The sequence below is a fragment of the Phoxinus phoxinus genome, assembly GCF_949152265.1.
Source record: "Phoxinus phoxinus genome assembly, chromosome: 8".
NCBI classification, from domain to species: domain Eukaryota; kingdom Metazoa; phylum Chordata; class Actinopteri; order Cypriniformes; family Leuciscidae; genus Phoxinus; species Phoxinus phoxinus.
In genome coordinates this window covers 11,552,821-11,841,178 of record NC_136883.1, presented here as the reverse complement: position 1 = coordinate 11,841,178, position 288,358 = coordinate 11,552,821, and the positions used below count along the sequence as shown (strand labels likewise).

General features: G+C 38.8%; 1 protein-coding gene across 2 annotated transcripts; it reads right to left on the bottom strand.

The window, feature by feature from the left end:
* Positions 1-69,974: 69,974 nt before the first annotated feature.
* On the bottom strand, positions 69,975-225,854 carry mafa (MAF bZIP transcription factor a). 2 transcript variants are annotated; one of them, XM_079620092.1, is made up of 3 exons: positions 224,261-225,854; positions 218,097-218,159; positions 69,975-70,374 (listed from the first exon to the last, which is right to left on the bottom strand). In XM_079620092.1, the coding sequence occupies exons 1-2, from the start codon at positions 225,232-225,234 to the stop codon at positions 218,132-218,134; spliced, it is 1,002 nt and encodes a 333-aa protein (XP_079476218.1). In that variant the 5' UTR covers positions 225,235-225,854; the 3' UTR covers positions 69,975-70,374; positions 218,097-218,131. The 2 variants fall into 2 exon arrangements, with proteins under 2 accessions (XP_079476218.1, XP_079476219.1); XM_079620093.1 differs by lacking the exon at positions 69,975-70,374 and adding an exon at positions 196,927-197,319.
* Between the last annotated feature and the right edge of the window lie 62,504 nt (positions 225,855-288,358).

Here is a 288,358-nt window from a genome sequence, read left to right as displayed (position 1 = left end):
GCCGCAGGGCAGAACAGTCGGTATAGGGTCTAACATACATGTTGTCAATTTAGATGATTTAACGAGTTTAGAAAATTATTCCTCTCCTATAGCAATGAATTAATGAATTTTCCATCAGGGAGATTACAATGTACTGCCTGATGCAATACTGTAGTAGATGGCTCAGATCGCGTGTTTGCCAAGGCAGCACGTAGATTATCTGTCTGCTTATCTCCAATAAGAATCTATTGGCTCAGATCTCGCGTTTGCCGAGGCAACGTGTAGATGATGGGTCCGCAATATATATATATATATATTAGGGGTGGCACGGTACATGAAAAAACACCTGAACCGTTCGGTTCGCTTGTCTCGGTTTGGTTCGCTTGTCTCGGTCACGGTTCATACGGTTCGACGCATGCACAATGTAGCCTCGTGCTCAGACAGTTTTGCATGAACATCCAAAGACAGTCAAAGTGTGCTGCAGATAATAAAGGCTGCCCGGAGTTGGCTGATGCGCCCGCGTCGTTCAAATCCGATGTGTGGGAACATTTTTGATTTCCTATTACTTACGATGGCAACGGAAATAAAACAGTGGATAGAACTGCGACTGTGTGCAAGCATTGCACAAAATGCATCCAATATGCTAATGGAAACACTTCTAATATGACAGTTCATTTGAGAAGACATCACGCCAATGTGTCGGTAAGCATAAACAGGAGAGAGCCGGTTAGGAAACGGTCGTCAGCTGATGAATGTACTCGAGCCGCGGTATAATATTCCCTCCCGCCGCCACTTCGGCACCACTATAATTCCAAAACTGTATGACGAGACACGAGGAGAAATTGAAAAAGAATTGTCCGACACAGCCCACGTAGCTCTCACTACAGATGGTTAAGCTGGTTAAAATTATGCTTGACTTTATGATTATGGCCTTTGCTAGTTATTGCCTCATTATATTATGCTATTGCATTATATTATATATTTATGTTTAAAGTATTTTCACTTGTTTAAAAGACAGAGCTTTAAGAGTTCCTCTCTTTTTAAGAGCTACACTGAAGTTGGCAGTTTGATAATTGATAAAGGCAAGTTAATCTTTGTGTGCAAAAAAGGCACAAGTTCCTGTAGAGATAACAATACACATTCTCATTTTGTTGTGCCAAATAAACAAAAATAATGTAATCATCAATGTCTTCTCTTTTGCTGTATCAAAATATCACCTAGCTTTTACTCAGAGATGGTCCCAATAATGTGCTTAAACTAAAGTCAAGTCAAATTCATAGTGCATGATTACATAATGATAATACATATAAAAAATATATATACTGTATTCTAAATTGTGGATAATTAAGCTAATAAGCTATATATCATATGCTGAAGGAAATTTCTGGAGTGTTAAAGATTAAAAGAAAAAATAACAACAAGCACCGTACAGAACCGAAAACCGTGACCCTAAAACCGTGATACGAACCGAACTGTGGGTTTTGTGAACCGTGCCACCCCTCTATATATATATATGGGCAGGGAACTGAGCAGACAGGAATTTCCCTTTCTCTCTTTCTCTTATGATTGTGTGCAAACTAATTATGTGTTTGCAGACTATTATTTATGGTTATTTTTGTGTTTGAGATAATATGAATTTAATTTTGAGAAATTATTACAAAAAATATTTGTCTGGCTTTGAAAGTAGTATGTATGAAAATAATATATTCAACCTTTCATTCAGACCAAGTTCTCTATCTGATTGATTTCTGACTGCATTTAATTATAATGAAATGAAATGTTAAATACTCATCTGAGTTGAGGTCTTTATTAATAGTCGCCCTCTCCGAAGAGGGTCTCAGAGCAATCAGTTCGGCTGTTCCCTGCCGGTGCGCCGCTTCATGGCACCGAACTGGTTGCTTGAGTAATCCCAGAGACCAGTCTTGAGAGCCTGGTTCTCTTAGTAGATTTTTTGGCAGCGTGGGAACTTCTGCCAAACATATCTCAACAGAAGCAGAGCGTCTGCTCCTGAGCCCCCACTAAAGGACTGGGGGTTGGCGCTCTCAACGGCAGCCTTCAAGGGGTAAGATGGATATGAGGACCATTATATTTTTAAGCATGCTGCCTGGAAAAGGTCCTGACGCCCGAGTGGTCAGGCCGATGAGGGCAGTCTCCTCCAAAGTAAGGCGGTTAACACCTCATTATACGGTGCCCGCTGCCCTGTTATGATAACCCCACCACTTTGTGTGTTTCCACCCGGAAACGTAGTGGTCCTGGGATGCCCGCCACCTCCAAGGAGGGTCCCAGAGCAGTCAGTTCAGTCGTTCCCTGCCGGTTCGCCATACAGGGCACCGAATTGGTCGCTTGAGTAACACCTAGACCAGTCTTGATAGACTGGTTCTCTTAGTAGATTTTTTGGCAGCGTAGGAACTTCTGCCAAACATATCTCAACAGTAGCAGAGCGTTTGCTCCCGAGCCCTCCTAATGGACTGCGGTTCGGGCTGGCACTCTCAACCGCAGCCTTTAAGGGGTAAGATGGATCTGAGGACCGTCATTATTTCCCAGAAGGCTGTGGGGAAAAGGTCCTGACGCCCAAGGGGTCAGGCCAACGAGGGCACTCTCCCCCGAAGTAAAGAGCTTAACACCTCATTATACGGTACCCTCAGGGGACCGTTATGCTAACCCTGCTACCTCGTGTGTTTCGAGGGGCAACGGTCTCCGGCGGTCTCCGGCGAGCACATATCTCAGGGTCCGATTGAAGAGCAACAGTTTCTTCAATCGCATGCAATTATCACATTTCACACTGGCATTTCACATTCTTGGATGTTTCATTTTGTATTTTTGTTTGGAAAGTAATCCGGAGATTTTAATGAATAAACCACAGTTTTTTGTTGTTACAACTGCATCTCCATACATGCTTTATGGAAATGTGTATTGGGAAAGACTCCTCCGCTAACCTCAAGGGGATAAATAAAGTTTTTAACCCTTGTGCATCGTTCAAATTCACATCCTTTCGTTATGTTCTGCCAGATTTATGTACCCTTAAAACGACATGACACCTGTTCAATTACACCTCTTTTAGCATGTCTGGAGGATATTAAAGCATGGATGGCCTTAAACTTTTTACATTTTAATGAAAAGAAAACAGAGGTGATAATGTTTGGACCTGGTGGCTCATATGAGACCCCCCCTGTTGAGCTGGGTCCTCTAGCCTCGTATCTTAAACCTACAGTTTTAAATCTTGGTTTTAGACTGGACAGTGATTTTAAACTGGACAGCCAAATCAATGCCACAGTCAAATCAAGTTTTTATCATCTAAGGAAGCTGGCAAAGGTGAAACCTTTCCTTTCCAGGCAGCAGTTAGAAACCGTAATCCATGCCTTTATTTCTTTACGGCTGGATTACTGTAACTCCCTTTATTTTGGACTCAGTCAATCCCTACTCGCACGTCTGCAGCTAGTTCAGAACGCTGCTGCACGGGTTTTGACCGGAACCCGGAAGAGAGAACACATCACTCCCGTCCTGGCTTCACTCCACTGGCTGCCTGTGCATTTTAGAGTCCATTTTAACCCTTTCACACGTAAGTTTAAAATATTCTAACTGACCCCACAGCGTGAGTTTTTTAAGGCGACCGTTATTTAGAACCTGTCACTTTATCGTTTCCATGGTGACGCGTCATTGCTTGTCACGTGACACAGCGCAAACACAACACAGCACTGAATGAATGATGATCTGCTTTTATGTAATTTTCTCTTTTTGAATCAAAATATTCCAAAATATGTTAGATATAGCATGAAACACAGATATTCCGATTGTCAAATATGTGCATGTGGATGTGTTTGGTTGTTTAAACACTTTTATAACGATCGCGTTAGTTGAGCTGTATGCGCGATGGGCGGCGCCATGTTAGTTTGTGCTGGATTTACAACACGTCAATTCCTCCACTTCTCACGAAATACATGAAAGTAAGTGGCAGGTTAACTGGGAGAAGAATAGGGTAAAATGTAAACCTACTTACACATTGTGTATCTGGTATGAATAAAACATGTCGTCTTATTATAATGGAAAGGATTATTATTGGCGCTTCCATAGACATCTATGTGTATTTTACAAACTCAAATTCATTGGTTTGCTAGTACTTATGTGATTTTAAATGCCTGAAACCTAAAATAAACATTATGTGGTTGAAAACACTGAATAGTTGTGATATATGACAAGCGCGAGCACGTCCATCTCTGGCTCAGCGCCAGCCAACGCGCGAAAGCACATTTGAATTTAGCAGTTGATCACGTGATGCGCTGACCGTTCTAATCACACCGGTGTGATCGTACGCTCCAGGGACCAGCCAAGACTGATCACACGGGTGTGATCGTACGTGTGAAAGGGTTAAAATCCTATTGTTTACTTTTAAAGTTTTAAATGGTCTTGCCCCGTCTTATTTAACTCAACTACTCAACCGCTACACTCCCTCCCGGTCACTCCGGTCGGCTGACCAGTTGCTCCTTGTCGTCCCCGGATCCAAGCGGAAGCTCAGAGGGGACAGGGCCTTCTCTGTTTGTGCTCCTAAATTATGGAATGCCTTACCTTTAACCATTCGTCAGGCGTCCTCAATACCGATTATTAAAACTCTTCTTAAAACTTACTTCTACACTTTGGCCTTCAACCCAAACTGAGACTTGATCCTATTTGCTAGTATTTGCTCTTAATTGTTTTATTTTTGATATAGTTTTATTGGGTTAGATTTTCACCCCTAGTTTATTATTTTATGATATTGTGACTGTTATTTTTGTCTTGGTTGATGTTTTGTTGCCTTTATGTACAGCACTTTGTTCAGCTGCTGCTGATGTGAAAGCGCTTTATAAATAAAGTGATGATGATGATGATGTTCGTGGCTGAAAACAGCCACTACTTTAAACTGCTGTAAAAATTGATCAGATAAAATTTTGGAGTCACGCCTCTGGCAGGCTGAAGAAAGGGAGTTGTCTCCGCGTTGGTGGAAAACCACACTTCGCCGTTTCTCCCAATCCACCCAGACCCAGGATCCTCCGAATCCTCCTTGCCTTCAGTGGAAGCTAGAGAGGATGATGAGGGTGCCACATCCAAATCATGGTCTGACTCTCCTGAGTCTGTGGTGTCAGAGGGAGAAGACAATACATCCTGCAGATCGCTGGAGGGGTCAGGCTGCAGAATCATCTCTAAAACTTCACTACAAGTCAAGCCCTTTCTCATGTTACTTGCTGCTCTTCTCACCATCAAATGACCAGCAGGCTTGCATGCAAGTGTTTAAATCCACTTGCTTAGTTTTTGTTTAGTCTGCATTTCTCACCATCAAAAGGCAGCAGATGCATAAATACACTTACTTTGTTTTTGTTTACTCCATGTAGTTCTGAGAGCTGAGGTGCATATTTTGATTTTCTCATACGCATCAAGGTGAGTTCTCTCTCTCTCTCTCTCACACACACACACACACACACACACTTTATTATGCTATTATACTCCATATAACTCCATGTAAAAGCCAGAAACTAAGCTTTTTTTTTTGCACAGGCCTATCTAAAGCGTTAATGGTGCCACCTGGTTATCAACAGTAAAAATTAAAAATTTTACCTCTTCCCAACAGGGAAAACCACTAACAATCAAAAATGCATGATTATATGGTATCATGGCTTTGCAATCAAAAAGAGTCGTTATAATGGAAGTCAATGGGGCAAAAACAGCCACGAACAGATGTGGGAGAAAAAGTTAAAATCTGATGCTGCACAAAAACTAACAATGCATCAAAACCAATGTTGTTTCTAATCTTTGACATGTCCAAGACTGTGATAAAAGGTAAAAAAAAATCCAGTCCACAATCACATTTTATATTGAAAATAAGTCATTTTGTGTGTTTTTTCCCCCAAATCAGTGACATCATTTATGAATTTGTCAATTAAAGAGTTAAAATACAGATTTTTTTTAAACATTTAGTAGTTTTGAACAGGACTGAGGTTGATTAATAGATTTAATGAAAAAAAAAAAAAAAAAAAAAAATGTTTATCTGATACATTTTTACAGCAGTTTAAAGTAGTGGCTGTTTTCAGCCACGAACATAACGAAAGGGTAGTGAATTTTCCCAGAGTGTACTGTTGAGTTTTTGAAAAATTTCAAAGCATTTTCCCAAAATGTGTGTCAAAATAAGATTTGTCACCAAAAACCATTCCATTTGCTGAAACACAGAGAAAGTTATGGCCAAAATAAGACTAAAAAATACCCCATAGTGGCTGAAAACAGCCCCAACAGCACATAAGGGTTAAAGAAGATTAGCCTTCACATCATATGAGAACAGATACACACATACACAAAATTAGCAAATATATGGGGATAGTAAGACAGGCAATAAAAGAGAGCGAAGCAAATAGAAAGAGAGTGGGCGGCACTGCACTAATGACTTCACAGCCCATTAGCCACTTAGTCTGATATGCTACACCTCATTACTCTCCCAGCGCAGCCATGCATTAACACACAAATCCATCCGTTTGCTTAGACTTGTCCTCTAGTCCAAAACTGAACTCATTCTCATCCAGTGTATGTTTTCCAAACAGTAATAACAACATTGTCATCTCCTGCCCAATATCTCTATGCCATAGAAAGCTGTTTTGATTTGATAATAGTTAACAGTACTGGGAATATCATGCTTGGTTTATTGCAAAATGAAACAACTCAATCCTATTAAAGGCTGAATGCAGATTTCCACATGACAAAGAGTTTTGGAAGAGAGACAGATGCCATTTTATAGGAAAATTTCAATTTGGCTACTGAAGCAATAAATCAATCAGTTACACTATCAATTAAACTATGGATGGAAGGGACGGGAGGGAGTGGGGAGCGCAACAGGAAAACCTTTAGGTTGGAATGAAAAATGTTATGGCCCTGTGTTTGTCAGGTGTCAGTATTCTGAAAAAAAAGTTCTGGCCAAAAGCCACTGGATTGTCCATGATCTTGTCCAAACACTGGCTGCTGGCTGCCGGCTATAGTCACAGTCCCTCACACACGCCATTTACACAAACTGGGGCCATTAAGCACAGAAATAGGTGCAATGAGCCAATTGTTCCTGCCAACACTGATGTAAATTGGGATTTAATTTAAATTCAAATAATTATAGAGATAGAGCATAATTATCATGTATGGTAATTTTGTGCATAATCCAGTTTACTGATATAATAAACAACACTGAACTTATCTTATTTCATACATTAAAGTCAACATGAAATCAAAATTGACAATTCTTAATTCATTTATATATATATATATATATATATATATATATATATATATATATATATATATATACATACATATATATATATATATATTTATATATATATATATATATATATATTTATATATATATGGGACTTAATTAAGTTTTTGTGGAGTTCTTTATTTTTATTTTATTTTGTAGTATTTAAAATTAATGGTTTTAAATTAGTATTAGTAAAAATAATAATAAAAAAGATATATTATTTGGCGCACCTATTGAGTGGCGCCCCTTAGAGTTCTCAACGGGTCGGGTCGGCCCGACAAACCCGATGGGACCCGCGGGGTCGGGCCGGGTTCGGGTCGAAAATATAAGCAAATGACTCGGGTCGGGTCGGACCTCGGGCTTAATCTTTTCCGCTCAGTGAAAAAAAAAAAAACATTTATTAATCATCGCTGCTGTTCACCGTAAAAAGTCTGGCTGCTGCGTGTGCGTGTAGCGTGGCGTGCATCATGGAGAGGGGTGCGGGCAGACCTGACGCCTGCGTGCGCGCTGCGCGCTGCGTCTCCTTTAGCCGGGAGAAGAAGATGGAGTTGGTGAAAAGTAAACTTGCCGCAGGTGAATTCACCATCGATCCTACAGGAGTGGGAAATCAGAGGTCTGGAAAGTGTTAGGACTGGTGCTGGATTCTGATGGTAATTCTACAGGTTATGTACAGCCCGCCCGCTGCCTGGGTAGGCCTACATGTTTGAGTTCTTTTTATTTATTATTGTGTGAAGATTTTTATTTAGACTAAGGCATATTTATATAGCCTATTTATATATTTAAAGTTTATTGTTTCAGTTGTTTGTATTGTTAAAAGGCGTGGACATTAAAGGTTGATTTGAATTCCCGTCTGCTGGTCAATACGTGTATGAGAAAAAAAAATACACGGCCGTCGGGCCGCGGGCCGGGTTCGGGCAGATAATTCATGTTGATGTGTCGGGTTAGTTCGGGTCCGGGCTTTAAAAGCCACGGGCCGGGTCGGGTCGGGTTGTAATTTTCAGGCCCGTTGAGAACTCTAGCGCCCCTAGCATTTGCCTATTCCATGGGCCGGCCCTAATATAGTGTCAGATTTGGTGTGAGCAGAAGCAAATTTCAGATCATAGCCTATATGATATACGATGATAGCCTATAGAATATTTTGATCAATTTCGTAGTGGAGTCATACTCCGTGTTAAAAATAAGTATTATCTATGTAAACACTGCTGGGTCATCTGACCAATCAACGCTGATTAGCGTCGCGCAAAGGAGGGGTTTGGAAAAATGAGTCGTTGAACGAATCATTTGGGAGTCGGTGAGCAAATCAGGTAAAAATAAATGCATATTATACGACAACAAAAGTGTTTTTTGTCATTGCATGCATGTAAAACTGTTGTTGGGGACTCCCAAAACAACATTAGGAATATTTTAAATGTCATAATAGGTGCCCTTTAATAAATGCAACATGTACCCAAAGTAATCGTGTTACATAATCATGATTTCAATACTGACCAAAATAATCGGGATTTTTTCGATAATCGAGCAGCCCTAGCATATGCTATATAATGTCAGCTCTGAGGAATTCAGAAAAATAGCTACAAAAAGCGAGCTCCACAAGCTCAACAAATGTTAATTTACTTGGTTCTGACAGTGACTGCCTTTTTATGAATTTAAACTATTTTTGAAAATCATCGTTAAATGTAGCAGAACCTGATTTCACCAAGTACAACATGTTCCTGGATCAACATCTTTCTGGATCAACACCTGGAACAACATTCCAATCAACCAATCAGATATGAGGGAAAGTTTACAGTTTATGTCAAGTTTAGGCTTAAAACCAGGGTTAGGTGCTTCTAGATAAGTGTTATTTACTTATTATTTACCTTGGATTTTAGGGATAACTTATGGCTAGGGTTAGGTTTAGGGGTAGGGATATGATTAAATTATCCAGGACCCGGGAACAAGTCTAACATGGCAAAATCAGGACGTGCTTATTTGTGCAAGGTTTTTTTGTTTTTTGTGTGTGACATATTCTCGTCTGACTTGATCTCCTCTGCACTCTCCATTGTTAAAACACTGATGCTGGATCCCGCCTTCACTAGATAGAGAATTGTGATTGGATAGTCATTTTGTCCTTCAAAATATACTATGACGTGATTGTCTAACCTTTGATTAGGCAATTCTCGCATGACATAAGACTACTACTTGCTCAATCACTCAACAATAAAGACATTTTAGGGAAAATGAAATACGGGACAAGGCATGATTCTTTTTCATAATAAGTCAGGACACTAAAAGTAGAGCTGAAATACTGGACGGTCACCCTTTAAAGAAGATTTGGGGGGCCCATGTTACACTGTGTCATTTCTAAGAGGATAAAAAGAACAAAACAACCTTTTACTGAAACATTAAACAAGATTGCCTTTTGGGCCATTTATTCGGGTAACTGGATCATGATCATTCAATCTGTAATGTGAAATTACGTTTTTCTAAGTAAATAGTTGTGCCAGAATTTTGTAATTGTAGAAGTTACACTTTGCAGTGATAAGTTTATTGTTCTTTTAGGACTATGTAAGAAAATCAAGTTGAAACTCTGAAAACTCCTATTTTTAATTGATGAAAACAACAATGTATAACTTATGAGGCAGTCGGGAAAATTACATTTGTTTTGTTTGCCTCTTTTTCTCTGAAATAAGTTCTGAAAAAAAAAAAAAAATCTAAGGGCAGACATATATACTTTACACAAGTAACACAAGCACTTGGCCAGTTCTCTGACAACAAGCAGTCTTGATGGACATGCTTGATGTGCTCGTGTGTTGGTCTGGTGGTAAAAAACCTCAGTACTCACGGGGGCGATAGAGTTACATTCCGATGTCTCTGCCTTTCAACCTGATGTAGTATTATGCAGGCAAGTTGATATAAACATACTGACTTTAATTTTGCTCAGAAAGATTTGTACCTTACCTTATCAGTTCCATAGTCCACCAGTGGTGAACAGAGAAGTGACAAGGAGAAAGAGAGCAGTTCTTACAAGAGCAGAAATGTGTTCAGGTTAACAGATGCCTAATGCGTATTGCAAGTCATAAAGTAGTTTGCACAACGATTAATATGTTGGTGAATCACGTCAGATGTTTTGCTGTTCGTATATGTTGGAATGTACTCAAGTGCTGCATTGCATCAAAACCAAACCATTAAAATCAATGAAACTGGCGACACTGTGTATGTACAGTAGACATATGCCCTATTACTGATGTACTCCTGACAACAAGACAAATGGATGATGGACATTTTTGTAATGTTTACTTCCAGTTTAGACAGTGTGTTAGTAGATCTGCACAGCCTTCCGAAGGACCCAAGTGTTAGGAATGACGTTGTTTTTAATGATGTCTGGGATTGTGTGTTTGTTTAGAACATCTGAGTAAACAATTGCACAATGCTTTGTCTATAAATTATGGAATTAAATCTATGGATAATGTTTTCAAAACAGTTCCTCACATGCAATAGTTGGGGGCCTTGATATTTTTTCCTATGCAAACAAAATAACTGTGGTCATTTACTTAAGTCCCAGAAGAGACGTTACACTAAAAACAAGTGCTTGTGACAGATTTGGAATGAATGATTGAATGTTCCTTCTGTCCAAAAAAACTTAAACTAAATTACCCATTTAAAGGCTGTTGCAATGGGACCAGGGTCAGATGTGCCAGTTCGCTTGGACCTCACACTATCAAAGGCACTTCAAAGCCTTCCAAAGAAAGCTGGGCCCTCAGTGCATACTATAGATTGCAAGGTGAGCGCTGAGACCCTCAGCAGACAGCACAAGATAGGACCCCACAAGCAATTTTTAATGGAATGCATTGATGGCCTCTAAAGATGCATACCCATAGTTGCAGAACTATGATCAAGCCCTGAATGGGAAACATCATGAAGATTGTACCTTTCCTCACTTCTATCCTGTATTGATGAAAAAGGGAGATCAGACCTCTGGGAGAGAGCTGAAAGTCAATCACACACAGGGAATATGTGTATTGTAAAGTGGAATCTAATGAACAGAGGTTCATAAATCATGTCGGAAAGTGAGTGTATGAGATGATGACCTTGTCATCTTTAATGCCACAGAGTATTCTGCCCTGTAGATGGAAGAGAGAGAGAGAGAGAGAGAGATTAGTTCAAAAATTAATTAATTTTAAAGGTGAAGTGTGTAATCTTTGAATACATTCTTCTTCTATTCAGTTTAATGAGTCATATAATCAAAGCATTTTTTGGTTGATATGCCTAAATACTACAAATATTGTGGCTCATTGGCACTTTTTTTATGAGGGTAGGTATGAGGTATGAGTTTGGGAATGCTGTTGGGAAGCAATGTTGTGTATTTTTACAGTGCACAGATTTTTTTGTATCTACATTGACTAGCTGTTAGATTTCATATTAATAATTGCACCGTTTAGTAGCTACTGATGTAAAACACTTAAGTTAAGATCAACATTTTGTCTTCACATATTAGGACTTTTACTTTAACCCTCTGGGGACCAAGGTGTTTTTGGGGCCCTTGGGATGTTTTGAAATGCCCTGACATTTGTGCTTTTTCCAGTTATTTATAAACATGTTAATGGCAAAGGTGTAAATTCACTCTATATAGCACAAACAGGGCTACCAGAATGTGTGAGCAACATGTATGTACATGTTTGGATTTTTAAGATAATAATGTTTATGCGTGGTTATTGAAAAAAATAAAAAATAGCTGAAAAAGACCACAAAACGCGTACTAGGTATGTTTTCCCAAGACTTTTGACTAATGGATGTCGTCGCTTCGAGTTCTGGCTTCAAAATGATGTGAAAAACATCCTGCCTAATCGTTCACATAAAACAATACATTGATTTAAACTTTGTAAGACAGTTTTTTTGTCAGAAGAGGTTTATGCGTGGGAGTGGTAATGGCCCAGCAATATTAATAAGATTCAGACCTGGGGTGTGACAGACACTCCCATCAAGCCTAAACAAAAAGATTCAAAGGTTTTGTTTTTCAATCTGTTTTATTGTAATTCCTCTATGTGGAGGAACTAAATGTTCAACTGAAGATACAAGTGAACATTACATGCCTGGCATTTCCAAAGTGGTGTGTCCTGCCTTTTACCAAGCTGTCCTTTGCAAAGCACAAAGATCTTGCGACCAACTGTGCAAAAAGGAATATTTCGCAAAACTGCAATGGAAACAGTTTTTGCGCATTTACAGTCACCTGACTTAGAAGACGCGGTGTGTTTGGGGTCCGTGTACGCAAATAATAATTATCATCATTATTATAACATTTATTAGGCTACATATTTAGAGACGCTTTTATCCAAAAAAGGAACAAAGCAATTTGTCGAATGTCATTCATAATACGGGTTAGACAATAATAATACAGGGCTAAGATTATCACAAATAAACACAAGATTTTGACGCATATCCAAGAGTTTGTGTGGAGTGTGGAGCGCGCACTGCATGGCACGGAGGCGCGCGCGTGAACACTTGCATTTTCCTATCAACAGTGGAAACAACTTAAAATACTCTTATCATTTCTGGTCATACAGAAAATAATAATACATTATTCGCAACTACTTTTATTTGTGTAAACTCACAATAACAAGAAAACGTTGTGCTTTTGTAAAATAAAATAAAAGCTAATACATTCTGGTTATTTAATGCGTATGAAAGGTGCATTTCTCTCTAAAAGCGCATCTGCTTAACAGCGGAGATGGAGATATTTTTAGCTGACTTAGAAAACAATAGTTTATCAATAATATTAATGGCTCTTCTAATTCATCACTGCGGGAAAAATATCAATTCCAGGTTCTAATTTGGCCTTAGAAAACCAGTAAAATGTTTTTCCATATTAATTTGTGAAAATATCTGTAAAATATCTGTAATAATAGTGGGTAAATGTACATACTCTTTCTGATTTCTGAATGTGTTGCTAAGCGTACTCCGAGTTGCAGGCGGCGGTGATGAAGCTACGTTCCTTTTAAAAAAGTTGAAGAATATTATTGTATCATGCCATCTTCCCAACGCACAGGTGACTGAATGATAATACTTGAAGCGTTTAATGCATTTGCTTGGAGGCGTTTACCTGTTTTGCATAGATGACTTAACACATCTTGTGAATAGCGCGCTCCGTCAGTAGGCGTGAATTAATTTAAGTCAATGAGCTCGTAATGAGCTCGACTGGAATCGCTCTCTTTTCATACAGATTACAGAATCTGAGAATATTTGTTTTTTATAAATAATATATAAATATTATATATTTATATATATTTGTTTTTTTTAGCATTGCTAAAAAAAAACACGAGCAAAACGTGGGGGCGCGTTTTTTGTCCCCAGAGGGTTAAGCAGAGAAATATCTGACACTGAGCCGAAATATTTAACACACACAGTATACCCTCGTATAAAGAAGTGTTGGAACTTTGTTAAAACATTTTGTTTACACACGTTGCCACACTCGCTGTTGAATGGCAACGGTGTTTGCTAGCCTACTTGATATGCAAGATTTGCAGTTGGCATTAAAATAGGCCTACTAGACTTACCCGAAGAGGAAGGGCTGCTGTTATCATCACCACTAAATGCGTCTCTATAGCACGCAGAGTGTTTATCATGTAATTTATACGCGAAAATAGTTTTTTACGTGCATAGGATAGGCATTGGTTGGTTAGGGTAGGTTTAGTAGTGGTGTGGGATGCGTGTGTATTACACGCAATGAAGTGCGTATCAAATGCACGCAAAAACTGCGTATCATATGGACGTAAAAACTAATTTCCGCGTATAAATTGCACGATAAACACACTGCATGCTATAGAGACACGGGCAGCCTGCTAAACTTGAACTTTTGTCTAGCGTGTCAGAGGTTCTGGGTTCTAATCCGCATTCGTACAGTTTTTTTCTTTCTCATCAAAACCGATTATGCTCATCAGTTTTTATGTATTTACAGCTCATATATTTTGTGATTTCACCAGAACGAATAGAGAGTCTCTGCAACGGATTGAAGCGCGCGTCCGAGTGAAGACAGTGCGGTGTGCGCGAGCCACAAGAGAAAACACTGTATATCCGCGCCACTGATCGCAGCGGCAACGAGCACTTTGATCACTTGATTTAAAAAAAAAAATCTGCACTAGATCGTCTCTTATTTAACAAACGAACAAAATGAATGCTCTGCTGGTTAACTGGAGATGTTTTATTAATATGTATTGGAACTTTCGTGCCGCAAGATGTTTTAAAGGCGGTGGTAAGAAAAGTCAGGCACCGAAAATTGCGTTCTTATTCGGTCTCATTACTACCGTTTACGTCGGAACCGGTTCCCTATTGGCACTGCGTTTCGGTACCCAACCCTACTCAAGACCTTTCCAACGTGATGACGTAATGTGTGGCGCATCTCAGAGATAGTACAAGATGGGCATTTGTGATTAAAATGTATATAATCTTTTTTTTTTCTAGAAAATGGCAGATAGTTTCGCTAGAAATGTTCCTAATTTCTCAGCTGGGATCGTGTCGAGCCTTTGAAGCTGCATTGAGACTGTAATTTGAACCTTCAAACCATTGGTTGCCATTGAAGTCCATAATATGGAGAAAAATCCTGGAATGTTTTCCTCAAAAACCTTAATTTCTTTTCGACTGAAGAAAGAAAGACATGGACATCTTGGATGAGATGGGGGTGAGTAAATTATCAGGACATTTTTTATTTGAAAGTGAACTACTTTAAATCTTTTGAATGGCATCTAACTCTAATATTGTTATTTTTGCCTTATGTACTACCCTCCAGATACTTATCATAAGGGTACTAGAGTCTGCAAGGCCCATTGAAGGTTTTTGAGAAACCTTTTTGACACATTTCACAAGCAGCTGGACAAATGTAAATGCACCTGAATCCACATATGAAAATTGTACTCCTCCCAAAACAGCAAAAAACAAAAGTGTAAGAGAGTACAGTATATTAGCTACTGGCTCCCAGTAGCCAGATATCACCACGCTAACTATGTTGTTTAGTCCTGACCTTCATCAGAATGCAGGGATAATGTAAACATGTTCAGGGAGTTGGTCCTGTCAAATGGGCCTGATAAACCCTTGCTGTGTTCACATGTCAAACATCACACACCTGATGAGCAGTTCTCGTGAGAGAGATAACTGTCAAACAAGGGTTATGTCCTCACTTCACACACTGCATGGAAGGTAAATTTAAAATTAAGAACAGTTGAAGACTTTCGCAGTATGTCTTTTTTGGTGTTGTTAATCAGAATAAAAGCACTAATAGTTTTCTTTTGGTTGTTGTTTTCTCACATTTTCAATAATCTGATACTTTCCAATTATCTCTAATTTATGTACTTTATTGCAGTAGGAATGAAAAATATAGAATTTCTTTTAAATCCCACATTATCTTCTTCTTTATCTATTAAAACATCTAACAGTATATTCAACACTACTGACATTTCTGGAAAAATGAGTTTTCGAAATTTGTGTGATAGTTTTAATTCTGAAAATATAGGTTTTTTTTGTGTTTTTTTTTACTGACAATGCATGTTTAGTCAAACAGTCCAGGATTACGAATGTATTTACAATATCATGTTCTTCTTTCCTCCTCTGCCTGAGGGCTGAAATGCCTCTGACAGGTTTGACAGGAGGATTTGTAACCTCTCACCACCCCCCTCTTTTCATCCGCTCATTCCTGATGCAGAGAGGAAGTCCCTCTCCCTGACCCAGGACCACATCAGTCTAAATCAGGACATTGCAGGTCTGACAGCTCCTGGATCTTTTACAGAGATGAGCTGTAGCTCTCCGACCTCATGAACCCTGCTGCTAAAAGAGGCTCAGAGACTAACTACACCACAGACGGGTCAAACATCTGTCCTTGTTTGGTCCAGATGAATGTGACAGCGTCAACAGATTCAAAATACCAGAATTCACCTTTAATCAAACATCATTAATCTTTTTCAAATGTATAATATGAACATATTTAAACCCTGTATTATGTATTTCACTTTGGTCCCATCTACCTCCTCAGAGAAGATAAGTCACCTAGTTTTATTTCTGGACAGATATTTAAGTATAGAATCAGGATTTAAGTGATTATATATGTATGATGAAGAATGGCAGGGCCCTTTAGCCTTTTATTTGAACATAAAAGCTGATCTGGATGGTGCCAGCCATTAGATAAGCTAATTCGAGACAGGAGGCTGCAGAAGCATCTTCTGGGTCAGGTTCTGCTCCTAATGAGGAACTAAGACTCAGTGTGGTGACAGGAGACATCACCTGAAATCCACTGGAGCTCTGTGTGGACGCCCCTATGTTGAAGATAATGGACTCACTATACTTTAATGCAGAAATCTTTGGCTTCTCAGCAGGAAAAAATTGACATTTTCTTTGCAGACTCTTTCCTACCAAAGCAATTAGGGCTGTTGGAACGAATCCCGAAATATTTAAAAAATCAATACTATTCGAATGCTGAAGGTACTATTCGAATATTGCTTTTTTATTTTGTATTTTATTTTTTATTATATTGTAGCGTATGGGAGCCGAATGCATGATTTGTTTATCTGAACAATGTACACATTCTTGCCAGAGACTAAGAAGACCCCTGGGACTTTCAGCACAGGATATTGACCACTTGATTAAGTTAATGAATAACACCCAGAACACAGCCCTGTTCTTTAAGTTTTCAAAGATTACCCTGTTTTGCATCAAAAGTGACCCACAAAAGCGCTATTCAGGACACAAACCGACATTGTCCACTGATATGATTACTGACTCCCCAAAGGTTCGCCACGAGGTCCGATCTTTGAGTAACTCAACACACCCCCAAACTCCCATTCCAAGATCACGTGATGCCTTAAAGACATTGACTTTTTACACACACACACTTTTCATGGACTCTCATGAAACTGAAATTTCCACATATGATCCAATAGCAATGTTCTTGATATATATATTTTTATGTGTATAATTGGTCAAGATAATGTCTGAGGTATATATATATGCAACGTTATTATGTTAATCAAAAATCACTATGCTAGTGATTATGAGGAAATTAGGTAACCCTGTATTTCTTTCATCCAAAAAACGTCATTCGAGGTGTCATTGTAATGGGAAAAACATGTCGGAGTCGAATCTTGTCTGCAAAGTACAATAATATGCATTTATTCTAGGAAATACCATATTTCTAAATATGAATGTTAAATTTGATCTCTCACATGACATAGTCAAAGTAGGCGTTTCTTCACAAACAAAGAAACATCTTTCCCGCTCCAGATCATAAGATCCGATTTGCTGTTGTCCCAAAAAGAAGGCGTAAACATATGTTTTTAAAAGGTAGAGCCTCTCTCTCTTTCCAACTCTCGAATGCTCTCGAATTCTATCCAACTCCCCAGCTTGAAGAAAACCTCTTACGCGCGCTGCTCGCTCTCTGACCCCACCTCCGGTCCTCTCCCTCGGACACCACATGTTCGAGTCTTAGCTGCCGTTCTTTTGAAACTAAGTTATTTGCCTCTCCCTTTACGGGAGATGAATCTTATTTTCCGGTAACGTTACATTCAGTGAGCCTTTTAAGCTTCCCGCGACACCGGAAGACGAAGCAGAAACAGGACACCGTCCGCGCTCCCTGCCTCTCAGCATCACCCGAACAGAGAACAAACTAGCAAGTATTGACCTCTTTAAAGCTGATTCCAGGTGTCTCTTGAAATTAGGTTCCTGTCTGTAATTATTACCAGCTATTCTCTTTCTCTCTTCTTATTTTCTCTCTTTCATTTCATCCACTCTGATCACGCTATTTCTTATGTTCTTGTTTGTTTTATTGTTTGCATTTTTACGTACGTTTAGCCTATAGTTGTAGCTCATGTAATCTCTAGTTTTGACATTTATTAAAACCCATTCATACTTTGACTGTCTCTGTGTTTGAAAAAACCATTTTATGAAGTCACTGAAATGCCAAAGATCTAATTAAGCTACACGCTCGATATTATAGACTACTTTGAGTAGTTTTAATTCATAAACTCAGAAAGTCTTATGTTCATGGCCAGAAGATAAACTTTCTTGGAGTTTGTAAACACGGTAATACCCTTTGCTGATCTGTGATAAGCTATCTTACATAGGTACACTTGGTGGACAAGTGACTGATTTTAAAAACGAGACCAGATCAGTTAATAGGTAAATACCGAAAATTGATAAAGTAAATGTATGTGCGATTTATTAATTATGACCATGAGTTATGATTATTAATATTTCCAAAATTCCATATTGAGCCAATTCGCATGGACCCAGAGTCCGAGTCATTTACGTTACAATATGCTATCTTGCCTTTCTCGCCAATTTGGCTTACAGACGCATGTAAAAATGAAATGCTTTTGTTTCGTCTGATAAACAATACAGTTTTTGAATCGTAACACACTTGTGCGCGTTATCCAAGCTGTATGGTCATAACAATACTGCCAATAATGGCGGCGAGCATGTCTCCACGGAAACGGAGATCACCACTCCAAACAATTTGAGAAGCGATGTGTGGAAGGTGTTTGGATTTCAAACCATAAATGGGAAAATCACAAATAAAGAAGTGGCAATTTTCAGAATATGCTAAATCTGAATGAAATATCACTCCTCAACTTGCAACCTTACTGTGCGTTCACACCGGACGCGAATAGCGCGTCAAATTCGCGCATGCCGCGTCTAGTTATACGCTTGACCACTTTGTGTCCATTCGCGCGTCAAGAGCGTGCGCGTCTTTGCATTGACTTAACATTGAAATCACTTGCACCTGACGCGCTATTCGTGTCCGGTGTGAACGCACCATTAGGGCACATCTGACAACGCTACACCCTGACAAGCTAGGCGATCACTTATTTTGTGCCTCTCTTTTCATCACGGGGCTTACCAGCTGTCTGCCAATAGGCGATTACAGACAAACTGACACGGTTTATCTGTAAAGATATGAGACCGATCAACATCACGCAAGGGTCTGGACCCTCTAGTGGACAGGAACGTGTAACAACAACCAAATGCTATAGTGGCATTGACGATCCATAAGCCTGTGTAATGTCGCAAATATTAATAATAGGATGAATTTGAGCATTTAATATTCGAATATTATTCGGATATATACTAGAGCTGCTATGGTACCTCATGAGTACTGCCTGGAAAAAGCAACTCATTCCATCCCAGTGGCAAAGAGCTGTAGCGGTCTTCATCCCCAAGGAAGTGAACTCCAAAGACATTAGCCAGTTCAGAAACATCGCTCTGTTGAACGTAGAAGGAAAAATCTTCTTCTCTGTGCTGGCCAGAAGGATGACCAGCTACCTGCTTGAGAATGGCTACATTGACACCAACTGCCAGAAGGCGGGAGTCCCAGGCTTCCCAGGGTGTGTAGACCACTCTACAATGATCTTGGACCAGATCCAGAAGGCCAAACGGGAGAAGACAGACCTGCACATCGTCTGGCTCGACCTTGCTAACGCGTATGGATCAGTCCCACACCAGCTGATAACCTACGCCATGGAGTTCTTCCATAGAACATAGTTGCATCCTACTTCAATAACCTGCAGATGTGCTTTGCCCTCCAATATTTTACCACCGGGTGGCAACAGTTAGAAGTAGGAATCGCCATGGGTTGTGCCATCTCTCCCATCTTGTTCGTGTCAGCCTTTGAGGTAATCCTCGTCGGAGCAAGACAAATGGTTGGGGGGATCAAGCTACCATCTGGGCAGAGACAACCCCCACTGAGGACGCACATGGACGACGTCACCAGCCTCCTTCAGACAGCAGCATGCACATCAAGATTGCTGAAAAGGATGGACGAGTTGATGTCGTGGGCACGAATGAAGATCAAGCCATCAAAATCACGGAGCCTGTCTCTCAGAAGAGGAGTCAGAAACGATAGCACCATTTTCGCCGTAGGGGGAGAGAAAATCCCGCTCCTCTCTGAGCAACCCATTAAAAGCCTGGGGAGGCAGTACACAGCAGAGCTTACAGACAAACAGATGGGGAGAACCGTGATGAAACAACTCTCAGAAGGACTGGCAAAGATCGATCAAAGCCAACTCCCAGGAAAGTACAAGGTCTGGTTCTACCAGTTTACACTCTACAGGAGGGTGATATGGCCACTGAAAATGAGTGAGATCTCCTCATCCACTGCAAGCAAGATGGATGGAAAAGCCAACTCTTTCATCCGAAAGTGGTTGGGGCTGCCACGGTGCCTCTCAGAAACAGGCCTCTTCGGAAGGAACACTCTCCAGCTGCCATTTCAATCAATCAATCTGGGCTACAAGCAGGAAAAGACCAGGCTGGTTCTCGAGTTGAGAGAGTCTGCTGACCAGGCTGTAAGGAACGCACACCCTAAGGTTCGGACAGGCCGAAAGTGGAACGCCCAAACTGAGGTCGACCAAGCCGTCAGTCGTCTGCAACATCAAGAGATTGTCAGCAGAGTCCAGGCGGGAAGAGCAGGGCTAGGGTGGGGAGAAGCGCCACGGTTCTGGTCCAAGGCCAACCACAAAGAGAGGAAGGAGATGGTGATGGCGGAGGGGACAAGAACGGAAAAAGAGCGCTACAAGATCAAGGCCGTGTCGCAGGGCCAACAGGGAAGGTGGACAACCTGGGAGGGAATTGTCAACCGAAACATCACCTGGGCAGACGTGTGGAAAATCCCGCAGGCAAGGCTCAGCTTCCTCATCCGTGCAACCTACGACACGCTTCCCTGTCCCCGGAACCTTCACCAGTGGTTCGGGAGTGAGGAAGGCTGCACACTCTGCAATACCCCTAACGCAAGCCTCCAGCACATCTTGTCAGGCTGTAAGATTGCGCTTTCCCAGGGACGCTATAGATGGCGTCACGACCAGGTCCTGAGAAAGCTAGCCGAGGTGATAGAGGGTCGTCGACAGGGCAGCAAAGGGGTGCCACCAGCAGAGAACCACAACCACTTCACCTTTGTCACGGAAGAGGGGGGAAGAAGAAACCTCAGACCAAGAGAAACAGCTAGCCCGTTTTCCCCTGACCAGGAGTGGAATATGAGAGTTGATCTCGACAGGCAGCTCCACTTCCCGGTCGAGATTACTGCTACATCTCTCCGCCCCGACATAGTGGTGTGGTCTACCAAAGTAAAATCCGTGCTCCTCATTGAGCTCACAGTTATTTTTTTATTATTGGTGATAGGTGACACTCCTGTTTGGTTTATAGCCTAACATCTTTTCATTTTAAAGGTTCTCCACCTGTAAGCTGGTGTGTGGTGGGCGTTCTGGCGCAATATGGCTGCCGTCGCATCATCCAGGTGCTGCACATTGGTGGTGGTTGAGGAGATTCCCCTTCCATGTTAAGTGCATTGAGTACCCAGACAAGCGCTATATAAATGTAACAAATTATTAATTGTTATTATTATTTTAGGGGTCCGGTGTCTAGATTCAGAAATGTCTTTTGGTCTGGTTTTGTTTTTTGTGTGTTTGGATTCTGACATTAGTTCCATAGTGTGTATTTTGTCTGGAGCTCATGGCTTCAGCTTAGGTTACCTCTGTTGTTCTTGTATGTTATATTTTCTTAAAAAAAAATTCAAAATGATGTAGGATATGTTGAAATCAGACAATAAAATTAATGAGCTATACCTGTTGGAAGTCGATAGAGTCAGCAAAGTAAATTTTGAGAAAATCTAGTTAAAATTTTCTGAAGGTTCTAAACCAAAATCACCTAGCTACCATACCAATAAATCCCAGGTAATAACACCAAATGTGGCACACACCAAGTCAAAACACAGTATCTATAGGAAAAATATATATTAATTATTGTTCTATGATAGCCCAATTGTTTGATTAACATTAATGAAACAGACACGGATTGTACTGCACAGATCTAAAATAATGTTTAACAGTTAACCAAACATTCACTTAAAGGTAGCCTGGGTGCCAGCCCGAACCCCGCCCACAACATTTTTTGGTCGGGAAGTTCGGTCTGGACTCGATCCGTTGAGTAATTATGCTCGGCTCCCAGAAGGGCGAGCCAATTAAATTGCCAGGGCTGGCTTTAATCGATGATGGACAGATGATCTGCGGTTATGTAATCACCACGTCATCAAAGAGCGGTTGGGTTGAATTGGTTTTCAACAAAGATGACTGCAGCTGGAGGGTTGAGATGTTTAGATTCCGCTATCGCGTCTGTTATAAAAGAAATCGACAGCGCATTCATTTTAAAAGACGAACAGAGAACAGCAATCAAGGCATTTGTCGATCGGAAAGATGTGTTTGCCGTCCTTTCTACGGGATTAAGCAAAAGTTTAATTTATCTGGCTCCGATGGTCGCTAAGAAGATGGGACGCAATGAAAACCAATGGAAGGGATGGGCTCACGATCTCTTTTCTCTGAAGCCACAGATGAACACGCTTCTTCAGCCTGGTCTCTTTCGTCGTCTTTCCATTTTTTAAAATCAGTCAAGTCACGTTGCAACCGTGTTATAAAGTTGAGACAGGGGCGACAAATGCAAGAAGATTTATTTGCTTTATTGTCGAGATCCTAAAACGGAGAACTTGTTTGTATATACATACACCTTTTGTATTTCTCTCGAAAATTATATTCGTGGTTGTAAGTACTCCGCGAATTCTTAAATAATTTTTACAACAACGGCAAAGATCGTTTACACTCATTAATTTACTACTACTTCCAGAGTGCATGAAGTTGAGCTTTGTTGACAACTATGTCACTTACTGCGTTGCTCTGATTGGTTGTAGGTCTATCCAATTATTGTTTTATTGTTTTATTAGGATCCCCATTAGCGGCCCATTTAATGCCTGCTAATCTTCCTGGGGTCCTCTTTAAAATATTCACAACATAAAATTACACAAAGCAATAACAACACAAATTACAATCAAGAGAATTCAAACATTGCAATTACATTCAAAAAAATTACCAAGTGAAAGAAAAGAACAATTTCCAGCTTTCACGAGGTCATTTGCAGCAGTTCCTGGGTTACTGTCCTCTTAAATTTGTATTTGTTCTGAATTCTGCGTGATGAGACAGAGTTGATTCCAAATAGATATTGCTCTGTAAAGTGATGTGCGTTTCAGAAAATTTGTCCTGGGAAGCGGAAGTTTTATGTCACCACCTAGTGCCTGCCTGGTGGCATATAGGTGTCTACTTCCTACAAAAACAAGCTGCTCAGAAAGAAACTGTGGCTGTTTCAAAAATACTGCATTCCACAATATTAAAGTTAATCGTAGTTTAATTTTGTTGTCAACTGTGAGCCAAGAAAGGCATTTATGCATCAGGACCACGTTAGTCTTAAGAGAGCACTGGAGGACAGTCCTCGCTGCCCTATTTTGTGCCACTTGAAGCTTAAGAAGGTCTTTTTGTGATGCAGATGACCATATAATTGGACAGTTTTCTAAATGGCACAGAACAAGAGACTGGACAACCTGTTTAGCAATGGACATAGGAATATATGACATACATTTTCTGGACATTGCAATACCATTCCCCATTTTAACTATCATTCCATCAATATGAACTGACCAAGACAAGTAAGAATCCAAGGTGACGCCCAGTAACCTGGCTTTCATCACTTGTCTTAGCTGCAGCCCATTGACTGACAAGTTCAGAAAGGGCTGGGTAGTTAGTTTTGATCTTTTCCAGAATATCATAGATGTTGATTTGTCTACATTTAAAACTAATTTGTTATCTTTTACCCACTTGCTTATATTCTGCAAGTCATGATTTAATAGATTTGAGACATCTTGAGGAGTGTTTCCAGAACAGTACAGTGTGGAATCATCTGCATACATAACAACAGTTGAATGTTTCACAATAAAAGGTAAATCATTTGTAAAGATCAAGTATAGCAAAGGCCCAAGGCAACTACCCTGGGGCACACCACAATGTATTGTCTTAGTAGATGAATATTGACCATTAAAGAACACCCGCTGCTTCCTATTGGATAGGTAACTCCCCATCCATAACAGAGACGAAGGTGTAAAACCATAGCATTCTAATTTTTGAAGCAGTACTTTGTGATCTATCAGGTCAAATGCTGCACTGAAATCCAACATTACTGCTCCTACTAATCTGTTTGCATCGATTTCTTCTAATCAGTTATCGGTCATATGAGTTAAAGCAGTACATGTGGAGTGACCCTTTCGATATGCATGCTGGTACTTGGTGATCAGTCCATTAGAAAAAAAATATTCATAAACTTGTTCAAAAGCAATCTTTTCCATAACTTTGCTGAGTAAAGGTAATAGACTGATAGGTCGGCTATTCTGTCCTGTAAATGTGGCTCTTTTATTTTTAGGCAGTGGTATGATTTTAGCCTCCTTCCATTTCTCTGGAAATATGCCCTGCAACAAACTTAAATTGACCAAATGAGCAATAGGAAAGGACAGAGCTTCAGCTGCCACCCTGATAAGCCTGGAGTCCAAGTGTCCAATTGAGTGCAGAGGTTTGTTTTTTTCCTGGTTCGGTTAAGACACGTCTCATAATCAAAGCCCTATGGAGCAGTATCATACTCACATTCTGCCTAGAATATGAGTATGACGAAATCAGGCTAACTTAAAGGAGTAGTTCACTTTCAAATAAACATTTTCTGATAATTTACTCACCTTTTCTTTTTCTCTCTTTTTTTTCTTCATAATTTAAATTATAACATTTTTAACAAACACAAGACAAACAAAACCTTTTCTTTTTCTTTCACCTTGTCTTTTTTTATTGAGTCAAAAAGAAATTAAGGTTTTTGAGGAAAACATTCCAGGATTTTTCACCATATAATGGACTTCAATGGCACCCAACAATTTGAAGGTCCAAATGTCAGACTCAATGCAGCTTCAAAGGCTTGACACGATCCCAGCCGAGAAATAAGGTTCTTATCTAGTGAATCGATCTGTCATTTTCTAAAAAAAAATTATAATATATACTTTTCAACCACAAATGCCCGTCTTGAACTATCTCTGAGATGTGCCACGCATTAACGTCATCATGTTGGAAAAGGTCACGCATAAAGACAATGTTTGCGTGCACTTGCCAAGACAGCTATTTTGAAATACTGTAATTTTGTCTGTGTATTTTGGGATCACGCGCTGTCTGAGGCGTTTTTGTGTGGATGTGAGAAAGATCATTTTGTTTACATCAGCATAAGTTTGTAGAGCAACTTAATTATTATAAAGCTGTTTCAACGTTAAAAAAAAAACATTCACTTACATGTATTTGAGAATCGGAATATCAGATAATTCGTTAGATATAGTTGACTTAAATATTTGTGAATATTTTTGAATAAAAAAAAATATTCTTTTATATTTTTTTGTATAATAGGTCGCTTATGGTCCAGTGGCCTCATTTATAAAACTTTTTGTAGATTTCATCATTAAAATGTGCATAAATGTCATACTGTCATGTTTTGAGATTGGTCATGTTTAGAGTTGATCTCCTTTTTTGTTCTGTTCATGTCTCTTTCTAGGTTGTTTCACTGCCTGTTAGTCTCCTAGGTTACAAATTGTATGATTTAGTTTTAGGTTTGTTCTGTCTATTTAAGCCCTGTGTTTCTTTCAGTTTGTTGTCAGATTTACATTGTGTTGGTTGTTCTGTTCTTGAGTGTTATGTGAAGATTTGAGTTTGTTTCTGAATAAAGACTGCTGCACTTAGATCCTTTTTTATCTTTGCTGCAACCAATGTGTGACACTTAAGTTGTTTAATTATTTATTGTTTTTTAAATGATACAAACTATCCTATACTAACTAACTAACTAACAATATTAAACCAAATTGATACAGTCAAAGTACCCTATATTAAAGCTGCAGTCCGGCACTTTTTTAGGTTTAAAAATATAAAAAAATACATTTTTGAAAAAAAACTTAACCAGCCAGTGTTCACAACGATCTGCTTGCCTTACCTCGATTCAAAACGGTAAGCTTGTAATAATGATTTTTAATTCCAGTGGTACTGGTGGATTTCCGCGGGAATTTCGAGCATGTCTTTGCGTCATTACGTCACTTCTGTACACATAGAGAAGGAGTCCCCGGCTAGCGTGTGTGGATGATGGAGGTGGAGATTTAGCTTAGCACTTGGTATGGCGGATCCCGAAAGTTTAAAGCGACAATCACCAGTGACAATCACCAGTGACAACTGGAGATGCACCAGTTTTAAAACCCAAAGACTTCGGACTTCAGAGTGGCTACAGAAAAAATATATTTTTCACGTTTTGACGTGATATAAGCAATCGTTAGATTTAATCAGCATGATATAGCAGCCTACTGCAACGCTTCCCCCCACCCCCCGAATTTGGTCAGAACAAAAGTGAATGTTACTTACTTGTTCAGATGACATTTTCTGATGAAAATTCTAATGTTGACACTTTCAAAAAGTATACTCTGAGATTGCGGATGACAGTAGTACAGTATCCACAGCGACGCGGCAGCGACAGGTTCTCCTCAATACATTGTGTTCATCCGCGCTGTTTCATGCCGATTTACTACCCACGCACAGTTAATAATTCCGCGAATAACTGCAATTGCAGATTTCGAACAGAGATGGCGACAAAGAGGAAAAACAACGGACTGCAGCTTTAACTAATTAACTAACCCAAATTTAAATGTGAGAAGGAAACTGATTTTCAAAGTTCTCCATGCTTATTCCTCCATGTGGTTATGTGGTTATTTATTTCATGACTTATCACGTCACTCTTTTTGATGACGAATGGTGTTCTGTGAGTGTGTTCTGTGATGTATTAAAGGGCACCTATTATGCAAAATTCACTTTTACATGGTGGTTGAACATAAATGTGTGTTGGCAGTGTGTGTACACAACCACCCTATAATGATAAAAATCTTAACCAGTGTTTTTTTTTTTTAAATCCCCATAAATCATAAGCACTGTCTCAGAACGAGCTGTTCTCAGAATCAATGCAATGTGACATAGAATTGCACAAGCCCCGCCCATGACTGTTGATTGACACTGCAGTTTGAGCATAGACCCGTCCTGAGTGAGCTGGACACAGTCCGCCATTGTTTTGACGCTGTAGCAGCTGTAGAATGTCTCCGAGACCGATTGAGGTGTTTTGTTTTTTGGATGTTAGAATAAACATAGAAGTCTTCATTTACTCTCGTTCTTACTTTGAGGATTGATCAGTACAACTGCTCTCATGATCCAGCTTACAGTCTCCGGAGCGACAGGACTAATGTTACTGATCACGGCAGAAATTAAAGTGAGAGCGAGCACTTTATGACAGGTCGAGCTCATCGAGTTGTTTTACAGATATACAGTTTACCAGTTTATAAAGCACCCACTGAAAAGGAATGTATATATTTGTTTACTGTTAGTTGTAACAAGTGTTTTGTGTACTTCGCTGTGTAACATTATACGGTATTTCATGATAATGAAAGTGAGAGAGAGTTTATGGATAAAACTTAATGCGCACTTCTTATAGGCCTACTGTGTTTATTCTTACAGTGATTTTCTGCAGTAAAACTAACGCTTCATCTTTTGTGTGATGTACAATAAACTTAATTGAACTAATCAGTATATTTTGGTCATCAATCAGACGGGGTCTACTAGAGCAGGCTTGTATTAATAGTGGAGCAGATGGCATATAAGTTATAAACGTAATTAAAATAAACATACCTGTTTGATCTCTATTCAGCATATATTCTCTAGCTCTGTGGGCATTATTGTCCGACTCGAACACCATTACTGTGAGTTTCTGTTTTGATATTATCATCTTTCTGTGAGATGAGATTGTCCTGGCTCTGAGTGCGAGCTGGTTAGGCTCCGCCCCCCTTTTCTCAGTTCCCTAAAAATAACAATTTAAACATGCTGTAAAAAATTATGAGGTAAAATTACACTCTGGGGACATCATAGACTTATTTTACATCTTGTGAAAAGGGGCATAATAGGTGCCCTTTAAATAATGTGCATTATGTTGTCAGCACACTAGCCTACTTCTTGAAAATAGAGGCCTTGAGGTTTGGCCCTTATGCTTAGTAATGGAAAAGACAGTCAGCGGGACAACTAATCGGAAGAGCCACTGAACATGTCCGGTGCGCTCCCTTGTCTCAGCAACACACAAACGAACTATGCAAGTATAACTCCAACGAGCTTTGAAACTAATGTAGCAGTATGAGTTTATGTATGTAGCAGTATTGGTTTATCTCGTTAGATAAACCAATCCAGCTAATACATTTAAATATTTTTGTTTTCCGTTTTATTATTGGATTTGTTTTCCTTGGCCAAGGTTTCATTGTACTTTACCCTGTTTATTTTGTGTTCTTTTCTTTGTTTACTGAGAAGTGTCTTAGAATTTACATCTTACTTCTAGTGTACTGCCTCTTGGAACCATTGCTGGTTCTGGCCGTTTGGTTATTTTGTATTTAAGATTTTCAATTTGTTTTCTTCATTTAAAGATTACATTGATTCCTTCTTTTGTTTGAGTGAATCCCCTGTTGATCGTGTGTTTGTGTCTGTTTCAGTTGCTGAGAGCCGAAGTGGGTGGTGTTGGTGTCCGGGTGGTAGTATCCCCTTCCTGCATGCTGTGTTGTCTACCCCGTTTTCTTTGGCTGTGTTCACTTGTGTTTTTCAGTGTTTGTGTGTGTTCACGTGGTGATTGTCCTCTCTAAACCATCAGGCATCGGTGAGAAGAAGAAATATAAACGCGTGAAAATGTTTATTTTAGTTACCACCACCAATACAAAAATAATCATGTAAAAACCAGTAAACCCTGAGATTATTACTTGTGACATTAGAACAAAATATATGTAGGCTAGCCTATATGGGAATACTTGTACGTATACAAATAAATTAACGATCTCTTAAATATTTTCTAATTTCACTAAACATTTCATTAACTTTCATGTACATTTGTATTAACCATGGACCTTTATGTTCATTAAAAAGGCCTTTTATGCTATTGTATGCTCATTTTTTAAATGTAAGCAACTAATTTAGCGGTGCTGGTGTGATGAGAAGTTCGTGCTCGGCCAGATTCGGCTCAAAGTCGATCATCTTCGGATGCGGAGCCGCGCACGATGTTACAAAATCTGCCGTGCACACCGGCAAGCGAAATGGGCCCTTGCGGTGCGCACACAACGCGCACGAACGCCAAACACCGCAATGACGTCATTTTTGCCGTGGGCACTTAGCGCTCGTGCGGACGCGTCGAGTATAAACAAGGCTTAAGTCGGCCTAAGTCGTTCTCATTCTCTCCTCATTCTCTCTCTCTCTCTCTCTCTCTCTCTCTCTCTCTCTCTCTCTCTCTCTCTCTCTCTCTCTCTCTCTCCCGCACTCAAATCTCCGCACGCTCGGCGCGCGTCTACGAGTCGTCCTCACACTCTCTCTGATTCTCTCTCTTTCATTTTGTACATACATGTATTAAGTGTGTAAATGTAGAATTCTGTATTCGTTAGTCTCATTTTATTAAATACTTTGTGCATTGATTGACTCTGTCTGCTCATAATTCAAAAGTCACTGAAATGTCGATCCAAGCTACAAAGCTTTACAAATTCGTTACGATTGTAATCTAACTTTTATAAGCACCGGAGGGTTATTTTTCATGGCCAGAGAAAATACTTTTCCCGTGTTTATAAGACTTGGTGATTTTTCTTGAAAATTGATAGAAGTAGACGTACATCTGTCTGCCGGACAGATTGGTCCGATAATTGGATTAATTCCAATAAAAGTTCTCTCATATGATCGATCTGTAATCTGGACTATTGATATATTAATGACGAACCATAATTCATTGTGGTGATCATTCATATATACAATTGATCTATTTTCAGCTTCGATAATTGAATGTAACATGCAAAATATATTAATCATATTTTTGATTAAAATATATATATATAATTCCCTACATGTATTATTACATATATGATAATCTGATTGTTGTTACAACTATTTAGGACGTATTGTATGCGAATTGGGACGCAGCCTGGGTCTGGGGAAGGTTTGTTCACAGCCCATTTCCAAAGGGGCGTCACCAACGAACGTGGCTCAAATGCCTCTGGGCGCAATTGGATAGACCTTTAGGTTATTGGATATACCAATCAGAGCGATCGATATTTACATTTACATTTAGTCATTTAGCAGACGCTTTTATCCAAAGCGACTTACAACTGAGGACTACAGCAAGCGAGTCATCGTGAAGAGGCAAAAATAACGCAAGAAGTGCTCAAAATACAAAGTTCTGGCATTGCTCAGAGTAGCATAAACCAAAACAAGGGAGGATTAAAGAGAAGGTTTTTTTATTATTGCGTTTAAAAATTTTAAATAATTTTTTATTTTGCGCCCGAGCTTCATTTATAGACTGAGGGAAACGCACGCTGTAAAAGTGTCTCATCCGCGACATGCACATTTACGCACCATTAAAAAAAATGATATCCACGCAAACAATGTAGAATAGCTTGAATATAGCGTGCGTCGACGTGCGATAACACGTCATCAGCGTCTTACGTCAGCAGCGTCACTGCGGAGTCCTGAACGCAGATTGACAACAGACCCGGGAGAGAATACAATGCTGAATAAAGTCTTATTTTGTGTTATTTTTGGACCAAAAAGTATTTTCGATGCTTCAAAAACTTCTAACTAACCCACTGATGTCACATGGACTACTTTGATGATGTTTATATTACCTTTATGGACATGGACAGTATACTGTATATACAGCTTCAATGGAGGGACAGAAATCTCTCGGACTAAATCTAAAATATCTTAAACTGTGTTCCGAAGATGAACGGAGGTCTTACGGGCTTAGAACGACATGAGGGTGAGTCATTAATGACATTATTTTCATTTTTGGGTTAACTAACCCTTTAAACTGCAATACTTCTCAGACGCGGCTGTTATTTAAAGTAGTCACGCGTCTAATTAAAATACAGATTTGTTTGAAGGTAAAAAATGTACAAATAACCACTGAATCGAAAATAGCCCTACTTTCTGGAAAATAATACACTGAACAACAAGAGAACTGAATATTAAGAAAAAACACTTGCGCGCTCTCGTCCTTCACGCAGACTGACGCTTTACGATATCATGTAAAGCACCCCCTCAACGTTTGTGATTGGTGCCTCGATTTGGAAAAATTGGAAATGGGCTTGAATGGGCTCTTGGACAGACGGACTTGTAGAGCAAATCTCAAATTTGCCCGAAGTTCGTCAGGGTTTTCCCAGGCTACTCCACGCCAGCATTTAAAAAATGCCCACCACCGCCAGCATTTTTTATAATTTTCACAAAATTTTCATGGCCCCCAGAATATTTTGTCGTATGTATGTCTGAGCATACATGCATAATGCATGTTTAAAAAAATTTTTATCCATGTATCCTTGCGTCTCATTGTTGTGGCCAGGAGACATGCTACCACGCTGTGTCATCTTATGGTACTTTGTCACCCATCATAAATGGGTGCTCCCTTTAAGCAAATCATGCAAACGGTCAGGTAGATAACCTGATGTGGCATTAAAGCAACTTAATCTGTCAGAGATGGGACACTGTCTTTTTACTCCACAATTAGGGCTGTAACGATTAATCGCGATTAATCAAAATCCAAAATAAAAGTTTGTGTTTACATAATAAATGTGTGTGTATTGTGTATAATTATTTTGTATATATATATACACACACATGCATGTATATATTTAATAAAAATGTGTTATTTATATATAAAATAGTTCTATTTATATATAATATAAATCATATAAAAATATATATGCAGTATATAAATGCAAATATTTCTCAAATATATACATGCATGTGTATGTATTTATATATACAAAATAATTATACACAATACACACACATATATTATGTAAACACAAACTTTTATTTTGAATTTCGATTAATCGCGATTAATCGTTACAGCCCTATCCACAATGATGAGCTGGATTTGTGAACACTCTACAATGCAAAATCGACAATAGTTTGAGGAAGAAAAGCTTTCAACAAACCTACCTATGGAGTGAGCTGCAAGATGATCTGCTACTACAGCAAATACAGTGCCCTTCACCACTAATACCATTATTTTCCAAGCATTTTAAATCGTTAAGCAGTGGCCTTAACACTTCTGGGTATACATATTGGGTGACAGGATCTGTCTTACAAAGAATGGCTAGGTAAATGAAACTTAGATTAGTTTCAAGTTTCAAGGTAGTACATACCCGTGACTTTATGCTTCTTACGGGACGTCCCCAAAGGGTTGCATACTTCAAAGTCATCTATGTAAAGAATGAGTGGGAGTGTAAGTTCATCTCCAGATAAAAAGCTGTTTTCTCTGTGGAAAGATCTTTCATGCATTGATATGCATTCAGAAGAAACACTGCATGGCCTTCTATTCTATAATATTGTATAATATAATATCCTGAATGTGTCCATTGCTCACAAGTTAAAGACCCATTAACCCCTAAAGCAGCACAGAGTGGGTTTAACATCTTTCACCAATTCTAAATTCACAGAATCTTCAAAAGTACAGCCATGCTTCCTCAAAGTGCATAGTATAATGTTTGTAATAACTGGGCCAGATGCATATGATTCAAGTTTCTATACTAGTTAAGCTATGCATGACTTGGTCCTGAATGCAGGTCTTTCCACAAAGGTGTTGAGGACCATTCTCAATTCTACAGCTCCCTCTACGAGGAAACTGCACAACTTAAAGTGGAGAGTATTCACTTTATGGGGCAGAGAACATAGTTTGGACCCAGTTAACTGCCCAGTGGCTTCAGTGCTGGAGTTCCTGCAAGACTTACAATACGGTAATATGCATTAGTTCATGCTTAACTAATGAACAGATAATCATGTGTTAATGCATGACTCATGAATAACTAAACCATTCATTAATGATTACTGCATCAGCAACTAATAAAGATTCTAAATGATTAATAGATTAAGTAATATATTAATTGTTATTAATTAAATGTGTCATAATGTATTAATTCCTTAATAACATATTTTATTAACTAATAGTGTAAATTAATGCGTTAATTACCACAATAGGTTGATTTACCTTGGATAAGACGAGCGAGAGCCTGCAGTGTATTCGTGCATAGCGCGTGGAATCAGGGAAACAAATTAGGAAATCCACTGTCTGCTCAAAAGAGTCCGTTTGCAAGCAGCAGAAGACTACCTTATGCGACGCACACACACAGTAAGCCTTTGTTCACTCAGCTGTGCATAATAACACCGAATGAATAAAAAACACAATATATTGACCCGCGTTCTGTTTTCTATCATGCGGCGTGCGCGTTTGCGATGACGTAATATGCACGCAAACGCACCATGGGTCCGATAGAATCAAGTTGAGTGTGAAACCAGACCAAAGCTGCGGGTGACCGCAGCAAACGAGCCCAGTGTAAAAGCGCCCTGAGAATGAGGCCGATTTCTCAGGTTAGAATCCTCGGCACAGGATCTAGACTTAACTTTGGAAGGGTTGTCCTTGGCAACCATTCGAGCCCTTGTACTTGGCAACGGAATAAGTGCATTGCTCTAAAGATGGCGTTTCTGTTAGATATTACTGGTGTTCTTCTGGGTCTTTATAACCCGCAAATGACTTTTGCTGATTTTTTTTTTTATGTTCTCTGTCCAAATAGCATGACAATTTGTACGGCTCTCAACCCTTTCTAGATAAAAAAAAGAAAAAGTATTGTAATGATATCTTTTTTTATGTTAGCGTAAAAAAAAAAAAGTGCACTCGTGGTCTCTGGAGACCCCGCATAGAAAATGTACAAAATTCATCATCAAAATCAGAAACAACGCAGAACACACATAAACAGAAATGAAGTGGCACACTTCTAACAGTGCTAAAAACATTCACAATGCAAACTTATCATGCTCACACACACACAAATTTGTGAGACTATAAAAACTGCTCTCTTATAATTTGTCACATAAAATACTCAAAAATGCAGAACCACCACAACAATTTATTTGGTGACACTGACACAATGTGAACTCTCTCTCTCAGTACAAAAAATAAAATTCAGTACAAAAAAAGCGTGAAACTTTTAGATATGAATCCAACTGGAAAAACTTGTGAAAAGATATCTTTCAGTTAGTCAAATAGGACATAGAATAGTAGAGCTCTATAGCCACCTAGTGGCTAAAATGATATTTTTTTTTACTTTTAAAACTACTTTTTCCAAAATATGGGCAACAATTTTACACTAAACCATGTAAAAGTATCCATGTTATCCCCATAAATGAAATTTAGAAATGTGGGTCTTTTATAAAGTGAATATTACATAAAAAGCTGTTTTTGTAAAACTTTAATTTATATAAATTTAAAATATATCATAAATCCTCCAAAAAACTGCACAAATGTGGAGTAAAAACAGAGGAGCTGTAATTTATCAATTTGCAACAATAATATTTTCATACTCCAAATGTGGTTCAGTCCTTTATTTTGAAATAGTGATGAACATGAAAATTCATGAAAAAATGGTAGAAACCTCAGTTTGTTTTCATGCCAAGAGTTCAAAAGATAGCATTTGTTCAATTATTTTAGAAAAAAAGGTCTGAAAATGTTTTAGAAATAAAGAAAAACCACATATGGAAAAGGAGGCGCCCTTATATGGGCAGTAATGTCAACTAGTGAAAAAGTGTGGTACTGCGCCCAAACTAAATCTCACTGAAAGCTCATTTTTTGAGATATCAACCTAAAATCTAAAACACAACTTGTGCAGTTTTAGAGTCACCCAGGTTTTGAAAAAATATATTTTATATAAAATATGAATAATTACTTTTTTTAATTTTATATTTTCATAAACTCAAACTTCTATAACTTTTTTTCTGTCACACTTTCTTAATTTATTTCACTTCTACAAAAATCTGCCAAATTTCTTCTTTACAACAAGACCAATCTTACATCCATATTCCAAAGCATCCTTGAATTACAAACATTTAAGTTCGGAATGTGCATTTTCATGTATATTCAAAAAAAAGGGGGTGACACTTTAAACAGAGTAAAATTACATTTGTAATAAAAAACAAAACTATTATTCGGTTACAAAATTACATGTTGTTGCCTGATCACTAGTCACCCCAAATTAAGAATATCAGAGGGTTAAGAAAGTAGGAGATCTGCAAGCCCTGTCGATGGCCTCCTCTTAAGTACCTAAGGTACCCACCAATCTGGCCCGGTCTACAGTCCTTCAGGCCTTTCATCCTCCTCCGCATGTGTTAGCGGAACAGGAAGAGCTTCATTTGCTTAGCCCCATCAGGGCTCTTGATCTCGTTGGAGGAAATTTTACCAACTGCTGGTATGCTACCAAGAGGGGTTGCCCGGCCACTAAAAAAACAATCAGCAGGTGTATTGTGGAAGCTGTTTCTATGGCTTATGAGGTGTGTGGTCTGCCTTCACTTCTTCAAGTCAGGGCACATTCCACTCAAAACATTGCTTCCTCTAAAGCCTTATTGTCAGGGGCATCCCTGCAGGAAGTTTGTGATGTGGCAGGGTGCTCCTCACTGCACACATTTATACGGTTTTATAGCCTAGATCTTCCGGTCACTCCAGGGTCTCGAGTTGTGCCGGGACAGCTTCACACCAGGACAGGCATTTGTCAGCATGGCGAAGTGGTTATTTCGTTCCCCCAAAGCGTAATCTGGGACGCAGTGGAAGTTCTCTTGAAAAGGAACATCTCAGGTTATGGATGTGACCATGGTTCCCTGAAAGGGGAACGAGATGCTGCGTTCTCTTGCCATACTCCTGCATGCCTGGGTGCCGCTTGCTCAGCCTATATAAAGCTGATGCTCTTGTGTTGCCGGCTTCCCTTTATAGCTTCTGCCTTCCGCCTGCACACATCACAAGGTGATTTAGCACCTGTTACGAAGTCACCTGTTAGGAGTCATTCAGATCCAAGTGCAGCTTGTCTTTATTAAACAGAGTCACCAGGTCATACCAGGGTCCATACACCAGCAAAACAGCAGAGAAGATCAGGCAAAATCGTGGTCAATAAACAGGCAGGATATCAGAGCAGGCACCAACCAAACAGGATACAGGAACCAGGCAGAAGATCAGGAACAGACAAGGTCCCAACAGGCAGGTAAACACATGGAAAAACGCTTGGAAATGTTTGCAGCAGCAAAACAAGACTTAGCCCCGAGTGTTGTGTGAGTGTGGCTTAAATGAGTGTTTGAACATGAGGTGCAGAGGGTTGTTCCATAAAACAAGATTAGAATACAAGCCAGGCTTATTATCGGTTGATTCTGTTTCATAAAACTAACTTAAAATAGTTCAAACTCAGTTACCCTGGCAACTTATGCTGGGAAATAGCCTGGTCCAGGGCAGGCTAACTATCAGGCTAAGCCTCAGTTGTTACACAGATCCTCTAACACTGACCAATAGTAACACAATGACGGTCAGACACTCTCTCATACCATTATTTGACTTTATTAACCACTATCAGTCCAACAATAAATATACAGTAAAGAAAATCAACTTAAGGCGAGACACGGCAGGCAAAAACATCGTTTTTTTTTTCACTGGTCAATTTTGAGATTTTGGGCTATTTGTCTTCAATAACATGTCTTCTTTCAGACTTGTGGTGAAAAAAAAGTCCAAAATACACATTTAGGTCTTTATTTTACTACACTTTGTCTATTTGCGTCAGTAGATTTCTCTGAAATTCAACAAAAGTTGGCGTTCTAAATCAACGCGCTGCTCCGCGATCTCTGTGTTCTTCCTTTAATCACGCACACGTCTGAAAAGCTCTCTCTCTTCTGTACAATGATGTCGGGTCCAAATATGGTAATTTCCTTTTAATCAGCAACCAATCGTGAAAGTAAAATGGGCATTTAACCCTAAAAGCGAAATCTCATTGGCTGATGACAATTTCTGACAACGTGATTGGTTCAGATGCATCACGTGATGCGCTCTGACATTCAGATGTGTGTTTTTGACTGTTTTTCTGCTCAGTTAAAGGCCATAAATGCTGTGTTTATAAGTTTTGATGTGATTAAGGTGGTTTGTATTGTTGTTGCTAATTATTTGATAAGATATTGTGTCAGTAAATAGTTGTTTCTACTAAAAAAGTATGATTTTTTACATTACAAATCTTTAAATGCCTTTTTCTCAAAATGGGTTTTTTGTCATCCTCCAGTAGAAACATCTCAGCCTATGTAGCACCCATGTACACCAAATTTTCCAGTTATACACTTAGCAGTATTCTGAAGATATGTTCAGAGGGATTTGTTAATAAATCATTCCTGGCCTGATTTATGGGACATTTTAATCCAAAAAATATGGCGAAAATCAATTTTTTAAGGCTATGGACAGTATATTTTGATTTCCTAGGTAATGAAAGCATATATTCTGAAATCCCTCTGAACATCTTTTTTCATCTTGTGTGTAAACAAAATGAAAAAAGAATTTTGCACCTGGCTTTATCATATGTCCAGATCTATCTACCGAAAATATATGCAAAAGTGTGCATATTTAATGAGATACCTAATTTGCATAATTAAACATACAAATTTCAAAATACATTTTTTTTATGAACTTGTGTAAGTAATCAACTGAGGAAGTTTCATGGTGATATCTATTATTTAAAAATTGTACCCTATTCACCTGTAGTGTCTCGCCTTAAATAAGGCTACAATGATAAATGAGACAATATAGACCTACAAACGTTTTAATTGTATATGAAATGTTTATGTTAACGTTGTTACACACACACACATTTTATTTTCTTACTGGCTGAATGTTTTGTGCCCAATATTTATTTAGATATAGTTTTAAAGATTTATGAATACATTTCTCTCTGGTTTTAATTGGCAACTGTAGTACATTTTTAATGTTATTAGAATAACATTAGAACATTACAATCTAAAATAAAATAGCTTATTAAAGGTGCCATGTGTAAAAATTGAGGTAAAAATATCCAAAAAATGAGCTACACGCATCAAAAGAATGAGAAGAAATAAGGGCAATGATGTCATTAAAAAAATGTCAAGTTATAGTGCTGCAGAGATATCAACCTTAATTAGCATTAGCATTACTAGCCACGGCCCGACAGGTGTCGTAATACCAGTTTCGGCCATGGGAGGCGGTATGCGGGGCACATAACCACCAGCCAACCTGCAATACACGACACGAATAACTCGCACGGCTTGTGGGCGTACTTGAACCTGATGTCTATCGTGTGTACAGCCCACTACTTCATTTCAATTCAGGGAAGAGAGCGGAAGGATGGCTGAAGCCTTTGGCAAGAGACCCCTACAACCACCGCGCTCTGAAGCACAAATCAAATCAGATAAGAAAAGGACCGCTCGTCACGGTCCGGGCTCGAAAGCGCGGGGGACGGCGAGCGAACTGCAGCGCATAGCCCTGTTTTACAACGTTCAGCACCCATTCTGACACGCCCGGGATCGCTCCCCATGCTTTCGCACGCATAGCTAGGGGCAGAATGGTCTCCGTGTTCTGACCGCCGCACTGCGCAGGTTCGAGAAACTGAAACGGAGGTATCAACCATGGTATCAACCATGGTATCAACACGGCGCGCACGCCCTCGTTGTCTGAAGAGTGCTGCTCGCTGACGACAGCAGCCGGCTGATTCACATTCAATGACTCGGTCGCTAAGGACGGAGAACAATTTGTGGCGCGAACAGGTCATTTGTAGCCTACTGTATCTTTCAACAGTGTTCGTGTTTTTTTTACTATAGTAGAGATGATCGGTTCACGTGCGCTGTCTGATGTTTACTGCATCACTCGACATGGAGAGGTTGGGTAAAGTAATAATTACAAGAGCTTCACGGTTATCAGATACAAGCATTCAACGGCCCTGTAGTATATATATATATATATATATATATATATATATATATATATATATATATAAATAGTTATTTGTGTTTGCGCACGTGATATCAGGAAGCAATGTAATAACGTTACCTGTAATACACACATGATGGCAATGCGCAAATCGTGTGTGTGTGTGTGTCACAAATCATTATTGTTTCTTCAACTTATTAAAATATCTTACTTTACTGCAACTATCTGTTTCTGCTTCTTTATCATATTTATAGTGTGTGATTTATAAAATACCATATCCTACATCACATATTTTGATATGTGAGGTAGACTGCCCCCATCTGGTATGGAATGTGGAGTATGACTTGATTTTTTTTGCCAGACAATTACACATGGCACCTTTAAAGCAGAAGTTAAAATCACAAAATTTAAAATAAATAATTTCAAAAGCACATACAACATTTTAACTGGTAAGATGAATCTGAGCTCAGTAATATTTGATTTACCGCATTATAATAAAAAATTCTAAATAAGGCACATATAATGTCCAACAATAAATATTTTAGCATATACTTTAATTATCTTTCAATTCAAACACATTTAACACACTTATACAAATGAACAGTTCCTTTAAATACATAATATTTTCCTCCAATAAATCTTATTTTTCCTTCTACTTTTTTTCTTTTGTGATAATACCCACCAACACATAACCTAAAAAACACATAATTAGAACAATAGCCAATAAGTACATAGTTAGACACTTTTAAAAGGGGAAAAATTAAGCATTCACATATTTATATCAAACTCTTATAATGACACATAATTCCTAAAGTTATTCAAGTAACATTTAAATATCAAATATTCAATAAATAAAATAACTAGAAATAAAAGGGAGGGAAGGTTATTTATAGTTAATGTAGGCTAATATGTATTCCTATTTTATGGAATATTCTTTGATTTTAGAGTTGCACATATCTTTTCAAAATGTATACTTTCTCTTAATTTCATGTTCTCTTACGTAGAGTTCTCTCGTACTGCGTCGAAAGACGCTACGGGAAAGATATTTCTTTTTCGAGATTGAAGCCTAAAAATTAATCCTTAATTTTGTAAATATTGTAAAACGCTTTTCTGTAGCATACAACCTTAGGCGGAGCAAATCGCGCGCCCATTGGCTGCTCCGCCAGAAAAGCACAGCCTATGCGAGCCCAGTGACACTGACCAATGAGGACGCTTCGCGCCCTTCTGCGTCATCTCCCGCCGAAACGGGCGTGGTCTAGGCCTATAAATACAAGCATAGCTGTCTCCCACTCTGATTTTCTAAAATTCACGAAGCTACACGCATCGTTGGATTGGATTCGAGCCGCCACAGCCGTTTGGAACAAGCATCTCAGCAGGACGCGCCTCTTACCTGAAGCCGCTGGTCATCGCCGCCTTCAGCCGCCGTTCCCTGCTGCGCTTCTCCGGCGTGGAATATCCTTTACATTATGTGTGTGTGTTCGCCGTCGCGTCACACAGTTTTTCCACCACTAAAAGAGCCGAGCGTCTTTTTCAAGATGCCTCGCACCTCCTGTGGCTCGTGTAGAGCCCCGCTCAGCGACGGGGACCACGTGCTTGTGTTTCCTGCCTGGGTGACGCAGCTTCAGCTCTCGTCGATGGCGGCTGCCATCACTGTAATTTGATGCCTACGGTGACTCTGCGGACTCGCCTGGCATTCATTTACTGAAGCTGTATCTTTCCGCCCGCTGTAGTGCCGCGCCGTGAAAAGCGCCGTGCTCAGCGGAGCCCGGAACCTCCCTCCACCACGAGGTGCTCGCCGCTGCTGCCGCCAGCTTCTCCGCCCGCTTCGCTGGACTCTCTGACCGACGGACAAGGGCCGCTGTGTGCCGCCGCGTCCGTCATGGACGAGGAAGGTGAAGCCGCGTCTGTGGAGGACGACTGCTGTTCTCTCCTCGCTTCGGCTAGCGAGGGATGGGCGAGCTCCGAGGATCTCCCCTCCCACGCCGCTCGTGAGCGTCGACGGAGAAAGACCAGCATCGATGCGCTTACCGGCTGGGTGGCTGCTTTTCTGCAGAGGAACGTACGTTACCGTCCTCACGACCCGCGCCTCTTTCTTCCTGAATTCACGAAGAAATCGCGGAGTCCCGGAAAGCCCCGTTTCAGCCAGGATGCGCACTTCTGCTTCGAGGAAAGCTACAGTGTTAAAATCCCGCCGCAGCCGGATTTCACTAAAATGTTTCGCTCGCACAGTCCCAACATACGCGACCGTGCCAGTGTGTTTTTTGCAGTCACCAAATCGGCATCAATGCCCGTTTGCCTGCACACAAACGCCGTTTTCACGACGCCCCAGGTAAATCTGAAAATGTATTTTCTGGTGTCCCGGCCACGGCCGATGGTGTGATGTGTGTATCCGTAATGCCCACGACCCAGTGCCCATTCGTACACACGAGCACAGCCCTACACAATACAGGGCTTGCACACATAAAATTGACTCATGTCGATTGTGCATCACATGTAAGTTAGTGAACGTGCCCGCTTTTCAGTGCCCACAATAACTACACACTGCATGTCCCGTGGTTTCTGTAAAAACGAAACGAATGCACGGTCAGTCGGTTCTGATAGACAGTACTCTCTGTGCTACACGGTGTCCCGGCCACCACCGATGATGTAATGTGTGTAACTTTCTATGAAACGAAACCGATGCACGGTCAGTCAGTTCTAATAGACAGTACTCCCCAGTGCTATTATGTACCCGCGTTCACGCACCCACATTTATTCTCAAACATGCCGAGCCGTACGGGGCTCGCACCGCGCGCTCTCTCTCTCAGCTGAGAGAGCTGAGCGCGCGCGGGCTGCCCGCTCGATTAAGCGCGCCCCCGCATCATACGCTGCAATGGTGCCCATGTTACGGCACACGACTGCTCTCGTGTCACCGCCATTTCGCGACCAGAGCCCGGTTTTTCAACCCGTGCAAGCACAGCCCCGTACAACACAGGGTCTGCACACATAAAATCGACTCATGTCGATTGTGCTTTACATGTAGTGAGCGTGCCCACTGTCCAGTGCCCACAACCACTACACACTGCACGTTCCACGGTTTCTGTAAAAACGAAACCAACGAACGGTCAGTCAGTTCACAAACACAGTATTCCCGGTGTTATAAATGTGCCCGCTACCCGCCCACATTTATTCACAAATATAACGTGCCCTACGTGGCTCGCCCCGCGCGCTCTCTCTCTCAAACTCAGAGAGTCGAGCGCGCGCGGGATGCACACTGTGTTAAGCATGCCCCCCGCCTCAGACGCCACGGCGTCCATGTTACAGCACACGGTTGCTCTCGTGTCGCCGCCATTTCGCGACCAGGGCCCAGATTACATTCAACCCCTAGTCACGCGTGCAGATGCATGGGAAAGACTTCCTGGGGTCTCAGAATGGGTGCTAGAGAGGCTAAAAAGAGGCTATTTGCTACAGTTTTATTGACGCCCTCCCCGTCACACGGAGAGAGTCGAAACCACGGTAAAAACAGAAGTAGCACATCTACTTCGAGCCGAAATAGCGAAGCTATTGAGCTAAGGGGCCATAGAGCCTTTATCTCAAAGCTCAGAGCAAGGGGGTTTGTACAGCAGATATTTCCTGGTACCGAAGAAAGACGGGGTCTCAGACCCATTTTAGATCTGAGGCATCTGAACAAAGCGCTAACAAAGCGAAAGTTCAGAATGCTCACGACCAGAAAAATCCTCGCGCAGATTCGCCGAGGAGACTGGTTTATGCCAATAGATCTGAAAGACGCGTATTTTCACATACAAATTGCGTCACGTCACAGGTGATTTTTGAGATTCGCCTTCGAGGGCCGGGCATATCAGTACACAGTCCTGCCATTCAGCCTGTCTCTAGCACCTCGTACATTTACAGTATGCATGGACGCGGCGCTGGCACCCCTGAGACTCCGAGCCATTCGAATTCTGAATTATTTGGACGATTGGCTGATTCTAGCTCAATCGCCTTCAGAACTCATTCGCCACAAGACCCTAATACTCGATCACCTCGAGCACTTAGGTCTGAGAGTCAATTGGGAGAAAAAGTTCACTGTTTCCTAGTCAAAGGATCTCCTTTTGGGACTGGAACTGAACTCGCTGTCTATGACAGCACGGCTGTCATCACAGCGCAGGCGAAACACCCTGCAGATGGCGAAATCCTTCCGCAGCGGTCATATAGTGCCGCTCAGGAGATTTCAAAAAATGCTAGGCCTCATGGCCTCAGCCTCGGCAGCTCTACAGTTGGGCCTGCTGCGCATGCGCCCACTGCAGTTCTGGCTGAAAGCGCGCGTACCGCGCCGAGCATGGGTTCACGGTCGCTATCGCCTCAAGGTCAATCAGGAATGCATTTCAGCCCTGACACCATGGAGAGCGTCAGACTGGTACCGATCAGGTGTAAGCCTGGGGACTTCCTCGAGCCTGAAAGTGGTGTCCACGGACGCGTCCACCTTGGGCTGGGGAGCGCTGCTCGACGGCAGACCGTTCTTTGGCCAGTGGGCAGAACGAGTCGAACTACCGCACATAAACTGCCTGGAAATGATGGCGGTGGACTTTGGGCACCATGTCCTGTTCCGTTTGGACAACATGTCGGTAGTAGCCTACATAAACCGCCAGGGTGGCGTGAGATCCCGGAACCTCTTCAGGTTGACGGAACGCGTACTGGTGTGAGCCCAGCACAACCTGCGCTCGCTGAGAGCAATGCATGTGCCGGGCCACCTGAACGTAGGCCCAGACAGACTCTCATGGAACAACGTTTCTACAGGAGAGTGGTCCCTACACACACAGTGTGTCTGCTGTGGAAAACGTTCGGTAGAGCGGAAATAGACCTGTTTGCGAACCAGGAAAACGCTCACTGCCCGGAATTCTTTTCAAAGAGCGCGAACGCGCTGGCCAGTGTCTGGCCCCGCCGTCCGCTCTATGCTTTTCCTCCTGTCTCACTCCTGCCTCAGGTGCTGGAGCGTATCAGGGAAAGCGGATGCTCAGTGCTACTTGTCGCTCCGGGATCCGGGCGAGGATGCAAAATCGAGCCCTTGGCCTGCGAGAGGAGGTCTCTCCTCACTGGAATCGGCCACGGGGCAGTACTCTTCAGTCGCATCAAAACTGGGAACCAAGGTTGATTCGTCCCCAGTTTTGATGCGACTGAAGAGTACTGCCCCGTGGCCGATTCCAGTGAGGAGAGACCTCCTCTCGCAGGCCAAGGGCTCGATTTTGCATCCTCGCCCGGATCTCTGGTCCCTACACGTGTGGGCCATAAACGGGTACACCCTAACCTCCCAAAGGGAGTGTTAGACACGATCGAGCAGGCTAGGGCCCCGTCTACTAGACGGCTCTACGCTTCCAAATGGTCGGTGTTCTCTGGTTGGTGTTCAGACCAAGGTCTGTCACCACTGCAGTGCGGGGAAACGGAGATTCTCTCCTTCCTGCAAGAGCTATTGGATAAGGGGAGAACCCCATCCACGCTCAAAGTCTATGTGGCAGCCATATCAGCGTTCGTTAATCCAACGCTTGGCCAATCACTGGGCAGAAGCGACCTGGTGGTCCGTTTCCTTAGAGGAGCCAGGAGGTTAAATCCTCCAAGGCCTCCTTCAGTCCCCGTTTGGGACCTTTCTACGGTGTTGAACGCTATGAAAGGGGCCCCTTTCGAGCCTATTCACTCAGTTGACATGAAGCACCTGTCTTTCAAGACCGTGTTTCTTTTGGCTCTCGCTTCAGTGAAGCGTGTGGGGGATTTGCAAGCGCTCTCAGTTAGAGCCTCTTGTATGGAGTTCGGGCCCAACGACTCTGTAGTCGTGTTGAAACCGAAGCATGGGTACGTACCTAAGTCCCTCAACACACCGTTCAGGGCTCAGGTCATCTCCCTGTCGGCTCTGCCGGCCTCTGAGGACGGAAATAGCTCCCTTTGCCCGGTCAGGGCATTAAGAGCTTATGTGTCCCGCTCCGCTGTTTTTCGACAGTCGAAGCAGCTCTTTGTTTCGTTCAGTGGGCGCTCTAAAGGGCGAGCTGCGACGAAACAAAGTCTATCTCGATGGGTAGTGGACGCTACCCATTGCGCTAGCCTACGCATCTAGAGGTTTGGAATGCCCTCTGGGCATTAGAGCACATTCTACGAGAGGCATGGCCTCTTCGTGGGCTTGGTATAGCGGAATCTCGTTACAGGATATCTGTATGGCGGCAGGCTGGGCCTCCCCGTCTACATTTATAAGGTTCTATAACCTAGAGGTTCCTGCGTTGCAGGCTAAACTGCTCTCGGTCTAGAAGACTATGTATAGTGTTCCTGCCCCGCGCTGCGGTCCAGGTCACTCCAATGTTTTAAGCATCACTCACTGACAATGTGTCCCATGAGCATGCTATTACCCCTCATATATATCTAATATTTCATATATATGTTATTATGCCCTTAAGGGCACTACTATAAAGGGATGATGCTAGTTTTTAGCCGCTCTCCCTATACATTCTTGGTGTAGGCGCTTGTATACCAGGGTGTGCGCGCCCTCGGGTGTCTGTGTCGGTCCAAGAGCACGCACGGCGTGTTACAGGGGTTCCCGTAGCGTCTTTCGATGCAGTAGGAGAGAACTCTACGTAAGAGAACGTACTCGGTTACTAACGTAACCTCGGTTCTCTCTAGGAGAGGGAACGAGTACTGCGTCTCAGGCCGTGCGTGCCCACGCTGCGTCGCTTCTGTGACGAAAATCAGAGTGGGAGACAGCTATGCTTGTATTTATAGGCCTAGACCACGCCCGTTTCGGCGGGAGATAACGCAGAAGGGCGCGAAGCGTCCTCATTGGTCAGCGTCACTGGCCTCGCATAGGCTGTGCTTTTCTGGCGGAGCAGCCAATGGGCGCGCGATTTGCTCCGCCTAAGGTTGTATGCTACAGAAAAGCGTTTTACAATATTTACAAAATTAAGGATTAATTTTTAGGCTTCAATCTCGAAAAAGAAATATCTTTCCCGTAGCGTCTTTCGACGCAGTACTCGTTCCCTCTCCTAGAGAGAACCGAGGTTACGTTAGTAACCGAGTACGTTATCCTCTCCATAATGTACTGTAAACTAAATCTAACCAAACTTTTTTTTTTTTCTTCAGGTTTATTTAACAGGGACAATACACGCTAATAATACATAAATAAATGTACAGTGTGGCAAAATTAGCCAAAAGGCTATTTTACATCTGCTGTCCCTGGACAGATCTTATGTCACACCTAAAAAAAATACCAAATAAAAGGATTGAAATAGTATACAGGTTAATAAGAATAAAATACAACAACAGAGGTTTCACCTATCTAAACACAAATGAGTCAGACAACCTCATCAGAGAAGCACAAACAAACAGGCAGGAAAGAAAAGACAGGGTAGCAGCAAGATTTCATGTCAAATGTAATGCAACATTCTTGCTTTCTCCAAAAAAACAATTATTTCTTTAAAACCTGTAATGCTCAGCATTCTAAATAAGTATAAGTCATCTTTATTAAGTAGTTTAGGTCCTAAACCCAAAACTATTGCGTTGTAGTGAATGTGACAGACATAATTCACCTTTGTTATTAAGTGTAGTTCTGTACACTGTGTTTATACATAACTGTTCAGGGATCGCGGTCCCTTTAAATGTTCGGAAGGCGTGATGACGTGGAACGCTGGTCAGCGCCATTGATCGGTTGTTTTGTTTACCTTCGAAAATAAACGACACACATAATTGTGTGCTTAAAGTGAGAAGTTGTCTCTTGCAAATTACTGCAATTTCCACAGCGTGTCTTTATTACGATATATTTGGTTTCTTAAAAGATACATCCCTGAATTACTTCGGTTGAATTTTTATTATTAAAGTATAAAATATATGAGTGTAATAAGCTATAAATTCACTGCAACTTATCCAACGTCCTAAAGATAAATTATTGTAGATAATACAATATTTATGAGATATTTCTGGTGTTATAAAATATCGCATAGCATATTAATTTTCCAAGCAAAATGTATAGTCCGAATTATTGTGCTCCTATTTGGCACGCATGCGCGCAGCAGCGCGAAGTTTAGCAGCAAAATGGAAATATTTGGACGGCTTCCTAAGATTTACAGATGGAGAATATTCCTGTGAAATGTAAGTTTTGCAAACACCATGTCTCAAACGCATAAAACACAAAATATATGCTGTTTGATGCTGGATCAATTTGATCTATGATCGACCTCTAGGGCTGCTTAAAAAACACGTGCACACGCAGTTATCTAGATAAACCTGGATCACATTAGTGGGATCATGTTTTTTTTTTATTTATTTTTTTTTTTTTTTATTATGCAAATACAAAGAAAACAGAGAGACCATGTAATAAACAACCTGGTTTTCCAGCCAATTCCATTCAAATATTAACCAGTCCTAAACAATAACCTCCGTATAACTATACAATAGGGGAGAAAGAGAAAAAAACAAAAACAAAATAAATTAACACAATGCACACTCCCCTTCTTTTTATACATACATCTCTCTTTTCTTTTTTCCTTTTCTTTTTTCTCAGACAAAATACAATAGACAAGACAAACCAGACAAACTATTTAGGGATTGCGTGAACTTGAATTACCTTTTATGAAACCGCTTTAGCCCCAAATTATTTGTTAGGTTTATTCAAGTCAGGTTTTGGAGTTTATTCCCCGCTTTTCTTAGCGTCTTTTATGGAACAACCCTCAGGTGTGTGTAATCAGCGCAGTGCAGGTGTATAGTGTAATCAGTCCAGGGAGATGCATGATGGGAAATGGAGTCGGTAATCACCCAGGGAGTCCGGGGCTAATCGTGACAGAGCCCACACAAGACAAGGAACACCTGTGAACATAGAAACAATGAACCAATGACAACATGACACAGACAAGGGAACACATGGCAGGATCACATGACTAACAGGGAATCACATGACAGACTTGAAACATGACATGAACAAAACCAAGACAATACACCCTTTAACTAATTATTATGGGTTCTACTTGCTTTTACTCTTTTAAAAATCATTCTTTTTGCATATTATAATGTTGTTAAACCAGTTTTTTCTTTTCACTTTTCAAATCTTCAAACCAAGTGTGCTTGTCAGGCGTTTAGCATGATGTCAGAAGACTCAGTATTTATAATATTTTCAAAGATTTAAAAATCATCTCTAAATTAAAATAAACTAAATGATCTATAAAGCAGTGTACAAAAGATCAAAATGTTATTCAGCAGGATTTTTTCCCCTCCAGAATTCCAAGTAAAAGACATGTAAACATTGTAATGCTTGAAAAGAAAGATCAATGAAGATCAATAAAATACTAACTACACACTAAATACTCACCATCGGTCAGCTTTTTTAAATGTTCAAACTGTCACAACACTTCCTTTCTAGATTTTCTCACAATGGCAATGACAGAAAGAAAAGAAAGAAAACCCTTTTTTTATTATTCATGTTCAACCATCAACTCTGAATATGCAAAAAAGCAGTGAACAAATCAATGGTGGGAAAATTATAAATGAGCAGAACTGAAATATAATTGTAGTTGTACCACACTGCTGATATGTTCTGATTAATAATTTTTAAACAATGAAGTAACAAAGTGCTTTGAACTGGTTTTACTATACCTTTGATTTTAGTCAGTCAATTTAGTTTCAGTGTATCTGAGGAGCCTTTTACCCTGTATATCGGAAAATTTGTCATATGTGTGGGTGTTGTTGTTCTGCCGCTGTCACTCTTAAAATAGAATGTGGCTTCACCAAATAAACCGTACAGCTCTTGTATAGCTCTCTGTATATTTTAAGTGAGATATGTTTGCAAAACTATTGCAAGTTTATGTTTAATTATTCAATTTGTATTGTCACTGAGATTTCTTAAACATTCCTTTGTGTTCAAGAAAAATAAGGAGCTTGCACAAGTTCACTTTTGACTGCACTTATGATGTTATCTTAATTACCACAAAAAATATTTCAATTTGTCCTGCTTTTCTTTAAAATAATTTGGGTTACAGTAGCTGCGTTTCCATTACCCTTCAAATTGCGCAAATTTAAATTGCGAATTGAAAATACGCCCGATGGAACCACGTCACAAAAACTCCCCATTTATCACAAAAAAGTTACGTACGCATGATGTGGTTTTTCAGGCAATTCGAAAAATATATATGTTGCAAAACTGCCATGGAAACAGTTTTTGCTCATTAAAAGGTCACCTGACGTAGGTGACGTAGTGTGTTTGTTGGCGTAGATCTCTGTCACTGTTTCAAGACGAAACAGAGTTCTTTACCCCTTCCTCGGCACCCTCAATTTTGGCAAGTGACTCATTCATGACATAGCCAAAATAAAAAGATTTCTGCTCAGAACTCATTCTGAATAGACACATAACCAACATATATTTAGAAAGCCAACCCTTGAGAGTTTACAGTTCAAGACTCAAAATTCATCAAACTGTTATAAATATTGAGATATATAAGGTCAAACAAAAACAACAAATATTAAGAATATATTTATTAAATGTATAAAATATTTTTTTTAAATGTAGGATATCAACTTATAACCACAACTAAAGTGTAGCTACAAGTGTGGTCATGCTTCATTTTAAATCTGAGGATGATATCACTAAAAGTATGCATTTTATGAAGCCTATTATAAGGTCATATCATGGGAGGTTTTGGAGAAGTTTTCATGGGAGGCTTTGGAGATGCTTATCAGATATTTTTATTGCCCTATAAATACCCATTTACAGTCTTTGACTAATGTCTTGTGCGGAGAAATGGCCCATTAGTGTAAATCGACCAACATTTAACACTTCTGCCAGTGAGAGACTTAATCTGCCATTATTATTTTATTCTTATTCTTTTGTTTGAGATCAGACATAATAGCCTGCATTCCTGTGTTATTTGCTTGGTCATCTAAATATCTGCCATCCCACTAATACAAGTAATCCATATATTATCTTCAGTCTACGAACAAAAAAATAACGGTTCTTGAAAATTCTTAAAAAAAAATATTGTATGGAATAACGTTAGTCAAGCTCATGTAGCAGGTGCATTTAGCTCATCATGTAGCCTCAAGCTAAATGGCACAATATAATTTATTAATATTACAGTTTTACTTAAAGCTCACTTTAAAACACCATCGAGTATTTGAATCATATTCCGGTCGCGGTTTAAAATGGCTTCAAGTCAAAAAAATATTTTAAAATATGTTTTATTTAGGCAAGGCAAGGCAAGTTTATTTATATAGCACATTTCATACACAATGGTAATTCAAAGTGCTTTACATAGAAGAAATTAAAATAATCAAAAGAAATAAGAATAATTAAAACAGTTTAGAGTAAAAAATAAAAATAAAATAAAATAAAATACAGTGCAAACAGTCGGACGAACAGCGGCACAGTGCTCATTCAGTAAATGCAATGTTAAACAGAAGTGTTTTGAGTCTGGATTTGAATGTGGCTACAGTAGGAGCACACCTGATCTCTTCTGGAAGCTGGTTCCAGCTGCGGCTGGCATAATAGCTAAAAGCGGACTCTCCTTGCTTTGAGTGAACCCTTGGTATTTCTAGTTGATGTGATCCTAATGATCTCAGTGATCTGTTGGGTTTATATTCAGTGAGCATATCTGCAATGTATTGAGGTCCTAGGCCATTAAATGATTTATATACCAGTAATAATACTTTAAAATCAATCCTAAATGTGACTGGAAGCCAGTGTAAAGACCTGAGGACTGGTGTGATATGTTCATATTTTCTGGTTCTGCTCAGGATCCTGGCGGCAGCGTTCTGTACGAGCTGCAACTGTCTTATGGTCTTTTTGGGAAGGCCAGTGAGGAGTCCATTACAGTAATCCACCCTGCTGGTGATGAAAGCATGCACAATTTTCTCTAAGTCTTGACTGGAAACAAAGCATCTAATTCTTGCAATATTTTTTAGATGATAGTATGCTGATTTAGTTATTGCTTTGACATGACTACTGAAGCTAAGGTCTGACTCTAGAGACACACCAAGATTCCTGACTTGATTTTTAGTTGTTTGACCTCTAGAGTGGAGGTATGCATTCACCTTGAGAACTTCATCTTTGTTTCCAAACGCAATGACTTCAGTTTTGTCTTTGTTTAACTGAAGAAAGTTTTGGCACATCCAGCTGTTGACTTCATCAATGCATTGGAACAGGGAGTCAATGGGGCTGTAATCGTTAGGCGATAGGGCTAAGTAGATCTGTGTGTCGTCTGCATAGCTGTGGTAAGAGATTTGGTTCTTTCTCATTATTTGGCTCATTGGAAGCATGTACAGGTTGAATAGGAGTGGCGCAAGAATTGAGCCTTGAGGAACTCCGCATGTCATGGATGTCCACTCAGACTTATGGTCTCCTATACTCACATAATAACCTCTCGCTTCTAAGTATGACCTGAACCTATTTAGCATTTTATACGAAGCTATAGGGGCTATCTTTACTAGCATGCATACTGTAACATTCTTTGTTCCTATATAATAACCAAAATCGAACAGAAAGCACACACAAACCAGATATGCTTGAATCCTAAATTTATTAGCTTTTTTTAATCACACGAAGAGATGTTTAGTTGCGTTTGCCTCGTAGCTCAGAATGAGGAAGTAAACAGACAGCGCGTCAGTGAAGAAGCACAGCCTTTTGGTCACGTTGGACACGTGAGAGATGATTGACAGATTTAGAAACGAATCATATCGCGCTGATGTCTTGGTTTACTCGAGTCAGGAAGAGTAGAGTCATCGCTAGCTCTGTTAGCTGTTTTTAGCATTTTTGATCGCTTATTTCAAGTATATTTGAATAGAAATGTGTTTCTGCATTATAAAATATTTGTAAAAAACACAATCAAGACCACGAAGTAGATATGATCGAGAAGCACCCAGAAACAGCTCATATGTGCCGCTCTCAAGTGTGAGGGTCTTTCCTTGGCATTATAGGGATAGTTCACTTCAAAATAAAAAAATTCTGTCATCATTTACTCACCCTCAAGTTGTTTCATTTATTTCTTCTGCTGAACACAAAGGAAGATATTTTGAAGAATGTCAGTAACCAAACATTTAACCCCTTAAAACCGAATGTGTCGTCGCCGACACAGATCAGCAAGCTGTATTCATTGTACCGTAACTCTTCAACCGTTTGCACTATCAAAACCATTCAAATTGCCCCTGACAGTACACAACATGCGCTTTTCGGCAATATACGGCTTATTACGGTAATTTCATTTCATTTCAACACCCATTTTAACTTTAGGTTCTAAAGGGTGAACTGGTCCCATCGGTCTTTGTCAGACACGTGGGTTTGTTGTGTGTGACGTCACCGCGCCGCCATTTTTGAGGTATCGCTACTGACTGTGAGCATTGAAGAGATTACAATAGTAGCGAAAACAAGTAAATAACTCGCAAAACTGGAGAAGCACAAGAAAACTGAGAAAAGGTCGTACCGCAATAAACTCGATAAATATAGCAGGTACCGTTATTTGGAGAAATTGTCATCCATTCAGAACATAGATCCATATATGAGCTAACTGCAGGGAGTTGGAGTGCTGATCGCAAATTGTTTTCCTCATCCTCATACTTGGACATTGTCAACTATCTTGTTTATGGTAGAAGCGCATATACCAGTGAACAATTTAAAAACTATAAATCTCTTAAAGCCCACGGACATTTCATAAACGGCTGTGTACAGGATTTATTTACATTCCCACCGAAGGACACAGTAGTAATAGCAAAGATAGGTTTGCTGTATTGATGATGATGATAATGTCATGTTAAGGATGTTTTAGTTTGAAAAAAGAATGAAAAACAATTCTCCAACATCAGAATACCCCAGCATCGATACCTTACAAATGGCGGTTACGCCCATAATGCACTTCGTGTATCGCGAGTGTGACGTCACCTGACAAAGACGATTGACTTCCATAGTAGGAAAGAAAAAATACTATGGAAGTCAATGGGAACAGTTAACTGTTTGGTTACTGACATTCTTCAAAATATCTTCCTTTGTGTTCAGCAGAAGAAACAAATGAATACAGGTTTGAAACAACTTGAGGGTGAGTAAATTATGACAGGATTTTATTTTGAAGTGAACTATCCCATTATTGCTTGGATAACATATACGACCTGTCCCTGTTGGTTAGCGCAGCACTTGGATGTTTGCGTTGTTAAGCACAGCGGGGATTGTTGTGTGTAGGGGCTGTGCTTAACAACGCAAACATCCAAGTTGTCTTTTGATTTTCGTTTAGTTTATTACATTAAAGGGCCCCTACTATGATATTTTAAAGTTTCCTAATGTTGTTTTGGAGTCTCCTACAGCAGGTTTACATGCATCAAAGGTAAAAAAAACTGTTTCATTTTCTCATAATATACATTTGCACATCACCACACTTTCAATGATTCTCAAACAACTCGCCAAATGAATCAATCTCTCTAAATCCCTCCTTTCCGCAAACTACTCTGCTCTGATTGGCCAGACAGCTCAGTCTGTTATGATAGCTTTACCGCACTCGTCGAAAACAAAAACTCCCATTGCCGTAACAAAGACAGCTCTGCATGTCCTGAGGCTTCCTACGCCGTAAACTAAACACAGTAACGAACAATGACATCGATTTTACCATATCAATCCGAACGCTAGTCCGATGATGAAACACAGAAGAACTAGTTATTCAACCCGAACCTCCATCGCAAGGACGACTCGAGCAGGACGTTTCAGTGATTCATTACTCAGTTTCAATCCATCAGTATTAACAAGTTCATGTCCATCAACCGATTATTTTACTTATACTAATTTATTTACAGAGTATGTTTCTAATATATTGTGGTGAACACGTGGAAACTGTATCCATAACAGTGCATGTATGCAATGTATACATTAGCCGAGCTCTAGTGTGAATTACTGATGTAACAAACATTGGTAAAACAAATATTGCTCCATGCTTAATCTTTCCTCAAAGTAGTGAGAATGACAGACAATCTGCATTAATAGACACAGTTTTAGGTAATAGTGGCCCACAGCTGATTAGCAGAAGTATTTCAGTTAAACAGTAATAATGTGAGTTAGCTAGTTAGCAGGAGACCTACACAATATAAAACTCAAAACTAGTATTTTGAACACCGTCTTTCAAGAGCAAGCGGTTTGCGAATCCAGCATTGAACTCCAATATTTGAGAAGCAGTTGTCAGTAAAATAAAGGTAACAGGAAAAGTTTAGAATTATACTGCTGTAGTATCATGGTAAAGATTAATTTTAACCACAGATTCTTCACATGCTCGTCCTTGGGCAGTAAAAAAAAGTATTTACCGTCACATTGTAGAGCACAGCGTCTGCTCGACATGATGCTGTCCAGTATCCACAGGAATCAGCTGCCGGTTTGAGGTTTAAGTTTCCCTGGTGTCTGTGTGCGCAATAAGTGGGCGGGCTAATGTTTCGTCTCGACATCATGATGAAACGGCTTATGACTCGTTTGAAAAACAATTCATTTCATTGACTCAGAGTCGACTCTTACTTTTGAAAGACAATACCTTTATATACGGTGCACTTTCAGATTTAAAACTTTGCAGGATGTTTTCATTCACTTAGAGCTATGTTACACACAACATGCTATTATAGAGTGAGTTAAACAAGGTAATGAGAAACAGGTGAATGCAATCAGTGATGATGAGTCCGGGCAGTGAGTTCTGGGAAATGTAGTTTGTGAGAATGACAATAGTCCAGGGTGGAGTGCCCTCTGGTGGCTCTTAAGGGCACTCAAGCTGGTAACCGTTAGACTCTGTTTTCAGTTAAGTAAAATCCTGGCAAGTAAAAGACTTTGTTCATAATAAATGTAAGCTCATTGATTTACAAAAGCTTTAAATAGAAGAGCGAGCATTATTGCAGTTCTCTGGCAATTATTTCAATCATCATCTGCAGCTGCACCAGCAGCTGAGAAACAAACAAATGTAAACAATAACAATCCTTCAGCATGCTGGCATTCAATCGTTTCATATAGTGTCAGTGTAATCTCACTTGTACAGTTTGTCAAACTCACAGAGAGATGAGGCATTGTAACAATCGTCATTTATGCATTGTGGGGCACGGTCGCTGCAGCGGGTAGCACTGTCGCCTCACTGCAGTAGAGTCCACATTTTAAATTCAAGCTGAGCCAGGAGTCCTTTGTGTCTGGAGTTTGCAAGTTTTTCCTGTGTTGCTGTGGTTGTCCTCCAGGTTCTTGGGTTTCCCCAAGAATCCAAAAACACACAGAACAGGTGAAATGGAGACAATAAATGACATGTATGTGTGAGTGAGTGAGTGTGTGTGTGTGGCCATATATTATACCCTGAACATATTTATAAATAACTTTTACATTTTGCTTTCATTTTCCATCATTATGCCTCAATAAAAGTATTCCATTCTCTATACAAATATATCCATTACTAGGATGTGAACACAGCCATTTAAATAGCATGTACAAAAAGATCACAGAGTGAGGCTGCAATCTTACAGAGATCAGAGCCGTTTCATACTCAAGTGCTTTCTGCTAAACCACCAGCAGAGACTGTGTGCTTTACACACACATACACACACTCCTGCTGTTGTCTTATCACTAAAGTGTGACAGACAGCACTTGGCAATTGACACGCACACTTGATGTTATCTGGTCAGGGAGTGTGGCTGCGCTTTGACTGATGAGAGAGTGTCACTCACACTTTGTTTATCTACGCTGGTGGGAAATGTAGCTGCTAAAGAGAGCTTTCTCTTTCATAATATACCAGACCATATACTAAATAGTGAGAAGCCAGAGTATGACTATGTGTTTGTGTTTGTGTGTTTCCAGATTGCAAGAGAGGCCATGACAGGAAGAGAGTAACCGGAGAATTTTTAATTATATGTCAAATTGGGGTTTACTGAAAAGTAATGCAGCCGGCAGTCACAATAACACATCTGATGCATGACGGAAAGTTGTTAGTAGGAGTAATAAGCAAAAAGCAGTGATTATTGCTTTTCATTCTCAAGTAAAGTTAGGACGCCCAGTTCATTCGTTGTAGTGAACTAGTGGAATCAAATGTTTTTTGAACATTCATTAAAGGAAGTTAAGAACCGTTTTAATAATCACACATAAAATTTTGCTGAGAAATTACCCCCAAAAGATTATTTAAAGTCATTATTGTGTTAAATGAGAAAAGCATAAAAAAAGCATTACAAAAAGTAGCTTTTTTAATTCAACATTGAATTTATTTATATTTATATATAATTTATATATTTACAGATCAAAACTGTTTGGCTACCAACATTCTTCAAAATATCTTATTTTATGTTCCACAAAAGAAAGACAGGTTTGAAATTGCAGAATTTTAATTTCTGGGCAAACTATCCCCAAAATATGATTAAAAAAACATTATATTAATGAAATTATACTCTAAATAAGAAACTAAAACTGCCTGTAGGTGGTGGATAATATCTAAATAAATAAGTCATTGGTTCATTCTTTCATTTGATTCGTTTAAATGGCTGATTCATTTAGGAATTAAATAAATGTCTCTCTTTATGAATGGGCCATTGAATCATCGGTTCACCTGATTGATTTATTCAAAACACGGATTTATTCAGAAACGAAACACTGCTGTGTGTTCTGCTCTGGCTTTATTGGTAACTTTTTCGTTGGCAAAATTGAGCAAAAACAGTTTTTAACTTATTTATTGAACTGTTGTATAAAATCAATTTCACATTTCCACTCATTCTATACAGGACAAAAACAGCACTCGTGTAAGTGTGCTCGTTACTCTCGATACCCTATGATAGAAATATGAGACAAAAACTAAAAGGGGCATTTTTTTTTCCTGATATCTTGAAATTTAGGGGCATTCTACAGGCTGCAGTTGATATTTGTCAACCTTCGTTGCCCCTAACTGTGCGTTCACACTGCCGCCAATAGAAATTTGCAAAATTTGATCTCGCCGCCCTGCCACCGACGGCGTGAGATTCGGGGATGCTCTGACACAGATTTTAGAATGCGTGATTTTTTTAAACTTTATTTAAAGGAGACGCAAAGCAAATAAGAACTGAACATAATTCAGTATCCTATTTTGTGCAGACTGGCCACACGTAGGGAATTAGTTACCTAATGAAATCTTTTAAATGTGAAAGTAACAAAACACCAACAATTTCAGACACCTTTTTCCATGCGTCGTTCTTTTTATTAATGTCCCTGTATGTAAACAGGGACAAGTCGTACAATAACGGGAAATCCGCAATAGAAACAATTCACTTTTCCTCCATTTTGCTTAGGAACTAATGTGGTCGGAACCAAAGTTTACAGGATTGTGTTCTCTGGTATCCTCTCAGGCAGAGGACTTCTACATTCCGATTGGTTGCTGCTGGTTGCCGCTGAACCGCGTCATAGCTTATTACCATAAAGTTGACTTGATTTCAACTCTTCTCGCCGTCCAAGATGCGCTGCCCTCGGCGGAGCTCGCCGCCGGCTCTCATTGAAAATGAATGGCTTCTGGCCACTTTGATGCTCTCGCCGCCGGCGGTGTGAACGCACAGTAAGGAGGCGTGGTGATGGCAAAATATTACATTCAATGAAAAAAGATATATCAATGCTTCCATTACCCCGAGAAACAACACAAAAATATTTAAATATAGCTTTTTACCTCAAATATATATTATTTGCATTACCTGTTTTGCGTTTGCTCACAAAAGTTTTTTGGAGGAATGCCCCAGCAAACACATTTACGTTGTGGCAACGTCTCTGGCACGTTGCATTTCTGCTATGGCAACGTTTCTGTCTACGTGCTCACAATATTGTAGCAACGTATAATTGTAAGATGCGACAGGGCTGTAGCAACGTTGTTACGCGACATTCAGCAACTGAGAGACGACGTTCTGACAATTTTTTTTATATGCTGATAGATATGCCTAGATATCCCCCATTTAGCATTTTAGATAATTATGTACTTTTTAAATATTGTTTATCCTTAGGTCCTATTAATATTAGGCTATCAGTAAATTAGCCTAATTATAATCAACACCTGCAAGTGTACACTTTGAAGAGTAAAAATGACAGAAGGTTTCGTTAATTCAACTTTATTAAAACTGCATAAGGTAATCAAATTGCACTTCCAAAAGTCATACATTTGTGAAAAAAGAAAAAAACTAAATAAACGAATATACAAATTTATTTTAAGTATAATAAATAAAACATAAAAATCAAAGGCAGATCAGAATATTTAATGAACAAAACCGGGTTCTGTATGGCAGACAGTAGTCGAAAGCCGGCCGATAAAGGACGGTAACCAGGGAAACATCCACAAATCCAGAGGAGCAAAGAAACGAATGAGATTAAATAGCGGACAAATCAAATGAAAAACTAAAACAGTGCGAGCGAGGCTACATTAGTCACATTAAATTAAAGTTGTAGGTTGTGTTTGATAGCTGCGCAATACTCACGTATCTGCTCGATGATGAATGAGAACACGATGAGCAACAGGTGGTTGGAATTTAAAAGGCTGATTTTCGCGCTTCAGGGCACTGACGAGTACATTATGTTGTCCAGTGGTTGTCCAGACACCCTAGGCACAACCTTAAGCAATAACCCTGGACGGTGGTTTAATGTCAACATTGTGCCAACGCTGTAACAACCTTCACCACACAACGTAGTTAAAGCAACCTTTTGACCATGTTGGTAAAACGTTGTTAGAAGGTCGGGTACGTTGTGCCAACGTTCTGTGTTTGCTGGGGCAATACTTGCAAGCAAACACAAAGACATTGAAATGTAATTTTGTGTTGTCTTCTCACTGTTTTTATGAACAAAGTTACTAGGCTGTTCATAAGTTAAAGTGTCCAATAGTTAAAGTGTACATAGTCTTTCTAAGTAAAAAAAAAAAAAATTGCCTAAAAAATATGTTTTTTAATCGCAGTAAAAAAAAAATAGTTTAAGTGTTAAACTAAAACATTTAAAAGTGAGTTTACAAATTGATCACACATCTTGTAAAGCAATTAATTTTAAACTCACAAATACATTCCTCTCTCTTTCTCGCTACACAACAAGAAGCTATTAATTAATAGCTCTTGAGTCTAATAATCTTCACAGAGTCATTAACAGACATGGGTGAGGGCTGTGATTAACTGCACAATGGCACTACATTCATAGCTCCTTGAGATTCACCCAGTTGTGTAAATGCCTGACTGTGTCTCTCCTTCTCCACCTTGTCATAGCTTTCCTCCACATCTTACACAAACAAGTGTGTGAACTGTGGTTTGGGAGGGAGAATTGTGGTACTCTGCATATCCATGTCCAGCAGATTTTTGCCTGTCTTCGACAATATGGGTCCTGTCAATAGTGGCCTTGCAGAAGGAGTTAGTGTGTTTAAATTTTTTGCCTCCGGTTTGCTGAGCCGTTTCTAGCTGTCGCTGCAATCAAACAACCAAAGCAGGGCTGTGTTTCCCAAAATTTTAAGCCAAGTTGATCATATAAACCATTGGTGGCAGTGTTTTATGATTTACTTAGGCTTACAATGCTTTTGGGAAACGCAGTTCAGGTCAAAAATGAAGGTTTTCATACAACATGGGGATATGCAAGATTGCGTGCGCACAACAGAAGGTATTCTCAAAGACTGATACTGAAGGAGAAGTTTGGCCCACTGCAGTGGGCCAAAGTTGAGTTGACAGTTGACAGTTGAGATGCACATATGAACTAAGCTTATAAAATGCCCACCATCAAAGTACCAGACTGTTGTCTTTAAATGTACACACCAAGAACTATAAGCATAACTATAATGATGCCTCTATTAGTGGTCACACCAGTAGACAATATTGTTCTGTTTATTCTAAGTGCGCGCTGAGTTTTGTCGCCTGCTGCTTTAAATGCTCGAGCTCTTCTGATTGATTGTTAATGTTTTTATTGGCCATCAGATGGAAAAAATAGTTCGGAAAGTGATTTCAACAATATCATGTTATCATTATACAGTAGTTGTGGTGTGGACTCTGCTATTCTTTTATTTTTAGAGTGAGGTTTTTAGAGCTATATCTTTATCATTAACGTTTATCGCCCTTTGTGTGAACGGGCCTAAAGGCTGTAGGCACCATGATTTTGCTATAGATGTTAAATGTTTCTAAATTGACATATTTATTTGCTCCCAGAATAACATTTCTGTCTTAGAAACATTGTCCCAAGACTTTTCATGCCTCTAAAATCTTATCGGAAGAGCAGGACTGACAATAATCCTGTTCCTGATTCAGGGACACTTTATCCTTGGCAAAAATAATGGTCATAAGGGTCAGTATAGTTTATGTTTAGTCAAAGACTTGTTTTGCTTTCTAAACATTGGTTAATTTAGTAACACTACTGTAAGAATCATCAATACAAAGAGAGTATCTTGTTACAATAATTATTTTATTAAACTTAAACTTTTTGTGGCACATTTGAAAAACTTTCCATTTCTATTCATCATCACAACCAACCGTCTCCCATTTTAGATAAATAAACAACAAAAATATAATAAAAAGTAGAATGATATTAATAATGATAATGATAAGAGGAAGAAGAAACAAGAGAAGTTGACAAGTTTTCATTGATGACAAATATCAGGGATGTTTATGGTTGAGGTAATGCATATTCTCAAGCCCATCTGAAGACGTCTTCATTAAGATGACACTATCAAGACATTTAAGATGGATCTGTTGGGACAAATTCTTATATTCTTATTTCTCATGAAAAACATATGGGTTTGGAGCTTATACGTATACAACAATCAGCATATGCATTGCTCACCATAATTATTACCACAATACTATTGACAGCATTGTTTAAATGTGACCTTCTCCATTATTTTGAGTCACTCAGACTTTGAAAATAGTTTTATACTCTAAATTAAAAAGGGAAGTCTTAGCATTTTAATGATATACAAGTATAATTTTTCTACAAACGATTGCCAATAAATGAGAATACTCTAAAGACTGCGAAAAGAGGAGGCATGGGTGAGGCTGGTCATGGGTTAGGCTGGTCATGGTCATTCCCATGATCAGCCGAAAAAAAAGAAAGAAAAAAAAACAGACTTGAGATTTGCTTTGCCTCAACCTCATTTTTACTCAATAGACAGAATGTTGATGAACCAGGTAATTTAAACAGATGGAAGACTCACCTAATCATTTAACAATACATTAAATATAAATACATAAATCATGATGTAAATTTTTTTTTTTCTGATTTACCATACATCCCCACCTAACACATGGTAATTTCAATGCTGTCTTAAATGGATTTCCCACCCGTACATGCCACTTTAGAGATTTGAATCAATTACGAAAAAAGTACCTGAACAGATTGCTAATGTATCAACATGCATAGTTGGGTCATATTCATACAATTATTTACAGTTACCTGCATGAAAGAGAGCTTTTCCCTTTTTCCTGCTTTGTTTTGCTTTTTGTTTGGCTTTCATTCTTTGTCACAAAGGTGGAAAGGTTGCTTGATGCAGTTCAAAGGACATACAGGACATGCATGTTAAAGAGAGTGAATGAAACCTTCAAACCAAAAGCCAAACACCTAAGAGCACTGATAGAGGACTCTGCCTCCCTCTCTGGAACACTTCAACTTGCCCGCACCCTCTCCATCCATCATGGAAGACATACTGACAAGGGTGTTCTTACTGTGATCTGTCATGACATCTGTCAGACCCTGAATTGTAAAGTATTGCTCTAACTAGTACAGTATTAGCATCTAAAGTATACTAAAAAAAGGACAATATGGCTCTCTGTGTCCAAAAGTAGGAGAAATTAAGAAGTCATAGAGATACAGTAGACCACATGTCCCAGAGAATAACAAATAGTCTAGAAGAAGATTGCATTAGAGTGCAGCACATTTGGATATGGAAGACACTGATTAACAAACCCTTGAGATACTCCTGTAACATAAGTCAATGGCAAATTCCACAAGGGGTTTAATTATTGCAAAAAGCAAAGCCAATGTTTTGCTTTTTTAATTGATAGGCTTTATGATGAACATGCAAATAATTCACCCGATCCTTTTTTCCTTTACATTTCCCTATCTTTCCTCACCAGATGTACAATAATTTATCAGTCTCCACGGGAGAATCTAAAGATGTATGTTTGTCAAGGGGCATGTTTATGTGATATCCTATAAAACTTGTGGCAGGGGTCACTCCAGTCACGCAGTGGAGGGATTTATCCATCATTCAGTCCTCCGAACCAATATGACACAATGGCTATTTCCCAGCTAACATTACCCTCAGGATATGACCTATGCCCATCTATACCTCATCTAAGCCAGGCTACAGGCCTTTGTGTAATATACACTTTTAACACTAACATTGGAATAATGGGGAATCACTAATTAACCTGGGCTGAAAGAGCGAGCCCCTGTAGAGACAGCTTTACAACAGGAGCAATATTTTTTAATTGTGCCCAAGTGGCAGTACTTGAAAAATGAAAATTATAGGTTGACCTCGATTTTTATTTGATTGAACCCCTAATTCCTGTATTTTATTTTTTGAGAAAAAAAAGAAAGTCTAGCAAATGCTTAGTAACTTGTATTTAAAATGATTCACTGACCACTCAACTAGGCACTGAAGTGTGCTTCACACCTTCACTTGTGACCTTTGTTCATGATTCAAAAAGCCCAGGTTCACATTTGGAGACAACATGCTAATTTCAAGGAGGCAAACTGATCTGGTCTGGTCTAAGTTATGTGGAAAAAGGAATAGTAAACATTTTATTTTGTGTCTTTTCCTTTGTCATGAAGAAGTGTTGTGCTGAGTAGCTTTATAGCATGAGACATCCTCTTCTTTATGCCAAAGGAAATGGCTCATCTCTCAATGAACAGGCACTGGTGCACATCAACTAAATGAAGGTGTCAGACTGCTTACTGAAACGGCACAAGCTGAAATCCACCTGTCTCCAGACAATTTATTGCTCCCATCAGTTTACTTAACAGGATCTTGATATTTCTCAGATATTTCTTTTTGGGGGTAGGACAGGAAGAAAGGATGGCCTAAATTAAAGCCTGATAAATTAGTTGTTTTATAGAAGGTGTAACTTGCTCCTACAGAAAGCTCTGCAAACTTCAGTAAAATCGAAATACTTATTCACAAACAGGACCGCAATTAGCAATTTTTGGGTCTGGTACAAATTCGTCATCATGGGTCCATGCCCTCAGACTCGGATCACAATTTCCAGTTGTCCCTCCTTAACGGAAACCATGTTCACAAAGCTATTGAAGCACAAGTCGTCCATGACACTTGAGTGATGTGTGGAGATGACTGCTTGCATGGATGAAGGTTTTGGGTATGTTGATTTAGAGAGGAGATTGAGAAGGATCTGGCGCCACGGAGGGGTTGGAATTACAGAGCGGTCTGCAAGAGTAATCCATTTGACCTCCTGAACCCACACCTAAACCATGTCTGCTTCCAGGCAGCCCCTAATCTTTACTGTTCTAACTCAAACTAAAAGATATAAAGGCTTACCCCACAAATCCACTTCTCAGACGAACATGGCATGAGCACGTACATGTCTCTGTGATTAGAGAGAATTTGAAACACATCAGATCACATTCATGCAATCTGAAACTTATCTCTAACAATAATACAGATGATATTCGTTAATCATCTTATCAGTCCCTCCAGAAAAACGCGGAGTTTTTTGTGATTGTTAGGGGGAGAAAATCCTTGATTATGCGGCACGTTTTCTTAAAAAATGCGATGGAATATGCGGGATATTTATGCAATTTTATGCGATGAAATTGCGGGAACACTGCGGTTTGATGAAAAAGAGAAAAACTATTTTTTCCCCCAACACCCTATTTACTAGGCTACTTTAATGTAAAGAGTAATTTCGTATTACTTCCTATTAAGCAAGCATACCTCACATAAAGTGCTGGGAATATTTAAGTTCTCATCTTGTTTTATTTCAGACCTTAATAAACACATGGCTCAAACTTACAAAACATTGATGAGTCGAACAAGTTCTGTAGCTTTACAAAATGAATATGCTACAACTTCTGTAAAAATGACAAAGTGGCTGTCCAGCGTCGACTTCCGCCTGTGGTCCAACACGCAGTTGCACGGAGTACAAAATAATTTGCCCCCACTGTCATGTAACACACTGGGAAACTGCTTTGCGTGGTCTTTTGCGCTTATATTTGTTGGCAAATGAGAATGATTTGTGGGCTTCATCATGGTTTCATCAGCATTGCGGGGTTTGTAGCTTTTCAATGATGTCGCGCATGTACGTCACTTCATAACGTTCCCATGGCAACAGGGCAAATGGCTGCGCTTGTGTGAAGTAAACGCAACATTTTTCAACTTTTTACTAAGATATATGTGACTTTTTGCAACGAAAATGCGAGGATTATGAAATCATGCAAGCCGCATATTTTGCGCACGGAAATCTGCAATTTATGCGGCGAAAGTGCGCGTATTTGAAAAAAATGTGCCCCCCTTTGGCTGATTATGCATTGAATCATGCGATCGCATAATCGCGTTTTTCTGGAGGCACTGTCTTATACTGTAAGGTCACACTTACAATGTCATAATAATCCAAAATACACGACAATTTTGTCCAATAATGTATGGTTACTTAAAAATTAATTAAATAAAAGTCTTAGCCCCAGCAGGAACAACAAAGCATTTCATGGGTAAACTAGCTAGCTGATTTCAAACTGGTCAAGTGATGATGGTGGAAAGACACAATAGTTATTTTCCACCTTGCATCAATTCTAGAATTTAGGAGCCTGGGGAGACTAATCCAAGCACACACTGGCTACTTTTTTTTTACTAATTTACATCCTTCATATTGAGTTGTACTGTATGTGGAGTCACAGCTTGCTGTTTCACCTGCTAAAAGTCTGCTCTGTAATACAGTAGCTAATCCCCATCTTCCTATAATACAGGGTCCCCGCGGATCCTTAAAAAGTATTAAAAAGTCTTAAATTCGATATTTAAAATTTAAGGCCTTAAAAAGTCTTAAAGTCTTATTTTTACTTCTGAAAAGTCTTATTTTTACCTATGAAAGGTCTTAAATTTTAGATGACACTTTGACGACGTATCTAAATGCTTTCCAAATGAAAACTATATAATTAGCGTAGGCTACGTATTATTTTTATTATTCTATCTTTGTGGATTTGCTTGTTCACGTGACAATTCGCGTCATTTACGGCAGCGTATTATCTTGCGTCTGTCTCCTGCACGCGAGAGGAGAGGATAAGGGAACGAGTAAATGTCAGTTCAATAGTAAGTTCATTCTTTGTGCTTAGGATTTTCTATGAACTATGATGATATTGTAATCATTGTTTTAACTACGTACGTACGTACGAGGCGAGGCACCGCGAGTTCGAGCTGACATCGCGTTTGTCTCTCATGCTTGCTTTCACTGCGTGATGTGTCAGTGCAGTTATTATGTCCCCAAATGAGTTTTTGTCTTATTATATTTATATCATGTTATGTTGTTATATTAGAATATCACGAGCAAGAGTGCCATTTTCCTGTGCACAATTGCAAATGTGCTATTTATTTTATACAACAGTTAAATTAACAATGTGTGTTACTTTTTATATTGTCAATATTGTTTGTTTCCCCCTTTATTTTGCCGACGAGAATTTCATAATGAAACTGTAGTCCAACAGACAGCGATTCTATTTTAAAAACTGAAATCCGCGTTTTGAACGAATCATTTGATTCAATGAATGAATCGGCCGTTTGAACAAATCGGTTGAATAAATCTCCAACAACTCGCTTATTAAGACAGTGACTTACTGCCACCTACTGGCGGGTTTAGTTGCATATTTAAAGTACCCTTAAATTAAAATGTTAAAATTATAAATAATTTCATATTTAAATATTGAATAGCTTTATTTATGCAATTGCAAATTAAGTGTAAATATAGTAATGCCAGTTCGGATGCCGCTTCTGTGTCACCTCTGCACTGCAAGGATGATTTTGGTACGGTCTTATTCTAATAGAATTGAATTTGAATGTTAGAATTTGACATAAAAGGTGATGCATACCTCTAAATACGTTTAGAAATAATTTCCATATTTAGGTGAAAATGCCCCTGGAAATCTATTTATGGTGGCAAATATTGCCCCTTAATAATTTTTTTTATTTCAGTCACTACTGTGAACTGACCACTGCATAGATAGAATATGTTAAATATGAATATCTTTGTGAGTCTGCTGTCAACAACAAACCTAATGGTACCAGTACAAAATCAGTAAAATATCATCTAATTATTATCAACAAAACTTTGAAAATATCGAGATATATTTTTGTTAATATTGCAAACCCCTAATGTACGGTATTAATTTTGATTTCTTCAGGTCTTAAAAAGGTCTTAAAAAGCCTTAAATTTGACTTTAAAAAATGTGCAGATACCCTGTAATAGCACAATACATGCTATCACTGCTAATGACCTGTATGGCACAGCTTGTTATATGATTAAAGCCTTAAAGGCTATTATGTAATTACACAAATATTTAACAAAGGGACACATAAGGAATGCGGAATTTGTAGTATTGTTAAATTGTTTTTCTTTTTTAAATTCAGAGGAAATCTGAGGGCTTTATGTAGACCACAGATTCCAATAAAAAAACTCAACCATTTTTGTGCCAGCCTGTTCTCACGTAAATGCGTCTCTATACCACGCAGTGTGTTTATCGTGCAATTTATACGCGGAAATTAGTTTTTACGTGCATACGCAGTTTTCGCGTGCATTTGATACGCACTTCATTGCGTGTAATACACTCGCACCCCACACCACTAATTCTACCCAAACGTATAATACAAACGCACCCCACACCACTACTAAACCTACCCTAACCAACCCATGCGTATCCTATGCACGTAAAAACTTATTTTCGCATTTAAATTACACCATAAACACACTGCATGATATAGAGACGCATTTAGTGTGATTGGGTTGTTTGTGCCCTAGGGTAGGTCAAACATGTTCTAGGATAAAAAGCAATAAAATAAAATTTTGTTGTTACAATTTATTTTAACACATTTTCTTACCATTGGCATATATTACCTTGAACCTTTTTTTCTAAATACAAAAAAAAAAAAATCTCAGCCAGTACTTCTTTCCTCCACTCGCTCTTGCCTTCCCGGCTGGAGATTAATGAGCTGCTCTGTCCTGACAGCTTGCATGTCTGTGAAGGAGAGAGGAGTGGCCCAGCACTTGATTAAATGGAGGGGCCGTGCATGTTTGTGTATGAGTGTACAAAGGGTGATCTGGGCTTGTGCATTGATAGAGAGACCATGGAGAATGGGGGAGGTAAATCTGCAATGGGACAACACACCTAGAATTCCCTCCCTACCATCAGGATATACATCATTTTAATCTGCTTCAGCTCGGGGTATATGAGTAATATTTCTTGACCTTTAATTACACTAACAGCCTATTGTTTGCACAGTGAACAATACCATTATGTAGTCTGTCTGTTTACGTAATGTTTAGCTACAGCTCGGCGCAGCACATTTTGACTGCACTCTTTGAGAAATCAATACTAAATAATAGTAATAAAAAACTATTTTTAAGTGCAGAGATTTTTCTTCCTTTAAATCTTTTGGCTGCTTGGTATTTTACCAGAAAGCCTGGTAAAATATATTATTTAATTAAAGAGCACTCCTTAAACATATTATTTATGATGCCATGGAGTGACCGGTCATTAAGCTAATATAGATAAACATAAAACATAATAAAATAAAATTCATATAAAAATAAAAAAATAAATCTGTATAAATGTTGTAAAACTGCATATTCATACTGTTGATATGTTTGATTTGATGATATTTGTTGTTGAGCAAACAAGAGAGATGTGTGATCTTTGATAAATTTTTGTCATCATAGGAATATGGATTTTGAATATTTTAAAGGTCTAAAATAGGGCAGTATTAAATTGGAATCTGTACATCTCTAAGGTACAGGTGTGGATCATAGATGTTGTTGTGATTTAGATAAAGGTCAAAGCTGTGAATTAGAACACTTCCAGTCTGTTCATTTACTGTGTGGCAACGGTTTGAGCACTCGCTCTCAAAGCGCACTAATTGTCACTAGTAAGTGACTCACTGAGATGTATAAATCCCTTATGACACCAGTAAAATAGATGGCTTTTGGCAAGCTGCCCCGCACCATTCTGTGTGCTGCTGTTTAATTGGACTGCCCCACTTCACATTTTCCTTATGTGCTGCTTGGAGCTACATAAACTGATTATTCATAAAAAACCTAAAATAATTTTTCGACTGTTAGTTGGGTTTTATCTGAAGTCTTCAATGAAGAATGCGTTAAACTTTCTTAACTTGGAAAAGAAAAACAGAGGTGGTGTATATATATATATATATATAAAGAAAAACTGGCACTGATTATAATTTTACATTTAAAAAAAAAACTTTAACTACTTCTTAATCTAAAATGTAGTTTTTGCCTTTGACCAATCTTTCAGTACTCTTTTAGCTATGCATCAACATGCAGATTACTATTGATAGTAGTTTTACATTATGTACACAACCTAAACTCTTTGTTTCCACTCTCCTATCTCTTTAGTAAGCTGTGGTTCCAGCCAAAGCATTGTCAGTTCAGTCAAAGTGTACATTTGTGTGGTGTGTGGACTCATGTTAGTGCATTGGCTGGGTTGGTCTTTGAAAGATACACAGTTCACAAAAAGGTAAAAGGTGTTGGTGATGATGAAGATCCTCAGAAAGTTGTTGTGTTTGCGTGCACTTCATGCGTCTTCAAACACAGCATGTCTGCAGAACCAGCCGAGTTTTTGGTCTATTGTGTATACTCCAATCATTCCCTTACAAAAGTGGGCTGCAGTGCTTAAACTCAGAAAGGCAAGGCTGTTCATCCATTCACCAGGTTAGGCATCAGCCACTGTCCCAGAGATGAATGAATTCAGATTATTTTTGAAGGATTTTCCTCCAAGAGGTCCAAAATCATCCACATCCTACTAATGCAGGTTAATTGGTCAGTCATAGAGTCATGGAGGGCCACACATAGTTAAAAGCTCTCTAATTTTTCACATGCAGAGAGATGAGTGACGAGAGGAAGGAAAGATAAAAAAAAACTTCAGAAGGGAAGGTGTCTGTATTGTACACCTATAATAAATTCAACTGAACCAGTCGAGATTGTATAAACTCCGTACTATATTACATAAGTAACTGAATTGTTAAAGTAAATGCTGTCTGTCTTTTCTTTTATAACTTTTTTTCTTTGCCTCTATCACACCCCAAAAATAATTTACTCACCCTCATGTCGCTTATTTTATTATTAGTAGTATTTTATGTGTTATGCTTGCCATGCAAATTTGAATGCCAATGATACTAAATCTCGCATCATAACCAAGAGTGAAAAATTGAAATATGTGGACATATAAATGAGATTTGAGAGGCAATTGTTTTAGTTAACACTTTGTTTTGTTCCTTACACAAAGATATTGAATGGCTTCAGAAGAATATGTTGTATAGACTAATATTTATTTAAGAATATACTTCAAAATATCTCAACGTGTGTTCTGCGGCAGAAAGAAAGAAAATTTAGAACAACCTGAGGGTAAGTAAATGATGACGGAATTATTTGATAATTTGTATTAATTTAGAAGATATGTGCTATAGAATTAGACACTTACCGGTATTGCCACATTTCCTGTGGTTTATACAGCTTATAATGATAGTGATAATGGGCAGTCATCTATTGGTGTGTATAGCAAATCATTACTCTCAAAAATAAAATTACTTAGCTTGAATAAGAGCAATCTTCATTCATTTGCTCCATTTTGTTGTATTTGTATAGATTTACAAGCTTTTACGGTTTAAATTAAAATAATTGGTATCTACATAACTTGATTGGGATTGATAAGGAAATTATTTGAAGTAAAAAAAATAAAAAAAATAATTATTGCCAGATGTGTAACATAGTATTTTAGTTATAATGCTTTCTTTTAACTTTTTATTTCTAAATTATTTGAAATGATTGCTTGAGACTAGCTGAAAACACAATTATTCATAAAAAAAAATAATAATAAAAAAACATTACTCATAAAAAAAAATAAAAACACATATATACCTGGTTGCGATAATTACAATGTTGGAAGAAGTCACCCACAAAGATGCAGAGTGTGCCCATGAAGTGATGTCTGCTGATGTATTAAAAATAACATGCACTGATGTTTTTCACCTGAAAAGAAAAGAGTGTTTCCAGCAGCAGGATAACATCCTTTCCACAAGGTTAGCTGTCTTCTGATTTAAGTCTTGTTATCACTTTTCCATTTTTTCTTCCGTTTGATATGTTTATTTGTAGAAAAAAGAAGCTGTAGGTGCAATCCGAGGAAAAGGGATCTATCAAAGGATTCGGTTCTTAAGAACAGTGCCAGGGGAAAAGGGGGAATTATGGATTCGATTCTCGTTGCATCGTCTTCAGAGAGTTTGAGGTCTTGTGCTTTGTGGAAGGCCTTGTGCTGGGAGTCATCACGTCAACTGCCACTGTGATATCTGCAGTGAGAGAAAGTAAGGAAAAAAGAAAGGAGGTAGAAGAAAGAAAGAGACATAGATGAGTAATTGGTTGTGTGCATGTGGGGCACAGGAGACACTCTCTGAAGCCAGTGATGTAAAGTGAGTCATGGCTGTTTGGGAGGTTGTTTGTCCAGAAGAAACCAAAAAGTAGGGTGACCACCCTGCGAGTGTGAGTCGGCCATCACCCACACCTAGATTAGGAACGACAGCGGTCGCCGCTTGGGGTAACACCATTTTCAGATTCAATTAAATCCATGCCACTGGAGAATGCTCATCACCGCTAATGTCTACTACCTGAAGTTCTTCACAAACACCCATCCAAAAAATAAATAAAAATAAACATTGAACCATTCTGAATGCTAAACCTACACATACATTTTAATAGTATGGGAATATTGTTACAAAATGTTCTACCACTTTATTTATTATTATTTATTTATTTTATTTCAAATGTACAAATTTTACAAGTTGTCATTTTAGCACAACTTTTATTTTTACAATTAAGGCCTCAGTTTTAGTCAGTTGGGGTGTTTTGTATAGTTGTCATTTTCCTTTTGTAAGTATTTTTCTAGATGTTATCCATGTTTAATGTCTCAATGACATGCAAGCAAACAACCAAGTAAAGGATTTCAAGAAGAAAAAAAAGGTATTCACTTCCTTCCTGTCACATGAGGCTGTCAACTTCCTATGCCTACTTCCAGGAAGCATGGCAAAGGCAAACCCTCCCAAAGAAAGGTCATTTTCATGTTAATAATACAATTTTTTTTGTTGACATATATATATCTATATAATCATGAAGGTCTCTAGAATCATCCAAACAAAACAAATCTTACAAGAGATCTATAGTTTTTTGTATACTTAGTCAAAAGTCCAAGCGGCAACTATAGTTGCCGGTGGGCAAATTCCTTGTAAGTACATATATCATGGGAAAATGGATTATACTGTGTTAATAGGTTAATAAATCAAGGTTATTGGTCTTGTTTAGTGCATAAACATAACTTAACCCTTTAAATGACATCTGTATGCACTGTTATTTTTGTTATTTGCCATTTTGTTATTTGTTTTTTTGTTTGTTATATAGATATATATTTTTCTTCATTCTATTTATTTGTATTTATTTATTTATTTTCATTTAACTTTTTGATACACAATGCCCTGATATGGCTGCACTTTGTTCTGAACTTTGTTCCACCACTTTAACCCTTGTGCGTGTTTCGTTTGTGGTTTACAGTCGGGCTGTTTGGAGTCTTAGAGCCCCAGGCAACAAAATGTAGGCTAATATTGTAACAAAAAAATAGTTTTTTGTTTTTGTTTTCACAATGTCATTTTACTCAGTTTATTAATGTTTTTACTTCACATTTGGACATTTTTACTCCACAAAATGTATATAAATAAATGTAAAAAAAATATTTTTAATATATAGACAAATATTTTAAGATATATAAAAAACATTTGACATTTTTTTTAAATGTCAAATTCACCTTATAAAAGACCCACATTTCTAAATTTCATTCATTAAGATAACATTGATAATTTGACATGGTTTAGTGTAATATTTTTGCCCATATTTCGGAAAATTCCGTTTTAAATGTAAAAAAATATATCACTTTAGCCAGTAGATGGCTGCAGAGCTCTAAAAGGCATACTTTTCACAAATCATATCTACATATTATTATTAATTCATAATATGTATATGAATACAACTGGAAAAAGTTGTGAAAATATGTCTTTCAGTTAGTCAAATAGCAAATAGCCATCTATTGGTTAAAGTGATAATTTGTTACTTTAAAAACTGCATTTTCCAAAAGATGTGCAAAAATATTACACTAAATCGTGTCAAAAACTAAGCCGAGGACGGCGCGCTGGTTCTCTCGCGGCGCGGGCTCCTCTTCTGACCCTGGCGTTTCCTTCCAGGCCCTGTCCACTGCTTGTTCCGGCCGAAACGAGCGTCCGGTTCGGGGCGACCGCGGGGCGCCACGGCGGGCTGTCTAGGCTGTCTTTGAGCCTGGCGAGGAGCCGAAGAAGAGCGGGACCTCGCAGGTGACTGGAGTGAGCGACGGGGCATCACGTGGCTCATCGCTTTGGCGCGCTTCTGCGTCTCGGAAAAACGCTCCGTGACTGACTCCACGGCGTCACCAAAGAGGCCGGAGGGAGTGACTGGAGCGTTCATGAGCCTCTTGCGGTCTGAGTCCTTCAGGTTAGCCATAGGTGCCTGTTGAGGACGACCATAAATCCCGCGTCCGAAATCTCGAAAGCTCGCGTCCGCGAAGCTGATCTGAGGGCGCGCACTGGCAGCTCGGCGCAGTGGGCGCACGTTTCGTCATTCAGTGCCGCTTCGGCGTGGGCGAGGCCCAGGCACGCGACACAGAACTCGTGAGGGTCGGGCGGGTCCAGGGGGCCCGCACATATCTGGCATGTAGTAGCCATTGGATGCTTCGAAGAAAAGTTGATAGTCCTCTAATGCAACTTCTACGATGACTGATTTCTAGCGTGAAGAAAGAGATTCTGACGCAATTGTCACGCCCATGCATTTTATACTGCCCGCGAACCTGTCAGTATTTGCATGCTTCGCGTCAATTGGCCAGCTGTCCCTCAGCTGGCGTTAGCTTATAAGATTTCAGCAAAAATGGAGAAGGGAGGAGTTCCCATATACGTCTCAGTTGACGTAATGTTGAAGTTACCTCCTTGAAAGGGAACTGCATTTTCCAAAAGATGTGCAAAAATCTTACACTAAACCGTGTCAAATTATCCATGTTATCCATGAATGAAAGTTAGAAATGTGGGTCAAAAAGACCCCGAACAGCGCACAAGGGTTAAGACAAATGGATTTATTGTTTGTTGTGTTTTAAGATTTAAGAATTTTACTAACACCTCTTCCATGATGCCAAATGTTCTCCTCCTATTCATATTTTACATTGAGGGGGTGCATACAATATATTTGCCCACCGGCAACTATAGTTGCCGCACATTCAAATATGATTTTCAAGAAAAAAAAAAAAAAACTGGGGAAAATAAATGCAGAATATGTTCATATAGGACACTATTAACACGACTATATGCATGAAACCATTCAGAAAAATTTGGGCACAAATGGGTTAAATAAATCATACTGATAGAAAGGGTTTAAAATAGGGCTGTCCGTTAAACGCGCTATTAACGGCGTTAACGCAAACCCATTTTAACGGCGTCAATTTTTTTATCGCGAGATTAACGCCTACCAAACTTTGTAGTTTTTTTCACATGCTTTTGCAACAACTAGTAACGTTATTAAAACTACGACACCACACCGGATTTAGCTAGACCAGAAACAAAACAATTGGTACGCCGCACACACTTGTTTGGGCTTGCGAACCGGCCAAAGAGTGGACGAGAAGCGTAGCGCCGAGCCACGTCTAGGACAACTCGTATTGCACATCGGACGTGCACTTACGGCCAGCAATTAAAATGCAGAATGTGTCACAGTGTCTGGTGGTTCCCTGGGTTAAACACTAGAGGTCCTCAGTTTTCACGGTGTCTAGGCATTCTCACTACAATTCCCATAATCCTGTCTGTCACTGATTGTTCATTGCCTTACAGCTGTTTCTCGTCACCTTGTTAGCACTTGTGTATATATACCTGTCTGTTTCAGTGTTTGTCACGGAGTCCTTGTATATTGTCCCCACACTTCCGTTGTGCTTTTGAGCTTGTTTCTAGTGTTTGTGTTTCATGTTTTTGGATTACCTTTTTGGATTTCGACCCTTGCCTGGACTGGTTGTGAGTACGGATTACCCTTTAAATAAACACTGCTATTGGATCTACCTGTTCCTGTGTGTGTTCGTGACAGAAGGACTCCGTCACTAAAGGATCCAGCAGTATGGGTTCCCGTAGCCTTCCCCCCACTACGAAAAGGGAGAAGAGACAGCAGAAGCGAGGACCGTCATCTGGTGAGTCAGAGCCTCGGATGACGCTGTTCAATTGCTTCGCGCTGTGGGCTCGGAGGACTGAGGAGACCATGGCGGTCGCCTCCACTGAGCCCTTTTCCGTTGGCACCGCAGACGCCTGGTCAGCCAACACCTTTGCCCATGGAGGTTCATTTAAGGGAACCCGCCTGGCCAAGTTTTCTGGGACCCGTGGAGGCCGCAGGGAGGGAGGTACTAGAGGCGACTTCCAGCACCACTCTCTGCCTCAGCCTCTCCTCCACCCTGGGCCGGTGATGCTCGACCCAGAGCTCCCTTCTCCGTTGTTCCTTCCAAGCCCGGAGCCTATTCCTCGCCATCAGAGGCGGCGGAGGAGGACGACCTCCAGCCTTGGCCGTGCCCCGGAGGTCGTCCCGGTGCACCCCGCTGTTGTCCTGGAGGCCGCCCCCGAGCAGCCCGCTGTTGTCCCGGAGGCCATCCCCTCCGAGCAGCCCGCTGTCATTCCGGAGGCCGTCCCCACCGTGCAGCCCGCTGTCGTCCCGGAGGTCGTACCTGTGCAGCCCGCTGTTGTCCCGGAGGCCTTTCTCATGCAACCTGCGGTCATCCCTGAGATCGTCTCGGAGCCATCCACCATCAGTCCTGCCACAGCCAAGAGGGCTGTCTTCCTTTTTTATGTGGTGGTTGTACTGCAGGCATGGAGGAGACACGTGAGCACTGCCGATCCAGAGACCGTTCCAGTACCAGAGGTCATCCCCGAACAGCCCGCTATTGTCCCGGAGGCCGTCCTCGAACAGCCCGCTGTCGTCCTGGAGGTCGCCCCGGGGCTGTCCACCGTCAGTCCTGCCACGACCAAGAGGGCTGTTTTCCTTTTTTATGCATTGGCAGTACTGCATGCATGGAGGGGACACACGTCTGCCGAGCCTGAGCTTCACGTCACTGCCGAGCCTGAGCTTCACGTCACGCCTGCCGAGCCTGAGCTTCACGTTACGCCTGCGGTTCCTGAGCCGGTGCCCGTGTCTGTTCCTGAGCCGGTGCCCGTGTCTGTTCCTGAGCCGGTGCCCGTGTCTGTTCCTGAGCCGGTGCCCGTGTCTGTTCCAGTTCCTGAGCCGGTGGTGTCTGTTCAAGTTCCATGGCCGCCCAAGGGGTCGTCTCCACCCTGGCCGCCCGAGAGGTCGTCTCCGCCCTGGCCGCCCGAGGGGTCGTCTCCGCCCTGGCCGCCCGAGGGGTCGTCTCCGCCCTGGCCGCCCGAGGGGTCGTCTCCGCCCTGGCCACCAGATGGACTGTCGTCTCCGCCCTGGCCGCCCGAGGGGTCGTCTCCGCCCTGGCCGCCCGAGGGGTCATCTCCGCCCTGGCCGCCAGATGGACTGTTGTCTCCGCCCTGGCCGCCAGATGGACTGTCGTCTCCGCCCTGGCCGCCCGATGGACTGTCGTCTTCGCCCTGGCCGCCCAATGGACTGTCTGCTTCGCCCTGGCCGCCGGTTAAGCCGTCATCCCCTGTTCCTGTTCCCCTTCATGGTCCTGACCCTCCATCCCTCCCCCTGATCCTCCACCATTCCACCTCCCGCCTGGACTCTTGTTAGGGCCCAAGCATTGAAAAGGCGAAGGCGCTATTGTTTTCCTTCGGATTATTATTATTATTATTTTTCTTACGTCTATTCGGGCACTTTTGGGTCTCTTAACGTGCTCAAAAACTCTTGAAACTTTGCACACGGGTCAGAACCCGCGGCCATTAGGGCCGGGCTGAAGTTGGGACCCGGGCGTGGCAGGGGGGCTCGACAGCGCCCCCTGGAACGGGGTCCGAAAACTTGGTCCATAAATCAAACACGCTTGCATGTAATAATATGAAAATCGATATACTTATTGATCTCATCGGTTCATATATCCTTCGTGCTTTTACTTTTTACGCCAGCCCAACAGGAAGTCGGCTATTTAGGGTAGTTTAAAAACGCATGTTCTGGCATTTGAAATACTCCTCCTAGAGAATTCATCCAAACACCACGAAACTCGGTCAGCATGAAGTCAAGACATTGAGGATGATAAATTGCCAGGGGATTTTTGATATCTCGAACGGTTTGGCCGTGGCGAGGAAACAAATTTATGGCGAATATTGGAAACAGGAAGTGTGTTATAACTTCTGCATACATTAACTGATCTTGATGAAACTTCTGCATTGTGTTCATTGTAAGAGGCCCATCACATGGATGTGACTATTGTGAGTCAAAGTTATAGCGCCACCAACTGGCAGCAGGAAGTGTGTCACTTTCAAAATGCTTTAAAATCACCCTCTTATTTTTCATCTGTATAATGTAAACACACGGCAGATGTGGACCTGTGAAAGGATTATTGATATCTTAAATACTGTTGCCATGGCAACGCATCAAACTTTAATATTTTTTTTCTGATGTTTTTGAGACTCTTAGCATGCTTGAAATTGGATGAAACTCGACAGACACATTACATTTTTAAGCTAGTAGATACGTGCAACGTTTCAGAAACGGGCGTGGTGAGGGGCTCTGTAGCGCCACCTTTAGTCAAAAATGGGGTATTAGTTTTACCTACAGTAACAAAAATCAGTATGGATATTGTTCTCCTCGAGCCGGACAACTTTCTAATTTACACTCATTAGCCCCGACCAACAGGAAGTCAGATATTTTGGTTTGAATGGGAGAAAATCTGAGAATTTTGCCAGTCTCTCTCAGTGTCTGTGTGTGTGAGAGAGGAGGGGGGCTTTATGTTAACCCTTTCTCTGCTGTGTGCGACTTCTCGGGCACTTATGGGGCCCTTGACGTGCTCAAAAACTCTTGAAACTTTGCACACAGGTCAGAACCCGCGGCCATCAGGGCCGGGCTGAAGCTGGTACCTGGGCGTGGCATGGGGGCTCGACAGCGCCCCCTGGAATGGGATTCGAACATTTGTCCATATATCAAACAGACAGCCCCCCATTTTCTGTGTGTGTTTGGAGGGGTGCAGAAAGACACTGATACAAGCTCTAAAGCAGACTTCTTCTCGACAGTCAAAGTGGAGTTACGTTATTGCCCGTCGTGCACAGGAACCCGAAAGGCAACGGGGTGGCGGCTTTTTATATATATATATATATATATATATATATATATATATATAAATATAGCTGCAAGCAGCAATTACGGGCCCAAGCCGGTGGCAGCACCAGGGTGGCGGTGCCACCGGCTTGGGCCCGTAAACGCTGCTTGCAGCTATATTTTTGTTTGTTTTTTGTGGGTTTTGGAGCGTCTGGTAGCCGCTCCGTAGAGGGGGGGTTATGTCACAGTGTCTGGTGGTTCCCTGGGTTAAACACTAGAGGTCCTCAGTTTTCACGGTGTCTAGGCATTCTCACTACAATTCCCATAATCCTGTCTGTCACTGATTGTTCAAGCTTCATGTTGGGATTGTCTAGCTCTGATGAGTGTCTCGTGCTGTATCTAAAGTGAATGTCAACTGGCCAGCCGAGAAGCGGGAAGCGCTTCGGAAAAGCAAGTTAGATGAGCGCTTCTTGCAGTCACAGCCACAACCTCCACGTTGGGGCATACCATTCTTCCTAGATCTCCAAACTGTGGTGTCGAGATCATGGAAAAATCCATTCTCCTCATGCCTATCTAGTACCACAGTCCATCATTATTCTTCGATTGTGGGGCTTAAGAAGAATGGTCAGGGTTGAAGAGACTGGCTGCTTATCTCTCCCCTGACACTGTGTTGTCCCTTAAAGCCTCGACATTGCCCACCAAGCCATTCCGTACTAGTTTTTCATTGGTGGGCAAGGCATACATGACAGCTGCTCAGACTGGAGCTTGTCTTTAAACTATGGCTATTTTAAAAGCGTACCAGGCTGACCTGTTTAGAAGACCTGGATGAGGCAGAAGAGGTTGGGAATGTTCTTTTCACCAAAAAGGCTTCAGAAAAGAGGTCCTGACGTGATGTGCAGCCCTCTGAGGGCGCCCCCTCCCGTTAGCTAGCGAATTACACCCACTCCTCCGCGGAGCCCACAGGAAATCGATTTGTTGATCCTGTCGCCCTCAGCGCTTCAGGGCAAGTCGGTTTTTCAATGAATCCAAACCTCATTGACAGCACAAAAAACCTGAGAAGACAATGAACTGCATAATTAGCTGCATAATGAGCCTTTATTATGAAATTCATTATGAAAGACAACATTTCGTTGACTAGTTTTGAATAGATTATAAAGTTTTTACTGAAAGTTTCATATTTCGTCTGTAAAATAGGTCTATCGTTTTTATGATATATTAGGGCATATAAATGTTTATTTGCAGTTAAATACGTTGCTTATACAAAGACATTTTATTTCTACATATTTCAGTAAATTTTTACTCATCTCAGTATAGCAATATAGTTTGGTAAAAGCTGTTCATTCATTCACACACAGAAACACGATTAATATTTAAGGAGCTCTTTTCCAAAACGCTATAAATCCATTTCAATAGTTTTCAGGAAAATTACATTTTTTACCTAGACCCACACATTTTGTGAATATTCAATTTATCCTGTTAAAATGGTTGTGTGGCTCAGTCTGAACATGTTGAACGATGATTATTAAATCAAACAACAATATTGTTGATGATAAATTCAAAGTTTATTTATTTATTTTTCAAAACGCTATAAATCCATTCTTTTTTTTTTAAACGCTATAAATCCATCAATTGTTTCCAAAAAAATTATGGTTTGTCTTTAATACTTTAAATTAATTTAAATTAAACAAGTGCAAATGCATGAAATAAATAAATTACTTTAAATTAAAGAAGTGCAAATGCATGAAATAAATAAAAGCCAACTATAATAAATAGTTAAATAAAATAAATAGTACAAATAAAATAAATAATTCCAATGACACATTTTATTGTCCAGCACATAACACTCATACAAATACCAGTCCTTAAATACAACAATGTTAAAAATACATTTAAATAATTTAGTAATTTAGGCTAATTGTAATTTGGTGCCGAACCTGAAAAAAGTAATGATAGCCTAGTAATGATAACAATATTCAATAAGTTATTTAGTAATACATTCAGAGTCATTTTTAGTAAAGTGTCAAACCTGTAACAAATAGGACCAATTTGTCTACTACATATGCATGAAAAAACGAATTATTAAATAATGATAACGATATTCAATAGGCAAGTCAGTCAGTAATAAATAAATAAAATAAAAATAAAAATCAGATCCGGTGACAGCCTCTCGGCCTGACAGAAACCTGTGGGAGCAGCTTTGTTGACATCCCACTGTTGGTATTAACGCGCCTCCCGCAAATCTTCTTTTGTTGTTGTTTTTTGTGATTATCTTTGTCCAGTCTGCGTTTTGTAAACTTTAAAGCACTAATTTTGAGGAATTAATGAAATAAACGTCTGTTCAGATCGCCGCCTATTTTGACTGCTTAGAACGCGCCCGAATTCTGATTGGTCGAGAGGATGTATCGCGTTTAGGCTAAAAATAGGTTCGGCGCTTATCGCGTTTTGGAAAGAAACTGCATCTTGCAGTACATTTTAAACCAGGAAATATCGCGATTTTGGCATGACACGTTGATGGAGCAGTGAATAGGTTCAGTACACAGCAAAATGACATGATAAACTTTTTTTTTTTTTTTTATGGCGTTTATCGCGTTTTGGAAAAGAGCTCTTCATTTAAACTGTCTTTTTGCGGTTTACAGACACGATTCGATATCGTGATTAGAACAAAGCATATAAGAATAAAAAACGTACTATTAATCCTCAGATGGGTCTTAGTTGTGCTGCTCTGGCTTGGATGGATGGGCTGGAAGGGGGTGTTTACCTTGAGGGAAGACATGCCTCCCCACCAGCGCGCCTCCACAGTCCTCCTCTTCCTCTGTAACTGATTGGGCCGGCTCTACTCTGTCAACCCGATCTCACCAAATGCGTCTATATAGCACGCAGTGTGTTTATCGTGTAATATATACGCGAAAATGAGTTTTTACGTGCATAGTATACGCATGGATAGCACATGGTTGGGTTTAGGGTGGGGTAGGGTGCGTGTGTATTATACGCTTGGGTAGGATTAGTGGTGTGGGGTGCGTGTGTATATCACGAAATTAAGTGCGTATCATATGCACGCGCAAAACTGCGTATCATATCCACGTAAAAACTCATTTTCGCGTATAAATTGCACGATAAACACACTGCGTGCTATAGAGACGCATTACACCTCACTTTTTTTTGCTCCTCATATTAGATGGCCAACATCCACATCCCTATTTAAGAAGAATTACGGAGTGCTGTGTGGAGGGCCTGCAGAAGCCCTGCAATATTACACCCAACTTATTTTGAATACTTCTCATATCACACACTCAATCACACAATCAATCTATAGATAGGCAAAAGGTGGTGCTGGAGGGTGGATCTGAATAAGTCCTACCCCTTGCTCCTAACCTCTTCTAATGCACTTAGACCCCATTTAGACTTTAGAAGACACATAACATAGGGATAGTATGGGGTGTAGATGAGCTGTCCCGGCGGTAGGACAACTGATGACGGGGGCAGGGGAGGGCAGAAGTAGAGGGGGGTTCTGGCACCAGGTGCCTCTGGATTAAATCTCCCCCCGCAGCCGAAGCCCCATTCCCCCTACCACCCGCGGTGAGGGCTAGAGCAGTCGGAGGAAAGATCTGATGAACCTGACCCAACTCAACATACTCCATCCCCTCTTATAACTAGGACACAATACTTCAACCTACAAAAATTCATACTACACAAATCCTGCTGATTTCAACATTCCAATATTTAAACACAAAAACACTCAATCATATACAAACTTACACAAACGGTCATGTTTATTTTTGAACACACACACACACACACACACACACACACACACACACACACACACACACACACACACACACACACACACACACACACACACACACACACACACACACACACACACAGCCCTCTTCCTTCACTCCCATAGTAATCTGTCCCAAAAAAAAATCATTAAAATAAATTTATATATATTTTTATATATAAAAATCTCTCTCTCTCTCTATATATATATATTTTTTTTTTTTTAAATATATTTTATATATATATATTTTTTATAATATCAAATAATTGTTGTATAATGTAAGTTTTATGTCTTTTACACTTTGTTGGGTTTGTTTTGTATGATGCGTGAGGTTTTGTTAATATCTGTATAACACCTATAAAAAAAAAAGAAAAAAAAAAGAATGAATAATGAGCTGCGAGAACAATAATGACTGACATCTCTCTCTTTATATAGATTACATAAACAGAGACTCTTTTTTTTATTAGATAATTTAAAAGTACACACTTAAATGATTATAAAGATATATTGCTCATGCCTGGGTGAAAATTATTCACTGAGTTTTGTTTAAAGGGTTAGTTCACCCAAAAATGAAAATAATGTCATTAATGACTCACCCTCATGTCGTTCTAAGCCTGTAAGACCTCCGTTCATCTTCGGAACACAGTTTAAGATATTTTAGATTTAGTCCGAGAGCTTTCTGTCCCTCCATTAAAAATGTGTATATACGGTATACTGTCCATGTCCAGAAAGATAATAAAAACATCATCACAGTAGTCCATGTGACATCAGTGGGTTAGTTAGAAGTTTTTGAAGCATCGAAACTACGAAAAAACACCAAAAATAACACAAAATAAGACTTTATTCAGCATTGTATTCTCTCCCGGGTCTGTTGTCAATCCTTCACAGTTATGCTGATGGCGTAAGACGCTGATGACGTGTTATCTGGTGCGCCCGAGCTTCATTTATAGACGGAAACGCACGCTGTAAAAGTGTCTCATCCGCGACATGCACATTTATGCACCATTAAAAAAATGATATCCACGCAAACAATGTAGAATAGCTTGAAAATAGCGTGCGTCTCTCTCAGACTGTAAACGAAGCTTGGGCGCACCAGATAACACGTCATCAGCGTCTTACGTCAGCAGCGTCACTGTGGAGTCCTGAACGCAGATTCACAACAGACCCGGGAGAGAATGCAATGCTGAATAAAGTCTTATTTTGTGTTATTTTTGGACCAAAAAGTATTTTTGATGCTTCAAAAACTTCTAACTAACCCACTGATGTCACATGGACTACTTTGATGATGTTTTTATTACCTTTATGGACATGGACAGTATACTGTATATACATTTTCAATGGAGGGACAGAAAGCTCTCGGACTAAATCTAAAATATCTTAAACTGTGTTCCGAAGATGAACGGAGGTCTTACGGGCTTAGAACGACATGAGGGTGAGTCATTAATGACATTATTTTCATTTTTGGGTGAACTAACCCTTTAAGGCGAGACACTACAGGTGAATAGGGTAATATTTTTAACTAGCAGATATCACTAGGGTTGCCACCTTCAGTGTCAAAATAAGGGACACACATTCATTCTAATCATAATGTAACATTATTGAAAAACAGATTTTTGTCAGTACAAAAAATCCTCAACTTTGACAAAGTCATTTTTATTGTTATAATTGTGATTTCATAATATGTAGATATGAATCCAACTAAAAACTTGTGAAAATATGTATTTGTCAAATAGAAAATGGTGTAGCTCTGCAGCTATCTACTAAAGTGATAATTTCTTTACTTTTAAAACGGCATTTTCCAAAAGATGGGCAAAAATCTTACACTAAACCATGTCACATTATCTATATCCATGAACGTTAGAAATGTGGGTCTTTTATAAAGTGAATTTTACTTTTTTTTTATTTTATTTTTATATATATATATATATATATATATATATATATATAATAAATCCTCCTAAAACTATAAATCCTAAAAAAAACTATTATGTTGTTTCAAAATTACATTTTGTTGAAACAACACAAGTGTGACTTTTTCCCCCCACACTAACATAAAAACAGATATTATTCAAATGTATTTACATTTTTTTGTAGATCTAGAAAGTGTTGTCAACTGTGCAAAGTCTCACATCATTTGGACAAAGATAAGTTTTTATTTATTTCAGCAAACGTCATTTGGGGTCAAAGACCCGAACAGCGAACGAGAGGTTAAAAACGTGCAGGTTTACAGCGCATGTTCACGAGACTCAGTCGCTATAGAAACAAAGACGCTAAAATGCAATCACGCAATGAGCTTCTCTACTACGAAATTGATTTCTTTATATTTGCTATTAGTATTATCCATACTGCAAAATCCTTATGTTTTTATTCAACTATATGTGGGCCTAATGTAAAATACGGGACAAATCGCGTCCCTTATTGATTTGATACGGGACGCATCATCTTACTTGTAAATACGGGATGATTCCGTATTTTAAGGGACGGGTGGCAACCCTAGATATCACTATGAAACTTTCCCAGTTGATTACCTACATTAAGATGAGAAAAGAAATTTATTACAAGTTTTCTGTAATTTAATATTTAAATGTGCAAATTAGGCATTATCTAATTAAATATGCGCTAATTTGCCTATATTTAAAAAAACGAAATCTCAGAATTGGATAAAGCCAGGTTCAAACTTATTTTTTCATTGTGTTCACGTATTAGATGGGAAAAAAATTACAGAGGGATTTATGGATATCTACTTTTGTTATCCTGTAAATCAGAATATACTGTCAATACAATACTTTCACACAACTCTTGAATGTAAAAGTGAATGGGGAAATTATTGAACAAGTACCTGAAGTGAAGTATCTTGGAATAATTATAGACTATCAGTTGAATTTTAAAAGTCATATTAAGAAAATTTGCAAAACCATTAAGGCCAACTTGAGCTGTTTCATGATGATAAGAAACTGCCTGACTCTTGATTGTGCTTTTATTTTTTTTAATTCTGATTCTTTCACATATATCCTATGGCTTAACCACATGCAAGCTCATCAGTCATCAGTCAAAATCATAGAGTGTCTGTACAATCGAGCCTTAAAAGTTCTGGACAAGAAGGGAAAAAGGTACCATCACTGCCAAATTCAAAGTAAATATAAGATTTTAAGTTTTGCTAATTTTATCTCCCTGCATCTGGTTAAACTGGTCTTCAAATGCTTAAATGACGCTGCTCCATTACTGCTTTGTAAAATAATAACTAGACAGCAAAGTACTAGAGTCACCACCCGATCAGCGTCAAAAGGCAATTGTAGTATTCATTTTCGAAGAACATCTTTTGCCCAGGCTGCCTTTTTAGTAAAAGGAACAAAATTATGGAATTCTCTGCCAGACCATTTGAAGTGTATCCCGATATTAGCCACCCTAAAAAAAAACACCAAATCGTGGTTAATTCAGGAACAACACTGTACTCATATTTAGTCTTTACACTTTGCCCTGTCTGTATGCTTTTTGTCCTTTTTTATTTTCTTACATCGTATCTCATTTGTTTTTAATATTGTTAAACTGTATTTTTTATCAAAAAAGCCCTACTAGGGACAAGTGTCGAGAATTAGCTTTAGCTAAAAACACTATGATACATACATCGGATGACTGTTAAGTTTATCTATGTTATTGTATCTGTCCCTATTTAAATAAACTGAAAAATAGCCTTAAAAAATGTATTTTCGCCATGTTTTTTGGAATAATATGTTATATAAATCAGGCTGAATAATATATTTACAAATCCCTCTGTAATTGTCTTCATAATATAACTAGGTACAAGACTGGAAAGTTTGGTGTACATCGGTGCTACATAGGCTGAGATGTGTCACTGGAGAATGACAAAAAACTAATTTTGAGAAAAAGGCATTTAAATATTTGTAATGTAAAAAATCACACTTTTTTAGTGGAAACAAATATTTACTGACACACTATCTTATCAAATCATTAGCAACAACAATACAAACCACCTAAATCACATCAAAACTTATAAACACAGCATTTATGGCCTTCAACTGAGCAGAAAAAACATCTGAACGAATCAGGTTGTCAGAAATTGACATCAGCCAATGAGATTTCGCTTTTAGGGTTAAATGCCCATTTTACTTTCACGATTGGTTACTGATCAAAAGGAAATTACCATATTTGGATCCGACAGCATTGTACAGAAGAGAGAGAGCTTTCCAGACGTGTGCGTTATTAAAAGGAAGCAGAGAGAGATCGCGGAGCATCGCATTGATTTAGAACGCCAACTTTTGTTGAATTTCAGAGAAATCTACAGACGCAAATAGACAAAGTGTAGTAAAATAAAGACCTAAATGGGTATTTTGGACTTTTTTTCACCACAAGTCTGAAAGAAGACATGTTATTGATGACAAAAAGCCCAAAATCTCAAAATTGACCAGTGAAAAAAAAACGATGTTTTTGCCTGCCGTGTCTCGCCTTAAGTTTAGAGACCAGAAAAAAAGTTCCCGTAGACGGAGAGGCAGAAAACACAGCTTGTTTATTTTCTTTATTTTACAAAAGCACAATGTTTTATTTGGATTGTAAGTGGACACATAAAAAAGTAGACATTTAACAGTTTATTTTTTCATATTTCTTAAGTCTGTAGGACCAAAAATGACGGAGTATTTTAAGTCTATTTTGCTGCTGTGAAGAAAAAAAAACGAGCAAATCGCGCCAGCGCGTTTTCCGACACCAGAGGGTTAAGATCTTTGGCACTTGAATCGGTCTCTGAGGAGATACAGGATCAAGATGCTAACTATTCCTTTAATCGTGTCTCAAATCAGATCCGAGGACTGGTTTGTCAAGATCCATCTGAAAGATACATATTTCCACATTTCCTTCAACAACACAGGAAGTTCCTCTAGCACACCAGTATTGAGTTCTTCCATTCGGCCTAGCATTATCCCCTCGCACATTCACAAAATATATGGATGCAGCTCTGACTCCTCAGGGCATCCATATACTCAATTACATAGATGACTGGCTAATATTAGCCCAATCTCAAGAAATGGCGGCCGACGTCGAGATGTCTTGCTCTACCACACCAAACGATTGGGGTTGACACTCAACAGCAAGAAGAGTATGCTTTCTCCAGTACAGAGAACAACTTTTCTAGGAGGTCCGCGGTCAGCCTTCACCTCTTCAAGTCAAAGCACATTCCACTAAAAGCATTGATTCCTCTAGAGCATTGTTGTCTGGGGCATCCCTGCTGAAATTTTGTCACGCAGCGGTGTGGTCCTCCCCGCACACATTTATAGGGTTTCTATACTTGGACCTTGCGGTCACTCCGAGATCTTAAGCTCTTTTGTCCTGAGTTGTGCTGGGACAGGACAGGTACCAGGACAGGTATTTGCCAGCATGGCGAAGAGGGTATTTAGTTCCCCAAAGCGCCAGCTGGGACAGCGCGAGCTCCCTCAAAGAGGAACATCTCAGGTTATGCATGTAACCATGGTTCCCGGAGTCTGAGAGGGGAACGAGATGCTTCGTTCTCTTGCCATACTTTCTGCATGCCTCGGTTTGCTTCAAAAGCTGATGCTGTTGTTTTGCCGGGCTTCCCTTTATAGCTTCCGCCTTTATAGAGGTGATGCAGCACCAATCAAGATTGGACTAGTTTCACACATGCTTCAGACGCAGTCATGCTGAAGGCGTTGCCTAAAGCGTCATCTGGGACGCAGCGTCTCATTCCCCTCTCAGGGAACCATGGTTACATCAATAACCTGCAGCATTTTCTCAATGCATTCCTCTATTGGCTGATCCAGACCCAACTGAATGGAGCTTAATTGAGAAAATTTTTATACAATTTTGTTCAGATAGTCTATCTTACCATTAGGAATTTAGAAAAATGTATCAGAGTGCTTGTTTTGAAGCATCCTGGTCATTCTGAACAGGATTACAGTCTAAACACTGTATGCTTTAAATTCAGTCATGTTGTATCCAAAAGGCAGGGGTGGGAATGATGAAGGCTACAGCTGGATGATTCATGCTTCCCCACACTTTCCTGCATGTGGGTGGGCCATTAGGCAAAAACTCTTAAGTCTGCTTGGCATGTAAGTACAGTAACTGCTACTTTAAGAAAATAAGGGGGAAAAAGTCCCATACGAATCAATCAATTTGCAGAAGGGCATGGATACATGCAACACACACACACACACACACACACACACACACATACACATACACATACACATACACATACACATACACACACACACACACACACACACACACACACACACACACACACACACACACACACACACACACACACACACACACACACACAGTTTGTTAATATCCCCTGTCTCATTTAAACAGCCCTACAGTATGATAATCACTGTCTGCCATATGCGTCTAATACATCAGCGTCCGCTGGGAACCGTGTGCTACTGCTGCCTGTCTCTCTTACTGAATGTGGGTGTGTATGCCAAGCAACACAATCAAAATGTCTATTACAGTAATGTTGGTGATGTCTGTGGTATATCTTAAGACCCAATAAAATAACAATAATGTGGAGTGCCTGCAAATCTGCAAAACAAAAATACCCTAAAATATTAGGGCTGTGAATCTTTGGGCAGACAGCCCAATCGATTCAATTCACGATTCATAGGTTTTCAGTTCGTTTCAAGAACAACAAATTCAGAACGATTCGATTCAAGATGATTCACATTAAAATTCGATGCGATTTGATTAATTTGATTCTTAATTTTTTTATATGCATTCATAGGATTATTGAAATGCTTCCCTCACTGTGTCTTAGTCAGGGTTTGAATTACACAGCGGCCTTCGGGTGGTCAGAGAGTGGAGACCAGTCCATTGTTAATGTTAGTTCATGTTAGTTTTTATTGATGCTATTATTATTAACTCTATTTTAATAGCCTATAAATTGGCAATTGTAGAAATTTACATAAGCCAATATTTAAAAGGCTATAAAAGTATTGTTATAAGTTGTCCATCCATACATCCATCTTCTTCCGCTTATCCGGGGCCGGGTCACGGGGGCAGCAGTCTAAGCAGAGATGCCCAGACTTCCCTTTCCCTAGACACTTCCTCCAGCTCTTCCGGGGGGACACTGAGGCGCTCCCAGGCCAGCCGGGAGACATAGTCCCTCCAGTGTGTCCTAGGTCTTCCCCGGGGTCTCCTCCCAGTGGGATGCGCCCAGAACACCTTCCCGGGAAGGCGTCCAGGAGGCATCTGTAACAGATGCCCGAGCCACCTCAGCGACCCCTCTCGATGTGGAGGAGCAGCGGCTCTACTCTGAGCTCCTCCCGAGTGACCGAGCTTCTCACCCTACCTCTAAGGGATCGCCCAGCCACCCTGCGGAGAAAACTCATTTCGGCCGCCTGTATCCAGGATCTTGTCCTTTCGGTCATGACCCAAAGCTCATGACCATAGGTGAGAGTAGGAACGTAGATTGACCGGTAAATCGAGAGCTTCGCCGCTTTCTTCACCACGACAGACCGGTACATTGACCGCATTACTGCAGAAGCTGCACCGATCCGTCTGTCAATATCCTGTTTGTTTCGTCTCTGCTCTTTGCAGATGATGTTGTCGTGCTGGCCCCTTCAGACCAGGACCTTCAGCATGCACTGGGACGGTTTGCAGCCGAGTGTGAAGTGGCTGGGATTAGAATCAGCGGCTCCAAATCCGAGGCCATGGTCCTCAGTTGGAAAAGGGTGGCTTGCCCACTTCAGGTTGGTGGAGAGTTTCTGCTTCAAGTGGAGGAGTTAAAGTATCTTGGGGTCTTGTTCACGAGTGTTATAAGTTGTGATTTATAAAAACAAACTTGACGGGACAATTTGTGCACCTGCACGCAAACTCTGACCCATGCATATGCACATTTGTGAGACAGAGCAGTTTGGCAGACACCAATGGTGAGCTGAGGGACTGACAGCAGAAGAATGAAAACCACTTTTAAGGGCCCTATTTTAACGATCTGAAACGCAAGTATCAAACGCGAAACGCAAGCAACTTTGTGGCGGATCTCGACACAAATCTAAAATGGGTTGGTCTGAAGTAGCTACATTACTCATAGATGTGGTTTGGCCGTAACGTCCAATTAACCAATCAGAGCGTCATCTCACATTCTTTTTAAGAGCAGGCGCGCTTGTTCCATGGCGGATTGCTATTATAACGGCGAATTTGCCAGGCGCACACAACTTACATGATGGTAAAGGTGATTTCGCAGTCTTCAGAATTTTGTTTCCTGGTTTTTGACGGACAACCCACTTTTGGCGCTTTTCCACTACACAGTACCAGCTCGCCTCGCCTCGACTCGACTCGCTTTTGTTTGGTTTTCCACTGTGTAAAAGTTGTACCGGTACCTGCTTCCAGGTTCTTTTTTTTTGTATCACCTCCGGCGAGGTTCTAAGCGAGCCGAGGGCGAGCTGAGGCGATACTAAAATATGACGTGAAACACGGCAGACTGCTGATTGGTCAGAGAGAATCGTCACTATTCACTGCGTCATCATTGCACGCGCCAGACGGAGTATCCTGAATAACCCCGGCAGTTTTAAATAGTTTTGCCAGAGATTGCGTGATATACACATTACTAATATTAAGTAAAACAGCATACACTCGATTTCCTCCATTGTCCTGTGTGTGTGGGTAGCGGGTGTGTGTCGTGTCGCTATGACGATCAGGTCCTATTGTGGAGGTACAATCTGTAATGGAAAACGGAGTGAAAAGCGAGCCGAGACGAGGCGAGTCGAGTCGAGCTGGTACTGGTAATGGAAAAGCGCCATTTGTGAGATGTCCTTATATACCTATGTGTCTTGCCACTATTGATCAAAAAGGTTTGATCCATCATTACCACAATTAGCCTGAATAATTTGGGTAAATGTGTAAGCTAGATTTATGCCTATTTTTTCACATCTTAATGGACACCACAATGATTTATCTCGTGTGGTAATATTTTTCCTTGTAGTTATGTATGGTTTGCAAAAATATGAACTGCTGCGTCTGTGTAGATGAGAGAAGCAATTTCAAAGTGTATGCGCGTTGGGCACATGCTACATTATGGCCAAGCATGTGCCCTTAAAATAGCATCTAAATAACGTGCCACTTACTTTAGACTAGGTTTTTCCTAGTCTGTGGCGGAATTGTTTGCTCAAACTGCAAAATAGCACCAGGGAATGTTTGTGCCAGAACACGCCTCCTCTTTTCGCTGAACCACCCCTGCCCGAGCGCAAATTCATTGCCTAATTTAACGACGTGCGCCTGTGGAGGGAAAAGTCTGCTGTGCGTCGGGTGCAAAATAGGAATGATACATGCGTCGGTGTACAAAGTAATTTGCGCTGGGTGCAAGATAGGGCCCTAAATCTTCATTATGAGTCCTGATCATAAATACAGCCATGAGAAGCCGGAAGCAACATAAATGGCACGCTCACAGAGTGGTTTAAACAACTAAACAAAAAAATAATTAACAACAAAAACAGTAGCATGCCTTTATGAGGGCCAAATGGACAGGAGTGGATTGTACGTTAACATTAATTAACATTGCTGCAAATGCACCAGAATTAGGCAAAAGGCTATTTTTTATCCGTTGTCCCTGGACAGATCTAAAAATTGTCTACCTAAAAAACACAAAAAGATTATAGTGAACAATACAAATATAAAAAGCAGTAAAACAGATATAACTCTTTAAATCCTGGTGATAAATACAATGTACAAGTTTACTATAATACAGACATAAAAAAAAAATAAAAACTCTGTTGGCAGTGGGAGTTCCCCTACGTTATCTAGACAGCAAACATGCCATTAAGAGAGAAGAGATTAAGAAAGGACATTTTGGTACTAAAAAAGCTACTCTCCTAATTTCTACAGATTCCAGCATCCATGAATTGAAAGAATGTCTTGTGCGTAAACATACTCTGGGTTGGCTGAACTTACTGTTTGACACATTTTTGGAACCAGCATACTTTGAGTAAGCAAGGTTTGGGTTAATCATCCAAGAGTTAAGTGTTTGTTTGACGGTAAGATAACCTTGCTTTTTGGAATACACCCCAGATGTGTCTCATTCAGTTCCTCTTTTACCCCGTGTATACTCCATGCTTAGTTTTTTTTTCTTTTTCTGTTCTCTAACACTATGTTGGTTTGTGTGTTCCTAATCCTTCAGAGCTTCTATGTATTATTTTTTTCTTTGATCTTGTAAATAAATACTTTTTCTGTAAATAGATCCTGCCTCAGTGCTTTCTTACTCCTGCTGCAACCAACGCCTGGCAGAGTGGAGTTTGTCGGTGTATAACTGGTAGCACAACACAATGGTGTAAGGGGTGGTTGTCAGGGTGTTGCTAAAGAGTTCAGAGTGGTTTCCAGCACGTTGCTACAGTATGTGGTTGCCTAATTAAAAAGAACCCACAGACAAATTCACAGAAATTATATTATAGTCTCTAAATATGACTCAGCTCAATACTCTAATGTAAGGGGCTGTTTACACGAGAACAATATGCTTAAAACTGAGAAGTTTTTTCTTTGAGTTTTCCACTTAAGCTCCTTCAGTATTATCAGCAGCTATTGCGTTTCTCAGGCAGGCAAACCTCATCATCTTACAAGGAATAGTGCAATCAGGAATTTAGCGAGAGGAATTCGTTCCCCACAAGGATTTCACCTCAGATTAATTCAAATTCGTGAACTTGAACATGACAGTCGCTGCATTGATTATAAGCTGTCTGATTTGGAAGTGACCTCAGTCTGCATTGCTGCTTTAAAAAGTTTATTTTTAAATACTTATTGTTAAAAGCTATCATTGTATTGGCAACATGCTTGTTGCGAATGCTATCCGTGTGGCTTTGACTTATCTAACTTGAATTTTCATTCAAATTCTCTTGCTAGGCTTATGCGATCATATTGGCTATGTGCGTTACTATCTGTTACTATCATTATTCACTGGAGTCCCTTCAGGGTTATCGGACACTCCTGCTCTATCTAGTTCTTGGAAACATGGCATTCTTAAAGCTATAGTGTATTGTATACTGTGCTTGCATTTGAATGCATTGTTATTTAAGGGCTTGCATTTTTATAGGCTGACATTCAACATGGTTGTATATATTTAAGCTGTGTAAAAAAAACTGTTATTGAAACACTGCTTGTTTTGAAGGCTAGGCCTATCTAGTGGCTATTGAAAACTGCTTGCATTAAAAGCTGTTAGTTGCTATTGGAAACATGGTTGTTTTACTTACAAGGTTATTTAGCCCAGTCGTTATTTGGAACATGGCTGTGTTTTAGACTAATATCTGGTGTCATTTTCACATGCTGTGCTAACCTTATCAGGTATCAGAAATATGTTGTAATTTCAGCAACACTGCTATATGTACTGTATGGTGGTGGCTAATGCAATGTTATCGAATATATGCTTGTTACTTAGGCTTCTAGTATTATAGCGCATACTGTCCTCAGCACATGCTGTAGTAATCAAGCCTTGAATGCTTATCTGGTTGCATTGGAAAATGCTCTGTCTTTATTCTATCCGATTATTGCAACAAGCTGTGTTAAAGTTACCACATGCTTGTGGCTAAAGCTATCTAGATATCGGTAACATACTTAGTACACAGTACATTCACCGCAGAGGTCTGGTATTCAACACTAACAACATCATAGCTTGATGGTCATGTGAAGGAGTGTGGAATCATGAGACTTGTCATCTTCACCTCCACAGCCGATGAATCAGTACGACGGGAGCAGAAATCATGTTCATGAATGAGGAAGCACACTTTCTACAAAGACAAAACTGAAGTCATTGCAAAAAAAGATGAAGTTCTCAAGGTGAACGCATACCTTCACTCTAGAGGTCAAACAACTAAAAATCAAGTCAGGAATCTTGGTGTGTCTCTAGAGTCAGACCTTAGCTTCAGTAGTCATGTCAAAGCAATAACTAACATACTATCATCTGAAAAATATTGCAAGAATTAGTTGCTTTGTTTCTAGACAAGACTTAGAGAAATTTGTGCATGCTTTCATCACCAGCAGGGTGGATTATTGTAATGGACTCCTCACTTGCCTTCCCAAAGAGACCATAAGACAGTTGCAGCTCATACAGAACGCTGCTGCCAGGATTCTGAGCAGAACCAGACAATATGAACATATCACACCAGTCCTCAGGTCTTTACACTGGCTCCCAGTTACATATAGGATTGATTTTAAAGTATTATTACTGGTATATAAATCATTCAATGGCCTAGGACCTCAATACATTGCAGATATGCTCACTGAATATAAACCCAACAGGTCACTCAGATCATTAGGATCACATCAGCTAGAAATACCAAGGGTTCACTCAAAGTAAGGAGAGTCTGCTTTTAGCTATTATGCCTGTCACAGCTGGAGTAGCCACAGTAGCCACATTCAAATCCAGACTCAAAACACATCTGTTTAGCTGTGCATTTACTGAATGAGCACTGTGCCACTGTTCGTCCGACTGTTTGTACTGTATTTTACTTTATTTTTTATTCTAAACTGTTTTAATTATTCTTATTTCTTTTGATTATTTTAATGTGTTATATGTAAAGCGCTTTGAATTACCATTGTGTATTAAATGTGCTATATAAATAAACTTGCCTTGCCTATCAGTTGTTGTTGCTAGTCGGAGCTATTGCTCTAGGCCGGGTGAATGCTTCCCCTGCCAAACTACACTAGTTTTAGCAATAGTTCCGCGATTATACAACATGCTTGGTGTATCAGATTTTGCTGCTGCTAGGGGTGTAAGTACTAACTACTAAAGCATCCAGATTGTGCTATCAGTTGGGTATGGGGGACATTGGCATATGGTTTTGTTTTGGGGGGTTATTGCTGCTCTCCCTGCTCTTATCCATGCTAGGCTGCATGGATGCGCAGGGAGTTCTCGCCTAGAACGTAACCATACCGCCAATCCAAACTATATGTGATGCGATCTGGGAAAACCCACCACATGGTAAAATTTGAAATATTACAGGTTTTGATACCATATTAAAGCTGTTTTCAAGCCCTTTCCAAATCTGTTTTTATTTCTTTTATCGTTTGTCTGTAACAAAAGTTATGATCATCTGAAGTCGGCTGATCGCTATGATTTTCAGAAACGGAATTTTGAGAAAAACAGATTTAATTAACTGTCCGTCCTTCTAGCGGGACGACTGGCACTCTTTTTTTTTATTGCCTTTTTTTCGTATTACATATTTTAGTAATGAACATAGATTAGGTATCATTCGAAAATGTATGAACTCAAAATTCATTCTGTGAAAACCGTTTTGAAATTAGACGATTGAGAGGCGAGCAAGATCTTCTAATAAGCAAGCAGCTACTTCAGACTCCGTTGTTCTCTTGTGCTCTGCTCCGCATCACACAATAACGTTGGATAAAAATAAATAAATAAAAACTTGCGTGCCCTTGTAGTTTACACAGGACTGGCGGGGGACCTTTCTGGTAGGCCTATGTGGTTTATTTTGATAGGTGAACTGTCTTTGTAGTGTTAAGAGAAGGAGAGCTGTGCACGATTAAGTTTTTTTTGCACCTCCGCTCCGCCGTGCGTGTGTTCTTAAAGAGAAAGACACAGTCTTTTCAGCTTGCCACTATAAATCGCCATTTTTCTGCACTAAACTAGCGAATTTTCCTAAGATATATTCAGAGATGATAGACAAGATGTTATAGAATAATAATTTATTGAAAAACCAATTTTGACAAAAAACTGACATTCGATCTATTGTTAGACCTTACTGAAAACGTGCCAGCGCGACATCCGACGGGTTTTCCCAGATTGCATCACATATGCTAATTGGCAATCGTATTTGACGATCGGGTTCCTGACAGAAATCAAGCATAGCATTAGTTCTGGCAGGTCACATTAGTCAAGCTCGCATCAGCTGACTCGCAGTTGATCCACATCTACCTATAGGAATACGATGCCTATCACTGTATACATACTGTATATAATCTCATTCAGTATTATCAGCAGCTATCGCGTTTATCAGGAGCTAATTACCCTCCTACATCCCCAGCTCCTCCTCTCCAGTCAGGATTTGGCATTCTGATTCCCCTTGAATCAAAATAAATTATCGATTTATGTTGTACTTCAAAATCTTGAATTAATGATATCTGCAATACATTCATGTTGGTTCTGTTCTGTTTACCCTAAGGCTGTGTCCACCAAAGCGTTTTTAGTCAGCTGAAAACGCTAGGAGCTCTGCTGAAGACACCTAGCTATGGGTGCTTGAGAGTGTTTCGGCAGCACAGTTTTTTTTTTTTTTCAGTTGAGACGCTTCATTTCTATGATACAGAATATCCGTTGGTCGGTGTGGTATTAGTCCCGCCCCTCCTCCACTGTGATTGGACGGTTGGGTAAAAAGTCACAGTGATGAGTGTGGCGTTTTACCCAAAGTTGAACATTCTTCAACTCTCGGCGACCTGTAAAAAACGGCGAACGTTCAGTGCCTCGTTACGCTCATGGCGTTTTAAAAATGCGGCGCTCCCATTGAAAACAATTGAAAAAACACGCCAGCCGCGTGAAAAAACGCTTTGGTGGACACACGGCCAAAGGGGGGTTATTGCTGCTCTCCCTGCTCTTATCCATGATAGGCTGCCTGGATGCGCAGGGAGTTCTCGCCCAGAACGGGACCATACCGCCAAGCCAAACTATATGCTAATTGGCAATCGTATTTGACGATAATGGTCCTGACACAACTACTAAAAACGCTGTATTCTACTGGCAGGCCATTAGATTAAGATGAAACCCTATAGATTTAATACGTATTTCGCATGTGCATGATATCATTGTTTTCAAATCTTTAAGATTTGCATTATTGTTGTTTACACTGAGACAATTTTCAAAAACTTGCACTTTTAAACCCCATTTTCAAAAGTTTGCGTTTTCAGGCACCCAAAATGCCCTGTCCGTGTAAATGAACGCATACAAATTATTCCGGTGTTGTGTAAATAGCCCCTATGTTTAGAGAGATTTTTTTGGCACATTTCACCCCTACTGTGCAAAAACAACTATTAGTGCTTTGAAAAATTATAGCACACATCTTCACAATAAGCAACATGATTTGACACCTTATGCACATGCACAAGTTCCATGTTCTTATTACTACTTGAACATACCTCGATGCTTTTTCAAGTGTCACTTAAAGTTTATTAATTAAGCAATTTCTCAAACATTCGCTACTCTTTCTCTGTTTTGGTTTGGACACCTTTTGTTTTATTTCCCCCTCTTAAGTTTCCCAACTTGCACATTTATCCCCCTTTTATGAGATTTTATGTGTGGTGTTCACTGATATTTTGTATGAACACCATTTAATCAGCACCATTTAACCACCAACAATTGACAACCTTTGCTATAGGAGTTTATGGTGGCCAAAAATCATGTTCGGCCACTCATTAGGATTTGAGAAAACGCACAGTAATGGACCATCATTTTGTTCAGTGAACGTATAAGTTTCAAATGTAATAGCACTTAAGAACCTCAGAAGCTTATGTCTGGCCTACTCTATCCCAGAACAAGTGCATTATTACATATGAGTGTCAAAGGTAACCAATAGCACTAATTACCCATGATATCCACAGAGATTTGCTGAAAACAATTAAATGTATCTCTTCAAAGTTAGAAACAAGATGAGGTTAGGGAACTTTTCTTATCCTTAATTCTTTTATGACCTTATTTATCTCAGACCAACCCCAGATCCAAAATTGAATATGAAACTTTCAGAATACTTTCCATGTCCAGAATGTATTCATCTACAGAGATATCTATGTAACACTGAGCTCAGTTAGCATTCTCTGGGACTACAAACTTGAGTTTTTCAATGTGACCCATTGACAGGATATTACCATTAAAGTGGGAATTTTGTTTTTATCACTGGCAAAGAAGAGAGCAGTGTAATGGAGGAGACGGCTCTCTGAGAAGCTTCTAACCCAGGTGCTAGGATCTGAGCTTGCCTGTCTCATCAATAATTGACAGCATCAAACCAATCAGAACAATTTGCTCCCCACAAAGCGAAGTGCTAGAGCAGGCTGGAGGTGCTTAATCATTAATGAGGCAATTAGTTGAAACTGTTACACCTGGCCCGAGTCGTTTGCGGAGTGGCCGCTTGTCTGATGCTACACCAGCGGACTCTGGGATATCAACTGACAAGAGTCCTAGAAGGGTCATCTGTTGACAAGAAGAGTGCCGCCTAATACCTCTACAAAACATGTCCCTTAACTAACTTGTATGCTTTTCACTAGATTTGGGAAGAGGGACAATCTTGCAGAGAAGAAGATGCAGCTTGTCCTGTTTAAAATTAATCCTATGGGGGGGACCATTTTTGTGGACAGACAAAGCATTGATCCGAGACTGATGTAACTGCAGTCAAACATGTTTAAATAAAAAAAAACTTAAAAATGAACAACAAAGTAATCTGAAACTGCAAGGTTTCAGAGGGGGATCCAAGTTCTATGAGGTCCTCTTAGAGGGATCCATTGACTGTCCATATTGGAAGATTTGATGGTTAATCAATTCTGCTTCCCTGTCAGCTTTTTTAGTTCTTGAGAACCTCTTGAAGAACTAGTCTTGATTCAATAAAATTGTTGTATGGCGCAGCACTGGCGCCAGAACAATTTTGTCTGATTGGCTATCTGACCTATGTAGGTGAACATAGAGTGGCACCAATCTATTCACTTTATCATGCATACAGTATGTGGATCAGAGGTGGTCTTAGAAATGTAATGCGGTCAACCAACCTGGAAATTCTTCAGCCATGCAGTACTTTAAAAATATTCTGTCATCCAATTTTAGAGGGCACTGTATTTGTGTGATTTTAATTAAATAAATATCACTACCAAACAGACAAGGGAGCTGGGGAATAGTAAATCACTTTTTTAAGTTGGTGGGGTGTGTTTTATATTACTGATAAAGTCCCCCTCCTAAAGCATGTGTCTCAAGTATATACACATAACAATCGTTAGTTAGTTAGCGTTAGTTAGTTCAGACAGGCCACATTGGCATAGGCTGCGATCAGGTGATGCGGTCAGCTGTCAAATCGCTCCAACTACCATTCTCCTTTTAGGATATACATGGCACTACTGCCCGGGAAACATGCTCAAACTGCTCGCAACCCTCCCGCCCTCCCACTTTAAGTATCAAGCATACTTCCGTGCACTTTCTGGCTATTGTATTCTTTGTTTCAGATTACCAAGGCTTCCAAGTCCTAGCCTCACGGACACCATCGCCAAGAGACACTCATCCTCATAGCCAAGCTACAGTATAGACGTCCCGGATTTCACTGCTACGCCTACATGTTAAAACTGTTGCTTAAAGACATTACTAAACTGTCTTAAATCTGTATATATAACTCAAGCTGAGGGTTCTATGGGGGGTTAATGCTAAAGCTCGATATGTCATTAATTATGTAAGCAAGAACCCCCATAAGGAACTATACAGCCAGAGATAAATTGTTCAATAAACTCAAGTAACTTGCACAAGTGGTCTAGTCTGAACTTCTAGAAAACATCACTATGAAACAAATTGTATTACTCTAGTTGAAATTATGTATTATTTAGGGCCGTCGCGATATGCCGATATATATAATAATTGTGATATTTAAAAAATTAAATATTCTTATAGTGTTCATTTTTAAGTGTAATTTACCGGTATTGGCGATAACCATAATCGTTTTAAAAAATAGTACATGTGATAATGTGACGCGTAAATAATCCAGTGCCAATATCTGGTTTACATCCCAATTTACAGTAGGTGGCGGTATTGCACATTAGCACTGGTTGCCACCTGTCACAAAACACAAGCAGACATAGCGCAGCTGCTACTGCCTTAAAAAAAGAATGTCGTAGGATATGAAAGACGAGACACTCAACCCGCACTCCAAGAAAGTTAGCTCGCCAGTGTTTGAGTCTTTTGGATTCGGCAAATATGACTCGTTAATCATTCCAGTTTTGCATGACTTGCTGATCAACAGTGAGTGCAAAAGAGGGTAATACCACCAAACCAACCTGTTCAATCACCTCTGCCTCTGTTATCTTACGGATTTTGCCACTGTAAAGAGAGTAAGTTGCAATTATTTTGTTACTTCTGAAATGTTTGCTGAAGACTTTCTGAGTTTTATTAGGGCCCAAGCCCTGAAAGGGCGCAGAGCCCTATTGTTCTTCTAAGGATTTTTTGTTATTCTTCTTCTTCTTCTTCTTCTTAAATAATAAAAAAAAATTCAAGGTTTTTGCCACTTTTGGGGGCCTTAACGTGCTCAAAAACTCTTGAAACTTTGCACACGGGTCAGAACCCGCGGCCATTAGAGCCGAACTGAAGCTGGTACCCGGGCGTGGCAGGGGGGCTCGACAGCGCCCCCTGGAACGGGGTCCGAAAACTTGGTCCATAAATCAAACACGCTTGCATGAAATAATATGAAACTCGGTACACTTATAGATCTCATCGGTTCATATATCCTTCATGCTCTGACTTTTTACCCCAGCCCAACAGGAAGTCGGCTATTTGGGGTAGAAAAACGCATTAAATGGAATTTAAAATACTCCTCCTAGACGATTCAACCAATCGCCACGAAACTCGGTGTGCATGAAGTCAAGACATTGAGGATGAAAAATAGCCAGGGGATTTTTGATATCTCGAACGGTTTGGCCGTGGCGAGGAAACAAATTTATGGCGAATATTGGAAACAGGAAGTGTGTTATAACATCATACATTAATTGATCTTGATGAAACTTCAGCAGTGTGTTCGTTGTAAGAAGCCGATCACATGGATGTGACTATTGTGAGTCAAAGTTATAGCGCCACCAACTGGCAGCAGGAAGTGTGTCACTTTCAAAATGCTTTGAATTCACCCTCTTATTTTTAAAATAAATAAATTGCCAGGGGATTTTTGATATCTCGAACGGTTTGGCCGTGGCGAGGAAACAAATTTATGATTAAAAAAGGATGCATAAAGTGTGTTATAACTTAGTTATAGTTTTACCTACAGTTACAAAACTCAGCGTGTATATTGATCTTATCAAGCCGAACAACTTTCTAATTTACAGTCATTAGCTCCGACCAACAGAAAGTCAGATATTGCGGTTTGAATGTGGATTGTGTCTCTCTCTGTCTCTCTGCCATTCTGTGTGTGTGTGTGTGTGTGTGTGTGTGTGTGTGTGTGTGTGTGTGTGTGTGTGTGTGTGCGTGTGTGTGTGTGTGTGTGTGTGTGTGTGTGTGTGTGATATTTTGGTTGGGTGACAGTTGTAGGTTACAGTTTGACAAGAGTTTATAGTTTAACAAAAGCACAATGTTGTGCTTTATTGCGAGTGTACACAAATATAGAGAAACACTTTGAATGATGTCCTATGTGAACAAAATGACGGAGTATGTTTTTATGTCTCCATTCGATCGAGCCACACACACACACACACACACACACACACACACACACACACACACACACACACACACACACACACACACACACACACACACACACACACACACACACACACACACACACACACACATAGCATTCCAATCTTGACATCGCAGCATGTTCATTATAGCCTTAATAAAATTTAATAATAAAATAGTCAACCTAACATAAAAAAATTACACTGCTCTGTTTAAATAGTCAGTTGTACAGTTCGTACCGTTCACAGTAAGCACCGCTCCACTGTGATGTTTCCATGCATATATATATATATATATATATATATATAGAATTAAAGCTGCAAGCAGCGATGGAGGGCCCAAGCCGGTAGCACCGCCACCTGGTGCCTTTAGTGCAACTAAAGGCACCAGGGTGGCGGTGCCACCGGCTTGGGCCCGCAATCGCTGCTTGCAGCTTTAATTCTATATATATTTATATTTATATCCCCCTGGGCTTTCAGTCAAAAAGTGTGCTCATTCTGATAAAAAAACATTTGGACTATCATGTTTACTTCAAATTTCCTTGTAGTTTCTTTCTTTCTATTTTTATGCTGAACTCTCACATGTAATTTATGTTTCATTCATGCTCAATGCCGGAGGGCGCCCTTGTGCAAAAAGTCCACAAGTGAGACTCATAGGATTAATAAAATGTATGATATTCCAGGAAATCCCTAATATGGAAAAAAATCTTATTTTGACTGATTAAATATGAATAGAACACACCATTGTGACAGTAATAATGCAATGCCAATCAACATTATCGCTGTAATACTACATTTTATAATACTATAAAATAAAATAATATAATTTCTGTCTCATTTTGTGATAAGAAGCCACATCAATTTTTTTTTTAAATGGTTGCCATTAGGCATAATTGTTATTTTTCTATGTAATGTTGTGATTTCTTCTTCTTCAAAAAAGTAAAGATTAATTTGATGGACACTATTTAAATATATATATTTCTATAGATATTCTATAGATATATCGTTATCATGAATTATTTTGGCCATGATAATCATGTAGTGAAAAATCTGACATTGTGACAGCCCTAGTATCACCTAGTATCATCATTTTAAGTATTGTACTTTGTGAAGGCTCCTTTTGCTCAACTGGTCAAGAATGGCGGTAGCAATGCAAGGTTCATGGATTTGATAAAATATTCATTTTGAAAGCACTAGGCGTGTTTCCATTACAGATTTGCACAAAACTTTTGCGTACGCACAAAACTGTCCCTGAAAGAGCCGTACGGCCACTTCCGATACATAAGTTGTGATTTATAAAAACAAACTTGACGGGAAAATTTGCGCACCTGCCCGCAAACTCTGACCCATGTGTAGGGTTTGGAGACGGAGCAGTTTGGCGACACCGATGGTGAGCTGGAGTTAAATGTCTTTTTGGTCACTTTTAGACAGAAAATCTAAAGAAAATTATACATATACAGAAAGATAATACAAATATAATTTCACTCACCAAGCCTATCACTTGAAGCAAATATCCACACCTTAAATGTCCGCGCCATGGAGCGCGTTGGGCCGTTTAGTGAAACTGATGCATATAGCCTATCTAACGGCAGATTAAGTAAAACTGTAAATCTTCACTCCTAATCATAAATACAGTGCATGTTCACAATAACAGTTTAAATAAAATAATAATTTAAACTATGTTTTACTTCTGATATAAACATTTAGATTAAATATGCCATTCTCATTAATGGAGTTAAACACTTAAACTACGCCTACATGAAATTTACTGAGAAGTTCAAACATTTTTTATATTCAATAAATATAAATATTTGTCGTGGATGCAATGCTTTTGAAATGTTGTCCTCTGGCATGCTGTGTTTTAATGTTTTAACTACAGAGATAATTGCTTATCATGATAATAGCAGATTGTGCAAATATAATACACAATAAGGTCTATCTGTTTCCATTAAAAATATAAATCAATTAAAATACTATTTGGCCAGTGGAAAAGATTGAGAAAAATTTTCTCTGAAATGTATTTCACACTATTTGATTTATTTATTCAAAAACAAGGCAAGGATAAATGTTTTTATTAATGTAATGTTACGGCACATCCGTATTTCATATTTTTCTAATGTCTGGTACCGTTAAACATGTTATCACGTGGATGAATAATCATATGCAAATGATATGCAGATGATGATATGAATAGTAAAACTAGACTTCATATATGGTTATTTCGGGGAGGAAACACATGTGCGCACAATCTTCCTCTGACTGGGATTTATAAAGTGAATTCTGCGCAGGTTCTGGCGTACGCACGGTTTTATAAATCTGAATATTTTTTTGCGCACGTACACTATTAGTAATGTTACTACGCACAGTTTTATAAATGAGGCCCCAGGTGTAAACGGGAGTGTGTCTCCCTTGTGTACTTGTGATTCTATCGGCCTTTCAGAACATGCATAATAGCTCCCCCTACTGTATAACAGTGAGAACATGGAAAGCCCGACAATTCCGTCAAGGGTGGGGAAGTGTTGTCTCATAAAGGATGGGAAATTTGGTTAGTGTTGGGGAAAGAGTTAAAAACAGCTAAAATAATCCTGGTAAAGAAAATAAAACAGAATGCTTAAGTAGAATTGTACTCATTTGCAGTGGTAAATTTGTTCTGCCTTGGAGCTTGTATGTTTTGCTGCCATTATCCACATTTTCCATAAACTGTGTTATTTTTACAGTCCAACGGAGGGATAAAAAGGACCACAGACCGCGCGCGTGTGCCTTAATGAAGCGCGCATGTAAACGAGACTTTTCAGCCTCTCCACGGGTTCGCTGGAGGGTGGTGGGGTATTGAAGCGCAGAAACACTGTCTTGATCCTGGGGAATTTTTTTTATTCGGGATTTTCCTTTCCTTAAAATAACGGATTACTTTTTTTTAAAAAATAACGAAGTTACTGATTACTTAACGCACAAAACTAACGCGTTAAGTTACACATTTCACGAAAAAGGTAATTAGAGTACTCTAACGCGTTACTTTATAACGCGTTACCCACAACACTGAGCATGAACAATGTATTTTTTGCAGAATTGAGCATTGTAGCCCATCACAGACATGTCTGATAAGAGTGCAAACACGATGGCCAATCAGAAGGTAGTCAAAATCCACACAATACTATTCAAAATTCCAAAACAATATTGTGCTGAAACACTTCACTGACTGAAAACCCGTTCACAACCCCAGCGACTGTCGCTGCATGTTGCCAGTAGCTGACTGTTACCTCACTTTTAATTTATGTAATAATAAAGGATAACCTGGACTACATTTCCCATGTTCCATGGCTTTAATTATTTCTGTACCTGTAGTCAATTACAAGGACTATAAAACACTGATGCACAAGCTCATCGATCGCTGAGTATTGTTTGTTTAGCTGATAGCATTTTTACGGAGCCTATCCTAGTGTTCCTAGTCTGTTTTAGTCTTACTCTTGCTTGTTTGCCCTGTGTTTTGATCCTAGCCTGGTTTCCCATGTTCTGCCTTCTCTCTGCCTGCCCTGGACCTAAGATTACTACCTCTTTCGTCTTGCCCCGTTTGGATACTGTTTGCCTCACGGCTGGACTTTAGCCTGGTTAGTTGGTTTATCTTCTTGCCTTGTGCACTGGATTACGGTCTCCGTTTGTTGACCCTTGCCTGTCCCTGAAATAGTCTTTATCCTGTCCATATTTACCTGTTTGCCTTTGTTTGGGCCCCTGCCTGTTCTAAATAATTTTTTTGTAAATAAAGAAAATATGGATCCGCACGCCTCTCGTATCAGTCCCGACGTAACAGCTATATTCCTATTGGTTGTCAATCATGAATGTTGCTGCTCTTTTGCATGAAGTTAACATTTTCTCAACTTTGTCGTGCTACTAGATATGCCTACTGTACATCCTGTCGCCAACAGTCAATGTCGCTAGTGAAGTTGCCAGTTCTCCAGTGAAAATAAATGGGATAATGTCCCTTTGGCCTTGTCCACACAAACAAATTTTAGTTTGAAAATGCATCTTTTTTTCTTCGTTTTGGCCTGTCTCTGTGTCACGTTAAGTTCAGTTAGTCACCTTCATGGACTTTTTGTTTGGTTGTCTTCAGTCACATGTTTCCTCTGTTCTATTTTCATGCCACTCATCAGTCACCATGGACACTAATCTTCCACCACAGCTGCTCATCATTTAGTTTGTTATCCCTGTGTATTTAGTTCCTCTGTTTTTAGTCTTCAGTCGACGTTCGATGTTTGTGTGTGTTAGTGTTTCCATTGGTTGCACGCTCGCACTGTTACACCATCTTTCTCTACCTGAGTTTATTTTATTATTAATTACATTTTGTATTGGAACTTGTTATCATCTTCATCTTGAACCGACCCCACAGATGCTAAAAGCAGCAAAGTTTTCTGTGATTGCCCAGGAGGGTGCTGATTTCTTTGTTTTTATCGAAAACTTCTGCATCTTGCCACCACCAGCCCCTTTGATGACGAGACCCTGAAGTCTTTGTTCTGGATCAGGGCGAACTACCACCATCTCATTGACCTCCCAGACAACTCTGGACTAAATTGGAGGGATGCCATGATCCGATGTCTGGAGAGTTTCTACCCTCGGTCCAGAACACAGCCGGACCCAGAGCCCATCTCAATGATGGGCTTCACCATCTGCAACCACGGAGGAATCGTGTGTGTGCCCCCCGCAGACGTAGAGCTACCACCCGCCTCGACCTGTCAGTCAAAGCCCAGAGATAAGAGGCCGGTGTGGACCCTCGCCCCGGAAGTGTAGCTCCCCAGTGAGTCTGACCAGGGGTGTGAGCCTGTGACATCTGTGGCCTAGGGTATTTTGGTGGAGTTTGAGACTGAGGACTGGCTGATGGACTTCTGTACGGATGTATCGTCTCACACCCTATACCACCCATGTTTCTCGACGGCATGAAGAACTTTTTTGACTCTTGATTTTTTTTTTTTTTTTCAGTTTTTGTTGAGTTTGTTCAGAATCCTCCTCACTGTTTTTAGACAGCACTATGGACTATATTCTGCCATCGATCTCCTCAAGTCTCCATCTGCCTCCGTCACTGCCATTTTAAGCCAGTCCTCCAGCCCCTGGAAGTTTGCAGCCTTTCGCCATCTCCTGTGATGCCAAGTTGTGACGTCGATCAACCTCCAACAGTGCCTGAGCAAGTGGATCCTCTGGTTCTGCCGCCGGCCTCTGATCACCTTGTTCCATCTCGGTCCGTCGACCTGTCAGCGCCACCTTGGCTCCTCCCACCTTCGGCTCCATCAGACACACTCTGCCTTTCGACTCTACCGGGTTCCCTCGTCCCACTGGCTCACCCTTGGTCAGTCGTCACACAACCTCCACCACGGACTAGCGGATCTTCCGCTACTCTCTGTTCCTTCACCCCTACAGCTGCAGCGGGCTCTTACTTCCCTTTCGGTATGCCTCGGCCCTCCATCACACCGGCATCGCCTCAGTCCTTGGGTAATCTGGCTCCACCTCAGATGCTAGTCACAGCATCATAGCCTAGGCCTCCTGTGCCAGCAACGTTGCTCTGCTCTATTGGCTCTCCGTCTGGTTGAGGTCGAGGTTGCTGCCTCCGTTGGTCATCCACCAGTTGACGTCAGCCTCTACACCACCTTGGCTCCTCCCTCTCTCGACTCCGCCGTGGGCTGTCATCACTGTGCTCTGGGTCTGTGCCATCGGACGTACACCATTATCGCAGCCAAATCTTGTCATCGTCCATCTGTCACCATCCCTTCACCATCTCCACGCTGCAAGTTCATACCTTATGGGAGCGGGCGTTCTGTCACGTTAGTGTCACCTTCATGGCATTTTTTTTAAAAACTTTACTTCTACATGTAACGGCCCCCAACACTGACTGTAGTCATCTAATTTACTGTCATGGATAAATATATTATTTAAAATATATATATATATACATATATTTATATGTAAAACAAATCTCTGCTAGCCTAATGGTCATGTTGAACAGTGTATAATATCAAGCAAAAATCACACATGTTCTAAATCACATTTTGACAATTGTAATGCTATTGTGGACAGATACAGAATGTTTAATGAACACGGTTTAGTTTATGGCTCTTTGTGGAGCATATATAGAAGATAATATTTACTCTATAGAAATTTGGCACCCCACTTTACTCAGTGCTAAAGTCAGCACCTATGTAAATTTCATGTAATCAAAATTTTAAATCAATATGTATTAAGTTCTGTAGCAAAATCAAGGAACATATGGACTGTGAAAACACCCTATGCAAGTGTAAATGTGAAAATTAAATTTGAAAAGTAGTTTTAAATTATTCTAGTATGTTCTGAAGTAAATATTATCTGACAGATTTTCAATTCCAGTGTAAATTCAATGAGAAACGTCCTTATATTATGGTATGCACAATTAGTATAGACCATTGTAAGGGCCCCTGGCACATTGGGGCTAGGTGGCCACCTAGAGTATATAGTGTATACACTGTAAAAAATTTCCTGTAGAAATTACAGGAATTTACTGGCAAAAAAGTTGCCAATAAAGTCCTGTAAAAATGTTGGTAATTGCTGTAAAATTGATTACAGTATAATACTGTAAATCAATTTACAGTTAATTGTTGTATATAAAATACAGTAATTAGTAGTTTTTTTTACAGTAACATTGAATTAAACTTGTATTTTATTTTACAGCAATATTTTGTAATTTCACTAAAGTACAGTATTTACCTGGCAATAAAGTTGCCAATAAAATCCTGTAATTATATTTTGCAGCAATTTTTTGTAATTTCACTAAAGTACAATATTTACCTGGCAAAAAAATTGGCAATAAAATCCTGTAAATACCCCCAAAATTCAAGAAGATGCTGTAATAGTTTAACATTTAAAAAGCTGAAAAGAATCATTTTAACAGTAAACTATACTCTATTATTTACCATTATATTGATGTAAATGCATTAAAATACACATAAAAAAAACAAAAACAAAAAAAACAGAAAGTCAAAGCTGTTGTAGAAAAATATTTATTAAAATAATAAGCAAATACTGCAGGACAGGTAACAACAATTTTACTTTTCAAGTACAGAAAATATTTTCAAAATCAGTCACAAAATAACTACAAATAACTTGTAAGACTTAAAAGCAAGATTCTGGGTTCAATAAAAGTTAAAGGGAAAGTTCATCCAAAAATTCAAATTCTGTCATCATTCTGTTTACTCACCCTCAATGTGTTCCAAACCTGTATTAGTTTCTTTCTTCTGTTGAACACAAAAGATGCTATTTTAAAGAATTTTGGTAACCAGACAATTGAAAGTAAATGGCTACAATCAACTGTTTGGTTACCAACGTTCTTCAAAATATCTTCTTTTGTGTTCAGCTGAAGAAAGAATCCCATACAGGTTTAGAACAACATGGGGGTGAGTAAATGATGACGGAATTTAAATTTTTTGGGTGAACTATCCCTTTAAAGGATTAGTTCACTTAAAAAAAAAACTTTTGCTGATAATTTACTCACCCCGATGTCATCCAAGATGTCCATGTCTTTCTTTCTTCAGTCGAAAAGAAATGAAGGTTTTTGATGAACACATTTCTCCATATAATGGACGTCAATGGGCCCCAAACGGGTCAAGGTCCAAATGACAGTGTCAGTGCAGCTTCAAAGGGCTTTAAACGATACCAGACTATGAATAAGGCTCTTATCTAGCGAAACGTTCGGTCATTTAAAAAATAAATAAAAAAGTTTAAGTTTTATAAGCACAAACGCTCGCCTTGCTCGGTTCTGTGATGCGCGTTCGTGACGTCATGTAATACGCAATTACGTTGAAAAGGTCACGCTTGACGTACCGAGTGTTTACAAATGTGCGGAAGGAGGACCATATACACATATTCAAATGTGTGCGTGTCAGTTTATCGTTTAAATGCCCATTTCGTGTGCGTATCCTGGGTGTTGTAATATTAAAAAGCCTAAAAGAAAATTTTCGTCAGGACAGAAATGTTTTACTTTTCATAGAAGCGTGACCTTTTCAACGTAACTGCGTATTACGTGACGTCACAAACGCGCATCACAGAACAGAGCAAGGCGAGTATTTGTGCTTATAAAACTTAGACTTTTTTATTTATTTTTGAAATGACCGAGAGTTTCGCTAGATAAGACCCGTATTCATCGTCTGGTATCGTTTAAAGCCCTTTGAAGCTGCACTGACACTGTCATTTGGACCTTGAACCGTTTGGGGCCCATTGAAGTCCATTATATGGAGAAATATTTTCATAAAAAAACTTAATTTCTTTTCGACTGAAGAAAGAAAGACATGGACATCTTGGATGACATGGGGGTGAGTAAATTATCAGCAAAAGTTTTTTTTAAAGTGAACTAATCCTTTAAGCTCAATCAACAGAATGGCATTATGGTTAACTCACATCTGTTAAAACAAACATTTCTGCTCTTTTTGTTTACAGTGCTGGTCAGAATTATTTGCCCCCTTGGTAAATATGATCAAAGATGGCTGTAAAAAATAAATCTGCATTGTTAATCCTTTTGATATTATATTTAAAAAATGTGCAAAAATGTAACCTTGCATTGAAGTAAAATAATGAAAGTGGGGGGAAATCACATTATGAAATAAATGTTTTTTCTCCAAAACACGTTGGGAACAATTATTTGCCCCTTTTATTAAATACTTTTTGCAACCTCCTTTTCCCAAGATAACAGCTCTGAGTCTTCTCCTATAATGCCTGATGAGTTTGGAGAACACCTGACAAGAGATCAGAGACCATTCCTCCACACAGAATCTCTCCAGATCCTGCAGATTCCCAGATCCATGTTGGTGCTTTTCTTCAGTTCAGTCCACTCATTTTCTATAGGGTTCCGGCCAGGGACTGGGATGGCCATTGCAGATCTTGGTTTTGTGCTCAGTGACCCATTTTTGTTTTGATTTTGATATTTGTTTTTGGATCACTGTCCTGTTGGAAAATCCAAACATGGCCCGTTATAAGATTTCTAGCATAGTCTGCTAGAACGTAAAAATATTGGAATCAAACACTTTACATCCCACTAAATGTCCTGATAACACGCAGTTGTTAACAAGTCGATATTAATTGCGTCTGACATTGTAATATGGACGTATCCAACGATGTTAATATCATATTCTAATGTTTTTCGTCAAGAAAGCTAACTGTAGGCTACGTCACGTGCGTATAGTTGTGTCTCACCAACACTTCAGTGGATTTGTCTTGTCTGCCAAACTGCAAATGCTCTAAAAAATACTATCTAGAGCAAATGCGAATAAAACTATAACAAACAAACTGCAGCATTTGTCCATAACATTTACGATGGTTTTACCTTGTAACAGTTCAGCTTCGTCTCACCACTGTAATGGCGCGCGCTGTCGCGATTCTATGCCTCGCCTGCAACAAGAAATTTTAAATTAAAGACACATTCCTTTACTAAATAAACGTATAGTTTCGGCTGGGAAAAGTATTGGAATCAAACACTTTACATCCCACTAAATGTCCTGATAACACGCAGTTGTTAACAAGTCGATAAAATTAATTGCATCTAACATGCCTATTACGAATTATATTCAAAATATGAATCGCAAACAGCATTAAGTAATACAGTAGATTGTAATATTTATGGACGTAAATTTAAGTTAACTTACCAAAAATGTAGTAATAAGTGCCTTTTCTCTTCAACTCTTCTTGCCCTGCTCCAGTCCGCCAGTTTTCAAACATTCAGCCCGTGAGCCCGCGCAATCCCATAATGCCACACCACAGTAAATTGTTGTAAAACGTATGAACTACAGTGAAAACACCTCTTACCTGTAAATCAATTTACAGTTGACAGGGAAATATACAGTTAACAACTGTAATACTCTTTTTGACCCATAATGCATTGCGAATTACAGTAATAACTTGTAAAATGATAAAACAATAAATTTCTGTAGAATTTTGCTGTAGAATCTACAGCAATTTGTTACAGTGTACAGTTGGACAGCCCAGCCCTGAAATCATACGTACATATTTAGAATCTTATTGGTGACATATTTAGAATCTTATTGGTGACATATTTAGAACCAGATTGCTCCTATTGGTGCATTTTTATGCATGTTTTTGCATTGAAATTTTAAGATTAAATTACAATACGTTTTAGGGGAAAAAAATAATTGGTCACTGTTAGAAGGGACAGTCCCTGTCTACTGGAACGAATGCACCACACCTCCAATGCAAATATAGAGTTTTAAAATAATAGTTCAAACTAAAATTAACTACAGTAAGTAAATCAAAAAGAGGGACAAATTATAACGTAAAACCACATATTTTGAATGTGTTACCAGAAGTAATTGCCTGTTGTCTGTAAATAGTTTACAAAAACCAAGTACTTGGGGTTTGCATTTTGCACCACTGAACAAACAGACAAGTGCTGAAAAGATCGTCAAGTCGGAGCTTTGCAACCAAAATGAAATCGAAAGGATGTAGCAGGACATTAAATGGAACAGAAGAATTGAGGTGTCTGGAAAATTGCGAAATGACCTTGTTAGAGTGACACTTTTGCAGCACTTTCTGTGTGAAGCTTTAGGTCTTCTCTGTTGGTAGACTGACATTTGTGCGTAAAGAGCTCCTGAAGCCCTTACAACTTCAGACTTTCTTCTAATGTCTTAGTTTCGATGAATTTCGAAAGGACATCTCCCCTTACTTGAAGATAACAAAAAAGAGAGAGAATGCAACACACACTTCACTTAAGCTTTGAAGAAAGGCATTTTGAATATGTTTGCATGTGTGAGTGTGTGCATGCATTAATGTACAGTGCCCTGACATTAATTTGAGCATATAATACTTTTTGGGACAACGGTTTGTGTTGCAGCCATATTGAAACTTGCATGGAGACAGTATGGAAAGTTTCAAGAAAAGCTGTTTGGGAAAGGAGGAACCCTGCAAATATTTTCTTCCTGCTTTTGTGGTATTTTAGAAGTGAGGCTTTCGAGACGTCTACTTCTGTTCCTGATCCACACAGCCTGTTACTGTTGCTTTTAGAGACAAGGATTGCCCAATTAGATCCTGCTATTTAAAGAATTGTCCATATTAACTGCTGGTTTGCCTTTGCAATCCATATACTTAGGAAACAAACCAAAAAAAAAAGGCTGAAAATAATATTTTGTTGAATCTTACTGTATTTTATAATTATTTATGTGTGAAAATAACTCAAGACAAAGGTTTCCTTGTCACAGTTTATGTATTTCATAATGAAACTAAGTTCACTCCATTTTCCATGTTAGATTCTAGTAAATGTGTCAGTGGACATGAGTCACGTATGATTCAGCTACGATCCGACCGTTTGTGTCTGTAAGTGAAAAGCAATTCTCATCAAGGAAACACTCAAATGTCATGTTAATATAGTTACATAACCTTGTGTAAAAATGTACGAACTACACTGAATTTTAGCCGAGTACACTGTAAAAAGTGAAAATGTGGCATTATTACTTATAGAAATTTTTTTTTTGGTTATTTGTTCTGTTAATTAAATAAAGATATTGTTTTTATTAGTGTTATTGCAGATGTTGCATGTAGTTACTGTAGTAATCACTATAAATTATGCCAAATTACATGCAAATAACTCTAAACCAAACTCTCAACCCTATAGTAAGTACATGTGTATTATTATTATTATTTTATTACTCCGTACTTAAATGTAGAATTACAGTACACTGTAACACGGACGTCTTAAAATAAAATGTATCCCACTATTTTAAAGTGCCCTTGTTACAATGTAATCATACACTGAAAATAGTACTGAGTAATATGAATTAACAATAATGTATTTACTATATGGTTAGGGTTTAGAATAAGGTTTGGTATAGGTTGACAATATGCATAATTTAATGTTTTTATTACAGTATGCATGTAGTATATGTAACAAGAACACTGAAATAAGTGTTACCAAAAAATTCATTTAAATGAAGCACATTTTATTGTGAAGTATGTGTCTTATGTTAGATGCAGCACATTTTTTAAGGTTTTTATTTTTTTCCCAGTATTATGAATGTGCTATTATATATTATTATGTATGCATTTATTGTTTATAATTATTTATAATTGATTATTATTATAAATGTAAATATTTTAAGCTACATTTATCGTCATAGTAAGATTTGCCATTATTGTAACTATGGTGTAGCTTTTTTTTAATTCAAATCTTAATTCATTTCTAAAGAAAAGAAGAGAGCATTTCAATTTGGGACCATCAATCAACTGAAACTAAATAACTAAACTAAGTTTACTACAAGGATTCAGTCAGTATTTAGTAGTATCTGACTATATAGTTAATACAAATAGCTGCAATTTAAAGAGTTTGTTTTGAGCCTTTTTTATATAACATACAAAATATGCTATTAATAATTAACTGTCACAAACTGACATTTGTAAACTTTTAACACATTTCAGTCGATTAGGATTAAATTAATTAGGAATTAGGGATCACAGAGGAGCACAAGAAAATGTGCAGAGGGATTCCTGCAGCTCAACTGGTAGAACATGGTGCTAGCAACAGCCAAGGTCATGAGTTTGATTCCCAAAGGAATATGCCAAATGAATAAAATGTAATATAAATTTAGAGAAATTTCAAGGAAGTTATTCAACATACAGTACTTGAAACATGAAGAGGGAAAAAAGTGACTCAAAGGACTTTATGAAGACAAAAAAAAGACATAGAAAGTGACAGATAAAGAGGGAAAAGACTGTGTGTGTGTGTGTGTGTGTGTGTGTGTGTGTGTGTGTGTGTGTGTGTAACCCTTGAAGGGGAGACAGCAGTGTGTGGCTGTAATGAAACATTCATGCTTCTCTGAGCTCATTGAGTACTCACTGTAATCGCTCTGGCAGGGTGAGAGGAAAGGGCAGAGTGAACGCGTGTTAGTGTTAGTTGGAGAGAGGAGACAGAGTCAGTCTCTCAGCAACAACCCCTGTCAAAGAAACACTGCTGCCCGACATGCAATCCTGACCTCAGCGGTCAAAGGGTAAAACCCAGAAAATCATTGAACTCTACTGACGGTAAAGGGTTACCGTAAAAACATCCAGTAAATGACAATCAAACAGATTCAGCTGAGCAGAATAATTTCTAAACTTGGGTAACAAATATAGATATTTTTTGCTAGTAAATCCAAATATTAAAAAAAACATGCTCATCAAAAAATAAATACATAATAAAAAAAATAATTGTCTTTTCAATGAGCAACATTCTAGTCTAAATGAATCCGAATTTGAATCATGAATCCGAATCAGAATTTTTGGTCCTAACCTGCTGACTCCGACGACTAAAGAAACAAGTACAAAAATGGGTTTCTAGTACAATATACTAAGTAGCCCCACCCACAGTTATATTTCAGTATATTTCACTGGCTGCGTCCGGAATGGCATACTGTCTTGTGTAGGTACTTATTTTGAATAAGTACTTCACAACTGCTAAAAATGTACGTTCTATAGTATGAGTGTGTGTAGTATGAGTGTAATCTGGATGTACATTCACCATGCTGTCACTATGAAGTGACCTACTGTACCAGCGTCAGTTGCGTCGCTTCACTAGCAATCACAAATCCTCTCCCGTGGCCTCATGGGATAATAAAGTGTCAATTGTATGCACACTTCAAAATTTCGCAGAAAGTAGTAGGCCATCCGGGTACTTTCTGCCTGTGTCCTGTGTAAGCTTTTGCATTATACTGTTTTTTTGCGTACTATATGGGAAAGTATGCAATTTCAGATGCGGCCATTGGTTCAAAACTTCTCGTTATGTATGTACGTTAAACATAAAATATTTTCTTACTGGCTGTATTTAATGTCATATAATGCAGCAGTTTCTCTTTTAGTGCAGACAGACAAATTACTTGATCCTGGATATGTATCATTGCACCAACATTTAAAAGTCCTCAGTCTTCTATTCAATATTTAGTTATACAATAACATTCATGAATTGCACTCATTATTTAATAAACTGAAACAAAGCATAAATCTAAAAATTTGATGAAAGTGTTTTAGAAGTTGTCAATATTGTGTGTGTGTGTGTGTGTGTGTGTGTGTGTGTGTGTGTGTGTGTGTGTGTGTGTGTGTGTGTGTGTGTGTGTGTGTGTGTGTGTGTGTGTGTGTGTGTGTGTGTGTGTGAATATATGTATGAATATATAGTATGCTAAACATGGTCAATGTTCAGATTTTTTTTTTTTTTTTTTGTAAAGTCATGCATGTGGGTAATTTATGTAATCCACAATTAAGTATTGAGCAATATGTGTCACGCTATGGTTAACCCAACATTTTCTGTCACTCTCATCCAGCCCACCTTAACAGTAAAATGTATGATAACACAGCTTAGTATTGCTCATTCCTTAGTTGCTGTATTAAAATATAAAAAAATATAAAATATAAAAAAATGTTGTGTGTTTTGCCTCAAGCGTCAAGAGAAGTTAAGTTATGTAAACCAATGTAGATGGTGCTTCGTGTGGTTAGATGGTGTTAATTCTTGAGCAGATATCAATGCACTAGGGGCTTTTTTCTGGATCTTTAGAAACTGAAAGGCTTTTTTACATGAGATGCTAATCAATGCTTAAGCATTTTTCCTCATTACATGCTCCATGATCAACAGTCTACCTGTGTAATTATATGGTAATATACCCCAGAACTAATCACACTGGTAAGAATGTTGAGTGAACGACCATTTGAATTTCTCATTTGAATTCTAGTCCAAAGCATTTGCACACACTGAAGTAGGAATAGTCTGTGCTCTCTCTTGCTGACTGCAGCCATCTGGACTCAATAAAGTTTTTCTTTCTAAATTAACAGCTGTCAGAATGACAAAAAACTGGGCTTTCTCTTTTCTCTTGAAAGTTTTACTCTCATGGTCAGTTCTTTTCACTCTTTTATGGCAGGGCTTAGACAATTTGATACAGAAGCCCTAAGAGGCCTTGCATTATTATTTATTGTCTGTCTTGCTTTCTTATGACCACAACTTAATAATACTATAAAATTATGGAAGCCATAAAAGGCCATGCATTATTAAAGTTGTATAACACTAAATTTTGTTCCCATGTATGTATATACACATATACATAAATTAGAGAAGACCTAGCAACAACTCAGGACACCTAAAAAACAACATCAACAGAAAAGTAATATATGCCTGGCAAAACTCAAAATGTTGTGGCAAGCATGACATTTTCTTTAGAAAATCGAAACATTTATTTTTTAAGTTATTGTGATGACAATAGCTGACAGAAAGCTTGGATAAAAGAAAGAGATAACGTTTTAGATAATTTTTATAAATAATTTGTCACAGCTTTTTCTTTCTCATCTGCTTCAACACTTCTACTTTTCCTTGTACATGTTCTCCCTCTCTTTCTTATTTATCTTAGTCAAACTGTCTGTGGATGGTTTTGCTATGGATGCTTAACATCAGTCAACCAGTGAACACCAGTAAAATAAGCAGAGAGAGTTGTGCTAACAGCCATCTGTTCCTCTATCAAATGCTCATCTCGAGATGTTCTCTTTCTTTCAAGATCTTGCTTTTCGATCTGTGATGCAATGATTCTTAAAGGAACAAAGTGAGAAAAGAGTTCTAAGAGTGTCTTTTCAACGACATATCATGTGGACTTAGATTAAACTCTTTTAAAGTCTCCCTGTGGTGATCATTTAAACACTTTTTAAATTTATTAGTTTAACTTTTTTTACCATTAACAATGGTGTATACAGTACATGCATCATAGGATAATTATATATTTATTATTATTATTATTAATTCCCCCCTGAACCTAATGTCACTCACGTGCGCAAGCATGTGCTTTACTGCCACTGCTCTCAGTACAGTAATCTTTATTAATTTGAAATAATTTAAAACACTAGTTTGGAACCCAACTTAGATTTAGATTTATGTTTAGATTTATAGGACTTTGATTTTCTTGCAGTTTTAGAGCAAAAGGTGTTTTTGAAAATATATTTCATATAAAAATTAAAAACAGTTTTTTTGTTGCATTTTTAATAGCAATAAACTTAAAATTCTGTAACTTATTTTAAGTTCTCTTTTTTTAAAACCTTTTTTTTAAATCTCACGTCAGCAATAATCTGCCAAGTGTCATATTTGAAAAGAGATCTAAATATAACAAATATAAATGTAAATATAATTTAGTACCAACATTTTTTGAACCAAAACATTTTGAAGAATATGGTTGACGGTATAGACATTGACTTCCATACCATGGCATCAACTGTTTGGTTACCCACATTCTTCAAAATGCTTAAATTCATGTGTGTTCAGCATAAGAAAGAAATTCAAACAAGTTTGGAACAACTTGAAGGTGAGTAAATGATGACAGAATTTTAATTTTTGGGTGAACTTTCCATTAAATTGTATAATTAGGCCTATCAAAACATCTTGAATGGAATGTAAAGAAAAACAGCACTATTGTGGACACCTGGAGAGATCTGTAGAAGGAAATGTTTAGATAAACATTTCATTTAGTTTCAGTTTAAACCAGGAGGTCTGTGTGGGCCACCCTTGTTGTTTTTCTCTGGTCAAATCTTTCTGCAGAGACCATGAAAGTTTACCCAGCATGAACAGGACATAATTTGTTCCACCCAAGTTCTAGACATGAAAATGAGCACTTAATGTCTCTGTGAATTATTTTCTCTCTCTCCCTAAATAGTTCTTAACCGTGTTAAGTGTGTGAATAATATTTAAATAGTATTACACGAAGCAAAGAAAGTACTGTTGATAACATCTGGTTATTATCAGTGTGTGTCTATGACTTTGGTCTTTTTAAACATAGTAAGAGCCTCAAAGAAGGCCTGCCTTTCACATTGTATAAAAACACACACAAACACAAAATGGAAGAAACAAGATTGCCCCACCTCTCAAAGAAAACAAATATTGAGTTCTTGAACCTGGATTTGGTATTTTAATATATAATAATAAAATAGTAATACAAAACATATGCTTGGCCTCTCAGCACAACATTCAAGTGGGGCGTTTTGATATACAGCCAAACGCTTCTCTCACAGCCTCTCTGTTTCACCGTCAAGAGGTGATATCGGAACAGACGCTGCTTTGACACAGTAAAGTGTTCAGCAAACAAACACACATCCATGCTCTGTCAGAGCAGAACGGCGTGCTAAACTGCAGCTGTGCAGCGGTGTGTGTGTGCACTTGTCATTATGGGTGTAAGTTATTGGCTTGTCAGAGTCACCTCCACTCTTTTTCTTTCTCACACCATCTATCCAAATCTGGTGATTGGCGGGTAATTATCTCACTGTCGATGCACTCCGCTATCTCACACATCTACAGCCAACGCGTGACAGAGTCAGCCAAAACCAAGCGAATACGAGGGGCGCCCAGGGGCACAGATGTATGGAAGCGCACGTGCAGCCACAGGTCATTTCGGCAACCTAATACTGCCTCAAATGAGATTTTTCCATGAACTGCACATTTGGACGCATGGTGTGAATGGTGGTCAAACTGACGTAGTGTTATAAAATAAACTGAATGTGCCTGTGGCCACGAGAGGGCTGATATTGTATTGCTGACAGCATGATTGTCTATAAGTGCTTATTTCTGTCTGCAGTCATAATTAATGTCATTTCATCATCAGTTGAGTGGTTGCTCTGCATCTGCTAATGGACCAAAATAGAGAGCAGAAGTTGAATTTCAGCATGAAGAGTGTGATCAGTGTCTATGAACAGAATGGAATGCTAGAGCATATACTGCTACTATTTAAAAGCGTGTGAAGCAGTATGCGATAAACAACACCAAGGTCTGGTTTCACAGACAGGGCTTAGATTAAGCCAGAAGTACGCCCTAGTTCAATTAGGACATTAATGAAGCTTTTAAAACGTGCTTTAGGAAGAATAAAAAAATTAAAAAAACATTGGTGTGCATCTTGAGACAAAATAATAGCACTGACATAAGATATGCCAGTGCAAGTTTCTTTTAGATAAGACAGCTCAAACATGTATTTGAGGGTCTGTTTATACAACACCGTTTTCAACTAAAAACGTAAAACTTTTTTAGCGTTTTGTCTGTTCGTTAACACGACAACAGCGTTTTTTGGGTGCCTGAAAACACAAACTTTTGAAAACGGTTTCAAAGTGCAAGTTTTTAAAAACGGTTTTCGTGTAAACGCGAACTTCTGAAGACGATAACGTCATGAACAAGCATATTTCTTGTTCAGTCTATAGTGTTTCATCCCCATCTAATGGCCTAGAGGCAGAACACAGGGTTTTTAGTCGTTTTCTTGGATCTGTGTGAATGGGGTTCGTTTTTACAATTTGACAATAAGCATATCGTTGTCGTGTAAACGTACCTTCAGTCTGAGACTAGGCTTAAGCCTTGTCTGTGAAACCGGGCATAAATGTTTCAAAACTACATTGTGCTACAGTTTACAGTCAACTACTAGTGCATTTCAACCTTGAAATAAATGTTATAAACAAAAATCAATTGTCAGCGTAACAATTTATTTTAAAATATTTAATTAATTGTAAGTGTCAAGCATACTGTGTACTTCACTACTTTTTAAAATAAAGGTATCCCAGAATGCACCTCCAGATGGCTGAGAGAATACCTAATATTATGACATAAGGATTTGTCTTCTTATTATTTATAATTCTCATGCTTCCATTTCTTTTGTAATTGTATAGTATTGTTTATTGTACTAAAGTGGAAAATGATAAAGAATGTGCAGGTGACTTTTGAGTGATATCGTATTAAATTTTTTTTATTCAGAAATTTGTTCTGCTTGTGTCTCATGGACAATTTGACGTCTCATGGACGCTCTTAAAATGTTTTGATGGTATGTATTTTATGATTTTGCTGGAGAAAAACAGATTTACTAAAACTATATTAATGCATTTTCTTCTTTGAATACTCACAACTCACAAAAGTACATATGAAACCCATAACAGCATACAATTTAAAGCAGAATGTGTGAAATATGGAGGAAAAAAAAGGGAGAGAGTAAAAGTTAACGGTTTTCTATAAACTGTTACCAAACTGTCTCCCAGCAGAGAAATGCAAACGAGCCAATCTGTTTGTCTGTTTATGTGAGTGCAGAACAGAAGCCGTCTGGCACAGAGAGAGAGGACCTGCCACCCCACTCTGTCATATGGAAGCTACTCTGCCACAAATGGATACCTAATGACTCGATTTATACCAAACGATTCACCACTCCTCCTAATGATCCTTTCCATATGCACTTCAAACACACACACACACACACACACACACACACACACACACACACACACACACACACACACACACACACACACACACACACACACACACACACACACACACACACACAATCCTTATGTCCTCAGGAATAACTGGGAGATATGTGTCTAAGTAAGCTTTTTGTCACCTGTTTACCTGCTATAAAACTTTTAGTCATCTATACTTTATAATGTCCAAACGACACGCACAATTTAAGCCTTTCCAATTCAAGTTATTTCCCTGAAATACAATATACAAATATATGTTGCTATATTTACAGGAATATGTTGTTTGCCAGTTATTGTTGGGGAACTAAAGAAACCAAGCAGTGTAATTGTTGGCTTGTCCTGAGCTTAGACTTATGGGAAATGAAAGGAGAAGTAAAGGAGAATACATAAATAGATCTGGGGAAAGAAGTTATTCTCAAGTTATGTAAATTACCAGCATTCAATTCATAAACCCACTTTCAACATTGCTCAATCTGACAGAGTATATTAATTTTCCTTCTAGTCAAAACCTGCTTCCTACTGTAAGTCTGCATTACTATTATTGTCCTGTGAAATCCTGGAAGAGTAAGAAATAATTAATGCTGATAAGTTAATGCACCTCCCAAAAATGCATCTCTTTCACAAATGTTTTGAGACTTGATAGGTTCATGGATATGTATTTGAGTAGAAGACAGAAAGGACAAAAGTTTGTATAAAACCAAGACAGGGATTTGAGATTCCAACTTATGTTATCTCATATTCACCACAGGTCAAACACTTGCTCATTCTTAACAATAGTTGTTTATGTATGTATGTATGCATTTGTTTGTTTGTTTATTTTGCTTAAAAAACACTAAAGCATATAAGCATTTTGGTGTAGATGATCATTGCTGCTTTTTCAATGCCTGACATAATGAACTTTACATTTTTATTAGGTTGTGTTATTTTAATTCCATTTTTTTAAAAAGTGTAAAACATTGAAGATCATTCTTTTTTTATTTAAGCCCTTTCAAACAAATCACCTTGGTATTTGTTCATCTAAATGGGGCTTAAAGACAGTTTTAAAGACACTGAGAATATGAGGTGCCATCCTGGGCTGCTGTCCATGTCATTTCCTTTAAGTGAATGAACTGAAGCTTCAGCATAGAACAGTTTAGCACCAGCACTGCACCTCCCTGCATTCATAATTCACTTGGCAAACGTTAAAACGTGGAGTACAGCATGCCGTGCAAAAGCACCTAACATTTTGATTTATGACGGAAGAAGAGAACTTAATAACTGGCAACATTATTCAGAGGGATTTCGACTTTGTAGATTTGTGATTATTATTTTGTTTCAGGATGCGTAATGAGTTTGAACAATGCTGTTAATGGGATTATTGGCAGACCACCAGCATTTGCTTCCTTATGTGAGGCTGATAGCATTTTTTTTTACCAACAAATCACTCCAGTGCACACAGCAATATTCAGACGTATGTTATTAAAAGTGTTTGAACAACAATATCAGATTTATGTTTTGGTTATTTGATGGATTGATTATAATGTGTTGCAGTAGCTCTGAGTGGAGTGATTTTTAATCTTTTTTGATTATCAGCAATAGAATGATTAATAGCAATTGACCAAGAATGAAAGAGGGTGACTGTAGAATGTAGCATTAAATTAGGTATGTATTAATCTATTCTGTTTTTTTTTCTCTGGAAGGCAGCACTAAGTAAGGGTGCTGTAGAACATCCAGCAAATAGTAGATTTCCATGGTACCCTACAAGATTAAAATAATCTCAGCAATATAGTAATAATTCAAACCTCCAATAAAGTAAAAATGCACATGTAGTTCACATATGGAATTCACACATACACAGGATCTACATACAGTGGGTCCAAGAAGTATGCCGAAACGTAGCCCATTAGGCATTAACATATGAAACCAAGTGGCATTTATTTTAATTTATTTTAAAGAATAAGTATGTTTTTTGAGCAAAACCGTTTCACGGTAAAAATAAATACAATTATAGAATGAACTGATAGCGTAGATGTACTACACAATTAAATTACAATGTAATTAATGTCACAAATTACTCTGGTTGGCCAACAACGTGAACTTGAAGGAAAACCACTAAAATTCATGGTTAAAAGTCCTTGCAAAAATGGCTCAGTAAAGTGAAGTTTGCTCTGAAAATTGTTTGTGCAGCATTTTTATATTTTTTATATAATGCAATGACAATTACAACAGTTTAATGAAATGCCCAAATACTCTTTGGGGGGCCACTATTTTCACATATTAAAACCTTATTAAAATCCATGCATGTTATTTTTTATCTGTTAGTTAATTCACAAATAAATGACCCATTTACATGTGTACTGTTGTTGTTCTGAGATTATTTTTGAAACAGCTGGCTTGCATGAAAACGGCTTGCATTTATTTGTGAACATTTCTGAAAGGTAAACCCTTGTGAAGAGAAATCATAATTAATGTGGAAATAATATAATATACTTAAGTGTGAAAGGAATGTAATGTTATCGGATGCTAAATTGCACTAAACTTACTTTAAATGTCTTTTTGATCCACTTCAGTGGAACTCAAATTCATCTTTCTAAGTAATTTCATAATTATTTATATTGTCTTTCCAATATGGTGATATGAATATCCTGATAATTTATGGTAAACTAAAATGAACTTTAATGTAATTTTGGTTCAAACTTCTAAGTCATGTATTGAAAAATATTTATATTTACACATTTGTGATGATAAAGTTGCAATTTAGTACATTTAAAATATATTATCCTTAAATATAATATGGACACCACAGTTAAAATTATAATCAAGTACTTTGCATGTGCTTTAGTATGATAGTCAACACATCAAAATAAGTATTTAAAGCTCGACGAAATGTATTAAAACAATGATTAAAAATGCACTAAAGTAAAACTTTTTCTACATTATAATTTTAAATTATTAAACAGTGCACTTTTAAAAAATGTACTTAAGTGTGTTAAGAAACCATCATGAAAGTGTTCTCTCTCTCAGTACACGTAAGTGGCCTTTTCTTTTATTATTATCTGTAAATATACATTTAAGACTTGAAATACAGTACAAATGCACATTCAATAAAATTAAGGGCACTTCTTTTCCCCTAGGGAATACATTTCAACACAATCAAACTCCAAGAATGCATGTATGTCTCGTTTTATGTGCTGCATATCAAATCAGAAATAAAAATTACCTCATCTTGATCATTTTAATTTGAATATACTGTTACCTACTTATAAATACACACTGAATCAGCTATACACAATATAAGAGAGAGAGACATATTTAAAAGAAAGATGTTGCTTGTATTCTTACTGCTTTTATGCACTGTTGGCAAAGCAATCACTAGGGAGATTTGCTGTGACTGGCAGGTGTGTTTTACCGGGACAAGTCTGCGGTACTCTGTGAATGCTGTACATTCCTCTATGATAGTGATTGGGAATTACGCTCGACTCACAGCCGTGACACTATTGAGATTCCAATTGAGTTTTCCTGTGACTTCACCCGCATGCGACTGACTGTTCAATAACAGATGTGGTTCTCTGAGAGCTGTTACCAGCTTGCCTGAGTGCTCATGTCAGCAAACATACACCGCTACGTGCACAGGGGTGGAGGAAGAAGAAAAAGATGAAAGTAAATGGGGGTGGGGGGTGGGGGCTGGGGGCGGGGGTGTGAAAATTATGCCAACTGGGAGCCATCGCAAGTGATATTCTACTTATGCCGTTCTCTAAAAATTGGCCCTCTTGGCCCCCAGCCTTGTGTACAGCCGCGGAGCCATATTGGTTGTTTCTGCATGGAGGGGTCCAAGCAGCTGCGTTCAGCAGAAAAATAAATAAACAAACACATAATCACATAAGGGAAAAAAACTCCTTTTCTGTTCCGAACAAATGCTGCGATAAGAAGTTTTTTTTGTTGCCATCTGCAAAAATCAGGCACAGGTTGTGCCGTACTGGCATAAATGTGTCATATAAGAGGCCGAAACTCACGTATCATGCACAGATATGAAGGATTGAAGTGCAAAAAAGATGCCCTAGGTCTTTAAGGTTTTGCGAAACACGCAACTTGTTAGGCACTCAACTGTTTGACGGATATTATGCAAATAGCGGTGAGACGTGTTGTTAAAGGGCGACACTCAAAGTGCAAACAGTTTTTGTACCATCAAAGGCCGCTTGTGTGCAAACAAGTGCCACTTAGAGTTCCTCAGAAATGCACCACCGGTGACAGAGGTGTTTGATTACACAACTGTGGCATGATAAGACATACTTGATGCTTGAGTGAGTTAAGCAGCTGTTCATTTGAAGATATTCTGTCTTTTTTTTTTTTTTTTTGAGAATATCTGAACAGTATGAAAAAATCAGAAGTCTGTGAATGCAAATCATTGCTTAATTGCAACATCTTATTTGGTTTGCAGTAGACACAGTAATACACTTTAGAAAAACTTTTTTTTAAATGCAACTTACACTTGTACAGTGGCTACAGGACATATTTGTTCACTTAAGCCATCATATATATAAATATATAACATATAAATGACGATAGAGCGTTTCTAATGATTATCTAATGATTAATAAAGTTATAAACTTGTATCTATAAAATATTTAGCTTGAAATGTATGCTTGTTCTATTTTTCAAATAAACTATTGCTATTTTGAAACGTTTAAAAAAAAAATTCACTTGTCACAATACCTCATTACGGTATGAATTTCTATAATATTCACACTTTTAAGTATGGTGTAAGTGTCCACATTTTGGGGCCACTGTGTATTCCATTCAGAATAGTAAATGCAGAAAAAATTGTATACTGAAATATTAATTGAATATTAAACATTATTTTTTACATTTTAATATTTATTTATGTAAAACAGTTAAAGCCGCCCGACTCTAGACTACAGACATCCTCTTTGTGCTTTTGCAGAGCTGCTGTATGTTCACATACAGCACATAAGCTAATTTTAGACTTCGTCCCATCATGGCAGGTTCAATTTACATGCACAAATAAGAAGAAAAAAAATAAATATCCTAAAGGTGACCTGCTGGATTTCATTTCTGAAGTTTGATCTGTCCATGTAAAAGTGTCCCAAATGGTCAGGTCCGATACCAAACACCTTTCAGGGGGCGATCAGCGGACGTGAGTGCTCGTCCTGTTTATCTCTCCCACCTCGTGTGACTTGGTCTGTGACCTCTACTTCAGGACAAAGAGAATTTACTGAGTACATAACTAAATCCCACTGTTCTAACATTCACAATGCAATGACTTGTATTAAATATAACATTACAACATGCTTTGAAATTTACAAAAAGGAATGATTTAATCTGGACTTTATGCATTTTTTATGTTGTAATTTTGTTTGACATGTTTTGGATATTTGGGATTGTGATGACCTTTTTGCTTGATCAACAATTACTGTAGATGACCTTGCGTAGAGGTACTACAGACTGTAACATATTGGCATACAAGCAAACAAACATATCGTAGTTGTTCCTGTGTGCATGTGCTAAATACAGCGCAAGATTTGATAAATTACCACAATATAACTGAGGTTATGTGCATGTCCACTGTCATTGAGGTGAACTTTAGCAAAGAGAAACAGCTGATTAACATGAACTTTACACACATACGTATATGTTTGGATTCAAATTCAAAATCTACCTATGGCTTATTGCTTCAGGAAGATCAATGCCATAAAGAAAAATGTATTTTTAAATCAATATATTCACCAATAAAATTATTTTGAAAATATGAAATACACATTACAGTAACTTTTTTACTGCACAATACATCCCTATCTGTGTATATTTATGTTTTTAAGTTAGTGTGTGTTTGTGCTCTTCTAGGACACTTTACATTCCCTTGAGCTCTTTGAATTTCAAAGTAATTCCTCAGTGAGTGTTTACTGATCCCCGCAGTACTGTGCATTCCCAGAGTCTAACCGATCAGGGCCAGGTTTAGACCGCTTTTTAGCTTCCCAAGAGCCACACACACACACACACGCACGCACGCACGCACACACACACACACACACACAGAGAGAGAAAGAGAGAGAGAGACACACGCGCACATACACACTTTGTTACTACAGTCTGACTGCGAAGAACATGGAAGCAGACAGCATGACTTTAATTCAGCTCTGGACTGGGAATATCTGTACTGCATCATTTAACAAATTAATTGTGAAAAAATTTACTAAATTAAATTTGCGTGAGTAAAAAAATAAACAAAATACATACATAAATACATACAAAAAAAGAGAGCTTCCTAAACCTGAAGCGGTTTATTAATAGAAGAAATAGTTTGAAATAAAATACAAATAACAGAGAATGTACAAGCATGACTAGCATTAAACTGACTTTCTTGTCATGTGACAGATAAACAGAGGATAGACACACACACGCACACACACACACACACACAGGTAGACAAACAAACAGACAGACAGACAGACAGACAGACAGACAGACAGACAGAATGATGACATATTTTTACTTTGGGTTGAGCTATTCATTTAATCCTAAAAAAAAGAGGCCTGAGCCAAATACACTGTGAGAGTGTGTATTGTGTTCTCTCATGTAAAGGTGAGCTCCTCTCACAGGGGATGACAGGTGTGAAATTACAATGGGAAGTGCAGTAAACCACCCTCATTTCCCTCATTCATTTACATGCCCTCGCCAGCATCAAATGCCAGACTACCAGAGCTCACATGCCAAACATGCCAGGGTTGTTATGCATGACAAAGACTGCTGACAAAGTCTGCTACAGCCTCAGAAAAACCTGGGTTCGCCAGTAAACAGTAACAAGTGACAAAGTGATGCTGTCACCAGTAGGTGGCGACAAATATAAATTAAATCAAATTTATAATTGAGTCATTGAATTGAGTTGCACCAAAAATGGAACAGATTTATATAACATATTGGCTTCAAATGGGTGAGATATCAGTAAATTGAGTCAGAGAATGAAAGTGAACAAAAGCAATTCATTCACTTAATAGGTTAGTTTAAAAACACAGATTCGATGATAAACTAAACGCTACAGCTGATGTAACACACAGGAGCCAGCTCATAGGCATCATCTGTAAGATTTCACACTGGTGTATATTTAGGCTGGTGAACTCATTCCTCAGTGTGCGGCTAGCTCCTCCAGGTCAATAGGACACACAGGAGAAGCTTATGGTTTACTGCTATACCTTGACTGATATGTCCATGAGATCAAGTGCATGTTCAAGTGTATGATGTACAGCAAACACTACAATTTCTGTCTCTTTGTACAAATACAAATTTTATTAAATGATATGAAGACTTGTTTTGTTAGTGAACCGTGGTTTTATACAAATTGGATGCAAACCATTAAGTCACTTGTGACATATGCCTGGTTGAAATTGAAAACTTGATTGAATATTTTCCTCTGAAGGATTACAATTTTAACATGAATATTTTTTTAAAGTAAAAAAAATAAAATAAGCATGTATGATGTGTCTTAGTTTAGTGTTTCTTGACATGGTCAGATTTTAAAGATGCTTTTAATAAAAGGTGAAACATGAAATGCAGGCTTCGGATTGAAATTTCAGATCACACTGCATATTTTAATTCATGACGTTTAGTCATATTGGCCACACAAGACTCATCATTGCTCTATAGTTTCAAATAGGCTGTTAATTAAAATATGGCTTACCTTGTGTTTGTCTAGTGGTCTAATGCATATTTTTTTCAATTATTGAATAGAATTCCTTATTAATTTTTAAGTGATTATTCATGGCTTGCTTAATAATGTTTTCAACTTCAGGCACATCCCTGTTCATCAGTGTTGGGGAGTCATTAACTTAAAGTAATGCAACGGACTTCTACTTCACACAGAGATTCTGGAAAATGTCAGGAAAAGTTATTCTGATAAAGGTTGTGTCATTGCATGGTTATGCTCACACTGCCAGAGCTTTCCCACATTCTGTGCTTAGATTCACAAACATCTCAGACGGTCCCATAAAGGCAAGTTTATTTATATAGCATTTTCCACAATGTTTTAAAGCTTGGTCCTTATTCCAGGATAGAATTTTAAAGCTTTACAGTTCTATTCACACAAAAGGCTATCCTGCTATTTTCTTTTTTTGTTTTTGTTTTTTATTGCTGTAACGGTCTCATTCTGTTTTGGTTTTATTTTTCATTCTGTTCCTGTTTGCTAGAGTTCCCTGTCATTATTAATTACCTTAGTTATTTTGGTTGCTTATTTGTGTTTCACACCTGTTCACTGTTTCATTGATTACTCCCTGTGTTTTAAGCCCAGAGTTGTCCTTATGGTGCGTTCTATTTTTTATTCGTTGGAGTTCTGGTGCCGTATTCACAAATAATTGTATCTTACCACTAGGAGTACTCCTAAATCGCACTAAAAGATTTTAGCTAGGAGTGTTCTCTTAAAAGTTATTCACAACGCCTTTCAAACCTACTCTTAGTAAGGAAAAATGACAACTCCTAAACTAAGAGTGAGTCTTCGTTGCTATGGATGACGTCAATTCTCATGCACGAGCTTCCTCGCAATGATCACGGTGATTGGTTGTTAGATGACAGGGCCATCATGCGGAACATAACACAGACGCACCAAATCATGGAATTACGACATCTAAATATGTCTGTGTCCTACACAAAATAATAATAATAATGTCATCGAAATGCAAATAAAATGACATGTTTGTGCAGGCCCCAGTGAAGTGTAATTCTAAAAAGGCAGAGAGAGAGAGAGAGAGAGAGAGAGAGAGAGAGAAAAGTTGTGAATTAAATTAAATCAAGGTAGCCTAATACCATAATGAAAACCGCTACTTGCCTAATAATGAAAAATGACACTTGCATTAACTTAAATTAGAGGAAAAGACTTAAAGCAAGGAAATGTTGCTCCTATTGAATTAATGTAATAGTTGAATGACGGTGGATTATGAACTCGCCAAAACAGAAAAGAAAGCCCAACTGGACGCAGGATCAGTTACTGCTGCTGGCCCAGTTGGTGCTGAAAAAAAAAAAAAAACATAATAAAAGGGAAATTCGACACTGGGATACAACATCGAGAATTGTGAAGTTTGCATCGAACACAATCTGGGTATTGATGGAGTGTGTTTTCTTTCTATTCACAAACACGTCCTCATCCTGACGTGGTGCAATTATTTTAATATGTGTCGATCCGTCTATAGCAAAGACCACTCCGGGCACACCGGCAATATCCATAAAGCTGGCTTTGTTTCTTTGGAGTTGGGTTGGCGAATGTCCGTAAAACTTATGAACTGTCGAATAATATGGGGTCTACAGAGTGCATTGATGGTTTGGTGGATGGATCTGCTTACCGATGGCTGGGATATCGCTAGATCGTCGGCATTACACAATTGCATTTTCCCCGTTGCCAGGTAGCGAAGTGTTATCAAACATTTAAATTCGGCACTGATTGGGTTGTTGCGATTAGTTGGCACTGTTATTGCATCCCTCACAAGATCCACAACAATCAGTATTCCCTCACGGTTAAGGCGGTGTCTTTGTAATAACTTCGTGTCATAGAGTGTCTCCAACACACTGTGTCGCGCGGCTATTTTAAGATCCTTTGTGAATAGGTCTTAGTGAGTTAGGAGTCCTCTCGACTTCTTTTAAGCTGTCCCAGACTTAGGTGCTACTTTTAGGGCTAAAATGCTTCGTGAATTACTCTTAGTGAAAAAAATTAGGAGTCCTAAAGTTAGGAGTGACACGCCCATTATTTTTAGGAGTTGCTCCTAAATTCGCCTGTTAGGAGCTACTTTTAGCCTTAAAATTCTTTGTGAATACGGCCCCTGAATAGGAAGACAGACGTTGCCTAGCAACACGCACCAACACGCCCCCTTTCCCCAGCTCAGGATTTCCCAGCTCAGAAGTCGGACAACCGTGAGGACACCAAGCAATAATTAGTATACGGAATCCAAGATGGCTGCGCCCTGTGTGACTTGTAAGTATGAATTGTTTTCATTTTTTTTGGACCACTTTGGTGGTTTAAATGACGTTTTTAATCACTCGTATTACTGCAATACCTTTACTGTGTCCGTATCACTGCCTGTGGGTATGGGAATCGGCCTTGTTGTGAGTGCAATATTGAATGAAGCCTTGTTTCAAACGAGTGTTACTAATGTGGCTAGCGTTGCTAACAGAAGATAAACTAGGTGAAGCACATACTTATTTTGGAGTGCCTGGTACTCGGCCAGTGCTACCATAGCAACAGCTTTCCGGGTGGCGTCCATGTTGTTTCTCCGACTCGGACGCGCAAAATATACCAGAGCGCTTGAAGTGTCATATCCGAGGGCCGAGTCGGTTCGTTGACAATAATAGAACACACCATTAATTCCTTGTCCAGTATTTATTATTATGTTAGTTGTTTAATGAACGCTCTCACTCTTCGTGGTAATTAAAGTCTTTTAAATAGTCAGTAATTCCATGTATCGCTCCTTGTTCCTTGGATTATGCACAGCAGCCCGTATTGTATCTTGTAATCCTAATTATTAATTAATTCAAAAACTCTCTTTGCATTTGCTCTGATTTCATATGAAAATTGCATAATCCAATATTATATACAATTGGAAAATTATATCTACTGAAAAGATAGAAAAACACAATACTCCTTTTATTAGACTTAACAAATTAATAAATGAAAGGCCTTTTTGCTCACAGCAGTAAATGGTATAAATTACATCAATGGTAAGGGTGATGTCACATTGACCAGATCCCTGAAGCATACAGTACACATCCTGCACATACTGGAGAAACAAAGAGTTTAGTTACCTGGGGAAACAGAGGACTAACCTGCGGCAAGCCTGGGTTCATTCCATGCTTCACTGTGACATTCTGTGACATTTAGGATATAGTTAAAGGTTTTGAGTACCAGAGCCACTGTAGCTCTGTCTTTCTCCTTAGCCGTATAAACGATGTGGTGTAAAAAAAAAACATTCTATATGAGTGTGTCAAAAACCACTAGATTTACATTTGCCAAATGCTTATTTATCCAGAGTGAGTAACATTGCATTCAAGGTTCACATTTTATTAGTTATTGCTTTCCCTCAGAATCAAACCCATGACATTTGCATTGTGTACAACCATTTTCTAGTGTTTGAGCTACAGGAACATCAGAAAACGATAAAATAAAAATTTTATATTTGCAAGCCAACTGGCTAAGTCACATACACATGTCCCAATTAAAAATGAAAGTGACTGGATGACCTGTAAGAAAATGTGGATTGAACAATTATAGGTAATTCTCATTAAGACTGTTAGAAGGCTTAAATTTGGGATGTGGATTATCCCAAAATATTAACATTACAGTTTTTCTCGATTGCTTAAACACATTTCTTGAAACTATGCCTCATATTCTCAAAACAGTAAACACAAATCCATAACGTCTCACCCAATTCCCCAAACATCCTATTTTCAGGTCAAAATGAAGCTCTACACTCAAAACCATTCACTCTTGCTGAAAAACCAAACTTTGTCCTCAGACTGGACACACAAGCCATCAAAATCAAACACACTACAACATAGTCCGACACACTGGTGCAATAAATTCAAAAGAACATTTCCATAACTGGTAAGTTATGTTGCTCGTGGTTCCCCTCCTCACAAACTTTTCACATGATGAACACAAAAGACACAACCAATGGATACATTGGCATATTTTTATTCATTCATGTACTCTTGTAAAAGTACTTTTTTTTTTTTTTTACTCCTCTAATTTTTTTTCTTTTATATTTACTTACGTAAGATATGTGTGTGACCATCATATGACAGTAATAGAGCACACACAAACCTTATTCTAATATGGAATTGTATTGGAATGGTAAAGAGTGTTGGTCGTGACAGGAGGGCCTCTACTAAAGGATAAAATATGATGAACAAGTCTAAGAATGTTCCACGTATGGTTGAAAAACCATCATTGGCCTAGAAAGATAACAGTCTGGGAGTCAAGACTATAAAGGAGGAAGGATGCTCTCTCTTCACTGTCACACACTGCAGACACTCTGTGTGACTGTACGACTGCTGGCCTTTTCTTGCTAGAAAATAAACCTCATCAAAGACAATGGGAAATGTTTGCCTCTTATTCAGTGATAGAATTTTGTTTGCCAGCACACCTCCCTGAAGCTTCTGATGATGGAGGTGACGGTGAAGTGTCTCAAATTCGGCCTTACTCGTAGCCCAGCCTCCCTCATAGTCATACCATGGGCAAGGACATGGTCAACTAGAGTGGCTTGAATTTCATCCGAGACCACTTGTCTTCATGCCCTTCCCCTTACCTTTCCTCCTATTCTTATCCCTCCCTGACTTCATTCTTCATGTCTTTCTGGACAATTGTTCCAAAACTCAATAAACTGATTCGGGCCCTTTTATCTATCTATTGAAGGATCTGATTGATGTGTGTTAAATTTTGACTCTTAGTGTTTTCACCTGGGCAATTGTGTGCTAACTGAGCTAAAGCTGTGCTGACTTGAGTGAACAATACTGAATACTAGTGCTTTCTAAATGACCACATGGTGTAGGCAATGAGAAATGAAGGGATTTGTGTTTATAGTTTAGTGAAATGGGTGTGCTTTTTGATAAATGGCATTATGGTTTTGAAATTTTAGTTCAAAAGCCTGGTTATAGTGTTTAAGCAATCGAGAAAAACTGTAATATACTTAAGAAAATATAAGTGCTTTTATGTGTTACGGTCCCTGGTCTAGGTCAGGGTGTAACATCAACAATGCTTAGACGCTAGGGACCCCTTGCTAGGTGGCCCATAACAGACAAACAGTTGTTCAGATTTACGCCAGAGGGCAGCTCTGTGGATGTAAGCTTTTCATGCCCGAACTGGGCAAAGCAGGTGACTTTTCTCCTGGATCTTGGAATGGAGGACGACAGAAGGTTTGCAGCACAATAGATCTAACCACATTAGTGGGGACCTTAGGGATTTGACCTGGATATATACTGGAGAAATACCTTCACCATGCCATGTGCAAACTCAAAGCATGAAGGGGCAAACGCTAGGGCTTGTAAATATCCTATTCTTTTAAGAGACTAGACGGCGAGGAGGAACAATGCTTTGAGAGTCAGAAACTTGACTGGCACCTCCTAAATAGGCTCAAAGGGAGCCATGGACAGGCCTTGGAGAACCACGGCCAGAACCCAAGCCGGCACCCTAGTGTGAAAGTAATTCATATAAAAAACAAATATTATCTGTTTATATAATCTGTATGAAACCAACGAGAGGTACAGTTTCTCACGTCTCACACCACATCCACGCACTGCACTGCCTTTCACACGCTAATTGTCCATGTGAGGCACACAAACCTGTAAACACCCCCATTTCAGGAATATTACTCTCAATAGGAAACTTACTCTCAATAGTGTTTCCAACAGCCCCCGTAAAATTTGACTTGATCTTCATTTCTGCAAATGAATAAATTAAGAGAGTTACTACCAACACTTTTCTGTGTATACATGCCCTATTGGTTGTCCTCACAACATGAAAAACAAAACTTTTGTTGAAATTGTGAATAGATTATATATGGAAAGTACATTTTCACTGATGCTGTCAATCACTTGAGTTCTGCACTCTTGCAAAATCTCCAATTATAATCAGTGAAGCTGCCTACACTGCACAATGAATCTCTTATTTAAATTGTGTCTTCACTTTGTTAGTTATAATGAGAAGATTTGTGAAAGTTTAGAACATAGTTAGTGAGCTCGCGCTCAACAACAAATATGGTTTGAGCAGATTTATTCTGCACAGTGATTTAAAGCCTTTGATTGGCCAGTGTGTTAATGCAGTCAACATACGTCTGTGATTGGCTACAAGTCACAATGCAGAAAAAAAAACATGTTTGTCATGACACTGGGATGTCAAAAACGGGGGTTTAATCCAGTGTGGCCCTATCTCCATCTGTCTTCCCATTCATCCCTATCACATGCACAGTGCAGGCATGAGTGCGGTCAAAGACAGAGCCACCATGGGTCTTTGTGCTGACAGGCAAATCAATAGACGCCACAAGCTCTACTCTGTCCTACCCCCAGTACCATCCCCCCCGAGAGTGAGTAATTGGATTCTGGCAATGGCAGTGTAACATCTGGATCAAAGTAATGTGTTAATATTGGCTTTTAATATTGGATGAAGCTGCTTTTTTATTTCATTATGTGTTGTCCCTTGTGCATTGTAGCATGCATTCCCATGACAATATGATGTATGCTTACAGTAGTATAAAACATTAATTGTTAAACACACAACAACTAACAATATACATTAAATTGCAAGATTAACTTTATAATTTTTCATCACATATGCCTAGACATTAAAACAAATATCACATTACACACAGTTATTTGTATAATTTATTACAGTTGATAATTTATTCATATTAAGGCCATACTAAATAATTAAGGCATCTAAAATGCACATGCTCTCTATGTGCTCGAACAAAGAACAAGCTACAGTGAAAACTGCTGGGATGCATTTGTCATGTTGCAGGTGCTAAACTCTGTTCTTGTCTGTTTTGACAAAAGCAGGCGTTTGAACTTGACAACAGCACACATATATGATGACATCGCTCAGGGGTCAGGATCTGTGGTTAGGGGATTCAATGATGCAATGTCTAGTTCTGACCTGGACTTGTCATAGCAAAGTAGGACATCTGTTCCCAAAAGAGGCTTATTCTGAAAAAGGTCAAGGAAAAGCCAAAGACCATCCTAGAACAGGCTGAAAGTTTGTCTGAGACAGGGTCAACATCCGAGCATGAAAGTCAGTGTTTGTGTGCATATGGGGTTTTCAACTTTCCTTTTGTTTCCTTTTTCCACAGATCTAAAAAAAGAGTTTAAAATACTATACATACAGACAATCACTTGAATACACATCTTCTGTATATATTTCTGAATTCAAATTCATTTAGTTTTTTTAATGCACTGTAAAAAATAAAACATAGATTTTATTTATATTTAATTAATAAAAATGAGGCAACAGATTACAAGCAATATTATTAATTAAATTTAACAAATTAGAATTGAGTAATAATTAATCAAATTAATTCCTTAAATGTTAACTATTTAACATGAGTAAAATTTACAAAATATATGTTATTGCCAACATTGAAGACACCTGATGTTAACAAGCAGAATCACTGAAGGAGAAAACCATAATTAAAGTCACCATTATTGAGATCAGTGTGTGTTTTAGTTGGGCTCTTCACCCTTAAATTTTTAACTTTAAGTTTTGTTTGGCTGCTGTACATGAGTTATAACAGCCAGATGAACAAACGGTGATCTGATGGTGTTGGTTGTGTTTTAACATAATCATTATTTCACAATCATTTGACCTGAATCACTGAACTCAAATGGAGTCCTATGTTGTGACTTAAGTTAACTTTATTAACTATAGTAGTACTGGCCTTATACACCAAAATTCTTTTAACTTTTACAATGTAATCCAAAGAATTTCTAAAAAGTTTCTCATGTACCAAAAAAAAAAAAAAAAACCCAGATATCATGAATCAGCCTGTGCATCTCAACAATGGTGCCATTTATAAAGCATGTTGCAGTGCATTATGGGTTGCACCAATCATGCACTCATTCATGGCTCCCATCATGTATTGCTGCATGAATAAATAATGAGCTTATGATCAGAGGTTGTCACCATTGCTGAGATTCATACGCTAAATCTTGATGTCTGTGTGCGCCTAAAAGAAAAACACATTTTTATATTATTATTGATTTGATCATTTTGATTTCATTGAAAAGGCTAATAATATTATGCAGCTAGAATTAATAAAATAAATGTAACTCATAAACTGGACTCTGCATGAGATCAGTGATTCTAGTCAAATGATTGTGAAATTATGAAACACAACCAACACCATCAGATCAACGTTTCTATTTGTTCATCTGGCTGTTATAACTCACGTACAGCAGCCAAACAAAACTTAAAGTTATCAATTTAAGGGTGAAGAGCCCAACTAAAACACACACTGGTCTTCATAATGGTGACTTTAATTATGGTTTTCTCCTTCAGTGATTCTGCTTGTTAACATCAGGTGTCTTCAATGTTGGCAATAACATATATTTTGTAAATTTTAATCATTTTAAATGGTTAACATTTAAGGAATTAATTTGATTAATTATTACTCAATTCTAATTTGTTAAATTTAATTAATAATATTGCTTGTAATCTGTTGCCTCATTTTTATTAATTAAATATAAATAAAATCTATGTTTTATTTTTTACAGTGTGGAATTTAAAGTAAAATATAATGTAACAGAACATAAAGGCTGAAATTATTATATATAAAAACAACTATCATAATGTAGTGTAGCATAATTAAATAATACAATATTATTATTATTATTATTATTTCAGAAAAATATGGAGTGACTCAGTTTAGCTTTAATTCCGTTTGTTGTGACCAACATGCACAAAGCCCAAAAATATATAGGAAATTATGTCATGTAGAGTAGTATGTGTGTCAAGGTTAGTATGTAAATAAAAAAAAGGCTGATAATGATTAAGAGGTATTCACTGTATTCAGCGAGTAAGGGACATATTTAATCACTCTGTACATAATGTAACATTACTTTCACACTATACATGACCTGAGGAACTGAGAGGTTGAACTGACATTCCCTTCTGTTCCAAACTTGAAGAATTGTCAAGGCACTTTCCAAATGAAAGCCATATGCAACCAATAAAGAGCTCTCACATAAGAGAATAAGTGAGCGCATAAAGGTCTGCTTGGCAATTTACTCAGCACAGTTTGATACTGATGCTATCATTTAATGGCCATGTATGGCTGTTTTGGTTATCTTTGAGCAAAACCATGCAAGTCGACTGCAAACTGTAATGGTTGGCTAAAAAGTAAGACTGTAGAACCAAACTGCATTTAGTTCTACACTTCCTTGTTCTCATTTTCTTGTTTCTCTTTTTGGCTTTCTCTCTCTCGCACACTCTCTTTCTCTCTTCATTCACATTTCATTTTGCTTTCATCTGTAATGGGCTGTAATGTGGTAGTCTTTACAGTATGTCCATTAGGGTGCTGAATAGCCGGATATTGGCAGGTATAGAGAAAGCATTTCAGAAGTGAAATACTGACCAGTAAAAATGATGGCATCCTTGACAGTAAGTGGCTGTTGTATGCTGCTGCCTAACGACATGTATAGCATAGAACAGTAATTTACTATAATTTAGCACTTTAATTTACAAGGGCTTGACGAAATAAAGGAAACACCTAGCAATATATTCATATGAAGGAGCGAGGGCCACCATTCGCCAGCACAACTGGCTGTTCATCTTGGAATATTGTCAAAAAAACTTCTGGATTGCCCCTTTGGGACAGTACATGGGATATTATACATGAGTTGTAAAACTGTTTGGATCTTTCGACTGGTGTCATTTGAGGTCATCTTATTACTGAACCAACAACTTGGAATTGTTTAGCAGTATAGTTAGGCCCATCATTGCATAAGGGAACATCAAGAGGGCACAGTGTTTGTTGGTTGGTTGTGGTCTCTTAAAATGGATGTATATTCTATGTCTGTTATTTGACCAAGGGGAGCAAACATTGAACATAATGCGTCTGCTGTTATGTAGAAGTTGGAAACAGAAATTGTAGGAAAAGAGCATTATTTAGATTTCTCCATATATATGTTTACTTAATTACGCAACAAGTTTATTACTTAATAATTTTAAGGCTACATATATATAATATACATTTCTTTACAATTGTTGCTAATTTAAATATTGACATGTTCTAGTTGAGTGGTTCGTTATCTATTTTAAAAAAAAAATGTTATTGTTATGAGTTCCATATACTTATTATTAGTAAATTATGTTTGAGGTTCAGACTTACCCAAACTGGTTTAAACTGGTTTACAGTTCTCCAAAAAACACACTATGAAAAAGATGAAGCTAAACGAGAGTTTAAAAGGGTTCTTTAAAACAAACACAGGTAATCCACTACAACAAAGACAAAGCAACAGCATTTCAACACACACATGTACAACAACCGACAACCACAGAGTGAGGAACTTAAATACTGTAACATCTTGTCTTGTGTTGGTCATGTTTCATGTCATTGGTTAATCATCTGTTCATTGTTCACAGGTGTCCCTTGTCTTGTCATTAGTTTGTGTATTTAAGCCCTCATGTTTGCCATGTGTCTTTGTCAAGTATTGTTTCATGGTAACCTCTGTTGGTAAGAGTCTTGTCCATGTTTATATCTTGTTCATGTTTTTTAGTTCATGCCACGCCATGTTTTTGTTTCATGTTTGGTTTTGTTTATAATAAACTGCACTTGGGTTCTCATCTACACTTGCCTCAGTGGATCCCTTTTACAAATACACAGTGATGAGGAGATGACGAACAGGTGTGGCAATCTGATGAGTGTCCATGACAACTGATGACTGACAGGAAACTTAAGACTAAGAGACACACATGACTGATGAAAACAAAACTGAAAGTCCATGAAAACAGACACTAAGAGCAACCAAAACAGAGTGTGTGTGACAGAACGCCCCCTCCCGGAAGGTGCGACTTGGTGAGAAGGAGGCTTAGGAGGAGGGCGTGTAGATGGTGCAGGGATGGTAACAGGAGCAGGTGCAGGAATGGTGACCGCAGGCAGTAGAGGAATGTGACAGATAGACGACGAGACCCTGGCGGCGATGATGGTAGTTGTCCGAAGGCACAGACCCAGAGCCTACAGCCCATAGGGGAGTCTAGGGAGGGAGCAGCCAAGGTGGACGAGCTGAGACGGAATGAGTTTCAGGGGCTGGAGACGGAGCCACAAGCTCCACTCGCTCAGGCGCTGATGGAGGTTGCTCGACCTGCGGCTCGCCGTTATAGCATGATATCATTGGAGATGTCGAAGGGCTGCAAACGTCCAGCACAGGCGGGGCAGGAGGATTGGCTGAGCAGGGCGATAACGGAGGTAGATGGAGACTCAAGCAGATCAAAGGTAGAGTATAGTCCATAGTGCCGTCTAAAAATAGTGATGAGGATTCCGAACAAAGAGTCAAAAGTTATTTGTCCTGTCTGGAAGCAGCAATGAAGGTTCCAAAGAAATAACCAAATTACAGTTCATGGTACCATCTAAGGACAGTGTTGAGGAGCATGGGGTGGGGTGGGGTGGGGTGGGGTGGAAGGCGAGGTGGGGTGGAAGGCGATACCTCCATACTGAAGTCCATCAGCCAGTCCTCAGTATTTACTTCTACCAGTATCCCCTCAGCCAAAGATGTCGCAGACTCACACCCCTGGTCAGACTCACTGGTGGGGCTCCTCTTCCAGGGTGAGGCTCAGTGCTCTGACGCATGTGGTGAAACAGGCTCTGGGTCTGGCTGTGTTCTGGACTGAGGGTAGAGACTCTCCAGACACCGGATGATGGCATCCCTCCAGTTTAGTCTAGAGGTGTCTGGGAGGACTATGGTGGTAGTTCACCCCGATCCAGAATAAAGACTTCAGGGTCTCGTCGTCGAAGGGGCTGGTGATGGCAAGACAGCAGTCTTGTTTTCAGTAAAAAAATTTTTTTATTAAAGACCCCCTGAGCAATCACAGAAAACTTTGCTGCATAATCCATCTGTGGGTCGGTTGTTCTGTTACCAGATGAAGAATATGAAGGAGAGATTAAAAGAGTTCTTTACTGAGAACAAACTCAGGTAATCAACTATGACAAAGGAACAGAGCGCACACATGTACAACAACAAACAAACACAGAATGAAGGTGAGGAACTTAAATACACAAGTGTTGATGAGGAGATGACGAACAGGTGTGATGATCTGATGAGTGTCCATGACAACTGATGAATGGCAGGAAACAAATGGCTTGTATGACTTGAACCGGCGCTGCACAGGCCGATCGGTGAATGACACCAAAATACCGCGAGAGCGATTAGAGAGTAGACGGCTCCGAATGCTTTTCAATCGCTCTTGCGGTACTTTGACATCATAAACCGATCGGTCTGTGCAGTGTCGGTTCAAGTCGAACAAGCCTTATGACAAAGAAACACACGTGACTGATGAAAACAAAACTGAAAGTCCATGAAAACAGAAACTAAGAGTTTCTAAGTTTGTGTGACATAAACAATGCAAATTGGAAACGGATCAAACCAGTATTATAGTTCATCCAAAAGTATGACTTTACAAAAATATTAATATTAATAACAGAACACACAATGATTCGAACTATTTATTCATTAACCATACTTAATTGTATTTAATATAAAAAATTTCACACTGTAATTACAGCTTTTCAAATATTGTTTGATGTTTCTGCTTTTGGAAATGGATCTTTACTATGCCGAATTCGCCTTTGGCGAAGCCACGCCCTAGAATGTAGATTGACCAATCACAGCGCAGCCAAGAACGAGCTCCCACAGAGAGTCCGACACTTTTTCACGGCGCTCCATTGACTTCAACGCAGGCGGCTCATATTTTTGGTCTCGGCAGGCTATTACGTTGTCGTTTTATAAAAAAATATGGTTAAACGTTGTGCCGGGGGCATTTGTAACACAGATACGCATTTCCCAGGTTGGAGAGGGGTGTCCGTTTTTCCCCCTTCCCAAAACCGAAGTTAAATATTGACAAGTGTCGTCTTTGGATTAAACTGTGTGGACGTCCTCTCAGTCAGCGAAACCCCTCAAGATCAACAAGCTCACTTTTGTGCTCTAAGATACATTTAGCTTTTAACCTTACTGTGAAGTTATAGTTAGACAGTTTTATGCTGAATTAGATTTATGATTTCGGTTCTCTGCCCTAATTGTTGATACGCTAGCACACGCTGCTAATAAATACAGCTTTATACTCGCGTAGTCCGTTTGCTTTGTAAATAATAACGATTATAGAAGTGAATAGAGACCTACCCAGCTTTGCATGACAGTGTTTCTCCTGATATTGTTAGTCACAGCCTCCGTCTCGATTAGGATATGCTGTGTTCATTTTTTGGCTGTGACCGTTATGCTTTTGCCTGTATTTGGATGCCTTGTTGTTGCTTGCGTTTCACCGTATGTCTTGAATAAAGCCTTCAAACGCACACTGCAGACACTTTTGCCTACTTTTATCGGACACTTTATTTGCTGCTTTATAAAAGTTTGATACAATTTCAGCAGGAAGAGCTGTCACAGCATAAGCCATGTTGATACCAAACCAGAGCCCAGATGAAGTTGTCGGAGGTAGCAACAGTAACTAAGGGGGGCGGGGCTTAGCCAAAGGTGAATTAGGCTCATTATTTAGCATTTTATGTTCATTTGGACAAAGTATGTGCTTTCTGCAAAAATAATTAGTTTGATGTATGTGGTGCATTGTTAAAATGCGTTTGTGGAAATTACTGTGCTGTGATGGCGGACCTTTTGTGAATAATAAAATTGTCCTGCATGCTGTACAGGTCTTGTCATCCTGTTATTTAATACACACAAACAGTATAACTTTAATTTAACACTGATAAGGTTTATAGCCATTGCAGTTTGCCAGGGACTGCCCACTTAGCCAAGACGAGGCTGACTGACATGTAAAGTGACCAATCACAGTTTTGTTTTGTTCAATGTCATGTTTAGACAGAACCAGTTTAGAGAACTAGTAGAAATCAATCAGATGTATATTCATCAGATGTTAAGCAAACAGTGTAGGCATGATGTCTAAGACTAAAGCGAAAAGTTCTTCATACAGTAGCTAAAGTAGCAGCACATGGCTAAGTAATCTGTGTAGCTTGCAGCTCCTTCTGTTGGTGAAAATAATTACTACACAATTGCTCTGGTAACCAACAGTCTATTACGGTCAGGCTTTTTCAAGTCAGGAGAAATGGAGAATGGAGAAAAAAAACTTTTGGAGAAACCAGGCTCAGTCGGGGGCCAGTTCTCCTCTGGCCAACAAACAAACTGTATGATTATGATTCAGGAGCATTACAGGTCAGACGTTAGAACATTCACAATATTTATCCAGTTCCATCTGGTTTCACAGTGTATTTGTGTGTTTTTTTTACATGCTGTAAAATGGGGACATTTCCAGCGACAGGCACAGCTCCAGGGTGGAACAGGACACCACAAATCAGGAATCTGGTAACCCCTTTATAAGAAGTAATTGTACTTCAAACACAATATGCGTTTTAGAACTCAAAACTTCCTTGCTAGTTCAAAAAAAAGCTCCTATTAAAATCAAGTTGCCAAAACATACTCGTTTTGAAACTTCCTCCTTTTTATTACGTAACAGAGTTGAATGCATAAGTGCCGGACTGCCTGCACAGACACAAATCAACTCCTACTTCTTCATCATCACCTCTTTGGCCCGCCCGGCTGGCTCATTACTGAAGTAATATGGACAGAATATAAGATAGGATCATAGGATACCTGGCAAAGGATCCTAATGTTAGTGGCTGTTTATTCGTGTAATGTTGTGTACAGAGAAAAAAGTAAAATTTTCCACAATTTTCAATGAAAATATTAATGTGCAAATTATAATTAGGAGTAAACAGAGGTTTTAAAAAATTTAAAGTTAGGCCTGAACAATACTTTTAGAGGCACTGTACTTTTACTGATCGCTTGATCTGCGTCCACTCTCATCTCTGTCTGCATCTCATAGATTCTAATTTATTATAGTGCTCCATCATGTTAACGATTCTTTCCTCCTGGGTGCGATTTTCAGCTTTGGCAAACTATCAACAGATATCTTGCCTTTCCTCACCAGACTGCCAAGCACGAGCAATAAAGGTTTCTGAGAGGAACAGCCCTGAACAATGATGTGGACACTAAATGGCTTCCTGAGCTGTTCTGAGGGTAAGACGGGGAAATACTAAAAAAGAGATAAAGAGAAACATCTGATTTATGTTTATAGTAAAACAAACTGGTGCTTTGATTTTGGCTATATTTGTGACAGTTCTAAAATAAATAATTTTGAACTTTTCTTCTAGATGCCCACACATGGTCTTTTTTTGTTATGTTTGATACATTTTATTGGTCATTTATTCAGTATTGGACCAATGTTTATTTTTATTTTTTATTCCATATCTCTTCTTTGTCAATATTTAGTACACATTTAGTACCAAACTAGCAATAACTGAACCTCTACATGATATCATTTACTACTTTATTTCAAAATGGCAAGGGATTGTTGTATCAATGTCTACTTGCCATGTTTGCATCTCTTCAAACATAACGCGCACGCACGCACGCACGCACGCACACACACACACAGTCTGTATGCAGTCCTAACCGTTAGGCCACGACTGGGGGAGTGGTTGGAGATGGTTAGACAGTCAGATGGCAATGGTTAGACTGGTAACCCAAATGTTGCAGATTTGATTCTCAGTGCTGGCAGGAAATGACTGAGGTGCCCTTGAGCAAGCCAGCTAACCCCCAATTGCTCCCTGGGTGCTATAACAAAAAATGCCGCCCACTGCTCCGGGTGTATGTGTATGTGTGTGTGTGTGTTTGTGTGTGTGTGTGTTCACCTGTCCTGTGCACTAACTTGGATGAGTTAAACGCAGAGGACAAATCTATCTCTCTCTCTCTCTCTCTCTCTCTCTCTCTCTCTAGGGCTGCCGATTGAAGTCATGAATGTAATTAATTAGTTATGGAAAAATAATGCGTTAACATTATTTAAAATGATCTAATGATTAAATCATGCGTTAAAATTATTTAACACATTCAACGCACTTGTTTCGCCCCAGACCTACGTAGATAATCTTACATTTCATATAGGTGACAAACGTGATGCACGTCAACAACTCATTGCGTGATGTTTAGAATGCCCCTAAAACACAAGATATCAAGGAAAAAATTGCCCTGTGGGAGTTTTTTCTCTCATAAATATATAATAGGATATAGTTAAGCAATATCACATTGTAAAGAGTGAAATATACAACGTTCCTTTTCAAAAGTTACTCTCAATGGTGCACAGGATTTTAAGCGACAAACACGCTAAAGAATTTGGCTTAAATAACCTCTAATGATGACGTCATCTGAATGCGCGAATGCAGAGGCTATAAATAGACGCGTGACAGGTGCGCTCATCAGATTCTTTTATCTTCAGAACTGCATTGTGAGGAGGAGCGGGAGATGGTTCCCTTTCTCTCGTTCTCTCTTCAGAACGCGTCTTCCTCCCGTCCACTGCCTCAGCTCTTCATTCAGAGTGGGCTGAGGATGAAGGTTCTCTTGTTAAAGGGTTAGTTCACCCAAAAATGAAAATAATGTCATTAATGACTCACCCTCATGTCGTTCTAAGCCCGTAAGACCTCCGTTCATCTTCGGAACACAGTTTAAGATATTTTAGATTTAGTCCGAGAGCATTCTGTCCCTCCATTGAAACTGTATATACAGTATACTGGCCATGTCCATAAAGGTAATAAAAAGATAATCAAAGTAGTCCATGTGACATCAGTGGGTTAGTTAGAAGTTTTTGAAGCATGGAAAATACTTTTTGGTCCAAAAATAACACAAAATAAGACTTTATTCAGCATTGTATTCTCTCCCGGGTCTGTTGTGAATCTGCGTTCACGACTCCGCAGTGACGCTGCTGACGGAAGACGCTGATGACGTGTTATCTGGTGCGCCCGAGCTTTGTTTACAGTCTGAGGGAGACGCACGCTATATTCAAGCTATTCTACATTGTTTGCGTGGATATCATTTTTTTAATGGTGCGTAAATGTGTATGTCGCGGATAAGACACTTTTACAGCGTGCGTTTCCCTCAGTCTATAAATGAAGCTCGGGCGCACCAGAAATACACGTCATCAGCGTCTTACGCCATCAGCGTAACTGTGAAGGATTGACAACAGACAAGGGAGAGAATACAATGCTGAATAAAGTCTTATTTTGTGTTATTTTTGGACCAAAAAGTATTTTCCATGCTTCAAAAACTTCTAACTAACCCACTGATGTCACATGGACTACTTTGATGATCTTTTTATTACCTTTATGGACATGGCCAGTATACTGTATATACAGTTTCAATGGAGGGACAGAATGCTCTCGGACTAAATCTAAAATATCTTAAACTGTGTTCCGAAGATGAACGGAGGTCTTACGGGCTTAGAACGACATGAGGGTGAGTCATTAATGACATAATTTTCATTTTTGGGTGAACTAACCCTTTAATAAAGAATCTAGTGGCTCGGATCTCGCATCTGCCAAGGAAATCCGCAGATTACGGGCCCGCTATATATATATATATATATATATATATATATATATATATATATATATATATATATATATATATACATAGTTATTTTGACTAATTCTGGCATATTTACATGGTGTATTTTTATACAACAATGTTCATGAATATGCATGGTCCCTATTAAATACACCCATAAAATAAAAATAATGCTAGGGAACTGAGCAGTTCCTATGATGCAGTTCTCTCTTGTTCCTATGATCGCGTGCAAATAAATTGTGTGTTTGCAAGCTATGATTTTATGATTCTTTGTTTGAACTGCTTTAATATGAAAATAACCATATTTAAAAATAACCAGGGGGGCACGTGGTTGAACAATAATGCCCCAGTTGGAAGAGACGCTTGTTGGCTATCTCTCCTGGGAGGTCATTGTCACCTAAAAAGTCAGCACTCCCCACCAAGCCATGCAGAACAACATTCATGCTAGTAGGGAAGGCGTTTCAGTCATCGGGTCATGCTGGTGCTGCTCTTCACATTATGGCAGGCACACCAAGCTGACCAGAAAAAAGGCCTGGGGCACATATAATATATATATATATAATAAGTAGCTCCTTCCCGACACCCACAAGACACTTCTGATCCATCCCCGTCACCTCCGGTGTATAGGGGGAAGCGGCTTCCAGAGAAATATAAAATATTCGGATGCTTCCTGCCGTGTGCCAGGACATGGGATATTTAACATTCACCCATCAAGACATTGCATCATAAGACTATGGATCACAAGACATTGCGTCACCAGACGTTGCATAGCAATTGGTGCCCCTTTCGGAAACTACTGCCAAGCAAATCTCCTTAGGTTTTGAGAATCGTAGGAAAAGGCTACAGAATAGAGTGTGCGTACCATTCTCCACGTTTCAACGGCATGGTCTCCACTACCATGAAACCGGATCAGGTGGTTGCGTCTAATTCTAGACCTTCGCGACTTGAACCATTCTTTGAGAACCTTCTTATTCAAAATATTGACAGTCAAAATTATTGTGTCTTGAAATTCTGTCAAAATACAGGAAGTTCCTGAGGTTTGCTTTCAGGGGTGAAGCTTACCAACATTCAGCCTAGCCTTTTTACCCCGCACATACGTGTATGCAGCTCTGGTTCTGTTGCAACTCCAGCGCATTTGAATTTAAAGTACATAGACGTTTTTGGCCCAGTCTCAAAAGCTTGCGATTCGACATCGGAGGTCGTCCTCGCTTATCTTGTGTATCTGGGGTTGAGACTCAACGCCAAGAAAAGCGTTCTCTCTCCAGCCCAGAGAACTGTGCATTTCACTTAAGATGTCACTTAATCCCCACAGGCAAATAAGGGTAAGGGCACACACCAAGTGCTTCATGCGCTTTCTAAAATCCATGTTCATGGTAGGGTTACACACTGCAGGCTTTGTGTTTGTTTGTCAGGCTTTGTGCAGGTTGTGGTCGCATGATGCTAACAGCAGACCCTTCCCTGACGGGCTATTCAGCCCAAGGGTTTCAGAGAGGCTGTCATCTCGATTGGCACATCAATTGCCTTGTATTGATGGCTGTATTTCTGGCCCTAAAATACTTCCTCCGGCAGTTAAGAGTCTACCATGTCCTGGTACGGGTGGACAACACTGCAGTAGTCACTTATATAAATCGCCAGGGAGGACTGCGTTCGTGCCTTTGAACAAACTAGCGCAGCAGGTTCTCCTTTGGGTTCAAGACAAGTTCCTGTCCCTCAGGGCGATTTACATTCCCGGAAGCATGAATGTGGGAGCAGATCTATTGTCCAGGCACAGAGATTGGAAGCTCCATCCTAATGTTGTCAGTCAGATCTAGGAAAGATTTTACGAAGCAGAGGTGGACCTCTTCGCATCACAAGAAACATCGCAATGTCCCCTGTACTTCTCGCTGACTCCTCCAGCCCCCCTGTGTCTGGACGCCATGGCCCTTTGCATGGCCCAGTTTACACCGATCGCTCTGCTCCTGGGAGTCCTGGAGAAGGTCCGTCAACAAGGGTCATGCCTATTGCTAACAGCGCCTCGTTGGCCGACCAGAGTCGCCGTAGGCAATACCAAACTGGAGGGATCTCCTGTCTCAGACGCAGGGAACAATATTCCATCCCCGGACTGAATTATGAAATCTTCATGTTTGGTATCTGAAGGGGGCCGTCTAAGAGATGATGCACTTTCAGTGGATGTAATAGAGACCATTCTGAGTGCTAGGGCTCCCTCCACTAGAAGAATGTACACCCTTAAGTGGCGTGTCTTTGAAAGGGGGTGTACTATACACAGGGCCGGATTAAGAGTTCAGAGGCCCCTGGGCACAATGACTTGTAGGATTGATGTTCATTATATATATTTTTAAAATTGCTTTTTATAATTTACGAAATACATATATAAATAAAAATACATATATAAATTATGTGTGTGTGTATTTTGTAAATTTTAAAAAGCAATTTTAACCAGAACAAATCTAAAATATATTCCCAAAATCATGCAGCCCTAGTTTCTCTTGATATCAGCATGTTCACTGTTTTTTTTTTTAGGGACCAGATGCCCCACTGATGAGTCCTACTGACTTCAACATGAGCATGAGCATGGTAAAGTGAAAAATCAAACACCTTGGAAATGACAGGTATGTACTATGTTTCAGGAATGGCACAAAGGTGTGTGACTGGTTAAGTCTCTGTCTTTAGTTCAGTGTGTTAAATACTGTTCTTTTTTGTCATTTGTTGTGTATCTTTGTGTATCTTTGGATTATGTTGTGTTGTAAATAGATCCAAACAATCAAAAATCCATTCTTTTTTAAATCTCCTCATTCTTTGTGCAAGGTTCCTCATAGGACCTGATAGAACCTAATAGGGCCATTATGGGAGGGTCTTTGTCTTTCTCAGGTGTGAAACACTCAATATTCATGGGTGGTTTACGCATACTCGCATAAAGCTTTCTTACACAAGACATGTCTTACAAATTTTAACTCAATATATTGTCTTATCTAAATGAGTAGTCAGGGTGATTTTCACATAGTTTTGGAGCAAATATTCTAGGCTACGTGATACAATTTTCAAAAGTCTTGTGAATAAATAATCAGTTTGGGTTTCATGACCTTATTTTGACATTTTTATTTTCACAAACCATGCATAAATGTCATTATCTCAAAACTTCAAAATGTTACATACATGCTTCTGACATATTATTGTAGCAGACTTTAGCCTTGAAAATGTCACAAATGTTAGACCATGTCAGAACACCTCCAGGACCCAGAAAACACATCAGGCCCCAGAGGGTTAAAACTACTGGATCTGCCCAGAGTCACTCTGGATGTGCCATAACCAATTGCTAACGTTTGGTCGTGACGTATGACTCAAACTAGCGCACAATCTCAACGTCATCATTCTCAGCCACTCCCTCTGTTCGCTGATTGGACTGGTAAAAAATTGACTGGAGAAAACCCAAGAATATACCACAATCCCAGACGTAGTTCTGAAAGAAAATAAAAATTTAGAGGAAGTACGTAGGAGGGCGAAGCCAGGCTAACTGAGACCACCCGTCAGAGTGAAAGTTCCCTCATGGGATTCAGCCGTTATTCAGACAAAACGACCTGATGAGTGCAGCTGTTACGCATCTATCATAGCCTCTTATTTAAAGCCAAATTATTTGGCGTGTTTGCCACACGTTCACAACCGGTCAAACGAAGACATTCTTCCCCATAGAGCTTTAAATCAAGCGCAGCATCCTGTTCCCTGAAAGTAACCCGACACGAACTCCTTGAATTAAGCACTGACTGCATTTCTTTATTTTTGAGTTCAAGTTCATACTCTATGAACCACTCCATTGTTAACATACTGAAATTAGTAAAAAAAATACTGTCAAAGTGTCTCGATCGCCCCCTTCTCTTAATGAAATGGTCACCGAGGCACCAACAAACTTTTTGGGGGATTTTCGGGAGGAGATTGGAGCTTCAACTTTAATTTCTAGATGTCCTTGACTGTTTATTTCACACAGTAAACTTTGTAGTAACCATTTCTGCGGGAATGAGGGCGGGACCTTGATATCACGGCTTTACTTCCCGCTCACTACTGCGCAGAATCAGGTCCCTGGTTATGTACTGCGCAGAAGTAGGTTCCAAATCCCAAATGTCAGTGCCATATTAGGACTTTGGGGGCTTCACTTTCACCAATGGAAGAGAGTGAAGGGGCGTTGTCCATCTTTTTTTACAGTCTATGGGAGTGACTTTGAAATGCTGCAATATTCATGAAGTACTTGGGAACTTTATGCCCTTTGATAAATTTGAAATTCAAGATGAGCTTTTTTTTATCCCTACCACTTCTATCCGTTCTATGTGCTTTTAAAATAGTAATTGGACATTCAGATGAACATTCCTTTTCCCCATATATTTACATTTGATCGCATTTGCATTTGCAAGTGTTCTGCAGTGGCCCTTTTCAAGTGTAAATGCAGTGGGCTGAACCCAAAGGGATCAAAGACAGCAGAGGGTTTCACCCACTCCCTAACACAAAGAATGAGGCTGCAGCCCTAGATTTGGCCTCCTTCATCAGCCGTGCCAGAGGCTGTGTCCCCACCGACAGACGCCAGCTAACCGCAGAGCATTATGGAAGTGGACTGCGTTTTTGTTGCGCTTAAATGGGTGTTCCACTGGCGATCAATCACGGGGTCAGATAGAAACGATAGTGCAGCATCAGAGGAGATGGAGATGGAGGGTAACGCTATACCAGACCAGGAAACAGGCGGGAAGTCTGAAGTCACCATGCCAAGCATAAACGCCTAGCTAAGGATAAGCTGGCTGGGCCGTGTTGAAGGAAACGATAAAATATTAAGGGTCATTGGATACCTTGTCTCCTCTGGCTGTAGACTGGAAAACATAGGGAGGTAACCCTGGCCACGTGCGTCTGGGACGTGTGTGTGTGTGTGTGTGTGTGTGTGTGTGTGTGTAGGGTGAAAGACAGGTCAGTATAGATGATCAGAGAGAACAAAAAAAAAATGTTGTGTAAAAATCTGGCTCTGTTCAGCTGAAATGTATTGCCAATAGTCTTCATGTTTGCTTCTCTGATCAATCCAACTTTTAAAAGTGCCTTATTTATAGTGCCTTATGTGCCTTATTTATTGGGGTGCTTTATTCAAAAGAAAAATTTGGTAAAACTTTATAATAAGTACAGTATACAGTAATAAAATACTTACAAATAATTAGCGAAATATTAGTTTGTAGTTCATGTTAATATATTGTTGTCTCTACATTGTTAATATATTAATAGACTATATGTGACCGGTCACGGAAAGTAGGGACACAAGTCGGTTCTGGAGCATTTTGAGTTATTCACAGATTCTGAAAGTGTAGTCTCCAAGCTTTCCAATGATGTGTAACACATGGTAATCTGATAATATTTGGAGATTATTTGTGGCCATTTGAAGGTAGGCACTCAAAAAAATTCAAAGTGGAGAAATCTGCCTCTAAAGATTGAGCAGTTCTCCTCTCTCTGCTGCTGGGAGTGACAATAGGGCTCATTTACATCTCATTTAGATAAGCCATACCCCCTGTAAAGCTCCCCCTGTAAAGCTGTAAAGCACATGTTGTTTTATTAACATTAAATGGATAGTTCTCCCCAAATGTTTAGTTAATTGTCATCATTTACTCTCTCAAGTTGTTTTAAACCTGAATATGTTTCTTTATTCTAAGTTATTTGGAAGAATGTGAGTAATCAAACAGTTGATGTTCCCCAGTGACTTCTATATTTATTTCCTATGGAAGTCAATGGGGACCAGCAACTGTCTGGTTACCCACATTCTTCCAAATATCTTCTTTTGTGTTCAGCACAAGAAATAAATAAATACAGGTTTGGAACAACATTAGAGTGAGTAAAGAATGACAAAATGTTTATTTTTGGGTGAACAATCCCTTTAAGGACAAGCGGCTGCATGTTTACTATTAGGGCTACTGTCTCTTTAAGACCTGAAAGCAACGCGTCTAATATGTACGCATAATATGACACGCAGATTTCTCTCAATTTAGACATAACCAACTTTCTTTATGTAAACCTTGAGTGTATTTGACAGTATTAGCTCAAAAAGACTCGAAAGATAACTTAGTCCAGTATCCAGGCGCTGTTAGACAGGCTTTTAGTGCATGCGCGCGTCGGCTGTTTGCACGCAGAAAAGCGCATTAGAACAGCGCTTCAGCAGCGAATGACATGTTTAACCGGCAAGGCTTTAAAGCACATGCAAATAATGAACTATTGAGAACTGCAGTGTCCTGTTCCTCTGCGTAAACATTTAATATGAGTATTTGTCGCGTTGTACACTGGGCTGTTGAGACGCAGACTGCTTCAAAAGCACGCAGCAGCTTGCTTGCAGCAAGGATCACAGCGCAACTTTGAACTATATCTATGCGATATGGTCTAATTCCATATCCCATTTAAAAAATATATCAATATATTTTTTATATCGATATTATATCGCCCAGTCCTACCATGCTGTTCCCTCGGAGGGCGGGGGCAATAACAAAAGAAACAAAAGCCGGCTTATCCAGTATGGAAATACACACAGACAATGACACGCCCCTACTGCGAGCTAGAATCTCACAAAACAAGCCGATTTCAACCTCAAAATGTACGATTTTAAATATACCAATATTGATATCTAAAACATGGAGAGGCTTCTTCGTGATCTCAACTAACAGATTCTGCAAAAAAAGCGAAAATCACCAGTTTTGAAAAAAACCGCTTCTTTCTCATTTTGCTCAAAAGTTGTGCTGCCGACTTGTGTCCTTACTTTCTGTGGCGGGTCACATATAGAAATAGTGAGTTCTTCATTCATTGTCACTGTAATTAACCAAATTATCATTGTTTAATTACAACCATACTTTTTCAAGACCACCATAAAATATGTGCGATGCTAAAAGTTCAACGGTTAATAATATCGTTTGCTAACACAAAGGTTGCAAGTGCAATTCATAAGAGAGTTAAAGTACCAATCTACCAATCTTGCTTTATCACTGTCCTCGGACATGGCACTAATCATTTTACTCCAGGGATGCTGCATGATTGCAATTAGCATTCTAAGTTGCTTCAGTTGAAAAGTGTCTGCTGAATGGCAAGTAGCATGTAGTTCTAACACAAAATGTATCTATCCTCAGGGTATTTGAGATTATAACTAGCCTTTGTCTTTTCATGTCATCAAATCCTTTTCCCATCCTTTCCTTGCAGGAATGTCCAGTGTTTGAGATACTATCTATGCCAAACCAGATGGTTGGCTGCTAGCTTAAGCATATAGGTCCTATTTTGTGTCATTGCTTGCTGTTCCAGATGGCTTGCCTTGTGAGACACTTTTGGCCATAGGGGATTGCATATGTGTCTTTGTTATTGGAACTTGGCTACCAAGGACTAAATGAGCTTTGCATTGCAATTTTCCAAAAAAGCAAAACAAAACTTCCAGCAACACCTATGTTTTAAGGTTCTAAAAGAATAAAGGTAAAAATGAATAATGTTACAAATAAATATTATTGCCCTTTTGGGCCAGATGAGACAATTGCTTCTCTCTGAATCTAAAGTTCAGTGATTTTGGGGGTCAAATGTTGGTAAGGAGACCTTATGTGGTCTGGCCTAAATAGAAACCGTTATGAGTCATAGCCAGCCCTGGTAGGAGACAGAAATGATGTTGTTAATTCTAAAGGGTAGGTGAATGTAGAAACCATGGCCAAGTCCCTGAAATTATACAAAATGTCATTTCAATGACAAGAACTTAATAAAACAATTCCCGAGCTCACATGCAGGTATTAGTTAAAGCTCTCAAACATGGGTACAAGACAAAATGCCACAATTGCCCTCTTCTTTGAGTTCAATGAAAAAGGCAGTTATAAATAAAACCTAGCTGAAATTCCACTTTAATTAATGTCTCAATTAGATTGGGAACATTAAAGGTAGTAATGATTTCACTCTTTGGTCTTATCATTAACAGCATGCTCAGTCTTGCCTGAGATATGTGCACGCTTCTGTGAATGTATTAGACTAGATTAATGAGGACTGTATCAAAAGGTAATTCACTCTGCCAATTTAACCACTTAAGACTTGTATTATAGGCTACATTCTTTCTTCAACATACAGCAGTATAGTATCTATAGTTATGAATCCCAAGGCTCAGTACATTACTTTTTGAAGTTTTTATTTGCATTTCTTTCTTTTTTTTTCTGTGAAGAGTTTAATATAGTACAGTTTCAGGGGACAGATGACAGAGTCTATAAAGGAATGAGAAAAATCAATACAGGCATTTCTGTGAGTTCCTCTGATAACCCAAATAGACAGTATTTGTCGAAAGTGCCACTGACAGCAGGTGAACTTTCTCAAGAGAGTGTATCACGCAAGTGTATCACATTGTATGTTGTAATCCCAGATGAAATCAAAATGATACATAGGTGGTTTTATTATTGCAATATAGTCTGTTACAGTCATAAAGGCCTTCGGGCCTAATAATCCTTTACAGAGTAATCAATATTTACTGTGGGCCTTACAGTGCTTGCCAGTGCCTGCTCATATTGAACTGCGAGATGTCTTTGAACTCTTTAGAGACAACTGACTGATCTCACTTGAGAAACAACAAACATTTCCCTGCCTTCCCAAAGTAAATTGCCCTCGTTTCATCTACCAATCTATGGTTAATACAAAAGTAGTGACTGACTTAACAAGTCACAAAGAGGTGCAGTACAGATACTTGATGAAAAGAGGCTGCCAAACAAAATGGTGAACAGATAAAGGCAACTGATATATTAATTCATAGTAAATCTCGGTTTTGTGTTTTGTGTTGACTCGTTAAAGTCGCACCTTGTAGGGCTCACCTTCTTGAAAATACTACTGCCAGCAGCGCACTGGCCACAGCGATTTATGTGGTAAGTGATCTGGCCAAAATCGATTTAAACCGTCAGCACTAACTGGACATCAACCTTGGTATCATATCATGTGCAGGTTTTGTAATTCAAGTGACCGCAGTCTCGTCTTGCTGGTCACCTCTAATCAGACCAGAAGCACATGACCCTAATGCCCTGTACAACTATTACTTATGAAAATCATTTTCTCCACCAATCAAGTAGTAGTTTTGCATGTAGCAGTAAAAATATTGTAATGTCAGCTTCATCCCACATAAGATGTTGTTTTATGTTCTGTCCCTTCATCAGAAATCATCAGATAATCAATTGTAAATGCTCCTTATGATCAACTCTGCACATAATGTTGTTAGCCATATTATTTTTTAAAAGTATTGTTACTTTTCAAAAATACTGTTGTATTTTTTACGGGATTGTGCCCTTCATTAAAAATCAAATGAACTGTGTCCTAATGTCACAGGTAACATTTTATATGCAGCATCCTGTGCTGTAGCTAATTTCTTTCCCTCCACCTCCTCTCACTTGAGTTGTTATTTGTCTGCCAATAAGAAAGGCTCCTCACCTGGTAGAACTCAAAAGCGAACAGGGGATGAATATTAATGTTAATAGCGCTGTACAAAAGAAGCCACGCTAATCAAGTCAATGAAAAGGAAAAATAAAACAAAACCTTCTATTTGGTTTATTTTGAATAAAAACGGCATTCATTTGGGATTCTCTTGACACCCACTAGATAAATTGGACATTTTTTTTACATTGTCAATTTATTAATAGTATAATTTAATTTTGACCCTCATTAGACATGAGCCAATTCGAGACGCATTCAAACACTCTTATCCACTTCCAAGCCTAGCTAATGCAAACACCATTGAATGAATGCAGTGAATAATCAGAGTTGCAACACTTTTTTAGATACATACATACATGTACTTTGGTTTGCAGCAAATTAATAATCAGCACATAAATATTGGAGACAGGCATACTAACATCTATGAATATATAAATGTAAATTTTAATTTGGCAGCATTTGAGATGTTGTGGAAAGAACTAATATTATACATTGAACAATCATGTAGCTAAACATTTATCTCCAAATGCAGGCTCCTGGTTGGGGCATGATTATTTTGGTTATAGCTGGCCATTTTATTTCTGTCTGTCTGCACATTTGCCTATTCAGGGGCAGAAATGGGTGAAACTTCTCATGCAGAACATATTCAGGAAGGGCATGTTTGTGCATCACTACATGTTTGCAAAGTACATACATAAAAGCTCTCTACCTGGGGCACGATAAAGGAGACCCTTTGAAATCCAGACAAGCAAGACCTCTGCGCTTGTAGGACCAGATGTAGAAGCGGGTGGTGGAGTGGGAACAGTTCACGGCGGGAGACGTATGTCTATTCTGTAGTCGTGCCACTTCCTGATAAGGAGACCCTGGAACTTGTTTATATGCAGCAATTTGAAAACTAATTGAAAATTCCTGCCTGGAAGCCGATGCATATCAAAACAGGATTATTTTAGAAATAATCATCTACCACCGTCGGTCAACAGCTAATCTTCACTTTGTTGGAATTCAAATTACCCAGCAATGTTTACATTGCCACAATAGTGAGGCTGTGGACCAGGGCTATAAGGGGCCTATTTTAAGAGTAAATGCAGAAATAATAGCTGCAGGTGAACTCTCCAAAAACCTCCCACAAACTTGCCGGATTGGACAAAAATCCATGTTTTGTGTGCAAAATTAGCAGCTTTTTCTGTTCTTTCTAATTGATTCTGGGCTACTTCAGTAGACAGAGGAAAGCAGAAAGTCTTACACGGTGAGTTTAGAGAAAGTGGTGCTGTTAATATTTGATGGTGCATGTGTTTTGAAGCGGGGTGCGCGTTCTCAGGGCTTTTGGCCCTGCTGTCGGGCTCACTCTGGCTCAAATTGCTGGTGTTTATCACTTATGCCTGTGCTGGCAACAAAAGACGACACTCTATCCCTGTTCAAGAGCTGTCAGTCAGCCCGGCAGGGTACTAACACTTAGCACAGGATGCCGGGATATTGTTCTAAGCAACAGAGCCACACGTGCACTAATACACAATGTCCCTTCCTCAGTTAAGGGCTTCCTCTGTGGGGATCAAAGTAAGTGTAAAATGAGTCAAGGATCACATTAAAAATGTGCAACTTAACACAGACAGGATCTACAGCTTTATTTTGAATAAAGTGTTGCTGTATAGAGTGGCATATAGACAAGCTTGCGTTTATGTTAGCAAAGCTTACACATTTTAAGCTCTCAAAATCATATTCCTATTGCTCTATTTAGGCAAATGTCATATTAATAGTTAGTTAATAGTGAGAAGTATCTGAATTGTTACCAAAAAGTATCTTGTACTGTAATTATCTATGATTATGCAGTTTAAAGTTGTTTTGTGAACATGGCTGATGTTGTTTTCCTCAAGTACTCTGGTGTTCTTTATCCAGACAAAAAAAAAAAAATATATATATATATATATGTAAGCCACATTCCAGGAGTGTTGTTATTTAATATAACACTACTGTGATGTTGCATTATTTGCATCACCCTGCTTGTCTCTGTTGTTGCTGTTCCAGACCAGAGAATGTGGATGATTTAGCTTGAAGTGAGTGCAGCACCTGGAGTGGAATTTCTCTCACCAGTTAGTGTGGTGCAGGGAACTGGGGTAGACTGATTACAGAACACTTTGAATAGGGAGGGAAATTGTTGGCGCTCCACTTCACTCACAAACTCTTTTCCAGTCTTTAAAACACATAAAGCGTAACACTTTCTTTTGAAACTATTTTCAATGATGAAGTAAAACAAACAGTCAATCATTCAACAAATAAATGTATTCAATATTAATAAATAAAAAACATTTGGTGTCTGTATAACTGTGAACATTTACAAGAGGGCAAACACAAAATATGTATGCACAGGATGATGGATCAAACCACAACAAAAGCCACATAAAACAACAACTGGAGCTGATGAGTACATTCAAAACCCTTGTTAATTAAATATTTTTTTCTAGCAGTAATTTCATTAGTTTGTTATAATTTATCAGCTATGCAGACAATATATTTTGGTTAATTGAAATACTTTCAAACTCAAGGCATCTTACAACCGAGCAACTAATTCCACTAAAAGTTTTTTTTGTCTCTCTTTTTTTTTTTTTTACAAAAGAGACTGCATTAACGTTAATCTAAATAATGATGTTTGTGCACAACACTTGCCTATTTCAATTTACAGTATGATATTTATATTTACAGTATGATCTATGAATTTGCATGAATTTGCTTCAGCTCAGCATTAATGTTTGTTGTCGTTGCAATGGGATAATAGAAAAACAGCCATGTTTACCATAACAGAAACATCAATTAAAAAAAAAAATATCCCAAAAAAACACACCTCTTTTCCTTTTATATATATATATATATATATAAAAAAATCCCTCTCTCTGACAGTGGAAAGGTTTCTATCTTTTAAAGCGTAACACTCTCCTGTGATACACCATGAAATAAATGCTGCTGCTACTAGAGCACTTCACAAACTCTCAGAAGTCTCATATGTAAGAAATATCCTGGAGGAAGAGTAAATAGAACAATTCTGCACATATCAACAGTGAAGGCATATAAAAAATGTTACCATTCCAAATAACTAACTGTGCCATTATAAGTAAACACCAGCACATTTTGTCACCAGTATTTGTCACCAGCACATGCGTGTTGTGGATGCTGATATGTTGGTGTTGATAGTAGGTTTCCTAACTAGGTTAACTTGCCAGACTTTCTGGGATGACCAGTCACCCAGCTAAATTGTACAGGTCCACCACCTAGATTAACACCAGACTATAAACTTTGGAGCCCCTAAATGGACATGGTTATGTAATTTATTTTATTTTATAAAATTACATGTCAGTGCTTTTGCGTTCTCTCAAGAAACTGTGTTCGTTCGCAAAATGTTTGCGTTCTCTCGAGGAACTTTAGCCTGGTTCTCTCGTACATTTTATTTGTACAGAGAGTCTGGCCGCTCTCCATTGACAAGTGTTAACTTCCTTGAAGGCGGGTACTCTGTTGAAGTTTAAAACTATTGGATCTGCCCAGAGCCACTCTGGATCTGTCATAACCAATCGCTAACATTTGGTCGTGACGTAACCCTACAACTCAAACTAGCGCACAACCTCAAAGTTTTCAATTTTGTGAGAGAAACCCTAAAACATAGGATTTTTTTACTCATATTTTCACCCTGACCCTTAAGGGCAGGGATGTCCAATCCTGCTTCTGTGTCCAATCCTGCTCCATAGTTCAGCTCCAACTATAATTAAACACACCTGAGCTATCTAATCAATGTCTTATAGGCATACCAGAAACTTGCAGGCAGGTATGTTAAGGCAAGTTGGAGCAAAACTCTGTAGAACAGTGGCCCTCCAGGACCGAATTTGGACACCCCTGCTTTAGGGGCTCACTACTAATCAGCCATAACAAGCTGGTTAATGCAAGATGGTTAATAAAGCCAATTTTTTTAAGACTAAAAAAAAAATGTTGGTACTGTGCTGGGTTGCCATTTAATGTTTACTGTAAAATCTGTGTCCTGAAGCAAAAGCAAGTAGAGAATCACTGGATTAAAAACCCTGACCTCTATCCCACTGTTTCTATAGAGCTAACGTGCAAACCCTCATAATTGCTCTTGATGCGTGTTGCATGTATTATTGATTCACTGTGGCTCTAACCACACGGAAGAGAACTGCTAGGAGCCAAAGCCATGATTGCATCACTTCCTCTAACTGTGGGTGGCAGAAGGTCACTGCTCTGATACCATGCTCCTGAGAGCACTTGCACATCTCAGAATGACTGACACCTGGAACAGCATGTCCCTGCACATTTAGTGCATGAAATGACAACTAAAATGACTGCGTCAGAATGAGGTCACATGAACTATAATTAGGATATCAGTAGAATTGATTCAGCAGACAAAATTACCAAAGATCAGTAGGTCATGAGCATGCATCTGTGCAAAAACAAAAAAACCAACAAACAAAAAAATTGGTTCAATTAAAATTCAATTATGGTTTCAGTAGTAATTGTTCAAAGCTGTTTGATGTTGGCAGCAATAATTCAGCTTGTCAAATTGAATGCATTTTAGTTGGAGTGTAAGTCTATGACGCATTATGTACTGTAATAGGAGTTCAGATTTTAGCATGTGTGAATAAGTCACTGGGTGGGAACTCGCAGAACGACACCATCCTACACACGTGCGGTTTAAAAGATACATCTTTACAGGAATTTTAGCCACTTGTTAAAATGTAGAAAAGACTAGTCTTCCGCTATGTTTTTTTGATGATTTCGATTTCATCTTCGTCTGGACTTTCAAACTTTTTGGTACACGTAACACACTGCTAACCCGTGTTGTTTGGTACATGGTGTGTGTTTCTAATTAGAACACTGAACATGCAACATATTGTCATAATTACATAATTTCATGTATAATCATTGCACATTTCTGAAGATCCACTTGTATTTGATCTTAATAGTATATATATATATATTGAATTTCATTGCCAACTATATTCACATTGCTGTTCAAAACCACTTACATCCCACAAGCATACTGTATGTCAAATAGAAACTGAAGCGTCAGACAGTATCAGTTTTAATCACAAAACAAAAAATGTGTATAGATACTGTCAGTGTTTGACTAGTTTCCTAGTAATCAAAGTAATTACTTAAACTAAATTAAATCACATCTGCATATAAACTGAAATAATAGGTATAAGAAAAGGACTGACACTGTGGGAATACTCTGCATTATTGCGTCGTGAAGCACATGTGAAATCAGTCCAATGGTATGATGGGATGTCAGAGGCGGGTGTCGTCATGAACCAGGAATCTATAAAGAATGCCCAAACAGTGCAACGCTAACTTCTAATAGGCTGGAGTTGCTGACAGGCATGCAGGAAGTATGGCAGGGTGACACAGCGTCTCGTTCCCTCTTCAGGGAACCAAGGTCACAGTCGTAACCAAGGGGTTCCCTTTCAAAGGAACTTGAGCTGCGTTGATTGTGGGAACGTGTATACCCAGGCTGCCATAATGACAAGTGTCTGTCTAGTGTGAAATCGTTGAGGAAAAGCACTAATGGCGCTTTTCCACTGCATGGTACGGCTCGGTTCGGCTCGGTACGGTTCGTCTCGGCGCGGAACGGTTCGGCTCGCTTCGCTTTTCCACTGCGTGGTACGACTCAACTCGGTACGGCACGGTTCGGTTCGCTTTAGCTCGGTTGCTTTTCCACTGCAGTTAGTACCGTTTCAAAGTGGGTGGGACTGATCGTTAATAGTTGTCGCCTCTTTGTCCCTACACTGTTTGTAGGTCCGGCGGCAATCAACGAGAGGAACGTCTGCACCTCGTCCACTGACCACGATTCAGCCATTTCTTTTTTGATTTTTTTTTTACTTATTTTGTCAAGTAAATACTCTAAAAACAGTTGCTACTGCGTTGGCTGTTGTCTGGCTATTTAAATCTAGCGGGTTTAATGTCTCGTGTTGCAAATACAATGACGCTGAAGTGACGATTCTGTCTTGTCTGACCAATCAGTGATCTGCAGTGTTTTCACGTCACGTTTAGTATCGGTACGGTACGCTTGGAACCTCAACAGAGGTGGTACCATTTAAAGCGAGCCGAAGCGAGCCGTACCGTACCGTACTATGCAGTGGAAATGCGCCATAAGTGAGCCGTACCGAACCGAGCCGTACCGTACCATGCAGTGGAAAAGCGCCAAAGCGTGCCGTGCCGTGCCGTACCGAACCGTACCGTACCATGCAGTGGAAAAGCGCCATAAGATGAGAGCACCTGGGCCCTTAGTGTAGAGCTCATGTCCAAGTTGTAAAACCTTGAATATGTGCGGTGAGGACCAGCTTGCCGCATCACAAACATCTTGAAGTGAAACTCCTGACAGCAGAGCCTTAGAGGCAGCCATACTCCTAGTAGAGTGGGCTTAAACTGCCATAGGGGAAGGTAGTCCAACCGTTTCATATCTCTCTTATAGCCTCAACTACCTTACTTGCTCATCCTCTGCTTAGATGCTGGGAACCCATTGCTAGGAGACACAAAACAGACAAACAGTTGTACAGACTAACTCCACAGGGTAGCTCTGTGGACGTAAGCATCTAATGCCCAAACTGCACAAAGCTTACTCTTTTCCTGGTCTGAATCCTGGAAGGGAGGAGGACAGAGGCCTGCAGCACAATAGATAGACACCTTAGGGATGTAACCTGGTTTAGGGCGAATAATATCATTTGAATGCCAGGTGCAAATTCCAAGCACGATGGGGCAACTGACAGGGCTTGCGGATCTCATATTCTTTTATGAGACATAATAGCAAGAAAGAACAATGCTTCAAGAGTCAGGAACTTGACTGGAACCTCTTCAATAGGTATTGGAGCATTATGGCAAGATTACCATGCCTGTACCCTGGTGCATACTGCAGGCCTCAGCCTCAATGTGCCACAGAAGTGCACAAACATCTTAGAGCTGTTACCAATGGGTCTCTCCCTAAAGACATTCCACCCAAAGTAATGTGGTAAGCAGCTATGGCCGCCACATAAACATTTAAGGTGGACGGGGATAACCCTGCAGTGAATCGTTCTTCCAGGAAGTCCAGCACTGTACCAACAGGGCAGTTAACTGGGTCCAGCTGATGACCATTGAACAAGGAAGTGAACATTCTCCACTTCAAGGCATACAGTTTCCTTTGGGAAGGAGCTCTGGAGTGAAGAATGGTCTCAACAACCTCAGCTGAGAGACCAAAATCTATGAGCTGGGCCCCCTCAGAGGCCAAGTCCCCAGTTTCCACTGTTCTGGGCGGGGGTGAAGTATTGAGCCCCTTGCTTGTGGCAGAAGGTCCCTCCTGATTGGAATCTCCCAAAGAGAGCCGTCGAGGAGAGACACAAGATCCAAAAACCACACTCTGCCCGGCCACCATGGGACAATTAAGGTGAGATGGGCCTTGTCCTGTATAACTCTCTCCAAAACTCCCGGGAGTAGAGCGATCGGGGGAAATGCGTACAGACATAGCCTCGGCTACATCTGAACCATAGCATCCACTCTGAGAGGAGCTGAATGCGTGAGAGAGAACCAAATTGGACATTGAGACGTCTCTGGAGACGCAAACATATCCACTTCTGCCTGGCCGAACACCCCCCATATCTGCTCCAGCATCTCTGGGTGGAGCCTTCATTTCCCAGGCCTCAGCCCCTGCCTCATCAGGATGTCTGCTCCCTGATTTTGGCATCCAGGTATGTAAGCTGCCCTGAGCGAAAGCATCTTCCCCTGGGACCATAGGAGGATTTGGTGCGCCAGTGTGCAGAGTGGACACAAGTGCAAACCCACGTGATGATTTATGTGGGCGACCACCAATTTGTTTTCTGAATGGATGAGCACATGGTGAGGTCTAAGAGGGAATTCTTTAGAGCAAGAAAGACAGCAGGCGGTTGATGTGCCATGAGAGATGACACAGCACGAGTTCCCTTGAAAGCGACGTGTTACCAAATAGTTTTTTTTCATGACCAAATATAGTTTAAATAGGCAAATTTAGTTTAAATGACATATAAATATATGAATGTTTGTGATCAATTGTGCGCAGAAATTAATCAATTTATCACTGAAGAACATATATGTGACCTGTGCTGCCAAATTGAGTAGGAATTTGAGGTTTTCACAAAAAAGCAATAAAACATCTAAAAGTATCCTTATTTTCACGTTTTCTGATTGGAGTGCATTTCCTTTGTCCATGAAAAATGCCGTTTGACAGATCCGAAGAGTGCGGAAACAAAGACGCCTCAGACATCGCGCAATCCCGCTATTCACAGATTAACAGTAGCCTATTTCAAAATAGCAAGTATTCACGCAAACATTATCTGCTATGTCTCAAGTTAACGTTTGGTTAACTGTTGGGGAAAAAACATATTATGTTTAACATAGTAGATCCATGCGGTTCAGTAGGACTCATTTTGCCAGCACAGGTCACATATATTTTAGTTGACAGAGTGAGTGCACATGCATATTTCAACCTTTTGTGAGTTTAATGTCGATACTTGTTAGGAATTTGGAATTCTGAAATGGAAATGCTTGGCTTTGCATTTACAAAATTTTTGTTCCAATCACCTGGATTTGCTAATTAGCACAGTTTTTCAGCCAGGAGATAGAACTAATTAGTGAAATCAGCTGACTGAGTTCATGGGTGGAATAAACATATGGCAGGACATTTACTTTCTGACCCCTGGACTTTTCACCTCTGCTTATTGAGAGACACCTCTCAATAAACATTACAATCACACTGTCAAAGTCCATATGAAGATATATGACAACACCAAATCTTCTTCTTGCCTTGATCACCATGCAGGCTGACTCGTTTTGTAGAAATTCAAAATATCACGCAGTCCTGCTCTGTATAGCCCCATTCACACAGCACTTTGAACCCGGCAAATTGCCGGCAAATTGCCGGAACGCCTTCTGTGTGAACGCAAACACGACCCGGGTTTAATGCCGGGATCGATGCCGGGTTGGGGACCTAGTAACATTGCCGTGTTCAGACCCGGAACGCGCGCTGTGTGAACAAAAGCCAGGACAAATGCCGTAAGGGGTGTGTCGTAGTGATGATGCACGAGCCTTCGCAATGACGTAGTTATCGTGTTACTCTGTTAGAAGAAAGTTTGTGTTCGTCATCGATACAAGAAAGAACGAAAAGATGTCTGCAAACTGGACTGAAGCAGAGACCCGAGAGCTCCTTGCAATCCGCGCCGAAGCTGAGATCGTTCGCCACCTTATACGTCACATCATAACGTCACGCGTCTATCCGGGACATACCCGGGTTGTGTGTGAACGCGCTCTCTGATTCCGGCAAATCACTGGCAGTGTGAATGAACCATTTTCAAACGAACCCGGGTCAAATCCCGGGTCACTTTATCCGTGTATTTTCCGGAATCTCTGTGTGAAAGGGGCTTATGTATGAGCAGAGGTGGGTAGTAACGTGAGTGAGTGAATGCAAATAATATGCATATAAAGTTCTGGAAACCCTGGTAATATAATTCAAAGCAAGCTAACTACCAAACCTAATTATTTTAGAAAGAGAGACATAGCAAGACTGAAACTTTGCAAAAGTATAGTGATCAAAACAGAAATCAGCCCCTGTCTGTAATGTTTTGATCACCAGTGACAGTGAGTAATATCTCCCCTGATATTTGAAAGTAAGTTACATCACAGAAATGTCACACTTTTACTGCTCATTGAATGAGAGTACAGCTGTGAAATGCAGGTCGAGCTTGTCTGAAGCTTGCAGGCCATCCTAGTTATTTCATGTGAGGGCTAAACTCTCAGTGTGTTGTTATTGTGTTCCCCCAACAGATGCACTGTTCTTCTCTCCCTCTCTCAGCGTGTTCTCATTGTGTCGAGATCTGTCGCTTCTGCTTATCCCAACCCCTTTTAACCTGCTCCAATTAATTCATTACACTCCCAGAGAAATCAAAGTATAAGGCAACATTCTAACTAATCGAGGGGGTATAAACAATCATAACTTACAGTATGTTGTATGAAAAGAAATTAAATAAAAGTATTTTAAGGATATTTATTATAAATGTTCAAGTTGGAAACCATAAGAGCCTATCTTGTAAAAGAAAATAATAAATCATTGAAATAGTCTTTCCAAGACTGCCACATTTTTTTATACACTTTTTCAATACGCTACCCTTTGCTTGATCAGATGTGGCATTTATGTCACCTTTTAGTTTTTTAGTTAAAAAAACTGTTCTGTTTCATTCATTAGAAATGATTCATAGTCCAAGCAAATCTGTATCTGGGCCACATTCCATTAATGAGTGACCTCTGAACTAAACCTTCAGGCTGGTGATACACTTGAGCCACTATACAATTTCACACCTAATACAAAGGTTAAGTTGGTTATCACTTATTGAAATTAGATTAGTACAAAATGACTTCATGTTGCTCAAGAGCTGTTCATCCGCTGAGCGTAAATACTCTCAGAGGGAGTAAACTGTTATCCTGCTTGTGCCCTCTGGAGGTGCCTGGTATCTGTCCAAACAATGATAACTCTTTTCAGGGTTTCCTCTGCAAGGCCAAATAGCTTGTCGTTCTAAACAAACACTGCAACCCATATATCTGCCAAGGATTCAGACAGAGGCGAACTTGACTGAAAGCAGGAAGAAATCTCCATCCTGTGGTGGAGATGGGCACCTTTCACTGAGGTAGAAGGAAGCAGCGGAGGAAGGTAGATGGTATCTAGAATGAGGAACCACCAGGTCAGTTTTGTACAAGAAGGCCCTGCTATACAAACATGGGATAATGACCACAACACTAGTTTGGGAAGAAGCCACATTCACTTAAGAGGCCAGCTGACTGGACAAACATTACTTGAGATGAATACAGCGTCTTGGTTTTATGTGTTTCCTGTCCTTGTGACCTGTTAAATGCCATTAGAAGGCTGCTGCATCTTTACAACCATTTTTTTAACAATCTCGGCTGTTGCAGGATGCAGGCGTGCAGCCCTAGAGAACACGTGTCAGCCCTGCGGCAGTAGAGCTTGTAAAAGTATAGAGGTGCTGAGCCTTTGATGCCCTCATTATGGAGCATGGCCCGTTGCTGGAGGAGATAACCAGGATAGGGCTTTTCCTACCCTCCAAACCTGCTCACCACCAACAGGAAGTCATTTATTCTCAATGTCCCGTTTTTAATGCAGACAGAGGATACTGCTGATGGACTGATTGTGAATCAAGGAACAATGGGTAGATGTGTGTTTGTTTATTTCATACATAGCATGAAATACTTGCAAGCTTGCATAACACATTTGTAACGTATAGGTCAGCTCCTGAAAGCACAGTACTGGATCGGGCCCTGTTCACCCGCATTTCCATCAATGAAATGGTCCTGTATCAGATAAAACTGGTATTGCAAAAGCCTCTTGCTAGTCCAAACCAGGAGCCTCTAATGTCAGACTTCTGCACATAAAAAAAACAAACATATTTTTGCTATATATAATGTTTGGAACAATGTTTGGAACAGCCCGGCCACCCTCATATCATACATACTGATACAATTTTTACAAAATACTTTTATTATTTATTTTGCCATCAATGTTCAATAAAAACATTGAACACTGGTTTTGACTGTGGGTTATAGTGAGTTGCGTCATCATTCAGCTTGCAGGTAAGTGGAAATGTGGATTGGTTCTGAAAGTGGACAAACACCAGCCCCATTTGGGTGGAAAATAAATATATTGCTACCGCATTACCAACCAGGCCCAATGGGTTCGCTTTGGTAAGGTCTTCTGTTACATATTAACCCTTTAGAACCGAATGTGTCGTCGCCGACACAGATCAGCAAGCTGTATTCATTGTACCGTAACTCTTCAACCGTTTGCACTATCAAAACAATTCAAATTGCCCGACAGTAGACAACTTGCGCTTTTCGGCAATATACGGCTTATTACGGTAATTTCATGCTTTCCGTCAGCAAACGACAGCGGGCTTTCTGGCAGAGCGGGAAGGAAGGATTTGAACCGAGAGATACGAAGCGCGGCAGGTTAGAGTGTTTTGGATTGCATAAAATAATAAAAGACACGAACAAATACATGATGAAAGAAGTGGTAGACAGAAGAAGAGGGGATTGAGATGATTTTTAATGAAACTTGGGAGGCGGATGGCCATTACTTTTTCACGTATCTTTACATGTGGTGTATGCATGTGTATGTGTGCGTGCCTAATATGAATGGATGCATTTGTATGTGTGTGCGTATGAAAAAAAAGTGTCCTAAACGTAAACTGTGCAACCTAATGTCACAAAAAGACTTGTATAGTTGTATTGTACTTCATTTTTTTTAACTTTCAAGTGTTAGTTTCTTTTGTTCGTGATTTTTCAGTTTTTTTTTTCTAAATAAAAATCGGAAAATGTATTCTCGTTTTTTTTATTTTTGTCTATTTAAATTCTATTTACAAACTCACCACACACAATAGTGGTCAATAACTGTAATTTGTTAAAAGCTAATCTTTTTCTGAAAAAGATGACACCTTGCACATGAAGATAGCAAATTGTTTTAGAATTTTACAGTCAAAAAATCAAAATATGTGAAAAACACCTATTTTAGCTTCAGGTTCTAAAGGGTTAAAAAAAAAACAAAAAAAAAAAACAGCACCACCGACACAATGTTTTTGACGTTCAAAATAAAATACTCAAAAACCTGAAGTGAATATCTTGGTAGATTAGCATCCACGATAACTGCTATACATTTTTACATTGTGGAAAAAAAAAATAAGTCTTTCTCATAGGAATTCCACTGTTTGACCCAGCCTTCATCTTCAACAGGAAAGCAAAGGCTTTGAGTGGTCTATTATTGTGGCTTTGCCCTGAGGCCTTGGGGTCTTGCTCTCTTCCCTGAAAAAAAACATAAATAAATACAATTTTCATAGGACAGCCTATTTATTGGCATTAAAAATACTGTCACTGACACCAAAAAGCTACAAAGTGGCAAAGACGTGGCATGCCGGAGAAAATGCCGATCCCTCACTTTAAGAAAAGTATACGCCAAGCAATAGGCTTGCATCAATTTTCGACTCCATCATAATTAAAAATGGGTCTGATTTATGCCATGGAGAGTCATTTTGAGACTGCCCCTCTAAATCAAGACAGTTTCTCTTCTCGAGCAATTGAGGAAAAACTTTAAAAACAGGTACAGTACTATGTCACTTGTAATTGCTATTAATTAATAAGAACATTTGGTAATGTAAAATAGGGTTCTATTTGTTAACATTAAGGAACGCAACGAACTAACAATGAATACTTTTACGACATTTAATCTCTACATTAATTTGTACATATAATAACAAATTTAAAAAAATTCAAGTTGTAGAATAAAATATCAGTTATCTGTATTAATAATGAATAAATTAATAATTAACATTTATTATTCCAGGGTCACAAAAGAAATATGTGACCCTGGACCACAAAACCAGTCACATGGGTACATTTTTTGAAATTTAGATTTATACATCAGCTGGAAGCTGAATAAAGAAGCAGTTTATTTATGTGTGGTTTGTTAGGATAGGACAATATTTGGCCGAGATACAACTATTTGAAAATCTGGAATCTGAGGGTGCAGAAAAATCTAAACATTGAGAAAATCACATTTAAAGTTGTCCATTTATGTTCGTGATTGTGCTGCATTCACTCACAAAAATAAATGTTTTATATATTTACGGTAGGAAATTTACAAAATATCTTCATGGAACATGATCTTTACTTAATATCAAAATATTTTTGGGCATTTTGACCCATACAATGTATTGTTGGCTATTGCTACAAATAGTCCTGTGTGACATGTGACTGGTTTTGTGATCCAGGGTCACATATGTGTATAAATAAGCATTAACCAAGATTAATGTTAAATTCTCTACAAAAAAAAACAGTATTATCTTATCATTTAAATTAATTGTATTATGCTTAATTGTTACAGAGAAAGATAAACAATTAGTTTTTCGGCTCGAGAAGGTGGATTGGTTTTTAGCGGTCTTAATCGTCATGGTAACTTACGCCACACCGCTAACCTGCCCCGGAGTGGGTTTTATTCTGGGTTAAAGATCGCAAACCAAAACTGGACCAATCAGTTGTGAGCAAAGTGACATCTATCTGATGCAACAAATCCATTCCCCTTGCATCTCTCGCTCAAAATGAAAGCAGTTTATTGTGGGGGAAAAAAATGTAGAGATAAAATTGCATGTCTTCTACTGCTAAATATGTATTTATATTATGTTATGTTAATTATAACTATGTATAATTCATATGATATATTCATATAATTATTATATTAATTGAAAATTAAAAATCCTAATTCAATTTAAAACTGGTAATATAACCCAGAGCTTATTATATGTTTTTGAAATTTCTGAAACCACCCACATGAAAGCATGATATGCTTATGACTTATTTTAGCTGTTTCCTGAATTAATGGGGTTTTGATAGATCAGCAGTCTTTTATTAGGAACAAAAGAATAAAGGCTGATTGTGGGACTCTGAGGGCAGGTGGACTGTTGCGTGTGTGACTGTGTTTTGTGTGTGTGTGTGTGTGTGTGTGTGTGTGTGTGTGTGGCATTCTGCACCATGCGTCTAAATAGCAAATATGCTTATAAATCACAATGATTTGTGCTGGGCAGCAGAATGGATGGTAGAGCGAAAACTGGCCAAAAGAACAAAGAGTCGTCATATTCATATTCATTTTGACATTCTGTTGTAGTCTTGTAAACTATTCACGCCACAGGAAGCATTTTTCAATTTAAAAAAGATTTCATGTTTTTGTTCGATACTTACAGATCTGTTTTCCTTTAAATTGTGTTTATCAAACTGTGTCTGTGTGGCTGACCTGAAAGCAGGATGAGGCCCTTTCTGTTGCCAAGCCCATTTCAGCTGATAATATTACGTTGCTATGTGACACTTTCAAAAAGGAATTAAACATTATTATGTGGCACTAAAAGCATGTTCAGTTTTATCTGAAACCGATTAACATGAATCTGACAACGCTTAATTACAATGTGTTTGTACGCAAGTTAGAAAAGAGATATAAATTCTTGAAGATGAAGAAACATATACAAATGCACCTACCTACATTGCTTGGCAATGTAAAAGTTAGGATAATTAACTTAGTAATGAACTAAGTACTTATTATATGTATTAATTATTAGCTATTAATAACAATGTTATTAATTATTAATACATTCAAATTTGGGTGTTGGTGTTAAATAAAGTTCACAGCGGTAACCCATTGTACTGTAATTCACTGTCTTTGGTGATATACAGTTTTTTTATGCTATAAAAAAATATAGCTGGAGTAAACTACTTATTATGAATTTCAAAGAACACCATAATGTACAAAGAAAAAAAAATAGATAATTTTGCTGTATGGGAGTTTCACAGCATCACACAGCATATTTAATGTCACTACACGCAGGTTAAACACACAGGAAGGAACCTCCTGAGGATATGATACAACTTTCATAAAATCTTAGGCTCTCTCTCTCTCTCTCTCTCTCTCTCTCTCTCTCTCTCTCTCTCTCTCTCTCTCTTTCTTTGTCTATTCCCTCAAGAGCATTAGCGTTCTCCACTTCCCCCCATCCTGAGCTTTCTGCAAACTAGCACTCTCTATTGAAGGACACAAGAAAAATATCTTTAGCCAGACAGAACCAATCCAATGATGAGAGCCGGAGCACAGAGAAACAACTACTGGTGGCAGACTATTCACAATATTTATTTTATAATCCTGAAGTGTGACACATGCACAGCCATATTTCTGGTTAAAAATAGTTAAACAGACTGCTTTTAGACCCTATTATTCTTGGCATATACAGATATATTCATTAGTGAAATTTATTTATTTTTTGGCAAGGTGAGGTTCATGCTTATAGGTCAGAAACATGGAACGGTACACTATACACAAGTGCATTATATAACATGTTTAAAGTTTTTAATTAATGTATAAATTGGTATATTATGTAAAACGTGTAATACTATAGAGAGTGGAAGTGCCGGAGGTGCATTTTTAGCATGTATTGTGTGGTTTCTTGGGCATTTCTTATGTTCTGGACCCTACATATGGTTAAGTTTCCTCCTTCAGTGTAAGTCTATGGTAAATCAATGTATCATCTTTTAGGCAAATATTGTTAGTCTAACTGTTTAGAAAAGCATATGATTAGGGGTTTCATTCATGCCCAGTTTGTACGCCCCGTTGTATGCTAAAAGTTAACAATTAGGGTTTTAACTTTTAGCAATAGTAGCAGTCATAATTGATTTAGTAAACAACACTAAATAACAGAAAAAATTCAGATCAATTCAGACAGAAGCCAATGCCGACCACAGACTAAATATTCTACGAATGTCTTAGGATGTGGTTGGCCAAGTAGGCTGTTATCGATGGTAACGGCACCATGCGTGTGTGTGTGTGTGTGTGTGTGTGTTTAATGTGTTTAAAGACAACATGAAAGAACTGAAAAGAAAAAAAAGATAATTAAATGAAGCAATCACAGCAGATGAATCATTACACAAGTGCCATGTTTGGATTATTTACCTTTATTTCACCATATGTTACATGTGAGCTCTGAGCGATATCTCTGAGCGCCTCAGCTGCTCTGTGACTTTCCGTCTTTGAGGGTGAGAACAACAAAGGAAAGAGAGAGACAGAGAGAGAGAGAGAGAGAGAGAGAGAGAGAGAGAGAGAGAGAGAGAGAGAGAGAGACAGAGAGAGAGAGGGAGAGAGAGACAGACAGAGACAGAGAGGGAGACAGAGAGACAGAAGAGTTCTCCATCTAAAGCTTCAACCACATCCTCTAACACATCTGTCAGTAGAAACTGCGCTACCGAACTAAACGCTCACACCACACACACAACCTCTCGTTCTATTTCTTCCTCACACACACACTAAAACTGTGAGTTCCGGGAAATCACATTAACATAAGTGTGACTGTTAACAAGCGGCCGCTAATCATTCACCATCTTAACATATTCACGGTAGGAAGGAGTTGACTCAAGGCATCACTGCACCTCTATCTCAAAGCAAGCTGAAATATTCCATACACAAGCATTAATACTTACAAAATAAAAGTTATTGCATAGATGGCAATAGTGAAAGTTGTTCAATCTCTACTGAGGAGGAGAAAGTTTGTCTTAATAATGTGAATTTTATTGGTTAAATATTTGAATTTTATTGGTTAAATATGATGGACAATTTATAAATCAGCAATAATTTGTACCTTTTATTTATTTGTTTACCTTTTAGTTACAAACCCCTTTGACTTATGCCTGCTACAGACAATTTCGGCAATCCTATAAGATCATTACGAATCCAATCATGTACGACATGGATCTAATAAACTTTGGTAGGACATGTTTGTAGACTGTAAGATGATAACACCTATTGAATATCAGGCTACGATGCAAGTTAGTATAGAAGAATAAAATGTTATAATGCGCTAATGGTAAACATATAGAGCAAGATGAATCACACTTTGGCAATTGTGTTTTTTATGTGAAAAAAAGAGAAGAAGAATAAGGATGCGGTTATGGATAAGGAAGAGGCCAACTTGGCCATTACACTTTTGCAAATGAAGCTTGAGGCAAGTTTTAGCGCAACTTTTAGAAACTTTTAGTTTTAGAAAACAATGCAGAAATTCTACAAAACTGTTTATGATCAATTATTGTTTTATTATTATTGTATTAATTTTCACACTTTGATCAGTCAATTTTCTTTTTTTCTTTCTCATACTGTATAAATGTTTAATAGTAGGGGATATGTGGAGGACACAGGGGCTGGATCTGGCGGGCTGACAGCAGAGGTTAGGACGGGGCCTAAGAGGAGAAGATTTGAATACGGCACATCAAAAGAGAAGAGATGTTCTCCGGATACAATTTCCAAAATCTGTGTTACTGTCCATTAGGTGAAAAGCAAAAACAGCGTGGAAATGGATTAAGCAGAGAGGTTTAATACTTGGGGTTAAGAGTTTGTTCAAATCCCTTCCCCTAACTATGAGCAATGGTATGATGGCTGTCTTTGGTGTATAATAAATTAACAGATCAAACAGACTAATGTTCCAGTTTACAGAAACAACTCAGAAACTGAAGCAACATGTGACTAATTCATTTAACATTTTGAGTGAAGCATAAAGAAAAAAACCTGTCAAGGCGTCTCTTTAGATGTCTTCAGGGGGAAAAGCTCTTTAAAAGATTTGGAATGCCTCTGTAGGGTAAAAGACAATAGGTGCCATGAATATAATGATGTTGTGAAGGCCCTTGTTTGCAAAATGTTTTATACTCGGAGCATCCCTTGATGCATATCTATTTACACACTCACAATTCAAAAAGCTAGACAAGACAACAACCTCTTTAATGTTTACTTTTTATTCCAAAGACTGAGAATAAAGGCCGTCATTATTTTAGCATTGCAGCTATGTTCCAAAACCCAGTCAGCCATAAAGCACATGTGCCTTTGTTCACATATTTGTGTAATATGTTCAATTTAGTCACTTATGAGGCACCGTTTGGTGGCTGATAATGTCTGCAGCTGGACAGAAATATAGTTTTTAGAACAGATCTATTCTTATTTGGTTGTATTTAAATGCTTTCTTAGGACAAGAGCACAAGATGCACATTAAGTTTTAGGATCTTGTCCAAGAATCTTCCTTTGTGAAACCGCAAAACTCCTCCGCTTCACCTCCTCAATCATGACATATAGATCGGCGTTGCTTCCTGTTGGACTGGTCCATTATTTCATTCAGGGGTTTCAGGTGCCCAAAGTACAATAATAAGCAGACATGTTATTTTCTTGCTGTCTTTTGCTGCTGACTGCAGACTGGTGGAAATGTAGTGATAATTGACTTCTAAATGTCATGTTTAAGAGTGGAAATCAGGATGAGTCTCTCTCTCTCTCTCTCTCTCTCTCTCTCTCTCTCTCACACACACACACAGACACACAAACTAACTAACGTCTCAAGGAGAACAACATGATAATGTGCTTTTTTAAAAACATGATTTCAAATACTGCTCATCAGAACATGGATTGATAGACATTTCTCCAGTTTTGTTGCAGTCTGAGGGGCCGTTTACACGACACCACCCTATCATACACCCAGCGCAATCCAGTGCCAAGCGCGACGCAAGTGTTTTTTGCTAGTTTCAGCCTGAAGCAGTTATCATTTTCACGTCCTGCGCCATGTTTTGTAAATAGCAAATGCATTTGCACCCATTTGTGCGCCCATGGGCGTGCTGCTTTGGAAACGAGGTGTGTTCTGGTGCATTGTTGATGCGTTGCTATTTTAAGGCAACTGAAAGAGACTGCACCTGGTCTAAAGTCAATGGCGCAATATATATATTTTTTATTTAAAGAGAGTGTTAGTAATATTCGCCTATAGGCGGGTCCACAACGAGCGTCCACTCTGCTTATTACACACACAGGGACACGCAGCAGCACACAAACATAAAAATAAAAGGATTAATCTAGTACAATGTAAAATATTAATATTAATTAATATAATATTATGTACATAAAGATAGGGTGGAATCTGGCTTGTCCCGTAGATGGTCTGCTTGCACGCTTTAACCTTGCGCACGAGCAGATCCGTTTGCGTTTTGGAGATGCATTCAGTTTTTTCGCTTGCAAATTCCGTCATGTAAATGGCAATCCGCCATGGCACGAGCGCAACTGGCTTTTAAAGGGAATGGGAGATGAGACTCTGGTTGGTTTATTTCACGTTACGCCCAAAAAAACACACCCATTACTCATTAAGAGAATAGGGACAACCCTTTTAGACCATGTGCCGAGCATGTGACCCTTTTTCTCTTCGTTAAACTAGCAAATGTGGATGAACACGCCCTAAGTGCACTTACGCCCTGCGCTTAAGACATTCCACTTTAAAATAGTGCCCTTTATGTGTTTTGGCCATTCATTTCCACAACAACACACTTTTGGGGGGCTGGAAATGCAAACTTTTTAAAACGGGTTTCAAAGTGCAAGTTTTTGAAAATAATACCATTATCATCTAAATAAACAACAACAATTTTGTGAAAACGGCGTTTTCATGTGCATGCGTATTACGTGTTCAGGTTATAGGCACATATTTTTTTTTACAAATTGGCATTGCCTGGCATGCATAATCAGCGTTTATAGTTGTTTTCACGGATCTGAAGTTGCCAATTGATTATCTTCATTTAAGTCTCATGGCCCCCAGAATATTTTGTTTTATGAATATCTGAACATGCAATATAAAGAAAGAACAGAGCCTCTGCTTTAAAAACATCAAAAACTTTTATTTTAGCTTCATGTAGTCTTTTAATCAACATTTTCACGTGGGTAAGTTTCATAATAAACGCCAACATTTTGGACAAAAAGCTGAGACAATCTCTTTCCAAAGACTACAACGTGTATACAAAATGCTTTTATCACTTTTATTCTGCTCTTTTTTGCCTGTGTTTTAAGCCAGATATTCTCTACTCTTTCAGAGCACGCTTAATAGTGACCTCTACCGTATATCGACCTGTTTTTAATGACAGATTCTGGTGATTCAGCCATTTTAGTGCTTTTAGATCTCACTGCTGCTTTTGACACAGTTGATCACACAATTCTTTTATCACGCATGGAAAATTGTGTGGGAGTCAGGGGGACCGCCCTAAAATGGTTTCAGTCTTATTTATTCGGGAGATGCTACTCTGTTAAAACGGGCGACTTTACCTCATCAACTGTGCCTCTCAACTGTGGGGTCCCTCAGGGATCAATTCTTGGTCCTATTCTTTTTACAATTTACCTCCTTCCACTATAGGACAAATTTTTCAAAAATATGGCATCTCCTATCATTTGTACGCTGATGACTGCCAAATTTATTTGCCAATCAGAAAGCATGAAGGCAGCTCCCTGACACCTTTACTTGACTGTTTAAATGATGTCAAAGCATGGTTAGCACAAAACTTTTTAAAACTAAATGAGAGTAAAACCGAGATCATGCATTTTGGCCCCATAAACCCCACGATAGATTTGGGCCACCTAAATGACTTTGTGCATCCTGTTATAACTAATCTGGGGGTTAAAATAGATAGCGATTTTAAATTTGATAAACAAATAATTGCAGTGGTGAAATCTAGCTTTTATCATCTTCGCCTTTTAGCTAAAGTAAAATCGTTTTTGCCTTTTAATATTTTTGAAAAAGCCACACATGCTTTTATTGCTTCTCGATTAGACTACTGTAATGCACTCTATACCGGTATAAATCAGAACGCACTTTCTCGCTTACAGTTAGTCCAAAATTCTGCAACACGTCTCTTAACAGGAACCAAAAAGCGCACACACATAACTCCAATTCTTGCCTCATTGCATTGGCTTCCTGTTCGTTTTAGGATTGATTTTAAGATTTTATTGTTTGTTTTTAAAGCTGTAAATGGACTGGCACCAACATATATTGCGGACCTCATTCAAATTTATACACCAGCGAGGTCATTGAGGTCGGAGGGCCAGCTCCAACTTGCGGTTCCCAAGACAAGACCCCAAACTCGGGGGGACAGGGCCTTTTCTGTGGCGGGACCAAAACTTTGGAACGCTCTGCCTCTCCATGTTAGAACTGCTTCGACAGTTGAGAGTTTTAAGTCTCGTCTAAAGACACATTTTTATTCCTTGGCTTTTAACTCCGCGTGAGTCGTGGGGTCCTCTGATTTCTTTTATTGTTTTATTGTTTCATTGTATTTTAGGATTTAGATGTTCTTAATTCGTAAATTTGTTTTTATTGTATGTAAATTGATCTGTATGTTGAACCTTCTGTGAAGCACTTTGGAAACCTTCTGTTTATGAAATGTGCTATAGAAATAAAGTGGATTGGATTGGATTGGATACCGTATAACAGTGAAAACGAAAAATTCCGTCTCATAAAAGACAGAAAACTCCATCAATGGCGGAAAAAGAGTTAAGGGCTCTTCCCCAGTCACAAGCTGTTGTGTTGACAACATAAAAATAGACTGTCTTGAACATAATAATAATAATTTCACAGCAGTCAGGCTGTGACTGGCTGTAGAAAAGTACAGAAGATGTTAGCACAAATGGGCAATCTTTGAAATCTGAATTTATTTCATTTAAACTTTTTCCAAGTTTGCAGCTGATCTTTTAAGCTCATGAGAGGGTCAAGCTGGTTTGATACTATAATATTTATCAGAGTGTACAAATTCTTAAATTAATTTAAATTCACCAAGAGCAAGGGTGTCCAATCCTGCTCCTAGAGGGCCACTCTCCTGCAGAGTTTACCTCCAACACACCGGCCTGGAAGTTTCTACTGACCCTGAAGACCTTGATTAGATGGCTCATGTCTGTTTAATTGGGGCTGGAGCTTAACTTTGCTGGAAAGTGGTCCTCCAGGAGCAGGATGGGCACCCTTGACCAAGAGCATCCAGAGACCCAAAAACAAAAAGGTTTAACAAGTCCTCTTGTTCTTTCTGCATTATATCAAAGCAGTCATCAGGACCTTTTTATGTTCATGTTTCAGTGTTTACACTTCCCATATTCTTGCTACTGGCAACCTTGTAAAATTGTTCCTTTGTGATGCTTTCCGCAGTGCTTTTTTTCTCTCTCTTTTTTTCTGTGGAGGTCAAAGTGGTGCATCGTGTTTGTGTTCATAGGGGTGTTGGATAGGGGTGTTGGATCCCTGAGGAAAGTTATTTGATAGTGACTGTATTCTTACACAGAGTCCTAATCAGGCACAGTAACGACAAGCAACACTACATTTTGTCTTCTGATTATTAGGCTTCATGTAATTTACACATAACTCACTGGACTCAAATCCAACTCGTCATACATATGAAACGTTTAAAAAACGAACGAGGCACGCTTGATTGTCATCTAATATCCCATGTTTCTTAATTTCCTCAAACAGCAAAAACAAAAACATTAAAAGGATGGAATCTATAGAAACAAAATAAAAAAATACAAGGTATGTGTTCTTAGTTTTACATTCATTCACAGCAGAGTGCGCAAATAGAGGGAACTTATCCACACAATGTTCTGTTTTGATTGTTCAGGCTGTGATTTTGTTGCATACTGCAGCATTTCTGCTTTCAGTGCGGACAGAAAATTTGCTTAATGGTGGAATATTATTGTGTCACGCCTAGTTATGACACTGTATAAGGTGTTCAAGGTGAGTAAACAATAGTGACAACCAGGTTTGACAGAGACAACATTCTGGAAGATTTAAACAAGAAAGAAGACCATGCTTATATGTATACATGTCATCTTGAAATTAGCATGTCCTCAACCATGCAAGCATCAGACACAAATGCATAACTTGTGAAATGTTTGAATTGTACCTAATTTAAGACGCACTAGAAGAGTCTCACACACACTTCCAGCAGTCCCCCGAGGGCAAAGCTGGACAACTCAGCCGAGGCTTTTTATGACAAATATTGATCCTCTTGCCAGGGTGCGCCGCAAAAACTCTGCCCAGACAGACAACAAAAATAACTGTAACTATATCACAACTTCCTGCCAGAGGGAATTAATCTCTAGATATGAGCCCGCATGGAGGCTATTTCTGTCCGCAGCGGGCTGCAGCGCTTCATGCAGGAGACCCATGCGCAGGACCCTTCCCTGGAGATGTGTGAGTGTGGGAATGTGTCAGGATGCTGCAGATTACCGTAATAAGAGTGTATAAAGGTTTAGGGGTGTAAGACCGAGCGCTGATACAAGTGTAATGGACTGCGAGCAATAGTGTATGTGTCAGAAAACAGCGTCATTGATGGATTAGGAGAAGAAAACCGGAGGGCTGGTGGTATGTTACCAGGAAAGAGAATTACAGTAGGAAACTGGGGGAAGAAAGGTCACATTGTCTGCAGAAAGATAGAAAATCCCATCCACCTCTTTTGTTGTATTTCAAATATCCCAAAAGCAGATGAACAGCTCAAAAACTCCAGGGAGTCTTTACAATATATCAGTTTAGAAAATGTTCATTTACACACACACAGTGCACACCCACATGCACAACACCACATGGATAGGGTTCAAGATTACAATCTTACGGAAAACTTAAGTGAATTTGTGCGCACTTAAAAGCTTTCACGCTGATTATTTACAAGTGTGCCCTCTACCCCACCATATGCTGCAGATTTTGTTTAATTATAATAATACTGGAGTCTTTGTCCAACAAACTCCATTTAAGTAATAACTATATTTCTATAATGTTCAGAGCATTTTTCTTAAGCCCAGACCCATTTAATTAAGTCAAATGTCAGTTAAGAGGCTGTTTGAAATATTAAGTGCATCAGGAAGGAGAGAAATGCGTTCAGTTAGACATCTGAGAGATGTGGATGGTTGTGCAGGGGGAGCACTTGCTATGGCAGAAGCTTCATTGCTGGTTTAAGAATGAGAATGTCTTTCATTTTGTGAGGAACGGTTGAGGTTTCAGTGGGGAGTTGTGTAATTCACTGTTCAATTACAGGAATCAGCAGTCAACCTGACAATCACACTACAATAAAGTGCACGGTTAAGCAAAAACACAACCATTCACTCCAAAAGCGGAAAAAAAAGCTATTCAAATGTGAGCAAAGCGAAAAGGCAAAACGCAGAATATGAAACCATTCACACCAAGCGTGAGAAAACAAGGCAGTGTGAAGTGAATCAAATTATTCACACCACGTACAAAGCTAAAATGTGTAGGTCTGAAAAGAGTATGAACACATGACCTAAAAACTATGTTTTTGGTCTGTGACACAAATCTAAGTAAAAAAAAAAAAGATTTGATCCTTTATGTAAACAGGTCCATAATAAGTTATTTGAAAGAGAGTGACAAAGATAAAAAGAGAGAAGGTAAAGGTTCAGCCTGACCTCACAAGCAAAACTGAAAGAAACGAAAAAAGACAAAGGAAGAGTGAAATCTTTGAAGTGTATGATATAACTGTTCTTGTTATTAAATGTCTGAAAAATCCCTTCTTCTCCCTCATACTTGATTTGCTTTCAACATCAGAGGAACACATTTCAATTGACACACATCAAATTCAAAGCATAAGAATGTTTAGGCCACTGTACAGAAGCAGTGGGCTCTTCACTGACCCCCATGTTTTCTGGGACTGAAGTGTTTGTGTATTCTAAGGGCATTATTAAAGCTAAGCGTGCTCTTAAAAAATGCATCCTGCTATAAAACTTACAGCAGCCCCACAAAACAAGGCCCATTTACTACTGAAGAAATGCTCAAGCATTTGTTCAAGTACACATGCATTGCTTTCTTACAAATTGAGGTTCACTTTTTATACTGTATTCTAAACATTAGGTTATATACTATTGTGCTGTACAGTGGTAGACTATGCTACTAAACAATTGCCATGTAGTTATTTCACTTTATGCATTTGGATTTTAGATTGTAACATGTTTATGGACAATGCTGTGTTAAATATTTAACTTGAAATTTGGGTGGTCACACACGCATGCATGCACGCACACACACACACACACACACACACACACACACACACACACACACACACACACACACACACACACACACACACACACACACACACACACACACACACAGTGTTCGGTAGATTGCTCACAAAATGTAGTCAATTTCTGAATACAAATTACATGACAAAAATTTAGTAACAATCTAATACATAACACATTTTTAGGTAAGTAATCTGATTTCTTTTAGATTAATTTTGTCCTTGTTTATAGTGATATAAAAATACAAAGAGAAAGAAAAGCAATTCCGTTCTTTATTATCAACAGTATGGGGTTCTTACGCTGATGAAAAGGTTATAATTAATACAATCTTAAAAATGTTAAATTAAAATACATAAATCATAAAAAAAGAAAAAGATTCAAATACCTTATTTGTTTTGAGGCTTCTTAATTTTAAGTGTAATTATAGCCACCTGACTTGTGGCAGGTCTGTGTGGGCAGTTCCACAAACCTTTGAAGACATTACGAACATATATAAGCAATAGGCTTTTATTTATTTATTTAGAAAGGGACATTTAAAAATAACAAATAGAGAATAAATTAATTATTAATAAAATACTGCTATATTTAAACATTATGCATTCATATATTATGCAAATATTATGGAATCAATAAAAACTGTATTTTAAAAGTAATGTAATCTAATTAGAAATATTACCTTGAACTGGGGACCATCTTGGTGTGAGGCCACAGTGTTATCATGCCTCTCTATTATCAAGAACATGATATTATGTTGCAGAAAATTATCTGTTAACATATTCTTTGAAGAACCAGCACTAAGACGGTTTAAAGAGATTAACTTTAAAAAGATCTTTAAAGAGATTTTTTCAAGATTAACTACCCAATTTTTTATTTTATACACACAGGTAGATCTTGCGGGTTGAATGTGATGTCTCAAAGCTGGTCAGGTTAATTGTTTACTATGAGTGTGCCTCTGTGGTAATCAGTTATTATCTCGATTTTGTGGTTTTCAGGATAGAATCTCTCTAACCATACTCAAAGACCCATGACCCCTTCTCAGAAAGAGTGTGCCAATTTTATGAATAGACAAATACTAGAGGTTATTCACTGAGGTTTCCTTTTCAAGTCTCACTGTTTCTCTCTCTTTCTTCTCTCTCTCTCTCTCTCTCTCTCTCTCTCTCTCTCTCTCTCTCTCTCTCTCTCTCTCTCTCTCTCTCTCTCTCTCTCTCTCTCTCTCTCTCTCTCTCTCTCTCTCTCTCTCTCTCTCTCTCTGACGTGTTTGTTTGTTTGTGTGGGCACCAGTCACACATGGATTTGAGTCTGATATGTTATATATATATAATATTATAGGTGCTGACACCTGCCAGTATGCAAGAACAATTCCTTATATTGTTAAATGAATATTATGGATTTGGAAAAATATTTCATGCTTAACATGCTTAAAGAAATAGAGTTACCTTCATATTTATGTCATTAAACCTAAATAAACTTTAGGTAGCATGCTAACTTCAACCCACTCATTAAATTATCTTTCAGCTGTTACTTTCTAATGACAGCAGTTGGACTGAAAGGGAAAACAGACCATAGAACTTTATGCCAATGTTTGCTATAGCACCCCTTGTGTCAATGCTGAGAATGCAAAGCCTTGGAACATAAAAATCAAGCTTGTTTAGCAAGAAAAGTTTACATTCATATATTTCAGAGTATGTATTGGGCTTTTAAAATGCAAATACAGTTGATCAATATGTTTTGTCTGCAAATAAAACATATGCTTTTGCTAGAATGCTCTATATGTTGAGTTACAGGAAGATTTTAGTATATTTAGTAAAACTTTTTTTCTTCTTCTTAATTTTATCTATGAATAATCTGTACATCTGTGTGTGAAAGACCTAAACAGACCCTGCATGATGTGCGATTAGACCAAGAATTCACAATTATAATTCACAAATCCACAAATTAACTTATGCAGATATGGAGAGACATCATAGTCTTCCTGCTTTGAGTGCGATTGGAGTTAAGGGGGTTGGGGGGAATGGAATATTAATTTTCCCTGTGAAAAGATGATCCCCACAGGGGAGTGGGAATTTCTGCACAGTCTGCAGTACAGTGGTTCATATCTGGAGGCGTTTCTCTGGGCTGGGGGGTTTCTTATTAGACTCTTGGAAACAACAAATTAGACTCTTGGAAACAACAAAAGAACTTCTAGATCGGACTTATGGTGGAGGTTGATGCTAGCAGGTTATCTGTTTAAATAAAGTCCTGTGTAAGACTCTGCAATTGTGTTTTATCATTAATCACATTATATCAAATATATATTATATCACATTATATCACATTACACAAACATTATTTTCTCTTCAAGTGTTTTCATGTGAAATCTAAATGAGACCACATACTTACCGTATTGATTCATATTTTAAATATATATTAACCCTTACAGTTATTAAGGGTGCAGTCCGGTTGATTTAGACACTTTTTGCCATAGAGATTACTGGGAAAAAGTGCCCTAATCAACCTAAATTCACTCCTATTATTTGTGGTGTTTCGTGTATTGTATAAAATGGATATCAAATCTCCCTGTTTTACCATTTAAAGAAATACAATAGAGAACAGGATGAACAAGGGTGAAAATCCACATAGCAGTACATTAACATGGTCACAAATACACCATTCTATTTTAATAATGTATTACTAAATGTTGAAAGTATACATTAACTAAGATTATAATACATGATGTAGAAGTACTGTTAATTATTATTTCATGTTAACTAAAATAGTAAACTAATGTTATCTAATGAAACCTTATTGTAAAGTGTTACCATTCATTTTACACATGCGCAAACAGTATATAAAGTGTTTAATTTTGCAGTCGTATAAAACAATTCTTAAATCATTAGTAGATCTCTAAGGGCAAGTAAAAAAGTTCAGTTTTGGACTCATCATTCGGAGCAGTCTGGAAAATGTCTTGAAGAGTGACGCACACCGGTGGGGGTTTTCACCCAATGCATCGTAGGTTATTGAGTACTCTTGGATTTCCTCTTCCACCCACTCTGATCGCTTGAGGCCCAGGTCCGACTCAGTGATGAGTGCTACACGTTCCACACATGCGTATGTAAATGTCTCCTTGAAATGGTAAAAACATCTCTTGCTTATTCATGCCCTGACCTATGAGAAGACTTCTTATACTTTGTTATATCTATTCTGGGTCAACAGCATTCATAACGGTAAAACAATGATTCATTCCAGAATAGTATTAAATGTCAAAACTACACCATCTTAAATAACTCACTAAAGAAAATCACTAAAGACTCCATTAAGTCGCTTAATGAGTGCAATTTTCTTTCATGTGTATTTCCTCCTTAAAACCGAAAGTTGGAATTTGACTTGACATATGTGTTTGACTTCCTTCTTTTAAACCGGCATCATTGGGAGTGATTTACTCATTCTAGAGAAAATTCTTTGGGGCAAAAATAAGAATTTTAAAAGATGAGTCTCCGATACTTTTTGGTCTGTATATTTTTTATATGCATGTCTGTTAAATGTTAATTTTGTCAACTTTTAACATTGCACTAGCATATAAATAGCCTAAAAGCCATACAACAATTTTACGAAGTTAAATTGACACCACAACGTTTTTAATAGCAGGGACAGGCCATAGATTTTGCCATTCTGTTTTTGCAAATGTATTTTATGGAAAGCTCACAATACTTTCAAAGTTTAGAGTTTGCAGATGACAATTTATGAGAGAAGTAAATGATCATTTGTTGTGGTTTTACGGCTGGAGTTTGTCTTAACAGGCGATTATAATCCATTCCAGAATGTGGGTCTGGACACAAAGATGTAATGCGCTTCAAATTAAAAAGACGATGGAATCAAAAGAAAATGCGAACATTCAGAAGAGCTTTGGTGGTTTCCTCTTTAACGGCACCCATGAAATCAACATGCCACAAGTGTAGAGCTGTCTAGCCTCTAACAGTGTGTGTCAAAACATTTCCTGTTAAAATATGTTTTTTTTAAATAAAATTCACAAAAATGTTGGAACAAATCTGTGCTGTAGCAATCAACTTCTGCAGTGAAGACAGAAGATGGGTTTAAGGCTGCAGCTTTAAACCAACACCAAGAGCTGCAAGTACTCAAAAGCCTTTTTGACTGCAGTTCTCTGTCCATAAACTGAGAAAAAAAATGAAAGTTTATCCTTCCAGCTGTCAAACTCAAATGGTGTTAATGCCATAATACTTGAGTTGTGTGACACACCATTTCTTTTCTAATAATAAAATTGTTAGTGCTCACTAATAGCATAGCAGGGGCCTGCCAAAAGTCTGTTTTGCCGAAGAAACTGCACAAATCTATGGTGGCTCATTGGGTTCAAATCATGAAGATTGTGCTATAGAACCTTATAACATAGTTATACCTTCAGTTGGGAAGGGCAGGAGACATTTTGAATATTGTAAAAAATGCAGATTTACTTTAATATAACTAATAGATTAATTAACGGTAATTAATTAATGTAAAATAAATCACAAATAGATTAATTTATGGACCCAAGTGCTTTTTGAATTTGTCTATTTAAGTTTAACTATTTAACTTGGCCCATGTCTGATCAATTACAGACTTTTAGTTTGACGGTTTATTTTTCTTCTCATTTTGTATTACATCAGCAACATCTGATTACTTAGTGATCTATTGATCAAAAAGTGGTGGCTTAGACTGAAAGAAACCGTATGACCAACATGTTAAAGTCATAGTTTTTTCTTTTTATGTGAAAATAAAAAAAACGTAAGAAATGTGCAGACTGATAATAATGGCAGTGATTAGGATTGCTATCCATCAAAAAATTTATATTTTAAAAAGTACAGTACAGTAATATACAATTATGCTAACGGATATACAATTAGGTAATGCTAAGTATACCAAGTATACTTAAATATTTTTTAAGATTTGATGCCACTAACCTGAAAACCTTTGGCAAATCCAGTTATTTGTTCTTCCTCTAAAGTACCTGGTACCATGTAAAAATGACTGTTTTACGCCTATGGATTGAGTAATGCCGGCCAGTCAGACTCAAAGTGACAAATGTTAGTTCTTGCCATTTTTGTGTGCAATATACTTCAGACAGTAAGTGACTGGACTGTGGGCAGGCCATGGGCGTGCACTCTGAAGCTAAGACTATATGGCAATTACAACAAGATGTAGATCCCTAGCACACATATAGCAATCTTTATCTCTGTTTAAAATGAATGAGCCACTTAGAGTGACTCAGTGAGGCGTGAGCTTTGCCTAATCTTTTCTCTTATATTTCAAGAAGAGGCAATTTTCTGCTAAATGTCATTACAATGTTTTTGCACAAGTATACCAGCAAAGTGGCTCCATTAATTGTGGTTGGTTTTGAGGAGATAATTTCCCTCTGTTAAGCAGGCTGTAAAAACACATGGCTTAGAGTGTAATTACAGACACAGATGCAGGCACATTTATCTGCTGCTCAAATGTATTATGAAGCCGGGAGTCATGTAAAAATGTATTTTCCTTTTGAAGAGCAGTTAAGCGCATGCCGCACGTCAGCTCACCCAAAAGAGATAGGGTGATGTCGTTCACACTCAAATGAACTGAGAGCATAAAGTGAGTTATTAAGCTGAATATTTTAAACAACAAATTAATAACACAGAGGATGAAAGGAGAGGATGAAGTGCAGAAAGTGACATGGTGCTCAAATTTCAAGCTAATTTCATGGATAAAAGTGCACTCACTATAACATATTGAAATATGGTTAGTTATATGTTGCTTGCTAAAACATTTATGTCGTCAGAATACAATGCTACTTTTGGAGGCCTGTCAGTGGAGAACCAGGCTTATTGCCAGCAAAACTTTAATCACTTCCACTGGTATAAAGCAAACATAATCCAGAAAGTACAACTTTTTTTTTAGACCATGGAAAGTTTTTTAAAAAATTGAGGAATTTCAGAACATTTCAGAATGCATCTATATAATTAGTTGCTATGACTTTTTTTCTCCCTCAGTTCTGGTAGAATACAGAACAAGACATGGCAGGCTGCTAGATTCCCAGCAGGAGGCCACATAGACTGCTCCCTACATTCTGCAAATTTATCAGAAAACTGCAAGAAAACATTTATAGCTGAATGTATCGGTTTTACCTGTCATGGGTAACATTACAGTGGAGAAACTAGAAATACCTCTGTAAACCAGTACTGTCATACACATGTGTGTGTGCTTACAACTGTGGGTGTGTCTGCATTAACAGTGAATTAATATAGTTTGGCAATTATTTATTTGGCATGAGGGTGTTCAGTTTAGACTGCTGAGACGACCAGTGGCCTGTTTTTCTGTGCACAGCTAAAATAGACTCTCACAGTGGACAGCCACTCAGGCTCGTCTATTTACAGAACACACACACTCACACACACTGCATATGTACACTGTTGCCAAGGCAATTTGTGGACACATATTCAGACTAAAGTACATGAAAATGCACTATTTATATAATGAAGTTGCACAAAATCCTATTCCTCCACTATTAGCAAAAGATTGCAACCAAGTTCTGCAGATACACAGTATGGTTGGTTGTGACATGATTGTTAGCTACAAAAGATAATGTAGAGAAGCAAAGAGCAGCATGGGGTAGATAAGGAAGATGCATCTCGTGACTCAATGGCAAGTTAGAGTAAAAAACAACAACAAACTATTCAGTAAAGTGATGTTAACCTACAGAATGTACCTAGCTATTGAGCGTTTGAAAGTGAACTATTTCACAATAGTCCTATCTTCAGATGTATATACTGTAACTCCATTAACAGTTTCAACAATTACATTTAATGTATTATTTTCTAGTATTAACAACTTAATTAACAAGATCTAAGAGTTCAATCACACATACAGTTCACAACAAGAGCGAAAAGCTTATTTCAAAAACATATATTTAAAAACACAATGCAGAACAACACATAAATAGTAAATACCCATCATGGTACTGCATTGCACTATAAAGTGTGAACTAGACACGAGAATTTGACAAACAGCCCAGAAGAGACAGTGTTGACCACAGATACGTAAGTCACTGACAGAAGCACTTTCAGCGCTAACCGTTAATAACACTTACGACTGCAGATTGTCACATTAATGTAGCAGCGGATACCAGCAGCAGTCACTTACAGTGCTGACAAACACTAGAGAGACTAGATGAAAAGCTACTGTACATAACACCTCCATCCACAACAGAAAAATTACGATTGTTTGGCATCAGGGACCGTCATTGGTTTTTTACTTGATTATTTATTAACCCTTTAGCTGTCACCCCCCTTTTTGAGAATGGACATTAAAATGCACTATTCAAGCTTAAATGGCTGTAATTCAAGAATGCTTTGGAGTATAGACCTAAGTTTGGTCTTGTTTTAAAGGGAAAAAATTGCAGATTATTGCTGAAGTGAAAGAACTTCAAAAAATTAAAGTATGAAAAAGTTATGGAAGTTTAAATTTACATTAAATCAAATATAATTTATTTAATATTTTTCTTTTATATAAAATATATATATTACAAAATATTTTTTACTATAAAATTACTATAAAATAAAAGCCATAAATCTAACCAAGTTGTGTTCCAAATTTGAAGTTGATATAATAAAAATTGAAGTTCCCATGAGATTTTGTTTAGGCGTAATACCAAAAATAGCCTCCGGGTGTCATTGAATTCCATTGAATTTAACTGTATGCATTCTGCCATAAAAAATGTATACATTTCTGTCCAAATATCACTTCTGTCACAAAATATGGAACCTTGAGACTCAGACCTTTCTGACAATATGTGTTTTGTCAAGATTAGAAAATATTTTGATCATAAATTATGAAACATAATAATGCCCAAAAGGGGAGGAGCCTGATAAAATAATTTAGAGTAATGTTTCTATGGTAACACAATGTCCAATTTCAAAACAGTTTTCACAGGATGAATTCTGAGATCGTAAGCTTTCAAATGATACCTAATTTATGATAACTACTAAAATATGAAATGTAATAAAAAAAGGCGATAAAAAAAGATAATATTATATTTTAGAGGATAATATATATATGATACTTTTTAGAAGGTAATATTATTTTATCATTTTTTTTATTGACAAATACTAGATTATATGTTTTATTATTAATTTTTAGCATGAAAACCAACATTTCAATTATTAAAAGTGTGTGCGTCGACTTTTTGTGACAAAGGTCAGAACTCCTGTTATATGTCGATTTTTTTGAGGTGCGCTCTTGTCATAAATTCATCTATTACTGTTCCTGCATAATTTGTAACAGAAAACAGTGCTGAAATATCTATTAAGGAGTCTTAGACCTTTCCAATGATATATAGTTTGTCATGATTAATTTAGGATTTAATTGTAATATAGTGAGGTAAACGTAGGCGTCCCGTATACGGGACAGTGACAGTTAAAGGGTTAAATACCTTGATTGCTACTTTTCACTACTTAAGCATTCTATGAACTATATGAATAATTTTTATTTGATCATTTTACAAAACTGTTTTGCGCATGTGCGCCCGCGTGCGCTATCACAACACCGCAATCAGAGGACACGCTGAAACCATCAACTCTCGATGCTGTTCTCTTCCTTCACAACTCGTACAGAGAAGGATATATTTGTGTAAATAGTTGTGTAAATAGTAGTGCAAACTGCTCAAACTTTGTTTTGAAGTTTAATGTTTGAGTTCCAGAGGAATCTGTGACAGTTTCATCTGTTCAACCACATCAAAGTTTCGTAATTTAAGTTCATATGCTTTTTTGGTCCCACTTTATATTAAGTGGCTTTAAGTACTATGTACTTACATAGAAAAATAAGTACAATGTACTTATTGTGTTAATGTTTTATTGTAAAACACTTTTGCTGCTATTGAGGTGTGATACGGGTAAGGTTAGGGACAGGTGTGGTGGTATGGTTAAGTTTAAGGGTGGTTTAAGGTGTAAGGGAAGGGTCAACAGTGTAATTACAAATGTAATTACATAAATTAATTACCGCTGTAATTACAAGCAGGTATTTTTTTAAAATATAAGTACAATGTAAAAACATATATGTACACAATAAGTCCATTGTATCAAATTATTAATTTCAATGTTAGTACATAGTAGTTAAAGCCACTTAATATAAAGTGGGACCGCTTTTTTTTCTTCTTCTTGCATGGTGAAACGGTGTTTGTAACCTTTTTTTTTATTATTATAGTTGCAAGCAATCATAAAATACAGTAGGTATATTGCAAAAAAAAAAGAAAGAAATGTACTGTGAGAAATGGACATGGGGTTCAAAACAGACTTCGGGTTCGAAACGGACATGGGGTTCGAAACGGACCTCGGGTTCGGGTTTAAAATATAACCATAATGTTCGGGTCTGGTCAGGGACGGACTGGGACTAAAAAACGGCCCTGGACTTTGACTAGGCCCGGCCCAAAGCAATCGGCGCGCGGAAACTCATCAACAACAACAATAACGCCTGGCATGAGTGTCACAAGACTTGAATTGTGGCTCATGATACTATACCATCCACATTATTATCAATACCACTGATGTTGACTAGATGTTGTGTTAAAAGCATATTATTCTAGATTAACTTTATACTACATATAAATGGAGGTCTCAACACACTGCAGTCCTGTGTAAAAAAAACTCTAGGCTGTGACTGTCTGATTTGGGGCGCTTAAAGTAATTTAAAGTTGAGCTGGAGTGGGTGTCTTTCTCTGTTCTTGGTCTAAGCTCAACCTGAATAAACAAAGATGGAATGGATAAAAAAACAATATGCTGTGTTACTGTTATAACAGCATATTATACAATCTATTCCATGAATGTATTACTTAATAATCTTAATTAATTTATGCAGTAATTAATCTTACTGCACAAATAATAATACCACATCTAAATGAAAATACACCATTACAAATGTAACTTCTGTATTCAAAATCTTCAAAGTTTGTAAGCATTAACTGTAATGTCACCAACATTTTTAAAAGTAAAAGCACATATTTCTTAATATTAGCTACTGCATGTGGCATTTTACAGCTAAAATGTTGAAGTTTAGCTGTTTTAACTACTGTAATAATTAAAAATGTAGCAACCTGAATATCACTTCCTAAAATCATCCCTAGCAAGTAACTCTCTTTCGCCTCTCATGTTCCATACTTACTTGCCCTGGATCTACCCGTGGAACAGCTCATCTTTCTGTCCCTCATCATCACTGGTGGCATGTTGCTGCATAGCTATCTGGCTCACTTCTTCACTGCTGCTAATATTTAACTGTGAGGTGCTACTGTTGGCTGTGCTGCTAAAAATTAGTTTGCGACATTTAGCGGCTTCAGTATCGAAATTCCGCAAAAAAAAAAAAGTTTTATCTCGCTTTCTCAGCCCCGCCCTTTTCTTTCCGGTTTTTACCCGCAGCCGCGTTAACAGGGGAAAAAAAACAGGTGATGACTGCGTGCGTGCGTGGTCGGTGGTGGGCCGGCCCGCCGGCCGTCCTGAAGTACCGGCCGTTCTGTGATTCTCCAGATCACACAGATGGCCAGTCCGCCCCTGGGTCTGGTTAAATGATATCGGGTACAGGCCGGGTTCGGGCTTAAGTTTAAAGCCCGTGCAGACCTCTACTATGAAGTAGTTTCAGATCTTGACTGCATTACAGTTCCATATCACTTCACAACATTGTTTTGGTTTTCAAATAGCTATCCAAATGCCACAGCCAAAGAACCAGACAACAGGATGAAAAAAAGACAACATGACAAACATGACTTTCTCAAAATGATTTAGTAATGTCAAATATGCTCTCTATTTTTCTCTTTTAGCACAACCCCACAATTTAATCAATGCAATTTTGAAGAGCTGCAGTTCATTTCACAGTTGTGAGATTGTAATGTTGATATTAAGTTTTGAGGGGTTAAACCAAGCTTAGCTATTTGTAGAGACTGCTGAGAGCAGAGACAGATGCAGGTCATATGGCATGCCCAATTTCTCTTTGTCTCTCTCACCTTTTTTCTCTGTTGGCAATTATTCCTTATATACATTTAACTCTTTCACACCAGTGGTTTTTTTTATAAATAAGTTGCCAGCCCGCATTTTGTACTAGCTTCATGCATTCTTTTTTTACCAACACTTGAACGTGGGTAAGTTTCATAAAAAAGACACAAACATATTGAACAAAAAGCTGAAAAAATAGTGTTTGTGTCAAATATATATATAGCCTATATATATACGGACAGATTTTATTTTATTTATTTTTTTGCATTTTTATTATAATACTAATTAAAATGATTACTTTCTTTATGAGTCATTTTCACAGATTTGGCTAAATTCTTGGGACAGTTTTAGTAAGAACAGCTAAAGTAACATACACAACTAAAGTAAGAACAGCTAAAGTAAGAACAGTAATGTGTTTTAGTAAAAACAGCTAAAGTAACACACACATAACTTGCACAACTCTTGCCAGAATGTGTTCACTCAGTCTGTTGATTTAGAAGATTCTAAACATTATATGTGGTCTGTGTCTGTCTGTCTCTTACTCTCTTCTCTGGTTGTTTGTTTATCCTCTTCCCCGCTGAACTGCGGCAAGCCTCTGACTGTGAGGCTGAACAAATCTTTTCTGTGCTTGTGTGTGGCGACTCTGCTGGAATTAGGAAGGATTTGTAAACATTAGCCAAAGAACAACACTAAAGTGTTTGAGAGCCTTAAGAGCACTACACTGCGGAATGAGTGTGGGTTTTCCTACTCAAGAGTGTTCGTAAATGTGGAGTGCAAGGTTGATGGGAGGTTTTCATGGAAGAGTCGATCTGAGGAGAGACACATTGTCAAAAACTAGAGAGAACATAGAAGATGAAGTGTGCTAATAATGACTCACTCTCTCACACACACACACACACACACACACACACACACACACACACACACACACACACACACACACACACACACAGTTTGTTTTGCTATACTTGTGAGGACATCCCATAGGCGTAATGATTTTTATACTGTACAAACTGTATATTCTATCCCCTTACACTGCCGCTATCCCTAAACCTACCCATCACAGCAAACATTCTGCATTTTTACATTTTTAATAAAGTACTCATGAGTACTCGTGAAATGTCCTCATAAACCACGTTTACACCGAGTACAGAGTTTGGAAGTACAGAGTAAACTCCTTATTCCTGTAGGGGAGTATAACCTTGTCAAAAAGGCCCTTTTTACATGCACACAATAGATATACTTAGGATCAAAAACTGATACTCACTATGTACCAGATGTGACTAAAAAAAATGTGTAAATCAAATATTATTGACCAGTTGATGATACCTTTTTTTGGACTGCAGTGTTTCTTTAATTGGTTCTGGCCAAATCAATTTTATTTGCAGTGGACAGTAAGAAAAGTCTCAGTACTGTACTTTAATATTGGTTTTAAGTATCTGTACTTTATAGTATTTTTATTTAGGAAATGTTTACTTTTACTTCACTATTCATTCCAAAGCATAATATCATACTTTTTTACTCCACTACATTCCATAAAAAAACATATCATTCCTCGTTATTGCTAACGTTATTTGAAGAAATCGCCAACGCCTCTGAGATACAAGTTTTGTCCGATTCATGAATGAGTTAATTCTTTCAAATGAATCTGCAGAATTGGTTCAAAAATAACACTGAACAATGCTTTTGTGAATTGGACTGGACAGTTGCAACTGTACGTGAGTCAACAACACACTGATTTAATGATTCGGTCAAAATGAGCCAAGAATTGGGATATTGCCGGAGCTTTGATGTGCACGTGGCTGATGGCACAAAAAGTTACAGTACTTACTAATTTTAGTATTGAAATGATTGTCAATGAAATCACATTTAGGTCATGACTGCCAGTTATTTGTGAACTACATCTGCTGCAAAAGGGCAAGTTTTTTAAGCCCATTGAAATGCTTAAATGTGGACATGTTTGCACATGTGTGTGTCACCATCTGTATGGGTAACTGGAGTAATATTTTTGTAGGGTATCTGTATTTTTACCCAAGTGCTTGATTTGTGTACTTCGTTCACCACTGTTCATTTGTATAGCACAATGCACAACGCACAACTATTCCTAAATTAATTTAGTTAAAGCCTCTGTGCCTTCCAGTCCACATTGAACAGTTTTAGACTGTTTTGTTTCGATTTAAATTAGTGATTAATTTTGCTGTGATATTAAGGATTATGAAATCTGTATGGTTATGCGCATGGATGGAAGATATGTTGTAAAATAGCAAAAAGCACTGACCACTTTCTGTTAATCTTATTCAACTTGTTGGTATCTTTAGCACACCACAGAGTAAAACATGGCACTTACAGTGAACACGTATTATCTTAAAACATGTATGAACTGAAAGGAAACTCAGCTGAAAGATAGCTCTGGCCCTTTTCGAAGATTGCCTCGGTGTTGTTTGTTCATTCAAGTGTATTGTTTATGTGAATCCCAAGGTAATTGTATGAATCAGAAATCTCCCCGTCTCAGCCATAAAAACAGACAGGGATGGTTGGTTCTTTTGCTCCTAAATTTAATTACTAGTTCTTTGGTTTTTGCAGTTTGCAGGTGGTCTGCGTCACACCACTAAACCACAAAGCCCAGATACAGAAGGTCCTAGAATCAAAGAAAGGCCTCAAATGTAAAACATTGTTCTAAGGCAGTATGATATCATTTTACGGCAAAAGACGAATGACAATGAATGGTGAAGTTCTTCAAGCTTTAAAAAAGAATGCAACAATTGTATAAAATGATCCCATGCAGCATGGTTTGAAGGAATAAGATAAACTTTGACAAGAAACACACTCAAATGTAATTTATTATGCAGTACTCTGCTGTATGTATGTCAGCCGCTGCTTTCCTGTGCAAGCGCATAAGAGCAGCATTTCATGCCTGTGAACACATTCTCCATTTTGAAAAATTTCAATCAATAACAACATGACAAAACCTGCTCTCTCCACCAGAACACCTGGGTAACCACCTAAAAGCTTTCTAGCGACCAGAGTACATTGAGAACCACTTAGCATCAAACTAGCAACCTCCTAGCAGTAACCACCCAAAACAGCTTGGCAGCCTCCTAGCAACCACAGAGGTATCAACAGTCAAATCAATTCGCTTTTGAGGGAACTCATGCTGCGTCAAAGACAACACTTTGTGGACTGTATATAGAAACTAGTCTATACGGGACTGTATATAGAAGACTGGCTTATCTTAGCCCAGTCCGAGGAGATGGCGTTTCGGGATCGAGATGTCGTTCTTCACCATCTAAGGCCAACCAACCTTTTGGCCTGCTGTACATGAGAACCCTACAGTGGTGGCTCAGGACCAGGGGACCAGTTTTCACAGAGGGGAAACCCATTCTGCATGATCAAAGTAACATGCAGGTGTTGGGAGCACCGTGTCAGCAGAAGATCATGACTACAGATGCATACCTCACGGGCTGGGAAGCTGTCATGGAAGGTCGCTTAACCAAAGGTCTATGGAGGGACTATCATCTTTCATGGAACATCAATTGCCTGGAGAAGATGGTTGTGTTTCTAGCTCTGAGACATTTCCTCCCAGACCTCAGAGGCCATCATGTTCTAGTTCTAACAGACAATACGCTGGTGATTTCTTACTGTATATAAATCGGCGGGGGGCCTGAGGTCTCTGTGCAGACTGGCGCATCAGGTTCTCCTGTGGTCCCAGGGCAAACTACTCTCACTTAGAGCTCATTCCAGGGGACAAAAATGTGGGGGCAGACATCCTGTCGAGGCAGGGTTGGAGGCCCGGAGAATGGAGACTCCACCCCTAGGTGGTGGAGTTAATCTGGAGGGAGTTCGGCCAAGCGGAAGTAGATCTGTTCGCCTCTCACGAGAATAAACACTGTCCGCTTTGGTTTCCCCTCACATATCCAGCTTCTCTGGGGCTGGATGCCATGGTACAGACGTGGCTGAGGCGGTGTCTGTATGAGGGGCCTACATATCATGCAGGCATTTAGGCTGTAAACAGACAGGGAGCGGTTTATTAGATTAAATTATTTATAGATGGACAAAAAACAAACAGGGACAGTTCGTTTGCAGTTTTTGTGACTGTTGTTATGTTTGTTTATGAAGGTAGTTTTTCTCACCCTCAGAGTCAGATATATCCACTTCAGTAGCACCTTCAAGCACCAACTTTTCCAGTCTTTTACTTAACTATATTCGGAAGTCTTTTACTGAGGGATTTGTTGATATATCATTCCTATCCTGAGTTATAGGTCCCTTTACTCCAAATATTTTTTAAGGCTATTGTCAGTATTCTCTAATGTACTAAAGCACAAAATAAGATATCCAGAATCCCCTCTGTAAAAGCCCTTTCAACTGAAATGTTAACAACCAAGAATTTCAAACTTGGTCCTTTCCAATTTCTAAATTTTGTTCTTGGTAATGTATGCAAAAGAGCGTCTATTTAAGTATATAAGGCATAATTTGCATATTACAACATTTACACACACTTTGTAATATATTGTTTTTCTTATGTTTATGCCAGTAATAAACTGGAGAAGTTTCACAGTGATATCTTCTAATTAAAAAATATTCCCTATTCACCTGTAGTGTCCCGCCTTAAACTCTAGATATCCCTCCACTTTATGCATTAAAGTGGAATGTATTTGCTTAATGGTGCAGAGAATGCCAGCTGGACCCAGTTAACTGCCCAGTGGCTTTAGTGCTGGAGTTCCTCCAAGGTCATTTCTCTGATGGGCTTTCCCCATCCACACTTAAGGCCTTTAAGCGATGGCCCTATGGGGAGGCACCAACTAATTGTTTGTTTCCTTTGTAGTGCTCGGAGGATGAGCCCTGTCGTCCAAGCCAGGGTTCCTGTTTGAGACCTGGCAGTGGTTCTTGAAGGGTTATTCCTGGCACTCTTCGAACCCATTAACGAGGTGTCTGATAAGTTTCTCTCCTTTAAAATGGCCTTCCTTTTAGCTATTACATCCCTCAAAAGAGTTAGGGAACTGCAGGTGCTATCTTTTGTTGCTTCTTGCCTCAAGTTCGCTCCTGGAAGTAAAGGCCATTCTCCACCTTTTGTGCCCAAGGTGCCATCTAATGTGGCATGGTCTGTTATCCTGCAGGCTTTTCATCTTCCACCACATGTGTCGGCTGATCAGGAAAAGCTACATCTACTTTGCCCTGTCCTGGCCTTAAAGGCCTATGTAGGTAGGTCCTCGGGCTGGAGAAAGTCGGACCAGCTACTTGTGTGTTTTGGGTCACTTAAGAAGGGTACCCCTGCCACTAAGCACACCATTAGCAGGTGGATTGTGGAGGCTACTTCTTCAGCGTATGAGGTGCACAGTCTGCCTTCACCACTCCTGATAAGAGCCCACTCGACTAGAGGAGTGGTGTCCTCCAAAGCCCTGGTATGGGGGGTTTCCCCTTTAAGAGGTCTGGAATGCTGCTGGTTGGGCCTCCCCACACACTTTCATTAGGTATAATAGCCTAGATCTGCCCTCCATGCCTGGTTCTCAAGTCCCTATGTACTGAGTTGTGCCAGACAAGCTTCACACCAGGACAAGCAGTAGTCAGTGTGGTGCAGTGGATATTTAATTCCCCGAAGTGGCATCTTCGACACAGCACGAGTTCCCTCGAAAGGAAATGTCTCGGGTTATGACTGTAATCCTTGTCCCCTGAGAAGGGAACGAGACACTGCGTTCCTTTCCCATACCTCCTGATTGCATGAGAACAACTTGCTTCAGCCCATCAGAAGCTAACAGTGTAATCTGCCAGCTTCCCATTGTAGCTTCCGTGCATGCCGTCACATGTGACGTCATGACACAATTGAGATTGGACTAGTTCCACACGTGCTTCAGACGCTATCACGCTGGAGGCGTTCCCCAAAGTGTAATCTTCAACACAGCGTCTCGTTACCTTCTCAGGGCACAAGGGTTACAGTCTTAACCCCAGACGTTCAGTTTGTGCACTACAAGTGACTCACATCATTCATTCATTCTTTTTCAACTTTTGATTAAGGCTATGCAGAGTCAAAAATTTCCTTTCAAAGATTCCCAAAGCCTAAGAATGTTTATCAAAATAAATATCAAGGTAAATGACTATTCTGGTTGAAAAGAAGATGTATAAACGTTTATAGCTTTAAGTAAAAGATAACTGGTCATTCTGATTAAATAATGTTTGTTTGAGAATATCAGTTTGGGGCAGAATGCATTCAGTACTCAACAAGACAAAGGGAAGTGAGCTGTTTTGCAATTCCGAGGGCGTGCAAACAGTTGCATTTTTCATACTGCATACCACATGTAAATGTCCCGATTTGCGGTCAGGTTTTTTGCATGCACTATTGTACTCCAAGTAAAGCCTGCCTCCTTAATGACCCCAGCTGAGTTTTTGACCCAAACAGAACACATGAGAGCCATTAAAAAGCAGAGACGGTATCAGAACTTACACTGGTTGCATGACTCCAAAGCCACACTCCATAGTGAGGCTAACCAACATACACAGAGAACAAGCCATTAAAAGTCTGTAGTGAAGGTCTCTGTCTTTCCCTGCAAACATAAGCCCTGTCCTGCTCACGGGGAATCATTTCTGACGGGTCTTTATAACTGAATCCCTCCAGTAAATGGCTTTTCAGAAGGGTGACAGCAAGGCCAACCTGTAATTAAACATGGAAAGAGCATTCTTTTGGTTAGTAAACCATTACTATGTAATGAAAGATTGGGAGAGAGCTAAGACATTATATATTCCCCCTCCTTATTTTACCAACACATACACACATACACATACCAATCATTTAACAGCAAAAAGCCACTGAGTCTTGTAAACACTAGTTATGTCTGGCCTAAAAACTTGAAGCAGACACGCTGACTCCAACAACCCCGCTGTTTGCTTTTCTTTAAATAAATAAATATAAATATATATATATAATGTTACAGAATATATATATATATATATATATATATATATATATATATATATATATATATATATATATATAATGTTATAGAATATAACTCACATGCATGGATATCATCTACGAGTAGCTTTCCATTAGTTGTCTTGCAACATCAAATTAAAAATTATTTCCCTGGTCATGTGGGGTAATATATATATATATATGGGATAACACCTCACACTTCAACTCAATAAGCTGCACATTTTAATGCGGGACGTTTTACGTGCAAGAGTTTGTTCAAACTGATGCAATCAAATCCTTCTTGATAAAGAAAATATGGAAATACATCATATTATGGTAGTTATGTGTGCTGCAAATTATTTTCCTGTTGTCTTAGACCTTCTATTGAGCTGATGTTGGCCACTATATACAGTAGAACCATGTAGCACCACCATAGTGTAAAATCATTTTGCACATTACAATATCTGGTCTGAGTGCAGGTTACCCTTTCCCAGCCACTACAGCTGCTGCTTTAGCAGACAGTAGAAAGGACACAAATGACTGATTAAGACCTTTGATTAGAGCAATTATAGTGGCGCTGCAGGGCTTACCCTACCACACACACACACACACACATAGGGAAAGGATATAGGACGCAGGGACACACTCATACTGCTCTGGATGATAAAACCTGTGGGTGGAAAGGATTGAGAAATTTTGCTGAGAGACTGAACAAACACTGTAATGAATCAAACCACAGGACTCCTTGGAGAGGCATTGCTCACTTACAATACAGAATTAAATTAATTTGAAGCAAACTGACTTATAAAAGAACCTTGTTAAGCAAATACAATCGCTACCTTCCCTTTTTATTGTGTCATGTATTTTGTGGCTACAGTTACTCTCAAGTATTATGTGGTCATTGCAATATGGTAGAACAGTTTTTTAAGGTTGTTTTAGCCTTAAAAAAGGGACTGATTGCTATACACATTCAATCAATATTAAGGCGTATCTAGACTAATAGAAATGTCATCAATGCTACAAAGGGTATAGGAAATATAGGCTACAATGACCAAAATTCTTAAGTATTATTCAGTGACCATAATTCTTAAATAACCTCTGCCCTCATTTACAACTCTTCACATTCTGTTAATTCTCTCAACCAACTTCATGAGGTTTAAACAGCACTTAATGAGTTAATATGCTAACCAGTTTTTAGCTGATTTTCCTTCACTATTTGACACCAGCTTATCTACAAACAAACAAACAAATAAAAACATTTAATTTAGTCACATTTTTATCACCCAACATCTGTGATTTCATGTACAGATTCACATAAATCTAATATCTGTTTCGAGATGTTGGCGTTACAGCATGTCATTGGCATGTGTTGGCATACATCACATATAATGTAAATTATATATTTTATATTTGTTCTAAAAACTTTTTTAAAATAAACTTCACCTGCGTTGATATAACTTGCTGCTTATAATAAGCCCATGCAATCTTACCTGACACTGATTTTAAATTGGCCAGTTTTACCAGTCTCTGCAATTTGACTATCCTTATAATTTTTTTTTTTTTTTTTTAGTCAGATGCCAACCATATTGCGAGATTGGCATACAGAACAGAAGCTCAGGTAGGTCAAAAAGCACACGAGGACAGTTGTTGTGATAATACAATATCAGCAATCCTAGAAATCTGCATTTGGACAGGATTAGATTTCTCAGAGGACCACTGTGTTATCCAAATACAGTAGGTAGAAAAACACAGACTTGGCAGATTCAGACAGATTTCAGTAAAACATGAATTTCTCTAACCTCCTGCGGGAAAACGAGTCCTATCTGAATAGGCCTTTTACTAATTTGCAAGCATTTAGGCATAACAATTCAGATCAGAAGTTAAAAAGATTATCTACAGGAAAATAAGAAAAATTGTCAATTGTGCTTACATTTCTGACTGATAAGTGCAGATACATTACAGATCTAATTATTTTGTACAAGTTATCTTGCGAAGTGGAACTTTGCTGCGCTGCGTCTTGGTTTTGACATTATAGGGAATATCGTCAGTATGACTGGTGCCTGAAGCACGTGTAACCCCACACCAAAATTCATTGGTGGACGGCAGTCCATGAGGTCACAAGTGGAGCAATTGTGACTATAAAAGGGCATCGGAATTACACTTTATCAGCTTTTTTGCCTTTCGGAGCAGTTTGTTTGTAGTGTGTGGTAACAAAGACGAAACTATGGATAAAACAAGCAGCAGATACTTTAGAAAGAGCGTGCCTCTGTCTCCACTTTTTATTACACCTAAGAACACCCAGAGTCTTTGCATTGATTGCTTGGGATTGGAGCACGCATGTTCAGCCCTTGAGGGGGCTGGATGGGTTCATTGTGACATGTTCACAGTGAGGAAGCTCCACTCACGCTTGGCCCTCTTCTCATGGGATGAGGTACAAGCATCTGCATCCCGTGGTTTGGATCCGAGGCAACATGGATACTCAGGTTGTGGGGCCTCGCAGGCCGAGCTGGCTGAAGAATTTTAGAAAGGGATTTCATTTTCTCAATCCTTGCTTGTTGGCTCGGGCAATCTGTTGGCTCAGGAAGCACATTCTTTGGCATTTACACTATCCAGCAGAGAGCATGTTGTTGACGCCATCTAGCTCTGAGGAGCTTGATGTAGTAGGAGAGGGCAAAGATAGTGAATTTGTTAAGCCCTCTTTTTCTGTCAGCCCCGCATACGGGGAAATGTTGGATGTAATGGGTCCCACCTGGACATAAACCTTACTTTAGCCGTGTTTCCACTGAAATTACCCGGAACAATTTGTCCCAGGAACTTTTTCCACAGGAACAAGCAATGACTGTAAGTAACTGATCCACAAGCGTCAGTGAAATGAATGCACGCTGTTTGCCCCCAAAACAACCCAAGTTAGCCCGCTTAGTGGAGAATACTTTCATTATGATTTAACAGCATGATATTTTCATTGTAATTTTACAGCATGATATTTTTTGCTCACTAAAACAAATATTGGTTACTAAATCAGTTCGTATTCTCGCAGTTATTATATTTTCATATTATTTTCCCGTGACGGTTAGAATAACCGTCAGTTTGGGGCATATGCGTTTCATATGTGCCCATAAAGGTTTTACCTATGCATTGAAATGCATATATTGGCGATGTTTTTGTAAGTTATTGTATTCTAATAGGCCTATCCAAGGATGAATACATTTGTTTTCATTTTACAAAGAAAATAATAGAAAATTGATAAATTTCGACTTTGTATCTGTGATTGCAATAGCTGTTCTGTGGTTGTCGATTAACTAATAAATTTTCACATACATTAGATTTAAAATGAAGTGTTCTGATGTTTATTATTACATATACTAACATTACAGATCCATTTATTCTTAGATTTGATATAGCTTATTGAAATTATATGCAAATAATGTATGAGTGGTCAGAATGACTGCTATGGCCATTATAGTAGTTATAGAATTCGGGTAGTTCTAGTATTAATAAAGCCTGAACCTCGTTGTGGGTCCATTGGTCATATTTTTAAAACTCCATTGTTGATTTGAATAGCAAACAAGTGTTACTGCACGCACCGCAATATATATAAAAAAAAATGAAGGTTGAAATAAGAGCCTGCGCTGAGTCAACCAATCAAAATGCGGCATGAACTCAACCAATCAGCATGTTCAGCGCCCAAGTCCCACCCCTGAAAGTTCCTGAACTTTGAAAAAGTACTACCTCACAAGCAGGGACTTTCGGAGGGTGAAATATTTACCCGGAACTTCATTTAGACCCTGGTTCTTGTAGTGGAAACACACCAAGTACCACCCCAAAGTCCCTAGTTCCTGGGGAAAGTTCCTACGGTGGAAACGCGGCTCTAGTCATATGATCTTATGATACACTCGATGAGCGATTCCTGGCAGACCATGATCGCCCCTCCCCCATGAGCCTGCAGTTTCTTCCGTATCTTCACAGTGAGTTGGAGAGGTCCTGGAAGAAGCCGGATTTAACACACATCTTTCCTTTTCCACTTTAAAATTATAAGAATGTGGAGTGATTGAGCAAGTAGCGATACGTGAAGATGCCCTCTGTATAAGAGACACTGGCTAGCTATCTCTCGCAGAGTGAGGCGCATTGATTGGCAAGGGGTATGTGTAGCAAGTTAGGGTGGTGGCCCTGCATACAATAGCTTTTCTGCAGCCATATCAGACTGTCCTGCTGAGAGATTTGAATCAGGAGCAGGGATTGTCTCCTGAAGTAGTCGCTGAACTGCACCGCACCACAGATTTGGCTCTCCGTGCCACCAAATAAACAGCTGCTGCCATCGGTTATTTGATGGCAGCGATGGTAATTATGGAGAGGTATCTGTGGTTAAATCTGCCGAGCATCAAGTAAAAGGAGAAAAAAAATCATTTTTGATGCTTAGGCTTCGCCCTCTGGACTCTCCATTGAGACGGTCATGGGAAAGTTCAGAGGCGAAGGTGTAATTGGTGGCATTTCAGGAAAGATGTGTGCTAAATCCGGCTTCTTCCACCCGTGTGCGTGGATACGGAAGAAACTGCAGGCTCATGGGGAAGGGACGATCATGGCGAATTGGAGAGCAGTCGGATGTCAGAAAAAATTTGTGGGCAGTCCACAAGCACCCTAGTACGTTGTTTACCTCCCTCCCCAAGGTAGAGTCAGGTTAATGGGCAAACTGCAATATGTCCTTTCTTTTGTTTGGATCCTTTTTTACCATATACTGGTAGGACATATATATAGGACGTATATACTGGTTCAGGACATATATGCCCTTGATTGGGAGGCAACACTTTATGTTGTAGCCTGAGCAGTAAGGAGATAGATTTTATCTTAGAAAAACAAGTAGTTTTTACTACAAGTCCACACCTTGTCTATGCTGACATTTTCGTACCTCACATGATCCATTTAGTGGGCTGTTCTGTAGAGCTTTCTCAGGCAATTTTGCTGAGGTGCAAGCGAGGCATACCAGAGCATAGTCGGGGCTATGTTGTGTGTTCCCCTCTTATTGCTCTTGGGGCTTTGGGCTGAGGCCTGTCCAGCAATAGCAGGGAGGGAGGCTGTACTAGCCTGAACTAGCCTTGTTAGAGGTAATATTTTATGGAGCATAGGAAGCATGGGGTCTTTTCCCTAGTGTTTGTGGATATTGGATTTAGGAGTAGAGCCACTATATAGATTTTTGCATGTCACTAAGGATGTGCCCTTGGGGTCGACGTGCTCTTGACTCCAGCTGAGTCATTCAGTGCTTTGGCCACTTTATCTATGCATATTCATAGCTTAGTGAGGCAGGCATTCCTTCAGCATGGTGTAGTGGTGATTGGTTTCCCATAGCGTCAACACCAAGATGCAGCGTCGAAGTTCCACTTCGAAAGGGAGGGTCTCAGGTTGCGTATGTAACGCCTTTCCCTGAAAGGGGGAACAAGACACTGCATCTTGTTGCCATACTTCTCCTTCAGACAAAATAGTTGATGATGTGTAATTCAGGTGCCCCTTTATACTCACGGGCACTCCGCTTGTGATGTCATGGACTGCTGTCTGCCAATTAATATTGCTGTGTGGGTGCACGTGCTTCAGTTACCGATCATGCTAATGATAGCACGCACCTCATAGCATCGACACCAAGAAGCAGCATCTCATACCCCTTTCAGGGAACCGGTTGTATATGCAACCAGCGACATTTTCATTTACACTAAAAATACTGCCACTGTACTGAGCGCATTGCAAATATAATATTTTTTTTATTGCTTTGAAATATTGTATAGTAAAATCTGCTTTTATGAATTACATAAATTAGGATATGCATGGAAATGTTTTGTTACAGTGTTTGCACACTAACCCAGTTACTGGCCTTTAAGACACAAAGCCTGAGAATAACACTACATGCTCACATATGAATCACTGAGCAATAGACTGTGATCTGAGGGGCCATTACCTGTTGAGTAGTTATTAAAAATAGATGGGTTTGTGCTGGAAACACTAAATGTGGGCTGTAAGTAAGGTGCACTTAGGCATAAGATGAGAGGTCTGACGCATTGCCATCAGGCTGTATGAATGAATGTGAGATATTGTATTTCTGCAGCTCTGGGTTTTCTGTTGGCACGAGATACAAATGAACAGAAAACTGCAGTGGGTGTTCGAGTATCTCTCTCTCTCTCTCTCTCTCTCTCTCTCTCTCTCTCTCTCTCTCTCTCTCTCTCTCTCTCTCTCTCTCTCTCTCTATGCCTGCCTCCCTCGTTAGGTAAAACAGATGGTGCTAAATTGAATAACACACTCCTGTATGTTCTCCTTAGTCACAATTTCATAAAATGTCATTTACATATTAATCATAGTGTAAACAAGCTTGTGACAAAACGAATGAATTAATTCCAAAAATTGTGCAGGTTTCCTCATCTGTGGTCTGCACTTTAACCATGGAAAGTTATGAAATGACATTTTCAACAGAACATTTTGCTCTCTGCTTTGCTGGATCATCATGCAGCATATTTTTCACAGCATGTCTGAACCACTTATTATTTGGTTATAATTATAAATGATATAATTATATGAACAGTTAGTACTTTTTCACAAGGCCTTGCAATGAATACAAGTAATACATTAGAGAAAATAAACTGTTGTGCAGTCTTTCCTGGCAATGGAGTTCATTAAGCAAACAAAGAGAAGATCATCTTTGCAATCACTATTTTTCTCAACATTTTTCCCTCTTACTTGGAACTTTTCAGAAGACTATGAACTCTGGTTCTCTTACGAGAGATACTCTCGTACTGCGTAGTACGACTACGCTTAGGGGAAAATCCTTTTCCACGAGAATACTGAAGCCAAAAATTATCCTTAATTTTGTATAAATGTAAAACGCGTTGCCGCAGCATACCGACATAGGCGAGACAGCTCACGCGCCAATTGGCTGCTGTGAGGGCAACTGCTTGTGAGCCTATCGAGCGAGACCTAGAGTGACGTCACACCCAATGAGGGCGCTTCGCGCCTTTCTGCGTCACGTCCTGCCGAAACGGGCGTGGCTTAGGGCTATAAATTGCGCTCGCAGGCTCAACTCTCTGATTTTTAATCCTTCAGTGAAGACATTACATCGCTGGATCCGAGGAGAAGCCGCGTCGAAGAAGCATCTCAGCGGAACGAGTCGAGAAGCTGCTGGCCACGCCGCCTTCATCGCCTTCCTGCGGCGCTATCCGGGGCCTATATCCTTTTTCTCAAATTGCTCTAGTGTGTGCTCGCCACCGCGACACACACTCCATCTAAAAGAGTAGCATCTTTTTAAAGATGCCTTCCTGCGGCTCGTGCAGAGCCACACTCAGCGATGGGGACCGCCATTTTACCTGCGTTTCCTGCCTGGGTGAGCAACACGCGGCTCTCGCACTCGCTGACGGCGGCTGCCCTCACTGCGAGCTGTTGCCTTTAGCGACTCTGCAGACTCGCTTGGCATCATTCCAAGAGCCCGTGTTCACCGCTGTAGTGACGCGCCGTAAAAAGCGCCGTGCTCAGCGAATCCCGGAACCTTCTCCCAGCCGACAAAGCTCGCCGGTGCGCCCGCGAGCTACGTCACCGGCTTCTCCGTCGTCGATCCCCGACGGACAGCGGCCGCAGCTTGCCGCAGCTTCTGTCGTCGGCGTGGACAAGGTCGACGCGATGCTGCGAGATGGGGATTCCTGCTCTATCCTGGCGTCAGGCAGTGAGGATTGGGCGAGCTCTGAGGATCTCGCGCCTCCTGTCCATGCTTCGACGGGAAGGAGAGCTAGCATCGAGGCGGAGCTAGTTCGCGTGCTAACTCAAGCCACGGCGTGCCTTGGCCTTGACTGGGTTTCGCCTGAGCAGCCCGCCCACAACCGACTGGACGGCTACTTCCTGCCCGGGGAGCGCTCTTCACCTGCATCCAAGCCGGCACCCTTCCTTGCTGAGCTTCACGAAGAGGTCGCTAGAGCTTGGAGCTCCCCGTTTTCAACCAGGACAAGGTCTTCTGTTTCTCTGGCGTTCTCGGCTGTTGACGACGCCAAGAACAGAGGGTACCTCTCCCTGCCGCCGGTCGAGGAGCCGATCGCAGGGCATTTATGATTGCGCATTAAAAGTAGCAAACGTGCCCACATCCCAGTGCCCACTAATGCTACCTCCTGCTTATCACACGGTTTCTGTAAAAACGAAACCAGTGTGCAGGCGCTCTGCTCAGGCGAGCGATGCTATAAAGGTGGTAAACGTGCCCGCTCCCCCGCGCCCACGTCCACACACAAGCATTACGGTTCCTACGGGACTCGTCCAGCCCTCCCCCTCCCGGTTAACCACCGTAGAGGGGTCAAGCGCGGACATTCTGCCCGCTGTCATCAGCACGGCCCCTGCCTCAGATGTTGCGAGCACGACATTTTTGTCACAGCTCACCGAAGCCGCTGTATCGCGAGCCGATCAGAGCGCGCTTCTCACTCAGCCCCTAGCAACCCGTGCAGACGCGTGGGCGAAGCTTCCCGGGGTTTCAAAATGGGTGCTAAACATTATAAAAGAAGGCTATTTGCTGCAGTTTCGCCGACGCCCTCGCCGCCACACGGCGCGTCGAGACCTCGGTAGAATCGAAATTAGCACATCTACTTCGAGCCGAAATTCAGAAACTACTGAGCAAAGGGGCTATAGAACCTCTATCTCAAGCTCAGAGCAAAGGGGGGCTTTACAGCAGATACTTCCTGGTACCCAAGAAAGACGGGGGTCTAAGACCCATACTAGATCTGAGGCAACTGAACAAAGCGCTTATGAAGCGCCAGTTCAAGATGCTCACGACCAGAAAAATCCTTGCGCATGTTCGCCAAGGGGACTGGTTTGTGTCAATAGATCTAAAGGATGCGTATTTTCAAATACAGAATGCGTCATGTCACAGGCGTTTTTTTAGATTTGCCTTCGAGGGTCAGGCATATCAGTACACAGTCCTGCCGTTCGGCTTGTCCCTGGCACCCCGTACATTTACGAAGTTCATGGACGCAGCGCTCGTACCCCTCAAACTCCGGGGCGTTCGAGTGCTGAACTATTTGGACGACTGGCTCATTCTAGCCCAATCTCACTCAGAGATCATAGCGCACAGAGCTATGTTACTGGATCACCTCGAGAATCTCGGTCTCACAGTGAACTGGGAAAAGAGTTCGCTATTCCCCAGACAGATTATTTATTTTCTTTGAATAGAACTGAACTCGCTGACGATGACAGCACAGCTGTCGCCACAGCGCGCACTACATATTCAGCGCACAGTCAGCTCTTTCCGCTGCAGCGCTGTAGTCCCTCTCAAGAGATTTCAAAAGATGCTAGGTCTGATGGCCTCAGCATCATCATTTCTCCAGCTGGGCCTGCTGCGCATGCGCCCGCTGCAGCTCTGGCTCAAAGGGAGGGTGCCTCACAGTGCGTGGGCCGCCGGTCGGCTTCGCCTCAAGGTCAATCAAGCATGCGTTGCAGCTTTGAGCCCTTGGGGGTCGAAAGACTGGTACCATTCAGGTGTAAGCCTGGGGACTTCATCGAGAGGGTGGTGTCTACGGACGCATCCAACGCAGGATGGGGAGCGCTGCTCGAGGGCCCTAAGGTCAGAGCGGGAGAAGCTCCTTCATATAAACTGCCTTGAGATGTTAGCAGTGAGCAAAGCGCTCACGCGCTTTCGTCCCCTGATAACGGGGTGCCACGTCCTGGTATGTTCAGACAACATATCAGTGGTATCCTACATAAATCGCCAGGGCGGCCTCAGGTCCCTGATTCTGTACAGGCTAACCAGACGCCTCCTGATATGGGCACGCAGCAACCTGCTCTCGCTGAAAGCAGCGCACGTGCCGGGGCTCCTGAATGTTGGACCAGACAGACTGTCCAGGAACCACGTTCCGACAGGAGAATGGTATCCCTAAATACACCGTTTAGGGCACCGGTCATTTCCCTGTCTGCCCTACTGGTCACTGGGGAAAATGAGGACGAGAGTTTTATCTGCCCGGTCAGGGCATTAAGAGCTTATGTGTCTCGCTCGTCTGCCTTCAGACAGACGGAGCAGCACTTTGTTTCGTTCAGCGGGCGTTCTAAGGGACTAGCCGTTTCGAAACAGAGCCTATCCAGATGGATTGTGGACACTATAGCTCTAGCTTCCACAACCAAGGGCATACAATGCCCTTTGGGTGTCAGAGCGCACTCCACGAGAAGCATGGCTTCTTCGTGGGCCTGGTCAAGTGGGATTGCCTTGCAAGATATCTGTATGGCGGCAGGCTGGGCCTCCCCGTCTACATTTATAAGGTTTTATAACCTAGAGGTTCCCGCTCTACAAGACAGGTTACTATCGGTCTAGTATGGCCAAAAGTTGTTAGACTGAAAGTCTCAGTCTGTGATATATGGCTATGATAAATAGCAGGGCTGCTCTGAGCCGCCATTTTTTGGAAGATAGTGGCTAAAACCCCCTTCTTTCAGGATTCCCTGTGAGTCCCCTGGGTGATTATGCATTGTATGAACCCCAGCTGATTGCTCTGGGTCTATGGTGTCGGATCCCGGCATGCACAGCGTTTTACATTATGTTCCCCTAAGCGTAGTCTTACTATGCAGTACGAGAGTGTCTCTCGTAAGAGAACGTACTCGGTTACTAACGTAACCTTGGTTCTCTCTAGAGAGAGGAAAGGATTTTCCCCTAAGCGTAGTCTTACTACGCAGTACTCGTTCCTCTCTCTAGAGAGAACCGAGGTTACGTTAGTAACCAAGTACGTTTTCAGCACACTCCTAGTGCCATTACAAACATTTACCTATTTACACAACTTAACACTGGATATAAAAGTAATATAAAAGTCAAGTCAAATTTATTTATAAAGCACTTTTTACAATACAGATTGTTAAGCAGCTGTACAGAGATAACAGGAAAATAATGCAAAAAAGTTTGTTTCCAGAAGAAAATAGCATCACAGTCCAGCTTAAAGGAACACGCCGACTTTTTGGGACAGAGTTACCGTGCGTGCCGTAACTCTGTCTGACGCACCCACCGCTAGCCTAGCTTAGCACAAAGAATGGAGGTAAACAGCTCCAGCTACTGCTCCCAATAAGTGACAAAATAACTTTTTCCTATTTACATGTTGTGATTTGTATAGTCATAGCATGTAGGCTACAAATAACAAGAATTCTTATAATATAGTTCCCAGTATGTATACAGTTAGAAGATGGCTGTGTCTCATGTGACCTTGTTATTTGTACACGCTGTGAAAATGTTGGCGTTATTTTGTCACTTATTGGGAGAGAGACAGCGTCAGACAGAGTTATGGCACGCACAGAGATGAAAAGGGTATGTATTAGGGGTGTGCAAAGTAGCCGATATTTGTATCTGTATTTGTATTTGTTGAGGGGGGAAAAGTATTTGTATTCGAGTAAAATTCAAAATAGGCGTAAAAATCTAATTTACGTTATAGTGTAAGTATTCTTTAATTATATCTATTATAATTAATTATGGATATGCAATATTGGTTGATGTTTTTCCATAAATACAGCGATGAAACAAGGAACGTCATTGAAAATAAAATAACATAACAGCCATTACCTCATCCATGGTTAAACCAACAACTAATAAAATACCATTGTGAACATTATGAAGCCTACAGCCTACATCTTGCTGTCTGCAAAAGACAGAGTAACTTAAACGTACCATATAACTCCCACACGTGCATACAATTCGACACAACTACACAAGCATTTTTTACTTTTTTTAACCGAACTTTAACGTTACTCTGTCAACAGCCTATTGTCTAAATTACCGCGCTAAACAGCTACGTAAACAGAGCGAACATGAGAGCACCCGACTGCAGACGTCAATAATGTAGCGTAATGGAATAATCTCCCGATCAAACACCACTTCTCGAAAGTTATAAACTGCCTCAGGAACCCAGTTAAGGTACAAAAATCTGTTCAACAAAAATAGTGATGGAGTTAAGTGTTTTTTGGCTCTCTGTTGCTGTGTGGAGCAGCCTGTGTCCGTCACTCTCTCACTCATCCGGGCATGCACTGCGGTCTCACAAGGAAACACAACTTTTTGATATACAGTTTTTCTTGTTCCCGAATACAAATATTTTTTTAAGTATTTGTTCGAAATAAGTATTTGTAAAAAACACGTTATTTGTGCCTTTCCGAATACCGTATTTGGGTTCGGCTCCACCCCTAGTATGTATGGACTTCTCTAACTCTGGGGGATACGGTGAATAAGCTAAAGTCCCAAAAAGTCGGCGTGTCCCTTTAAGTAAGTTCAGTGATTTTTCATTTTTATTTAAAAAAAAGTAATTAATTTAGTTAATTTAGTTAATTATATATATATATATATATATATATATATATATATATATATATATATATATATATATATATATATATATATATATATATATATAATAGTGTCAATGCAGGCAGATCAGTATTATTGTTGAATATTAAATTAAACGTTAAATTGAATATCCCAACTAAGCACGCCAAGCCAATGGCAACAAATGTAGAAAGGTGACAAAGGCGACAGTGGCAAGGAACCAAAACTCCATCAGGTGGCAGAATGGAGAAAAAAACCTTGGGAGAAACCAGGCTCAGTCTGGGGGCCAGTTCTCCTCTGGCCAATGAACGAACAGTGCATGATTATGATTCAGGCAGCATTATAGGTCAGAAGTCAGATTGGTTTGGAACAATCAGAATATTATCCAGTTCCATCTGGTTGAAGGTCGGAGTCACACCGGTATGTAGATGGGTTTAGGATCAGTGCCAATGGCTGTTGTGCTTGTAACTGAATACTAGTTAGCTGTTAATGTTAATGTTGTGTTTTTGTTGCAGTGGACCAAAATAAGGACCACACTCTGAGCTTATTTCAAGACCTCATTTTTATTATTTATGTTCATTTTTTTAACTCATTTTTAATAATTCAAGCAATTTAGATAATTGATAGTACAATAATCATAATAATGATAAAAACACACAAGTTTAGTCATCAAATCTGAAAATATTCAGCTGAGTTCTAATAATTTAAGCAGTCTAGAAATGTATCTTTGAGAATGCAGTTCTATAATATATTTTTGTAAAAAAATCATTGTCCAACACTGCACAATAATTTTTCTCTGCATTCAAAAAATTATTTGTTGATTTTGATGTCAGAATGCATTTTTTCCTGTATGTAAAATGATCAGTTGATTGTTGCCACTGTTTCCTTTAGTGTTGAAGTGTGTGTGTGGCAGTCATCATGCAATGACTGTATCTGATGTTGGCATTAGTCTGAGCCAAAATATATTTGTAGATTACTCTAAATTTACCATAATTGTAACAATTGTCTTTTTAATTGTCTTTTATCATAACTTATCAGTAAGTTCAGCAAAAATGCATGGTAATGTATTAGTCAAAAGCTGAATCCTGTGTTAATGAAACAATTAACACATAAACAAAACTTGCATCTACTATTAACATTAATGCATTTAAATACAGCTGGCTCAGAATCTACAATATTCACCAAAATTTAAATATACAAATACCAATATTCACTTAAATATAGACTGCATGGTATTTGAAACCATTATAATGTTTTGTATTAAGTATAAGCAATTAATTGATGGTTAATTAAAATGACTGATTATGAAAAGAAAAATAAGACTTCCCTAAAATGATCATTTACAAGCTTTTGGAGAGTATAATTTCCTCTATAACTGTCCAGACGTAACTCCACATAATAATTGTTGTGAAATGATTTAAATTCTCTAAAAGGTGGTAGACCACAGCTTTATAACACATGCCACAGAGTGCCTGTCTAACCCACTGCTGAAGGTTCATGACTACATCTCTCTAATTGTGTCCCATTACCCTGCAGGCAGACGGGTTCTGGAGAACTCTATAATGACCTCACATTTCAACTTTTGGCAGGAAATAGTCATGACCTTAAAAAAGAGTACAATAATTACCCAAACAAAAGGCATGTGAGGATACTGTACAGAACAACAGCAGATATATATATATATATGCTAGATGCCTTCGGTAAAACAGCACTTATGAAGAGCTAGTTTAATTAGACACACAGAATAATACTAACAAGCAAATGATGGAAGTGGAGAGGCAGAGGAAGAGGGTCCACCGCGGGCAGTGCTGGGGGAAACGGAGATGGAACTTCTCCTTGAATACATTTTACTAAATTCTGCTGATCAGCAAGTTTAGGTGGGACCAAATGCATGTTAAAGTGCAAAGTTTTCTTTTTTCTGCAGACATAAAAAAGAATTGGAAATGAATGGCCCACTGTAGATTTTAACGCAGCAACACACAACCCAGCATACAAATATGAGAAAGAAAATAGATGACACAAATAGTTGATAATAAATATTTCTGGAAAGCTATGTCCTGTCACGTGACATAGCTGTATAATATATGAATAACTCTTAAGTCATTCCTCATAAAATTTAATAAAATCTATGAATAAAGTATTATTATACTCACACACAAATGACTAAATCTCACACTGTTTCAGAGTACCATCCATTGCCCAAAATTACTGTTTATATTGGCATAATAACTATATAATAACTATATAATAATCTTTTTGTTGTCCTTTTGACAAATTCATTATTTTTCTTTTCTCTGCTAAAAGCGCAGATAATTGCATTGTTTCCAGCTAATTTATTCACTTGTAAAAAAAAAGAAAAAGAAAAAAAAAAGGCAATTGGCAAGCTAGTGCTAATTTTGGACCAATTCAGTGTTTTGTAACTATGATGACTATACATATTAAAAGAATTAATCAGACCCAATCATAATATTTTTATTTAAAAATAAAAATTTGGGGGCGAGGTGGGGGGGTGGGGGGAATGAGGATTGATATCATAAATTCAAAGAACAGATAAGCCTTAAAACCTTAAATTCCCTGAGCTTGAAGCTAGAACTAATGGCTTCAAGCTAAAATGACACCCTCTCTATTACACAGCTAAAGCCACAATTTCAAATTCAGCGTACTTTGCTGTTTTAAAGAAAAGTATTTTTACACCCCCTCTCTTGAGTCCAGTTACCTTTAAGGAAAAAGGAAGTAAGGCTGTGCTACAACACACACACACAGAGAGAGAGAGAGAGAGAGAGAGAGAGAGAGATCAGAAGCTCAAGATCAGAGCCGGTAAGCTAAAATAGACTCGGGTGAAGACGGTATTCAATGCATCGTACTGTACTCTGGCCTGACTGTACATAGATATCCATATTTTTAACCTTAAAGCCCAAATACAGCGTCTGCTGCCTGCACATCTAAATATAGACCGTCAGCCTCCGTCTCTAGTTTCCTTCGCCTGGAGCAGGTGGCTGGAAGATCGGGCGGACACAGCAAGTCTGGGTCGTCCTGTCCTGCTGGGACACAGAGACACCCTGGACCAGCATTGAAGTGGATGGGTTTTGAATTAATTTATCACTTCAATAGTCACTAACAGAAATATTATAGGAACATCTAAAGAAAGTACTTGGACAGCAATGATCATCAAAACATAATAATTCTAATAATATAACTTGTTTTTTTAAGTGCATGTACACTGCACAAATCTCTGCAGCAAAAAACGTGTGGTCAAGTCTTTATGTGCAACACTATTCATAACTCATTGTTTCAATGCAGCTTTACAGAAAGTCATATTGTTATGCCAATAATGCCACGGTGCTTTACCATAAAGCAAATTAAGGCTGGACATTGTAAAAAGTCCATAAAAATGGATGCCACAGTGTTAGGATGTGCTCTTGTGTACAACAACAGCAAGATAAAGTGCAACTGATGGAACAACAAAACACAGATGTCTTAAGTCACGTTTTTAAACGTTTCTAACACATACAGTAGGCCATTTCATGATATGCCGTAAAAAAAGGCTTTAAATTTATATTATTTTGAACAGTCCAATAAATTAAGATGCAAGCCAAAAAAGCACAAACCCTAAAACATTTCTGAAACACAGGCATTTCTCAGTGAGCCGTTTCTATGACAAACCAAAGTAAAGCAAACTGTGCAAGAGGAACTGCAGCATGTTTGCAATTTTAGTTTTAGTTTTCATAAATTCAAAGCATGAGGCATGTGTTGCATTATAACATATTTGTGCCATGTGTATCGTATTGAGAGGTAGTTGGTGATACCCAGCCTTAAATCAACCAGCCTTACAGGAACAGGTTGATTTTGTGCCCCAAGTATAAGGAATTATTAGAGCTGTTATGCTAAAAGAGAAGGGTGTTGCAGAAATACAGAAGTGTGGTGGGTGTGATACATGGTGTTTTTGGCACCACAGTTAGAATGTGACACTCCATCAGCGAGACTGACCAGATCAGTGAAAGAAAAGTTTCAACCGCCAGTCACGTCTCACTTCACCCTCCTTATGGCTGATGTCGTGCATGCAACACCCCGACAAGAGTGTGTGTTCACACTGTCCTCCCAGGGATTTGCTCGTTTTCTCCTACCTCAGCAGTTACGGTGTCCTTTTGTCCCCCCACTAGTGTCTGAACTATTGCCATGTGCGATGGAGGAGTCAGGGCAGCCCATGAGGCGAACTTTCTTCAACAAACTCACCAAAGTGTGTCTATTTTTGTAGGTTAACTGAATATTTTTTCATCTATAAAAATGTGTGTGTATGCTTTTTTTTGTAGATCTGTTGTTTATTAAAGCAAACATAAATAAAACAATTGACTACACTCTCAAAATTAAAGGTTCCAAAAGGGGGTTTGTGTAAGGATTTTTTTTCTTTTGTGTGAAGAACATTTTAGTAATCTGAATAAGCTTTTCCACCATAACAAAACTTTTGTGCAATATCATAACTTGCTTAGCTTCTGAACAGACTTTCCTTTTAGGATTTCAGTCCCTAAACCAGTGTTGTAGTACTCAATTTCTTTATGGTCTTGGTCTTGTAAGGGACTTTAGAGCATTTTGACTCGTTCTTGACTCTGAATAGTCAGGTCTTGGCCTGGACTTGGACTCGAATGAGCTGAACTACAACACTGCCCTAAACAGCCGAACAAACAAACAGGGGTGCGTTTCCCGAAAACATCATTAGCCAACTGTGGTCACAAGTTTAATAAATTAGTTCAACGATTGAGCGTTTTCCGAAACCATAGTTCCAACGCACATAAGTAAATAGCATTGAAAATATTGCAAATTTGTGTTGCTTAAACTACAACTCTCAGGAAACAGTTGTACCTAGCTAGTTAGCTTCTACAGTGATACATTTTACTACGGTGGTTAAGTAGCAAGTTACATCGTTGTACGGGAAACACACTCCAGATTGAGACTTCAACAACATTCTCCTCAACGAATCATTGCTCTCTGATTTTAAGATTAGGTTTCGGTTGTTCTTTTAATCGTATTGTTTGAAAGGACACGTCATACTCTTACAACAAAATTACACTCATTGAATGACACCCACAATCGCAGTGGAAAGCCAAGTCATGTGACAAAAAAGTTTCCCTGCTAAAGACGAGCACCATTCTCCATTCTTACTAACACAGTAAGACATAGAAAGGCTACTCAATGTTCACTTGTATTTTCTCATAAACATGGATAAAAGCTCTTTACGGAAACAACAAGGCACATCCCAGTCCTAGACTGTGTCCAAATGCTTTTTGGGCAGTTTAACAAGGTAGGAAGATAGGTCCAAAACCAATGTTTGTGTAACATCCTCTCTACTAAGATGCCTTCATAATTTTTGTTTCTGAAGACATGGTAACCCACACTCCTGTGTGCAATAACAGAGCAGGTTTATGTAAGACACCTATCATCATGTTTTTCATTCCTGTGTTCTCTATGTCCTGTCATTCCTTAGTGTTTATCCTGCAAATTTCCTCGCCCGCCTTTAAAGGGCAACTAATTCACAGCTGCTCCTATGGCTGTTGGAAACAACAGCACTTAAAGCACTTCATTGAATGCTGATTTGTCCTTGTCATCTCCGACAGGTCCGTCTCATTTTTCCCTGGCGGAGTTAAGTGAGGCTGGAGCCTAGCCAGCCCTGATCCTGTGCTCTACTTAAAGACAATGGGGACGGGAACACAGAGCATTATGGGAAGGACAACATGACATTAACATCTCATCCTCATTATACAGATTAGTATGAGAGAGATAGAGAAACAGGAACATGCTAAATGGACATTGGATTTGAAGTGCAGAGAAACTAAGGGTAAACCTTCATCAGAACTGACAAAGCTTTGAGAACAACTGGGTAAACTCTTTACTCGTTAATCATTCAATAGTGAAGAGTGAAAGTTTATTTTTATTTATTTTTTGTGGATGTCAAATACGTTCTTCTATCCCATCTTAATAAGCACGGACAAATAACTATAAGTAAACAATTTGAACCGGTAGGTTAATTTCCCTGAAAGTGGAAACTATGTGACAATGTGTGCAAATGGCTCTGTGGCATTTATTTGAACATCCAGACCATTTCAAAAAGAAATCTGTCTCAACCATTCGTTTGAGTTGGGGGCAGAACGGTCTTTTTGTCTAACCAATGGCGGAAGGGGAGTGTTAGGGAAACACGTTTGAAACAATCGTAATTCCATTTGGTTACATAGTCGACAAGAAGATGTGATATAGTCTTTTCTTTCCTATTGTGATGTATCCGAGTGAAACGGCTTCGAGACCAAGAAAAAATATGTAGTACAGGACTTGATTTTTGTTCAGTGGGACTTGATTTTGTTCATTGGGAATTGATTGGATCGTTGGATCGATTTCATGTGATTGACAGGTTGTCCCACTTTGCAGTACACACGTCATCAGAGAAGAGAAGAGAAGAGAAGAGAAGAGAAGAGAAGAGAAGAGAAGAGAAGAGAAGAGAAGAGAAGAGAAGAGAAGAGAAGTAATTGCAAGAGTTATTTTGATTACGAAGACATGCACGGAAAAATCATTTATAATAAATACTGCAATATTCAATAAAAAAATAAGATCTATCTTAATTTCATGGTGACTTTAATGACACTAAAATTACTGTTTAAGGGCAAAGCGACAGCAAAAGCAATTATAATGTTCAATAACTAATTTAATATTAGTCATAATAATAACAATATACGCTAGTCTCTGACATCATCCATGACATCCGCAAAGTTATGTAGTTAATGAACTGAACTATAGACTGTTTTAGTGGTTTGAATCAACATAGGTTCAATTTTATAGTATTCATAATGGCTGATTTATATACTATTTATATTTATATTTATTGAATATTGCAGTATTTATTATAAATTATTTTCCGTGCATGTCTTCGTAATCAAAATAACTTCCCCTCCCTCTTGTAATTACTTCTCTTCTGTTCTGTTCTGTTCTGTTCTGTTCTCTTCTCTTCTCTTCTCTTCTCTTCTCTTCTCTTCTCTTCTCTTCTCTTCTCTTCTCTTCTCTTCTCTGATGACGTGTGTACTGCAAAGTGGGACAACCTGTCAATCACATGAAATCGATCCAACGATCCAATCAATTCCCAATGAACAAAATCAAGTCCCACTGAACAAAAATCAAGTCCTGTACTACATATTTTGTCTTGGTCTCGAAGCCGTTTCACTCGGATACGTCACAATAGGAAAGAAAAGACTATATCACATCTTCATGTTTTATTTTTCAATAAAAATAACAAAAAGACCAAACAGATAAATATTTGTTTGGTCTTTTTGTTATTTTTATTGAAAGTATTAATAAAAAAGGAAACAGTAAATGCTGTATATATATCTATAAACATAAGCACCACTGTGCTGCACCATGTTGTGTGTTTATGTATAGTCTATTTTAAAGCAGTTTTGAATAGGACTCATCCATTCAGATTTAACCTAAACCTATCCATTTTATACAACTCTTTATATCTGCATTTAAACCCAAAACATAGGACACAAGATCTTTGACTTTTTACCTTGTTCTAAAAGGCACAACGCCTTTGAATAAATCACGGTTGGTCTGGCTGCCGTGGACATGGAGAACTTTGGTCACTAAAAGCCCTTTTATGATTCAGCAATGTTCCACACAAACACCTTAATCCTTGACAGCTCTGAGCGCAGTCTCTACCCAGGAGCGAGTTGCACAAGGTGCTCCAGTGAGATGTCATTGGTGTAGTCCTAGAAGAGTACACACTGAGCCTGGAGAAAGATGGATTGTGCTTCAACTGGGCTTACAGAAATCCATCACCCCAGCACTGAGAGTTCGGCCTATGGGAAGGTGAATTTACTCTTGCTTATAGTCGAGTGTAAAGTGAGAAAAATGTTTCGTACAGCACTTTAGGAAGTACCAGCCTCACTGCAAGTTGTACGTCAGGTAAAGTATTAGGTACTCAGTCAATGTTATTTTAAATCAAAATGTAGTTTGCCATGAGAAATATTAATGCATGCACATTGGGATCCACACTGGAAAATAACACTGCTTTTTATTATTTCATGTATGCTTTTTTTATCACACAATTCAGTTATAGCATGTTTTAACATTAGACTTTCCAGAATGAATTTCCGTAAAAATAAACACAGTACCTCTGATTATGGCAAATTTTGTGTTCATTTCCAGACTGTGGTATTTTAGTGTGTCAGAGATACAGGTGAAATTGTTTTACCTCACTCATCAAGGCCAGGCTTAGAGAGCTCACGGTCACAGATGAAGGAACTTTCTGGAAGACCTGCCAGAAAAAGAGAAAGAGAGAGAGAGGGAGAGGGGGAAGATGTCATAATACATAAACTAAATGGAAATTGTGATTTCACTATATGATTTAACACATTTCTTACAATGATCTTTGCGAAGAGATTGTACTAAGCTGAAATTATTTGATTATTATTGAAATACATTATATAACAAGATGAACAGTCAGAGACATAACAAACTGCAAGTTGTTCATACGTGATTAATCTGCGCTGGAAAAAATAGCTAAATCTGACATTATTATTTTTCTGATGAATAGGTTTCACTGAGGTGTGCGTCTATAATGAAATAACAGAAGATGCAACAATCTCTTCTTCGATCTAGTTTTACAGTAATGAAAAATGTTGTATATGTGAGCCATTTAATTTTCATTACTGATGGAAATTGACATCCACTTTTTTTGGAAATTTTATGCTGGATATTTTGATGAACTCAGTCTATATAGTACAAGTAAGGTGTGACAGTATGTGCGTTATGCACCCATTCCACTCCACTCCAGATATTTTAATCTAAATTTGATAATCTAAATTATTGATGTAATATCATAATAAACTGATTGCTTCATAAAATAGAATTTTCTATCTAGGAAGAAAATGTAAAACAGACCTAAAATTGTCAGGCGTCCGGCTATATCAAACCTAAATGTAAAATTTACCTCACATAAAGGTTGAGTTTGATGTAATGCTTTAAAGGCAAAAGACAAATGCACACTTTCAACCATTAAGGGTGTACTGTATGTATCACACACACACACATCAATTAGTTATATACATATAAATAAATATATAAATGTGTGTGTGTGTGTGTGTGTGTGTGTGTGTGTGTGTGTGTGTGTGTGTGTGTGTGTGTGTGTGTGTGTGTGTGTGTGTGTGTGTGTGTGTGTGTGTGTGTGTGTGTGTGTGTGTGTGTGCTAAACAAAGGAGAAAAAAAGAAAGATAAAATGTATTACAAAAATGATTTGACAGTTTTATTGACACTGGGGGACAAATATTATTTATAGGCTTGAAGTCAGCTACAGTAAATCAACATGCACAGACGTTTAACAAGCACATGCAAGTATCACATGTAAGGGCCATAGCTGGTCACTGCATGCAAGATGAAAAGGAGTTCCAGAAATTTTTTTTCTATGACTATTTTGATTCATTTCAAACATAAAATGATCATAAAATGTAATGTCTAAATGACCAATTTGAGAATTTTGCAAAAAATATAGTAGGTATTGTGTTTAATTGAATTGCTGTCTGTAGATGCAATACAACAATTAAGCTATACATCACAATTACCAGCTTCGAAAAAAAACAAAACATTCATTTAATTGAATGTAATTAAAACTGAAACAATTATTATAACATTAATTTCAAAAGCTCAACACTAACCTTGAAATAAAATAAAATAAAAATATCAGAAATATTATTATATTTATGACTGTGGCTTCATTTAGGCACATTTTCAAATTACAAAAATTACCCGAGAGTACTGAGGGGTTCAATGTCAAATAACTGATGGACGATTATGAATGATGAAGATTACTGATGATTTTACAAAGTACACAGAAAAGGCCAACACATGTATTCACTATGCATGTTTCTGAGAAAAGACTTTTATTGACACACGTCAACACACTTTCAGCTTTCAAAAAATAAACCCTTTATTAAAAAGGAAAGCTGTATGATGAATGCTACTGTCTGAATTAAAGGTAATATTTATCCAAAGTGATGTTCATTATAAATTATTGCATAACAATTGTTACAATTGTAAATGGTTTAATTCTCATTTAAAATTGGATCTCACAGTCCAGATAAAAGAATAAGACATTTTTTTAAACGATGATGTCTCACTCTCTCTCTCTGTATCACACATGCATCATTTTCATCTTTATTGCATCTGTGCATCGCTGGAAAACCCCAATACTCTGACACACAGTTTCAAAGTGTGTGCACATCTTTCCGAGAGCTTTTTCAAGTTCACCCACAAGCCAAAAGACTTCCAAAACTGCTCTGTTCATCCATCTATCTATCTATCTATCTATCTATCTATCTATCTATCTATCTATCTATCTATCTATCTATCTATCTATCTATCTATCTATCTATCTATCTATATATCTATCTATCTATCTATCTATCTGTCATGACGTAGCATACACCAAATACTAATAAAAGTCCAGTCCGTCCAGCAACGAACATGGATATTGATGACAATGTAATTGCATTTAGTCAACTAATCAAAATAATGCAAAATCGCTGGGCAAATTTGTTGAGCAAAGCTGTTGTTATAGCTGATTAAAAGTGAAAATGGATGAAAGGTATAGCTGCGTACCATACGAAGACTGCTACGCCTATGTGTGTATGCATTTGACTTAAGGACTGGTACAGGAAATGAATAAGGTCTCCCCTGAGGGTAAAGATCTCTGTAATGACTGTGCAGGTTTCTACATCTCGCTCACTGACCTCCACGCATCCTCTGTAAACACATACACTCACACACTGAAATACACCTTTACTAATGCTTGGATTTGATCTTGCAGAGAACTCAGTGAAACATGCATTGATTCAATGAAGATATTGTTCCCCTTTCTCTGCCACATTGAATCCAAATAAAATAATAATAATAAATAAATAAATAAATAAAAGTAATTCCAAAATAAGGATCATAACAGTCCAATCGTGTAGTAATTGCAACAGCAAGATTTTACATACCATAAAGTGTAAATGTTTTAGGACAACATAAATGCATTTTAAATCGAAGAAAGCAGATCAAATCATAGGAATGTAGTGTTACTTACAACTTGTGTTTACCTTAATTAATGTCTTCAGTGCACACAAAGTTTGAGACATTTAGGGTTTTGGCAACTCAAAATACTAATTCTGAACCTTTTCCTCTTAGTACGCATGAGAGACAGATTTGTTATAAATTGCACTTTTCGCATTCATGCTAAAAAAATTGTATGGATACCGCTGCAGCAATACAGATTCATAATTTATCATTTTTAAATGGCTCAAGCTGGACCTTTTCTGAGCGATTAATCATTGGGGAAAATTACATTTCAAATCATTTCAACATTTCAGCAATATTCTCTTGCCCGATCTCCTGCTCTCACCTCCACAGCTTTGTTTCAGAAGAGGTGGACAATAAAGCCGCTTCGTTCACATTAAGGAAAGGCAGAGAATCAGTAAATAAAAAGCAAATATCTGTACAAACTGAGCACTGTTCATTTTGATAATAATATTTATATATTTAATTTGTCCTTTAATTTGATATTTTTAATTTGTCCTTTCTTTGTGTGCACCTTTTTTGTGTGCATGTCTGAGTTTTTTTTAATATATATATGGAAATTGTGGTCAGATGGCACATATCTAACAGTGGGAGAAACTTTTGCACACATACAGGATATGCATGTTCACTCTGACCTCCAAAAACACTTTCACTAGTACAGTGGTTCTCAACACCCAGAGCAAGCGTTGAGCCAACACAGTACCTTCATTGTTTGTCATACACAAAGGTAAACAAAATGTCCTTAGAAAATCAATCTGAGTTTATTAATATTAACACCAACTGCTTAAGCCCAGCAATATTCAAAATGATTACCATAACACGACGAATAGGAAAATATTTCAGAAAAACTACGGCATGTAGTTTGTGCAAATTGGTGGACGTGGCTTAATTGTTTTACTATTTGCATTTAGCAGGCTTTTCCCTGCAGTCCGCGGCCCTATCAGAACACGCCTATACGACTCACCAGTTGAGAACTCTGACAACTCTGCCCTTATATAAACATGCATGTCCTAGGCAGATGCATAACATGCTGTTCTTTGATAACTGCACTACAACCATTCGCTGTTAAATTAATCTCTTGGTTTTTTTTTTTACCTCAAGACCTGAACAAATAGCTGTTCCAGGAGTTTCTGTGCAACACAGCATGCATAGCCTACACCCATGCAGTGAAAAGAGTTTACTTTCATCAAGTAATCCACAATTTCTCTTGCGAGTCATTAAATAAAAGGTAAAAAGGTGAGACTATAAATTCATGCTAAACATAAAACAAAGTCCATTGCATTGAGATGAATTGCATTGTCAAACTTTGGAATGTTAGAGCATTGTATGCAATAAAATGCATTATATTCTATCAAACATTACTTGCTAGTGGCTGCAGCAATGTGATCTTGTGGACTTTTCCAGAGAATACTTATGAGTTTATGAGCAAACAACTATATGATAACAGCGAAAGCTTTACACATAGTTTCAAGAGTCCGAATCTCACGATAGACAGTCAATTTTTGAGATGCCAAACATGTTTTGTGCAATGCATGCACTGGATAAGACTAATAAAACCAGCCTACTAACAAGAATTATGATTAAAACAACTAATGATCGTAAAAAAACCTAATAAAACTTTAACAAACAACATCAAGAGAAAGCAGACTTTAAGTGGCCCAAATTGCATTTTTATTGCATATCATATTGTATGAAATGAAAAAAAGCATATATGAACATCACGTACGGTTAGTGGGTAAAATAATTTTGCACAGCAAAATATATATGAAAAAAAATAAAATAATAATTAACATAGTTTTAAGAATTTATTGATGAACGGTATATCCTGATTTTATACAAGCAGGGTATCAATCCCTGACCATAAAACAATGTCCAGACATTTTAATATTGATTACTACATTATTGCCATGTAAATAATGAATTCATTAACATCAAAAGAAAGAAAGAAAGAAAGAAAGAAAGAAAGAATCGAGTCCTGCTTGACAATATATAACTAAATAAGATTATATCTTTTAGTTTTCAGCAAAGCCATGACGGGTGCCTTTTAAATTAGCGTTCTAGATAGATTCCAATATGTGATATATAATTTGCTACAAGCTACATTTAGTGCAACTCATTCCAAATAGATCAGACTTTTTTTTTTTTTTTTAATGCATGATTTTCCATGTTGACTTGAAATTCTACTTTAATACTTTGGTTTTAAAATACAGTAAATGGCAGGCTACATCGTGAACTACAACTGTCAAACTGCTGTTTTTACTGCAAGTACATGCTGCAAAAAGCTCAAGTTACGCATGATAAAAATCCAGCTGTATGCAAACTTGGAGCCTTCCCAAAATTCGAACAAAATGAACAGGCAACATCTAAACTTTTAAGTCACTCTTCCTTCTTCGTGTCAAACTGTGGCATGGGCTACCTTTAACTGTTTTTATATGATGCAAAAAAAAAGTAGTTCATTCCAGAGTTATCAAAATGCAAACGTTTGACATTAAATACACAAACCGCTCTTAGCAACAACACTGTTTAAGTCCCAGAGGGAGAACTCCTTTTTGAAACCAGGTCCTTGTTCTTTCCCTCGAAACACTGCTTCCAGTTGGCTCTCAACAGAGAATTAAATGTATGGAAACTGTATGGATCAACTTTTTAATGGGGAGGATGATGACATGATGCTCCTTGCACTTTTTTAGTCCGTATTCCAAAAAAAGTGACCGGGAAATGAAATAAATGTATGAATGCCATGCTGAGCAGAAGTTCTTTTCCAAGTAGAAGTTCATTTTCAAGCGCATAAAAAAATGGAGGGGGAATAAAGTAAGAACAAAAGACCATACATGTCCAGCATGCAGGCACTTCAATGACATGTCTCTTTATAGCAATAATGTCTCTCATGTAAAGTCACAAAACAGCAAGCAGAAGACATGAGATGATAATGGGGAAAATCCTCTGACTTTGGCAAAAAAGCAACAACAAAAAGAAAAAAATATATATGTAGGCCTATATAAAATAAAATAGCAAACTTTCTTATTTGGCAAAAAATGCAAAAGTGTATGAAGGTCAATATCATAAAAGTGTATATGCATACACATCAAAATATGAACTAATTTAAAGATTAATATTTGCATAAAGAAAAAAAAATAGTTTGGTTGCACAACAAGCCCCCAAAACTCTAAAACTGACTTCAGTTCTTTATAAAAGCGATAAAAAGTTGTCAGCCTTGATCTTAAAAAAAAAAAAAAAAAAAAAAAAAAAAAAAAAAACTTTTAAAATCTTTATTGATTTCTTTTTTAGGCTTTTTTTTAGGGAACTCACATGAAAAACTCCGGGGATGAGGGGTTGTTGTCGCTGCTCGACGAGTTTTCTCGGAAGCCGTTGCTCACCAGCTTCTCGTACTTCTCTTTGTACGCGTCTCTCTCGCGCACCAGTCTGGAGATCTCTTGTTTGAGGTGGTCCACCTGCTGAATGAGATGGGTCTTCTCACCCTCCAGTACGTGCCTCTGTTGGACCCTCTTGTAGCGACACGACTGGGCATAGCCTCTGTTTTTGAGGGTTCTCCTCTTCTGTTTGAGTCGGATCACCTCCTCTTTGCCGACACCGCGCAGCTGCCGGTTGAGCTCCCGCACGGACATGCTAACGAGTTGCTCGTCCGAGAAGCGGTCGTCCAGGTGGCTGTGCTGGTGGTGCATGGCAGATGAGTTGTTGCCGGACGGGACCCCGGGAGTTTGGTGCTGCTGGTGGTGGCTGTGGTGATGATGATGATGCTGGTGGTGAGGTGCCCCGTTCTGCGCTGCAGCAGCGGCAATGACTGCAGATACCACCGCGGCGGCGGATCCCATCTCCTCCCCGGCCATGGCGCCTCCCGGTCCGGCTGCGCTACTATACTGCTGCCCTCTAGCATAGCCGTCGAAGCTCTGGAGCTGATGTGTGCTGTTAATCAGCGCTTCAACCGCATCCTCGGGACTGAAGCCCAACGCCTCCGGGTTGAGCTGCTGCTGATAACCGGTCATCCAGTAGAAATCCTCCAGGTGCGCTTTCTGCTCGCTCCCGGAGCCAGGGCTGGGCGCCGAGAAGCTCGGGGAAGGGGGAACTGAGCTGCAGGGCGTACTCATCGGGGTGGAAGACAGGGAGCCCCCGGCGATTAGGCGGCTGCACTGGCTGATGCTGCGATCGGGCTCCAGTGGCTCTTTCTTCACCTCAAACTTCATCAGATCGAAGTCATTAACATATTCCATGGCCAGGGGACTGGTGGGCAGGTCGGAGCTGCTCAGTGCCAGCTCTGATGCCATCCTCTTGCTGCTGACCGTCCTCCAGTGCGGGTGAAGAGCAGCTGTCAAAGCGGGCTGGGTCGGAAGAGAGTGAGCCAGCTTGATGATGTTTAAATGCTTTACTCTTTGCAGGAAAACAGATACTGCACAGGACTTTTCAGTGCTCTCCTAACTCCAGATTATGAGCTCTCCTTGGCACAGTCTATTGCAAAAATGCATTGGATCTCTTTCTCTTCTCTTTACATGTGGATTTCGGCGGCCTTCTATTTCAAACATTTAACACTTTGGTGACTCCTGAAGAGCAGACACCATCGTAGTCAAACGGGTAAGTGTAACGTGAAATACGTGCGCTAAATGATGTTGACACAGATCGAGCTAAGAGAGTTTTTAAACTCGACCCACTACAGTAGAGTTTAAAAGCATTGCTGAGTTTTATAGCTGCCGTGACGTCAGGTTCTCAACGAGCCAATGGGATCTCTGGATCTCAGAGCTCTTTAACATATGGGTTCGGAAACCAAAACTTTTCTCGTCAGCTGACTGTCATTTTGGAAATGCAGGAGGAAAGAGTTGAATGAGTTTCGAACATTTAACTCTTTCCTTAACCGTTTACAAAATGTCAAATAAAATTTAGTAACATAGACGATTTTCTTTTCTGTTCATTGACGTTTCTATCAAATGTGTTTCGCCAGTAGGCCTATTATGCAGATCTTTTTTATTCAAAGCATTATTTTACATTTTAAATAGTATAGCCATGTGTCAGAAGGATAACTTCAATGACATGTTTAGACACTGAATTATATCTTTAAATTATTTGGTGTGCAAAAAATAACATAAAAAAACGTACATTTGCACTATAATTGTCATTTTAATTCCCAATAATAATAATAATAAAAATAAAAAAAGGATTTTAGAAATAATTAAAGTTAGTGATGTGCTTTAAGTAGCCTATGGGTATTTTCAAAACCCAACAGTGCCACCTTCTGGAAATAATGATATGTAAGTGTGTGTGTGTGTGTGTGTGTATGTGTGTGTGTGTGTGTGTGTGTGTGTGTGTGTGTGTGTGTGTGTGTGTGTGTGTGTGTGTGTGTGTGTGTGTGTGTGTGGCACACCAAATAATTTAAAGATATAATTCAGTGTGTGTGCCTACTTAACCATATTTTGGGGACAAATATGTACCAATAAGTGAGCTAAATCTGTCCAAAACCTCATCTGAGGGTCCATCCACATTTTACATCCACATCCACAAAAAACGTTTTAGGTTATATTATGTATTATTAGCTCAGTATATATATATATATATATATATATATATATATATATATATATATATAACAATCTAAGTCTGTAATTACCCCATTTAGATAGTGGGTGGATATTGAGACTATTGGAAAGTGAAACTTTATATTCACTTTTATACATGAATGAGAATGAATAATAACACTGAACACAACAACATTTTCACAATAGTATATCATATGCGAGATTGTCTATTCTTTTTGGGATGGACAATCAGACGGATCTGCTCTGGTTTATAATAATTGCATAGTTCAATGTAGTTCACTGTAGACTTTATAGGGTACCTAAAATGTGCTTGATGAGTGAACATCTCAGTTTACAAGTCAAAATATAATTTAATATGAATAAATCAATCTGACTACTTTAGCTTGTGTGATTTCTAAATGTCAGATAAGGCAAAAACATTTTTTTTATAAGTAATGCACATTTTCACTTAAATCTGCACCCATTCACTCAGGCCTAAACATTAGGCTGTAGTTCAGTGATCAACCAAATGATTCAAGTATACAGTAGATCAAGAGAAAAGCTATAAAACTTGTTTATCAGTTATGTGAGATCTGTCTCATCTAGTCATATATTAAACTACTCTTCTGTTCATTGCTCTTTTACTGGAGGTCAGAGGTCGATTACAGCAGTATCTCTTAGTGATTTTTCTCTCCCTTTCATTCTTTAAGTATTCAGTTAGCACACTATCTGAACAAAGTCATATTTTGCTTTGCATAATATACCTGTCTGATTAATTAATGATCCTGTCTTGATCTTTAATTTCATGGTTCTTATGCTCTCGTTTTTCCTAAATTCCAATTAAAAGCTCAGTGCCATGGTCTGTAGAATAGTAAAAAAAGAGAAAAAGGAATTTAAAATCCATGAGGATGTGTTCATGTAATAATGAGTTACCCGTTTAGGAAAACTCTTATGAAAATTGTGTTAGGCTTGACACTGCACCAACCATTTCATACCCTGCACAAAAGCCTATAATCATTTACTCAGTATCTTTTCTGGCAAAGTCTATAATCTCATGCTTGGGATCCTTGGTATTTTTAGAGGTTGGACTGAGTCGAGTGTAATGATCTCTCCAACCGCTGGCCACGAATGATTACATCAATAGCTGTTACTGTATGTGTATGTGCACCGTATTTGCATTACCTTAACTCTGCATTTGTTCTTTATGCCCTTACAAAGCAATGCAGTTGCTAAATGTGTTACATTTAGTAATTATATTAGTGTATAGAACGAGACAAATTACGCACTGGCTATTTTTTCTTACTCCACAAAATTAAGTAAAACATTGTATTAGAGACACAGTAAAATAAGGTTTCTCATACAATACTGTATATTCCAAATATTGTATAATTTTGGAAGACAGCCTCAAAACAGATTATGTGTTAATCTGATAATTGAGTCTAGTAACAGCAAAGAATCCAAAAAGTGTAACATTTTGCTTTGCTTAAATTTGTTTCAGCATTGCATGAATGTGTTCTTACCAATGATTTGTCTGTCCACACTGAAAGTGAAACACATTACAAATGTAATGTTTAATATAAAGCTGTTTGGAGATGGATTTTGGACGAGTGAGATTTTACTGTTGCCGGCCAATTTTTTGATGATTATGGTTTACAGTTTATGAAATCCCCAAATTCAAAATTAGAATATTGTAAAAAGGTTTTCATAGCTATAAGCCATAATTAAGTCAAGTCAAGAATATTTGTATAGCGCTTTTCACAATACAGATTGTATCAAAGCAGCTTCACAGTATTAAATTAAAATAATAATAAAACGTCCATGTTTGGTAATGCTAATCAATAGTAATATTGATTGATTCATTAAATTTAATATCCCCAACTGAGCAAGCCAAAGGCAACAGTGGCAAGGAAACGAAAAACTCCATCAGGTGACCCAATGGTGACCTAAAACTCCATCAGGTGACCTAATGGAGAAAAAAAAAACCTTGGGAGAACCCAGGCTCAGTCGGGGGCCAGTTCTCCTCTGGCGGTTATGAACTAGAGGCCGGATTTAACTGTAAGATTAAAACATTTATATGAATGCCTGGTTAAAGAGATGCGTCTTTAATCTAGTTTTGAACTGGGAGAGCGAGTCTGAGCAACGAACAGTATCAGGAAGGCTATTCCAGAGTTTTGGAGCTAAATGTGAGAATGCTCTCCCTCCTTTGGTGGACTTAGATATCAAAATTATCAATAGATATCCTAATTATCAAAATTATAACAAATAAAGGCTTGAAATATCTCACTTGGCATGTAATGAGTCTGTATAATATATTAGTTTCACATTTTAAATTTAATTACTGAAATTAACTTTTGCACAATATTCTAATTTTTCGAGTTTCACCTGTATGGCATATTATTTGAAAGCATAAATTGAACGTCTTAACAAATTCAAAATTAGAACTAAAATTTTTTTGCTACCATGGAGACACCATTCACACAGACCATGTTTTTCCATTCCACTGCGCTACCTTTCCATATAGTTTTTCTATGTGAACACGCGCTAGACATACAGCACATGTTTGACCATTGCGCTTTCCACCTTTGCAGCGTCTCGTGCATGACACGGGATCCTAAAAACGCGGCGCTTAAGTTAAAAAAAGTCTGACTTTTGAAAAACGTGCCCTAAGACCTTGTATTTTTTTCTATTTAGCCGTGTGGGACAAACTGCGTTCATATATGTTTAATACAGATAGCTACTTTGATGTCTTAAATATGGGACGATTCCATATTCTATGTAACGGTCGACAACCCTACCTCGGGCTAACCGCACAGTTGCAACCAAATGCTCTGCAAATTACCGCAATCTTGATTCTGTAAAATCACATTGAAAATGAAAAATGATGAGCATCAACGTTTTCACGGAGAGGATATGACTCCATGACCTAAAAATCACTCCATTTGCAGTCTACAAACAACACAAACACTTTTGGAAGAATGTTCATATTGCTCTTTTTATTTATTTGTTCATTTATTCAATCATTTATTTAGCAAACACTTTTATACAAAGCAACGGACAAAAGAGAAACATTCAATAAAGCAATTAGGGACAGAGCCAAACATTATTCATAGTTTGCATTTCCAGGTTTATTAGAAAGCTATAGAATAGGACATACTGTATAGTGAAATCATACAATGACCAGGACTGCCGATCTCCAGAGAGGGCAAACAATTACTATAACAGTAGTCCATACGATGGAATCAGAACGTGACGCAAGATGGAACTTAAATGTATGTACTCTTGAGCACAGCTCCTATTTACAGAGGGCATGTGTACTGCATCACTTCTGAGACTACAGATAAATTATTAAAGGGCACCTATTATGACATTTAAAATGTTCCCAATGTTGTTGTGGGAGTCCCCAACAACAGTTTTACATGCATGCAATGACAAAAAACACTTTTGTTTTCGTATAATATGCATTTATTTTTACCTGATTTGCTCACCGACTCCCAAATGATTCGTTCAACGACTCGTTTTTCAAACCCCTCCTTTGCGCGACACTAATCTGCGTTGATTGGTCAGATGACCCAGCAGTGTTTACAGAGATAATACTTATTTTTAACACGGAGTGCAATGATGCTTTTATCAATTAAATTGTATTATAATAATGATTATAGTCCACTGCTTTATAGTTTGTAGTAAAAAACGAAAAATAAGATAAAGAATTTAATGTTATGTTAGCGAGCATAGCCCAGAGTTCATATTGTAAAAGCACAATCAGTCTTTGTTTGCATTAGCCCGATGCATAAACATAACGTTTTTACAAAAAAAAAAATGCAGTTACGTTACTACGAGGTATTACTCTATTCTTTAGACAACTCCGAAAACAACGACAAACACTTCACATATCTCAATACAATTGTCATTGAAGACCTAGAAGCTAAACGGTGCTTACACAACAAACAAAATAATTATGAAGCATGCTACATAAAATATAAAAGCAAAAATTATTAATAACACTTACAGGTTGTGATACGGAGGAGGAAGCTGATGCAAATACACTTGGAACTGAACCTTCCTTCAATATCAGCCGACTCGCGAATCCAAGTTTGATTGCATTTAAAAAGCAATCGTCTTCAAAATGACGCGAACAAAGCACAAGGCTCGGACTATACTTCTGTGGTATAGTGAATTGTAGCCACTTAGTCTTCAAATGCTCCTCCTTGGGCAGATGAAAAAAGTTGAGTTTGAGTCGCACTTCAGAACACAGCGTCTCGTCGCCATGATATTTTCCCTGGCCTTGGAGCGCAATAAGTGGGCGTATCGTATTCAAATAACTTGAGAAGTTGACGTCATCTAGTCAGAGAAAAAGCTTCGGTCTTCTAACGATTCATAAAAATGACTCAGAGTCGACTCTCACTTTTGAAAGACAATAACTTTATATACGGTGCACTTTCATATTTCAAACTTTGCAGGATGTTTTTGTTCACTTAGATCTATGTTACACACTACATGAAAGGTAAATTTCAAAATTCCATAATAGGTGCCCTTTAAAAGTCTCCTGCTCACCCCGTTCCTTGGTGTACATCGCAGGACAGTGCTGTAGTCGAGACCAGCTGACTTTGAGTCTGAGTAGACCAGATGCTCTCGAGCCCATGACAATATGGTCTTGGACTCAAGAGTCGAGATGGGCAGTCTAGTATATTTCCATTTCCAATGCAATGGGAAGGCCCTCCAAATTTTCGATGGGGTTAATGGACAGTCACTGTAGAAGGACGCATACCTAGTGAACTTATGCAACAGTCAACCATGATATAACTGATGGTTCCAAGGATGTTTTCCTGTCGTTCATGAAATAGTCCTCCAGTTAAACATCAGCATCCTTAAAACAAACACTATACATCTAAATCAGTACAATATCGGAAAAAAAAGAGCCAGTTGTAAAACAATGACATGCTATACCGTGGTGTAGTTTTGGACAGAATTTTCCTCCTGCTGTCACACACTTTTTTTTAAAGCATAACAGGCATGTTTCAGACAAGAAGACTGTCCCATACTCTATGCAAATAGTTATTACACTGTCAGAAACAAAATGTGCAAAAACATGTACACCTTGTCACTAGGGCAGTATCCTTAAAGGGACAACGTTGTACCTTATCAGCCCCTAAAATGTGCATTTTAGTACATTGGAGTAGTAATATGTACCCTTCTGGTAATACTATAAACGTTTATGGGTAAATATTAGTTTTTTTTGCCCTCGAGTCCGAGTCATTTGATTTTGAGTATATACCGATACCGAGTCCCGATCCGATACTTCTATAATACGTACATAAAAAAAGAATAAAAAAAGAGCGAAAAAACAGATCCAGGATGTTCCTTATTTTTTATTTAATTCACCTTATTTTAACATTCAACAACTCTGTTAACAAACAGAGCACTTCTGTGAGGTAGCTTAAACAATCAAGTAATAAATAACATAAATTCTTCACTTTTGGTGATGTCAACAAAGTGATGTCATGCCGCACGAGTTGCTGTTTCTGTGTGGAGTCAAAAGGGTCTAACTCTGTGCCATCACATAACTATAGATGTGTTAAAAAATAATGAGAATAATATATATACATTACATTAGGGCTGCACGATATTGGAAAAAAATTACATTGCAATATTTTTTCCCCAACGATATAGGCCTATATTGCGATATTGAGAGCCATAATTCCAGGCTAAAGACAATAATTACCATTCCATGATATTAATAATTTCACTAATAAGCAAGCTTCATTACAAGTGACAAAAAGGTCACTTAATTTTTTATTCCAAAATTAGAACATTTCTGTAAACACAAAAGCAGAACACATTTTTAAATAAAACAGCAGCTTTACACCAACCCCCTGATTGGTTTACAACAATATAACTTAAAACAGTGTTGGTGTTGGTCATCATAATCATGTGAAATAAACAAAATGATATAAAACTTTAATATATATTGTATTAAATCTTCTAAACAGATTAGAGAACATGTTTCTGTAAACAGAAAAGCCGAACACATTTAAACAGCAGCTTTACCGCCTCTGTCAGCGTCGCCGCTCCCACCACGCGCATCAAGAGCTGAGGGAGCACCAAAAAAATAGCCTAATGAAAAATCAATAATTCTAATGCCGATATTATTATAGATACAGACATCCCAAGTTCCAGGAGTCTCCCGCATATTGATAGCGGCTCACTGATGCCCGCGAATTAGTTAAAATTTCCGGAATCTAGAGCGAGCGCGCCCGCGAGACAGAGACTGTGCTCCAAACCGCGCAGCGCGTGCACGGCAGAGAGGGAGAGCAAGCAAGAGACCGCGCGCGTGCCTCATGAAGCGAGTAATATCTCCCGCTGGTGCTACTGTGCTACTACCCTTCACATCGCATGTTCCGGCGATGTGACTATCGCTCACTCGCACATCGCGATGTCGACGTTAAAATCGAATATCGTTCAGCCCTACATTATATATATCCGAGTCCTGATCGGGAGGTAACGTCCGATTCCGATCGAGTCTGAAACCACGTGATCGGGCCCGATTTCCGATCATGTGATCGGATCTGGACATCCCTAGTAAATATGATACAAAGATGTCACTTTAAGGGTACTGCCTCAGTAACAAGTTGCTGTACACCTAAAGGTAAAGTTTTGCCATACAAATTCTGATGCTACAAAGCTCAGAAAAGAAAGATTGTATATCAACACTGTCTATAGATGTGTTGAAGTGGATGAATCAGTGAGGACCGCAATAGTAATGCTCAGCCGCTGATATGATCTGCTAATAATCACTTCCTGTGACTCGATAAATCACATTTTGATGATGCCAAAGGCGTAGGCCCACGTAGAAAAAAAAGTGTTCTCCAAAAGAAATGCATGAAAAAACATGGGTTAAAGGTTGTTCGTCAACAAACCTGATTCAGCAGTTAAGAAAGACTGTAAAAAGTTCAAATATGAAAAGCTTGTGTAACTTTTTTTTTGTAGTGAGGCTCCTCAGTCTCCATCTACGGTTAGATTAATAATAACGTGGGTTACAAGGTGGAATATATTTTAAACATTATTGAAATACACCTGAACAAAATGCACCTGTTTAGTCCACACTTATACCCTATCTTCGCTGTTTTTCGTCCCGCAAGAGTGTTTTCCCCTCATTAAAGCTTCAGTGGAAACAAATAAAAGAGAAACTAATATTACCAGGAAAAAAAAGAAATGAAATAATAAATACAGCATTTTAATATATCACTTTTAAAAATAATAATACATTTGGAAATTTCCTCAGGTGTCATGTGAGCCTGTTTGTGTGCCTGAAAAGAGTGTCTCAAATCAGTAAAATTTTTCTTCCATTTCAGTTAGGACTGAAAAAGCTTCCCATGTAAGTTACTAGCTCACTAGGATTTCAGACAGAGCCAGAGTTTCCTGGGTTGTATTTTTTTTTACGACCGGACAAATTAATGTGTAATCAATGGCTAATTAATCACTTGTGTGTAGTTCTTATGGCTGAATGCTATCAACATACAGTACAGTAAGTGGCATTCAGACATTATAATACAGTGAGTTGCTCCACATTAGTTGTATCACAGAATTACATGAAGCATGCTTAGTAGCCAAATGTTTGAAGAACAGTTTTGTGTTCTTGTAAAATTCTGATAAATGTTTTTAATTTAATTGTTCAGAGAGTTCAAAGCATATGATGGATGTTCTTGTCATCTTTTAGACAATGAACTGTGATTGTACAAATGTGAAAAATTTAATTAAATATACAGTTGTTCATCTAATATTATTAGATATTAGATGTAATTTCACAGATTGCACACTACAATTTGGTCTAAATATTGCTCTACAGCTATGTATTAAGTATTGTATATGATGCCACAATAACTTACAAAGTTGTTTATACATTTCTGTAATAGCACTATATGAGATATTCTGTGACATTCCGACACATTATGAGGTTCTCCGTGTGATATATTACAGGCACACACATAAGGTCATTGGCCTCTAGTTGCATCTGTAGCTGAATTGACTTACAGTACATTTTCCAATAGCCACATCACTCTACTCATATTGATCAAAAAGTTTACTTTGAACTTTAACCTCATATCTGATCATAAATAAACAGAGCTCAGATGTCTAAGGTGGCTAAGATTGATTTCCTTCAAAATAACAGTGCAATAGACAGATAAATCGATCTCTTTTGTTCTGGCTAACTGCATTGCTCAATCTGACTCCGATTAATCTGTACATAGTAAGTAAACTCAAGCTGTTTGGTTGTATCCTGGTTCCACTCATTGATTTGCTAAACAAAGATAACAGAACCATTAAACAAAAAAACACTGGAGATAACCATGACTCAGGTATGGTCATCTTATGTAACCGGTCAAGAACATTGCCTTTAAGATCGTTGCATTGTAAGAGTAATTCCTAATAAATCCCAATTCTTGAAAATTATACATCATATCATTTGTAAAATTAGTTGTACTACATTTCTTTTCTGACTAGTTTAACTAAATCATTGTATTACAGTATTTTTTACTGCAAAACTGTTAACAATGGAAATCCATTGGGAATCACCATTGAGCTAAATAAGTATAATAAAAATGAAAAGCAAATAGCGGGCTATTAATGACACAATTTCAGAAATTCTGTGATCTAAATCTTGTAAAGCATCTTTCTGACCTATATTCACTGTGTGAGATGTGGGTTGACCTGAGTGAACATATATGTGATCATTTCAACTGAGAGAGAGAAAATATAGTAAAGGAAGTTGGAAAACAAGTACGTGAGCGAGGACATGACACTTGTGACAAAGCCTGAAACTACTCTTGCATGCGCAGTGAAGAGGATGTGATGTGCAAACGGTCTATCTCCATGATCATATATGACAGAAACAGAGAAAAAAGAGCTCCGTTGCGGTTGCATGAACTGCTCTGGTTTTGTAAAAACATGTTTTGCAGCCTATTGCATGTAAAGTAACATGCCAAGTCATCCAAACCATCTTTTTTTCTTTATATTGCAGAAAAGTTAAAAGGGGTTTGGAAAAACATGAGGGAGAGTAAATGATGATGATGTGAACTTCATGAACTAGGGTTTAATGATTTAATTGGAGTAAGTTAAAGAGATTGTGGAGAAATGGGGAGAGGAAAAGCAAGAACAATAGATCACTTCAAATCTCCAGCAAATCAATTTCAAGTCCTCTTCTCAAATCATTATTCATTGCTACAAAATTAACATATATCCTCAACATTCAGGAACAAAAGCATTTAGCCAATGTTTGCTCATTATATGAACAACGTTGTCAAAAGGATCCCCGTTCACACGGATCCACAAAACGGAAAAAACGCGGTATTAAATGCCAGGCCAGTAGTTGCCGATGTCACTACGTGGCTATAGACTGAACACGTAACACGCATGCACATGACGTCACCTTTTCCGCAAATTTTTGTTTTTGTAGTTTACACAGAGATGATAACTTAGTTTTCAAAAACCTGCACTTTAAAACCCATTATCAAAAGTTTGTGTTTTCAGGCCCCCGAAAAACATTTAAAGTTTCTGTTTTAAGTTGAAGACGGTGTTGTGTAAATGGCCCCAGAGTGTGTCAGATAAGAGACGCATACAAAACGTGCAGAGCTGTGGGTTCCCAGGACCAGGATTGAAAACCACTGCTTTATTGTATTGTGTGAGATTTTCAAAGTGAATCAGAATTTACTCTGTCTTTAGATACATATTGCTATTGTGTCTTATTTAATGAAAGAAGTAAGTTTCAAAATCTGCTTTATTATCCAGATGTTCAAATTTTTTATTGACTTTAGACAGAGTGTTTATACATAAATTCCTACTTAAAATTTCTTGCTAAGTGACATCTACAAAAACCCATGGCAGCAATCTAATCTAATTGTGGAAATAAGCAAATTTTAGACCTACATGTCCTCTTACACTATGAATCTTGTTTTAAAACCAAGTTTAACCATACATTGCAATAATGTTCCAAGTGAAAAGGTTTTAAACCGTTTAATCTATGTAGTTATCCCCTAAGGTGCCCTAAAACTCTCCCAGAACCTTAGTTCTTCTCTAAACATCCACTATTCACTTGACACCAGTTAAAATTGGAAATGTAAGACCACCCTGTTACAAAAAAACATGCCATTATGAATCAAAGATCTTCCCTTAGAGTTTACAGAGAAGCCAAGTCGGATGTTCCTACACTCAGATAAGCAAAAGGGCCCTTGTGGAATCTCAATTTTCACCCAGCTTCCAGAATGTGGGCAGTGCTCTGAGTAATTACATTAATCCATTTATCATCTACTGCCTGGACAACATGGGAGACTAACAGGGCCAAAATCATAAGGCCTGTGTTATGCCAGGCATGTTCTTCTTTTATTGACATCCATTTTGGGGGGTTTTGGTTAACCCATATTTAAAAGGCACTGACTGGATATAACAACAGTTTGGCCCAGGAGTTGAAGCAGTGACCATGACCTTGGCTTGTGCCTTTTTAGCACATCTGCAAACATGCAGCAGTAAACCATCAATATGACACAACCATGAGAAAAACATCAACAGACTCAAAACATTCGAGGACACAGAGGAGTCAAAAGGTTTTGGGTCAGAAGAGGTTACAGACCACATCTAATTAGAATTTGACATGACTGTTTAAGTTGTACTTTTGAGTCTTTCAAGGTTTTATTAAACATGGACGGAGAACAATTTTCGCTCATGAATCGATTTCTCAACGTTTTTTTTTTTGTCATTGACAGTTATGTGCATTAGGATTTACAGTTAAACTTTATGTTGTTAAAGGTGAAGCATGTAGTTTCGGTGACACTAGTGGCACCTAGTGGAATTACAAAAGTAAATCATTTTGCAAGCGCCCCTTTCACATGCCGCGAATCCCTCAAATCAAACACAGCAAACATAGCTCGCTCGCTGTTGTACTAATCTTTGATATGACAGGGGGCAACTCTGAGTAATAGAGTAATCCTCTAAACCAGTGGTTCCCAACCTTTTGTCTGAGACACCCTTTTTCCCAAGAATATATTTTAGGGCCCCCCTTCACATTTAATGATATTATCGCTCTTGTAAGCTTGCAGCAAGGATGACACAATTTGTTGTTTTCAAACAAACGGTATGTTTACTATAACCAAATATGTTTATGCACAAATAATAGCCTATAATATTGAAAATACAATAACAAAAACATCAGTAGGCCCTTTGTAATTTAAAAATGTAAGCCTAGGAGTAGCCTATAAATTGGTCATATTTGAAATGCAATAACAAAAATATTCACACTTATTCATCACAAAGAAAGAATACAGGCTATTACTAAATGACTGCTGTCTGGGACCTCAATGCTTGCATGTTATTTGTGAGGCTTTATCAATGTGAGGCTTTATTTTTGGCGCTATAGCGAGCGATAATAAACTTGCGTTTATTAACAGAATAATGCGTCTTTCGGAAGAACATTGTAGCCGGAATTACTTCTCTCTGTGTACATCTATGACGAATCACGCAGGTACTGGGCTACTGCGCAGCGGCAGCGATCCGAACCAGTGTAAAATATTCCCAATGTAAACACTTATTATAGGTGTACCATAGTGATTCAGGATAAGACAAAAACACGTATTGGAAAATGAATTCATGATGAACTCGCACATTATATAAATTTTGTAAATGTTGAACAGAAAAAAGTTAAGGACTTTTATTTAATGCTCATTGTTTAAAACTTTTCAAAATATGACGCGACCCCCCCACAGAGCTCACTGAGACCCCCCGGTTGGGAACCGATGCTCTAACACCATCAGGAATCAGCGGTGACAAGTATGGTACACATGTGACAGTGTTTGTTTTTAGTACACTTCTCCAATCCCACACAACAAAATAATCAAATAATCGTGTGAAACCCCGTAAACCTAGAGATTATTACTTGTGACATTAGAGAAAAATATACGGATATGAGAACATATGTATGAAACTAAATTAAACAACGATCTCTTAAATAATTTTGTATTAAGCCTGGATCATTATTTTCATTAAAAATGCTTATTTCTACTGTAGGCTCATGTAAACAAATAATTTGGACAAACGCAAACACGATGTCGGTAAAATGCTGATATACTTCTGCTCTGCCAGAGCGCCTTGAAGTCGGGCATCTTCAAAAACTGCACGCAATGTTGAATGTTGAAAAAAAATGCTGTGTACATCGCCACACGAAATGGGGTCTCTCGTATTAAACGTGCAAGACCGCCCACATCATGCTGACGTAATTTTTACCGTGCACACCTTTGCGTTCATGCGGACATGGCGGGTATAAAACAGACTTACCCTGTTCGCTTTGACGTGCTCATGACCCGTTTATTAAGGTCTAAATCCAGCTAATTTTGGCTTGCACTTCTTTAGAGGGATATTCACCCAAAAAATGTACATTCTGTCATAATTTACTCACCCTTATGTCATTCCAAACCCGTAAGACCTTCGTTAATCTTCGGAACACAAATTAAGATACTTTTGATGAAATCTCAGTGCCTGCTCCATTGACAGCTGTTTAATTGACACTTTGAAGGCCAGAAAGGTAGGAAAAACATTGTTAAAATGGTCCATGTGACTACAGTGGTTTAACCTTAATTTTATGAAGCCATGAGAATACTTTTTGTGCCCCAAAAAAAAAAAAAAACAATTCTACGGAAGAGAAGAAATCTTCTCTTCCGTATCAGTCTCCGACGCGCATTCACGAGAGCACCACAACGTTTGTTCGTGGAAAGCCGGGATCCTCTGTTACACAGGGAGATACATGTGTCGTCTCATCATCTGAATTATCCAAACTTTCGAGATGGCATGACAATATCACAATCGATGCAGCACACATTCTCCTGTTCAGTAGGTTCAGTTGGCACCGATGATCAGAGTGTGCGTCTTCCTCTGCTTGTAAACACAGCCCTGCGTTTCCGAATCATATGGCAGAATGACAGCTCCTGCGTCATCACCACACATGCATGACTGATACGGAAGAGAAGAAATTGTTGAACAAAGTCGTTATTTCGTTATTTTAATTTTTTTGGCTCACAAAAAGTATTCTCGTCGCTTCATAAAATTATGGTTGAAAAACGTTTCTGGGCCTTCGAAGTGTTAATTAAATAGCTGTCAATGGAGCCCCCCTGAGCCATCGGACTTCATCAACAATATCTTTATTTGTGTTCAGAAGATGAACAAATGTCTTACGGGTAAGGATCGACATGAGGGTGAGTAATTGATTACATCATTTTAATATTTGGGTGAACTAACCCTTTAACCAAAGCTGAACGTATTTCCCCATGAAATCGTGTTAGCCATGGTCTCACACCCTCTGGCTCAGCCTGATACAATAGCCATTCTCCAAGCTCACATTGTAAGTTGAGCTGGAAAGAGAATAAAGCGGCGCTGTTCAGACTGATCAGTGCATGACATCAAAGTACCGTCAAAGCGATTTGAAAGCATACAGTACGTAACTGTCTGCTCTCTACTTGCTCTTGTGGTACTTTGATGTCATACACCAATCGGTCTGCGCAGCGCCGCTTCAAATTATTCCTTCAATATCAGACAGCTCGCGAATCCAAGTTTGATTGCGTTTAAAAAGCAATCGTCTTCAAAATGGCGCGAACAAAGCACAAGGCTCGGACTATACTTCTGTGGTATAGTTGTATATATGAATTGTAGCCACTTAGTCTTCAAATGCTCCTCCTTGGGCAGATGAAAAAAGTTGTCTTTTGAGTCGCACTTCAGAACACAGCGTCTCGTCGCCATGATATTTTCCCTGGCCTTGGAGCGCAATAAGTGGGCGTATCGTATTCAAATAACTTGTCAAGTTGACGTCATTTAGTCAGAGAAAAAGCTTCGGCCTTCTAACGATTCATAAAAATTACTCAGAGTCGACTCTTACTTTTGAAAGACAATAACTTTATATACGGTGCACTTTCATATTTCAAACTTTGCAGGATGTTTTTGTTCACTTAGATCTATGTTACACACTACATGAAAGGTACATTTCAAAATTCCATAATAGGTGCCCTTTAACCACTTTACACAAAGACAATACAGGACAAAATGTAGATCAAAACTCACATTTTAAATACATAGGCTAAATGAGGAACCTAACAAGACACATGTGAACTTAATCAATTAACAATTAAGAAACCATGGAAACGAACTAAACACTGAAAGCAAAGAAACAGGAATGAAGAACTAACAAACCTAAAGGCCTTGAAAAACTTTTGAATGCACATCCACAATGTGTGAGAAGAGAATAAAATAAGATAGATAAATTAGAGTAAAATAACATTGTTTTATGTTATGTTATAATGCATAACTATATAATAATATTGTGTGAAATCTGTTATGCTCACTGGAGCCTCATTCCTCTGAAATAAATGTACCCTGGAACATAAGCTACTCCGGGGCAGGGTATGCACAGAGAGTAAGTTGGTAGTATGAAGTATTGTCAGTGTATTGGTATAAACAGACTTGGTAACACTTTAGTTTGGGTAAAATTTTAACTATTAACTAGTTGCATATTAGCATGCATATTGGCTGTTTATTAGTATACTTATAAAGCACATATTAATTCCTTTTTCTGCATGACCATATATCCCTTAATCTTACCCAATTTCTAAACTTTTTGTTTATTTAGGCAAATATCATTGTTAATAATATAGTAGACTATTTGTCAGTAATTTATAACAAGAATGTTTTGGATATATTCTGTACTATTCACATCTTTGAAAAACTGTCTTATGTTGTTCTGTGTCAGTAGCTCTTAAAGCAGTATCTGGGTAGAACTCATGCTAGATTGTATCTTAAAAAAAACAACTACTTAATTTTAAAAATTTTATGAAATATGGCCATGCACTGTAGCTATCTAAAATGTAGTCATGCTAAAAGAGAAGATATGTAGGAAGTGCAAACCAAAGTATTTATTCATACCATGATGTGTTCCTTTGATTCAGTCATGTCATGCCTACACAAGTGGATCTGCAATGTCAGTAATTAAGATATGTTTCACTGATAAACTTGTAGTGGTTTTGTGTGCAGGAATTGTGTTTTTCTGCATAAGGATGACTAGTTGTTTGGTATCCAGTAATGACTGCAGTTTGTACTCATCTACTTTCTCACTTGCTTTCCAGGAGATTTTCACCACAGTTGTGTAGCTGTGATCAAGGTAAATATCTTTCTGTGTTAACAAACCAGATATTTTTTTAACTATTTTGACAGTCATTACTGTATTGTTGGGATGTATAACCTGTTTTTTTCCCCAGCCCGATCTCATGAAAGTGCGTATCTATATACGACAAATGTTATTTCTCGTGCCATTTATATGACAAAAATAGTTTTTGTGTGTATATGATACGCAGTTTTCGCGTGCATATGATACACACTTTATGGCGTGAAATACGCACGCACTCCCCACCCCTGAACAAAGACCTAGTTGTTTGTAACATAAGGAAGATAAGTTGTAAAGAAAATTCAAAGTTTAGAACTTTACATTTTACCAAGACTTTCTGTTCAGGCTATGTGTTGCCTACACAACACAAAATTGGGTGCACACGTGTACTCGTACATGCAGACTCCACATAATGAGACATCTTCTGACCTTTCCTCGTACACCCCAGGAGAACAGTGATGAATCATTCTTTAAAAATAACCTTCTGTGTAGGGTCATTGAATGATTAACAGTTATCATCCACATGTAATTATTGCATTCATTATTTGGCCTGAGAGTGTCTACTAATAACAATGATTGAGAGAGCCTTCTGTTTGTATGCTAGCTAAAGATTTCCATGTGTTGTATCATAGTATTTTGTCATTTTATAAAAAAAAAAAAAAGTTTAATACCATTTTTTCGTGTGTGAATGCTATTTTTATTGTGGTTTTCCAAAATAAAAATAATACCTAAAATGTAAATATATTACCTAGATTAAACATAGCCGAGAAATAATTTGAGCTATGAAAGACCATTTCCTTTGTGAGAGTATGGTGATAATAAATATGGTGTTCATGGAACACATATACTTTAAGTACTAAAAGTACTGCACTCAAAATGTTACACTTTAAAATATTATTTTGTATTACAAACACACCCAAGAAGTGGAATCTGGTGAAATCAAGTGGACTAAATTCTTGTGGTTTGCTGTGGAAATTCCCATTTGAAAAAAACACACAAACACCTGCACCATACATTATGAGGAATCTCCCTCCCCCTTTCTCCACGAAGAACCAGAGAACAGCTGCTTTCCCCAAGGGCCTTCTCCAGACATACCAGCATATTAGTGCAGTGGGCATTAGTGCGGTGCACCCGAACCCTTTCCCTGTGAGTTCATTCTCGTTCTATCTGTCCATCTTGGTTGGGATGAGCGGCCAAGAGTGAATGGATGTTTGCATCTGCCAATCCTGTTTGTGTAATCTGGGGCCCCATAAAGGCCACAGAAGGGCAGCGATGTGAGGGCCTCTATCAGGCTAAGTCTAGTATAGACAGGGCTTTTTCAACCATTCTGTGCTTGGTAATGAGGCTTCCTGTCAAACAATGAAGCATCCATGAGACTGTGTTTGTAAAAGAGACAGACAGAGACAGATTAGAACCACAACAGGACAAACACAGAACGTTTGTCATGCAGACAGACGCAGAACTATGGAAACATGTACAGCGGTTTGCTGAAGAGTAAAATCTTTCACACAGAGTTTGATCTTTTATTGCTCAAAATACTGGAATTCTCAGTTATATGTTATACAAATTAAACTTGCATTAACATGTTCTGGAAAAAAGTAACATGCTCATTTCAACAGTGTATAGACAATGTCCCATTATCTCCCAAAGGAAATAATGAACATTGATTCTACCGTATTTGTTAATCTTAGTTCATTTCAACATTTACTAAAATATATTAAAACAAATTAAATCAAACGTTGTATTTAACAGTTGCACTGTAAATGCACTATGAACTAACATAAAATAATATTTCCTTAACTAACATTAAAAAAAATTATTGCTCAACTGATAACTGCTTTTTTTGTACAGATTGTATTTTCATATCTGAGGAGACTTGATAGAGTTGTCAACTGTGTTTATTTTAGGTTTTAATTTTGTCTCCTAAAATTGAGTCAATTGGTCACGGATTGGAGCTTAAGTCAGCAAGTTCTTACCATTCAATCTCAATCTGCAGTCTAGAAACAGTATTAAACAGATTCTATTAATGATATTCCTTCTCAACAGTTTAAGACCGTCTATTTGTTAGTGGTTTTAGTGTTTTGTCAGAATAAGTGTTTGTGAAAAAAAAAAGTTGGTTAGAAAGACTTGAAAAGACTGATATGAGTGATCTGTTAGTGGAGGATGTGTTTAGAATCAGATAAGAAGGAAAAAGCGCCTCGTGCCTGGGCGGACGTCCGTTAAAATGGTCAAATTTTCTCAGAAACCCAGTGTCGTCTGAGGCCATTGTCAGTGTATTTCCACATTATTTGCATGTGTGTGAATGTTTGGGTGAACACATTTAAAATGTTTAGCACTCTTTTTGTGTCTCACTATCCAAATCTGTCAGCTGCACATTGACTGTTAAAATAAAATTATGTAATAAATAAAAAATGTAATAAAGTTCTAAAATAATATGTATATATATATATATATATATATATATATATATATATATATATAATTGTTTTTCTTTTAATTCTATAAGTTTTGTTTTGGTTAGGGCTTGGGTGAGAGCAGTGCTAAAATATTTATTTTAAAAAAAAATTGTAAAGGTCTTTGGGATGTCCTCATTTAAATTATCTACTTGTCTATATGTCTAAGACTTTCTAAGAATCTCTTTTCCTCATTCAAAGCCAGTCACTTCAGAAGTCTTGTTACTGCATGGATAATCTACAGCATGTGGGAGATAAGCACACACATACACATTCAAATGAAAATATGCTGATTTTCTTCGATTTCTAAGAAAGACAATAAATGAACATTTCTGAGTAAGATTTTAGCACCGAAACAAAGGTTCAGCTCAATCTTTTGTAAGAATGCTTTTTATCAATGTTGTTCACCCATTCTGAGGAACATTTTATTGCTCAGAGGTTTCTCCTTTAAAGGATTAGTTCACTTTTAAAGTGAAAATTCTGTCATCATATACTCACCCTTAAGTTGTTTCAAACCTGTATGTGTTTGGTCAAACAGTTTTTGGTTCCCATTGACTTCCACAGTAGGAAAAAAATATACTATGGAAGTCAATGGGAACCAAAAACAGCAATTCTGTCTCAGATGTTTCCCCTAAAATTCCTTAAAAATATTTTTTCCCCCACATTTTTGTCATATTGATATCAATGTCGAGCTACAACACATTCTCTAACACATTCGAGAAACTCAAAGAGGATACAGGTGTAGGTGTAGATTTTTTTTATTATTTTTTTTTAAGTAGGACTAAATACATCTCAATTTGCTTTCAATTTCAGTTTTTTTTTCTTCATAGATCTTGTCAGGAGATTCTGTCCTCAACCAGGCGACTCAGATAGCTGAAATGGAAAGTCACTGTGAGTGTTTGCTTGTGTGTTCAAGGAAATTAAGACACTCAGTTTCAATGTCACAATGCCAGACGTGTCTCCGGAGCAGCCAAGGAGCCTGAATCCTCCGGCTAACTTGAACAATGATCTTCAGTGGTCTGAGATATGCACCGTAAACCAGCCGGCATTCCTGGACACAATTACAGAACCGAGCCATATGGGCCTGTCCAAAACACCTACACACACACCAAACAAAAGCCTCGACTGTTCGAAGACAAGGGAACTCTGATTGCTGGCCTTGTCACCCCTGCAATCTCCTCCCTGAGTAGCGTTCAAATCATATTATCATAGTTAACTCAATAAATTGTAAAGACATTGCCACTTGTTCTTCGATAATGAAATGAGCCATGATGTCAGAGAGGAAGGGAAGGTTATTGTGGTGGTAAATGTGATTGACCCTAAAATAATTAAATAAGCAAATCAATTAAATTCAGAGTTGCATTTTGTTTCTTTCTGTGTTTCCTTTCCACTCACTATGTTTTAAATGTTTTGAAAACTACAACAAAGGCAATTAAGTATGTTAAACAGTCAAAGTAAGATTTTTTTTGATGACTTGTACTTTACAACAGAGAAGCTACTAATTGGGCAGCTCTAAACATGTTGTAATGAGAACCGCTGTCAGTCAACTAAATAGAGCTACCGTTTCAGTTTGCCAGTTGCTCTAAAGTGAAAAAAAAAAGAAAACAAGTGCTGAATGTTCAACCACTCACTTGTATTAGGTACATACAGTCATTTTCACACAACATTATAATGTGTTAATGGTCTGAACGACCATTCTGTGGGGAAAAACACTGGATGAAATTTAGTTTGCTATAAATTATTCCAGATGTAATGCAGAAACACATCTGCAGAAGATTAGATGTGGCTATATACATGGACCCATAACACACTTATCAATGCAGAATTGGCTAAATGTTTTTGCTTTCATTTTAAAATCACTTTGCATTTAAAGGGTTAGTTCACCCAAAGGTGAAAATGATCCCATAATTTACTCACCCTCAAGACTTTCTTAGACACCCTCAAGACAATCAGAGTTGTATAAAAATATATATTGTCTCTGCCAAGCTTTATAATGTGAGTGAGTGGTACCCTAGATTTTGAAGCCCCCCAAAAAAGTGCATCCATCCATCAGAAAAGTAATCCATATGGCTCCAGGGGGTTAATAAAAGCCTTCTGGAGTGAAGCGATGCGTTTTTGTAAATATTCATATATAACTTTATAATCTATGATCACTGGCTTCCGGTAACATCCGTACACAAGAGTTCTGGCGGAAGAGTGACCTCTTACGCATGAAGTACGATGTAGGAGTAGCGTAAGCTTAGGTGAGAGTAGATGCCTCTCGCGATTCAAACTAATAGGGCTGGGCAACAAACTCAAGCTCCTCTTCTCTTATATTGAAATCCCTTAAGACATTTCTCTGTAAAAATTCTCAATTTAAACTAATTCATGACCGGTGTTTTGTTTTGCTCTATCCTCTGTGCTTCCGCATTCGCTAATACGTCATGCTGTCATATCGGGTCATACGTAGGTCACTCTTCCACCCAGCCCGTGGGGTTGTGGGGCCCTAGGCAAGATCATGAAAATTGGCCCCACTCGAGTAAAAAACTGTCATTACAATTGTATGAAGGAAGAGAAAGCACATGAGACGACAATTTCAATATTTAAGTTTATAAATGTGTAAAACTTTTGCCTGGTAGCGAATTAGGCTATAGATTGCTATAAATTGCTCAATATTTAAGTGTATTTACATGAATTTAAACAAACAAGAGTGCAAGTGAGCTTGAAAAATGAAACCAAACATATTTAAACACAAATAAAATAAATAAATTGTACATAAAAACTAAATCAAATAAATACATTATATAATAAAATATAAGAATACAGATTTAGATTTTACTTTGCGTGACTTCTTTGCTGCAAAGTCGTCAATCACCTCATCATATGAGTGTGACACAGTCTCACATGTTTCGTGGTTGATACTCAGAATAGCAAGTCCTGATAAGCGCTCCTGGGCCATTGTGGATCTCTGGTATGTTTTGATTAGTTTGAGCTTTGAAAAGCTTCTTTCTGCACTGGAGGCAATCCAAATATGTGGATATTACCAATACTATAGAGATTATAATATTTGGTATTTTATTTTTGACAGCACATTTTTGTCATGCAAAATGCCTAATATAGGCCTAAGCAATTAAGCATTACTAAAGTTTAGAGCGAAAAAAAATGTGTCTCTTGTTTCTAAAAAGTGAGCATTTTGGAGAGAAGTGTGGTGGAATCCGTATTTGTGAATGATAATTACGGTACTCGAGGTCTCCCACTATATCACGGGCAGTATTATGCAAATTAGTGTGTGACGTGCTACTGTGTATATTTCTAATGTTTTCGTATTTTATTCATTCTATTCTTATGTATTTATTATCTTTTTCGGAAATTTGTCATGTATGAACTATAGCCTACAGAGCTATCCTTTAAATGTATGTATGGGTCTGGGTATTTTTTTAGCTACCATCTTTGTGAACTGTATCATGTTTATTAAGGTCCATGCAATCATTCGTCTTAATGCGCTCACTCAAGTTTTTAGTAACATTATTAATCAATAAATTATTACAGATGTCATAAGGTTTAAGGGGGCCCCCCATGCAAGGCGGGGCCCTAGGCGACAGCCTATATCGCCTAATGGAAAGGCCTGTGTATGGCAGTTACTGGAAGACAGTAATTTTAGTTTATAAACTTATAAATCTTGAAATTTTTCTTATAAAAACCATGCTTCACTTAGTAACCCCCTGGAGCCATATAAATTACTTTTATGATGGATAGATAGGTACCATTCACTCACTTTATAAAGCTTGGAAGAGTCAGGATATTTTTTATAACTGATTGTGTTTCACTGAAAGAGTTATATTAAAAACTGTCCTGGCTCTTCCAAGCTTTATAATGGGAGTGAATGGGTATATTTTTTTTGGAAGTCCATCCATGATAAAAGTGCTCGAAACTGCTCTGGTGGGTTAATAAAGGCCATCTGAAGTGAAACGATATGTTCGTGTTAGAAAAAAATATCCATACGCAAGTCAACTTACGCCAAAAGAGTAACACTTGACGCGATATATGACGTAGGATGTAGGAGTAGCATAAGCTTTGACGCATCTCGTGTGGAGCACTTTTATCATGGATGGATGCGCTTTGATGAACTTCCCAAAAAATATACCCATTCACTCTCAATTTTTTTTTATATAACTCCGATTGTATTAATCTGAAAGAAGAATGTCATATACACGATGGCTTCAGGGTGAATAAGTCATGGGCTAATTTTCATTTTTGGGTGAACTATCCCTTTAACCACAGACCTTAATTCAGCCCTTTAACAACAACAACAACAACAACAACAACAAAAACCTATTGGAATCAGGACGATAGAACCAGAAGTCTTAAAATGCTAAACCGTTTCCGGGTTTTGGATTCCCTCAGCCATCCCCCTCCTAAAGAGGCAACAGCGAGAGCTCCAGTGCTTCTGAGGACCATGAAAAGTAATCGCTACATAAATTTATTTCCTTTTTGCTCTTGCCAGAGAAGGCAGTGGTGGTGACAGCCAGGGTTTTTTTCCTGTTGTGTTCTGGTCTCACTCCAGAAAGCTGTTAGACTCATTAACAGACTGAAAATGCAGCCCGGCAGTGTGCCATATACCACCATTGACACGCTATGTTCTGGAGACACGTGGTATGATGGAAAATAAGGCAAAATATGTTTAATAAAAAAAGAAATCTGTGAAATACAGCCACCTCCTTGTTGGTTCTGGAACAACATTCATATCAAGCAATCAGATTTTAGGGATAGGCCTGTGGTCTTGAACAACATTTTTACATATCCTACTTGGCAAAATCAAAGTTTATAATAAGTATCTAAAGTTTGGTCAAAATATGAAAATATTTCAGAGAAAACATGAGCTATAAATATGTTTTAACTGTAGGCATTTAAATATGTCATTCCTTGTTTGGCACATAAACAGATAATTTGGGGTTTGTTTGATGGAGTCAGAAGTGTGTAGCAAATCATCAGCTAATGGGAGAAGGCTGGTATTTTCTTTAAGATACTAGTAAGGATAATTTGTAGCATGTTCATTCCTCACTGGTTAACATTACCTATTTACAGCATTTACCAGGGTAATACATCATCTAACATTTAAAACCATTTCCCCCCCACTGGTATTTGGTCAGTTGGCTGACACCTGCATTTGACACCTCACTCATTGAAAAAAAATCAAATGGTGAACCTTTTCTTTACAGAACAGGTGAGCCTCGTTCACAACCCCCCTACAAAAAAAAAAAAAAACCTTGATTATAGCTTTGGGTGTCCTCACTCAGGTATGCATGTTGACAGCAAAGCCTAGATTGAGAGAGCTTGCAGAAAGTAATCTAAATATAGTCTTTGCTATGTTTAAGCCAGTGAAATCAAATGTCTTGCTGATGCTCAGTATAATGCCATAATGTCCTGCCAAAATATTACAAGATACTTAGAATTACTCCTGTGAAATTGTGAATGAAATCTCTTTTAAACACGGTAAGAAGATTGTGAATATTTTTCCACATTATATTTGGTAACACTATACAAAAAGTTTTCATAAGTTAACATTAGTTAATGCATCAACTAAAAGGTTGTTATAATATTTAAGAACAAGCTATTTGTTACAGCTGGGCCTCCGACCTTGATTCATTACATGAAACATGAAAGTGTTCCTCTACTCCTCAGGTTGGCTTGCAGAGACATCAGCAGGAAACCTGGAGCTGACATATACTGAGAGGTCAGAGATCATGTAGGGTCAGGCCTCCACCCACAGGAGAACACATAAAATTCTTTCCCTCAAGACTGAGAGAGTCAAGCGTGTACATGAAAACCCCACTGGACATGTCTTAATTATAGTGAACTTGAACATAAGACTTACTAGATAACACCCTGGAGAATAAAAGCCTATTACTTTTACCAAAGCAATAACAAAAAAGAACTGTAAACTCAATTTAAGCTCTTTCCTCTTTGTTAGATGGATACAGTGAAGAGTGACATGATATTATCAGGGAAGGAGAGGCAAAGTCTAGTCTAGTATGAGCTCCAACATGTTAGAAAATATCCACTTACCACTATGCCATGTACTGTGGTCTAATTTTACAGTGCTTTGTGTCATATTTGGAGCTTGACAATCTCAAAATACAAGTTTAGGGTGACATGACATGAGTAAATGTCCCCAGAACTTAATTTTTTGGGTGAGTGTCAAAACTGTGAGCACAAATGTGTGGCCTTTGGAATAACCAGGGCCGTCTAGGCAATGTAGTGCCTTCCAGTGCTTAATTTGAGCCTGATCCTGTTCAGGAAAATATCAGATTTTGCATTCCGGCATTGTTTTTAAACGCTCCGGCATAAAGTGCATTACATGGTGACGGTGTATGCAAACTGTCTTGAAGCAAGTATGTTCAGCTCATTCTTATGGAACTTGAGCGAGCCAGTGTTCCGTGAGAGACAAAGCGAGTGCGTGTTAATGCAGATGTATTTGGAGGTTATGTTTTGCTATTGGCTATTTCTGATCATCTTTCTAAAGTTGGTGCTTACTGCTTATTGTTTTGTATGCAGTATAATGTAAAGTTTGGAGAGTAGTATGGAGAGAGTATACCTGATTTATTCTAATATAAATAAGGATAAATATCGCCAAAATGACAGTCAAGCGTATTTTCCTTTTCCACATCAACGAGTAAAGCTGATGGTGTTTCTGATCAAAAGAGATCACTAAAATGGTTATAATACTAATACTAATTAGAATAGCGGAAAACAAGAGCAATGGGAGTTTTAGATCAGTCAGAAATCGATGTAATGGAAAAGGCAACGACGTGAGAGAATATCACTGATCAACTGAATGATTTTTGGTCTCAATGTGGCAATATACATGAATAATATACGAATGGCTGTTGTTAGAGCTGTGCAGAAACTTGTAAATGATGCTCTTACAGTTATGCCATCACAGTTTAGTGACTTCATTGTAGGCTATGTTCCGTGAAAACTTAAGTTGCGTGGTCAGTGTCGGTCACAGCGCCTTTTAATTGCCGTTTTTGATTCAGCTATTATTTATTTACAAGTTAAGCACTGGTGCCTTCAATTAGTCTTCCACCAAATAATGAGTTTCAAACATGTTTAATTAAACTATCCTGTCTCTCTCATCTCTTTCACTCCTTCACCTCTTATTGCTTTGCCCTCCCCCACTTTCATGGAAAGGAGGACTTTGTCTTGTAGATAGACGTTACCCCTAATAATTTGTTACAGAGCTTTCGCAGGGTTCTTCTGCTAAAGCACGGATTAAAATGGAGGTGGTCAGTGGGGGATGGTCTTCTGTGATTGTAGAGTTATTAACAGGATTTGCTTCAACTCAGTATATCAAAGCCTCCCACTGCGATAAACAGTCAGCACATCAGCAAATTAAAAAGTTGCCCACAGGTGTGTCATCTCTCCAGCTACTGACCAAGGACTAAAGCACTAATTGCTTTTAAATTCCGTTAAAGGGCCATCAAATTAAAGAAAGGGGAGAGAAGGGCTTTTTACGGAGGGTCGAGGTGCTGTGCAAGGCTGCAGTGTTATTATCCCAGCGTGGTCAATAACAGCAAGCAAGAATTACAAGGGCAGGATGTAATAAGAGTTTTCAAGCTTTTTCTTTCTCACCACTCATAGGAAACAACACAAGTAAATGAAAAGATTGAGACTAACAAAAAAGTTTACAATTTACATATAAAATGGGAATTTAATGAAAAATGTGTACATTCTGTGATCTTGAATGTTTGGAGAGAGTGGCAGATGTATTTTTAGAAATCTTAGCAGTTTAAGTGCCACATTTTACACAGATTGTTCTGTGAATAAGTGTAATGCAGACAAGCCACGAGGCTACGACGGGGCAGTTCTAAACTATATTGGAGCCGACAGCAAAGCCACAATCCATAAGCATGCACACACAGACATGCTCGCAGAATTCTGCAGAAATCCCTGCAGGAACTGGGGCCGCTGTGAAGCATACGGCCCCCTGATTTTTAGCCCACATCACATCAGCTGATTTTAACTCTTTCCCAGACGGATTTTTTCTTTCTTTTTTTTTTAAGTTTCCAGCCACCACCAGCATGGTCCCCAGAATATTTTGTTGTATGAATATATATGCAATATCAAAGGAAAGATTTATTTTCTGATTAAGGCGAGACACTACAGGTGAATAGGGTAAAAAAATTAAATAATAGATATCACCATGAAACTTCCTCAGTTGATTACTTACACAAGTTCATAAAAAAATGTATTACAAGTTTTTGAAATGTGTATGTTTAATTATGCAAATTAGGCATTATCTCATTAAATATGCACAATTTTGCATATATGTTTGGTAGATAGATCTGAACATATGATAAAACCAGGTGCAAAATTATTTTTTTATTTTGATTACACACAAGATGAAAAAAGATGTTCAGAGGGATTTCAGGATATATGCTTTAATTACCTAGGAAATCAAAATATACTGTTCATAGCCTTAAAAAAATCGATTTTTGCCATATTTTTTTATTAAAATGTCACATAAATCAGGCCAGGAATGATTTATTAACAAATCCCTCAGTACATATCTTCAGAATACTGCTAAGTGTATAACTGTAAAGTTTGGTGTACATAGGTGCTACATAGGCTGAGATGTTTATACTGGAGAATGACAAAAAACTCATTTTGAGAAAAAGGCATTTAAAGATTTGTAATGTAAAAATTCATACTTTTTTAGTGGAAACAACTATTTACAGACACAATGGGCCCTATTTTAACGATCTGAAACGCAAGTGTCAAAGTGCAAAGCGCAAGTAACTTTGTGGGCGGATCCCGGCGCTGTTGCTATTTTCCCGGCGGATAAATGACTCTTGCGCCCGACGCAAATCTAAAAGGGGTTGGTCTGAAGTAGCTTCATTATTCATAGGTGTGGTTTGGGCGTAACGTGAAATAAACCAATCAGAGCGTCCTCTCACATTCCCTTTAAGAGCAGACGCGCTTGTTCCATGGCGGATTGCTATTATAACGGCGGATTTGCCAGGCGCACGCAGGAGCGATTCACAGCCGAGGAAACCGACGTTCTCGTCAGGGCTGTAAAACACAGAGAAGTGACATTGGGGATGATGGGAGAAACCCACCCAAATTATCTTCGGTTAAACAGGCATATAATTTGGGTAGTAGGCTAAATGTGTAGCCTAATCTAGATTTTTTTATTTTTTTATCTAGATAGATCTTTTTCACATCTTCACGGACACAACAATGATTTCCCTCGTGTGTTAATATTTTTCCTTGTTATAATGTATGATTTTCAAAAATGAAAACTGCTGCATCTGTTTAGGCTATATTAGAGAATCAAAGTGGATGCGGGTTAACATTATGGCCAAGCACGCGCCCTTAAAATACCATATCACTAACGCGCAACGCGCCACTGTCTTTAGACTGTTTTTTTCCTGGTTAATAGCGCAATTGCTTTCTAAAACTGGAAAATAGCACCATTGAAGTTTTGCGCCGGAACACGCCTTTTCTTTGCGCTGAACCACCCCCGCGAGCGCAAGTTCATTTCCTAATTTACCGACGTGCGTCTGTGGAGGGAAAAGTCCGCTGTGCGCGGGTGCAAAATAGGAATGATACATGCATCGGTGTTCAAAGTCAATTGCGCTGGGTGCAAGATAGGGCCCTATATCTCATCAAATCATTAGCAACAACAATACAAACCACCTAAATCACATCAAAACTTATAAACACAGCATTTATGGCCTTTAACTGAGCAGAAAAACAGTCAAAAACACACATCTAAATGTCAGAGCACGTCACGTGATGCATCTGAACGAATCACGTTGTCAGAAATTGACATCAGCCAATGAGATTTCGCTTTTAGAGTTAAATGCCCATTGTACTTTCACGATTGGTTGCTGATAAAAAGGAAATTACCATATTTGGATCCGACAGCATTGTACAGAAGAGAGAGAGAGCTTTACAACGATGTGTGAGATTTAAAGGAAGCAGACAGAGATCGCGGAGCAGCTCATTGATTAAGAACGCCAACTTTTGTTGAATTTCTGAGAAATCTACAGACGCAAATAGACAAAGTGTAGTAAAATAAAGACCTAAATGTGTATTTTTTACTTTTTTCAAAAGCGATGTTTCGAAAAACAATGTTTTTGCCTGCCGTGTCTCCATTTTAACTCCTACGGTGGCCGTATTATTTCAAATCTGCCAGCAGTCGCGAGTAATCTCCCCCTCGCATTCGTCACGGTGCCACTGAGTGCAAAAACGCGAAAGGCAAAGCTTGAATTTCCAGGTATGTCCCTCTTTGGCTAATGTATTTTCAAGATGGAGGCACAACATGGCTTCCGCCATTCGAGCAGCTCACCCCGTATGTATTATAAATGGCAGATTCTACGCTTACGAGAATACTTGATTAGTTGGTAGAAGTAATTATACATTCATGAGCACATATCATTTTGAAAGAACAAAGTGGTTTTTGCTAAGAATCAACTTTAAAAAAAATTACTTAATGTTGATGATTGCATTATTTTATATATGCATCTGTTTAAATATGCCATAGCTTGTTTCTGCTTCTTCACATGTCTTTTGATCTGAAAATTGTGTACTCTTTCAGAAAATGTGTCATAGCGCCCCCAACTGTATAGCAGTGAAAACACGGAAAGCTGGAAATTTCCATCAATGGCGGGTGATGATTACAGTAGCTGCGATCCACTAAAGTGTGGACTAGAGTGTTATTTCCTCCTAAGGTTCCTTTTAACCACCTTTATTTTTGCAGCACTGAACATTGTAGCCAATGTTGAAATTTTGTTCAACGCAAGCTCCCAGAATCGAATGCTCTCATCCTATCTAACAAAGTTTAGACCCAAAGTAAATTTGCTATTCATTATACAGTGTACAAAGTTTCAATGATTATAATGGGAGTTTTTTTTACGAGAGAGCAGAACTTGCTCTGAACTAAAGGGATTTCAATAACATCTTCATCCAAAGTGAAAAAAACTAGTAAGTTAACGATTTAACTTTAGTTTACTTTATGGTAGCATATTATGCATTCCTTTCAGTAGTTATGGTGTCAACTGCCAGCAATATATTTTTTTGTTACAGTGTACCTTGGTTACTCTACATTACAGCTGACGAGTGACAACATCTACAATAACCACTTCAATGTCAAAAGATCAAGGGACATTTGATTCCCAATAGCTCATCTACTTTACAGGGTCAGTGAGAATGTGGAAAATAATCTTAATTATGACTCATTTTTAAGTCATAAAAAGTCCCTTTCAGAAGTCCCTTTCAAGAAAGGTCAGTTCACTGGGTGGTCATATTTGCTATTCCTCAGGGCAGCTATTTTGGTCATGCAATACCAACTCCTATCTACATTAACTTATCCATAAATGTTGAATCCTATCATAAATTAACATTAAAAAGTGTATATTTCAATGTGCATGTGCAGTCCCAATAACACTTTTTATAGGACACTGACTGTTTCTATGGTAAATGGTAAATGGACTGCATTTCTATGGGAACCAAAGCTTGACGTGATGACTTAATCAATTAGCAACTGGCTCTTTTAATTAGAAGACATAACTTGTTCTGCCATATTATTAGTTGCAGTTTCTCACATTCATATTAATATGAATTAACCGCCTTGGTATATACCAACAATCTTTGATTTAAAATAAAAGTAAAGTATATAGTTATTGGAGCAAAATCACCTGGATTACCATTCTAAGTGGACTTGGATTTAGTTTTGTATAATAGGATTCCTTTAATGTGGTGTACTGTATAGGACAGTTGTACCTCATTTCTAGAACATGAATGAGGTTAAACCAAAGCAAGAGCAAACACTGAACAGAGCGTACCTAGAAATCACGAGATGTCTTTCAAAGCAACTGGGAGGAAGTGAGTTACACAGAGAAAACACCTCTGTACATTCCTAACAAATAAAGCAGAGTGCACATCCTTTGTGACCCATTGCATACTATATTTGTGTGTGTCAGCTGAACCTTAGAATATGTGGTAGAGAGTGTCAATGATATATAAAGACTACAAAGTAGACATCTAGATGACAGGATGTCATGCAATGCATCATTTCTCGGATCCTGTCTGGTTACTGAAACCCAGTAACAGTGTTCCTATTTCTGTTAACAGAGCATTGATTTTATGCAAGACAAACTACTGTCAAGATATATGAATTAAATGGTTTATTCTGAGAGGATGTTATTTTTACTGACAATGTGTAGATAGATAGATAGATAGATAGATAGATAGATAGATAGATAGATAGATAGATAGATAGATAGATGGATGGATGGATGGATGGATGGATGGATGGATGGATGGATGGATAGATAGATAGATGGATAGATAAATGGATAGATAGATAGATAGATAGATAAATGGATAGAAAGAGATAGATAGATAGATAGATAGATAGATATATAGATGGATAGAAAGAGATAGATAGATGGATAGAAAGAGATAGATAGATAGATAGATAGATAGATAGATAGATAGATAGATAGATAGATAGATAGATAGATAGATGGATCGATAGATAGATAGATAGATAGATAGATAGATAGAGATAGATAGATGGATAGAAAGAGATAGATAGATAGAGATAGATAGATAGATAGATGGATAGAAAGAGATAGATAGATGGATAGAAAGAGATAGATAGATGGATAGAAAGAGATAGATAGATAGATAGAGATAGATAGATAGATAGAAATATAGATAGATGGATAGATAAATGGATAGATAGATAGATAAATGGATAGAAAGAGATAGATAGATAGATAGATAGATAGACAGATATATAGATGGATAGAAAGAGATAGATAGATGGATAGAAAGAGATAGATAGATAGATAGATAGAGATAGATAGAAATATAGATAGATAGATAGATAGATAGATAGATAGATAGATAGATAGATAGATAGATAGATAGATAGATAGATAGATGGATCGATGGATAGATCGATAGATAGATAGATAGATAGATAGATAGATAGATAGATAGATAGAGATAGATAGATATAGATAGATGGATAGAAAGAGATAGATAGATAGAGATAGATAGATAGAGAGATAGATAGATGGATAGAAAGAGATAGATAGATGGATAGAAATAGATAGATAGATAGATAGATATAGATAGATAGATAGAAATATAGATAGATGGATAGATAGAGATAGATAGATATATAGATAGAAAGAGATAGATGGATAGATGGATAGATAGATAGATAGATAGATAGATAGATAGATAGATAAATGATAGAAATAGATAGATAGATAGATAGATAGATAGATAGATAGATAGATAGATAGATAGATAGATGGATAGAAAGAGATAGATAGATAGATAGATAGATAGATAGATAGATAGATAGATAGATAGATAGATAGATAGATAGAAAGAGATAGATAGATGGATAGAAAGAGATAGATAGATAGAGATAGATAGATAGATAGAAATATAGATAGATGGATAGATAGAGATAGATAGATAGATAGATAGATAGATAGATAGAAAGAGATAGATGGATAGATAGATAGATAGATAGATAAATGATAGAAAGAGAGAGATAGATAGATAGATAGATGGATAGAAAGAGATAGATAGATAGATAGATAGATAGATAGATAGATAGATAGATAGATAGATAGATAGATAGATAGATAGATAGATAGATAGATAGATAGATAGATAGATAGATTTTATTTTGATTTAGCTTGATTTACTACATCATCACATTTGGGCCAGAAAATATATCTTTAATCTGGATTAAGTGAATTCAGTTACTGATGGTGACTTGTATTCTCTCTCTCTCTGTGTCTCTCTCTCTCTCTCTCTCTCTCTCTCTGTGTGTGTGTGTGTGTGTGTGTGTGTGTGTGTGTGTGTGTGTGTGTGTGTGTGTGTGTGTGTGTGTGTGTGTGTGTGTGTGTGTGTGTGTGTGTGTAACACCTTTACTCTCCTGTTATCAGGAGGAAAATAGCAGTTTTGGTGGGATGTGCCAGTAATACACACCTTCTTGGCTGACTCACTCAGAGAGAAGTGGAGGGGGGCAGGAGAGACAAAGAAATCATTCTATGTGTAGAAGTTCAGGTTAGAGTACACCTGTTCCAGACTTCTGCTCAACACCCAGTCAGCACCTAAACCCCACAGGTCACTGCAGTTATACTCTCTGCCCTATAATCAGACACACTTTGATGGGTGCAAGAGAAGAGGGGCAATTAATTCCATTGTATTTTTTTCTCCAAATAGGTGTCCTTTATTTATGTATGTGTTTATTTTACATTTTATTTAATGTATGTTGTATTTTATTAAAATAGTCCTCTGAGAAATTGAACCCCGCCCTAATGTGAATGTGATTGCTGGTATTGTATTATCCCAATTATTTCCCTCATAACCTGAGATCCTGTTTGCACACTAATCTTGTGCATGCTACACTTTTCAATAAGGATGGCATTCAACAAAAACTAATAGGCCTATAATAAAATTATCCAAATCGCAGAAACTTCTTAGGGTCCATTTTCCATTCCACTGGTCTACTTTTCAATTGTTTTTCAATGTAAAACACAATTTTAAATGCAGTAGATGAGTAGAGAAAGGCTACAGAAAGGACAGCTGAAGTCACAGACAAAGGAAGGGGTGCAAACTCTGCCCAAAAGTTATGCTTAGGGAATTTGGGGAGTGAAGGTTCAGACTTGAATATACTCTACAGTAGATCTTAATTAGTTTAGAGTTTAAACGGGTAATGAATTGAGAAATCACGTTTTCCTTAATATTTTGACGAAGGTCATTGTACTATAAAAACAAGTTTCAGAGAATAAATGTCATCTTTTGTAATGCATACATACAAGGAAAGTGTACAAATAAACATGTTTGATATATTAAACCATTTGTGTGTCATCAATTATTTTAATTATTTCAATAAAAGGGACCTTTTTTTATGAAAACCATTAATTCAAATAGTCATTTTTATCCCCTTTATGCATTTGTGTAGGTTAATGTATTTTAGGTTTAACTATTGAGTTTACGTCTTTTGTAGCATCTTGTACATGACAAGGCATTCTAAAAATGCAGCACTCAAGTTAAAATAAGTACCACTTTAAAAAAACTCTAGACCTCTAGAACTCTAGACTAAGAGTCTCTAGACCTTGCTCGTTTTTTTTCTTTCTTTTTTTAAGAATAAAACACATTTTGTGTGAACTGACCCATAGACACTCCGTTTTAATATCCGCATCAGGTAAGATGCCTACCGGTATACTACTCTGTTCAGTTATGGGTTTATTAAGTAGCCCCTGCTATCAACTCTTTTGACGTTTATTTAAAGGAGGTTTTTGTTAGGGCTGGGTAAAAAAAAAAAAAAAATCTCGATTTTAATCGATTCTCATTTATGAACCGATATAAATTCTTAAATCTTAAGAATCAGTCTCTTATTATGTATTTAGTTGATGAATGCACATAATGTAGTCTGCCTCCCATTAAATTGCAATAAATGTATGGGTAACACTTTAGACTACTGTTTCTGTCATTAATGAATAACAACACATGAAACAACATGTGTAACACAATATTAGCATTCTAGTAACTACTATTAACTATCACGAAACTCTAATTAAAGGATTAGCGCTCAGCAGAATGTGGTTTCTCACTATTAGCTAATCAGTAACTATTTTTTTTCATACTTTTTTTCATACCTCCCAGGGGAATACTAATAACTACTATATACAGGTTCATAACTAATTTGAATAAAGCACAATGCACAATTAATTCTAAAGTGAAGATCATGGTAACCCAGTAGTAATGACTCAAGTATTAGCAAATACTTAAGAAGGAATTACTAGGAACAGTATTCTTAAGTGATAAGCATGATAACTACCTAATAATGACTAAAGTCATTGCAAGCGATATTTTTGTGAGGTTTTGTATAGTAATTCCTTCTGACAGATTTGGTTAACACTTGAGTCATTACTAGTCAGTTACCATCGTCTTCACTTTAGAATACTGTTCCATATAATTAGTAATTCCATTAGAAGAATGTAGTAACACTTGGGTCATTACTATCCAAAACCTCACAAAAACCTCAAAAACGTACCATGACTTCAGTCATTGAGTATACAGTACATGCTTTTTACTGAAGAAAACTGCTATACATAATTAGTAATTCCTTTTGAAGGATTGGATAATGCTTGAGTTATTACTGGTGGGTTACCATGATCCTCACTCTAGAATGAATTATTCATCATTACTCACTTCAATTATGAACCTGTAGTTATTATTATGGCTCACGGAGGTATGAAAAAAACTGATTAACTAATAGTGAACTACCGCATTCAACTGAATGCTCTTACTTACTAATTCGTTAATCCGAGCTTCTTGTTAGATAAAAAAAACAGCTTAAGAACAATGCACCACGTTATTTACCTCAGAAAAGCCATTAAGTGACCATAAACCTGTTAGTCAGCAAGAAAAATTAACTCCAGTGAGGAATATATTTGCTAAATATATTGTAATGCTGATATCCACAGAAGACGAAGATGAAGATAAATAATAAATAGTACTAACAAAAGAGCCAACAATGCAAGCCAGTGTGCTACGCACAAACAATACCGGATAAAGGGAACACAAGGAGGAACTTAAATACACACAGTGATGATGGCGTGCAGGTGATGGCTGATTGAGAGCAGATGGGAATCATTAGGAATGCAGGGAAATGTAGTGCCGTTGAGGTGTGTGACATATATGCACAATATTACATATTTATTATATTTTTAATGATAAATCTGTCACGTTTTTATGACAGCCACCATTTAAATATGTATAGACCTATTTAATATAAGAAAACAAAATCTAGTAGAAACATTAATGTAATTATACATTTAGTAACTGACTCCCTGTGTAGTGTACTGTACATGATTACCAGATGTTTTTTCCTATAGTAAATTGAGAAAAAGCCATGTACTGTACTGATATATATCAAAATTAATCAATATCGATGTAAATTGAATCCAAATTGATTTGCAAGCTTGTGAAATTTGTGTCACCCAGCCCTAGTTTTTTATAATAAATACAATGTATATTTACACAATCATTAAAGACATACACGTCATACATAATGCATGCAACCACAGCACACCATTTTATAATTCCCACATCTAGAAAACACACATTGTCCAGTATTAATCTGTACAACATCACAAACACTCAGTGATAAGAACTGTAATTTAAACATGGTTTGAAAAACTAGTCCCATTCGAATAGAGCTAATGATTGTTTAGAAAATAGGTTCACTTTCAGTCAGCCACATGCGTTGTTACGTTCATACTGATGTATAGGGTCTCACATGGGAGCCCAATCATCTTTGGGTAGTAAGAAAAGTTGGTTAGAAACAAAAAATATTATGTGATTACTCACGATAAGAAACCTTATGTTTCTTTTTATAATTTTATAATGTCATAATTTCACATTTTATCTCCAAATTAATGTATAAACAACAAAGACAGTATATTTTAAATATTTGTCTAAAAGGTTGGAAATATACAGAAATTTAATAAAGTTATCAAACAGTTTGCACTGCATAAATGTTAAATTATACATAGATGAATCATTATTACAGTTAAAAATTTTCTTTTGTCAAGAGCAGTGGGTGTTTTTCTCTGTTCCCTTTGTTCGTTGATTAACTTTACTGACAGAAAGCTTTTTTTGGCTACTGTGTCTTTAAGAGCAGCCGCTGCTGACAGAGACGCGGATCTCGCACGCACATCATTCTCTCACAACTCTTCTTTATGTTCATTTAAAACTATTTAACTCATTTAAGAGTGCTCAGTCTGCTCTTATGAGGATACTCGACAAAACGGACATTTTTGCAGAATTGCGTGTTAGTTCGGTCAACTTCAAGCCGAAAGAGAACTCGATTTTGGCGCTCAATTTGTCTTTGCGTGAATGCTTTAAAAGCATTTGCAAGGATAAAAGCGCATCATATAATGTAACGCCAGCCAAAGGATGACAGAAAAAACGGATGCTGCTTTAATTACGTGAAATATTTACCACAGAGTCTTCTCCTCCCATTTCTACCAGTGATCGCTTTATTCAATTTCTAACGTCGAACGTCAACAGCGATACTGAGTTGTAGGTTGCCAGGTTGAGCTCACAAATGGGTTGAAATGTGTATGATGTGTTGATTGCGCGAGTAGGGTGGGTTTCATACAAGATCTGGCAACTGGGCAACCTTGGAATAATATATTGATGTGATTGTTCATATAACGACGTTTGGGAATACAAATTAAGGGAGTTTCACGGGAGAAAGGACAAAACGGGAGGGGGTCGGGAGATGGGTGTGAAATACGGGAGAGTCCCGGTGAAAACAGGAGTGTTGACAGGTATGGTGGGTACGTCTGTAGGTCCGCTGATTCCACTGGCACTGGCAGTTTGGAGACCTGGATAGCACTGTCCAGCCCGTCTCGTTGGCTCATTCGAACGATCAAAACAATCTGAGAATTTTCCGTCATTTATGAGACAATGCTTCCTTGCCATTTGACGGAATTTTCCAGCTTTATATGTTTTCACTGTTATAAGGGGGCACTATGACACATCTTCTGAAAGAGTACAGAATCTCTGGATCAAAACACAGGCGAAAAAGAAGCAAAAACAAGCGATAACATATTAATGCAGATGCATATGTAAAATAACGTGTTCATCTACATTAAACAGCATATTAATCAAAACTGGCTAACTGCCTGACAAATATAGACCCAGGATGAGTTATAAGAATGTGCAAGCTTTGAGGGAGTTTATGGACTCTTATCTACTCCATCTATGTTTTGATCATCATTCTGAATCTTATCCTGAAGTAGGCAGTGGTGGACAATCTTATGCCTTGAAGTGGAGTCTGTTCATTGATAGTATGCTTCCCACCAGGAAGACCCCCGTAAATGCCCAATCAGCTCTGTGCATTCCTTTCTACAGGATAGGTTGGAGCAAAAGGCTTTCCACCTTGAAAGTGTATGTTGCTACAGCATCACGATGCATATTACAGCATCACGATGCAGTGGATGGTAGGTCTTTGAGAAAGCACTACCTGATCATCAGGTTCTTGAGAGGCACCAGGAGACTAAGGGCGCTTTCACACTTGGTTCGATTGCTCCGCCCTCCCCCTGCCCCCGATGAACTGTGTTCACATTATATTATTTGTATCCGAACCGCGGTATGCTTGTGTCAAGCTGCAGCTGGCGCGTAATCGTGCTGCTTAGTAACGGCTAAGAATGAAAGGCGTCAAAATGGATAGAATCGCTCGCTTCACATTTGTTCTTTTTTTTAACCTTTGTTTTCAAAGAAAAGTTACAGAAACACACTTGCGTTTGTCTGCCGCAAAAGTTGCAGAGGCAAGCAGAAATCATCTGCTTGCAGTGTGTCAATCCCACTTATCTTCAAGGTAAGTGTATACACACACCCGCACACATGAAAGAGCTAACGTTATTACATTATACGTCATCAATAGCGGTTCACTTCTGCGATTTGGTAAGATTGCATTCATATCAGCAGTGGCAGAATTTGAAGTGAACTCGAGTACGGTTCGCGGGTGCGCACCCGAGTTCGGAAGACAGCGTTCACATCATCCAAACGAACCGAACTCTGACGTCATTCGAACCCAGGTGCGCACCAAAAGTGCTAGTGTGAAAGCGCCCTAAATCATCCTCGGTCACGCCTCATCCTCTCTTGTGACCTGTCTGTTGTACTTACAGCTCTGCAGACAACACCTGTTCCGTTGTCTACATACCGGCGTGATGGCTCTGATCTTAAACCAGATGCAACTGTATAACATTCTGATTGTTACAATCCAATCTGACTTCTGAACTATAATGCTGCCTGAATCATTATCATATACTGTTTGTCCGTTGGCCAAAGGAGAACTGGCCCCCTGACTGAGCCTGGTTTTTCCCAAGGTTCTTTTCTCCATTCTGCCACCTGATGGAGTTTTGGTTCCTTGCCACTGTCGCGTTTTTCGCCTTTTTTTCACATTTGTTGCCATTGGCTTTTGGCTTGCTTTGTTGTGGGCATTAAATTTAACATGTAATTTAATATTCAACAATAATATTGATCTGCCTGCGTTGACACCATTATACGAGAACTGAACTGTGCTGGAAGATGACATCACGGTTTTCTCCAGAACGTCTATATATATAAATGAATTAAATTAATAACTTTTTTTTACAGCAAAATAAAACATCACTGAACTTACTTAAGCTGGACTGTGATACTATGTTCTTATGGAAATAAACGTTGTTGCATTTTCCTGTTATCTCTGTAAAGCTGCTTTGAAACAATCTGTATTGTAAAAAGCGCTATATAAATAAATGTGACTTGACTTGACCTTTTGAGCCACTATAGTCAGTTAAGCTTAAGATCCTGTCTCTTAAGTATGCGCTCTTGAAAACGCTCTTGTCCATCAAGAGGGTGGGGGACCTGCAGGCATTTTTGGACAGTGAAATATGCGAGGAATTTGGTAACTCTGGTGTAATCCTGAGACCTTGGTCTGGATATGTGCCCAAAGTTCTCACCACTCATTTTCCGGACCAGGTGGTGAACTTGCAGGCGCTGCCCCTGGAGTAGGGAGACCCAGCATTTAAGCAGACCGCACGCAGAACTTAATACCTTTGTGAGATCATACAATCTACAGGTGGAGCCAGTTTCTTCCCATGTGTTGTAGGTATAAAAGGTAAATGGCGGGAAAACTGCCTTGGTGTCCCGCTTGCAGTGCCAAGCCCTTTGGCAAGGTGGTACTAAAACTTATTTTTCTTTACAGGTGAGTTCCCCAGCCGGCAAAGCCTGGCTTGAGGTTCCTCCAACACCCTGGGCAATCAGGCTTGGCGGAAAAGTCTGACACCAGGCCCAGTACTTGTGTGCAGGCCCCCGTGGTCAGCCCCTCTATTGTGCTAGGTGCCCATATGTAGTGATTCCCCTCGGGTAATCCCATATGTGCACTCTTCCATGGTATGGTTTTCACTTTGGTAAACCTGTGTCTTTCCCCTGACAGTGTCTACTCTGTTATAGCTCTGCGTTGGTAGTGGTTCCACCCCGTTCCAGGTAGGACTAACTGCAGAGTTTTCTTCCATATGTAGTACTGCCCTAATAGCCAGTCCATATGTGTGTTTTTCCACATGGGCAGGACGTGGCCCTCCATAGCGTCCCTTTCCATCTGGAGTCAGCATGCTTCCCCAGTGTTATCCAACCAGTCGTGACTGAATAGGGTAAAGAAGAAAGGAATAGCAGCTATCGACCTACCCCTTAGAAAGTTCTGTCCTTCTGTCCCACCAGATACAAAGGTCTGTCTGACTTATACAGGGGCCTTGGAATGGTCAGCGATTGTGGCGCTTTCTATAGGGACCCCAGACATCAGTATCGACATAACGTTGAACGTGACTGACTGAAAGGGAACGTCTCGTTACTTTTGTAACCCTTGTTTCCTGAAAGAAAAGAACAGAGACCTTACATTCCTCCTGCCACAACTCTGTACCACCTGCTGAATGGCTCCTCAGCACAAATCTGAATGAATGCGTATGTCCAGGGGAGTGGCTTGGCATGCAAATCTCACTCGAGTTGCCAATCATCATTAGCCCGTTTTCTTACTACCCGAAGGTGATTGGGCTCCCAAGAGAGACCCCAATAAGTTATTATCGATGTAACGTCTCCGTTCCCTCCTTCAGGGAACGAGGGTTACAAGAGTAATTGAGATGTTTTCCAAACATTCCCTTCATTTCTCACTGTTCAGACAAAACAGGTAGTCCCCAAACACTGTAGAACACTGGTCTATCAACAATCATTTATTGTGACAAGCCACGGGTCTATGCTGGCTCTTAAACATAAAAAAAATGCCAGCTGTACATGATGCAATACATTATTTATACTAAAAAGAAAATAGGGAAGAAAAAAATAATGAAAAAAAGCCTTTTTACCATATGAAGGGCAGTAAACATTTTACTAGCGCTAACCATTTAATTTAAGTCATATAGTCTGTGGCATCTATCCAAAGCGGTGCAGCGTATTAATCATTTATAGCATCTGGAGAGCACAAACTGCACTTCTGGAAGCTTCCATTCTCTCATTACCACTCAACAGCACCGCAATAATTGCATGCAGTTTGCTGCATGGAGACATGAAGTTCCATTTGCTGTGCATGATATCCAAATAAGATATCTGAAGTATTTGCTGTAAGTCAAATTTGTTAAAAAGAATAGAAATGCAAAGGATATTGTGATAATGTGAATTAACATTGCATTTACTGTACACTCCAGTGTCATGTCTTCAGTGACAAAGTGACTTGAATTATTTATTATTCTTTTTTTAACAAAATGTGGGCGTTCAGTAACTTGTCAAAATTTTTATTTATGAAAATGACCAAATACCAGGTGCGCCGATGAATGAAAGTAATGTCTGTGGAGCACATGTTAAGAGGCTAGTTGAATGTACTGTAGGCAAGCAATTTCACCGTTCACATATTGTACAGTAACTAACTGGTGACTAACTGAATGAGCCACATTTAACCTTATGAAGCAATAACAACTAACTTTTTTGAGAATGGAAATTAAATAAATCATAGATTTACAGCCAAGTAACACTGCAATGGCACAAAACGTAAAGTGAATTGATTTATCTATTTTGATTTATTTTTGGTTGCATATATAATTATGTGAAAGCACCCTCAGTACCCCCACTTCCTGCATCCCTGAGCCACACAGTGACTCTCCCATCATTATACAGTATTGAAGACAGCTGCAGTAAACTTCCATACAAGGGTGTGTGTGTGTGTGTGTGTGTGTGTGTGTGTGTGTGTGTGTGTGTGTGTGTGTGTGTGTGTGTGTGTGTGTGTGTGTGTGATCCCGTTAAAGCCATATCTGGAAGTTCCCCAGGTAAGTTTTAAAGGGTCTTGTTTTTGTTGGTTTGACTATCATTCAGACGTTTGATGGCTCTGTTTTGCATTTTATTTCTTGAAGCAATACTGTGGTCTGGCAGATAATGTCACTGGGCAGTTCTCTCTGGACTGAACACTATTGGTGTCTCATAGTCTGCGCTCACATTGTTAAAAGGTAAGACAATGTGTGCCCCTTAAATTACGTATAATTGGGTCATTTTAATTGAATCTAGTTAAATGTGACTCATATATATCACATTTAGTAAATTACCTGAAATTAAATTAAACAATTACATTTTTTCATAATTTATGAATAAGTGAATTATGAATAAAAGCATGCACATATGAAATGCACTACAGACTTTGACACTATCTGCTGTTCCATTTGGGATCATTTGAATCAGCTACAATATAATATTATTTAACAATAAAGTGCTATTCAACTTTAATTAAATAGCACTCTAAAAATGACGATGACTTGACTTGACTTTACAATACAGTTTGTTTCAAATCAGCAATTCAACATTGATTAACAAATTAGACTCTGTGTTTGTAAGGAAATATGCTGGTAAGAGTGAACACTATGTATTTTAAAGCCATCAAAGCAATGTTCCTCCATGGACCTTGTTTTTCAGGGTATAACGCATTTTAATGGGCTCTGAGCCTGCTGGGTCATGCCTGAATCGCATGCTGTCTTTAATACACGGCCAACTGCTATTACCGCGAAACATGTTCTGACTGCATGCATGTGGGTCTCCACGGGGGAGAGTGTTTTATAGATGCAAGCATAAAACGCAACAACTAAGGAGACCAAATCATGACAAACACGCTCAACTTCAAACTATAAACACACTACCACAGCCCTGAGGGTGGACTGTGGACACTATAATGTCTGTGACAATGTCTGAATGGTCATTATAGAGGTTAATTTTCCGTGACCAAGACAAACATGTTCTTTTTGCTAAAAATCTCCCACTGAGGCTTAGAGAGGTAGAAATGAAATGGATGTAGGTACTTGCATATACGAATTGTTTTAAAAGAATTGTTTTACTAAGGTTTGCTAAAGAAATCACAAATCTGTTTTGAAATTTTACTAATGTTAGGTTACTGTGGTTATATTAAAGTGTCCCTATTATGCTTTTTCAAATATTACCTTTCATGCACTGTGTAATATAGCTGTTTGTGAATGTTAAAGGTCTGCAAAGTTTTAAAGATCAAATTAAGTTATTGTCTCCTAAAAGATTGTCTCCAATTCTGAACTACCGAAACAAGTCGTCCGCAATTCCAGTGTCACATCCTGTTACAAACCTGCATAGGTTTGTAACACATGTGTATAATACCAGCCTATAGCTTTATTGGCTACCTGTGAACAATGTCTACTTTGCACAATACTGTATATGTACATGAGACATGGAAGAAAGCAAATCCCATTTGCATGCACTTCCAAATTATGAGGACTCAGGATCAGGCCTCAGACTGAAATTGATATGGTAAAACTGACACCATCGTTACTGTTCGTATCACTAGCAGTGTTTCTTATGTACTTTATGTACTTATCAACATTTTCTAAATTGCACTTAAGTATAGTTTACTTATACCTTGTTACGTGTGTGTGTGTGTATTGCAGACAGATGAAGAGACAGATGAATAAAGTTCCAAAGTTTAATAATAATAATCTAAACAGGTAGCAATACAAACGGGTAGTAACACACACCATAAACATAAATGTGACCAGACCACCTCAAAGAGAAACCACATTAACTATATAGCAAAGATAATAAGGTGCACACAGCTGAAAAGAATAACTTTATGACGGTGACCATGACAACAAAAATCCTGGTGGGAATTTAGATCAAAACAACAGAAACTAATGAATACAAACTAAGAGTTTGTGAAACTAAAACTGAACATAACTGTGATAGTACACCCTCCACCGGGAAGGCGCGACCTCATGCCGTAACAGAAGATGGGAAGAGGGAGAGATGGTGGGGGCTTTGCAGGAGGACGAGGGGGTGGTGAACGAATGGTGAGAGGAGATGACGACGGAGGAATGGTGACGCGAGGATGACGACTATGCCCTGGTGGCGATGATCGAGATAGGCTGAAGGCACGGACCACTGTCGACATCTGGGGGACGACTGACAGAGACATAGCAGATAGATCCAAGGGCAATGAGCGTCTGAGGCGGAGGTGTGACTGAGGGCCTAGGCATACCCGAAGGGAAGAAAGCCCGCTGTAGCAGTAGGGCTGGAGAGACGGAGCGTAGAGGATGGCTCGCAAGTTCATGGCGGAAGCAGAGTGACGACTGACCAACGGGGAGCCGGTGGGACAAGGGAACCCAGTGAAGCCGCAAGGCCGAGGGTCTCATGTGGAAGGTGTAGTTAAGACACAGTCCATGCAGGTAAATGAAAGAGTTAAATCACAATCTATGCAGGTTGACAAAACAGTTTCAGTGCTGTACATAAACAGTGAAGGCTCAGAACAAAATGCTGAGTGCCGCAATGGGAGTGGGAGACGATACAGTATATCCGAATTGAAATCAATATGGTGTCACCGGTTCCCCCCCTAGTCAAATGATAAGTGCGGTCCTCTTTTTTTCGGGCTCTGGCTCACTCATCGCGGTGGGCTATAGCTTGATCAAGAGTTCTGGATCATGAGTAGACACTCTCCAGACACTTGATGATGGCCTCCCTCCAGTCAAGTCCAGGAGATCTACTGGGTGGTGGTAATTTGCCCTGATCCAGAACAATGACTATAGGGTCTCGTCGTGGAAGGGGCAGGTGAGGCAAGATGGCAGAAACTTTCAGTGAAAGTCAGAAAATCTAAGCCCCTTTGGTCCGTTCATCTGTCACGGGTGTTTGTAGCAGACAGATGAAGATGCAGATGAATAAAGTTTCAACACAAAGTTTAATAATAACAATCTAAACAGATAGCAATCCAAATGTGACCTGACAAACTCAAAGAGAAACCACACAAACTATATACCAAAAATAATAAGGTATACCAAAGGCTATATAACAAAATACTGGCGGGAACTTAAAACAAACAACAGAAACTAATGAATACAAACTCTGTGAAAAAGTCTGTGAAACTAAAACTGAACATAACTGTGACATACTGACAGAAAAGTCTAAGCATATTTGGCCTATACTTGAACTCAATATTTTGATCGAGATAAACTCAAAAGTATAATAAAGTATTCAAAGTATACTTGGCTTATAATTGTGTTTAATCTCTTGATTGAGTAGCCTATTAAATATTTTTATTCACATTGTTGTATATACTGTCTTATAAACTTACATTGTTTGAAAATATTGATTTATTTAGAAAGCAAATATGTCCCTAATTCTGAGTATCTGAATTTTTGTGTAGACTAGTCCAATGGTAGTGTACATAGGAATTTACTTCAAATCTATTTTTCTCTGACTGACTGAATTTTACGGCCATCCGTGTTTTCACTGTTATACGGTAGAGGACGCTATTATGCATCTTCCAAAAGAGTACAGAATATATAGATCAAAACACAGGTGAAGAAGAAGAAGAAGAAACAATATATAAATTGTTTGCGCAAATGTAATAGAAAGTCATCATCATTAAACATCATGTAAATCGAAATGGCCTAACGTTACTGAATGATATGTCGACACAAGAAGAGAAACCGACTGTGAAGCTTTGGTACGGTGTACATTTTAGGACATCCTCAGAGCCATATGAAGACAAGGCATCATGCCTCAGACTAAAAGGTATATTTAAAGTATAAAATTCCTAAATAGGAACATAGTAGTATAGTTAAAGTAAAAATAATAGATAGTAAAATATAAGTATGATGTTATTTTTTCTTAGCTAAAATGAATGTCTTTATTCATAAATGTCCTCATTGGTGTAAAATTACCTCTGCCAATAATCTGACTTATCCTCATAAGCAAATCATTTCTTATCTTTATTTACATTGGATGGGTAAGTCTAAGGATGGGTAATTCCATGTCTTTCCGCCATTTTGAAAAACTAGAATAGCAGAGAGGGACAAAAAGCACTAGCCTACCTCAACGCGTTTCCACAACATATTTTCGTTCAGAGCCAGCGTCACGTGACTGAAACCAGCTGAAACGGACAAGGAGATCAGTGCTTGTCACTGTCCCGGCAAATTTGAAAGGCTGCACTGCACGGTACCTCATAATGCAGAATAATACATATGCCGAGCCACAGGAGATGCTTTTTACAGTCTGTGATTCATACTGTAACATTCATTTATTCGTTGTGTCAAGTTGCAGTTTGATTGAAATAACAAACCTCATCACCCGAAAGAAAACTTGTTGACATGTTGTCATAGCTTCTTGGTACATAACGGTTACCGTAGTTGCAACACACATTTGAAAAAGCGAGGCGCTAGAGAGCACTATTCGTTTGAATGCAAAATACAATTTCACAGCTAGATGAGATAAATTCCTACACGTCCCTTTAAGACTAAGATAAATGCTCTAACCAATCATCCTAATATTGCCAGTATAAATCCTTACAACTCTTTCTTGCATGGTGTCATTATGCTTTGAATACAGTGCAGTCTGATCATTTCAGAATGAGACTCTGGCCTCTCTGGCAACTTCCTGTGGAAGGAAATGATTGATCGGAAGAGCTGCAAACATCAACCCAGTTCATACTCTCAACTCAAATGATCCATTCATGATTTTGTAACCTTTCTTTTACTTCATATGTAAAAATAAAATTATAAAAAAGTTGATGTTCATAGATAAGTGTGTACATGATGAAATTATGTATTTGAAAACAAATTGTACGTATAACACATAATATAACTAACAAAGATTTAAGCTTCAGGATTCACTTGACTTTCATACAGTAATTATATGTGTGTACAATGAAAGTAATCTTTTTACCAAAGGGCAATTTCTAAAGAAAAAAAAATTCCAAGTAATAGTTTATCATACATTACTCCAACTGTGATTGGTCAGACTAATGTCAGTGTTAGCAAAGCTGTGACTTATCATAATAATAATTAGGCAGTTAGAAAATATTGTTATTTTACTAATTTGATTGTATACATGTTTGACAGGACCCCTTTTTCTCCAATAAAACACAAAAGAAGATACTTGAGAAAGTATGATTAAATGATTGTGCTGAATTATTGAAATACAAAAACTACAAATAAATAAAATAAATTATGGATGAAAGTAATACATCCAATAAGAAACAAAGGCACACTGTGGCAAAAAGTAATGCATGGTTAAAAAAATATTACAGAGAAAGAGAAAAAGAGAGAGATGCACTCATGATATCGAGCAAAGGTTAACTGACACAGACGTGATGTTGGTCACTGAAGCTCAGGTCTTGGGACATTGCCAAACCATGCGACGAGCCCCTTCACCCACAGCAGCCACAAGAGCTCTCATATTACGTCAGAGCGATATCTCGAACCCTAATCCCAACACACAACCCAGCCTCCTCTCTTGCTATTTATCACTCGCTCCACAAGGCCAATTTGTTGTGGTAGGCCGGCATCTTGAAGTCCCGATCTTGTTACATGAGCTTGGATTTAGCTCAACTGAAAATTTTGGGCTGGATCCAGACTGCTTATGGTAAGCAACATGAATGGTAGAGCAAAGTAGAGAACAAAAAAAAGATTGTATTACAAAGTTGTGAAGATGCATTATATCTAAAGTGCTCCAATAAAGGACTCGAAACTGACTGTACATTATTTTAGATCTTCCATCTGACCAATATCCACACTTATTACAGGAATGGAAAAGATTATACAGTAGGGTCAAAAGTCTAAGACCTCTAGGGATTTTCTACTTTAAAGGGATCGCTCACCCAAAAAATTATATTCTGTCATATTTAGTCAATTTCATCCATCCATCTTCTTCTGCTTATCCGGGGCCGGGTCGCGGGGGCAGCAGAGATGCCCAGACTTCCCTCTCCCTAGACACTTCCTCCAGCTCCAGGAGACATAATCTTTCCAGCATGTCCTAGGTCTTCCCCGGGGTCACCTGCCCGGAACACCTCCCAGGGAAGGCGTCCAGGAGGAATCCGGAACAGATGCCGAGCCACCTCAGCTGACTCCTCTCAATTTGGAGGAGCAGCGGCTCTACTCTGAGCTCCTCCCGAGTGACCGAGCTCCCTATCTCTAAGGGAGTGCCCAGCCACCCTGTGGAGAAAGCTCATTTCGGCTGTATCCGGGATCTTGTCATTTCGGTCATGACCCACAGCTCATGACCATAGGTGAGAGTAGGAACGTAGATTGACCGGTAAATCGAGAGCTTCGCCTTGCAGCTCAGCTCTTTCTTCACCACAACAGACTGGTACATCGATCACATTACTGCAGAAGCTGCACCGATCCGTCTATCAATCTCTTGCTCTATCCTTCCCTCACTCGTGAACAAGACGCCAAGATACTTGACCTCCTCCACTTGAGGCAGGAACTCTCCACCACCCTGAAGTGGGCAAGCCACCCTTTTCCGCCTGAGAACCATGGGCTCGGATTTGGAGGTGCTGATTCTCACCATAGCCGCTTCACACTTGGCTGCAAACCGTCCCAGTGCATGCTGAAGGTCCTGGTCTGATGGGGCCAACATGGCAACGTCATCCGCAAAAAACAGGGACAAAATCGTGTGGTCACCAAACCTGACACCCTCCGGCCCCTGGCTGCGTCTAGAAATTCTGTCCATAAAAATTATGGGCAGCCCTGCCGGAGTCCAACATCCACTGGGAAGAAGTCTGACTTACTGCCGGCAATGCGAACCAAGCTCCTGATCCGGTCGTACAGGGACCGGACAGCCCTTAGCAAAGGGCTCCGGACCCCATACTCCCAGAGCACCCTCCAGAGGATGCTGTGAGGGACACAGTCGAATGCCTTCTCCAAATCCACAAAGCACATGTGGATTGGTTGGGCAAACTCCCATGAACCCTCCTGCACCCTGTATAGAGCTGGCACAGTGTTCCACGAACGGGATGAAAACCGTACTGTTCCTTGAGAAGTGTGATTCCCTGTAGTTGGAACACACCCTCCGGTCCCCCTTCTTAAAAAGAGGGACCACCACCCTGGTCTGCCAGCCCAAAGGTACTGTCCCTGACCTCCACGCGATGTTGCAGAGGCTTGTCAGCCAAGAAAGCCCCACAACATCCAGAGACTTGAAGTACTCAGGGCGGATCTCATCCACTGCCTTGCCACCGAGGACCTTCTTGACTACCTCTGTGACTTCCGCTTGGGTGACAGACGAGTCCACCTCCGAGCCCTCAGCCTTTGCTTCCTCAATGGAAGACGTGTCGGTGGGATTGAGGAGATCCTCGAAGTATTCCTTCCACCGTCCGACGATATCCCCAATTGAGATCAACAGTTGCCCACCTTCACTGTAAACGGTGTTGGTAGGGCACTGCTTCCCTCTCCTGAGGCGCCGGACGGTTTGCCAGAATCTATTTGAGGCCAACCGGTAGTCCTTCTCCATGGCCTCACCGGACTCCTCCCAGGCCCGATTTTTTGCCTCCACAACCACCCAGGCTGCAGTCCGCTTGGCCTGCCGGTACCACTCAGCTGCTTCAGTAGTCCAACAAACCAACCAGGCCTGATAGTACAGCTTGACGACATCCCTTACTTCCAGTGTCCACCACCGGGTTCGGGGATTGCTGCCTTGACAGGCACCGGAGACCTTATGGCTACAGCTCCGAGCGGCCGCGTTGACAATGGAGGTGGAGAACATGGTCCACTCGGACTCAATATCTCCAGACTCCCTCGGGATCCGGTCGTAGCTCCGGTGGGAGTTGAGGATCTCTCTGACAGGGGACTCGGCCAAACGTTCCCAACAGACCCTCAAAGTACGTTTGGGTCTGCAGAGTCTGTCCAGTTTCCTCCCCCCGCCATAGGATCCAACTCACCACCAGGTGGTGATCAGTTAACAGCTCCGCCCCTCTCTTCACCCGAGTGTCCAAGACATATGGCCGGAGGTCGGATGAAACAACCACAAAGTCGATCATCGACCTCCAGCCCCACCTTCATGTCGTACCAAACCCATAAGATTTTGGTTAATCTTTGAAACATGAGAGATCAAACATAATCAAACATGAGAGATTTCTGTCCCTTTCATTGAATGTCCAGATAACCAAAACTTTATGAAACAAGGTCATAAAGGCATTGTAAAATGAATGAATCAAACGGTTTAAAGGGATTGTAAAATGAAACATTTAAATTAAAGTCTTATGAAGGGACACGATCGAATATATTTATAACACGAGATCAGATTTAATGTAGGCTTTTATATTTACACTTAATCAAACAAACATGGTGTTTACCATATGGGATGTGCTATGCATGTGTGCAGTCATTATTTAGATGTAAATAAGCCAATTAGGTTTATGAGAGAGAGAACAAAATACAGATTTGAGGGAAAACAATTAAATTAAAATAAAATAAAATAAACATATTATATTATTAAATGTACTGTTCAGAGTTGTTCTTATGTAGGCCTATACACTATTAATATATATATATATATATATATATATATATATTTAAATATATATATATATATATATATATATATATAGAGAGAGAGAAGCTCTTTTCCCAAACGCTATAAATCCATTTCAATAGTTTTCAGGAAAATTAAATTTTTTACCTAGACCCACACATTTTGTGAATATTCCATTTATCCTGTTAAAATGTTTTTTTTTTTTTTTTTTTTTGCTTAGTCTGAACATGTTGAACAATGATTATTAAATCAAACAACAATATTGTTGATGATAAATTCAAAGTTTTTTTTTTTTTCAAAACGCTATAAATTTGTATTTTAAAAAAACAACAACAAGAGAACATGGAACATATATCAGGGACTCATATTATAAATAAATATAAATTAAATAAGTGCAAATGCATGAAATAAATTAAAGCCAAATAAAATAAAAAGTAAAATAAAATAAATATTAAAAATAAAATAAATATTTCCAATGTTGTCCACCACATAAAACAAATAATTAAAAAATAATACACATGCAAATACCAGTCCTTGTAAATTAAAAATATAAAAAATACATTCAAATCATTTAGTAACACATTTAGGCTAATAGTCATTCGATGCCGAACCTGAAAAAAGTAATGATAGTAAGCCTAATGGTGCGTTCACACCGGACGCGAATAGCGCGTCAGGCGCGAGCGATTTCAATGTGAACGCCGGTTTCACACCGCAAGCGTCAGCGGCGCGTGAGCTGCGCGTATTTTTTTCGGCGTCCATGTTATTCAATGAGTGCTTTCACACCGCTCGCAGAAGCGGCGCGGCAGCGCGTTGCAGGAGCAGAGCAGGAACAGTAGTGCCGCGATAGTTTCGGCGCCCAGTCTATTTTTAACGCGCCGCTTACGCTGAATTAAAGTGACCATGCATTTTTCATGGCCAAAACACACAGCAGTTTCACCCAAAAAGCACATTGATGAGATCTCTTGTGTTTTAAACAGTCAATCAAATTACCTTCATCAATTTAAAATTAAATGTCCAAAACAAAATTGTTGGCCAAACTACAAAAACAAGTTTAATCGATGTATACTGCCAGTTTACAGATTAATTTAATATATTTATGTATATACACACACACACATACATATATATATATATATATATTGCCATAAGGATGTCATGCTGATGTCATGCTGACAATCAAATAAAAGCACATGCGTGGTCGAGTGCACCTGAAAATATAACTAACGACACTCGTCTCATTGTGGAGGTTGAGAATCGTTCAATTATTTATGATCCAAGAAACATAGGCTACTTTATAAAGACTCACAGGCAAAGGAAAAGGCATGGGAGGAAGTTGCAGTGGCTCTTGGTGCAGATGGTAAGTTTTTAAGTTTTTTTGACAAGTTTAAATGAAGAAAACCTTTCTCCAAGAAACAACAAATTTATTAAATTTCCCATTATAGAGTAGGTTACTCTGTCTGTAGCTACACACGCCGCGGTTCAGTTTCGCGAGTCAAACGCTGCCAGTGTGGAAGAAAAACGCGCGTGTCCTGCTTCCGCTCACTGTACGCACTGCTTATGCGCTGCTGACGCTCTTCTAGCGCATGCAGTGTGAAACCGGCGTAAGTCAATGCAAAGACGCGTTACGCGCGTAAAAAATTCCTGCGGCGAGAATGGGCGTAGAGTGCGGCGCGGCGCGAATTGAGCGTCTGGCGCGTGAATGTTGTGTTAACACTGGACTCGAATAGCGCGTCAAGTTCGCGCGAATGGCGCAAATTGAGCGTCTGGCGCGTTACGCGCGAATGATTTATGTAGTGCTTTTTGTGCATTCACGCGTTTGACGCGAATTCACGCCTGCCGTCCAAGTTGAAAAATCTGAACTTCTGCGACAATTCGCGCCTGGTCGAGGCCTGGATCGGAGAGGACAACCACCTCCAGGACCAGGGACACCCCAAAGAACAATCAGGGGAGACAGTGACAGGTGTGTTTCCAATAAAGACACATTACAAGGCATATTATATGTTATGTTTACGGATGAAGAAATGTAATCTCTCTGAGTTACCAATGTGTCGTATTAATATTTTCTTGACAGAACCATATCAGAGATTTTGAACCATATCTCCTCTCCTGTCTCCCCAGCCCCTTTTTATTCCTGTCTCTAAATTTTTTTCTGTTCTTACTATTTCTTTTACAATTTTCCTTAATAAATTATTTTACAATCTGTTTAAATGCCTGGTGTGGTTCTATGCACAACAAAGCTAATATTTTATCGCATAACTTGTTTTTTTAATATACGAGACGTATTCATTTTGTATTTAATGCTATATTTATTCCATATCTAAATATAGATTATATGAAACATCATTGCAATGTGTGATGGCAATTTTTATGATTTTATTCATTGCTCTTTAGTCAAATATAGATGATTCAAAGAATGTCACATGTGTGTCTCTCACTTGTAGTGAGAGAAGATTCTGTTTATGAAATGAATGTATGTTTATACACCTGAAGTGAAGGAGCGAGACACTGAGAACGGCTGGGCAGAGGTCAGAGGTCATCTAGTTTGGGTGGGGGCTTAAGGGTCAACTAGTGATAAATTGAAGCTAGCAGTAATGAGTCCTTGGTCTGTGGAAAACTACTAGGAAGAGCAACTGAAGACCTTGAAATGGGTATAAAATGTGCGCAGCCCTCCACTTCTGGGTCTCACTCACTTCACAGTGTAACTTCTGTGTGGTGACGGCTGACGGGGAACTTCTTGCAAGAATAAATCATTTTATAAAATCTCATTTGATTCAGAGTGTCTCTTACGCAGTGATGATGTTTAAAAAAACATTTTTGCCACAAAAAATGTAGACAACCAACAACAACAACAAAAAGGTTAATTACTTTTGGCTCCATTTATTTATAAAAAAAAAAAAAAACTTGTACACAAACATGGAAAACCTGTAATTTTGAAAAGGTTAGTGACTCAGAGTTTAAACTTAATACATGTGCATGTTGTGTAAACTGCAAGTAGAACGATGGAGAACGTTCCCTTGTAGTTGTGGAACTGGGATCCTGAGTTGGGGGGTGCCTTTATCACCACATGCTTCCCATCCACCGCTCCAACGCACAGAGGGAAGTTCCACCGCTCCTGAAACCCCTCTGCGATGGACCTCCAGTCATCGGTGGTGGGCACAGCCATGTAGCCCTCCACAAGGCAGTCCCAGATGGCAGTCACTACCTGGGCAACGATCTGGCACACTGTGGAGACACCAACCCTGTAGCTGGACGCTATCGTCCTGAATGAGTCCCCAGTGGCAAGAAACCTAGAAAACATTGTTATAAATATTATTACAAGTACACTTGTAGTTTCATATTCAACAAGTATCCTATTAAATGCTTTATGGTATATTAAAATGCCAATAATCAAGCACTATTGCTTACAGATAGAGATATTTAATTTCTAGGTTAATTTCTAGGTTATAGCAGTTAACTCAGTCAGTATCACTAGAAAGATCACTGTGTTTATACAGAACAACATGATGTTGCAGGCCCCGTGCAGAAAACCTTGTTTACAGATTAGAAAGTCCTGTGAAAACAGGGAAAATTGAAGAGACAGAAGCAAACGTGTATGCGTCGCACATAATCTCCAGCAACTGTCTATTCAATGGGTTTTTTTCCACATTGTTTTCAAATAAAGTATCTTTTTCTAATTAGTGCATAAATGTCATTCTTTCATTTTCTCTATTATCACAACAATGCACATTTACATTTTCCTTTTTTTTCTCCACATAAAATTATACATTATAGCTTTTCACATGGCTCCTTTAAATCTACTCAGAATGAGCCAAAGGGTATTTTATATAAAATCAACACATGACTAAACATGTAAGGTCTAGAAACCCGAGAAATATATGTAGCCCATACATAAACATTATAGTTACTGATTTTAAAATCAGCACTACCATCATGTAACATTAACATTAGTTTTTTACCTCTGAATTGCCAGGAAATAGAACAGTATTACATGCGTTTGCACTGAAATGGCTGTTTGAAACATTTGCCTGGAGAAATACATGGAGATGTATACACATGAACTCTAATCAACCAAAACACAAATTTAATACAAGTTACCTAATAAATTAACGCTATACCTGGTAACTGGAGCCTGTATGAATTGAATTAAATGCATTACACGAGCACATAATATCACAGCGTCCACAAAATGGGGGACAATCTACACACATTACCTATTTTCACCAACCAGAACATTTATGCACAAAATATTGACACCATGAACATACACAAAGATCTCAAATGACTCATATGCATATTGTTTAGTTGTTGTGAAAGGCATACCTGTGAAAACAAGAAAAATAGAAGAGACAGAAACAAACGTGTATGTGTCGCACACAAGCGGCAACCTCCCTGTCTCTCTCTTGAAACCAACACGGAAGTGAATTAAACGGCAATTCATCGACTGGCCGCTTGAGGCTGGCTGCAGAAGGGAGTCAAATCTGTATCTCCCGCATGTTAAAATGCCCAACTTTACAGCAGAACAAAACATGTTTACAGCCTGGTTCTCTCTGTGGCTTTGGTCTATAAAGCTAACTTTGCCCTTCATAACAACTGTGAGGGGGGTGCATTTTTTTATAACTCGCCCGTGTAGTTGATTAATATTTAAAGTTCTGCAAAATTAAGGGTGTGTCCACTTTTGAGTGACAGGTGGATTCCCGCTGATGTAAATGCTAGCCGGTTAGCAGTCACTGCTAGTACCGTTGCTCTGGGACAGATTATAACATGCTTATGTACCGTCAGATGAGATCCTGCGGGTGTCTGTGTTTCTCCGTCCATGCAATAAATGCACATCCTTGAATGAGCGCGTATTTCTAGCGCATTTACTTGAACTTCACGGGTAATATATCTATGTGTTGACCCATTTGAGAATTGAGATGCGGCCAAAATCAGAATTTAAAAAGGACTGAATAATAAAGCTCTCTACGAACTTGACGAGCGATGCCGCGCTGACGGACCAGAGACTGTAATAAAGAGTGACTGACATGTATGCACATAATCACGGTCACACACACTCTCAGAGTAGCCTAATATTGTAAAGTTACTGCATAATACATTTTCAACAAGCAGAATAACTTAGCTGCACAGAATCGCGATACACAGTCTCACTTGTAGCTATGTCTTTTAACTATTACAATATTTCGAAGGGCAAAAACAGGACCTTTTAATTGCCATTCAGATTTTAATCATCAACTGTCAGTGTCACTTTAGCGCGAGCCCCTGTGCAGTCGCAGACTTGGTACTGTGAGTAGCATATAGCATTAGCTCCCAAGCCTGCTAACTCCATAACGTCGCGCTAGGTGGGCGTGGTTTCAGATAGCCAGGCTCCTCAGCTCCGCCTCTTTGCCCATATTCTGTTATCCGGGAGTGACGAGCGGTGACGCGAGGCCAAGATGGCGACGGCCGGCTCCGCCCACTTTAGGCTTCAAAAATGCTCTTCAGAAACCTACGGGTGACGTCACGGACACTACGTCCATATTTTTTTACAGTCTATGGTCGCACATAATCTCCAGCAACTGAGGGCGCCGGCGCAATACAGCTCCTCCTTCCCAGTCCTCAGTTCACTTTTTAAAATAAAAGTCCCGATCTCTCAGACCCAAATAATGCTCTATTAAAATGAGCAAATTTAAGAAAATAAATGATTTCTCCCAGAACCACAAATTGACATATTTTAGGATGTCACAATGACAGTATCACGTCTGCCAAGAGAATATTTGAATGTCTAGGTTATAGCAGTTAACTCAGTAGGCTATCACTAGAAAGATCACTGTGTTTATACAGAAAAACATGACAGTATTACGTCTGCCAAGATAATATTTTAATTTCTAGGTTATGTCTAACGTTAGGTTATAGTTAACTGAGTATCACTAGAAAGAGCACCAACAGTGGTATCCGTAGCTGCTAGCCTACCACAGTTTTTAAAGAGCATTGATAGCATAGCATATGTTAGCATATTGAATATACTGTATTTGAAGTATCATATACATTTACTAACCGAAGACAGATGGACAGGTGCTCCGCAGCTGGGATAGATCGCCTGTAGTTGGTGTCCTGGGGGGTGATCCTCGCTGCGGGACAGACAGCAGGTCATCAAACTGTGTGCGAGACAGGCGGAAGTACCGCTGAAAGCGGCCGTCATCCAGGCACAGCTCCTGGAGCAAATGGTGGAACTCGCCAAACTGGGTCCGCCTCCGAAGGGTCTGGTGGATCCAAATACTGCGACGATGACCCCTATGCCGCTGTTCTGCTCTCCAGAGCAAGTACAGAGCGGTGACTCTCTCGATAAATGATCTATCAACATCACACATCTTGTAAAAAGATGACCGTCAACGGGTTTCAAAACTTTTTAAACTTTCGCTTTGGACGCGCGTAAATTTCGCCTCAAATTTGTTTTTACGCGCATTAATTTCGCTCTTGACGCGCGAATGGACAGAAAGTGATCAAGCGTCAAACTAGACGCGGCAGACGCGAATTTGACGCGCTATTCGCGTCCGGTGTGAACGCAGCATAATGATAACAATATTCAGGCCTACTATACGTGTTGTAGCCATTAAATACGTGCATTTAGTTTTATATGTGTTAAAATATTATAATGTTATATGTTGATTATAAAAAGTGTACAGCATGAGTAAGATAGGACGCGCAATATATCGGGAGACATGGCCAGACATGATTTTGGCCACTTAAGTTTTGTTTCGTAGAAAGCCTTTCTTTAAAGTGAATTTCGTTTTGTATAAATTGTATCTTAATCTTAATATTTTTTTTCATCAACCAATTGCCTGGATTTAATAAATAAGAAGCAAATCGTTATTATTTATTTATAATTATATGACAAGATTAAGCTTGTCTGGTGCCCAAACTAAGTGTTTTTTATGTTTCTTTAATTTGCTGATTGTGCAGGGTGGGCAGTGCAGGAAGCAAGGGCGGCGTGGCGGCGGCCAGCTTGGGCAAGCACTCACAGGCTGGAGTCGATGTATGTGCTGCCCACACACACATAAGAGCTGTGGCCACTACTATTAGCGCTGCATCTTCAGGAGCTGACTCCGGCATGGCGGCCATTCTGTCCGAAGACACAGGCTTGACGTGAACAGTCTCTGGTTGGGCAGGCTTGACGTGAACGGTCTCTGTTCAGTCTCTATACAGGAAACCTAATATTAAATACAATGTAGATCATGTCTGATAAAATGTATATTGTCCTTTGAGCAACTTTGTGTGTGTCTTTGTGTGAGAGCAAGGTACTAAGTAGTCAGCATAAGGCTATGCTACCCTTGTGTTGTTGGTGCCGAGCTAATCACAGTCATCCGGTGATAAAGATCTTTCAGCCACTGAATGGACAAGGCAAGATTGCTGCAGTAAGTAGGGTGAGACAACCTAGACTTAAACCTTAACCCAGTCTACCTCACTGACCTCTACAGCATCACTGTTTGTGTCACGAGATTATCTGAACGCAGGATGTGGTTTCACTGTGGGCAAAGCTTATGCTTCTGAAAGTGTTATCACAGAGTTCTGGCCAATGCATTGTTAATTTTTCTCACAAAGAAAAAAGAGAGGGAAAGACATTATTGCTCAAATGTTGGTCTTACTTTCTAGCTCAGGAATCTATCATTTTTCATATACTGTATATTGTAACATGATGACTGTGGTAGTGGAATGTTTTGTCTACATTGCCTACTAAAGTCAGGTACATCACAGGTTCTGTTCTGGTTTCCACCAGAGCATGGGACACAAGGACCAAGAGGACAGAGCAAAAAAAGGCCCCTTTTGAAAGTAAACAGATACATAATTGTGAAAACAAGGAAGAGGTAGGCATCTGGAGCATGTGGGCATTCCTGGAATGCTGGAGCATCAGGACAAAGAGCTCCAGTGATGGCGGTCCTGGTCTGACAGCAGGGATTCAGCTACTGGACTGTAGCGCAGAGAAAAAAATACCATATTGTGAATGGAGAATTTTTCTCACAGTGAAAAGGGTCAAAGGATTCTAAATGCCCCTTCTTTGGCTGCCCTTTCTCTGCATGGGTGTCGTGGGGGCAGGCAAGCCAACATTCTCAGCTTCCTTTGTGATCTTTAACATGAACACTTGATATTGTCAATGAACTACATATCTGCTATATAAGCAGTCCTACATATGGGAAAAATTTAGTTTTTGACACATATTTCAGCTTGTTCAGTACAACCAATTGAATTGTAAAGTGGTAAAATCACTATGCCTGACTCGCAGGGAAACGCATAGGAATGTAGGGACGAGCCCATGTGGAAGTGAATACTTTGAAGGGCGTAGGCCAGACACAAAGAAATATGTCAGTACCTTGTAACATGTAAAAAAAGAATTGTAAAAATGTGCCTCCCAGTATCATGTGAGCATGAAAGGCAAAATGACCTGCTTAAATTGCTTAAAGTGACAATTGTATGTACAGTTTGCTCATGGCCTTGTGGTAGTCTTCTTCATAAAATAATTACTGCTCAATTTTAATTTATAATTACCCCATGGATACCATTCCCTTCCTGTAGAGCAGGGCACAACAATCACATTCATCATTTGGAGAGGAGGAGGAAGCAGATGAAGTCAAGATACAGTAAACTCCAGAGCTCAAAAGGGACAGATCCTGTACTGCTAGTAAATTCATACGCAATACCTGTACTTTTGCTTGGGGATTTGGAAAACCACAACTTTAACATTACCACCTTCAAAAGTGTGTGTTACTTATTCATAACCATCAAAAAACTCTGTCCAAATTGTGATTCTGATTGTAGTGAAGTGCCGCTGGTGGGTTGTGTCCTGTGTTTGTTGACTCCGCCCTATATGCACGCAGTTAATCAGCGTCTCATTCCCACGACTATATTAAGGTGGCTGTTTTGCCACCGGACATGGCATCAATGTGCGACCGCCTTTCTAGCGCGTCATTCTGCCGTCTGTCTGGTGCTCTGGCTGGAGGTGAGTGTGGTGGCCTTTTGTGATTGTGCTCAAGCCTATCGGATTTTAAACTGTTAACCGTGTTATTTTCGTCACGTGTTGGGCTGTTTGCGGAGGAGCAAACGATGTGCTGAGGGTTTGTAGCCATTGGCAATATGCGCCATTTGCCGGATACCAACGCACATTATCTCTATTGCACTAAGCGTCGCCGGTGTATTGCTGCTTGGCTTCCTGGTAGGTCTCTTTCTGGCTCTTGTAGCCTTATTTATTTATTTTATGTAGTGGTATAGAGTGATGGGGTTTATCTGTACATTCCAGCTCATCTTTGTGAACTTTGTTTATCTGTGGGCTGCCGGACGAATGACGCGATCTCCGTATGTGGGTATGTGCGATCATTTTACAACGATGATGAATTATTACGTATTATCTTAGCTTACTGTTGGGTTTTTGCAGGTAAATTAGTCCACCTCTAGAAGGGCATTTGAAGACTGTGCTGCTTGGCTCTGGACTTTCATCGCTGCTGTTTTGTTCCTACTATTTTATCATTTTGTTTTTTTATTGTTTGTTACATCATCATGCTTTGGTGCAGTTGCTCCTATGTGAGCACGCTTCAGCATTGTTGATGTTTGTTTTTATTTACTTTCTTATTTTGCTCTATTTTTGCTTGCTTTGTTTGCTTGGCTTGCTTTAATTTCTTAGTTCTTTTTTTTGGGTGCTGTCTTTGCATTTTGTGTTATGAATAATATTTTATTTTGTTATTAATTGTTACTGTGAGTGATACTCAGCCTGTCCAAGGGAAAGAGGGGTTGTGAATAGTAACCGGCCTGGACCGGTGGGTGGCAGTGGTCTATTCACCATTACTGGAATCAATGAGGGCAGGTTTGAGTGGATTGTCTTTCTTTCTGTTGGTTATTTAGTTTTTTTTGTATAGCTATTGTGTTTTGTAAACTGAGTACCCATAGGTACTAACAATTATTTTCTTTTGTAATTTGTATTTCTTGTGTTTCAGGCACTGTGAGTCTGGAGCAGGAGGGCTAGTTGTCCTATTTTGGTGGTGGGTCTTGATGAGGCACAGTGTGTGTGTGTGTGTGTGTGGTCTACAACCCCTAGCGATTGATCTTGGTTGACGTGCGTGTGAAGTGTGGGTGCTCCTTGACCATCGCTGACACTAGCGAAGTCCGGCACTAGCTCGTCCTGCTTCCGGTCATCACGAGCCTGGGGCTCTGTTTATTTTTTATTGTGTTGTGGTTATGATTGAGCCTAATTGACTTGCACTCAAATATTTTATCTGTGTCCAATAAATAATATTTTTGTACTTTGTCATATCCACGTCTCAGAGTCTCTGTGTAAAGGGAAAAATCGAACCTGTGTCCTCACTAGGATACTTCCCTGGCTTAGTGACCAGGGTGGCGTAGTCGACTCTCTTCCTCCTTTGCTCTTTCTCTCTTCTTGCTTTGTCTTTCTCTCTTTTCCAAGTTCTTTCTCTTACCCTCAAATGTACCGCTCGCCACATAGTGTTTAATGGATGCCTCATTGTCCTGTATAATATAATATAATATGCTTTATTTCTCTCCATTCCATTTCTTTGGTCAATATGGTGGTTTCCTGCTGGACATAAACTTGATGGTTTATGTGATCAGTGGACACATTTACAACGGCCAGTCACAACACCATCAGCTTCCCCTACCCATTGACATATTTTCCCTATGTCCACCTCCTCCCCAACCCACTCCAAGCCAACCTATTAAACACTTTCTCATTAACACGCATCAAGAGTGAACAGCATTCATCTCCACCAAGTCTAATGGGACCAGGCATGAGACAATCAAGTCAATGAGTCTTGTTTCAGTACAGGAGTGCTGAGATGGTCTGCGGGTGGACACTTCTGTCAGTGTGTGCAGAATCATCCCTGCAGAATCATCCCTTACCCCAAATTCTCACTCTTTTACTTTTTTAAATGAACACTTTATATTTTAAATGGACTACTTATTTGCTATAAGCAGTCCTACACATGGGAGATATTTAATTTTGCAAATATTCACACACATACATTTTTATGAATTGTTGCTACACATTGTCTCTTTTCAAAGGCCTAATGACTTGGTTAACTCTCTTCTGTCTGCATAGATAGATGCCTTCTATTCAAAATAAAAATGCATAAATGACTGATTCTAAATGCTCTGCATAGACAGGATCTCTGTGAACACTCACACATGCCACACACTAATAACCAACCAAGCCAGCCAAGACTAATCATTTGCTGTTGATTCCTAGTAAAGTTATGCTAAGCTAATAATTAAATACTCTAATGAATACAGAAAACGCAACACAAACAAATATTTAATAACATTTATTTTTTATTATTTCTGGATAATGTCTATATTGTAGAATATTTTCTATTTTCTATTTAGATTTTCTACCTTTTATGTCCAAAACTGCTACTTTTCATGAAAAGGAAAAACATATATATATTTTTTAAATAAACACAACTGTGTTGGCAACGATGATATTGTGGCTTTATGGTTAGACACTTGGAAGAGTCATTATGTTATGCATGTGAGGCTGTGTAAGTGCATTGCATTATGTTTTCATCAATTTTCTTCTGTCGTTTGGCCAAAATTTAATGTTATAAAAAATGAAAAATTATGTGCTTCGGGGCAGGCTATTTAAAACAGTTTTGGGTATAACTCAATGACAAATGCTAGATTAAGGCCGGGTTTTCAACTAAAAGCTGAAAAATGTTATGCGTTTTGGTGGCCTGAAAACAAAAGCTTTTGAAAACGTTTTTCAAAGTGCAAGTTTTACATTTTTTTGATAATGTTGTCAAAACTTTTAATTTACTTTTTTTAGTACATCGTCGTTGAGTACGTGTACCCTATAGGACAAAATTATTTTCATCCGCTCCTCAAATACACAAAACATTGTTCTATATATATATATTTGTGTTTGTGTGTGTGTTCGTGTTTCTTGAGTAAAAGAAAACACTTTACTTATTCAAACAACCAGTTCTTTACTTACGTTTGCATTGCAAACAAGCAGAGATGGTTTCACTTGTTTCAAGATTGAGGCTTTATCGACAGTTTGAGGATCCAATGGAGTTACAAGGTTTAGTTACAAGCTATTTTTAATACTTTTCATTGTTTACATTTAAGTGTAAATAATGGTAACACTTTGGGCCCTATCTTGCACCCAGCGCAATTGACTTTGAACACCGACGCATGTATCATTCCTATTTTGCACCCGCGCACAGCGGACTTTTCCCTCCACAGACGCACGTCGGTAAATTAGGGAATGAACTTGCGCTCGCGGGGGCGGTTCAGCGCAAAGAGGAGGCGTGTTCCGGCGCAAAACTCCCCTGGTGCTATTTTCCAGTTTTAGAAAGCAATTGCGCCACTTACCAGGAAAAAAACAGTCTAAAGACAGTGGCACGTTGCGCGTTAGTGATATGGTATTTTAAGGGCGCGTGCTTGGCCATAATGTACAATTTGATTCTCTAATAATTATAAACAGACGCAGCAGTTTTCATTTTTGCAAATCATACATTATTACAAGGAAAAATATTAACACACGAGGGAAATCATTGTTGTGTCCGTGAAGATCCGAAAAAGATCTATCTAGATAAAAAAAAAAAAAACTAGATTAGGCTACACATTTGCCCAAATTATACGCCTGTTTAACCGTAGCTGATCTGGGTGGGTTTCTCCCATCATCCACAATGTCACTTCTCTGTGTTTTACGGCCCTCACGAGAAAGTCGGTCTCCTCGGATGTGAACTGCTCCTGGCGTGCGCCTGTCAAATCCGCCGTTATAATAGCGATCCGCCATGGAACAAGCGCGCCCGCTCTTAAAGGGAATGTGAGAGGACGCTCTGATTGGTTTATTTCACGTTACGCCCAAACCACACCTATGAATAATGAAGCTACTTCAGAC

What these genes read in the sequence shown, in the direction of transcription:
- mafa (XM_079620092.1), bottom strand. Translation starts at nt 225,234, where the DNA reads ATGGCATCAGAGCTGGCACTGAGCAGCTCCGACCTGCCCACCAGTCCC. An exon ending in TCATCCCCGGAGTTTTTCAT is followed by an intron (nt 218,160 to 224,260) that starts GTGAGTTCCCTA and finishes TTTTTCTGGCAG; the next exon opens with GTCTTCCAGAAAGTTCCTTC.